Raw genomic sequence first — 245,652 nt, forward strand, 5'->3', positions numbered from 1 at the left:
AACCATCCATCTACCCATATATCCATCTAGCCACCAACCCACTCGGTTATTTGTCCATCCATATATCCACCCATCTATCCACCCACCCACCCATTCTCTACCCAGCTATCTATCTATGCTTCCATCCATAAGTATAGAAAGACTTACTATGAACCCAGTGTGTATCAAGACAATGGTCAGTTATGGGACACTATTAGGGAACTTCCATGGAGTTTATAAGCTGTGAAGAAAGGCAGACATATGGCAAGAAATTACATGTGAAGGGGGTTATGTGAGTGGATGTTTGGGTTGCAGTGGGGATTAATTAAAGTTCATTTGGCAGTAGCATAGAATTTGTCAGGAAAAGTGTCAAGAGATGATGCTAGAGAAATGAGGGTGGCATGCTTTTCTTACATTGTGGGGTCATCTAAAGGCCAATTTGGTAGAACCTTTCTTATGAATAGAACCTTCATTTTCTAGGGAGGGTCAATTTGCCCAGCTGAAATATGATTTATCTCAGACTCTCCATAAGATAGAGATGATCATGTGGCCAGTTTTGGCCAAAAAGATGTAAAAGGCAGTGTTGCCGGCCTCTAAATGATGGCTTTGTTGTCAGGCTGGCCTCATAAAATGACTGCCAGCAGCACGCATGCTGGCTACTCCTTCACATCCAATGGCAGAGCAAAGGCCAAGGACAGTTGTTAGAACCGGTGGTTCTAAAACCATATGGTCTCAAGTTTCACTCTGACTGGGCCACCCCGATCCAATTTATGTAACTAGGAAAGTGCCATTCCCTGATTGACTTACATCTGCGTCAATCACTATGACAGGGAAATGGGATTATTCCAAGTGGTTTAGAGCAACCAGAGCCCTCCTCTGGATCTGAAGATGAGGTTTCCCCTTCTAAACACCATGGCTGTCGCTCGAAGGAACTGAAAATGGATGGTAGAACAACTTCAATGTTTGCTACAATTAAAAAAATAATTTTTAGCTATTTAGTGCAGTGTTCCTCGTTGCCTTTTTTTCATTTTAAAGTTATCACTTATTTTACTACATTAGACACTTTCCAAATAAAATATCATGCTTTAGCATCCACAGGCAGGCATAGCTTAGAGTGAATTAATGGAAGCCAAGACATTAGCAACAATTTCAGAATATCCAGGTTGGCGGTCTTGTCTTCTCTCTCCAATTCCCCTGATTTTTCTCTCCCTCCATTTTCTCAATGATCTTTTGTTTTCCCTTTCCTTCCACTTATAATCCTGTTTTTCTCCTCTCAATATGACTTTTAACATATGCAAACATAACTGGATGTATAGTTAGACATTTGCCTACCTCCCACAAGTTTAGCTAAAGCCTCAAAGCTGTTGACACAGGTGACAATGTCCTCCCACAGAGGAACTACACATGCCCTCTCAGGAGTTATTCAGAGGAAGCCAAAATCATCCATTGCTCATGTCCCCGGCATCCTGTGAAAGAGAAAAATAGAGATTCATTAGAAACACAGTTCTACAGAGGTGAATTTATAGGTAGAGATGAGACAGGGATGGTCTCACCCCCCCCCAGAGCCAACTGAGGAAGACTTTCAAGTGACTCACTCAGAGAGTGCCGGTGCTTGGCAGAAGGGGGAGCTAGTATCTTATTCTCCAAATGGATATATACCAAGAGCCACAGTCTAGGAGTTTGGAGGGTGAAACAGGGGAAGAAAGAAGAGAGTAAAAGAACAAATATTGCCCATCCTTCCCACCGCTGAACCTCAAGGTTTAGGGGCAGGGTTGAGCTGGGCTGAGGGTGGAGAGCTTACAGGAAACCTTTAAGTTGTATGCAGGATGGAAAGTTGGACTGAACTGGGCTTCCTAATACCTGAAAACACCACTCTTCAATAATATCCCCAAAAGGCCCCGCCGAAGCTTTTTTCAAGAATTGAGAAAGAAAAGTCCAAAAGAATACCATTTTAAGTTAGTTGCGGAAACATTCCTTAAAATTTTACATTACCTTTTTAATGCGAAGAAAAAGGCAGTTTCCTAATTCTACCCTACTGAATTCAGTTATTTATTAAGCAGGAGGAGTGGCTGCCTGAGCCCACAGAGAGATGGAGCTGAGCTTCTCTGGCTTGTGCCCTGAACACCAGCAGGGGAGGAAGCCCGGCACTGCTGGGCACAGAGCAGAATGTACGTAAACAGCTCACTGCCCCTGGGAAATGGCAAATATTTAGCACATATGAAATATTTCAATTTCAGAATCCTGACAAGCAGAATTGTAATATACATAATATCCAAATTATTTCTGACTGGTAGAACTGTGTAGAATAAAGTAGAATTTTTCCGTTGAGTCTTTTCTCAAAACATGCAATTACCTTCCTCTAGGAAAAGAAATTCACTTGGGATCAATGAAATCAGCCTTAAGAGTGTAGAGAATGTATTTGAACAAAATTATTATTAGCCTAAAATGAATATGGATAAATACCTGATACAAAATAATCACCAAGGCCCGGCACGGTGGCTCACGCCTGTAATCCTAGCACTCTGGGAGGCCGAGGTGAGAGGATTGCTGGAGCTCAGGAGTTCAAGACCAGCTTGAGCGAGAGCCAGACCCCCTCTGTACTAAAAATAGAAAAATTAACTGGGCATAGCGTCTGTAGTCCCAGCCACTCTGGAGGCTGCAGCAGGAGGATCGTTTGAGCTCAGGAGTTTGAGGCTGTGGTGAGCTATGACGAGGCCATTGCACTCTAGCCCAGGTGACAGAGAGAAACCCTGTCTCAAACAAAACAAACAAAAAAACCCCACATTACTCACATGGTATGATTTATACTCAAAAAATCCCTATCACTTTGAATCCATTATATTTGAAATCTCCAAACAACTTTCAAATATTGAAAAAAGACACATGCCAGAGCTCCTGCCTAATAACTTCCAAGTGGAGAGTTTATGGATAATTCATTCTAACATTCCGTAAGCAGGTAGCATACCCGCGTACATTATGACGGTGGAAAACATGAAAGGGAAAAGCCGGCGACAGCACTGCTCATTCACAGTCAGCACAGCAGTGGGCTGGTGACAGTTTTCTAGGTGACTCTCAGGGAGGCTCCAACCCGGCGGCGCTGGGTCAACGTGATTCCTTAACCCTGGCCCTTACAACTACACACCACTTTGATGCGCTCCGAAGCTGATTACAAAAACCTGACTGCTTGGGCACATCAAGTACTTGGGCGTCCTTTTATATTTTTCTCCCACGGAACACGAAGCCTGACACCTGAAACTCGTCTAACCTTGTTCAGGGGCTTTGGAGTTTTTATTACTTTTAAAGCCCACTGGGCATAGATTCAGTTTCGTGTGTGCTGTGTATGCAAGACCAACCCATCTCCCGCATGCACGGGGAAGAACGCGTGACAGTCAAGCGGCTCCGTCTCCCGAGTAACTTTTTTATCGGTTAGTCCTGAAATTCCCACAGGCAGCAAACGTCAAGCACCGGCCTGGCCACGCGCACAGACCGGGCCCTGGCGCCTCCCGGGCGGATCTGTCCACCCTGGTCCCGCCCGGCCCAGCCCCGGCCCAGCCCCGGCCCGCTCCGCCCGGGGCCCTGACCCGCGCCCCCCTCGCTGGCCCCGGCGCAGCAGGGCGCCTCGTCGCGAGCGCTGGGCTCCCCCGACCGCCCGCCGCGCGTGTCCCGAAGCCGTCCCTGCCCGCGCCCGCCCGCCGTCCCCACCCGGGTCGCACCCACGCCTGGCCTGGCGGCCGCACCCCGGTCCCCCATCCGAGGCCCCCGCAACTCCCCCAGAGGCCGCGCCCGGAGCCCGTCGGCGCCCCCGGAAGGGGGTCCCGCGGGGGACTGAGCTCGCAGCGTCCTCTCCTCTCCAGACACCTTCTCCTCCAGCCGCGCTCACCTGGCCGGCTCCCGCCGAGGGGCCGCCCGCCCGCACCCCGGGCCGCGGCGGGAGCGGGGCTCGGTGGGTCCGCAGTCGTCACGGCGCGGGGCGGGGGCTCCCTCCCGCCGGTCAGGCCCGCCCTTGAGTTTGACCTTTCCCCCCAGCCTGGCTGTGGGGAGGGGCCGAGCGGGCTCGTGCATGTCTCTGTGTGCGTGCGCGCTACCGGGCAAGGGGCCAGGGTCGCTCCCCGATGCCGGCGTCATTGCCATGGCAACGGCAGCCCATACCCCCCCCCCAGTTTTCCAATTCCTGTCCCCGCCCACCGTGTGTGTCCCTGGGCCTCTTGTGCTCTCTCACAGGAATGCACGCACTCTCAGAGCACTGGGGCATTGGGAGGTCATCTGGGCCTCCTCGCTCCCGGTCCCTCTATCTCCACCTCTCGAAGTTCGACCAATCCGGTGAGGAGGAGGTGTGGGCGGGGCGGGCTCGGCTCCCAGAGAGGTGTGAAAAATTTCTCGATGCCGAGTGAAAACTGTTCCAGAGCGACAGAGCATGTCCAGTAGCAAAAGGGCGCGCTGGAGGCCAGTTTAGGGAGGAAGAGGAGGTGGCGGCATCGGGGTAGGTGAGAGAAACGTTAGGGCAGGTACTGTGCTGTCAGATTCGGACCCCGTGGATTGGAATGTAGCTCCGCCGCCATCTGGCTGTGTGACCTGGGGCGTGCTCCTTAAACACTGAACTGCACGTCCCGGGTAAAATGGGGTTGGTGAGTAAAATCGACCGCTGTTCTTCCAAGGATCGAAAGAGAGAATGTGGGAAACGCCTCACCTGGCAAAGGGTAGAACCTAAATGCCTGGGTATTATTATGGAGCCCACATCCTCCGTATTTCACAGATGGAGGGGACAGGGGACTTAGTCAAAACTTAAGGGACTCGTTCCAGGTCAGGTAGTGGCAGAGAGCCAGGCTTCCAGTTCAGTAATCCTCGTCCTACGTAGCCTGTCTTGTGCGGGGGCATCACAAATCCCGTGTGATCTGTGCGTCACTTCGTAGTCTTGCCTCCTTCCCAGCCCTGCGAAGGTTTAAAATTCCGCACATAGGGTTGAACAGCTTTGGGGCAACTTTTAGAAATTCAGCTTCTGAATTTGCCCCTGAACGACCAGCAGAACGGTGCTTTCCTCAATTCCCTTGGGGCCGCTGCATTTCTTCTAAAGTTTTGGTTAAAGCGTAAACACAGTAGCAGGGACCTCCAGGACCTCCACAATCCCTAGCTAGTGGAGGGAAGGTAACTCGGTTAACCAACATTTACCTAACATCCACCAAGCAGCAAATGTATTGAGCACCCTAATGCTTACCCACACCCTAATCCCTAACCCTAACCCTAGTTCTAACCCTAACCCATTCACCATTGTTTCTTAGGCCTGAGTACTACTCCATGGTATACATATACCACATTTTATTAACCCACTCATGTATTCACGTGCACTTGGGTTGTTAACACCTCTTCGCAATTGTGAATTTTGCTGCAATAAACATTTGAATGCAGATGTCTTTTTTATAGAATATCTTTTGTTCTTTTGGGTACATGCCCAGTAATGGGATTGCTGGATCAAATGGTAGGTCTATGGATCTCTTTGAGATATCTCCATATTGCTTACAACAGCGATTGCACTAATTTGCAGTCCCACCAGCACTGTATGAGTGTTCCTATCTCTCTGCATCCACACCAACATGTATTGTTTTGGGACTTTTTGATAAAGGCCATTCTCACTGGAGTTAAGTGATATCTGATTGTGGTTTTGATTTGCATTTCCCTGATGGTTAGAGATGTTGAGCACTTTTTATATGTTTGCTGGTCATTATTCTGTCTTTTGAAAAGTTTCTGTTCATGTCCTTTGCCCATTTATTGATGGGGTTGTTTGATTTTTCCATGTTGATTTTCTTAAGTTCTATATAGATTCTTGTTACCAGCCCTTTATTGGATGTATAGAAAGCAAATATTTTCTCCCATTTTGTAGGCTGTCTATTCACTCTAATGACAGTTTCCTTGGCTGTGCAAAAGCTTTTTAATTTGATCAGATCCAATTTATTTATTTTGGTTGCTGTTGTGATTGCTTTGGGGATCTTCTTCATAAATCCTTTACCTAGGCCAATGTCTAAGAGACTTCCCAACATTTCTTCCAGAATTCTTAAGATTTCATGCCTTAGGTTTAAGTCTTTTATCCAATGTGAGTTGATTTTTGTGAGAGGTGGGGATCTAATTTTAATCTTCTATGTGTGGATATCCAGTTTTCCCAGCACCACTTATTGAATAGAAATTCTTTTCTGCAATGTATGCTTTTGTGTGCTTTGTCGAAGATTAGATGACAATATGAGGATGGTATTATATCTGGGATCTCCGTCCTATTCCAAAAGTCTGTATCTCTGTTCTTGCGCCAGTACTATACTGTTTTGGCTGCTATAGCCTTGTAGTAAAGATTGAAGTCTGGCAGACTGATGCCTCCCAATTTGTTCTTTTTGCTTAAGATTGCTTTGGCTATACAAGGTCTTCTCTGGTTCCAGAAGCAGTGTAGAATTATTTTTCCTAAATCTGTAAAGGATGATGGTGGAATTTTGATATGGATTGCATTAATTGTACAGATCACTTTAAGTAGAATGGACATTTTAACAATATTGATTCTACCAATCCATGAACACGGTAGGGATTTCCATCTGTGCACATCCTCTACACTTTCTCAGTGTTTCATAGGTTCACCCTATACATATCTCTCACCTCGTTATATATATTGTTAAATATTTAATTTTCTTTGATGCTATTGTGAAAGGTGTTACATTTTTTATTTCATTTTTGGCTTGACTGTTATTGGCATATATGAATACCATTGATTTTTGTGCATTAAGTTTGTATCCTGAGACTTCACTAAATTTATATATCAATTCCAGGGGTCTCTTGTTTGAATCCTTGAGATTTTCTAGGTATAATAGCATATCATCAGCAAAGAGTGAGAGTTTGACTTCTTCTGCCCCTGATCAGACACCCTTAATTCCCTTCTCTTGTCTGATTGCTATGACAAGCACTTCCAGCACTATGTTGAATAGAAATGGAGGTAGTGGGCAAACTTGTCTGGTTCCAGTGCTAAGTGGGAATGCTTTCAATTTTTCCCCTTTCAGTATGATATTGGCTGTGGGTTTATCATATATGGCCTTAATAATTTTAAGGAATGTTCCATCTATGCCTATTTTGTTAAGAGTTTTTAACATAAAAGTGCACTGTATTTTATCAAATGATTTTTCTGCATCTATTGAGAGAATCATATGGTCTTTATTCTTTCTTTATTTATGTGGTAAATTACATTTATAGATTTGCATATGTTGAACCATCCCTGCATCCCTGGGATAAAGTGGACCCCACCCCCTGGTCATGGTGAATTACTTTTATAAATGCTCTTGGATTTGGTTTGCTAAAATTTTGTGGAGGATTTTTGCATCTATATTCACCAGTGATTTTCATCTGTAGTTTTCTTTCTTTTGCTACATCTTTTCCTGGCTTTGGCATCAAGGTGATATTGGCTTCACAGAATGAGGTGGGGAGGATATCATCCTTCTCAATGTTGTTGAATAATTTCTGCAGTATAGGTGTGAGTTCTTCTTTGTAAGTTTGGTAAAATTCAGATGTGAATCCATCTGGTCTGGAACATTTTTTTCTTGTTGGAAGACTTTTAATTGCTGCTTCAATTTCTGTGCTTGATATTGGTCTGGTCAGCAATTCTATTTTTTTCTGATTGAGCCTAGGTATGTTCTGTGTAAGCATTTGGAACTTGAAACTTTTCTCTAACTTTAAGACTGTTTCCAAAAGTTAATCAGAAATAAACAAATGAAGGAATGAATGATCAGAAAAATGAAAAGCCTTAGGCAAATTTTATTTCTCCAAGAAGAAAGAGTCATATAAATCAGTGCTTAAAATTAAAATTATAAACAGCTAACATTTTGGCAGTCTGAGGATGTAAAACTGGCTTTCATTTGCAAGACCTACTTAAAAGTCTTTCACATTGTATATTTTTTTTTAAAAAAAATTGGCACATATTTCCATGATGCTTTCTAAAGAATGTCTTCATTTAGATTTGACTCATCAGTGAATCTAGAGAAGAAGCTCTTCCACAGGAGAATATCCAGCAGCATCTGGAAAGGAAAGACAGAGTATTCTTTACCTAACAGATTTCATTGGAACTAAGTGAAAGTGAGTAAAAAAGAGTCAAGAAGTTTATCAGCATGTTAATAATAAAAAATATGTATGTACAAATGTAATATAAAATTATTATTAAATATAATTTGCCTGTAGTTGCACATTGAATTAATTGTCATTGTGGTTAGGTCTCAGAGCTTCTGCTTTTCTGAGTCTTCATTCACTTACTCAACAACCATGTGCTAAGGTACTATGACAAGCACTGGTATACAAGGTAAGGATGATAGAGCCACATCATTGACCTCGATAATCATATAGTATACTATGAAAAACAAAACAGACAAATAGGCAATTTCCATGCAGAGTCATAGAGACTATAACAAGTTTAAAAGAAGGCACAGAAGGGCCATATGTCTAAGTCTTCTCTCCAACACTATAAACTTTTTGATGCAGTGATATGGAAGTTGATAGCTGAGAGACAAGGAAAATGTGTGCCAGATAGAGGGCAGCAGCAAATGCAAAGTGCTGGATGTGAGGAGGAATGCTGTAGAATTCTAAGTAGTGGAGTTTAGTGAGATGCTACGGCAAAGGGGCAGAGTAGGTACGTGGTAAGAGATAAGGCTGAATAAACTAACAAGAACCACATTAATATGGGTGCTTTCTCCCATGCTAAGAAATATGGAACTTTTTCTGAGGGCAAAAGTACACCAATGATATAGTGAATGACTCATTTACAATGTCACCTGTCAGGTGACTGCATGTGAACTGCAAGTGCTTGGCTAAATGTTGCTAGTGAATCTGGGGTCTTTTGGCCTGAAGTTGCTAACCTAAAGGTAGAAAGTTGATGATGCCTTGGTTTTCTAAGAATAGTTCCAGTGTGCTGGGTGACACACTGACAGATTCATGAGGATGGCAGGAGTAAATAAAGTGTAGAGCCAGAAAAAAAAAAAGTTACATACACTTCATGAGATTTGTAAAAAGCTATGAAACATGATGATGCAATCACGAGGCACAAGAATACTCTTCAGTATGAATGCTAGTGTTTTCACGTCTTTAATTACATGTGTGGATGAGGAAATATTTAATGCAGTATCTATTAACCAAACAATAGAGAGAAAAGCCACTTGTTTTTTACAGTTGATCTCAGAAATCATTTTGTTAATCTCAATTTCATTCATAAAATTTGACAGGATACCTTCTTCCAGTTCTATAGTTATTTCTTCATAATATTCCTGCCGCATCTCAAATAAGTCAAATACTATTTATAATATTTAGGTAAATCAGATATATTTTCATGAGACGATTGCAAAGACTAAACTTCACTTGAGAAGTGCTTAAATAGAAAAATAATCACAGAAATAAAATAAAATTCCTATTTATTTACATGCAGACAATAGAGAATATATATGTGTGATGCTACTTACATTCATCTAATAAAAAGCACAATTAATATTGGTCTATTGAATATACATCATTTCAAAAGGGTAGCATTTTCTCTTATTAGTACAAAGGGTGCAGAATTCAAGTAAGATTTTCACATGAATGTGTTACTTTGTAATTCTTAGAAAAATCCTGCCTTTTATATAAAAGTATGATGAGTTCTTCTCACTTTGATGGATTTTTCCTTAAAATTAAGTTGCTATAGTCCACTTCTAGAAAATTAAAATTTTAAAATATGCTTTATGCTGCTAACTTTTTAGCTCAAAATCTTAAATATACACATGAGGAAAGTGGCACTATCATAATGTCATGTGAATATTGTGGCAGAGATTAAATAAAAATATTTTGCTGTCTGTATTATGACTAATGTTTTTTCATATGAACACAAAGAGTTCATAAAATTTGCTTGAAAAAAGGAAAAATATGCATTACAGCCAGTTTTCAAACCTAGTTTCTTAGATTCATGATCTTCTAAAATTAGAATAAGGCAAAAAATATATGGTTCTTTAATTGTTACTTTGATTTATTTTCAGAAATTAGTACCAAGTTTCTGAAACATCTGACTACTTATAGATGCAATTATCTACTTGTTTATGAAATGTGTGAAAACATTTCAAACTATATTGTAAATGTTCTCATCTAGAAGTTTCTTATTTAAATCTTTTATATAAAAGATATTGTCCCTCTATCCTCCTGCCTAAGCCTCCCAAGTAGCTGGCACTGCCGTATGCACTGCCGTATGCACTACTGTGCTGAGCCTTTAAAATTCTCCCCCTAGTCAAAAATGGTGAAACATTGAACAAATATCTTAAACTGGGTCAAGTATACTTGAACTATTTTTTTTTCCTAAACAGCTCTACAATTACCGTAGCTTTTCATTGTTGAATACATTTTGAGATTTTCCAGAAATAGATTCTTTGGTGAAATCAAATTTTGGATTGGGATGCTCTTCTTACATCTTCAGGGGACATGGGCACCATGTTTGGCATTCCATGGAGTTCTGGGTAGGAAGAATATAATTGATTCTGTTTGGTCATCATTGCTGTTTAAAGACTCTTGATGGTCTTTGCAATCATAGTCACAATCATTCAAATGATACCAACACAGAGAGACAAAAGTGAATGCCATTTTAAAAATTCAAATGTTTGCTTGATTTAACTATTTAAAAAGTGCTGTGCAATTGCCCATCAACAGGCACATTTTACAGAATTGAGATAAAAATTGTATAATTACCATGGGAATTAAAGATGTATTACTACTTATGTGTAAGAAAAAGACAAATCTTTTAATTTAAAAAGAGAAGTTAATCTTTGTAGTTCTACAGGTTTATTTAATTCATAAAGCTTATTTATCTTGGATTGTTATAAATAATAAACATCCAGATGTGGTTAAGTGTTTGCATGCCAATCATTCCCTTATGATTAAGGGTGGAAAATTTGATATGGTAGAGGAAAACCTTAAAAGTGTTATGAATCACAACCACAGTCAAACTAAAATCAATTAGAAGGAAGCCAAAGCACCTCTCAATATACTTTCTGTTATTAGCCAATAAGATTCAATCTCTAAAATTTAACTTAAATGCAGCTTTTAAAGAAATTTAAAAAGCGTCATTTTCATTACATATATTGAATAGCATTAATATTACTACATGGGTATCTCTTAAAAATGAGAGCTGCAGGGACTTTAAGAAAATGGAAAAATTTCTCTTTCCTCTCTTTATTAACACAGAAAATTATAACCTTTACTTAGCATGCATAGGTCCTTTAAAAAACTCAGTATTTCACCAAATAAAAACAAGTATTATATCAGAATTCGGAAACCCAAAGGAAAGAAGATAATATAACTAACCTCACTCAAGTTGTTCTTCATGCCGGTATGTGAAGTCCATGGGCAGGAAAAAGAGAACGTTGAGTATTCTTTTGAAGTAAATTCTCTGTGAAGACCTAAACCATTATTAAGATTGCCACCAGGAGGTGACTATAGGACTGTCCATGAGTGGTAAAGAAAGTTCTGGTCTCCTGTCTCCACAAAAAGATTGCTACTGAATGCTGCTAGTCTCTCAGTAGTTCTGTGAAGACTGCAAAAGACAAAGTTTAGTAGTTCATTTTTTTCCTAAATGATTCCTCAGTGATTATATTTTTAAAAAGTGACCTTGAGAGAAAATGGAATTTCCCACTAAATAGTGTTTTAACTCGGAAAATGTGTCACAGCATGCCGACTCTGTGCAGTTATAGTTTTGCAATTGTTCTAAAGAAGTATAAGCATTCCTAGGGGAATGTCTGAAAATAGTAATTCAAATGAAGTAAGGAGCAGAGAGAAATGTCTAACAATAATGTGAGGCTTAACAGGTAACACTTGCTGCCTTCTGGAATGGATCTATTTATAACATTCTTGAGGGTGTCATTAGAAATACTTGTATTTAAAGGGTTAGTAAGTGAAACATTACTAACCTATTGGAAATATGTTATTAGCTTGACTATAATGGCCATTCACTATGTGTAAGTAGATCAAAACACAACATTGTACTCCTTAGATACATACAGTAAAATGCTTATCACTAAGAAAAGGTAGAAATTATTGTATTTAGTAAGGCAGTATAAAGAAGTTAATATACTGAGTGCCAGAAACCACCAAGAGTAGCTGCAGTAATTGACTCTTTTGGTTTACTTTGTAATCTTTCAAAAAGTAGATAAACTATTTAGGGACTGGTAACAAGCAATTTTATGACAGCATCATTGTCTAAATTATAAGACTTCAAAAATACTTAGCTGAAAGCCTATTAGGTCAGGTTAATGACATGAGAATATTAAGGGGAAAGAAAGTCATAATAAAACAAAAAAGATGGAGAGATATAAACTGTTCTGGACTACCATTAAAATTATAGTATGTACTTAGCTTTCATGTCCCACTAATGTCATAAACCTGTCTCACTAAAAAGCATGTTTTCAAGGCAAATTAATGAACTAAATTTATTTTCTATTCCATACTTTGACTTACTTTTTAATTTTGTTTGACAAGTATTTTCTAGCTTCCAAGTCTAATTGATAGAGGTGCTTGTATTTTCCCAATTCAATATAATGAAAGACTTCTCAAGAAGTTTTCCTGTTGGAGACTTCAGATTCAAGATCTTTCATTCTGAGTTCCATCTGACTTCTAAGTGAAGTTCTCTGTATTCTTCAGATGCTGCTTGTGCCTGAATCAAATTAAAAGGATACATTTTTAGCAGTGACAACCTGAACAATTCTTGCATATTTGTTTCCTTCACTTTTAAGTCAGACAGCCATTTTATTTTACTTTATTTTATTTTATTTTAAATTTTCAAGACAATGTCTCCTTCTGTCACCCAGGTTGGAGTGCAGTGGCCCAATCATAGTTCACTGCAGCCTCAAATTCCTGAGCTCCGCCAATCCTCCTGCCTCTACCTCCTGAGTAGCTGGGACTGCAGGTGTGCACCACCATGCCTGGCACATTTTATTACTTTTTGTAGAGATCGGGTCTCATTATGATGCCCAGGCTGGTATCAAACTCCTGGCCTCAAGTGATCCTCCCACCTCAACCACCCTGGGAGGCATGAGCCACTACACCCAACCTCAGAGAGCAATTTTAAATATGTGACAAAAGAAGCTGAGGTTTAAAACATTTAACATCAATTGTCAACTAAATTGATAATTTCATCTGGCTTATAAAGAATTGAATCATTCCTCAATTACTACTTATGTGATCTGATAATCCAAAGAAAAATAGGAGTAATTTAAAATTTTAAAATTTGAACAATTTAACAGAAATACAATTCAAGAATATGGTACAATTTCTAAATTACAATTTTTTTCTTTTCCTAATAGTCTTCTTTTATGCTAACTGGCCCAAATAATCAAATGATTCTCTAAGGAGTATCAGCCTTCTCAAAGATCCATTTAGTTACAATGATGACAGAAACTAAAAAAGCTAAAGGGAGCAACAGAGGCAACCTTCCTTCTAGAAATCTACAAATCCAATTGCTGTAATGGAAACAGAGGAAACACACACAATGTACACATCAAAAATATAATGTGCAGTGAAATAAAGTAAGTGCATTTCACACTTAACTAACCTGTAAAAATAGATTGACTTGTTTGAATTTTTCTACAATACCTTTCTTGTGCTTTCTTCAATCTCTCACTTATAGTGTTCAACTTCACCACATTGAAAGCGCAAAAATCCTGTGGTGCTGGATGAAGGTTGGAGATATCAGTATATAAAGAGATGAATATACAGATTATATAGAGATATAAGTATAACCATGGGTTCATACACACACAAATTTTCTAGTTCTGACTGCCAAGAAGCAATGAAAATAAATCTTGGTTTCTATTTTTTTATCCTTCATTTTATTAGTTTTTTTTTATTTCTTGGTTTCTAAATAACATTTTCAACTATAAGGAATCAGGTCTTTGGAGAAATGATTGATTCTAGGACCAGGCCAATGAAAATACCAGATGATCCTGGAGCATCCTGTGGTGCCAAAAACAAATTTAAAAAGTGTCCAAGAACAAAAGGAGAGGGCAGGTCAAAGAGGCATAGAGCTTACCTGAACAAGCTACCAATTGCCAAAGCTAGCACTATCTGAGCAACAACAAGAAATAGTGTGATATTGGGGGGTTATAATCCAAAGTGAAATATAAATATACATGAGTCATACTCATAAAAATAATATGATGGATAAATAAATGGGAGAGAGGAATCACCTTTCCTATGGAAGAGTTTCCAATAATTTATGTAGAAAACATGGGGAAATAGGAAATCACTATTAGAACACCACAGCAGTAGTCGCTGCAGGCAAGATCCAAAGTCGGATCGATATTATTGGGTGAAACCTGAAAACGAGATTTGTAAAAGCTCAATATATATTTAACCACATATTTACTACGTGCTGTGGTTAGTCTGATGCCATTATAACATACACAGTGTGGAAAGGGAAAGATAGTAAGTTCACATTGGAGAAACCTGGCAGACTCCACCTTAACCAGGTGATATGGTTAATGTCAGCAGTGATATCTTGCCCCCGTATGATGTGAGGAAAAGGTCGCTTCGCCTTTGTGTTAGTCTCTCCACAAATCCATAGCCCCAAACCAGACAGAGAAGCATAAACTAGGGGAATTCTATAAATATATAATCTGTATTCATAAAAAGTTCCAAGGTCATGAAAAACAAGGAAAAAGTGAGAAACTGTCAAGATTTGGGAAGACTACAGAATCATAATGACTACACACAACACTGTATCTAGTACTGGATCCTGGAACAGACAAAAATAGGAATGGAAAAATGGTAAAATTCTAATGAATTACACAATACAGTTAATAGTATCATAGCAATGTTATTTATTTTTTTTAGTTTTGTTAAATGTATTATAGTTAAATAACATGTAAACCTTAGGGGAAGTTAAGAAAAGGACATGTGGAAATTCTGTGAAGTCTCTGGAATTCTTCCTTAAATCTAAAATTATTTCAAAATATATTTTTAAATAAAGCATGGAGGAGAATAAACTCTGCAAAGTATGGAGGAGAGCAGTAGGGTTCTTTGTTTTCATAGGGAGGTCAGAGAAGTTCTGACACCATTGTCATATTGTATCTCCAGCAAAGAGGAAGCCAAGCCTGGGCCGTGTCTACAAAACCCTGATGACAGAGTGAACAGCAGATAGAGGGGAACTGAGGCAAGACGCTGGCATGTTCAGGGAAAAGCATAACAGCAAAACCAACAAGGCAAAGAAGACAGGGATGAGGTCAGAGAGGAGCACTGGGAGTGGCAGGAGGGATCTGTTAGCCCTGGGGAAGAATCTGGGCTTTGCTGTGTCACCTGAAACCATCTTAGGTGTTTGAACTGTGGGGTGGCTTGCACTGTCTTGAAGGCAAGACCCTCTTCTGGTTTCTGAGAATAAAATGTGGATGGGCAAGGACTAAGGCAGCAGAGGCCATCTGAGATAGAAAAGGACAATAAAAACTACAGCAAAAGATGATGCTATCTGGGTGAGAGCAGTGGTGGAGAGGCAGTGAGGCCTCACAGATACCAGATAAAAGTATAATTTAGGGCCCCGGCACTGGTGGATATATGACATATGGGTTTAAGTGAAAGAGAGACAGCAAGGATGACAGCAAGAACACTTTCCTAAGCTACTGGTATGATGTGGTTGCCATTAACTGAAAAACAGAAAGATTGGAGACGGAGAAGATTGCAAAGCAAAAGAATGGGAGAATAGTGATTCCAAATGACTCCCAGGTACAAAGGCTAAGTGACCCCACAGGCAACTGGACATCCCAGACTGTAGATCAGGAGTGTGGGACCAGGCTGGATATATACAATCATCAGCCATCAGCACAGTGATGCTATTTAAAGTCATCAGACTATATAAACTTCCCTCTGAAATAAGTTTAGAAAATAAAAACAAAGAAGAATGAAAACAAACTATCAAAGGAGTCTGCAAAGGAATGGTTCCTGATGTAGGAGGGTAAATGAGACAATGTGGTGTTCTAGAAGCCAAATGAAGAGAGCTTTAGAACTAGACAAGAGTGGGGATGAACAAGGCCAATGATTACTCCAATATTAAATTAAGATGAAGGCTAAGAATTAAACTTTGGATCTAGGAAGAGGCCAATGGTGACTGACCATGGCAAAGTTGGGAGAAGGGGAAGATGGCTTGTATGAGTTCTACATAGAATTGGAGGAGAAGAATTGAAAACTATAAATATTGATATAAATTGGAAAAGAGAAATAGAGTGGCTTGAGGAGAATATATGGTAAAAAAAAAGGTATTATTTATTTTTGAGAAGCAAAAATTACAAAATAATAGTGAGGAGAAATTCTCAGTGCATGAGGGGGCATTGGTCAATGTCTAGAGGTATATCCGTGTGTAGAAGATGGTAGATAGATTCTAGTGCAAGGGGGAGGGTTTGGTGTGAAAGGGGCATGGGCAGTGAGCATGCCTATGGCATCAGGAGAGAAGGCCAGGGCATAGACACACACAGCATGCAGGTGGACAGGTGTGGAGAAAATATGGAAGATCCCTTCTGATTGTTTTTGTTTTCTCAGTCTCAGTAGGAAGAAGGACCTCGACCAAAGAGTGAGCACTGGAGGTTTTGGAGGTTTGCAGGAAGAAAAGCTGTGAAATATTAAAAAAAAATACCGTGGGAGCATCACCAGACTAGAGAACATGTTAGAATTTGGGGGCAACACTGAATACCTTCATGAAGTTACTGGTCATGAGTCAAAGTGAGACCAAAGCTTAGATACCCTAGCAGAAATCTTGTCTGGATGAGATGCTGGTGGTTGATCATTAGATTCATCACCTAGCCCAGGGCTGTTGGTTGATGCCTGAGACCCATGGAGGAAGGGACAAAGAATCATATGTAAAAAAGCAAAAGAAAACACTGCACCACTAAAAGCTTTGAAATGTTAACACTACTTTTAAAGCATGTAAACAAAAGATGAGAAGATGACCGTCTCTCCCCATCCCACTGCTCGTCATGGAGCACCTCAAAGAATCTCCTGCTTTGGCACTGGTGGAATTTTCAGCCTTACCAGGTGAAAGTGGTGGTGACCTGAGGAGGATTATGGAACCTGTGAGTGTGCACAAGCAGGAGGACACTGCTGGACCCACGAAGAGGAAAAGGATCAAGATGTGAACACCATGTGGTGACTGACTAGAACGTCTCACCACGAAGGTCCCTCTGAGAGTTCCCAGAAGGACCTGAATGTAGACTCTGTCGATAAAAGATTCATGAAGGTTGGCTGTGGGAGGAGGAATTCTAAACACAAACCTTGCTCTGGCTGGTACAGAAGGGAAAGTCAAAAAGATTTAAAGCACAAGTGGACCTGACACATCACTGCTTGCTTGAAGACAGAAGAAAACCCATGAGATGGAGTGCAGATAGTTATAAGATGCCAAGATTGGACCTTGGCTAACACCCAGCAAAGAAATAGACCCCATCCCTAAAACTGTGAGGAACTGAATTCTAGCAACCTGAATGAGCTTGGATGCAGACTTCTCCATAGAGCCTGCAGACAAAAAACCCACCTGGATAACAGTTTGATTTCAGTCTTCTGATACCCTGAGCAGAGAATCCACCCAAACTGGGAGCTCTTTGTTAATAAATGAGTGTTGTTTTAAGCCCCTAAATTTGTGGTAGTTTGTTATGCAACAACAGAAAACTAGTACACTAGTCTTCATACATCTCTAGTGCAGGGCCTCATGAGCTTTAGAACCAGGACATTCATGTCTGGTCGGTGGCACTCCGGGAACTCAGTGAACTGGGGCCGTGGGGCATCAGGTTCTCTCAGAGGCATCAACGTACCTGGAAAATTGTGCTCATCTCCACAGTGATGGAGTTAGTTCCTGAGATCTTTTCCCCAAACTTGTTGGGTTAACCTTTGACCATGATTCAGTTTCAAAGCCATTATATTATATAGCATAATTCTATCCACAGACTCCCATTTACTTATAGAAGAATAGTAGGACCTTAATAGGCTGTGAAAAAGTTTTACAATGTTGATAATCACAAATGAGACCCTATTAACACTCATTATATCTGTGCCTCCAGTTCATTATTTCTTAGGATAATCAAATGAAGTTGTCACACAGAAGGACTATTGTTTTTATTGTGGAAATTACAGTTTTTTTTCCCCAGCTGGCATGTTAATTATCTCCAACCTAATCACCAGAAGATTCAAGGATTTAAAAAGGAATCAAATACACAAACACACACACACACACACACACACAAATTTTAACTTTAAGACAATACAAATCTGGATCTAGCCAAGTTGGAGAAGCCTCAGCATCTGAAAGGTGAAAAGAAGGTGCACTTACTGGGGAATAACACAATGATGAGTTCCTTGGGTCTTCAATTTCTTCCCATATGCTCTGGAGAGAGTGCTGTGGAAGCCTCCAATCAGGACCACTAAGTGGCACAGACAAAACAAAACAAGAAGCCTGCTCTCCCAACCAAAGGATTGGAAAAGAATGGTCTAACAGCAGAAAACCTTGCTGGCAATACCCACCCAACTGCAATGAAATACCAGGATGGTTCCAGTGGAGTCCATCGGGGAGCAGATTATCTACTTCATATCCACTGAACAGAAGCAGCCATGCTTTGATGTTCTTGCCTGCTGGTATTACTGGCACCAACAAAGGAGCTCATCTTCTATTTCCCATCTGGCAAAAGTAGGCATTATGATTTTCACTTTGGAGTGGTAGCAACAGACAAAGTAGGAAGCTGTTCTCCATCCCCTGCCTGACAAAAGGAAATAATTTTACAGTTCCCTTGGCAATGTAGTATCAATGGGGTCCAGAGGGAACCTGAGCCCCCACACCCACCCAGCATGCAAAAGACTTACCAAGACAGTGTGAGGCAGAGCTAGTGTCATCTTTGCAGCCCTGATGGCACTGGAGTTCAGTAGGAAGCTGAGCCTCCACCTCAACTCAATAAGAAAGAGTCCCACACACTGAGAGGCAAGGTGAGTGTCACCTTCCCTACCCTGGAGTCACTGGAGACAAGTAGGAAGCTGAGCCACCACTGCAAGCCAGAATCAACACACTGACAAGATAGTAGAGTCCAGGCTAATCAGCACTTCCATTTCACATACTTCTGTTGTCAGCAGGGCCCAGCAGGCAACTGAACCTCTACGCTGCCCCAGCTACAATGAGACTGAGTGAGGTCATGCCAATAAGCAATTAGGAATTGTCTGGAAACAAATGAAAACCTTAAAAATTTCAGGAAAGGAAAAGAAGTTATGAGAAACAACCAAATGGTTATGGGGGGTAAGATGGTGGACCGAAGGCACCACCAGCCAGAGCATCTCTATAGAAGGAGAAGTTTTAGATGAAAGAGAAAAAACAGACAGACAAATGTAGATAAGAAAGGGGGCTTAAGGAAGGGTTCCTGAACCCACAGGAGACTCCAGGGGAAGAGGAGGAAGAGCAAGACTGGAAGGAGAAAGGCATCGATGGGAATTAAGCCCAGTGAGGCTAGGAGTCCAGGCAGAAGGGTACCTGGATCCAGTACCATACCCCTCCCTTGTATCTCAGACTCTTCCTGGGCTCTTGAGGTGCTGGAGAGACATTCTGTTGACGCAAGCCCAGACAACGCTGCTCCCAGTGAGTGGAGAGCTGCTTTCAAAAAGGGCACCAGACTCCCAGCACCGCTTAGTGCATCTCATGCTGCACAGACCCAAGCAAGATGGGAGATTCCACATTGCTTTTTGACACACCTGCTGCCTTTGTCTTCACCAGGGTGCCCCAAACATTCTGGTTCCATCTTCCTCATCCCAACACAGACATTTCTCAACTCTGGCCCAGACTGCAGGAGCCACATGAGTGCAGTGGGTCCTGGATGATGAGAGTGATTCCACACACCCGTCATTCTGGGTGGACTGCCTCCCAGAGAGAGGTTTGAAGAAGACGAGAGAGTGGACTTTCCTCCACCTAGACTCTTTTTCTTCCCTTTCCCTCCCCCTCCCATGGCTACTGAGAGAAAAAATTGAGCCACCACACAGAGGCTCCCACAGGGAATGGAGCTCATACCTTTTCTCTGGAGGTCCTGTAGCAGAAAAAAGAGGTGCTTGGACTGTGAGTGCACTGCCTGCTGGCCATTCCTGGTACTGTTGCTGGTGACTTTAGCAGAGTGGGACACAGCCCGAAGTGGAGGGACATTGATCCAGCTTGAGCATCCCAGGAGGGACTTGGGAACAGTATGCTTCTCCCTGCTATGTTCAGGGATTGATCTCCAGGGCCCAGAGGATGGGCCCACATGTCAGATCCAGTACACTCAGGTCCCAATCACAAAACCCAGGGGCAAGAGGGGATATTTGTGAATAATTCTCATGAGCTGTGGATGCCTGCAGGGGCAGATTGGGAGAGAGTGCAGTTTGGGTTCACACCTATGGTGTACATGTGGGGGCACCCCTCCTCCCCCAGAAGGGCCCCATTCCCAGCTCTGGCTGGGATCCTGGACAGGGAAACTCCCAGTCCCCATCACAGTCATAGTACAACAAGGCTGGCTTGAGGTCCTGCCTGCCAGCAGAGGCTTGGAAGAAACCACAGAATAGGGGAGGGTGGAAAGAAGTGAAGTTTGTTCCAGACTACCTGATTCAGGGTCTCAGACAGCCCTGCCTCCACACACAGACTTTCTGGCTGAGTAGGCCCTACTTCAGCCCATCCCTGGCAGCTTTGCCCAAAGGCAGGTAGCAGAAATTTGACCCCTGCTAAAACTTCTGTGGAATTTTAGTGCAGGTTCACGAAACCAAGTCACACCCAGCCTCACTCCCCTACCTGGACCTGCTGAAGTGTAAAATAAGGACACATCTGCCAGTTCCAGAGCCCCACCCACCATCTGGGACACTAGAGTTCTTCTGAGTAACTAGAGGAGGTCCCAGGAACCAAAAACAACACTGAAGCTTGTTCTTCCCAGCAAGCAACACCTACGGATAGGGAGGTCAGTTTACATGCCCTTTTACTACATTTACTGACTCACCATACAGCGTGTGGTCAGTTCTCACACAGAAGCATGACCTCAGGGCTCAGATATTAAACTCGGTATATGTCATTATCGAAACAAAAGAAAATCGAAAGGTTTTACCTCCAAAGAGGTAAAAATTGCTCCATACGAGAAAGAATCAGCAAAAGAACTCTAGAAGTATGGAAAATAAAAGCTAAAGAACACCCAGGAAAGGCTTCACCAGCACTCTAGCAATGGATACCAACCAAAATCATAACACTGAAATGACTGGTGAATAATTTTGAACATGGATTGTAAGAAACCTCAATGCAATTCAATAAAATATGGAAATACAACACACAAAAAAAGCCAAAGTGCAGGAAATGAATGAAAAATTCACTAAAGCAGTTCAAGTATTAAAGAAAAATCAAACAGAACTTCTGGAGATGAAAAATTCATTCAAGGAATTACAAAACACAGTAAGAAGCCTTAAGAACAGGTTAGGTCAGGCAGAAGAAAGAATCCCAGAGCTTGATGATACCACCTTTCAATTAAATCAGTCAGTCACAGAGAGAGAACAGAGAAATAAGGGAAATAAACAAAGCATACAAAAATATGGAACTATGATAAGAGGCCTAACATAGGAATCATAGGCATTCCTGAGGGGGCAGAAGAAAATACACAATGGTTAGATAATTTAATTGAGTGAATGATTGAGGAAAATTTCCTTGACCTTGCTAGAATTCTAGATATCCAGGTACAAGAACCTCCTAGGACCCCTGGCGGAGCCATGATGAAGAGGAAAACACAACACATAGTCATCAGAGTGGAGAAATTAAACATGACAGAGGTGCTCTTATGAGCTGTAAGGGGAAAGCAGTAAGTAGCTTACCCAGGGAAACACATCACACTAACTGCAGACTGCTCAAGTGACACCTTACAACTGGGGCTCTACTCTCACTCTTCTCAAAGGAAATAAGGCCCAACTAGAATTTTGTATCCTGGAGAACTAAGTTTCATATATGACGGAGAAATAAAATTGTTCTCAGATAAGCAATCTCTGAGGGAGTTGTTCAAGACAAGACCTGCCATGCAGGAAGTACTCAGAACTGCATTAGTCATGGATCAGCACAATAGAACTCATCAGTGTAAAATTACCCAAAAGCTAAAGGTTAAAGGCCAGATACCACAATGGCACAGAGATAAAACAAAGCAACAGAAATCTAATCAACAGGATGCACAGATCTGACCCACTTATCAAATATTTCAATAAATATGAATGACTTGAACTGCCCACTGAAGAGACATAAATTAGGTGAATGAATACATATACATATGCCAAGTAACATCTATCCTCAGGAAATACATCTAACTCACAAAGTCTCATTCAGACTCAAACTGAAGACATGGAAAACAATATTCCATGGAAAGGAAAACCAAAAGAAAGCTGGTGTAGCAGCTCTCATATCGAATAACTTAGTCTTCAAATCAACAAAAGTAATGAAAGACAAAGATGGTCATAATATAATGGTAAAAGGAACAATTCAACAAGAAGACATAACAATTCTAAATATTTACATGGTCAACAGAGCTGCACTCATATTCATGAAGCAAATACTACTTCATCTAAGCAAAATGATAAATGGCAGCACCATAATAACTGGGGTCTTCAAAACCCCTTTCACAGAACAGAACAAATCCTCCAAATAAAATGTAAACAAAGAAACAATGGACTTAAAGTGAACTCTATGAGAAATGATCCTAACAGACATTTACAGAACATTTTACCCAAAAACTGCTGAGTATACATTCTTCTCATCAGCTACTGGGACATTCTCTAAGCTTCACTATATCCTAAGCAATAAAACATGTCTCAACAATTTTTTTTAAAAAATGCAAATTATACCATGTATCCACTCAGACCACAATGGAATAAAATTAGAAATCAGCTCCAACAGAAACAATCATCTCTACACAAATTCATGGAAACAAAACAACATACTTCTGAATGATACTCAGGTCAAGGAGGAAATTAAGATGGAAATCAAAAGATTCTTTGACCTAAATGATAACAAGGACACAAGTTATCAAAAATCTGTGGGACACAGCTACTGCAATCCTGAGAGGAAAATTATAGTCATACATTCTTTTTTCTAAAATACAGAAAGATCACAAATCAACAATCTAATGAATCATCTCAAAGAACTGGAAAAGGATGAGCAAACCAATTCCAAACCCGACAGATGAAAAGAAATAAGAAGGATCACAGCAGAACTAAATGAAATCAATAATAAAAGACCTATACAAAAGATTTATGAAACAGAAAGTTCATTCTTTGAAAAGAAAAGAAAATTGGCATGATCCTGACTAGATTGGCAAGATCCTCACTAGAACCAGAAGCACAAAAGTCAGGGTGCTAATAAGCTCAGTCAGGAATGAAAAAGGAGAAATTACAACTCATACCATGGAAATACATAATATCATGTATGAATACTATGAAAATGTCTATGCAGGTAAACTTGTAAGTGTGGAAGAAATGGACAAATTCTTAGAATGACAATGCTTCCCTAGGCTCAATCAGGAAGAAATAGAATTCCTGAACAGACCAATATCAAGTACTAAAATTGAAGCAGCAATAAAAACTTTCCTAAAAATAAAAGTCTCAGACCAGACGGCCTCACAGCTTAATTTTATCAGACCTACGAAGAAGAACTGGTGCCTATACAGCAGAAATTATTCCACAATATTGAGAAGGTAGGATTCCTCCCCAACACAGTTTACAAAGCCAACATCACTCTGATCCCAAAGCCATGAAAGGACTCGCCAAAAATAGAAAATTGCAGACCAATATCCATTATGAATATACATTCAAAAAATGTCAAGAAAATCCTAGCAAATCTAATTCAGCTACTCATCAAATAAATAATCTATCATGATTAAGAGGGCTTCATCCCAAAAATGCAGGGATGTTTCAACATACACAAAGCTATAAATGTAATTCACCACATAAACAGAAGTGTAAGCTAAGACCATATGATCCTCGCAGTAGATGCACAGAAAGCATTTGATAAAATTTGGAACACTTTTATGATAAGAACGCTTAACAAAATAAGCATAGATGGGACTTACCTCAAAATGATAAAAGCCGTATAGGACAAACTCTCTGCCAACATTATACAGCATGAGGAAAATTTGAAAGATTTCCTGCTCAGAACTGGAACCAAACAATATTGCCTTCTATCACCAGTTCTGTTCAACATAGTGCTTGGGTTCCTAGCCAGGGCAATTAGATAAGAGAAAGAAAGCAAGCCAATACAAATGGGGGCAGAAGATGTCAAACTACTGTGCTTTGCTGGCAATATGATATTTTATCTAGACCCCAAAGATTCAGCCAAGAGATTATTGCAATTGATAAGTTCAGCAAAGTCTCAGGTTACAAGATTAATGTACATAAATTGGTAGCATTCATATACGCAAACAACAGGCAAACAGAGATCCAAATCAAAGACTCCATACTTTTCACAATGGCAACAAGGTAAATAAAATACCCAGGAATATATTCACCCAAGCTGGTGAAAGACCTCTACAGGGAGAACTACAAAACACTGAGCGAGGAAATAGCAGAGGACATAAACAGATGGAAAGCCACACCATGCTCATGGTCATACTGCTCAAACTGATCTACAGATTCAATGCAATCTCTATTACAATACCAACAACGTTTTTTGCATATCTCAAAAAAATAAATGAACACTTTATATCAAACAAGAGAAGACCCCCGTATAGAAAAAGCAACCTTAAGCATAAAGAAAAAAATGGAAGGCACCAATTTAGCAGTCTTCAAGCTATCCTACAAGGCTAGAGTATCCAAAACAGCATGGTACTTGCACAAGAACAGAGACATAGACCAGTGGAACAGGACTAAAAACCCAGATACAAAACCATCCAGATAGAGCTATCTGCTCTTTGATAAACAAGAAACATACACACAGTGGGAAAAAGAATACCTATTCAATAAGTGGTACTAGGAAATTTGGATAGCCACATGCAGAAGACTCAAACAGGAACTGCCCTTTTTGCCTCTCACAAAAATCAATTCACAATGGATTACAGACTTACACCTAAGGCATGAAACCTTAAGAATTCTAGAAGAAAATGTTGGAAAAACTCTCACAGACATCAGCCTAGGCAAAGAATTAATAAAGAAGACCCCAAAAGCAATCATGGCATCAGTGAAAACAAACAAATGGGACCTTATCAAATTAACAAGGTTCTGCACAGCCAAGGAAACTCCCATGAGAGCAAACAGACAATCTAGAGAATGGGAGAAAATATTCACATGCTACACATCCAATAAAGGGCTGATAACCAGAATCTATATGGAACTCATCAAACAAATCCATACAAAGTGGTCAATGACATGAACAGAAACTTTTCAAAAGAAAAGACTAATGGCAGACTAGTGGCCAACACACATCTTTAAAAAGTGGTGAACATCTCTTATCCTCAGGGACATGCAAATAAAAACCACTATGAGATATCACTTAACTCCAGTGAGAACGGCTTTTATCAAAAAGTCCCAAAACAACAAATGTTGGTGTGGATACCAAGAGATAGGAACACTCATATACTGCTGCTGGGACTGGAAACTGATACTACCCTCTATGGAAAGTACCATAGTGATAACTCAGAGAACTAAAAGTAGAACTATCATTTGATCCAGCAGTCCCACTATTGGGCATCTACCCAAAGGAAAAGATATTCTATGAAAAAGACATCTGCACTCGAATGTTTATAGCAGCATGGTTCACAACTGCAAAAATATGAAAACAATACAAGTGCCCATCAATACATGAGCAGATTTAAAAAATGTGGCAGATGTGTACCGTGGAGTACTAGTCAGCCGTATAAAAAAATTAAAAATGATTAACTACCTATTCTATTATATTGGATGGAGCTAGAGTCCATTTTTTTAAGTGAAATATCATAAGAATGGAAAAACACCACAGGCACTCACCATTAAATTCGTACCAAATGATCAACACTAATGTGCACATATGGGAAGAAACATTGATAGAGTGTTGAGCAGGTAGGAATGGGGAAGAGGGATTAGGTAAATCCACAAATAGCGGCTATGGTGCATACTCCCTAGTGAATGGGCACTGTTTTGGGACAGTGCAAAAGCAATTATGTAATCAAAGCCTTTGTAACCCTATAATACTCCGACATACAAAATAAAAACAAGGAACCAAATGGAAATTGTAGATTTTAAAACTATAATAACTAAGTTAAAATTTGGGGGATAAACTCAATAGTAAAAGGGAGAAGATAGAATAAATGAACTTCAAAGCAAATCAATAGAATCTCCCTATTTTGAACAATAAAGAAAAAAACAGATATAAAACAGAACAAACAAGACAGCCGCGGGGACCCATCAGACAGCATCTGTATCATCAGAGACCCAGGGAAAAAAAGAAAGTCGAAAGAGACAGTAGGACTGAAAAAAATATTCAATGAAGTAATATCTGAAAATATCACAAATTTGGCAGACAAAACCCTACAGATTCAAGTATCTAAGTGAATTCTACATAAGATAAACCCAAAGAAGTCCAGATCAAGACATGTCCTTTAAAACCTTCTGAAAACTGAAAAATGAAGACAGATAAAAACTCTTCAAAGCATGCCCAAGAGAAATGATGTAGACTGATGGAGAGATATGGATTCAAATGACATATTTCTCATTCAAAACCATGGAGGATGGGAGGAAGAGGCCTAACATTTTTAAATTGCTGAAAGAAAAGAACTATCAGCCACTAAATCTGCATCCAGCAAAATTCACACTCAGAAAGGAAGGGCAAATAAAGGCATCCTCAGATGGAGGAAACTAAGACAAGTTGTGCTTAGCAAACCTCCTCTTACCAATGTATAGAGTGAGTTCTCTAAACAGAAAGGAGCTGGTATCAGAAGAATGCTTGGAACCTCAAAAAGAAGAACATCAGAATGGGAAAATAGGGGAGGATAAAATATGCTTCTTCCCATACGTTTTTGAATGATATTTGATGTGGCATCCAGTGCAACAGGGGCGTCACTTAGCACCATTCCATTTTAAAAAGTAAAAAGCTGAAGGAAGCTAAATGGAAATAAGGTTTCTACATTTCACTTCAAATGGTAAAACATCCACACCAGTGGACTCTGATAAGTTGTGCATGTATAATAATAATTAAAGTCACCACTAAGAAAATTATAAAAGATATATTATCAAAAACACTGTAAAAAAAATCAATATCTAATCCTAAAACTCCTGAAGTATCCAACAGGAGGGTAAGGAAAGAGATGCAGAGGAAAGAGCAAGATAATTAACAAACAGAAAACAAATCAAAAAGTAGCACACACCTGACCCTTAAGCATATAACAATTCCCTTGAATGCAAATAGTGGGCATGTGTCAATTAAAAGATAATACCAAAGTGGAGTGGGAAACAGCATGATTCAACAAAATTTATGCTGCCTGTTAATGAACGCACTTCAAATTTAACAGCATAGTTACAGCGAATGTAAAAGGATGGAAGTGATAAACTACGCAACCTCAGTTCTCTTTAAAAACTAATATGGCTATGTTAATATGAGATAAAGTAGACTTCAGAGCAAAAACAATTACTAGACATAAAGAGGTACATCACACAATAATGGAAAGGCCAACAAACAAGCAAGACATAAGAGCTGTTTAAATGTGTACACAATATGGCCTCTGTACACATGAAGTACAAACTGACAGAACTCAAAAGAGAAACAGATAAATGCACAATTTTACCTGAGGACTTCACCACCCCACTCTAGTAATCTACAGACAGAAGATCAGCACAGGCGTAGAACAAGTGCATAACACTCTCAGCCCCCACAAGTGGGTAGTCATAGAACAGTCCACCCAATAATAGCAGATGAAACTTTTTTTCCAATAATCCATGATGAATTCACAAAAATAGTCCATATTCTAAGTCATAAAATAAACTTCAAGAAATTTAAAACCATTGAAATCATACAAGTACGTTCAATTAAAATAATTGAATACACCTGGAAATTATGAGAAAGATAACAGAAATTATCCAAACAGTTGAGAATTAAATAGTACCCATCAAAGAAAGGCATGGGTCTAAGAAGAAAGCTGAAAGGAATATAGAATACATGAAACTGGATGAAAATAAAAATATAACTAATGAAATTATGTGAACGCCACTTAAACAGTGCTGAAGATGACATTTATTGCACTAAGTACCTACATTATTATAAAAGGAAAAGTTCAAATCAATAGTCCTAGTTTAAGAAACTAAAAAAGAGCAAGAGAAACTGAAAATAAGAATGAGGAGGAAATAGTGAATATAAGAAGAAAAATAATTATATGAAAAAACAGGAAAATAATAAGAAATCAAGAAAACAAGTAGCTAGTTCTTTAAAAAAATAAATAAAATCAACAAAAATCTGACAAGACCGAGAAAGATAAAAACAGAGAAGATACAGATCACTAATATCAGACATGAGCAGCAAAAAAGGCAGATGTTACAGCCATTAAAATGATAACTAATGAATGCTACAAAAAATGTCATGCTCATCAACTTAACTATGTATAACAAATGGAGCAATTTCTCAAGAACCACAAATTATCCAAACTGAGCCAATATTAAATAGATAACCTGAATAGCTCCGTAACTATTTAAGAAACAAATGGCATTTGGAATAAAACAGCTCCCTCTCCCCAAAGTCTCTAGGCCTAGAGGGTTTCACTGGAGAATTTTAACCAACATTCAAGGAATTAACACCAGGGTTATACAAACTCTCCTAAAAAATTGAAGAAGACAATTACTTACCAAATAGTTTTATAAAGCCAGTATCACCTTCACATCAAAACCAGACAAAGACAGCAAAAGAAAAAAAGAGAACAACAGACCAAAGGATGTCACTAATTTAGAAATAAAATCTGCACCAAAATATGAGGAAATTGAAGCAAGTAAGGTTAGTGTGAAAAGAATTACACACCTGACTGAGTTAGATTTATTTCAGGTACTATGCTTGGCTCATTCAGCAAGTCAAATCTCAAACACAGCAGATACCACCATTAGCGGTCAATGCTAACATCATCAGGAATAAGACAAATCAGATGTAGATCCCATGTTAGGATGCAAAGAGAAGATCCACAGGATCACTTCTGTGATACACTTGTCAAAACACACATGATCTAAATCTGAATGAACAGAAAAAATCAAAAGAGTTAGGCAAACTTTTTGTCTCCAGGAAGAAAGAGCCATATAAATCTGTGCTGAAAATTAAAATTACATAAGTCTGATGGCACTGTAAGAATTGTAACACCTCCAAACATTGACAATGACCACAGTACCTGAACCAAAATGATGTCTGTCTAAATGTAAATTTATCATTATGTATAGTGATGAAAATGGTAAAAGACGAATGAGAAATCAAGTAACTTCACTAAAGTATTCATGAAAACTTGAGTGTTTGGTTATTGAAAGAGCTCACACTTTGACAGTTTGAGGATATAAAATTGGCTTTCATTGGCAAGATCCAATTAAAAGTCTTTCACATCATATAATTTAAAAAAAAATTGGCATATATTGTTGAGATGCCTTCCAAAGAATATATTCATTTAGACTTGACTCATTAATGTATCCTAGAGGAGAAACTCTTCTAGAGGACTGTATCCAGCAGCACCTGGAAATAAAAGTAAAGAATTATATTCTTTACCTAAAAGATTTTGTAGGAAATAAGTGTAAGCTAGTAAGAAAGAGGCAAGAACTTTATTGGTGTTAATAAGAATGATAAATATATATGTAAACAGGCAATACAAAACTCATATTGTAATATTAATATTATATTATCATATTATTATTATTATATTAAATATTATTGTCCATAGTTGCACATTAAATTAATTATCATTGTGGTTCAGCATCTGGTTTTCTCAGCTCCCTTCACTCATTCAACAACCACATGCGAAGGAACTATGACAAGCACTGGAAGGACAAGGTGAAGATGACACAGTCCACATGACCGACCTCAACAATCGTATACTGTAATATGCAAAGAAGAGAAGCAGGGAACACCCTGCAGAGTCAGAGAGACCATAACAAGTATAAAATGGGCACTCTTTTAACACAGACAAGGGCCATCTGTCCAAGTTTTCTATCAGTAGAGTACACTTTTTGGTAGGGGTGATACATAACTTGATAGCTGAGGGACAATTATCAGATAGAGGGAAGAAGTAAAGGAAAACAGGTGGCAGTGAGGAGGGACATTGTGGAATTCTAAGTAGTCTAGTTTTTGAGATGCTAGAACAGAGGGGCAGTGTAGGGTATGTGGCAAGATATGAAGTTGAAAAAATTGACAAGAACCACATTGATGTGGGTGATGTTTCCATGCTAAGAAATATGGAACCTTTTCTGAGGGCAAAAGTATGCCAGTGAAAAAGTAGATGATGGATTTAAAAGGTCACAGGTCAAGTGACTGCTTATGAACTATAATTGCTTGGCTTAGTGTCACTAGATGAGTTTGGGGGTTTTGGCCTTAAATCATTATCATAAACGTAGAAAGCTGATGATGCCTTCGTTTTCTGAGAATAGTTCCAGTGTGCTGCCTGACACATGAATAGGTTCATAGGGATGGTAGAGTGAATAAAGTGCAGATCCAGAAAATAACAAAACAAAACATAAATTTCATGAGATTTCTCTGAAGCTATGGAATATGATAATGAAATCATGAAGCATAAGTATACTGTTCAGTATGAATGTTAGTGTTTTCACATCTTTCACTGGATTCATGTAAGAGGAAATATTTAATGTAGTATCTATTAACCAAATAATAGAGAGGGATGCCACTTCTTACTTACAGTTGATTTCAGAAATCAAATCATTACTCTCAATTTAATTCATAAAATTTGGCAGCATACCTACTTCTAGTCCTGAAGTTATTTCTTCCAACTCCTGCTGCATCTGAAATAAGTCAAATATTATTTATAATCTTCAGGTAAACCAGAGACATTTTCATGGCATTGCTAGAGAGACTAGACTTAACTTGAGGATTGCTTAAATAGAGAAATAATCACATAATAAAATAAAATTCCTATTTATTTCACATTTAGATAACAGAATGTGTATGTGTGATGCTGTCTACAATCATCTAATAAAAAAGTACAATTAATATTGGTCTACTGAATATACATGACTTCAAAAAGGGTGACATTTTCTCTTATCAGTACAAAGGTTGGACAATTCAAATCACATTTTCACATGAATGTGTTACTTTGAAATTCTTAGGAAAACTCTACCCTTTATAAAACATGATGAGGTTTTTTTCACTGTAATTGATTTTTCCTTAAAATAAAATTTTTATTTTCCACTTCTAATAAAACTAAAATATTAAAGTATGTTCTATGCTACTAACATTTTAGCACAGAATCATGAATACACATATGAAGAAAATGGCACTGTCATAAAGTCATGTGAATATTCTACTGGCTAAGATTAGGTAAAAATATTGTGCTGCCTGTCTTATGACTGACATTTTGTCATATGAACACTAAGATCTCCCAAAATTTGCTTGAAATAAGGATAAATATAGGTTAGAGCCAGTTTTCAAACTTAGTTTCTTTGATTCACGATGTTCTAGAATTAGAAAAGAGGTCAAAAATATATAGCTCATGAATTGTAATTTTTATTTCTTTTCAGAAATTAGTACCAGGTTTTGGAAACATCTGGCTGCTTATAGTTGCAATTTTTAGTTATTTCTAAAAATGTGTGAAAACATTTCTAACTATTAATGTATTGTAAATGTTCTCATATAGAGGATTCTTGTTTAACTCCTTTGTATAAAAGGTATTCTCCCTCTAAATGCCCAAAACGGGGCCTGAAAGAGTATATTCAAGCTAATAAATATATTGTGGTGATAATCATAATATGACATCTGATGCCTTCACAAATGTCTGACTAACACTTTTCCCAGTATTTTGAGAGACTGTTTTCAAGAACACTTTTGTGAGAACACCACCATAGAAAGGCATGAACAAATGAATAATCTGATAACAGTATTACCAGCCAGGTGTTGTAAAAGTACAACTCAATACCAGATAAAGGGAGAAGGCTTTATCAACAGAATCTTACGTTACCATTAATAAACACTATGTAAAATGTACATCGTAATGTGACTTGAACTAAGGGCCTATTAATGTAATTATCTTTTCCCAGGTTACATATGAAAGCTCAGAAGGGAAAGGGACGGACCCAGATCCCAGGAAGGGAGCTGCTCTGGGAGGGGCACCCAGAGGCTTAGGAAAAGGGTCTGGAGTATTGATGCTTCTAGTTTTGTCCTGGCTGGTGGGAGGCTTGAGTGATTTTATCTATATTGACAAGTGAGACTGTCAAATATTAAATGATGTTTTAAAAGACTCTTTCATTTTATTCTTACTTTCCCCTTAAATCACACATTTTCCTCATATTTCCCTTACTAGAAATTCAGAATTGTTGTCGCCAGTTGAAGGGCAATTCAGTGCCTGGCACAGATTATAGAAGGAAAAAAGACAGCAAAATGTCTTGATAGATTTTCCATCTTAGTCATCAATCATTCAAGTGATGGCAAGATAGAGAGACAAAAGTGAATGCCATTTTAAAAGTTCAAGTACATGCCTCATTTAACTAAAAAGTGCTGTGCAATTGCCCACCAATAGGCAAATTTTACAAAACTTGAGATTAAAAGGCTGTAATTACCTTAGCAATTAAACATGTACTTTTATGTAAGGAAATGACAAATCTTTTAATTTAAAAAGAGAAGTTAATCTTTGTAGTACTACAGGTTTATTTAATTCATAAAACTTACCTCTCTTGGACTGCTATAAATAATAAATATCCAGATGTGGTTAAGTGTTTGGATGCCAATCATTCCCTTGTGACTAAGGGTGGAAACTTTGAGATGGTAGAGGAAAACTTCAAAAGTGTTATGAACCACAACCACAGCCAAACTAAAATCAATTGGAAGGAAGCCAAAGGACCTCTCAATATACTTCCTGTTATTACAGAAAATTCAATCTCTAACATCTAACTTAAATGCAGCCTTTAAACAAATCTAAAATGTGTCATTTTACTTACATGTATTGAATAACATTACTATCTGGGTATTTCTTGAAAATGAGAGCTGCAGGGAATTTAAGAAAATAGAAAACTTTCTCTTTCCTCTCTTTATTAACTCAGATAATTATAACCATTACTAATCATGCATAGGTCATTTAAACAACTCAGTATTTCACCAAACTAAAAACAGTAATTATATCAGAAATCTGAAACCCAAAGGAAAGAAGATCATATAACTAACCTCACTCAAGTTATTCTTCAAGCTGGTATCTAAAGTCCATGGGCAGGAAGAAGAAAACAGTGAGTATTCTCTTCCAGGAAATTCTCTGTGAAGACCTAACCCATCAACAACAGTTCCAGCAGAAGCCGACTCTGTGCTCATTGTACAAGGGCCAGAGAAACTTCTGGTCTCCTGTGTCTCTGCAACAAGACTGCTACTGAACGCTGCTGGCCTCTCAGTAGCTCTGTGAAGATTGCAAAAAGACAAATGTTTAGTATTTCATTTTTTCTTAAATGATTCCTAAATGATTAAATTTTCAAAAAGTGACCATAAGAGTAAATGGAACTTCCCAGTAAATAGTGTTTTAACTTTGAAGATGTGTCAAAGCATGCCTACTCTGTGCAGTTACGCTTTCACAATTGTTCCAAAGAAGTGAGTGTGTGTGTGTGTGTGTGTGTGTGTGTGTGTATATACATATATATATATATATATATATATATATATATGTATATATTCCTAGGGGAATTGCTAAAAAAGAAGTAATTTAAATAAAGTAAGGAGGGTAGAGGAATGTCTATCAATGATGCAGCAATGTATGGCTTAACAAGTAATAATTGCTGCCTTCTGCAATGGCTCTATTTATAAGATTCTTGTGGATGCCATAAGAAACACTTGTATTGAAAGGAATAGTAAGTGAAAATGAACAATGTGAATTTATCAGTTTGGTGCAATATAATGGCTATTTCACTATGTACAAACATATCAAAACATCATTTTATACTCCTTAAATACACACAACAAAATGATTATCCCTATAAAAAGGTAGATTAGTAGTATTCCATAGTTACATATCTGAAATTTTACTAATCCACTCATGTATTGATGTGCATTTGGGTTATTTCCACATCTTTGCAATTGTGAATTGTGCTGCTATAAACATTGGAGTGCAGATGTCTTTATGAAAGAATGTCTTTTTGTTTGTTTGTTTGTTTTCTGAGACAAAGTCTCACTCTGTTGCCCAGGCTAGAGTGCCATGGCATCAGCCTAGCTCGCAGCAACCTCAAACTCTTGGGCTGAAGCAATCCTTCTGCCTCAGCCTCCTGAATAGCTGGGACAACAGGCATGTGCCACCATGTCTGGCTAATTTTTTCTGTCTATGTTTAGTTGTCCAGATAATTTCTTTGTGTTTTTAGTAGAGACAGGGTCTTGCTCTCGCTCAGGCTATTGCTCAGTCTCGAACTTCTGAGCTCAAATGATCCACCTGCCCTGGTCTCCCAGAGTCCTAGCATTACAGGTGGAAGCCACCATGCCTGGCCCTAGAACATCTTTTTTTCCTTTGTTTAGATGCCCAGTAGTGGGATTACTGGCTCAAATGGTATTTCTACTTTTAGCTCTTTGAGGTATCTCCAAATTACTTTCCACAGGGGTTGTGCTAATTGGCAGTCCCACCAGCAGTGTAAAAAGTGTTCCTATCTCTCCGTATCCAGGCCAGCATTTGTTGTTTTGGAACTTTTTGATAAGGGCCATTCTCACTGGAGTTAGGTGATATCTCGTTGTAGTTTTGAGTTGCATTTGCCTAATGAGTAGAAATATTGAGCACTTTTTTATATTTGCTGGCCATTATTCTGTCTTCTTTTGAAAAGTTTCTGTTCCTGTCCTTTGCCCATGTATTGATGGGGTTGATTGTTTGTTGTTGTTTTCTTAAGTTCTATATAGATTCTTATTATCAGCCCTTTATCAGATGTGTAGAAAGCAAATATTTTCTCCCATTCTGCAGGTTGTCTATTCACGCTAATGATAGTTTCCTTGGCTGTGCAAAAGTTTTTTTAATTTGATCAGGTCCCATTTGTTTATTTTTGTTGATGCTGTGATTGCTTTGGGGTTCCTCTTCATAAATTTTTTGCCTAGGCTGATGTCTGAAAGAGCCTTGCACCTCTTATATTATCCTGGACAGAGATTGAGCCCGTCCTTTGATGTGAGGTATCACAAGGGTTGAAAACATGCACCACATGTACTCGCCATCAAATTGGTACTAACTGACCAACACTATGGTGTTCACATGGTAGTAATACTGAGTGGGTGCTGGTCGGGGGAAGGGTAGAGGGTAAACCCACAACTAATGGAAGCAGAGCACACTGTATGGGAAAGGGACATGCTTGTAGCCCAAGCTTGGGCAGGGCAAACAGCATTGTATGCAACCGTTAGGTTTATTACAGGTAGAAACCCAAAAAGGATGTATAGGACAGAATGTGGTTAATGCAAAGCTTAGGCTCATAAAACAATAGCCACAGCAGTCTGGGGAGACCCCGGACTTTGTAGATCAGACAGCTGCAGCCAGCATTCCTTCCCGCTCCCTCCCTGATGGAGACCAAGGCTATCCCTCCCTAGGTCTCCTGATGAGGACTATGCCAGAACAGAAGGATGGATGCGACTGGGGAAAGGGGCCATAGGACTTGGTCATTTTAAGAAAAATGTACTACAAACAACTGTTGTGCCCACTGTCCTCTGCTGCCCATAGCAGGAAGCAATTCTCCACCTGCCAGTGTGGCCCAGAAACAAAGAACTGAACACAGCTGGTGGGAGGGGGTCGGCTATCCCGGTTTATAAAAAACCTGATTGAACTCCCTTCTGTGTTGACACTTCTGACTCAGCCCACCCACACCCGGGTGAATAAACCAGCCACATTGCTCTCACATAACCTGTGTGTGAAATGTGTCCTTTAGGTCATTCATTCACCCTTTCAGTAACCAAAATGTTTGTACCCCCATAACATCCTGAATAAATAAAAAAAAAGAAAATGTAGAAATTATTATTTTTGGTAAACCAATATAAACAAGATAATTTGCTGAGTGCCAGAATGCACCAAAAGTAGTTGCAGTACTTGGCTATTTGGTTCGGGCTGTAGTCTTCCAAAAAGGAGTCAAACTCATTAATATTTTCATTTAGGGGGATGGTGACAAGCAGTTTTATGACAGTATCCCTCTCTAAATCATAAAGCTTCCAAAATACTTAGCTCAAGGACTATCAGGTCAGGTTAACTACGTGAGACTATTAAGGAGAAACAAAGCCAGATAAAACAAGAAAAGAGGGAGAGATGTAAACTGTTCTGCACTCCCATTTTAAAGGCAAGTTTATTTATTAATATAATTTTCCAAAATTATATTATCTAGCTAGCTTTCACTTCCCACTAATCTCATGAACCTGTCTTAGTAAAAGGCGTGCTTTCAAGGCAAATTAATGATCTTAACTTATTTTCCATTCCATATTTTGACTTACATTTTTAGTTTCTTTGGCAAGTATTTTCTGTCTTCTAACTCTAATTGATAGAAGTGTTTATATTTTTCCAGTTCAATACAATGAAAATCTTCTGGAGCAGTTGTCATATTGGAGATTTGGGATTCAAGATTATTCATTCTGAATTCCCTCTGACTGCTTACTGCAGCCAGATGATTCTCTCTCAACTGTCGTCTGTATTCTTCTGATGCTGCTTGTGCCTGAAACAAATTAAAAGGATACATTTTTAGCAGTGACAACCTAAACAATTCTTGCATATTTGTTTCCTTCACTTTTGAATCAGACGGTGATTTTATTTGATTTTGCTTTATCTTAGTTTTTAGAGAAAGTATCTCCCTGTCACACAGGCTGGAGTGCAGTGGCCCAGTCGCAGTTCACGGCAGCCTCCAATTCTTGGGCCCAAGCGATCCTCCTGCCTCTACATCCCGACTAGCTGGGACTGCAGGTGTGCACCACCATGCCTGGCACATTTTATTATTTTTGGAGAGACGGGGTCTCATTATGATGCCAAGGTTGGTGTCGAACTCCTGTTCTCAAGTGATACTCCCATCTCCACCACCCAAAGTGCTGGCAGGCATAAGCCACCACACCCATCCTCAGAGAGCAATTTTAAATACATGACAAAAGAAGATGAGGTTTAAAATATTTATCAGCAATTATCAACTAAATCGATCATTCAATTTGGGTTTTAAAAAATTGAATCATTCATAAATTAGTACTCAAGGAATCTAATAATCTAAAGAATAGAAATAATTTACAATTTTAAAAACTGAACATTGTAACACAAGTACAATTCAAGAGTATGGTAGAATTTCTAAATCCCATTTTTTTTTTCTTTTCCTAGGACTATTGTTTTATGCTAACTGCATGCTAACTGGCCTAAATATACGAATGATTCTCTAAGGTGCATCACTACTCTCAAAGATCGATTTAGTTGTAATGATGATAGAAACTGAAAAAGTTAAAGGGAGAAACAAACGCCACCCTCATTCTAGAAATCTACAAAACCAATTGCTAAAAGTGTAGTAGAAAAAACACACACAATGTACATATGACAATATAATCTGCAGGGAAATGAATGCAAGTGCAGTTCACACTTAACTAACCTGTAAAAATAGGTTGACTTCTCTTAATTTTTCTGCAATAAACTGTGTGGCTGTTTCTTGAATTTCCTGCTTCTACTGTTGAACCTGACCACGGTCTACCATGTTCTGTTCCAACCTAAGTGCCCGTCAATTCATGACTGGATTACTAAAATTTGGTATATGTATACAAAGAATATTACACAATTGTGTATGACAATAAGAAATGACAGTGGTCTAGCACCACTTATACTTTTCCTGGATTGAGCTTGAGCCCATTATCCACAATAAGGTATCACAGGATCAGAGGAATAGCCTCCACATGTACTCACCATCAAATTGGCACTGACTGATCAACACTATGGCGCTCACACGGTAGTAATATTCTCCAGGAATTAGGGGTTTGGGGAGGGCATAAACTCACAACTAATGGACATGGTGAGCATGGTAGAGGGGAAGAGCGTGCTTCTAAACCCTGCCTGGGTGAGGCAAAGACATAAAATGTAACCAAAACGTGTGTACCCTCATAATATCCTGAAATAAAATATAAATTTAAAAAAGTATTTTTTATGTATAACTTTTATTAGCTGGAAACAAGGTATGTTTCTAGCCTGATATTGCAAATACATTTATCATCTAGATATGTTTATATTCAACTAGATTCAACATATGGTCACAAACAAAGATTACTTTAAATTTTCTTTCAGGAACTTTGAAAAAGATTTATGTTTCTTGATACTTACTTCTCCTGGTTTCCCTTTTTCATTTTGATACAGCCTTTCTTTCAACTGATTGCATTCACCGATTAACTGCTTACTTCTATCTTCTAGCAGACGGGTTTGCTTTCCGTTCTCAGCTAGAAGGTTTTTCACAGTATCTTGAAATTGCTCTCGCATATTCATCAGTGTCTCCTCTTTATGCTCTGCTCTGCTGTGAGCGTACACCAGTTGCTCTCGAAGCAACATATTTCCTCTTTCTAGTTCAGATATTCTCTTCTCTAGATATTCCTGTTGTCCAATGTATTTCTTCACGTGATATTGTTCATTTTCATACATTTGATTGATCTTTTCCATTTGACATTCTGTTTGGTAGAGGTGTCTTTGGACACATTTCAAAGACAGAGTCTTATTTCTCAGAACATTTCTTGTGCTATGGAGCTCATCTTCCAGGCTACCGATTTGACTTTGAGCCTTAGAACAGTTTTGACCAAAAATCTCATGGTTTTCTTTGAGATCAGACACAGGTACATTTATTTCATTCCGTAAGCAAAACCACTCATGTCCTGCTCTCTGGAAAGACATTTCGACGTCTCTTCCTGACATCAGAATTTGATCAACGTATTGATCATGTATTGCAGCAGTCAGTCTAGAACTGCAGGATTCAAGTTCTGCTTGCAGTTGTTCCTTGCTCTCTTTTTCATTTTGTAGTTGAGCATTTAGCAAGGCATTCTCACATGCCAGAGCATTAAGCTGGTCACTATACTGAGATACTGTGTCTGTTAACTTTTCCACATTCTTTTTCATGGTCATTTGAAGGTTCTCATTCACTTCGTCCACAATTTTAATGTGGTTGATATACTTATTTTCTTTTTCCTCATTCTGATATTTTATTGTGGCTATTTCCATTTGTAGCATGGCTATTTCTTCATGCAACATGTCATTTGTACACATAAGAAATCGTTCTTTTTCATAACTCTGACAAATCTAAGTACAACAAAGGGAACTTTTAGTTAGCACTCAATGAAATGACATATGATTTCTTCTTAAAATAAAGGAGAACCTATCCATTTATACATTGAAAATGATGCAATAAGAGGATATCCAACTGGAAATAGAAGATGGATCAAAACCTCACACTGTATAATAGAGCATAAATTCTCAAAACATCAAACATTCATTTCTGGAAAATGAATCCATGAAAGGAAAAAGGAAACCATTAGAGAATTTTTAAGAATCTCAGAATTGGAAAAGCCTTTCCCTGAATTACAACAAAATCAAAGGCATAAGAAGAAAGATTTATAGATTTGACTACATTAAAAAATTGGGTTTACACTGTAACAGCTAACCTCTGCGTTACCCATAGGAAGAGACTTAGCTTTGCATATATTTGGACAGATAAAATTTCCTTATAGATATTCTACCTTCCTAGCTATTTGTAGTCAGTGTGTATGGTACATTGGTGGACAAATGATGTATCTAGGCTTTGTCCTACACCATTTCTACATACATCAACAAACTCATTTAGTTATCACAGTTCTGAAAAGGAGAGGTTAACAATGTAGGCAAGCTGTGGAATTTCCCCCAGGTCTTCTGATTCTACCTCTACCAAATCACAGTTACTTCTCTTGTGTAAGCATATAAACACAAAGGAAGCCTTTCATTTCAAAACACCAGCCATAACTAAGATAACATTGATTGAGCTCTTCTTAAGAAAATCATGAATTGCCATCACAATGGCTCTTATTTTCTCCTGGTTACAATGTTTGAAACCGTAATCAGTGTGAACAGGGGAAAATGCACTCAATCATTTTACTAGGAACAAAACACTTATCAAAAAATTCTCACTAAGTCTATGTTATGGCATACTATTGTTTGCAAAACCTCTTTGTACTGAAATAAGACACTACTTGGAGCAAATTGTAACTCCTCTCCACAGTGAGGAGCATGGCATTCCAAATATGGTCTCTGAACTGGCTGTCCTTTTCCTCCTTAACCATCAGTGCAAGTAATAAACTAACCTCTCCATTAATATATCAAGGGAATGGAATCACTTCCCAAAACTAGAACATCTATTCTTAGTGGCAAGGGATTTGAGATTATGAAAATACCATCAATTCCTACAGAAAACATTAAAAGCCGCTGATTTGGATGAGGCCATTGTGACTATAACTACTGGACTATGGCAGAGAAATGTAACTGAATTGAGAACAATATTTTATCCAATGGGCCAAAAATGCCACCACCATCACTGCCATACATGTATAAATACACAGACACGCAGCTTAAAATACTTTATACTTTCCAAGATGCATATAGTTTGTGTTTTACATATTAATATATACACATACAAGCACACACAAACACGTATGTGAAAATGACTAAAGAAAATACCTGAGATTCCATTTCCCTCAGAGTCATTTCTGTTTCAGTTTGTGTGTAAAGTTGATTGGCCAGAATCCAACCTTGTAATTGTCTGGCATTCCGCTCTCCATATAGCTGCCTCTGACTCTCGTTGTACTTTTCTGCAAGCTAGAGATATAGTAAAGTTTTTGGTCTAATAGCATCAGGGAAAAAAGTCCAAAAAGTTAATTAAGAGTATAACCTTTAACAAAGCTGTGAAAAGCAAGAGCTTATGGAAGACAAGGACTTTTTTGTCTCAAGAATTACTCCAATTTTAATTGAATAAATGACAGCTAAATTCATCAAAGAACAACAATTTTAAATACACACATATATAGTACTGTGAAAAAAAATTTACAGAACATTAAACTAGTTTCATTAGAGTTTCAAAGCTATAGACCTTACTGTAATATAAAAATGCCGAAATTAACATTTTTATTAGTGATTAAACTCAACTTTCCCTTCATTGCTCCATGCAGAATGCATATACTGAACACTTATCAGATGCCAATATTTATAATAAGGAATTTTAGCTAAAAATGCCATAATTCATTTTTAAGATAACATTTTTCTTGTGTTTTAATCCTACATAACATATATTTTACCAAATTGATGTAAGCAATATTGTTGACATAAAGTTAATCTGGGGAAAGGACATGGTTGAAGTTCTGACTCGAGGGCGGGGGGGGGGGGGTTGATGGGCGGGACATGGCAATATATATAACCTGGACTTTTATACTCACATAATAAGCTGAAATATAAAAAAAATAGAAAGTTTTACCGAAGATCAATTTACCTCAGACAAATAGTTTCTTAATATATTCATTTCTGCATTCAGTGTTTTGACAGACTCTTCAGCTTGTTGTTTCATTTCAACTTCTTTCCTGCATTCCTCTTCCTTTTTTCTTATCTCTTCTCGAGTGTTTTCATATAACAGATCAGCATTTCTTCTCTTCTCTCCTTCTTCTTTTAAGGTACATCTGCAATTAAATACACTTATCTTTTAAAATTAGTTTTTTGTAGAAAATACAAAGTCCACTTTATGATCTGTCTCTTCATATGTTGGTCTATTATCCTAATAAAATTTCCATGCTCTTGAATATTTTTCCTACTTCTCAGGTTTTTAATTTCTCATTTCAGTCTCTTCCAAAGGATATAAAGAGTACTGATGAAAGAACTATCTGCTAACTGATAAGTTTGTGTTACTAGTACCTCTGGTAAATATTATGGAAAAGAATACTGGCAATGATCCACTAAAGATACAAGTTGAAAGTTTCCTTGTTTTCACACAGTCATAATTACCCCTCAATTAGGGCAGATCATTTCAAGTTAACTAAGTTTTAAAAAGTCGCTGTTTATAAACAAGCTTAGACATTCAGTAGAAATAAATTGTCAACTTCATGACATATTGCAGGTATCCCTAACAATAATTTACCGTGTAGGAGAGCACCTTCCCATGTCTTTCACAGAACATGTATCTACAGATTACCATGATCCAGGAACAGCCTAAGGAGTCCAGTATCTATTACCCCACACCTTTTGCATTTCTTTGTTTGGTAACATGTTCAGTGTATCTTGCTCATTATTTTATATTTCATAAAAAATTTTAAAATCTGCTTTGGAACAAGAGAAGATCTAATATTTAATTAAATAACATAGGATAATATGTATTTTAACATAGAACTCTGAATTAACTTTATCTCTGTATGAGAGAGTGATGTTGAAGAAACAAATCCGTAATTATGTTCCATGTTACTTTTTGTTCCATGCATATTCAGAATAAAAGCATATAAAATTTTTAAAATTCATTCTGGGTTGAGAAAAATGGCCATTTCACATTCTGTTCAATTGTAAATTAATATGAAGTTTCTTGAGAAAAAAATATCAATATTGATCAAAGATCTTTCTTTAAAAGTTCCTATACTTTCACCAAAAATTCTACATTGAAGAAATTATTCAAAGTAAATAGTTAGAAATGTAGGAAAATATTTATATCAAAGCTGTTCCTTGTAGCATTGATTATAATACAGAAAATTTTAAAATTCAAAACATAATTTCTGGAATAATGAGATTTCCAAATTTTAGACTTCTATGTAGCCATTAGCATTAAGAAGTAAAAGAATATGCATTTGTTTATTAGTAGACATATTCACAGTTTATAACTTACTGTCTTACTTTGAAGAATTTCACACTCTACAACATCACAGATTTTACCCCTGTTAAACCCCAGAATGGAAGTAGCAATTACTCAAATTCTCCTGTAGATCTTTAGTGTGAAGTAAACAGTACATGCAAACATTTCTTTAAAACTAGGATGTCATACCTCAAAGTAGAGAGTTCACATTCCCATACGGCTTTTTCATAATTTAACTGTGACATTATTTTTTTGGCTTCATAGAGCTCATCTTGCAGAATGCTAACCTCGTTTTCCATTTTTCCAATTTTTATTGTGAGTCTTTCACACTCATTGCCTTTAAGTTCTACTAATCTTTGCTGGGAAAGAATGGCATCTTGCATTTTCAATAGGATAACAAAATCTGTATTAGGGAGAAAACAATAAAGATATAAAATACATGAGTACTTTTGGGATATAAAGGACTGCACATTTAACAGTCACTCATTCATACAATGAACAAATATATAGCGAGGGCCTGCAATGTGGAGGACCTTACACCCAGCTCTGAAGATAAAACAGATAAGACCTCTGTTCTTATTTAAATACTTTAAGTGTGATCAGGAACAAAGACAATTATAAATTCAGATAGATGCTATAAGTAAAGAGAGTTCTATGAGCACTTAAGAAAAACTGATCTACACTGAGCCCAGCGAACTGTCTCTGAGGAAGGGATGGCAACACTGAAAAACAGAAGATGAAAGGAAGCAGTTGAGCAAAGGGAGAAGGAAAACATTCCAGCCACTCTACAGCCTGGGCTGAAGCTCCACTGCAATCTGCTTCCAGCCAAGTTGGAGGAACAGGTGCTGATTGACCTTCTTACCTGAAACAACCAGAACAAAATAGACAAGGCACATTAAACAACGATTTTCAGGACAGTGGACTTCAAGCAATGGAGACCATGATCCCCGAAAGAAAGGAAACAAGTGAGCTAAGCCTTATGAATGCCTCAGCTCTCTGCCTTGACAGACGTTCCAGGCCATGACTGAGGGAGGAAAAACCTCAGGTAGAGTCTCCCAGACTCCCCGAGTTGAGGTGATGAAGCTGAGAGTCTGGTAAAACCAAGGCAGAGAGAGATCACAGGACAGAACACTGGATAGGAGAGAATAGCACAGGGAAAGAAACCTGGAGACCTGCAGAGATCCCCTGTCGGGTATTTAGTAGAGTAACGAACAGTGCATGTGTGCTAGGAAACTACCTAAACCAAGGGTGGGGGGTGGGGAAAAGCTAAAAGAAATAGAGGAAACCATGCCTGGTGTTCACACAGAGCCAGGAAGAGTGGCCATTCCCATGAGCCAGGCTGGGAAAAAAATCATACTAGCAAAAAACAAGCAAATTAAAATTTTAAAAATATTTACAACTTCATCAAACAATGAAATACAGATAAAACTGGTAAAATCAAGAAAACCTATACACTGAAAACTATACAATATCACTGAAATAATTAAATTCCATTATATAATTGGAAAGATACCGTCTGGTGCCAGAACAATTGAATATCAATAACCAAAAATGAACTCAAAATGGAACCATAGATCCAAATATTAATATAAGCCCTAAAACTAGAAAACTTCCAGAAGAAAGCACAGTAGAAAGTCTTTGTGATCTTATGCTGGGCAAAGACATTTTAGACATGCTATGAAAATCAAAATCCATAATTGAACAAATAGATAAATTGGACTTCATTAAAACTATAAACTTTTTCTCTTTATAAGATACTACCAACAGAAAGAAAAGTTAAACCACAAACTGGGACAAAGTCCTTGCAGAAAAAAAAAAACAAAAACATTGTTAATAAAGTAAAAGTATCCAAAATATATTTTAAAAAACCTCCAAAAAGATAGTTCACAAAGAAGTCATACAGATGGCAAGTAAGCATATGGGAAGATGCTCAAGGTTATTAGTTATTAGGATAATGTATATTGAAACCATTATGATATGCACAATACACACCCACCAGAATGCCTAAAATTTAAAAATTCTAAAAAATGGCACAACATGGTGTTTGTGGCAATACAGCGCAACCGGAACTGTCAGATACTGCTGATGGCAATGAAAAACTGTACAAATACTTTGGAAAACAATTGAGTAGTTTCTTAATAAAGGAATATAAAGGGGCATGAGGAGACTTTTGTGAGTGATGGATGTTAACTATCTTGACAGTGGTGATGGTTTAATGTCTCCATATGTGTCCAAAATTATCAAAATGTATATTTTATCTATGTCTTTATCATATATTAATTATGCTTCATGAAAGCCATTGATTAGAGCGACAAGCATCTAAGATGGTGGCTGGAACACAGAGAGAAAGAAGGGTAGAAAATTATGCAGTATAATGCTGGAGAATTGAGATCTTTAACCTTATAGCAATGAAAGGTGATAGCTGCGTTTTAAGCAAGGGAGGACCATGATGAGATCTGGAGTTTTCAAAATATATAATTATGGTTGAAGAGTAGACCACAGTTTGGGCAGCTAGGGTAGAAGGGAAAACAGTTTTAAGTGTATTCCAATATTCTAGGTGGGAGTTAATGGCAACCTGCCCTTGGCTATAGGTAGGAGGAGAAGCAGAGTCAACAAAAAGACCGGGCATGCCATTCACACAGAGAAAAACACAGTGGAATTATCATAACTCTTCAGCTGACAGTGCACAATATACATTAGTTCTAATTGTACATTAACATAAAGTATATTTCTGGGATGAACTCGTGACTATAGCACATCAGTGCTGTATGGTGCCGTGCTAAGCAATGGGTACATATATGTTACTTAGGATACGTAAGAAGGTCTTACATTTATACAATGGTTCTACCTTTACAATACATTCCAAGCTGTTCAACAAGCAAGATAAAATGCTGATAGTAAGAGGAAGGCAACTCACAATCCTCTGGGGCTGTTGCAGATGACCAAGTTAAGTCATCATGGTCACTCATAGACTGTATTTGTTCTTTCACCTACAAAATAAATAACACTGCTTCAATATGTCTCCAAATACTCATAGCATAAAAAAATGTACAGAAGTGCTAGTTATCCAACTTTTATATGAATAAAATCATAGGTTCTTCTAAAAGAAAGGGATTTTTGTTCGAAGGATACCTTTATCGATGATTACTGCTTCTTACCACTTTTTCAAAGCAAATGACTTTACAACAAAATGTCCACTATTTTCTTATTTTATGTTGTATAATACATATTCTAACAATATTTTTGATAATTTATTTTTAAATACCTTGTTCTTTTCATTAGGTGTTTTCTTTGCAGGCCTGGAAAAACACAAACAATTTCTTTCAGAGAAACAATAAATATATGAAATACAAAGAATAGCTAAAACTTTTGTATATATAAATGTCTAATTTTTATATGATAAAATTCATATGTAAATTTATTTCTCCTCTTCAAAATGTTACAGGTAATTATATTTACAGGCAATATAAAATATAATAATTTTTACAAGGAAGTTTAAATGATAGAAAGTAATATGAAGAGATACAGAAAATATATTAATAATATCATAACAAAGAATTAAATTTAGATCAAGCTTTCTGACATTCAAAACAAAAGGAAACACATCTTAGCTACATTATTTGATAGAAAGAAATCTATCAGGGTATTTTTATTGTGATTATTCTCCTTTTCACTAAAAACAAGCTTTTACTGGCACTGAAACCTATTTGGGAAATCATACTTATGTCCTTATATGAGGGAAACGTTTTTCTCATGATGGTATTAGCTAGCTCATTCCGAACTTATTATGCAGATACTATGCATTATTTTTAAGCACTGTGCATGTGGTAAACTCATTTTTGTCCTCACCATAATCCTGTGAGGTAGGTGACACATTAGGTATTTTATAAAGGAAGAAGCTAAGCACAGAAAGGCCACAGAACTTGCTCAAGCCCATAAAGCTTGTCCGTAGCAGACCCAGCATTCAAACCCAGGTTTCTGACTCCAAAGCATGGGTTTCCCCATGTGATGTGAAAGTAACATTTATTTTTAAGTGTTTTAAGTGAGATGATAGCAGAGGAAACAATATTATCATTCCATTTCTTTCCAAAATCATACATAATAATTTCTAAACCTTACAAATGTTTTCTTAAAAGGTTTTATACTCAACCAATTTTGGAAACCTATTTTAATAAACTAAACATTTATTTTTTCTACAGAACGTCATCAGCAAGCATTCATTTATCTATTCAACTGTTCATTCATGCATTCAACAAATACTTATTCAGCATGTAATACATGTGAATGACATTGTTGGTACAATGAAACTTTATTTTATACTTTAGAACTTTATAATCCAGAAGTAATAATCTGTGGTAGATCATAATAGTTTGCTTTTTTATTGTACATGAAGAAAGCCCTCCCCACAATCTAAATAATTATAAAGTTGACACATATACCTGATACTTTAGAGCACCTTACCAAATCGTAGGTATTTATTATGCTACTGGCAAAGGTACTGTAATATATACATGGTCAAAAAGGAATGTTTAAACTGTAATAAATATGCCTTAAGTGTCTGTGTGTTTTTACTACACTTTTTAAAAATCCTATCTATTACAGTTTAATTTTTAAGTCATCATTGGCATCTCTAATTCAATTAGAAAATTTCATTTCTGAACCAGTTCTGAAGAAATAACATCCTACTATAAAATCATACATGAATAGAACTTCTAAGGACAATTAGTTTACTACAAATGCTTAAAACGTAATGTATGAAGGTTTCTAGTGCTCAGACATGTAAACAAAATTAAATTTCCTTCTCTACTTGGTCATTCCCAACAGCATACAAATATATTCTCTAAAAGCTTCTAATTTAAAACAAAGAAATAAAACTCCCTTGAATCCCACATTCTTCTTCAGTTATTACCCATTTCTCCATTGCCTTTCCCAGGAAAATGTCACTCAAGAGCTGTCCATGCTGTCCACTACAGTCAGGGTTCCATGGTAACCATTTATTGAAACTGCTCCTTTCTTGAGCTACTTCACTTAGGACAATGGTCTCTAGTTCCATCCACTCTATAATAAATTACAACTAACTAAGGGGCACACACAGACACACAGGGAACTAAAAGTCATTGGAAATCAAGCAGGGGGAAATAGGGAAAGGGGCACAGACCGCCCTGAAGGGTATACTGAACACTGCTCAGAGGATACGGGCACACTCACAGCCCTGACTCAAGTTTTACAAAACCCACCCATGTAACGAAAACATTTGTACTCTCTTAATATTTTGAAATGAAAAATAATAATACTTAGCTTAAAATACAAAAAAAAAAAAAAAGAAACTACTGCTCTACTCCTTGTCCAAGTTCACTTGTCCTCATCTTAATCAATCATTTCACAGCATGGATACAGTTGAGCATTCTCTAGTTTTGGCAGACAACACTATTCTATTTCCAGTAAAAGTAATCACTGCTGACATTCTTTTACAAGGACATAAAGGACTTATAGATTTTATGTTCCTTCATTCTATTTCACTTCAGGCGCTGTCATCATTCACACCTCCAGGTACTAAACTGGCCTGCGCATACACTGCTCATCACAGATTTGTTTGAGGTCTGTTTTTCATTTTCATTTTTCTTTACTTCCCTTATATGCAATGCAGGACCAGTACTTTAAAACAAACACATAAAAGAGATAATGTTTTCTAATAATTCTATTGACAATATATAAAAGGGAATTTTTTATAAACTTCTACATCTTCTCCATTTCAATTCACTTATTAATTTAAAAAAATATTATGAAGCACCAACAATATGCAAAGAAATACATATTCCTTGCTTCAAAAAAAAAGGTCAAATGCAATTATGATACAATGTGATACACAAGACTGAATCTTTTTGAAAAGTTCTACATGAGCCCAGGGAAGGCTTCACAGAACAGACAAAATACATAAAAGAAGCTCACCAGGCAAAAAGTAGGAGAAAGCCAACCAACTTAAGGAAAGAATGTGAGTACCAAGATGAGGCACAGGGTGTCTAGGTGTTTCTTAGGAACTTGAAAGGAAAAGTGTAAAATACATAGAAGCAAATGCTGAGAGGTGAACGCTACGCTGACCTTGAATCCTACACTGAAAGCTGGGAGCTCACTGCCTACAAGAAATGATTCTTAGGCATAGGAGCAATAATTAGATTTGTGCTATATTTTTGGTTTTCTGTTTAAATATGACAATGTTTCACTTCAAAAGTTATAAAATAGCATGAAGCACACATAACATGAATGTAAGAAATCGGCAAATATCTTAGGGGAAATCCTTACTTTTAGAATACCTATATATCATTCTATATAGGATTTATAAATGGTAATATTGTGATGAATTATAATTTTGTTTGAAAATAAAATAATTTTTTGACTTTTATATACTTTTAGCCTAGCTAATTCTAATGTAAATAGTAAGATATACCAACAGAAAAGTGTATTTACTTTTTTGTGGAATAAACACATGTGTAAGAAAATCACTATCATATACGTATATGAATTTACAAAGAAACCAAAATTTCCCACAGGAGATTATGTTAGGAGTTGAGCATGAGCCTTTAAATATATCAAAAACAAAAACAAAAGTAACAGCTATAAAATGAATCATGTAGATAACTGTTCTGTTTAAGACTAAGCAGGCCAGAAAGAAAAGGGGGTTGGGGAGAAATCTTCCTGAGAGCAATTATCAAACAACTGCTCTTGACTCAAACTGCAAAATAAGTTTACGATTCTAGAATAACAAATAGTTTTCATTTTGAACATAGTTGATAGAAGGCTGATTTCAACACAAAATGTCTGGTCCTCACACTTAGAAAATGACTGATCTGTAGCCATGGTAACAAATAGCCACCCCCAAGTAGTTTTAAATCTAGTCAATCCATCAGTGACCACTGGCCTCATTCACCAATCAGTATCAGCCACTTGCTTCTGAGAGACAGCCAGTCAGACACAAACTCATTCCAATAAACATGCCTGGGAGTGCCCAGCACTCAACCACTGTGTCACTCAAATAACCATGCTAGTACAGATGATGTCAACCCACGTATTCCTCTGAAAGGCTGCCAGTCCTTCAATGCCACTCTTCCCAAAACCCTGTGTAAGATCAGCAACTGCTCTGTCGGAAGAAACTGCCTCACCAGCATAGCTCTCTTACTAGAGAAAGCAATAAATTCCAACTTCATCTTCTTATTTCAGATATTGAAGGCTCACCATTCTTTGGAAAGAATTGTTAAGTCCATTAAAATTACCTCACTTATATTTTACTTTTCTTAATAAACACAAATGAAGTTTGCAATTCCTTTGATCTGTCTTACCATATGTAAAACAATCATCATTACAGTAAAAGAGTAAATACTGAGTAAACACATTATTGGGCTTTTCTCCCTAAATGAAAACAAATAAATATACAGAATATAGCTTATTAAAGTGTACGTAAGAATTCAAAAATGCATAACCGCTAGGTAAAGTTGTCACAATGAACCCATGTCACACTTTTAAATGAGATTTAGTCTAATGATTAAAACAATACCCACAGGGTAAACTCCATACACTCAGTTAATACAAGTGTATGGAGTAGATCCTTATGACATTACATGCTAGGCTGTTTTCCAGACACAGGGGTATGGCAGTGAACATGCAAAAGTCCTATCATGAGAGTGAAGGAAACACACAATGACAGTAAACAGAAAAGCTGGGCAAACTGCATCATATGTTAGAGGAGAAAAGGTAAAGCAGGATAATGAAATGTTTATGTGTCGGAGAAGAGGCATGGTGGAAATGTTAGCATGTCTAGAAAAAGCCTTGCTGAGAAAACAGTTGTTAAGGAAAGAACTGAAGAAATAGACAAAAGGAGGCCAGAAAGATTTCTGAGGAAAACCATTTAAAATAGACAGAACTGCCAAGTACAGAGGTGTGCCTGTAGAGTTTAAGGAATAGTGAGAAGTTCAATGACGCAGTAGCAGAGCTAAAGGGATTTAAAAAAATGGAAAATTAAGGCAGAGGGACTAAAGATCAGATCATGTGCTTCCTTTTAGGTATTAAGAAGAATGGTGACATATACTCTGACTGAAATGGGAGGCAATTGGGATGTTCTGAGCAGAGGAATGACATCCTCTGACTTGTTTTAATATGAGCACTGGGTTAAGCATTGATGGAAAGAGGACTAGAAAAAAAAGACCATTTAGGAGTGCGTTACACTCATCTAGACAGCAGATGGTGGTGGCTTAGACATTGGTGGTGGCTTCACCAATCTGTGAATGGTTTCTGCATCTATTTTGAAGGAAGACCTGACAAGATTTGCTGACAGATTTGGTATGAGATGTCAGAGACAGAGAGGGAGAAAAAAAGAGAGAATGAGAGAGAGAGAGATGTCAAGGATTACCCCAAGGTTTTTGCCAGACTAACTGAAAGGGTTCCCATTAACTCCAGTAGGAAAGACTCCATGATGAGGGTGAGGTATAAGAAAGAACATCAATAGCTCAATTTTGGACCTCGTAAGCTGTGATACCTAATAGCTAACCAAAGAGGGAGGTCAAGTAGGCAGTTTTGTCTATAGGTCTGGAATTAAGAAAATCATTAGCACACACAAGGTAGTAAAAGTCATGAGAAAGAAGCCTGAGGACTGAGCCCTGGGACACTTTAATGTGCGAAAGGTGGGGTGTGAGGATGAACACACAAAACAGACTAAGATGGATGAACTAGAAAAGAAGGAGGAAAAACCAGGTGAGTGAGTGATATACTGAAAGTCAAGGGTAAAAGGGATTATGGAGGAGAGAGTTTTTCACTGGAGAAAAGATTGCTGACAGAGTGAGTAAAATGAGGTCTCAGAAATTATATCTAGATTTATTAAAGTGAAAATCAGTGGGAACTTTGAGAAAACCAATTTTGCACTAGAGGTGGGAGTGAAAATTGCTGGAATGAGTTCAAGAGTGAATGGAAAAGGAATTCGAGTCCATGTGCAGACACTAGGCAGTTTTTTCAAGGCCATCATACCTAAGTGGCATGATCATGGACACTCTAATGTTCTTCTTGTTTAGCTATATATTTCAATCACTATAAAATAATTATATAGTATATTTTCACACTTTAAATGTTTCCAAATTGTATACATATGGCATTTTAAAAAACGCCAGACCAAGGTATTAAAGAATAAATTCACAAAAATTATAGAATTACAAGATCCTATGAACATTTCTAGATCATATAAGCTGATTTTTGGTTATACTTTTGCCCATACTTATAAAAAAGACCATAGAAACACCAAAACATTCAAAAGTAGTATTTTTGCCTTTAGAAACATCATCCAATTGCAGGATATTTTATACTCATCAAATATAGAAAGCAATCACTCATACTAAAATACTGATTCAAGGACAGGAATAAAAGGGGTAAATGCACAAAATAATCTCATTTTTAAACTGAATGTTTGTAACATATAAAGTCACTGTAGAAAATACGGTATGATGCATACTGACGTATATTTAAAAGGAAGGTTAATGCCATGAATTCAGGCTATCTTTACAAAGAAGATTCACCACATTAGCAGCACCTTGGTGTTGGCACGGGGGTCAGCAAATTAGTGTCTTGGGGCCAAGTCAAGCCCGCTGCCTGTTTTCATAAGTAAAGTTTAATTGGGACACCACCATGTCTATTTATTTACTGTCTATCACAGTTTGTGGACTACAATGAACAGAGGCCCTGTGGTTCACAAAGCCTAAATCATTTACTATCTGGCTTTCTACAGAATGAGGTGGCCAATACCTGGTTAGTAGATTAAAGATCCTTTGATGTATTTTAGTAAGTTTTACCCAAAATATGAAAATGTTTATATGGGATATGGATATGCAATCCCTTGGCAATATCTGGATTAATGTGAGGATCCAGCAGGTGAGCACTCATGCATTGAGAACAAAACCCCAACAAATCAATAATTAGCAATTCTGTTGGGAACAAGGTAGAGCTGCAGTGTAGCATGCAGCATCCTTTTGAACCTCAGCAGATATTACAAGAATTCTAACATAATTTGCTTAAGATGTGTCATCAAACTATATGCTTTAAATATCCATCAATTGTGAAGTAATCAGTACACTACAGATCTAACTTTGTTGTTTAAATGGTTGCATATGACATTATTATATGGACATGACAATGTAACTATTTCCTTCTTGATTGGTATGTAGACTACCTCGAAGTTTTTGAGATGATGATGTTACAGTAACTATCTTTAACATGCATATACATGTATGCACGTAACACACTTGTATAAATATTCTGAACACACATATATTATAGATCTTTGACATACATAGGCTATCTATTTTATGAATATATTGGCTTCTTGTATGTTATATACAATATAGAATAAATGTCCTTAACTCGTATGTGTTTACATGTGTTTCTACAAGTCATGTTTTCCTGCAGCATCTAGTCCCAGATCCTAAGTTCCTGGTAGGCCAAAGGAGTGACATATTTGAAGTGTTGATACATGCTACTAAATTACACTTCAAAAAGGATTTGTCAATTTTATTTACCAACAGTGTATCAAAATGCATTTTCCTCACATTTGCCAACACTGCTAATCTTTTAATAAAATGCCAGTATCATTGGAAAATATGTTACATCATTAATGCACATTTTTCTGATCACCGAGCAAGGCTGAATATACCTACAGAAAGCATAAAATTTGTTAATCATGAATATTAGTCCAATTAGAATTAATTGTATAGCACAATAAAATTATCTACTGTTAAATATTGCTACAGGCTTACCTATCACACACTTCATTCTCCATCCTAGGAAATTGCCAACTGTCAGTTTTTCTACTCTTTCTTTCTTGAAGTAATGCGTCATTGTCACTGTCATCACCAGCACCATCACATAGGTTTTCTGATGCTGCCATTTTATTGCTTTTGTGCTTCTCCTTTTCTTCAACCTTTAATGAAAGCTTGATAGTACGAATAATTGTTATTACCTTATCAATAAAAATAACTTTTTCTCTTTTCATTGATTTTATCCCTTGACTCACCTTAACTGTCATATTTTTAATCATTAAATATTTTGTGCTTACTTGAATATTATTGTACATAATTACCATATAATTATAATTATTATGGTATTATTGAAATTTTTATAAAGTCTACTTCATTTCTGTTTGAGTGAATGAAACAGAATTTTCCCAAATTTCTAAAAGGGCCCTTCTTAATTTTTTGCTGTTATTCACATCCACTCTTCTCTGGATAATAGGAATTTCCACCCCCATTTGACTGGCAGAGACAGAAAGAAAAAGACAAAGACATAAATCACGTCTTCTTCTGTCTTATCACCTGGATTTTACGTTAAATGGCCAGATTTAGAGGATGCAATATTGTAAGGCTTCAGGAACAGAGAGAAAGCTTTCCCTTTTCTGCACCAAGTTAATCTTTTGACGCTGCCATTTATCATTCTTTTTTCATTTGGATAGAGAAATATCAAAAGACGAAGATACACACAAATGTATATGAACCAAGTTTGTCACCACACAAGGAGCAGAGTGCAAGTGCTCAGTTGCTGGTGTGGAGTCCTGAAAAATGAGATGCTTCCCAAATTTCACATTCAGTAGCCATACAATTTTACAGTTGGAGGATGTACAGTATAAAGTAATTATCTATTTTAGCTCCTTCACCTACTGATAACTGGAGTAAAACCGAGAAAGATTAAATGATTCATTCAAAGCTCCTAAAGTGGCATTACCTAGCAATTTCTGACAAAAAAAGAAAAAGAGATAGTGGAATTGCATCATGCTGAATCAGGTAAATTACGAGATTAAACTAGTCAAAAACTAGTCAGATAAATTAACTGTCTGACTTTGGCAAAATAACTAAATGCCTTAATTGGGGGGCAGGCCTCATCTACATCGACATTTAAAAAAGAGTATCTCTAGATTTTTGTGTAGCTTTAAAACTCAACATACAGAACTCACCTTTCCATTTTGGAGTCAAATACTGTATTTTTGGCTGGGGATTTTTCTACTCATATGATCAAATCATACTTGTCAAATCTTATACCATATTTGCAACATAATGTAAATTCTGATTTCACAAACATTTGAGAGTGGCGATTTTAAAAGCTATGTGGAACTATATATGTTTCTGGTCAATAATATTTAAAGTGGTTATGATGGAATTTTAAGTTCCAACAGTTTGAATCAAATAGATGAATCTTGCACACATAAAAGCACATTAAACAGATTCACTTGGCTGGGCATATTTGTTGCAAATCTCAAGGTTAGACACATATTTATCTCTTCTCAGTCACTGCTTCCTTCCCACTGTATTTTCATTTTATTGTTCAAATCAATGCAATTCATCTTTAAGTCACTAGGGGGTGAAAAAATCCTAGACCTTACTACATACTTTTATTAACTTATTTTACATTTATTCTTGTTGAGATGATATGGCATATGAATGAATTAGCTTCCCAGTCCTTAGGCCACTTGGAAGACTGGAGATGGAGAAACAGGTTGATTAAGGAATAATGATTATGAAAAAAATATTCTGAACTCCTATCATTTACATAACAGATAAAATCTATTTCTATATACAATTATATCTTTAGATAACTCCATCTTACCCATGAACTTTTATAAGTAGAAAATCAGAATGGATCAGGCAATTGATGAAGAGAAAGTAGAAAGGGTAGCACTTAAGTACTTTTTCTAAAGATTGCTAACTGGGGAGTGTCACACTTTTAATTATTAGGATCCAAAATCAACACACCAATTAGAAAGAAAAGGAATTTCTTAAATGTTAATTCAAATGATATACCATAAGATGATAATGTCACGAATCTAGATGGACAATCTGCTTAAGACTAGTTCTAATATAGTCTTGTTAGAAGAGAAGTTTCAGAGACAGGGCTGAGATCACATGTGGGGACTTGCAAAGTGGGAGCAGATGTTACAGTAAATAACCCTTAGACAGGAGCTGACTAGAGGGGCTGTTAACCATAGGCAAGAACCAGCTTCAGCTGGCTTGTCATTATGATTTCTCTCATTTTACATGAACTTAGGCCAATTATTACTGGAGTTTTACAATTGCTCCACCCTTGAAATCACCATGATGGCTCAAAGACAGCCATATACAGTATTAAAATGAGAGCAAACCCAATTTTAGGAATTACTACCCAAATTCATAGCAAAAGTCAGCCCCTTACTCATAAATACTCCTCCCCTCGATTAATAAGACTTCAGAACACCAAAAACCTCTTCCTCCTGATGCAGATGCTCTTTTCAAAGCCTGCCCACTCTCTTACTCTTGAGAGAGTGCACTGTTGCTTTCAATCATTCAATATAAAGCTTCCTGCTTGACTTTCATGGTCCATCCTAAAATTCTTTTCCTGATTAACACCAAGAACTTGGAAAAAACCTCCATTCAGAGGCCACTAACAGTCTAAAGTCTCCTAATGACAGTGAATTTAAAAATATAATAACATTTCATGATTTCCCACATTAAAACAAGTTAGAAAGTTGTTTGTACCCTAACACCAAAGGACCCCTTCTTAAAGATATGAGTCCCTTAACAGACAGTACAGATGACTTTATGACCCTATTCTCACCCTGGACATAGATGATGAAGTCAATTAGAGACCACAAGGCAGAAGAAATCTTTAACTGTGGCATTAATGATTGATAACATAAAACTGAAAATTCTGAACCACTGGCAATGGTTACTCCTTTGACATGAATACAACTCAGTGGTCATCACTCTTAAATTACTCATAATTTCTATTGCTTATAATTCAATATTTGATGTCACCCTCTTTATCATGTAAGGAAGTTGTAAAAATGGAAGAGTAAACAAAATTTGGAAAAACATATGCCTCAACTCCAAGGTAAACATCAGCTATAAGTTACTAGAGATTGTAAGAATATTTTCAGTTGCATAACTACTTTAAATGGGGGTAGGTAAACTCATAACTAATGAGCGCATAGCACACTGTATGGGGGATGGGCACACTTGTAGCTCTGGCTTGGGCAATGCAAAGGCATTACACATAACCAAAATGTTTGTAGACCTATAATATTCTGAAATTTTTTTGAAAAATGAAAATAAATAAATAAATTGGAAAAATAAAAATATAAATAAATAAAATTATAAAATAGTAAATGATTATTTACTCTAACAGGTTAGTGCAAAATGATGTTATTAAAATGAAGAAAATTATGTTAAACCAGAAATTTAAATTTAAATCTTTACATACCGGTGGCTGGTTATTTTCACTTCCTTCATGACTCTCTTGCTCATTCTCTGATGTCACTTCTAGGTCTTCTTCTGCTAAAAAATCCATACATTGAATTAAATTGGATTAGTTAGAAGAGTGAGGTAAAAGACAGTCTTTATAGAAATAGATAGAAAATAAAATTTTCATTGTATAAATTTAGAGTTTAAATGAAGCTAAATCTATGATGAAATACTTACTTCTTTAAGAAATATTTCTAATTAAAAAAAGAAAAAAAACCCAAGCTTCAAGAAACCACTTGGGGAGACACCTGGTCCAAGGCATACAACATCTCAAAGATTCACTCACAAATTCTATTAACTATTAGCTATGTCTGTTAACTGAAGAGGAAAGTGGCCATAGATCTGTGTGAACATGCTGATTGATGAGGGGAAAAGGGATCATTAATCAGCGGAGAAAGTCATGACCCTGAGAGGGTAACCATCAAAACTGATGGGAGAATGCTACAGCATATCTGTAACACAACCCAGCAGAATTATTTGTACCATTATACTATAATTAGTTATCATGTTCTTCAATTTGTCCCACGATTTAGAAGTACTCAGCTGCAATGCAGTTGAGAGCATAATTCATCTTTCATCGGAAAAACTATTCTGAACTGATCAGCTTGGATTCATTTGTAGAATGCTAGTTAATGAAAATATTCACCTTTTTCATTAGTTATATGGGCTATTGGTATGCCTACATTTCTTGTATCCTCTGGGTTAGTCATCTTAAACTTTCTTGATACACACACATACAAAAAGCCTTAACACCACATCTAAGAAACAATGTATAATAAATTTTCTATATTGAAATAACAATTTTAGTATTCAAGGATGAACTCTGTAATTTTTTTTCTTTTTAAAATTAGTTTGGTTACCAAGTAGTCTTTAAAAGTCTTTTATGAAACAATTACCTTACCAAAAATTTAGCTATCTTAAAAAAGCGGCTGATGCTTCTATATTCAAATTAATCTCATTTGATTAACTAATATTAATGCAACATGTATATTTGCTGTCTGACAGCTATGGGGAGGAAAAATAAATTACTATTGTTCACCCCAATTCTAGCACTCCCTCCTGCTTCCACTAACCTTTAAAGTAGCAAGAATCTAAGCTTCTGTTTGAGTGTAAATATAATGAAGTCATCTGAAGTGCTCCCAAGTTTCCTCATCAACTCCAAAATCACCTTCCTAACTTCTTTCATTCCTCCCTCCTTCACCCCTCACAATCTTTCTTCCTTTACAGCAGTCATGTAGAGATCTGTGCCCCTTATTCTCCTCCTTCAACATCTTTGATTTATTATTCCCACCACATCTTTCCTCTTCATTTAGCGGTAGTACCTCACATCTCTAATTTCTCCTTCCTCATCACTTGGCTCCTTCCCCTCTGGCTACAAACATGCTCAGAAATGATAACAAAATAATGTTTCCCCCTGATCCTGTAGCATCTTAAACTGTTATCCAATGGCTCTTCTTCCAGATTTCTCTAAAAAGAAGTCTATACCCAAGGCCCACCAGCAGGAGCATCAGCTGAGAAGTTACTAGAAATGCAGAATCCCAGAGCTGCTGACTCAGAATGTGCATTTTTAACACAGCTGATTGATGAAAGTTTGAGACGCTCTGGTCTACACTGAGTGTACTTCCACATTCCTCTACCTGAACTGACCCTTTTGGAATCTAGCCTCATGTTCCTCCCTATCATGTCCCCACAAATGAAATTGTATTACAAGTCATAATGTTTCTAATGGGCTGCTTATCAGCCTCTATCTTCCCTCATCTCTCAATAACTGACCCTATTCTCTTCTTCTCTCCAAAGTTTTTATCTTGAGCAGTACTAATTCTACCCTATGAAGTAAGAACATTTCAAACCACATTAAATTATGCATGTGTACAGCTGACCACATATGCTTCTATTCCTCTATGGTATAGAAAAGATAGTGCTGCAGGTTTAGGTGCCTCAATCCTTAGTGCCTTCCCAACAGTGAGGGAGATAAGAAGAGTGAGAAATGTTTGCTATACTTCTCTGACACACTCTGGTATTGGAAGCTCACTTTATATGCTTCCCACATTTCAAACACTCTGCTCTTCCTTTTTCTGAAGAATTATTTTATTTGACCACCCTCCATTACATATGCCTGCTTCTTGATGCTTGATGATATTCTTTGGATTTTAGAATGTATCAGTGTACATGTTTTTAAATAAACAGTCTGTTAAATGATTTTCTTTTAATAAAATATGGTTCTTACCTTCTACTTGTCCATTTATGGTGTATTCTTGTTTGTGAACTGCAGCCCACCGTAAATCACCACCATACTTCTGTGGGAGATTCGTGGAGACATTCTGTTAAAATTAATATCAATAATAAGTTTCAATTAAAAAATAAAAATAATGAATTCCATCAAAATTTTCCAATCATATTCTTAAAACTACCTGAATTTCCTATTGTAAAGGCAATTAGACTTAAAAATAAGAGAATTATGTATTGAAAAACCAAAACATTTGTACAGGGAACTTCACAAATGTTATCCAGCTCAAGGTTACCTTTTATCTATTTCTGGCTATTGACTCTGAAAACCAAGAATGGAGGAAAAAGGCAATATAGTCACAGACAAAATATTAATGGGTATGCACATTTCAACAAGGAAGTAACTTCAAAATACCTGATTGTACTTTACAATCCCCACCAAAAATAAGAAGAGTATTTAATATATATACATACATACAATACACCTACTATAATAATTACATAATTAAATATTTAGAATAATTTTAACCTTCGAAATGTTTAGTGTTAAAATAAGATACTTAGCATGATAACAAACATCAGAGTATGTCAAGTTCAGGAAGAACAGCACATTTAACAAGCTGCATCATTTTGGAAACAAGGGCTTGCAAATATCTAAATATTTTTTAATAAAGTTTTTACTGATAGTATAAACGGATGAATAAAATGATGGAGTAGTAAAAAAACATATCTTTATGTCATATTTCAATAAAACCAAGGAAATGTTACACATGTACAAGGTAAAGCAAACAAATATTAGAGATACACAAAGTAAAGTATATGTAACTCTTTCCCAATTAAAAAGAAAACCGCAAAAAAGAATAGCAAACCTTAATGAAGAGAGAATTATAAGAATATTTATTCATAAAGCATCTAAATGGTGCTGGACACTTATTTGTACATTTTTTCTATACTTAATAATAATTGAGTAGGATGGTGGTTGTCCCATTTCCTGCTTCCTGGTCATTCCAGGATGTTAAGGGTAAAATGAAGAGATGTGATCCACTCATCTCTCCATCCAGAATGTCCTCCTCCTAGACTTTCACGTAGCTTGCTCATTCCTAGTCATGTGAAAGTCGGCGATGTAAATGTCACCCTCAGAAAGATATTCTCTGACTACAGAATTCTATTCACATTTCCATCCCCATCCTAACTACAAACTACCTCAATATTTTCTAACCAGTCTCTGTTTTCCTTATATGCAGAACTTATAATGACCTATAGCTCTTTGTTGTTTACTTATTTTTCTCTTCCTACCCCTATAGCATATTCCCTCATCTTGTATATTCAGTGTCTTACTTCCCAGCATGTAGTTGGTACTCAATAACAGACATTTAATCAACGTCAAAACATGTAAAATCCCATCAGGAAGGTCTCAAGCATCAAATCACTATATTCCCACAGGACATCTCTGGTAATAGTCTGCTGGGAAACTGAACATAACCAAAATTAGGAATCCATATGCTTGCTATAACTTCCATTCTTTTCTTAGGACTACTGCCTTCTGGTTTGCAAAAAGTACCTTCAGCATTCATTAAGTTAGTGAGTATCAGTGTAATCATTTGGTCCCTCATTTGTATAAACACTCTCTCCAGTTTACAAAATGTTTTTATGTTTCTTACCACATTTGTTCATTGCGCGTACTTAAGGAATAGATGTTAGTACCATATTTATGAAGAAGGTCACTGATATCTGAATAGGATAAATCATTCATTTTTTTCAAGATTGCATGGCTACTAAGCGACAGCACCAGGACACTAACATGTCTTCTGGCTTCCACTCAGTGCTGGTACCACTGTGCAGCAGCTGTTCTATCATCAGACCCTTCCCATATCTTTCCACAGTTGTCACTTCAATGTACACTGTCATTATATTATGCTGACACTAGTACAAACATGGATGCCACAAAAATATCCAATGGCTTCTATTTTTAAAAATGAATTCTACTTATTAAAACACCACTAAACTGAACTGTTGTTACTATAGTCCTACATATTTACTGTTCCCATACTTTTCCTTGTCTGGAAATGTTGTTTGCAGATCTATACTTAACAACCCAATTATACGAACACCTTCAAGTTGCAGATATTATCTTTTTAAGTTCCACGTTGGAAAAGACAATCGTTGAAACAGTTTCTCTCTGAGTATCATTAGGACTTTTACACACCCACATATAACATAGAATGATTCATTTGATCATAAGTTGACCTGGAATAATTCTTTTGTTGTAGAAAAACCTAAGTTGAGAACCCAAACTGATTCCTTTTCTAAGCTTTATTTTGTTGCACTATACTATAGTAGCTTCTTAAATGAATCCCACAGGTGAGAAGAATTGTACTATGCAATAACCAATTTGTTGATTGTGAGCTGAAAATACAAGAAACTAACTCTTTACAGGTATAAACAGAGGTGAGAACATAAAGTCTAAACATTTCCTTTTAGGTTCTAACATCATTTGATACTTATATTTTAAAATAACAACAACAATAGACAGTACCTCCAAATCCTGAGGTGATTCTGCATCTTCATTTTTTCCAGGCTTTAATGCAGACATCTTGTCTATAAAATGGTATTCACAGATACACTCATGAGAACATTTTTATCATACATTTTAAATACATATACAAGTCTATCACCATTCATTTTTATCTCAATAAAATAAAACTAATAGCAAAAATAATTTCAAGGTTGAACCAGTTTTAGGAAGAAAAAAGTAGACAGTATCAAGAAAGACAGCAAAAGAAATATATTTAAAAGAAATGGATAATATATTTGGGTCTGCATACTTTAAATGTTTTTTTTGTGTGTGTGATGGCATTTAAGGATTAAAGAGTATCATAGGTATTCACTAACTTACCACTTCTGTTATTTTTGTGCACATAAATAAAATTGACATACTTTTTGCTCTCGCGGAGCATGTTCAATAATACCAATACCATTTTCCTTTTGTCCAGATGCTGGCTTTGTTGCTCCTTCCTATTTAAAAAAAAAAAAAATCCCAACTTCAGAAAACATTGCATTTATTCCCTCACTCACTCACTCAATTAGTCTATAAGACAATGAACGTTACTCTGTCTATCAAATCACAGGCACTATTCTGGCAGAAGCTGATAATATAAAAAAACGGTGGATTTTGCCCTAGATTCAAGAGGAGTTTGAGATGTATGAAAGAGAGATGGAAAAGAATAATTCACTGATTCTACAATTAAAGTGAATAAAGGACAGTAAGGGCACAAAGGAGAGAGCAGTGAGTTCTGCCTGGGAAGATCAGGAAATACTGCAAAGATATATGGCCACATTGTGAAAGATAGAAAAAGTGCTGAGAATGGGTGTGAAGCATTTCAAGACAGGGCAATGTGAGAAAAAGGATGAGTATTTGTAAAGTATATGAAAATGGTAGAATTAAATAATGAAATTCTATACAGAACTCAGAAATTTTGAAAATGAGAATAAGAGGAGGAAAAATACAGTTCAATTTTTTCAACTATACTTTTAAAAATTTGAAGAATGTGAGATATAATAGTACTAATATATGAAAATATTTATTTCTGGAATATTATCATAACATACACTTTTAAATTGAATAAAAAGATTTAATTCTAAAGTACCAATTCAAGGCCGGGCGCGGTGGCTCACGCCTGTAATCCTAGCTCTGGGAGGCCGAGGCGGGTGGATCGCTCGAGGTCAGGAGTTCGAGACCAGCCTGAGCAAGAGTGAGACCCCGTCTCTACTAAAAATAGAAAGAAATTATCTGGCCAACTAAAAATATATATACAAAAAAAAATTAGCCGGGCATGGTGGCTCATGCCTGTAGTCCCAGCTACTCGGGAGGCTGAGGCAGTAGGATCACTTAAGCCCAGGAGTCTGAGGTTGCTGTGAGCCAGGCTGATGCCACGGCACTCACTCTAGCCCGGGCAACAGAGCGAGACTCTGTCTCAAAAAAAAAAAAAAAAAATAAAGTACCAATTCAAGATGCTGCAAGAAGACTATTTTTAAAATTAATCTTAAGTTCCATCTGGATCTCTCCCTTGACCCAGTAATCATTCAGCAAGAGATTGTTTAATTTCCATGACCTTGTGAAGCAGTGTTTCTGTTGGAATTGATCTCTAGTTTTATACCACTATGATCTGACAAGATACATGGTACAATTTCTATGTTTTTAAATTTGTTGAGGTCTGATTTGTGGCCTAGGATTTGATCAATTTTGGAGAAAGTTCCATGAGATGATGAGAAGAATGTATATTCAGCTTTATTTGGGTGGAATATTCTGTAGATGTGTGTTAGACCCATTCGTTCTAGAGCTTTGTTTAAGTCCATGATTTCTTTGCTTACTTTTTGTTTGGGAATCTGTCCAATTCAGTCAGTGGGGTACTGAAATCCCCTCCTAATATGGAATTACTGTTTATCATGCTATTTAGATCAAACAGGGTTTGCTTTATGTATCTGGGTGCTCCTGTGTTCGGTGCATAAATATTAAGAATTGTTAAGCCTTCTTGTTGGATTTTTCCTTTCACCATGATTTTGTGACCATCTTTGTCTTTCTTTAGTCTTGCTATTTTAAAATTTATGCTGTCTGAAATCAGAATCACCATGGCCTCTCTCTTTTGGTTTCCATTTGCTTGGAAGTTTGTTTTCCAGCCCTTGACTTTGGGTCTGAAAGTATCTTCAAACTTTACTACAAGGCTATAGTAACCAAAACACCATGGTATAGGCACAAGAACACAGATATAGAATTTTGGAGTAGGACAGAGATCCCAGACATAAAACCATCCTCATATTGTCATCAAATCTTCAACAAAGCAGACAAAAGCATACATATGGGAAAAGAATCTCTATTCAACAAGATGTGCTGGGAAAACTGGACGTCCATGTGCAGAAGATTTAAACTGCATCCCCACCTCTCACCTCTCACAAAAATCAACATACGATGGATAACGGACTCAAACCTGAGGCACGAAACCTTAAGAATTCTGGAAGAAAATGTTGGGAAGAGTCTTTTAGACATCCACCTAGGCAAAGAATTTATGAAGAAGACCCCCAAAGCAATCACAGCAGCAACAAAAATAAACAAATGGGACCTGATCAAATTACAAAGCTTCTGCACAGCCAAGGAAACTATCATTACAGCAAACAGACAAACTGCAGAATGGGAGAAAATATTTGCTTTCTACACATCTGATAAAGGGCTGATAACAAGAATCTATATAGAACTTAAGAAAATCAACAAGAAAAAATCAAATAGCCCCATCAATAAATGTACAAAGGACATGAACAGCAACTTTTCAAAAGAAGACAGATTAATGGCCACCAAACATAAAAAAAGTGCTCAACATCTCTAATCATTAGGGAAATGCAAATCAAAACTACAATGTGACATCACCTAACTCCAGTGAGAATGGCCTCTATTAAAAAGGCCCAAAATAACAAATGCTGGCATGGATACGAGAGATTGCGACACTCTTATACTGCTGGTGGGACTACAAATTAGTACAACCCATGTGGAAAGTAATTTGGAGATACCTCAAAGAGCTAAAAATAGAGATATCATTTGATCCCACAATCCCACTACTAGGCATCTATCCAAAGGAAGAGAATAAAGACATTTGCAATCAAATGTTTATAGCAGCACAATTCGCTTTTCCAAAGCTATGGAAACAACCCAAGTGCCCATCAATACATGAGTGGATTAATAAAATGATATATGTATACCGTGGAATAATACTCAACTACAAAAAAGAACAGTGATCTAGTACTTCTTATGTGATCCTAGATAGAGATTGAGACCATCCTTTTAAGTAAGGTATCAGAAGGATGAAAAAACATGCACCACATATACTCACTATCAAATTGGTACTAACTGATAAACACTAAGGTGCTCATAGGGTAGTAATACTCACTGGGTGCTGGTCAAGTTGGGGGGTGGAGGACTGAGGGGAGTAAACCCACAGTTAATGGAAATGGGGAACACTGTATGTGGGAAGGACACTCTTATAGCCCTAGCTAGGGTGAGGCAAACAATATTTCATGTAACCAAAATGTTTGCACCCCCAAAATATCCTGAATTAAAAAAATTAAAATAAAAAAAGGAATGACACTAAAAAAAATAAAATTAATCTTAAAATTTTAAACTGTAGAAGAGAAATGCTTATGTGATGCAGAATTATGATGTATTTCTAAGTACTATGATCATGTAAGAAAGAAACATAAAGCCCTCCATTAAATTTCACCTTGTTTTCTTACTCCCATGTAAGCAACATACTCATAGCTCTAATTTCCTATTTCCATCATATAGGACGGTAGTTAAAAATTGGACAGAGCATCTACTATAAAGAACATAAAGTTATGATTACCCGAATTGAAGATTTAAGAATCTTTAAATACATCTACAATTGTCAAACAGGCCCCAATATTCACATAAGGAGTGGAGAGAGGACTACAAAATCAAGTCTACAGGCTTTCTGAGTTTTGCAGATGAACAAATTTATGTGCAAGATATAACAACTATGAATACTAAACTTAATAAATCTTCCTGAGAATAATATAAAATGTTCCCAATGCTAGAAATATTTTTTAAAAGTAAACAACCATCTTCCAGAGATGAATGTGTATACTCTGTTGACAGTCACCCCTTCTTTATAATGCTATGACAATAAGTAGTTTATTCTAGGGAACAATAATCAATTATGATTGCATTCATGTGATGTATACATATGTGTGTCTGTTATATGTAGAAATTATTGGCACAAGATAAATCACATGTCCAGAAGTAAACAATTGTAGCATTTATTTCTTCAAGAGGGTTGCAGCTCAAAATTTATATTCTTATTTAATGAATACTGATTAAGAACCTCCCTTATATAACCTGAAATTTTAAAAAAGATCAAATAAAATGTTTATTCCTTTCTCTATTTTCAAACAGATCTAAAATGATTGTCAACATTATACCAAACAGTAATACAAATTATTTAAGTAAGTTATGGATATGCAAAAGATAACTTATAAACCTTAAAGAAGAAATGAAAGAGTCAAAAATTAATAATTCATAATATCAGATATGGCCTGAAATATATTTCACTTGGCATTATCCAGGAACATAGGTTTTACTCGATTAAATATATTACTTTAATAATTTACTAGATTAAATGTATTACCTTAATAATTTTTTAAAAATGAGGATTCATTTTTTTCCTTTTTACATAGTTTTTATTTGAGCATAATAGATGTACAAATTTTGAAGGGACATAAATTTTGATACATTTCTAGAATCTTATCAGTGTACTTGAGATATGCATCATGTTAAATAGTATCTGTTCTTTATGGCAGAATCATTTGAATTATTCTCTTATAGCTAGTTTTAAATGTACAATATATTAATTATAGCCACCCTTAACTTTTCGGTTTGTTTTTCATTAAAGCAATCTATAAGTTTTTAAAAGAATATCAGCCTCTTTTTCATTGCCTGTCTTTTCTTGATCTGCATGAAAACAATTTCTAACATACCTTACGATACAGAGTTCCCACTCTCATTTATCTCCACTATTTCTGTTATCTTTTCATAATAATTTGTGTGATCTTGACTCTCTTAATCAAACTTTGTATTTATCTTGCCCTTCTTCGCATGAATTCTTCCCCATCATCCCCCTCTTCATTTCCACATTTCTGAGCTGCTCTTTTGGGTTGCTTTCTAATTCTTTCCTTCTACAATTTCTAACCTAAGAATTGTTTACTCCCCTCAGCTTTTACAAATCTCAATCCTGTCCATCCTTCCTTTTGTTATTACATTTGTTTTCTATTATGGCCTTGAGGAGGTCCATTTCTTTACAGTATTTTTGTCAGCATTATGAGGATGGGGGAGGGGTACATAAATATATGGGGGAGAAAAGTTTTTCAAATAATAACTTACCTTTGTAAGACCACAGTTTTCCAATGACCCGGAGGAAGGTTTCCGCTGAGGCTCAGGTGGTGGAAAGGAAGGATTTAAAAAGCCCTGGACTTTGCCTGATGTTGTGGGAAAGCATTCAAACACATCTTCCTTTGGATGATCAGAAATCTTGTCCTCAAACACGTTTCCCTTACCTGTTCTCACAGTAGCATATTTTGCTTCTACTACAGTAAAAAGAAAGTAAATAATATATAAAGATATTTGTAATGAAGAATCAGTGGATAATACAAAAATAGGCAATCTTTAAAAAGCTTACAATATTTCCTGGATTGCTGAGAAGCAGTAGTTAAGTTGGTTAAGTTTGGTTCAGAAACATCCTAGAACAAAAAACAATAGCTTTAAGGATAACAAGTATCAAAGTGGTAAAATAATTATAATATTCACCATTACCATATGACCTAATGCAAAGAAAAGAGGTTTTGGAGTAGATTCAACCTCAATTCTGTCATTTACTAATTTACATCTTCTCATGGGGTGAAGATTATGAGAGATGGTACAGATGTCCTAAGAATGTTACTCCCTTTGCCCATAATTGATTATTCTACAAATGCTATAATATCCATTAGATTATATTCTTAGCCAAAATAGCCTGAGACAAAAATGGACCTAGTCAGCTTACAGGATTATTAAAGTAACTATCATTAAGATACTTAAATTAATCAATTTTGTGTTACATTGTGAAATGTGTTTGCATGATTTACATTTGGATTAACTATCTCTTGCCAGGGAAAATGGGAGAGTTTAGGTTTTAGTAATAACTTATTTTAATGGGTTGGCTTTGCAAATATTATCAATCACTTCTATTATGTTTGTCAAAATTCTAAAGATAAATTATTGTATAGATTCAGGTTCTCCCAAGAAAGACAGAAAACAATAATAAACCTTGTGGGGCAATCATTGAAGAATGAAAGCCACAAAGAGCTACTCAGTAGAAAGCTTTCACTAAATACGATGACAATGAAGACAAAGAGGCACTGACAGGGTACACACTGAGGAAATGCATTCTGCAAGGAAATATTTAGATTGGGGAAAAGCATTTTTGCAAGGTGGAAGAGGAGGATGAAACAAACAAACAAAAAGAGACATGACCACTCCACCTAATATGTGATTAAACCATGGAAGAAAAGGAAAAATATTCTGTATGATAAGGTACATGGAGAAATATGAGAATAAAACAGAGACTTTAGTTTACAGTATATCCATGATAAAACTGATAATTGATTAATATTTACTCTACAATTTACTTTCCTATATTCTTCTATAGGAAAGAATTTAATTTAATTACCATAAAACAATAAATTATTGAAACATAATCATCTTCCACTATGTGGAAGCTGTGACACTATTGCTACAGAGATAAAAAAATCAGAAAAAGAAATATTCCATCTCTTTTGTACTTGGAGAAAAAATTGGTAATTAGAATTATAAAGATTAATGTATTGCTTAAAAAGACATTTTTTAATAGAACTTCGGTTGAAGATAAGGAACACTTAAGAAATTTTAATCTGAAATCCTAATCTAAACTTCTAGTTGGATGATACTAGAAAAGATAACATAGTTCTCTTTCCTACTTATGATATGTTGCTAATTTGTTCATTTTTATGAAATATTTTCTCATAATAACTCTCCTGAAGTTGTACAATCTAATTATTAAAGGGGAACATAAATTTAAATTATATTTTAAAAATTCAATAGATTTAATTATTAATTATACTATGGATATTGTTACTTTTAACATTCCATTGTAACCTTAATATTCTAACATTTCTTTGCACTAAAATTCATTTATCTATTCATTTATTCCCATTAAAATATATTAAAATGCTTTATACATGCCAGATTACATTCTCCATACTCTAACACACACACAAATATGTTTCCTAACCTGTAGTAACTCATAGTAATGCAGGAGTTATAAAATTATTATTTAAATAACTAGGAAAAACATGGAGTGGATATAGCTTAGATGGCTGACTAGAGATATCAGAAGCCAGATCATCTCAGAAAGAAGAGAAAGTTTCAGATGAAATCATAGCCCAGGTGTAATTCTGCAGGAAGAGTGCCAGAATCTGCCAGAGACACCAAGGAAAGAAGTCACAGGAAATAACAAGAAGGAACAAGATTTTAGAAGAAATGAACCCCCAGGGAATTAGTGGCCCCATGGAAAGGGTAGGTCAGTGTGTTTGATTTTCCTCCTTTCACACCTCTGGCAGTCCTAAGGCTCCAAACTATTGGGTAGACCCTGTAGCCTCATAAGCCCAGCACTGCTGCCCTTAGTGAACTGAGAGCTTCTTGACAATACAGCACCAGGCTTCTAGCCCACTGGTTATCACTCACGCTTACCACAGACCCAAGTTGAGGCAGCAGTTGTCATACTGCTTTTCCAGCTATTGTGTGCCTTTGCCCTGCCCAGGGGAATTCAGCATTTTACATTTCTTGACACTGGAACCCACACAAATATTCTCTAATACTCAGTCAGATTGCAGTAACCACAGGGCACTGGTAGGTCTTAGGGGAACTGTGTGATCCCAGAGCTTGGACATACAGGGTGGGCTCCCTTCAAGTAAAAAGAGAGTGCATCCCCTGCAGGGTACACCTTGGGAAAAAGAGGACCAGAGTGCCAGCTCTCCTCCATTCAGACTCTTCTCCCCTGACTCACAGCACTGGACCTGCTCTACAGAAAGTGCTCAAAAGTGCTCTAAAAATCAGAGTACAGTCAATACTCTACAGTGTAAAAATAAGTAGAAGTTAAAACTCACAATTCTTACAAAATAGTAAATTAAGTGAGAATACAAAGCTACTGGTACAAATCAACAAGACTGAAACAGTATTTCACTAATCAATATTAACATTCAATGTAAACCTTCTAAATATCCCACTGAAACGTATCAATTCGTGGCATGGATAAAAAAAACAAAACCCAAAAATATCATGTCTCAAAAAAATACATTTAATTCATAAAGATTCTCACAGAATCAAAGTGAAGGTCTGGAAAAAACATTCGATGCAAATGGATATAAAAAGCAAGCAAGAGTAGTTAATCTTATACCAGGTAAAATAGACTCTAAAACAACAATAATGACAATACAAAGATGGTTATTATATAATGATTAAGAGATCAATTCAATAAGAAGATTTAACAAAACTAAATATATATGTACTTAACACCAGAGCTCCCCAATTCATAAAACAAATGCTACTACAGCCAGGAAAAGAAATCAATAGGGGCATAATTATACTGGGGGACCCTAACACTCTACTGACAGAACTAGATAAATCACTGAGGCAGAAAATCAGCAAGGAAACAATGGATTTAAGATGGTAGAACACATACACCTAAGAGACATTTGCAGAATATTCTGCCAAAAAAACTGCAGAATGCACATTCTTCTCATCAGCACATGGAACATTCTCCAAGACAGAACTTATTCTAAACCACAAAACACATCTCAGAAAAGTTTTAAAAAATCAAGATCATATCATGTATTTATTGTCTCATACTACAGTGGAATAAAATGAGAAACAATTCCAAGAGGAACTCTCAAAATTGGACAAATATATAGAAATTAAACCACTTCCTGTGAAATGATCTTTGGGCCAAAGTTGAAAACACGACAGAAATGAAAAAATATTTTTCAATTGAATGACAATGGCAACAAAAGCTATAAAATTTTCTAAAATGCAGAAAAAGTAGTAACAAGAGGGAAGTTTATAAGACCACAAAATATCTACATGAGAAAGACAACAAATTAATAACCAAATATCATACCGCAGGAAACTAGAAAAAATGAAAACAAACCAATGCCAAATCTAGCAGGAGACAAGAAATAACAAATAGCCAAGCAAAACTAAACAAAAGTAAAACCAAAAAGAAAATACAAAATGTCAATGAAATGCAAAATTCGTTCTTTGAAAAGATAAAACCATTGACAGACCATGAGCCAGATTAGCCAAGAAAAGAGATGATTCAAATAAACTCAATCCAAAATGGAAAAGGAGACGTATTTTAAAAGAAAATCTGCGAGAGAGAAGATGGCGGAGTGGAGGTGACCTCCTGGATTTGTGCTCCCGGAGAGGAAGGCGTGGATCTCCACCTGCCACAACACTGGAGGATTGCTCCTCCACAGGAAGGGTGAGGTGAACCCACGGAGAATCACCGTCGGACACAGGGAACAGGAAAAAACAGAGGCGAGTGGGAAATCAGACCGAGATAATTTGGAGAGTGCGGGACGGAAAACAGACAGCGGAGTGCGGGACGGCCGTACCTGCCTCACCGGACAGTGGGGCGGGTTCAGCCCCACAGCAAAGCGGCTTGATCTCCCCACTGACCCCCACATCCACTCGGTCAAGGATCTGACTGAAATCGGTGCAGAATCACCACGGGAGACCTGGAGCTCCGAGGACAGGTGACATAGGCGGGCGAGAGCTTGGACCCTGGCGGCTCTCCGGCGCCCTTTCTCTTAAAGGGACAGACGCGGGCCTGCGCCGAGGCCAGGGGCCGCGAGCGTGAAATATTAAAGCGGGACTTTTTTGCTTTTTTTTTTTTTACCCCTACGGCAGCTCTCCGGCTGGGGAGCTGCTGTGGGCCCTGGCGCCTGCCGAGCTCTGAACGCTCTCCCCGGGCGCCTGCAACCGGCGGATGCGCGGTCGCCATCTTGGTTCCCACAGCTAAGCCTCTGACGCGTCTCTGGAGCCCTATCTCTTAAAGGGACAGACGCGGGCCTGAGCTGAAGCGAGGGGCCGCGAGCGTGAAATATTAAAGCGGGACTTTTTTTGCTTTTTTCTGCCCCCACGGCAGCTCTCCGGCTGGGGAGCTACTGTGGGCCCTGGCGCCTGCCGAGCTCTGAACGCTCTCTCCGGGCGCCTGCAACCGGCGGATGCGCGGTCGCCATCTTGGTTCCCACAGCTAAGCCTCTGCCGCGTCTCTGGAGCCCTATCTCTTAAAGGGACAGACGCGGGCCTGAGCTGAAGCGAGGGGCCGCGAGCGTGAAATATTAAAGCAGGACTTTTTTTTTTTTTTTTTTTTTTTTTGCCCCTACGGCAGCTCTCCGGCTGGGGAGCTACTGTGGGCCCTGGCGCCTGCCGAGCTCTGAACGCTCTCCCCGGGCGCCTGCAACCGGCGGATGCGCGGTCGCCATCTTGGTTCCCACAGCTAAGCCTCTGCCGCGTCTCTGGAGCCCTATCTCTTAAAGGGACAGACGCGGGCCTGCGCCGAAGCGAGGGGCCGTGAGCGTGAAATATTAAAGCGGGACTTTTTTTGCTTTTTTCTGCCCCCACGGCAGCTCTCCGGCTGGGGAGCTACTGTGGGCCCTGGCGCCTGCCGAGCTCTGAACGCTCTCCCCGGGCGCCTGCAACCGGCGGATGCGCGGTCGCCATCTTGGTTCCCACAGCTAAGCCTCTGGCGGCGCTCCGGCGCCCTATCTCTTAAAGGGACAGACACGGGCCTGCGCCGAGGGGAGGGGCCGCGAGTGTGAAATATTAAAGCGAGATTTTTTCTTTCTTTTTTTTTTTTTTTTTTATTTTATTTTATTTCCCTCTTTCTTTCTTTCTTTCTCTTTTCTTTCTTGTTTTCTCTTTATTCTCCTTGTTATTCATACTGTTTCTCTCTCTCTCTCTCTTTTTTTTTTTTTTTTATTATTTTATTTCTCTCTTTCTTTCTTTCTCTTTTCATTCTTGTTTTCTCTTTATTCTCCTTGTTATTCATATTGTTTCTCTCTCTCTCTCTTTTTTTTTTTTTTTTTTTTTTTTTTTTCTTTTTTTTTCTTTTTTCCTTTCCGGTGGCCCTCCAGCCCAAGAGCTACTGTATACTCCTGAGTGCTCCAGACCCCCAGGTCTGATTCCTATTGGTCCCTGAATATTGCCCCCCAGTACCAGCGAACTGCGGGTGGGCAGCAGCAATTGTGAGGGCCAAGGTCTAACTGCTGCAGAGCCATAGGGTGCCAGGCGGCTCCCCAGGAGGCTCCATCCCCTGATCCATAGACCCTCTCCAGGTCCCCTTCCCAGGTGTGAACACTGAGTGCTTCCCCAGACGCAAGAGTGTGGAGCCTGGACCTTGGGAACACTGGGACAGTGTAGACCATTGCCCGTGGGAGCTGCAGCAGCTGGGGCACTGAGGGAGTGAGGGCACTGCCTCCTCTGCCTAGCCAGTGTCTTTCCTGCAGAAAGAGACAGAAACCACACATCCAGAGGAAGAACCAAAAGTCAGGGGGGGAAGAAGAAGGAAGAGGAAGAGAGAGGAAGGGAAGAAAGAGGAAGGAGGGAGAAGAAAAAAAAAGAAAAAGAAGAAGGAAGGGAAAGAAAAAGAGAGGGAGAAGAGGCTTTCTGCTTGCAAATAGTGTGAATCCTGCCTACTAACTGAAAGTCCACAACACAGTGATTTAACTTGCCAAACTGGTCTTAGGTCAAGCCAACCCTCTGGGGGTGGACCCATCAGAAGCAATCCCCCAACTGAGATAGAAAAAAGAAACTCTAAACAGCACACAACAGTCTCCCCCTATAGATAAAGGAAGCAACATTCCTAGACTGTTCCACAGCCTAAGAACAGACTACAAGACGTGCTGTTAACTAGACTAAAGCTGTGAGAAAAGATCTAACGATAGAGCCAGATGGGAAGGGCTCAGCGGAAAAATATGGGGAGCACAAAAAACCAAACGGAAACCTCGCCCCCAAAGAGAAATACCAACTCTCCTCCAATTGGCACAAGCCAGTTTCAGAATACCAACATGTTACCAGAAGAATTTCAGTCTTGGGTTATAAATAAGCTGAATGATATACAAGAAAAAATTGATATCCACCGCAAAGAAACCGCAAAAAAATTCCAGGATTTGGAAGAAAAATTCACTAAAGAAATAGACGTATTGAAAAAAAACCAAACTGAACTCCTAGAAATGAGGGATTTATTCAGGGAGCTACAAAACACAGTGGAAAGTCTCAAGAACAGGGTAGATCAAATAGAAGACAGAATCTCAGAAATCGAAGATAACTCTTTCCAATTAAATAAGACAGTCACAGAGATAGAGCAAAGAAATAAGAAAAAAGATCAGAGTCTTCAAGAAATGTGGGATTATGTGAAGAAACCTAATGTGAGAGTTATAGGCATCCCCGAAGGTGAAGAAGATAATAAGCAAGGGCTGGATAAACTATTTGAAGACATAATAGAAGAAAATTTCCCAGGCCTTGCTAAAACTTTAGATATACAGGTTCAAGAAGCTCAAAGAACCCCTGGTAGATTCATAGCAAATAGGAAAACACCACGCCATGTAGTCGTCAGACTGACCAAAATATCCACTAAAGAGACCCTTCTTCGAGCTGTAAGGAGAAAGAAACAAGTAACATACAAAGGGAGACCCATTAGAATTACGCCACATTTCTCAAATGAAACTTTACAAGCAAGAAGAAGTTGGGGCCCCATTCTCACTCTTCTGAAACAGAATAATGCCCAGCCTAGAATCTTGTACCCAGCTAAGCTAAGCTTTCTATATGAAGGAGAAATTAAGACATTCTCAGATAAACAAGGACTGAGGGAATTCACCAAGACAAGACCACCCCTCCAAGAAGTACTCAAAAGAGAGTTACACACGGATCATCACAACAAAGGCCCACGAATGTAAAGCCACCCAAGAACTAAAGATCAAATTCTAGCCACCACAATGGCTCAAGAGAGAAAACATAGAAAAGAAGTTCTACCCAATAAGATAAACAGAAATCTGTCCCAATTATCAGTTCTCTCACTAAATGTCAATGGCCTGAATTCCCCACTCAAGAGACATAGACTGGGCCAATGGATAAAAAAACACAAACCAAGTATCTGCTGCCTTCAGGAAACACACTTAACCGGCAAAGATGCATTTAGACTGAAAATAAAAGGATGGAACTTGATATTTCAAGCAAATGGTAGCCAAAAGAAAGCTGGTGTGGCAGTTTTAATTTCCAATAACTTAGTCTTTAAACCAACAAAAGTAATAAAAGACAAAGACGGTTACTACATACTGGTGAAAGGCACAATTCAACAAGAAGACATAACTATACTTAATATATATACACCCAATCTAGGTGCACCCAGATTCATAAAGCAAATCCTACTCGATCTAAACCAAATGATAGACAACAACACTTTAATAGTTGGAGACTTTAACACCCCACTGACAGCACAGGACAGATCCTCCAAGCAGAAAATAAGCAAAGACATAGTAGACTTAAACAGAAGGCTAGAACAAATGGGCCTGACTGACATCTACAGGACATTCTACCCTAAATCCACTGAATATACATTCTTCTCATCGGCTCACGGAACATTCTCTAAGATTGACCATATCCTAGGCCATAAAGCAAGTCTTAAAAAAATTAAAAAAATAGAAATCATACCCTGCATCTTCTCAGACCACAATGGAATAAAAGTAATAATGAACCCTAACAGGAACTCTCATTCCTACTCAAGGTCATGGAAGCTAAACAACCTTCTTCTGAATAACAATTTTGTAAAAGAAGAAATTAAGTCAGAAATCAAAACATTCTTTGAATTAAACGACAAAGGTGACACAACTTATCAAAATCTATGGGATGCAGCTAAAGCAGTCCTGAGAGGAAAATTCATTTCCATAAATGCTTATTTCAAAAAGACAGACAACTTACAACTAGACAACTTAATGAATAGACTCAAAGAGCTGGAGAAAGAAGAACAGACTGACCCCAAACCCAGCAGAAGGCGAGAAATTGTTAAGATCAAATCAGAATTAAATGAAAAAGACAACAAAAATACTATAAGGGAAATTAATAAAACAAAAAGTTGGTTCTTTGAAAAGATAAATAAAATAGACACACCACTGGCTAGACTAACCAAGAGCAGAAAAGAAAAATCTTTAATAACTTCCATCAGGAACATGAAAGGAGAAATCACAACCGAAGCCACAGAGATACATGACATTATCTATGAATATTACAAAAATCTTTATGCACACAAATTGGAAAATGAGGAGGAAATGGACAAATTTTTAGAAACACACAGCCTTCCCAAGCTCAATCAGGAAGAAATAGAATTCCTGAATAGACCAATATCAAGAACTGAAATTGAAACAGCAATAAAAAACCTTCCCCAAAAGAAAAGCCCTGGTCCAGATGGGTTCACACCTGAATTTTACCATACATACAAAGATGAACTGATGCCCATCCTACATAAACTATTCTTCAATATTGAGAAGGATGGAATTCTCCCCAACACATTCTACCAAGCCAATATAACATTGATACCAAAACCAGGAAAGGATGCAACAAAAAAAGAAAACTACAGACCAATTTCTCTCATGAACGTAGACGCAAAAATCCTCAATAAAATCCTAGCAAATCGTATCCAAGTGCTGATTAAAAAAATAATTCATCACGACCAAGTAGGCTTCATCCCAGAGATGCAGGGGTGGTTCAACATACGAAAATCTATAAATGTAATTAACCACATAAATAGAAGCAAAAATAAAGACCATATGATCCTCTCAATAGATGCAGAAAAAGCATTTGACAAAATTCAACACCCTTTTATGATAAAAACACTTAACAACATAGGCATAAATGGGACCTACCTAAAAATAATACAAGCCATATATGACAAACCCACAGCCAACATCATACTGAATGGGGAAAAATTGAAAGCATTCCCACTCAGAACTGGAACCAGACAAGGCTGCCCACTGTCCCCATTACTTTTCAACATTGTATTGGAAGTCCTTGCGAGAGCTATCAGACAAGAGAGCAGAATCAAAGGTGTCCAAATAGGGACAGAAGAGATAAAACTCTCACTCTTCGCTGATGATATGATGTTGTATCTGGAAAACCCCAAGGACTCAACCAAGAGACTCCTGGAATTAATTAACGAATTCAGTAATGTCTCAGGTTACAAAGTCAATACACACAAATCAGAGGCATTCATATATGCCAATACCATTCAATTGGAGAACCAAATTAAGGACTCAATACCTTTCAAAATAGCAACAAAGAAAATAAAATATCTAGGAATATATTTAACTAAAGAGGTAAAGGACCTCTATAAAGAGAACTATGAAACGCTAAGGAAGGAAATTGCAGAACACGTAAATAAGTGGAAATCCATACCATGCTCATGGATTGGAAGAATTAACATCGTTAAAATGTCTATACTACCCAAAGTAATCTATAGATTCAATGCAATTCCTATTAAATTACCAACATCATTTTTCACAGACTTAGAAAAAATAATTATACACTTTGTATGGAAACAGAGAAGACCCCGTATAGCAAAAGCAATCTTAAGCAATAAAAACAAAATGGGAGGTATTGATTTGCCAGACTTCAAACTATACTACAAAGCTGTGGTGCTTAAAACTGCTTGGTATTGGCACAAGGGCAGGGACACAGACCAGTGGAACAGAACAGAAAACCCAAATATAAAACCATCCTCATATAATCATCTAATCTTTGACAAAATAGACAAAAAAATACTCTGGGGACAAGAGTCCCTATTCAATAAATGGTGCTGGGAAAACTGGATAGCCACATGTAGAAGACTGAAACAGGACCCACAGATTTCACCTCTCACAAAAATCAAATCACGGTGGATAACAGATTTAAACCTTAAATGGGAAACGATTAGAATTCTAGAAGAAAATGTAGGAAAGACTCTCACAGACGTTGGTCTAGGCAAAGAATTTATGAAGAAAACCCCTAAGGCAATTGCAGCAACAACAAAAATAAACGAATGGGACCTGATTAAATTAAAAAGCTTCTGCACAGCCAAAGAAACAGTCACGAAAATAAACAGACAGCCTACAGAATGGGAAAAAATTTTTGCATACTACACATCAGATAAAAGACTGATAACAAGAATCTATTTAGAACTCAGGAAAATCAGCAAGAAAAAATCAAACAATCCTATCAAAAAATGGGCAAAGGACATGAATAGAAATTTTTCAAAAGAAGACATAAGAATGGCCAAAAAACGTATCAAAAAATGCTCAACATCCCTAATCATCAGGGAAATGCAAATCAAAACCACAATGAGATACCACTTAACTCCGGTGAGAATGGCCTTTATCAAAAAATCCCAAAACAACACGTGTTGGCGTGGATGCGGAGAGACAGGAACACTCATACACTGCTGGTGGGAATGCAAACTAGTGCAACCCCTATGGAAAGCAATATGGAGATACCTTAAACAGATTCAAGTAGACCTACCATTTGATCCAGCAATTCCATTATTGGGCATATACCCAGAAGAACAAAAGTCATTTTTTAACAAAGACACCTGTACCCGAATGTTTATAGCAGCACAATTCACAATCGCAAAGATGTGGAAACAACCCAAGTGCCCATTGATCCACGAATGGATTAGTAAACTGTGGTATATGTATACCATGGAGTACTACTCAGCTATAAGAAATAACGATGATACGACATCTCTTTGGTTCTCCTGGAGAGAGCTGGAACCCATTATACTAAGTGAAGTATCCAAAGAATGGAAAAACAAGCATCACATGTACTCACCAGAAAACTGGTTTCCCTGATCATCACCTAAATGTACATCAGGGAAGGATACCAATTGGATATCAGACTGGGATGGGGGGGTGGGGGGAGGGGATGGGTGTATGCCTACATGACGAGTGCATTGCGCACCCTCTGGGGAATGGTCATGCTTGAGGGTGCAGACCCGGGGAGGTGGGGGGGGAGGGGATCGAGGTATGAATACATGGCGAGTGCCAGGCGCACTGTCTGGAGAGTGGGAGCGGACGCGCTTGGGACTCTGACTCGGGGGGATGGGCGGGACAGGGACAATGTATATGATCTGAACTTATGTACCCCCATGATGAGCTGAAATAAAAAAATATATATTATAAAAAAAAAAAAAAAAAAAAAAAAAAAAAAAAAAAAAAAAAAAAAAAAAAAAGAAAATCTGAGATTACTACAAACACCTCTATGCACACCAACTAGAACATCTAGAGGAAGTGGACACATTTTTTGGAAAAATGCAAAGTCCCCTGCTTGAATCAGGATAAAATAGAAATCCTGGATGAACCAATAATGAATAATAACATTGAGTCATTAACAAGAAAACTCCCATGGGAAAAAAAAAAAGCCTAGGGTGAGATGGATTCACAGGTATATTTTACCAGAGCTACAGAAAAGAACTTGTACTATCCTACAGAAATTGTGCTACAACAAGGAGGGAATCCTCCCTTACTCACCTGACAAAACCAATATCATCCTGATAACAGAGCCAGGTAAGGACACAACAACAAAAAAAGAAAACTATAGGCCAATGTCCTTGATGAAAATAGATTTAAAAATTCCTCAAAAACAAACAAACAAACAAGCAAAACCTAGCAAAAAACACTTCAACAATATAATTCACCATGATCAAGTGGGTTTCACCTGAGAGAGGCAAATGTGGTTCAACATACAAAAGTCCATAACTGTAATTCACCACATGAAAAGAATTAAAAACAAAACCAAAGCCTAATCTCAATACATGCAGAGAAAACATCCAACAAAATCCAATACCCCTTTCATGACAAAAACCCCCAAGACACTAGGCATAGGAAGAATATGCCTCAAAATAGTGAAAACCATATATAAAAAACTCACTGCCAACATCATACTGAATGGGGGACATCTGAAAGCATTCCCTTGAAGAATTGGAACGGACAAGGATGCCCACTTTCACCACTTCAATTTAACACACCACTGGAAGTCCTAGCCAGAACAATGAGGAAAAAGAGAGATAAAGCGCATACAAATTAGAAAAAATTGAAGTCGAACTATCCTTGTTGGTTGAGAATATGATCTTATACAAAGAAAAACATAAAGACACCTCCAAGACATTCCTGAAATAGATAAATAAATTCAGTAAAGTCTCAGGTTACAAATTCCATGTATACACATCACTAGCATTTCTATGCATTAACAACAAACAAGGTAAGAATAATATCAGCAACTCAATCTCATTTATAACAGCTTCCAAATAAACAAATAAATAAATAAATAATCTGGGAATATACTTAACCAAGATTGTGAATCATCTCCACAAGAAGAACTACAAAATACTACTTTAAAAATGTCCTAGATGATACAAAAAATTGGGAAAGTATCTCAGGATTATGGATTAGAAGAATAAATGTTGTGAACATGGCCACATTGACAAAGTAATCTACGGATGCAATGCAATTTATACCAAAACACCCATGTCACTTTTTTCACAGAATTAGAAAAAACAAACCAAAAAAATCATATGATACCAGAAAAGAGTACGACGAACAGCGAAAGCAATGTTAAGGAAAAAAGAAATCAGGTGGCATCGCATTACATGATGTTAATTTACACTATAAGGCAATATTAACCAATAAATCACACTACTAAAATAAAAGTAGACACATACACCAATAAAACAAAATAGAGAACCCAGGAATAAAGCCAAATACCTACAACCAACTGATCATTCACCAAGCAGACAAAACCATAGACTAGAAAAAGGAAACCCTATTCAATAAATAGTGCTAGAAAAATTGGATATTCCTATACAGAAGAAGGAAACTTGATTTCAATCTCTCACCATATACAAGAATTAAATCAAAATGGATTTAAGACTTAAATGTAAGACCTGAAACCATAAAAAAAATTTAGAAAAAAAATACTAGAAAAAACTATCCTCAAAATAGGGTTAGGTAAAGAATTCATGTCTATGACCCAAAAAGCAAATACAATACAATCAAAAATAAATAAATTGAAATTAAGTTAACTAAAATGCTTTTACATAGCAAAAGATGTAATCAACAGGGTAAACAACCTACAGAATGTATGCACAAGCTCCGTATCTGAAAAAGGCCTAATACCCAGAATCTATAAATAACTCAAATCAACACGAAAAAAGAAAAAAAACCATCAAAAGTAGGCAAAATAAATGAACATTTTTCCAAAGAAAAGAAACAAATGACTAATAAACATATGAAAACACATCACTATTCATTGTACATCACTATTCATTAGAGAAATGCAAATCCAAACCACAATGCGATACCACCTTACCCTTGTCAGAATAGTTGTTATTAAAAAGTCAAAACCAATAGATGCTAGTGGGGATGTGGTGAAAAGAAGAGGCTTATACACTTTTGGTAGGAGAATAAATTACAACAATCTCTATGGAAACTATATGGAGATTTCTCAAAGAACTAAAAGTAGACATACCAAAAGAAAAAGAAAGTCATATTATAAAAAGGACATCTGTAGGAGATCTGAGAAGAGCAAGATGACCAAATAGAAACCTGCAGCAATCATCCCTCCACATGAACACCAAATTCAACAACTAGACACGCAAGGAAGCACCTTCAGGGAAACCAAAAATCATGTGAGTGATCTCAGTACCAGGTTTCACATTCAATCAATGAAAGAGGCATTGACTGGGGCAGTAAAGAGCCTTGCACACTATCCCTCCTCCATCCGCAGGCAATGCCACACCAGCACATCAAGCAAAGAGAATACATTTCCCTGAGTCAGAGAGAATGAAGTGATTGTGGGACTTTGTATTGAATTTCAGAGGAACATAGCACAGGTCAGAATGCTGCCAGTGCCCACAGAGGGAGCATTTGGACCCACCCAGCCAAAGAGAAATTCTCTGTCCTGAAACCTTAGTTCTGACTACGTCCATCAACTGGCTGAGAAAAAGCAGCCTGGGGCCTGAAATAAATTCGTAAGGCAGTGATTTCACAAAGGACACCATCCTTGGGTAGTTCCTGTGCCTGTGCTGGTTCCGATCCAGTGGGCTTGAGGTACACATGACCCAGAGATACACTAATGGTGGTGGCCAAGACAGTGCTTATGTCACCCTTCCCACAAACCCTCGCAGTGCAGCTCAGGGAGAGTCTTCTTCCATTTGGGGAAAGGAAAGGAAAAAATTCAGAAGACTTTGTTTTGCAACTTGCATGCCAACAGCAAAATAAAGTACATAGCAGACTCCTAAGGCCCTGGATTTAACAACATAGTCCATGAATTACACTCCTAGAATCACCTTGAGCCCGAAAGATACACTCTGCTATTAAAGGAAAGACCCAGTCCTGGCAGGATTCACAACTTGCTGACTAAAGAGCCCTTGGGCTAGCATAAACATCAGGGGGAGCCAGGCAACAGTCACCATGGGCTTTTGTTGAGATTGGCTGGGGTCCAGTGTGACCTAAGCAAAGTCTTAGCTATGATGACCATGAGGGAGTGCCCACATTGCTCCTCCCCCAACTCCACCAACTCAGCACACAGAGTGAGGAAAGAGAATGACAAATTTTCCTCATAATCCAGGAAATTCTCCTATATCATTCCCAACTCCACCAAGCCAGTACTACAAGGATTTAGCAATCGTCATATAATTACTGGACGTGGGGTTCCCCCTGTACTGATTCACCTGTAGTAACCAACAAGTTACTTAACAACACTCAATTTCCTTTGAATATCTGGAAAGCCTTCCCAAGAAGCTCATGTTAAATGGAGCCCAGATCAAGAAGTTTAAAATAAATAACTGCAAGATGGTGAACCAGAGGCACCACTAGCCAGAGCATCTCTGTAAGAAGGAGGAGCTTTAGATGAAAGAGAAAGAACAAACAGACAAACGAACACAGATTGAGTGACAGTCTAAAGGAAGGGTTTCTGAACCTACAGGAGACTCCACAGGAAGAGGCTGCAAAACACAACTGGAAGGAGAAAGGCATCAGTGGGGATTAACCCATTAGAGGCTTGGAAACCTACAAGAAGGGTAGGTGGAGGAGGAGTTAACATCCCCCTCCCTCACATCTCAGACTGTCGGTGGGCTCCAGAGCTGCTGGAGCATCCTTCTGCCCACCTAAGCCCAGAGAATGTTGCCACCAGTGAGCAAGGAGCTCCTTAAAAACAGGAAACCAGGCTCCCAGCCTCCCAGGACACCTCCCGACCTTCTGGGAGTCAGCTATTCTCCAAGAAATACAGGTTCCAAGCAGGATCCTTGCAAGACATTTGGAAATAATAGAGATAGAGACAAAGTGTAGTTTAAAATGATGGGGGAGGCAGAGGTCCTCCAGCATTCCCGTGAGCCAGGAGTCACTGAGTGAAATCCTGCATCAGTATTTATTGGTACAACAATTAGCTGTTAGCGGTTACAGATATATGTGTACAGATCATTCATTTAGGTTTAAAGGCTCCCCAAAGGTTTCAAGAGATCCTTTAATTAATTCTATCTACGTGAGCAAATGGTTACAAAATTTTTCTAAGATAAACTTCTTAAGCACTAAGTTAAGAATAGACCTAGCTGAGTATACAAGTTAAAGATAAAATTACCAATTAGCAATAAAGCTAAAACAGAAATATACAGACCATGTATTTCTTTATCTAGTTTGTCATTAACTGAGACATGTGGTCAAGAGCGAAGCAGGAATTGTCCATGAGGCTAATTAGCTTTAGCTACAGGTGCCTGCTGGGCTGGCATCCTTTGATCACTTCCTTAACCTGTGACCCTATGCCGAGCTCCGCCTTACACAAGCTCCAGGTGCTGGCCTGCAGGCCTCGAGACAAGCATAGCCTTGCAGTCACCCCTGGTCAGTGGAATGCCTCCCCTGTTGCTAAGCAGCTTCTGGAATGTGAACTAATATGCTCAGTTTCCTTCAAGCAAAGCCCTGAAAAACTCTTGAAACTTTCCATGTCTCTTAATTCTGTATTCCAACAACACCCCACAGATCTGAGCTGGACAGTAGGTGTCATATTTCTTGTCTACCACCAGACACCTTTGTCCTCCCTAGGGGGCTTCAACCCCTCAGGTTCCATATTACTCACTCCCACATAGACATTGCTCAACTTTGTCCCAGACTACAGGAGCCACAGGGGCCCTGTGGGTCCCAGGTGATCTGCATGAATCTGATACCCCATCATTCTGGACAGACTGCCTCCTGGAGAGAGGGCTGGAGATGACCAGAGTGGATTTTCCTTCAGCCAAACTCTTCTTCTCTCCTTTCCCTCCCCAACCCATCGCTGCCAAGAGAAACAAACGGGCGACCACATGGAGGCCTCTATAGGAAACAGGGTTCACACTTTTCCTTATTGGTCCTGCAGTGGAGAGAGGGGTAACACAGACCATGAGCTCCCTGTCTGCTAGCCATCCCTGGTGATATTTCCCCAGCAACTCCAGTAAAGCATGGAACTACCAAAGGTGGGGGGACAGAGAATCAGCTTCGGTACCCCATGGATGACTTGGGAACAGCATCCACATCCCTGGTATAGTCAAGAACTGGATCCCAGGGATGGGCCCACACACCAGATCATGTATGCCCAGGTCTCAATCGTATTGCCCGGAGGCACAGAAGAAATATTTGTGAATAAGTGTCATGAAATGTGGGTGCCTGCAGGGACAAAGAGGAGAGTGCAGTGGAGGTCCTAGATGTAGTGTGCTCTAAGGGCACCCCTTCTTACATGGGAGGACCGCACTTCCAGCTGAGGCCAGGATCCTGGGAAGGGAACATCCTGGCTTGCACAACAGTTGTAGGGGACCTTGGCTGGTTTGAGGGCCTAATGGCAGAGGCCTGGGAGAAACCATGTAATAAAGGAGGGTGGAAAGGAGTGAGGCATGCTCTAGACTGCCAGATTGAGGGACTCAGATAGCCCTGCCTCCTCACACAGACTTTCTGGTTGAATGGGGCCACTTGAGCCCCTCCCTGGCAGCTTTGTCCAGAGGTAGGGAGCAGATCTTCAACCCTTGTTAATAGCATTTTTCATCTTGATGGCAAGTTCACCACCCAAGCCAAACATGCCCACCCTCACTCCCCCACCCACAACTGCTGTGGTGGAAAGTAAGGGCACACTTGGAAGTCCCAGGGTTCATCCAACCACTGGGGGCATGAGAGTGCTTTTCTTGAGGGACTAGACCTGGTCACATGACCCCCCCAAAAAGCATTGCAGCTTGTTCCTTCTGGCAAGCACCACCTACTAACAGTGAAGTCAATTTGTACATCTTTTTACTGCATTTACTGACTCATCATATGGGCTGTAATTGATGCTCACCTCCAAGCACCACCTACTGGTTCAGAGAATAAACTGGGCATGTCATTCTCTAAACAAAAGAAAATCCAAAAGTAAGAAGCAATATCTGCTCCAGATGAGAAGGAATATGAGACAGAACTCCAGAAATATGAAGAATCAAAGCAAAAGGACACCCCCAAAAGGGGACACCACATCTCTGGCAATGGGTAACAACCAAAACCAGAATATTGAAATGACACATAAAGAATTTTGAACGTGGATTATAAGGAAGCTCAACGAAATACAAGATAACAAGGAAACCCAACACAAAGAAAGGACCAAAACAATGCAAAAAATGAATAAAAAAAACACCAAAGAGACTGAAATATTAAAGAAAAAAATCAAACACAATTTCTGGAAATGAAAAAATCATTCAAGGAATTACAAAACACAGTGGAAGACCTTAAGAATAGGTTAGATCAGGCAGAGGAAAGATTCTCAGTACTTGAAGACAACACTTTTTAATTGAACAAGTCAGTCAAGAGATGGAACAGATAAGCAAGAGGAACAAGCAAAGCCTACAAGAAATATGGGATTCTGTAAAAGGCCTAACATAAGAGTCATAGGAGTCCTTGGGGAGAAAGCCAAAGTAGCTGACTAGAGAAAAAGCTTGCTGGACCATCCCAGCAGAACAGTTGAGGATTGGACTGAGAGCAGAGAGTGATTACCGCTTGGAAGTAGACTTCGGGGATAGATACCACTGGAGTCCAGGAACACCACCAAGAAGAACTGAGTTACTGAGAGAGGAAGATAGAAGGGAGTTATTGGCATGTCCTGGAGCCCAGGGAAATGGTAAGGGTTTTCTTTTCCCCTCCCCCGCCCAGAGGCCTCAGGGCAGCAACGAGATGCAGGGTTCTCATCCAATAGGGGAGTGCCAGAAGAGACAAGGCAGTTGGCATCTCTGCATGCAGATGCCATCTCCTCTGCACTCCCCGACTCCTGGCATCACAGGAAGTAATTTTGGCTCAAGCAACTCCTAGCCATGAGGCTGCACCCACACCATCGTAACCACCAAAGCACCTTGTACTGAGTGACTTGGTTCCACACAACAACACACTCCCAGCTGAGCCTGCCTTGAGCCAGAGAAGCGCACTCCCAGACCCCATTCCAAGCTCAGCCTGCCTGGGTCAGCAGAGCTGCCACCAGGGCTCAGAGAGGCAGACAGACAGGTGCCACTCCAAACTTCAGAGTGGTGCAGGAAGTCCACAGCCCCTTCCCCAAACCATAGCAGCCCTGGAGTTCTCTGTGCTCAGTAACATGCTTCAGTGCCAGGGGCACTTTTCCACCCACAGCCCTCAGTTTGTGATCTTGCTGCCTACAGGTGCTTGGTGTGTTCAGCTGCTAATTGTGCAGACAGAAGGGCAGGGGCCATGGGGGAGAGATCCAGTTCTAAGTTCAGGTGGCAAGTGAGAACCCATGCCCATTGGGAGGGTGTGGAGGAGCACAAGAGAGCAGGGTTCTATGGGTGAGCCCCATGCCTCCTTCCCCACTGAGAAGTGCCATATTGGAGTTGGCTGTGCCATTGGGATGCAATTTGCATAAGTACTGGTTCCTATGGAAACCAAATGCCTTGAGTGCCACAGGCTGAATCAGAGCAACCGTCCCTATCCCCACTCACTTTAATAGAGAGTTAAGCTTGAACCAAAATTTCCTTTAGCTGCCATTATTCTCCCAGTGGGAGCATCACTTTAGTGGTGACTTTGGGGGGTAGAGAGGCCCACCCACCTTGCGTTGGGGTCTAGTGGCACAAAAGCAGTGTACAATTGGAGATCCCCCTATCTATCAGTGATGTGCAGAGACACATGCCAACAGGCCAGATACACAAACTGTGGGGAAGCTTGAGAGCCCACCTTGGGTGGAGAGGAAACAAAAGTGGACCGATCAGAGGGAAAAGTGACCAGGTTTGTAGATAAGAATGGAAAATCTGGCCAGAGGCCTCAGCAATCACATGAGTAGGCACCTGCCATCAGGAGCAGCCCTCTAATCTTCCAGAGACAACTCTCAACTCTGTATCAGTGGCTCCCCCTAATGGCCCGATAAGCAAACTCTGAGCCCCATGGAAGCCCACACAACCAGGCTACTGCACCCCAGCTGTGATCCATCTTGCTCCTCCCCCTACTTAAGGAGGGAGCAGGGTCCAAGCAACACCTGGAAGCTAATGGCCCCTCCCAAAGCTTAAGGCATTCGTATACCCCACCTGGTGGACCAGAGCCTACCATGGGCACAAAGGATTACCTCAGTAACTGGCTCCTCCACACAAACTAAAAGCAATGACAACAGGAACAACCCCATAGCTAAACACAGTTCCTTCCATCTCAAGCTAGTAAGGAGCAGTGGATTCGTACCCACAAGTACAGTCCACAAGCTTGAATCTTAATCTGGGGGACCGAACTCCCTACACTCCATTGGGAAGAGGTGAAGAGGAAGATAACAGGTCAGAGGTAACACAAGGGTTTCATCAAACTTATGTAGAATGGTTTTCTCTGACCAATTTTCTATTATAAAGTCATATGTAAACCACTGCTAAATTTTAAGAGAATATACTATACAAAAGGAGATTCAGAGTAGTAAAATTAATTTCACAAGAAACCACTTTACCTTGGTATCGACACTGCTTAAATCATCAATAGTCGGGTAGGTGGACATCCTTTAGAGAAAAAATATACAACAAAAATAAATGAGGTTATCGCCTTAAAATAAAAACATCTACAGGGTTCTATCTAGGTGCACTCACCCAGAAAAAATAAAACAACATGAAAGGTCAGCTATCTAGATATTAAATGATGTTTCTTGATATAATTATTAGTAAAATTTGGTCTCTGTTTTAAGAAATATTCTAGTTACTTACTTCTGTCTTCACCTCTCACAGTCTATGAAGTAGTCAATGAAGACTTACTTTTAGCTTCATAAGAGATATCGACCGCCAATATATTAGCAAATCCCGAGTATAATATGTCTTCACAAATTGTCTGTTAACTTAGTGACTGACATGACTCTTCTTACCTGAACTGGAAGAAACCTGATAACCTGAAACAAGGTAGAAAAATATGCTGTCCCTTCTCCATTACATGTCTCTGTTTCAAAGACTAATCTGTGTAACTCAGAAAATCGGGAGGCTTGCTTCTTCAGGAAGGAAAGCACCTAAGAAGGCCTTATATCTCCCCTTTACTCTAAAACCATACAGGGAGTTCCAGGAAACATCTGAAATGTTTGAAAGACAAATGTACAAAAGTAAAAAAAAATTATATGTTGTTATTGGGGATATTCTTCCAAGAAAAAGTACAAAATTAAAAATTATATTACCCGATTATTTTGCCCATACAGGTCATTCCTTATTCAGGTCTATATAAACTAGCAAGCCTTTAAAAACCTTCATAGACACTCAGATACTCAAGGAGAGAGACTACTGGAAAAGGAGAATCCTGGTAGTCATACTTCTATTTCCCAAAGTACTATCTAAGTACCTTCTTATGGGCTCCTGATTCCAGGTCCTTCTTCTGGAGGACTCCATGGCAGTCTTCAAACTTTTAATCTTCAGTCTAATACAGCACAGGTTCCTGAAAAATAGGCTCAAATGACCAAGAGCAGAAACCCTCTATTTCCCTCATCCTGATAAGCAGGCTAAACGAGTCTCAGTCATCCTCTCCCAGGATAGGCACATTACCAGCTACCCCAGCTCCATGACTGATTTCCCGGCAAATCTTACCCCGTCTCTACTCTACATGTACATGGGAAAGACATCAGTGAACTGGGAAAAAGGACAGAGGTGAAGGGACACGTGCCATGGGCCACAGACCTATGTAATTCAGCAACCACTAGCCCCCTAGTACTCAAGGGGCTGTAAGCCACCCCTGTGTAGGTTGGAGTGGAAGTAGATGATACCACATTCCTATCTGCTACAGAGACTCTTCCCAGTGGCTCAAATTCTTTTAACATCTTTTGACAGAAATTTCAAGTTTGCCAGTTCCTCCAATTAAACAAACAAAAACACAGCAACCTGTTCAGAACTCCCTCAAACCCTCTATTTTAATGTGCCTTTCTAGATAAATCCCAACATCCTTTCTCATTCATTCATATGATTTCTCTTTATCACACTTGTCAGAAGCCCCAATATTCTGATCTGTTTTCTTAAACCTGTATTTCTCTCCAACCCAGCATTGTTCTTCTTCAAAATTGGCCTTCCAATGCTAATTCCACTCTTATCCACTGCCACTGGGTTCAGCAGCTAATTTCATTCTTATTCTCTTCCATTGGGTTCCCTAGATCTACTCTCCATTTCTATTATTAAAACACTCACCTACAAGATGATGAAAAAGGAACAGTACTGGGCTTGAATGAAGAAACATGAGTTCAAATCTCATTTCTGCCTCTGATTATATCCAAATAAATCACTTAAATATCTTGGGTTTCAATCCTTTGTTATTTACCAAAGTAAAAAGTTTCAGGTATGCTATCTAAACAACTACTTGACCAGGATGTTAAACACAGATTAAAGTACCAGAGGACATTTTTATTAGTCCCTAAGATTCCTTAAAATCATGAATTTCTATGTGCTTTGCATTCTCTGTTTAGAAAAGTAGGGAATATTTAACAGGAAAAAAAAACAATAAAAAACCAAGAAATGCAAAGTAGAAAGTAAAAAAATATTAAGACAAAATTATAGAAAATCATGGGAGAAAAAAAGATTCTAGGAAAAAAAAAAAAACACGTTCATGGGATTAGGCAAGGATACCAGCCTAATGGGAAAACTAAACTGGTAAGTCATTAAGTAGAAAAATCAATTAGAAAGAACTTCTAAATAGCTGATAAATAATTAACATAACATAGCGTATATGTAGATAACCTTCACTTAAAGTAAAACAATTCCTCTCTAGGACTTGCCTGGTCTTGCTTATGTAAAACCTATCGTCCTACAACCACAGTGAAGTGAGATCTGCCCTAAAACCTTTGAGGTTAAAAGGAAGGACCACTGTCATTCTCAAATACATCAGGACATGCTCTTGGAATAACCAGATTTCTAAGAAGAACTCTTGATGAGAATTAATATATAACTAAATCTGACTTTCTAAATTGATCTAATTTGTACCTGTACCTTGATGCAATACTGCACAGGTTTCTCTTGATCTATGCTAAAGGACAAGCAAACACATTTGGGAGCCAGTCAGGCTGATAATCAAACTATGGGATCATGGAGCAATTAATTAACTTCTTGGAACCACAGTTACTTAATCAGTAAAAAGTAATAGCATGGATTCTTTGAGAAGCAGTTGTGATGACTATAGAAGATATGAAATGTTAAGCACATAATGTGGTCTGCAGCCCAGAATAGAACACTGAAAAGTTAGGTTATTTTCTCTGCATTCCCTTAGTTATCATACAATTTTTTTAAATCTGCAAAATCCTACCTGATTGTAGAGTCTTCAGAAATTCCATCCACTATTAAAAAAAAAAGCAAAGTATTTTTAAATCAACAACAGACAAATATAGAATATTAAAAGCATACAAGAGCATGGTGTTATGTGCCTATAAGTTCAGCTACTCGAGAGGCTGGGGCAAGAGGATCCTTTGAAGGGTTCGGAAATAAGACCAGCCTGAGTGACACAGCAAGGCTCCACCTTCACAAAACATAAATAATTAATGCACACTTTTGTATATGTTTTAGATTTTGGACCAAAATAAGAAAAAGACTCATGCTTTGTTACAAAGGATTCTTTTGGGGTCATATCTGAGGACTATACTAGTATTAATATTATTGATACTATTGGTAGGCAATCAATACATTAGTAACAGTTGCCTCCCCTCCTTTGATTTATCAAATGCAAGGGAGACTGGAATTTTTCAAAATTTGATACCTACAGGTGAACCGCTGTGTACAATCATCATAATCCCAACTGAAACCTACCACAGTGACAGAAACTGGTCTCACTAGCAGAGTCAGTATTGTAAGAAGACAGTGTCAAACTTAAACAGCATGATTTCTGGACTAACAGACTGGGAGATGTAATCACAGAGTATACAGCAGTCCCCCTTGCTGCTATATGTTCTCACACCGCAACAGCATTTATCAACACAAAGGACTTCTTTGACCAAATGTGGTGGTGGTTCAGGGGCTCCCCATGAACACTCAAGCAATTCATTCTGCTGGAGACGCCTGTTGAGAGTCCTCCAATCCAGTTCCATCACTATCTTCAGATCCCACAGGTTGGGGCTCAGTTCCCAAGGCTGGCTTTTTCCCACACCAGTAGCAAATGTGGGCCTCCAGAACTTCTGAATGATCAGATTCAAGTCCAGGTTCCTGTAATACCCTCTTTGGGTTCCACTAATTTGTCAGAATGGCTCACAGAACTCAGGCAAACATGTTGCAAAAGATATGGGTGAAGAGATGCATATGATAAGGTACGGGGGAAGGGGTAGAGCAATTCCATACCCTCCTGGGGCACCACCCTAGAACAGCTTCCACATATTCAGCTATCTGGAAGCTCTCTGAACTCACTCCTTGGCTATTTATGAAAGCTTCATTACAGAGATATGACAAATTAAATCATGGGCCATTGAAGATCACATTATCTTCAGCCCCACTCTCCTCCCTGGAGGTTGGAGGTAGGGTGGAAGTCCCAGCCCCCTAATCATGCCTTGGTCTGTGATGACCAGCCTCCATCCTGCAGCTACCTGGTGGCTGCCAGCCATCAGTCAATCCTTCACACACAAAAAGATAATCACTTTGGAGAGTACAAAAATTTTAGGAGTTGTATGCCAGGAAACCAAATCAAAGACCACATATATATTTCATAATATCACATCCCCTGTTTTAAGTGCCTGCATTGCCATAGTAACTTATGCACAAATATCTGTTAAACATTCATTAACAGTAAAAAAAAAAAAAGTAAACAGCATTGCAACTTAATATGGATCATGCAACTAAAACAACTACCATGTTATGCTATATCATTATATTATCTGCTATTAAATAAAATTTTAAAACCACTAAAAATTAAGTTGGGGTGTAACTGCTGTGCAGAACAGATTTTATACAGCAAGGATGAGACTGCCATCCTTAGAAAGGCCTGCTTGCAAGGCTGGCCCATGGCTGGGATCCGGGACATTGGCTTTGAGAGGATTCCCACCATTCCCTAAGTGAAAAGAGCGGCACACTGTGCCTAAAAACTCTTCATATAAACAATGTGACTTACTCTGAAGAGCGGCTTTCCTTCTGGGAGTCTGGAAAACACTAAAAAGACTCTATATGAATATCCATTAAATTCAACATTTATAGAAAAGTGTTCACCTTCCTTGGTGAACTGCTGCTCTTCTCTATGCATATGCCATATGGTTTGTAAAACAAAATGTTACTGGAGCACAGTCATGCCCATCTGCTTACATATTTTCTATGACTGCTTTCACACTACAATGGCAGGGTTGAGTAGATGTGAAAGCGATAACACAGCCTTAAATATTTAATACTAGATCCTTTAGAGACAAAGCTTGCCCATGCCTGATTTAGACCATATGCAAAATGCCCTAAAACTGAAATCCCACCTTAAGACTCCCCTGCTCAATATTCTTCAATGAATCACTACAACAAACTTTAATGGCTCCCTACCCAGTAGCCATTCCTTCTTGTCTCTTGCTGGAGAAACACAATTCTATTTCAATATTTATCATCTTAATACCCCTCCCTGGCTCCAAAAAGAGAAATAATTATTCTAAGCTAATCACAGTAATTACATCTGTTTCCCAGTGACTGATTTAAAAATGAGCATATGGTGTGACCCACCTGATAAAATGTTACAGGGAGACCACTGCATCCTTCCCACTTTTCTCCTGAGTTACAAAAAACATATGAAGAAAAGCAGCCCTTCCCACCTTTAGATACTATCTTGTAAGAACATTGTGTTTGGAACTGGTGCTAATGAGCCAACCAGGAAAGGAGCCATAAGCACAACAGTGCCAAGAGCACCCTTGAAAGAGGGACAACAAAGTGGATCCTGGTGGCATTACTGAACCACCAAAACAACTTGGTTCCTATTGTTTCAGCCTCTGTTCCTTAGGTCATCCATTATTTGCAGCCAAATGCATTCAACCTGAGAAATTTCCCATGGCCAAAAAAATAAGATCTCTCCATTTCTACTTTTTAGTGTGGAAGCATTAAAAAGTCTTCCACAATCTTGTCTTAGCTAAGTGTTCATCTCATTCCCAAGCATTACAATTTTATGCTTTTTGCATAAGGAAAACTGAACTGCTCACACACCCTGCAAAGTTCACTCATGCATCTCAGATTTTGCACTTGCTGATCCTTCTGCCAAACATGCAATCTTGTCAGCTGTTCCTTCTGCCAAGCATCATTCTTCTGTCGCTCTACCTGGCATGCTTACCTGACATGTTACCCAATTTTTTAAAGCATGAATTCCTTGCCATGGACTTAAACTGTCTGGCACATATGTAACATGGTAAGTACATTAGAAATGGTAGTTATGAGCTCACAGAGGGCATCAGACACATAGTAAGCACTGAATAAAGTAATAAATAATAAAAATGACAATAAAAATATAAAGCTTCTGAGTGTATTTCTTAGACATTTATATTTGGTAACATAACAAAAATGCTTATTGCCTAAAAGACTCTTGAGCATTATTTGTCAACTGGTCAAGAAAATAAATGAATGAAAATGATTTTTGACAATTCTGTTGAAAAACCACAGACATTACTTCCTAGGACAGCTCTATTTTATTATGAGAACCCTAAGGACTGAAACTACATCTATCATTGTCTACTGCAACTTGCAAAACCTAACTTATAAAGGCTCTTTCATAAAGACGTACTAAATTAAAGGTGTCTCGTACGCTTCAGATTAGCAGGTGCTTAAGTTGTCACACCTAGGGAGAATAGTACCATTTTTGCTATTGTGAAATGTTTGTGTACTTTTATTACAATTTGTTGAGCCCAAAGCAAGTCTGTTGGAATACTGACTATGGTAATCTTTTGCCTAATGGTAACAGGGTATCCTATTCTAATAAAATTACTGTTATCATGATAGCTATCTGGCAGATAGAAGAATATATATCTTGTTTTAACAAAGTAAATATATCTCATGCAGTTTCAATTTATTTGGGATGAGGTCGATAATAATGAGACCACATTAGAATAAAAATATGTAAGATAATTTGTGCTTCTCAACAAGTAATATCTGACTTTTGTACTCAGTATCTTTAAAAATGAATCTTCTTCTGACACTACTGCACACTGGCTACTTTTTACAGTTCTTATTGCTATTTGTTCATACCAGAAAGCTATTTTTGAATTGCCAGTATTAAAGATAATTACTTCCTTAGTGACAGGAAACACTATGTAATACCCTTGATCACTGAACAACAAGGATTTGAACTATAGGGGTCAACTCATATGCATATTCAACTCATATGCATATTTTCTTCTGCCTCTGCCACACAGAAGCAACAACACCAACTTCTATTCCTCCTCCTCAGCCTACTTTGTGTGAAGACGATGAGAATGAACACCTTTCTGATGATCCACCTCCACTTTATGAAAGTAAATAGTTTTTCTTCCTTATGATTTTCTTAATAATGGTTTATTTTCTCTAGTTTTCTTTATTGTAAGAATACAGTATATGATACATATACAAAACGTTTTAACTGACTGCTTAAGTTAACAGTAGGGCTTCTGCTCAACAGTAGGCTGTTAGTAAAGTTTTGGGGGACCCAGAAGTTATACGCAAATTTTTCACCACACAGGGAATTGGTGCCCGTAACCCCTGCAATGTTCAGATCAACTCTAATTAATATTCATTTCCTAGACAGAAACATTTATTATAAAATATAAATAACTCATTTTAATAAGAAATCCAATTGATTATAATGTCACCACAGAGGAAACATATAACATACTAACTTTAAAACCTATTTTATTATTTATACAAAAATATCATAGAGCATTTTAAGGACCATAATTAAATGAAGACTTTTTTTAGACAATACTGTTTGTGATTATAAACTCCCTACAATTAACTTCTTACATAATTCTAAATTCTAGATTACTAAGAAACAAATTTTTAAAATATGCACACAATTTACACATTGACTTTTTAACTGCCCCTTTTGTGCTCAAAACTTCCTTACTCTTTATTTTTTTATCCATGGTAGAACGACCAAGAGCAATTCACTATCAGAAGTCTTACCTGGATTGCTGTTTTCAGAAAGATCGTCAGGTATCTTTTCTTCTTTATATTCTGAAATTTGGTGGTGAATGCTATGTATAAAAATGTAATAAGTAATATTACTATTTTAATGCTGATATGAAAACATTTACCAAATATATGAAATTCTCAGAGTATTTCAACAAAATCAGGGCTAATATCAGAACTTTAATTAGCCCACACACTTCAAATGTGTAAGCGCTGCAAACTTATTACGCTTTGATTTCAAGAATACAAAACTAAGGTGAAGTCCTCATGAAGTGTGAGCAGCATAGTTCAGTCAACGAACTAGAGTACGCTTGACATAACAAAAAGTGTCCTGAACTTAAAAGAAGTCTTAGGTGCTATGACCAACAGCTATTTGTTCATGGAAAAGTTGCTTGTCTTAGGCTCAATGTCTTCAAAACATGACGATTTTTCTTCCTTGTGTCACTCTTAATAGACATTTTTATAAATATTTAATATTAATACTATAACATTTTTACAATGCTTGAAGAAATAGTCAAGTAATGGATTACTTTGTTCTTTAATTTAATTGCTGAAATTATTTTAGAATCCCAAATACAACCCATTCTGCATTTTTCCCTAGGCTGCAATATTGAATGAAATGTTGAAGTTTCAAGAAAATGTTATGAAGTCCTAATTTTGATTATTAGTTTTCCTATTCTTTGTGGCTTGTAATTCAGGGTATCTCAGTTATTTCATAATTTGTGACAAATTTATTAATATATTATCTCATTAAATTAGATAACATAACTCTCCCCCCATTACTGAGCTAATCAATCACACCAAAGGCAGAATAATCAATAAATGTCAAGACCTGCCTTGGACTGCTACTATTCCTTCTCTACCTACTCAAACTCTGAACCAGCAGATCTTCGTTAGCAAGATGCTTAATCTCCATGTTCCCTCCAAGTGATGGGGAAGGCAAAACCTTACTTTTATTTTTACTAAGTTCAATGAAGGAGATGCTGGTTCATATTTTCTCATGTCTGAGATCAGTACCAACAACATATTTGCATATGACATTATACATGTTGCTCAACACTCAACTCCACTGTCATTTCATACATCACTTTACACAATTTTCTTGTTAGTGAAACTCACAATCTTAATATTGAGTCACACCTGTTTTGCTTTGACATACACTGTTTCCTCTGAGCTAGTCAGCAAACAGTCAAATGATGTTCACAGGACTGCACAGAATATGGAATGCTTCATAAATTTTCATGTCATCCTTGGGCACGGACCATGGTAATCTTCTCTATATTCTTTCAATTTTCATGTATGTGCTGATGAAGCAAGCTCAAAGCCCTATATGGACACTGATGAGTCAGGGATGAGGTTTGGCCCTGTTAAATCCAATCAACCTCCTGTATGTATGTATGTATGTATGTATGTATGTATGTATGTATGTATTGTATCAACAGAAGAGCCAAACAATTAACCTACTTTTAGCTCAGAGAATTCTGATGAATGGTTTCCCTAAGAGATAGAATTTGAAAGAATTTAAGAAACCTCAGGTACAGGTCCAAGTAGCTTGGGAGATTTTCATTGTTATGGAAAACAGATCACTTGAGAGACCAGCTACAAGTTGGTGACCATTACTCTGCAGAAGGATGAAATGTGACTTTCCAATACTTAAAAAAAGGCACTAAACAGAGGCAAAAGGAGCCTTGGCATACAAATTTGTAGCAAAGAAAAAAGGAAGTTCTAATATCTTCCTACAATGATATTTGAAACTCTCTGACAGTTTAGAACAATCTCAACTATTTGCTAGAGGGAAGACAATCAGGGGCATCAAAGGATAACTTACCATAAAGACCTAGGCTAAGTCTAGGCTGAGATGAGGGCTCCACATAAGGTTTGGAGTGTGGAGGGAGGGCCCTTTTGCTCACTATGTTTGTGGCTGTAGCTAGGAGGCCCAGCTGCCAGAGCAGGGTACTGGTGATTTAGGAACAATGGTTGAGCATATGTGCACGAACTCAAAAAATGTGTATGTAGCCTTGAAGTCTAAATATGGATCACCATATGAAGACTGAGGGATCTGAATCTGCAAAGGTCAATCACTTCCAGACAGCAAGACCAGTGTCAAATGGAATAACAGAATAAATGAAACAACAGAATGATTGAAGTGTCCTTTCATTCCCCTCTCTCAGACTTGTAAAAACAACTGTCTTCTTTGCATTTAGAGAACCATTCCATTTCCTGAAAAGTTCAAGGAGGAGGCTATAGGAAATAGCCCCCAGAAGACACTACAACATTTTCTGTTAAGTAGACATTTCAAGACCCAAATAACTAATTAGAAGGATCAAACATGTGGCATATTATCTCATGCACGAGTTATTCTTCAAATGAAATGGATGATGCTGATACCATCCCTGATGATAAAGGTTTCTTGAAAGTCTTGAGATGATGAATTCTGTACCCATTACTACTTCTAACTAGTTTAGCCTTTTGTTTGATTTCTGGCTGATGAATTCGACTAATTCACTGCCATTCCAACACTACCTGAAACACACTATGAAATCTCACCTGATGTATAAGATATAAAATTTGAAATTATTTTACACCTTGATTTAGTGTTCACTGGTCTTTTAATGTAAATACTTACGTATTAAAACCACTAGTAGTGCCATAATCCTTCACAGTCCTTCCAGAGATATCTTCAGAAAAAACATCCATACCTTCCTCAAGAAGGTGTAGTATACTTGGTGAGTTATGATGTTCAGCAAGCATGAGGGCCGTTCTAAAATAACAAAGAGATAACCTCACCCTTGGGAACTTTAATAGTTATTTAAAATGCTAATTTGATATAGATTGCCAGCTGAATATTTTGCCTATCAGTATAGAATTAACCTTTTATATGTACTAACTGACACAAGCATCCTGGGTGCTCAAGCGTGCCTCTTTGTAAATTACCACCTAGGTTAAAAGGAAGGGACAAAAACGTAGCTTCTTGTGTCATTAAGGTATGACATAGTAGAAGTTGGTCATTCTCTGCTGAGATCACTTATCTAAAGTAAGCAAAGCATTGCATGAAGTATGCTCCATGTCTTCCCTATTTTGACATAATGGACTGTGATTCAGAGTCAACTAGGGGTCAGTTAAGTAAGAGCTATCTGCAGGCTTAAACAATAACATTAGTAGTAATGGTGAAAATAGTAACCATAGTAGTTTCAGTTAATGATGTTGATGAGCACGTGCTGGGGACTGAATTCAATGTTCTATACATAATCTTACTTGTACACAACCACCCTGGAAGGGCATAGTGTTATTCTCCTTCTCATATTAGAATACACATTTGGTGGGAAGTGGTCTTCCCAAGGTCACACGCCTAGCAAGTGGGAAAGCGAGAATTTAAACCCGGTTTTATGTGAATGAAAAGCTGTCTCTTCCCTTTATCATCCACTTATGACTTATCTTCATTAAAGAAAAATTTTATCCACTTAAAGTGGTCTTTCTCTCATTTTCATAACAATTAAAAAGAAAAAATCAAAATACATTAGAAATGAAAAAGGAAAACAACTGATGAACCCACAGTATCTAGTTATAGCAATTAATAATCCTTTACAGATCACCTAACATCAATATTTTTCAAAGAAAGCACTTAAGGCAAAAGAGTCGTCCCAAAGAAAAAATGATTTTCAACTTCTATTTATGTTTCATATACCATTTTTGAAGGAAATTCTATAAGAAGAAGTTAAAAAAATACTATAAAAGGATTAAGAAGTTCCATATTGAGTCATAAAGTGATCTAAAAGTTAAAGTCCACACTTCAGTAAAACTAATATGAAACCTCTTTAGGTGATATAAGATGACATGATCAAAAACATCAGATTACAAATAACAAATATCAGTCAGTATCATAAGAGATGATGAATCCTACTGAATATTGTTCTTTAGGTTCCCCAGTCCAAATAATTGCTTTTCTACCTAACTGATGATTTGTGTTGATATTTGTCACTCTATCCTCTCAACAATTATGTTAATCTTCTCATTCATTTAATAATTCTGACTTGAGTGACTCTTACTACCCTAAAATAACATTCACATTTTTTAAAAAAAAGCACTAAATACTATACCTGTTCATTTTATCTACTGCATTTATATCTGCATTCTTCTGTATCAAAAATTCTACCATTTCCTCTTTAGTTCCACTTACAGCAAGTAGAAGTGGAGTGAGGTGATCCTGTAATACAGAAAAATCAATTTATCATTCAAAAAATTTCATATTTCTCAACTGAACTGAACATTTGATGTAAGAGCCTATGAACTTAAATGTATCATACAGAAAGTAAATGAAAGGTAGTTTCATCCACTCACCCATCTGTTCTGCTCCTTCCCTTAGAAACTCCCCTCCTCTGCCTCTCCAGGCTAACTCCTGCCATCTCCAAAACTCATTTCAAACGTTTCTGGGTTCTAAGAATCTTTGTTTCTATCACAACATTTACCATGATATGCTGTACTTAATTTATTGTTTTCCATCTAAACCAAGAGCTTCTTGGGGGCAGGGGCTGTATCTTTTATCTCCATATTCCCAAACCCTAAGATGTAGTAGTAAATGCTTCAAGCATTTTTATTGAATTAATATCAATTATTGTACCTACAGCAACGTTTTTTACATGATATTCCAAAGAGTATTTAGATACCATAAGTTAAACACTGTATCCCAAAAGGAAGATTCCATGACCATCCAGGCTAGAGAAGTAGTGCAAAACTGTGCATCATATGTCCAGTATTAAAGAAATCTCTCAAGCTTTGCCTGATCTCTATTTGACAAGTATTATTATTATTTAGTTTTTTTGGTAAACAACATGTGAAGAATTAAATCTTTAGAGATACAGTTTTAAGAACTTTCCAGTGAATGTGGAGGTTTCCTCCAGGTGATACAAACTCCTGTGATTCTCTTCTAACAGTAGCGTAGGACCCCAGGGTACCAATGTCAGGTACTCCTTCTCCAAAGGGTCACTAAGGAAATGGGCTCTGAATAAAAGAGAGAGGTTTCAAATGAATTTCAACTCATTATTTCATGGTCCATGTTGTTTCTCCTGTGACAAGGTGACAGATTTTTATCTTAGTTATTAGAAGGCTCACTATGATTTTTTTCCTCAATTATCCTGATGATCCTGAGATGCTAATGCCTATCTGCTTTATTTTAATCCACTTGTATTCTGATTTCTATTTTAATTGGTACTCCAGTTGGTTTTTACTTCATGCAAAATATAAATCAGAAATAAAAATATAATGGCTTATCAATTAGAGTTCTAATACTGACCTATATGGATTATTGCTAGCACAATGGAAGCCACTAAATCATTTGCATTTTATAGAGTTTATGCTGAGGAGAAAGATATAATGCTGTCTTCATTACACACAGCCTAGCCAACTATAACCATGGGTAAAGTTCCCTGGTGGTCTAGTGGTTAGGATTCAGTGTTCTCACCATGGGTAACCTAAAAAGCTTATAGGTATTCCAATACGAAGATCATTTTTTATGGTATATATAATAAAAAATTGATTTTTTAAAAACATTTCTATATTCTAAAATCCAACCATATTACTAATGGATAAATGTATATTATAATATAGATGACATACATTCTAAACAAGTATAAACTGTCTTGAAAACCTTGAAATTATTTCAAAAAATACTAAAAAACAAGCTTTGTCCTCTCAAGTGCTTAGGTAGGCAAGTAGATGTCCTGAGCCTGTGAAATACCTAGATAGGCACAGTAGCAAACTGGAGAACATACACCTTGTATAAAGGGGGAAGATTCTGCACAGCACAGCAAACATATGAGCTCAAGGGACAATAGGCTTGACTCTTTAGGGAAGCCTGAAACCCAGGTTCCTGCATGTCTCCCAAATTTTACATGCAGACTCAATTTATCGAGGCAAAGTAAACCTACTTATGGGCTGCATTTTGACTATAGTCTCATGTTCTAAAATTCACTAATGATGTTTCCAAATAGTCATGTATAAAGCAAGTACTTGCATGTGAAATCTTTGTTTTCTTTAGTGTCATAGGTTTTGCCAAAATATCAAGCCCCAATATGGAATAAAAATTGCTATTAAGATTTATAATATCCACAACAAGAATTTTTCAAACATCTATTCGTTTACTATCTACTTGTGTTTATTTTTCCCAGATTGTTACCCAAATTGTTAACTAGTTCACAGACTGCTAAAACTAAATTATTAAAAGAATTCCTCTCTATGTTCTTGGAAACTTCATGCTTTTAAGTGTTTAAAACTGCCATCCTCATTACGTCAAAGCTGTATGAACTTAACAGACATACTGAGATAGTCCATAATACAGCTGTACCTGAATAAAAGATTCAAGATTTGCTACTGTGCTAATTGAGAACGCCTTGCTTGTAGTAAACATTTGTTGAACTAATCCTCTGAATGATAACAAAGAAATGTGAAATCCCAAAAGGGCCCGTTACTACTTATTGAAAGACTGTCCATAAGCAGATTTCTAAAGACCCTCTGACTGGCAGTGAATGATTGCTAAACAGCAGGAAACGGGTGTTATTCCATAAGCTGATAGATGTTGCCAATAATATTCTTTGGAACTGCTCAACCACAGAGCTAGAGAGAGGCAGATAAAGTCAGGCTAATATTATTAGAAAGGAGAGATTTGAAGGAAGTAGCATCTATCAAACTCCAATTCTTCTGGAGATTTCTTATGTTTTTGAAACATGGGAATTTCTATATTATATTTATGTATTCAGTGGTTGTTAAGTAGGAATGCATCAGAATCTCAAGAAAAGTATTTTTATTGGCTAGAGAGAGGGTCTGACTATGTTGCACAGGTGGACTCAGACTCCTGGGCTCAAGTGATCCTCCTGCCTCAACCCTCCAGGGTAGCTGGGACAACAAGCACACGCTTCTGCACCCAGCTTTGAGGAAATCTGTTTCAATATACATATCCAGGCCTTCTTAGATTTACTAAATTAAAATCTGCAGGGCTGAGCCTAGACTTCTAGATTGTTAAAAAATGTTCCCCGGTCACTGTGACACAGCTCTAGCTGAGCACTAGCAGAGCAGGCAGTCACTTCAGTGTCCTGTCTCTCTCACATGGCCAAGGCCCTTTATCACTTGGAGATCTGGCCCCAAACAGGAAATAGTGAGAGATGGAGTCATTTGCTGAAAACTCCATTTAGTCTTGCTGCACAGGGTTAGAACAGGGACTAAGAAACTCAAAATGCAACTTGATTTTGCTATTTATAAGTTTTGTACCTTCCACCTTCCCAACAAGAAATTCTAGTAGAGTCTTGTCGAAGTGGCTGTTTCTGCAAGAGGAGGATAAGTGGCTGTTTGGGCAAGAGCAGGATATTCTTCCCTCTTCTCAAGTCTTTCCCACATCCTCACCACCTATTCACTGCCAATCTGCTTTCCTCAGAGTCCTCCTAACACTGATTTCTGGGCAAGTTTACAACTCCCTAACACTCTTTCCCAAACTAAGAATTACTTTCCGTAAAACTGAAGAGCACTTTGTCTAAACATATAAACGAAGAACAAACAGACAAGTAAACACACAAAAAACTCTTCATTGTATTTTCCCCAAATTACCTAATTTCCAAATGGCCAGCATATTTCTGACTGTTCTCTTTTTCCCTTTCCATTTCTTTCTCTTACGACTTGCCAATTAGAGATTAGTCACTTTGATATAAATTGCATTTCTAAGGAACTTGTCAGCAGCAGCAAGAATTCCATTTATTATATAATGCTTTAGTTTTCAATTATAAGATAAAGCGTATTTCCAGGGCAAATTTGGCTCCCCTGGCTTGTTTTATACTAAATAGAAAAAACAAACAAACAAAAAAAACACAACACTTGTTTGGAAAAAAAGTTAACAAGTTTTCCTTTAACAAATGCAGGGTTTTCACAAATATTAACCATGAATGTATAAAAGAAAACTGCATCTTCTAATGCTTCTTTAAATGTATAAACATTTTAAGTAAAATTTTAAAACAATTAAGGTATTTCAAAATATTTTCATTCGCGGAATGTTTGAGCTTCCAAATATGGAAAATTGATAGTTACATATGTCAACGTTTGATATTTTTCAAATACAGTTCATTGATCTCTACCTTGTTTATGGCTTCTTTATTTGCGCCATGTGAAAGGAGCTTTGCTGCGATCGATGGGGTGTCGCCATAGACAGCATAGTGAAGAGCTGTGTTGCCATACACGTCACTGTGATTCGGATTGGCACCATGTTCTAACAGGATGGTGGCACACTCCTCTTCCAGGCATTGTACCGCCTATCAGTATCAGATCAAGAAATAGATCATAAATTCTAACAGTTCAAAAGAAACATTCCAAAGATCCCACCGACTAGTTACATTTAAATGAAACAAATTTATTTTTATTGTGTATATTGAAATGAAATCCATCTCATGCTGCAAAAGGTGGCTGCTATATACCTTAATCAGAGCTGTCCTTTTTTCACTGTCGGGGACATTGAGCTTGCATTTTCTGTCCACCAGGACAGTAACTACTTCTGGATGGCCATTGGCACAGGCCAAATGGAGAGCAGTCCTATGAAAGTGAGAGAGATTTTTAGGAAATTGTAGTGCACTATCTTAAAATATACAAAGATTCATGTAATTATAAATATTAAACAGCATGTTTTCTTCTACCTTTAAAGCAAATATTTAATTTTCTTGTGAAAAAAGTACAATATTTATTAGCTGCTATTCCTCACTAGATTAATAAAAGAGCAGCCTATTAGAAAGAGATTGGCTTTTGGCGTCAGTTCAACTTGGATTTGCATCCTACTTTAAGCTCTATCAATTATTAGCTATTGACCAGGCGCAGTGGCTCATGCTTGTAATCCTAGCACTCTGGGAGGCCAAGGCAGGTGGATCATTTGAGCTCAGGAGTTTGAGACCAGCTTGAGCAAGAGTGAGACCCTGTCTCTACTAAAAATAGAAAGAAATTACCTGGACAACTAAAAATATATAGAAAAAATTAGCCAGGCATGGTGGCACATGCCTGTAATCCCAGCTACTTAGGAGGCTGAGGCAGGATTGCTTGAGCCCAGGAGTTTGAGGTTGCTGTGAGCTAGGCTGATGCCATGGCACTGTAGCCTGGGCAACAGAGTGAGACTCTGTCTCAAAAAAAAAAAAAAACTTATTATCTATCACTTAGCCCTTCTGTGCCTCAATTTCATCTTCAATAAAATAGGGGAAAAAAAACAGTAGCTATCTCATAGGACATCACTGTGATGCTCAAATGAGAATCTGTACTAAGTATGTGGAACAGTTCCTAATGCAAATAACAGCTCAATGACTGTTACATAATGTAATTATTACTACTGCTTAACAAAGATAACATTTTAATTAAGCAAAATAATGCAATTATACCTACTTTGTGGTTTATTTAAAGACTAGAGATAACATTGTATTTCAGTGATGCTAGGGTGCTCATTTTCTCACATTTTAACATCACTGATACTGGAACAGCACCTTTTATTCATGATTTATTTCAACTACAATGGGCAGCACAGAAAAATTATCTCATTGGTAAGCAAAATAACCGGACATCACAAAATCAATGCTGCGTTACATTAAGGGAAATAGGGCATATACAATAGGTCTATGGAAGTTCTAGTTATATCACTGGCATTTATGTAAGTTTCAGTTCTTAAAAGTACTATGGAAAAAGAAGGTTGAAATAACAAAATTTTTAAAACCAAATAATTCTTACTTTGATTTTCAAATACTTCAGACCAAAAGAAACTCAGGATTCGAATGAATAGGTATGCCTCATTTGTTCAATATATAGATTTATACACTGTGTGAGAATCAGATATTTTGAACGTTTACTGTTAATAATTAATACTGTTACAAATTTTAAAAGGGCAGTTAAAGTCATCTTTTACAATTGTCTACCTTCAGAAATGCTTTTGTTTGAAAGGAGTGAGCAATGACTTTAACTGAAATTAAGTCCTAATCCTCCAATTTTAAATTTCTCAAATTTCTCAGGCTGGTCAGGTAAATAGTTTTAAGGATGGATGTGTCCTGAAAGTTAGTAGAATACGTCTGTTACATAACAGGTCTTCATAGTATGTTTGATGAATAAATGCATTGAGAAAACAGAGTACAAGAGTTAAATATTTTGAAAGAAGACCCCTATAAAGTTATACCTTTGTAATAGTAACATTTATATTTCCTATTTTTCGTTTTCATAATGATACACCTAAATTATAATGAATAATCTAAAATTTTTGCATGTAAGCAATAAATTATATAACAAAACAGATGCACATTAAAAAACTGTGTATGTAATAAAATCTTCAAGCACAGATGAAAAGATTCCCTTTACTTCTGAAGGGATAAAAGTTGGTGGAATATTCCAATCCACAAAATAATTTTAAAATTAATTCATAGAAATTAAGAAATTACTTCTATCTGTGCAAGATTCATATTACGGCTCTTCCCAGGGATTATATCCTTAATGACAAACTTTTACTAGAACTTTCAAATCGTACACCCTAATTGCCCAGAAATAACAAATTTTATCATATTGTGTACATATTTTAAGCTAACACAACACCACAGTGTGTTTGTGCATATGTATAATAATCAAATTGACTTTTATTCTTACTTGATATACCTAAATACTCTTTACATGTCAGCACACATATGTATATATGCCACCTTCTATGGTGACATATTATTCCATCTATGGACACAATCTAATTGATTTGTAAATCCATCATATGCATTCCTCTTAAAACCTTATTATTTTAAGTGCTGAGAAAAACAAATTGTATGATCTCTATTTCTTGAGGATATTTTAGTATAATGGAACTGATGGGTAAAGGGCATACACAATTTTTAAATGTGTAGTTCCAGTTGCCTCCTTAGTGCAGTAGGGAGCGTGTCAGTCTCATTTGTATGTAGTTACCACCAAGTTGTCTATTTGAAAAGAGATCAACAACATAAACTGTAAGCACCAGTATAAGTATTTTCCATGTTTAATATTAGTATTTAATGTCTTCATTCTGACAAACTTTGTGGATAGCTTAACAGTATCTAATTTCTCTTTTAACTTAAAATCCTTCTCTTAGCAGGGACACTTAATATTTTTTCTTATGTTTGTAGGTCACTTGTAGATCTGCAAAAAAAGGACTTTGCCCAATTTTAAATTAGACGTCAGTTTTTATCATGTTTGATTTGTCACCATCATCAAGTTTTAAATTCTTTCATACATTTGGGTGTTTCTAGATTTTCTATTCTGTTCCATTCATTTATCTATCTCTTCAACTGCTAATAAATGATTAATCTGTGGAAATTCATAGCACATTTGGATACCTAGAAGAGCAAGTCTTACTCCATTACAAAATTTTTCTTCATGTCATCACAATAGTAAAAGCGAGACAGCATATGTTAACTAAAAAATTTGGAAACCTTATAACTTTTATTTAGCTCATGTAAAACTGATAAAATAGAAAGAGCTCATATTCTCAGAAAAATGAGTCTTCCTATTGAAGACTATGGTACCATATACCCACTTCAAATTTTCCTTCTAAGTTCCCTAAGTAAAGAACACATTTTCATAGGTGTACAGTGACATGAAATGGATATTGAACTTCTTGCTAAGATGTTTTAACACAGAATTATTTATAGTATACTTATTATTCCTCTCACTATGTACCTTTCTATAAGGTATATAAGATAATGATTTAAAATGTGTACATTAACAATCAAACACCCAGTATACTTGTGCTAGTTAAGTAGCTAAAACTGGCAAGAAGCTGTCCTAGAAGGGGAATCATGAGTGGATGGGGAAGCAGCTGAAGTCCTGTTTTTGTGCTGCTGCCCATGAAGCTGGCCTTGGTGCCGGACCCCTCCCAGGTGCCATATCCCAGGTGCTGCGGAGCCCGCAGGCAGGACAGCCGGGTGCCCTCGCCAGCAGGACCCTGGGCTACTGCCAGTCTGGGAAGGGCATCTCCCCCGCACCTGCCTGGCCCCCAACCCGGGATGGCTGCGCCCATTACCTCTTCTTTTTATCTCTGGCATCCAAGACCTTTTTCTTCAGCGAAAGGATCTGCTCCACTTTCGCGACGTCACCGGCGCTGGCAGCTTGGTGGATTTGGCCGAGATCCTTCTTCCGGATGTGGTACCGTGGCTGCAGGAAGGCGCTGTCACCAGCCTCCCCTTCCAGGCCCACCCTGGTCTGGCCACAGTGGCTGGAGGGGCCGGAGGGCGGCCCGCCCTTGTCTGCCCCGAAGCAGAAGATCTTCCTCATGGTGGTGGCTGCCGGCTTCGGGGGAACCTCAGCCCACTCTCACCCCCCACCCCACCCCAGCCCACCCCTGCCTATTCCCCGCCTCAGGAGTCCAGTGCAGTGAAGAAAACCCGATATGACCACGACCTCCAGCAAGGGAAATCCCGGTCTCCAACTTCTGACAGCTGTAAATGGCCAGGCAGCGCCAAGCACAGCCAAGCGACCACAGGCACCGCCAGAACCATTAAAGCAACTGCTCACGTGCGCATGAGAATGAGCCGTTACTGTGCATGCGCACAACTGCCAGCGGGAAACCGCCCACCCCTCCCCCTCCCCCCCTTGGTGACACACTCCAGAACGCGCCACTCGGGGCTGTTCTGTCCCTGCTGCCGCGTGGCCTGCATGTGTGGCTGCAACTCGGGCCCCTACGTGGCCTGGCGGAGCTCACCCCGGGGCTGCCTCGGGCTCGCTGAGGGTGGCACCCCTGGGCCTATGGGTTTACAGCCAGCTGAACTCTCTGCTGACCATGGCTATAAAATTACAGATTCTAAATAAAGCTATTTTTCCAAATCTTTCTATCAGAAAATGTGTTTCTGTTTTGAATACCTAAAGCTGGTGCAGACAATTGCTTTTCAGTATGAGTGGTGGGAAAAGAGGCTGTCAGTGGAGAGGTAGAATAAAATATGATCCTCCAAGATTTGGAACAATAGACAGCTTTCCCATTGTTGGGTGTTGGCATTTGGGCCTGGGTCTGGTTAAAGTCCCTGACCTGGTGTTTGTCATATAGGAAGTGTCACAGGGAACTGAAAGGGGTAGACTCCTGTGGCCTTTTGGTCTCTCTCTGCTGACCATGGCTATAAAATTGTAGACTCTAAATAAGATACGCACATCTCATTGATACCTTGAAGCTGAAAAAAAAATCAATCAAGACCCAAAGATTGCCTGGCCACAAAATATCTCAAACCAGGCTTGGGCTCTTATTTCTGGGACTTTCTTCTTCCCCTTTTACAATTCCTCCTCTTAATCGTTCCCTTAGCTAAACTCTTCTTTTTACAAAAGCTTTAACTATTCTGGCAGACTGCTTATCAAAAACAGAAACCCTCTTGAAAATCAGCAGTTTTTAAGAAATATTCTTGCCATTCATACTTGTTTTAAAAGTAAAACGTAAAATTCCTATAAAGACACCCTCCCTATACTAAAGGAAATGGTGACATTATTATCTTCAAGGACAAAGAATGAGTCCAAGAAACTACTGTCTGACCTTGTTAGAACTCATAAGAGTTTTAAACTCATAAGTTTCAGCCTTCTCACATATTTCAGTCACATTTTCACAGTTAACTGTTGTTTGTACAATCTAGTATATTGATAACTGAATCAAACTGCTTTACTCAAAATTGGGTTCACAGAGTTTATAAGATGGCCTACTTAAAAAAAATCTTAACCTTATGCCATTTTGTCAGAAAAAATGATTTACATCCAACTGGTTTTTATAAACTGGCGAGTTTATATGTTTTACTATCTCATGACTAAAATTCTAAAATGAAATCTTTAAGACCATTTTTATCTGTATATATATATATATATATATACACACACAATATATATATTTAGATATATTGATGCATATATACATGAATTATGTCATATGTAATGCCTACATAATAAAATCTGGTATAGCTAGCAAGAAATCCCTTCAAAAGAACTATTTTGGCCGGGCGCGGTGGCTCACGCCTGAAATCCTAGCACTCTGGGAGGCCGAGACGGGTGAATTGTTTGAGCTCAGGAGTTCTAGACCAGCCTGAGCAAAAGCTAGACCCCATCTCTACTAAAAATGGAAAGAAATTATATGGACAGCTAAAAAATATATATAGAAAAATTAGCCGGGCATGGTGGGGCATGCCTGTAGTCCCAGCTACTCGGGAGGCTGAGGCAGGAGGATCGCTTAAACCCAGGAGTTTGAGGTTGCTGTGAGCTAGGCTGTCGCCATGGCACTCACTCTAGCCCGAGCAACAAAGTGAGACTCTGTCTCAAAAAAAAAAAAAATGGATCATAAATAAGCTGAATATTATGCAAGAAAAAATGGATAACCAACACAAAGAAATCACAAAAAAGATCCAGGACTTGGAAGACAAATTCACTAAAGAAATCAAAATATTGAAGAAAAATCAAACTGAACTCCTAGAAATGAAGAATTTATTCAGGGAGCTACAAAACACAGTGGAAAGTCTCAAGAGCAGGGTAGATCAAACAGAAGAAAGAATCTCAGAATCGAAGATAACACTTTCCAATTAAATAAATCAGTCACAGAGATGGAGCAAAGAAATGAGAAAAGTCCAGAATCTACAAGAAACGTGGGATTATGTGAAGAAGCCTAACGTGAGAGTTATCGACATTCCTGAGGGTGAAGAAGACAATAAGCAAGGGTTGGATAAGCTATTTGAAGACATAATTGAGGAATATTTCCCAGGCCTTGCCAAAACTCTAGATATACAGGTTCAGGAAGCTCAAAGAACCCCTGGGAGAGTCATACCAAATAGGAAGACACCACGTCAACATCATGCAGTTATCAGACTGACCAAAATTTCCACTAAAGAGGCCCTTCTTCAAGCTGTAAGGAGAAAGAAACAAGTAACATACAAAGGAAAATCCATCCGAATTATGCCAGATTTCTCAACTGAAACCTTACAAGCAAGAAGAGACTGGGGCCCCATTCTCACTCTTCAGAAACAGAATAATGCCCAGCCTAGAATCTTATACCTGGCTAAGCTCAGCTTTATATATGAAGGTGAAATTAAGACATTCTCAGATAAATACAAACTCAGAGAATTCACCAAGACAAGAACAGCTCTCCAAGAAGTACTCAAAACAGAGCTACACACACGGACCAGAACAAGAAAGACCCACGAATATACAACTACTCAAGAGAAGATAAAAACCCAGTTATCACAATGGCTCAAGTGAGAAAACAGAATAATGAAATTCAACCCAACATGAGGAACAAAAATCAATCTCACTTATCAATTCTTTCATTAAAAGTGAATGAATTGAATTCCCGACTCAAGAGACATAGACTGGCCCAATGGTTAAAAAAAATAAAAGCTAAGTATCTGCTGTCTTCAGGAAACTCATCTAACCTGCAAGGATGCATTTAGACTGAAAATAATTTAGACTCACTGAATTCGTGCAGTCTGGATGCGCTGACTTCACTCCCTGGCGCCAAGTGTGGGCACATAATTCAGATTCCGCAGATGAGGATTTTCACATCCGCTCCCCGCTGTTGTGGGGATAGACAACGTGGCCCAAGCTGGGACATTAAAAGTTAGCCTTGGGGGTCTTGCTGGTGCGAACAGGAGGGAAGAGTTCAGTCTGCTGGGGTTGTGCAGCTGGGGGGATGTTAGCCTGGAGTGCCAGAGGTCACCCGTCCGACCACTCTGGGAGGCTCTGCTCAAGACTAAAGCCAGCAGATGAAAAGAGAGAGATGGAGTCCTGTTTGTGCCACCTCGTTCCAGCCATGCTTAACCCAGGCAGCTTAACCCAGGCAGCTGCATTTCCCAGGTGGAAATCGATATTTCAAGCAAATGGAAGCCAAAAGAAAGCTGGCATGGTGGTTTTAATCTCCGATAACTTAGTTTTTAAATCAATAAAAGTAATGAAAGACAAAGATGGTTACTATATACTGGTGAAGGTTACAATTCAACAAGAAGACATAACTATACTTAATATATATGCATCCAACTTAGGTGAACCCAGATTCATAAAGCAAACCCTACTTGATTTGAACAAAATGATAGACAACAGCACTTTGATAGTTGGAGAGTTTAACACGCTACTCACACTACAGGACAGATCCTCCAAACAGAAAATAAACAAAGAAATAATGGACTTAAATAGAATGCTAGAACAAATGGGCCTGACTGACACCTATAGGACATTCTACCCAAAATCCACTGAATATACATTCTTCTCATCAGCTCATGGGACATTCTCTAAGATTGATCATATCCTAGGACATAAAGTATGTCTTAAAAAATTTTAAAAAATAGAAATTATACCATGCATCTTCTCAGATCACAGCGGAATAAAGGTAGAAATTAACCCTAACAGAAATTCTCATTCCTACTCAAAGTCATGGAAATTAAAAAACCTTCTCCTGAATGAATATTTTATAAATGAAGAAATCAAGACAGAAATCGAAAGATTCTTTGAATTAAACGACAAAGGAGACACAACTTATCAAAATCTGTGGGAAACAGCTAAAGCAGTCCTGAGAGGAAAATTCATTTCCATAAATGCCTATATCAAAAAGACAGAAAACTCACAAATAGACAACCTAATGAATAGACTCAAAAAGCTGGAGAAAGAAGAACAGACCGACCTCAAACCCATCAGAAGATGAGAAATTATTAATATCAAATGAGAACTAAATGAAAAGGACAATAAAAAAATCATAAGGGAAATTAATAAAACAAAAAGTTGGTTCTTTGAAAAGATAAACAAAATAGATACACCTCTGGCTAAACTAACCAAGAGCAGAAAAGAAAAATCTCTAATAACCTCCATCAGGAACATGAAAGGAGAAATCACAACTGATGCCACAGAGGTACATATCATCTATGAATTCTACAAAAATCTTTATGCACACAAACTGGAAAATGTGGAGGAAATGGACAAATTTTTAGAAACACATAGCCTTCCCAGGCTCAACCAGGAAGAAATAGAATTCCTGAATAGACCAATAGCAAGAACTGAAATCGAAACAGCAATAAAAAACCTTCCCAAAAAGAAAAGCCCTGGTCCAGATGGGTTCACACCCGAATTTTACCACACTTACAAAGAAGAACTGGTGCCCATCCTACATAAACTATTCTCCAATATCGAGAAGGATGGAATTCTCCCCAACACGTTTTACCAAGCCAAGATAACATTGCTACCAAAACCAGGAAAGGATGCAACAAAAAAAGAAAACTACAGACCAATATCTCTTATGAATATAGATGCAAAAATTCTCAATGAAATCCTAGCAAATCAAATCCAAGTGCTTATCAAAAAAATAATCCATCACAACCAAGTGGGCTTCATCCCAGAGATGTAGGGATAGTTTAACATACGCAAATATATAAATGTAATTCACCACATAAATGGAAGCAAAAATAAGGACCATATGATCCTCTCAATAGATGCAGAAAAAGCATTCGACAAAATTCAACATCCTTTTACGATAATAACGCTTAACATAATAGGCATTGACGGGACCTACCTAAAAATGATACAAGCCATATATGACAAACCCACAGCCAACATCATACTGAATGGGGAAAAACTGAAAGCATTCCCACTTAGAACTGGAACCAGACAAGGCTGCCCACTGTCCCCATTACTTTTCAACATAGTATTGGAAGTCCTTTGGAGAGCTATCAGGCAAGAGAGCAGAATCAAGGAAGTCCAAACAGGGAAAGAAAAGACCAAACTCTCACTCTTTGCTGAGGATATGATGTTATATCTGGAAAACCCCAAGGATTCAACCAAGAGACTCCTGGAATTGGTCAATGAATTCAGTAAAGTCTCAGGTTACAAAATCAATACACACAAATCGGAGGCATTCATATATGCCAATAACAGTTAATCGGAGAACCAAATTAAGGACTCAATACCCTTCAAAATAGCAACAAACAAAACAAAATACCTAGGAATATATTTAACTAAAGAGGTAAAGGACCTCCATAGGGAGAACTACGAAACACTGAGGAAGGAAATTGCAGAGCATGTAAATAGGTGGAAAACCATACCATGCTCGTGGATCGGAAGAATCAACATTGTTAAAATGTCTATACTACCCAAAGTGATCTACAGATTCAATGCAATCCCTATTAAATTACCAACATCATTTTTCACAGATATAGAAAAAATAATTTGATGCTTTGTATGGAACCAGAGAAGACCTCATTTAGCAAAAGCAATTTTAAGCAATAAAAACAATATGGGAGGTATTAATTTGCCAGACTTCAAACAATACTACAAGGCTGTGGTTCTTAAAACTGCTTGGTATTGGCACAAGTGTAGGGACACAGACCAGTGGAACAGAACAGAAAATCCAAATATAAAACCATCCTCATATAGCCATCTAATCTTTGACAAAGCAGACAAAAACATACTCTGGGGACAAGAATCCTTATTCAACAAATGGTGCTGGGAAAATTGGATAGCCACATGTAGAAGACTGAAACAGGACCCACAGCTTTCACCTCTCACAAAAATCAAATCATGGTGCATAACAACAGACTTAAACCTTAGGTGTGAAACAATTAGAATTCTAGAAGAGAATGTAGGAAAGACTCTTACAGACATTGGCCTAGGCAAAGAATTTATGAGGAAGACCCCTAAGGCAATCACAGCAACAACAAAAATAAATGAATGGGACCTGATTATAATATATTAGAAAGCTTCTGCACAGCCAAAGAAACAGTCACGAGAATAAACAGACAACCTACAAAATAGGAAAAAATTTTCACATACTACACGTCAGATAAAGGACTGATAACAAGAATTTACTTAGAACTCAGGGAAATCAGTAAGAAAAAATCAAACAACCCTATCAAAAAATGTGCAAACGACATGAATAGCAATTTTTCAAAAGAAGATATAAGAATGGCTAACAAACATACGAAAAAATGCTCAACATCTCTAATCATCAAGGAAATGCAAATCAAAACCACAATGAGACATCACTTAGTTCCGGTGAGAATGGCCTTTATCAAAAAGTCCCAAAACAACACATGTTGGCGTGGATGCGGAGACACAAGAACGCTCATACACTGCTGGTGGGACTGCAAACTAGTGCAACCCTTGTGGAAAGCAATATGGAGATACCTTAAACAGATTCAAGTAGACCTATCGTTCGATCCAGAAATCCCATTGTTGGGCATCTACCCAAAGAACGAAAGTCATTCTATAAAAAAGACACCTGTACCCGAAGGTTTACAGCCACACAATTCACAATTGCCAAGATGTGGAAACAACCCAACTGCCCATCAGTTCATGAATGGATTAGAAAAATGTGGTATATGTACACCATGGAGTATTACTCAGCTATAAGAAATAATGGTGATATAGAATCTCTTTTGTTCTCCTGGAGAGAGTTGGAACCCATTCTATTAAGTGAGGTATCCCAAGAATGGAAAAATAAGCACCACATGTACTCACATCAAATTGGTTTCCCTGATCATCACCTAAGTGCACATTTGGGAATAACACCAATTGGGTATCGGACAGAGGTGGGGGGTGGAAGGAGGGATGGGTGTATACCTACATGGTGAGTGCGATGTGCACTGTCTGGGGAATGGACACGCTTCAAGCTCAGACTCTGGGGGATAGGGGGGCAAGGGCAATATATGTAACCTGAACTTCTGTACCCCCATAATAAGCTGAAATAAAAAAATAAATAATAAATAAAAAAAATAAAAAAGAAGCCTTGAACGATACCAGAATCTTACATTAAAGCCACCGATAATCTGAAAAGACAAAATCTGATCAAAAAAAATCTAAAGCACCTGTGTGTATACACTGCAGGTCTGCTACACACTGCCATTGATTGATTGATTGAGACGGGGTTTCAGCATGTTCCCCTGGCTAGACTGGATCCTCCCACCTCAGCCTCTACAGTAGCTAGGACTACAGGCATCTGCCACTGACTTCACTTACACACTGCTTTTTGACTACAGGTGTATAAGTGACTGTCTTTTTCAAATTAATGAAATGCTTTAAAACTGGATTGTTCACCTACAAGAAGGGTATTCTTATGTAGACTCTAGGGAAGTTTCTGACCCGTAACCAAAAGAGAATCACAAATACTAGGAAAGATTCTGCTAATTAGCTCTACTCTGTCAACATGATCAGCCACTTATAAATTTGGGGCAGCAATTGGGTCTCCCTATATTACTAAATCAACATCAAAGGCCCATTCCAAGTCACAATACCATGAAAGAGTGTTAAGAGGAAAGAGGCAGAAGTAGAGCACAGTGTCAGTAAGAATACAAACCAGAGTCAGACAGACCTACGTCAAGTCCTGACTCACAATGGGTTTACATTCATCTTTAAGGCTTAAGTTTCCTCATTTATAAAATGCTGATATCTACCTGACAAGTTTGGTGTGAGGATTAAATGAGACAACACATACAAAGCACAGTGCCCACAACATTATTAGCATTCAACACTATTTTTTTTCTGCAGCTACAAATCTCTAAATCTTTCAGTTTCTGTAGTTTCCATAAAACTAGAAACCAAAAGATGAGTCTTTGGTCCCAAACAAATATTAGTTTTCATTTTCAGTAATTTTACATTAAAGTAAATGAGGGTAACTACTGGTCTAAAACATGGCAGTTAGCTTCATCAGACACTGCTTTAGGATGCTGTGGTGTTTATTTACTATACACAATCCTATAAAAGAAAAAATTTTGTCTCCAAAAAGCTGAGTGCAAATAAAATATTTTATTTCATTTTAGCAAGTCATTTCTTCATTTGTTTGGTCCTAATACATCTGTCTCCTCATAATCAAAATTTGCCTCATAAAACTATATACCACCACCAGAGAATCACCAGTAAAATCCTTTTTGGATACAGAGAGACACTAACTCTGTTTTGTTACATTGCCACATGTTTGTAGCAAATAATTGTGAAAAGAAAATGACTATGTCTAATGATTCCTCCCCTGCTACTATTTTACATTTAAAACTGCATCAGCTATTTAACTGAACTTTGGGTTATGGAGAACAGCATCATATAATACAAACCTAGCATAGAGAGCATGAAAGAAAACCTTATCCTTCTAGTAAATGAAGACTGAAAGTTGTAATACTATGATTTCACATCAGGTAATCTGCACCTGTAATGAACGAGAATTTTCTTTACTGTTTTTGAAACACATAAAATTTCAAACAAAAAAATGTTATGGGATCAAATAAAAACTCAGTCGTTTCAGCCAATACAAAATGTCTAAAAGATGCAAATGCAATATACATCAGAAATTGATTTCCTAAGTTTTGGACTTAAGGAATCAGAAAGCCGATGACTTACACAGATGACTGCCTTCTGTCGACCCTGTATCCGCTTCAAACTATACCCTCTTTCCTTCTCTTCTAGTTCAAACTTTTCCAATTTTTCTTCAGCCTTCTTAAATAACTGTCTTAACAGCAATTACAAAAAAAAAAGAAACACCAACTCCACCTTCAAACCCTTTTGGTCAATGGCCAAGTGAGTTTGCACAGCCTACAAAACTGTTTTGCAGTGGTAAATTATAGTGTACTGTGAAAAATACAAAGTGCCATCATTACACATCACCTTATTTTTCACGTATTCATATTCACTCTCTTCCTCTCAAAGTTAAAATCCCAGACACAAGTAGGCAAGATTTCAGGACTAGCAGTAAGGGGACAGCCACCTGGAAAACGGGGACTCTAATTCAAGCAGATAATTTAAACAAGGACAATTTAACACACCACCACAAATCCAAAAAGGTCAAGCAAGGCCACCATTCACAATGTTGTCATGGGCACTAACAATTAAAGAAAATAAGGTCACAGGTGTTGGTTAGCAGATTCTTTGCGGAAAGTGGAGAAGGAAAAGAGTTAAGGGAAAAATAAGTTTCCCAAGAAAATAAAGTGGGTGTTGAAAAATAAAGAGAGAGGAGATTCGGGTTACCAGAGAAAATTGCTTCAAGAAATTAGTACTACCCCTGAGCCCTCAGCAAAACTGTCATTAAATCTCTCTGTCTGGTGCCGAGTGCTGCTTTAACCATGTGATCCCCTCCTGCCCTCCCACCCAAGTTCTGCGTCTAAATGAATTTCAGGTGAGTCTGGGGCCGAGTGGACAGTTTCCCGCTTGGGGTAACTGTAACCGCGGCATGCGAAACTCCCCCGGCCACAGCGCGCCAGCCCACAGAGGCGCTCCTGGGCAGGTGCCACCCACGGCGGCCCCCCGTCCCGGACAGGGACACGTCCCCTCCACGTGACCAGGGCAGGTCCACGAGCCCAGTCGCGAGGCCACCCTGCTCTGACCGCCGCCTTCAATCGGAGTCTGGGCATCGGGGCGGGACGGCCGGGGGAGGGGCGGGGTCGCGACCCTCCCGCGTCCCGGGCCCACAGCCTCCAGCGCCGCCGCACGGCGACCGCCACCCGCGAGGCCAAGGCTGCCTGTGACCGAGCCCGGCGCGCCGCCGGCCCCGCGGGCACGACCGACCGGGGGGTGCGTGCACAGCAGCAGCGCCCGGCCGGGCTCCGGGCCCTCTCGCTCACCTCACGGTGCGCCGCCTCCTCCCGGTGCCCGAGCGCCACATGGTCCACGCAGGGGAGCGTCCAGGGGGTCCCGCCCACTGTCACAGCGCCGCCGTGTGCTCCCCTCCGAGCACTGCCGCCTCAGCCGCCCGAGGGGCCGCCACGACGCGCTCATCTCTGCGCCCGCCGTCTTCGTCTCCGCAGCGCCGCCAAGGCCGCCACGGACGCCGCCGACGCCTACTCTTCCCTGTCGGGGCAGCGGATCCGCGCTGGGGAAACTCCACGCGAGTCCTTCCCACCGCCGCCGCTTCAGCCGCCGCCTCAGTCACTTGATCCAGCGGCCGCCTCCATGCACCTGCGCCTCCGTGACACCGCCTGCGCACCCCTCTGTGCGCCTGCGCCCTGGGGCCGCCCCGTGCCTCCTCCGTGCACCTGCGCCCTGGGGCCGCCCGCGCGCCCCTCCGTGCGCCTGCGCCCTGGGGCCGCCCGCGCCTCCTCCGTGCGCCTGCGCCCGGGGGCCGCCCGCGCCTCCTCCGTGCGCCTGCGCCCTGGGGCCGCCGCGCCTCCTCCGTGCGCCTGCACCCTGGGGCTGGCCCCGCGCCTCCTCCGTGCGCCTGCACCCTGGGGCCGCCCCGTGCCTCCTCCGTGCGCCTGCGCCCTGGGGCCGCCCGCGCCTCCTCCGTGCGCCTGCGCCCTGGGGCCGCCCGCGCCTCCTCCGTGCGCCTGCGCCCTGGGGCCGCCCGCGCCTCCTCCGTGCGCCTGCGCCCGGGGGCCGCCCGCGCCTCCTCCGTGCGCCTGCGCCCGGGGGCCGCCCGCGCCTCCTCCGTGCGCCTGCGCCCGGGGGCCGCCCGCGCCTCCTCCGTGCGCCTGCGCCCGGGGGCCGCCCGCGCCTCCTCCGTGCGCCTGCGCCCTGGGGCCGCCCGCGCCTCCTCCGTGCGCCTGCGCCCGGGGGCCGCCCGCGCCTCCTCCGTGCGCCTGCGCCCTGGGGCCGCTCACGCCTCCTCCGTGAGCCTGCGCCCTGGGGCCGCCGCGCCTCCTCCGTGCGCCTGCACCCTGGGGCTGGCCCCGCGCCTCCTCCGTGCGCCTGCACCCTGGGGCCGCCCCGTGCCTCCTCCGTGCGCCTGCGCCCTGGGGCCGCCCGCGCCTCCTCCGTGCGCCTGCGCCCTGGGGCCGCCCGTGCCTCCTCTGTGCGCCTGCGCCTGTGCCTGGGGCCGCTCGCGCCTCCTCCGTGCACCTGCACCCTGGGGCCGCCCGCGCCTCCTCCGTGCGCCTGCACCCTGGCGCCGCCTCCATGCCCCTCTGTGTGCCTGCGCCTCCTTGGCACGGCCTGTGCACCCCTGACACTGCATGCGCCTTCTCTGCACGCCGGCGCCTCCCTGGGTTTTCGGCGACAGCGAAGGAGTGTGTGGCTGCAGCCGCGCCCCCAGCCTGTGGGCAGCCGCACCACCGCCCTTAAGTGCGTGTCTCCGGTAAGGTGCGTGTCTTGCAAATACTGACTCCCAGTCCATGCCTCGCTTGCTTCTCTCTTCTGTTAATACTTTCCTTCTCAGGCAGAAGTTTTTGATACTAGCAAAGACGTACCAGTGTTTTCTTCCGTGGATTTTACTTTGGTGGCGTTATCTAAAAAGTCATTGCCAAACCCAAGGTTACCTAGCAGTATTCTCTCCTGTGGTGTTTTATGGAAGTTTTACATTTTGTATTTTAACTGAGGTCTGAGAAGTTGAGCCGTGGAAGTGGAGGGTAGAATGATGATTGCCCGAGGGGTGTTGGGGCGGGGTTGGGCCTCAGGTACCCGGGTGCACACAGAAGGACCCGGTTGTGACATCCGGTGCGCAGCAGGGCGACTGTAGTCAGTAACAGCGTATTGTAGATTTCCAAATAGCTAAGATAGTAACTTCAGATGTGTCACCACAAAAATGATAGGTGAGTGGGCCGATGGATGTGTTAACAACCTTGGTTCAGTTATTCCACACTGTCTACATGTATCAGAACATGACAGTTCACCCCATACATGTATACTATGAGGGTTTGTCAAATAAAAATAACATGAGTTGTAAAGTTAGGCCAAATTTCACTTTCAGTTAATTTTTGAGGAGGAAGGACTGTGTCTCGATTCTTTCTTTTGCTTTTCTTTTTTTCTTTTGTTGGCATATAGATATGCAGGGGTTCCACCATCATTTTTGAAAAGGCTGTCTTTCCTCCATTACACTGCCTTTGCCTTTTTCTAAAAGGTCAATTGACTATGTTTCTGTGCTTTTATTTCTGGGTTCTCTATTCTGTTCGGTTGATCAATTTGCAAGTCCTTCAAATTTGTTCCTCCCCTCTGATATTGTTGGCTACTGTGGGTCTTTTACCTTTTCCATATAAACTTTAGAATGAGTTTGTCACTTTCAAGTTGTCAAAATAACTTGCTGATGTTTTGACTGGAATTGTTTTGAATTTATAGATCAAGTAAGAGAATTGTCATCTTAACATTTAGTTCTCCTATCTATGAACATGAAAAATCTCTTCATTTATTTAGATTTTGATTCCTTTCAACGGTTTTGTAGTTTTCCTCATACAGAGGAAAACTTTGTTGGTTCTTTGGGATTTTTTCTACATAGAAAATTGAGTTATCTGTAAGCAGAGAGCATTTTATTTCTTCTTTCCCAACTTACATATCTTTTATTTCTTTTTCTTAAGGAATTTAGCTAGAAGGGGCTTCTGTTCCCCACTTCAAGCCACCACTTTCAAATCCCTCGAAAAATCAACCACAGCAACCACTTAAAAATGAAAAAAATAACTCTGATAAAGTACAATTTCCTTCCTTTCGATTTATGTCTGGATAGAAGGCCAACGCTGTCAGGTGAGCCCTTGTTATTTAATTAACATAAGCCATACTCACAGTCCATGGGGTGGAGACAATTGCAACAAAAAGCGTGTCTTCAGGGCCGTGCTTTACAAGAGCCATTTAGGATTCAAACTGATTTTAGACAGGCAAAATAGGATGCCATTTCCACTCTCTGGAAATGAAAAATGCAAATCCAAAATGTTAACCTAGTGCACAGTGAAGAACAAAATCATACTATAATTATATTCATCTTAGTCCTGTGATTATGTGTATGAACATGAAGAAAGACAAACATCAAGGAGAAATCAATGGAGAATGGAATTGTGTGTATAGGGGGTAGTTGTTAACATTTCCTTATGCCAATTTATACTTTTAAATGCAAGCATGTATTTCTGTGATAAAAGTAGAAAATCTAGAAAAGCATTTTAAAAAGTATCTTTGAAAAAGCTAAAAGTTCTTACAATTAAAAAGGAAGTCATGAAGCTCGTGTCACACAGTATTAGCCACTGGCATTTATACCAGAATTTGCCATTACAAATTAGACATTACTTGCTTTTAAAACTGCTTGAATTATGCAACCATTCAAACTAAAATATAAAAATATGAAATGTTTCCATCATTTAATATCTATCATTAAACTGAAAAAGCAAGATGTTTTAAAGTCTCTTGGGAAACTTTAAGTGAAAACGGGAAGAGGGTAACACTGGGAAATGTTTATGTCCGTTCTCTTTAACGTTTTACAGAGCACACCCTGTGCCGGTCACATAAGCTGCTGCAGGAGGCTCCTGTGTCAGGGGTCCCCATTCTTCACCCTCCGCAGATGCATCCCCTTCTCCACGTGGAGACTCCTCAGTTCCTTCCATTGAAGAGACAGCGCTGCCTCTCTGGACCCTTGACTCTGAGTCAGGCCATGTGACTTGTTCTGGTCAATGGGTTGCCTGCTGCTGTGACACCTGAGGAGGCTCAGGACAGACTTGTGTTTTTCTGTGCCACTGTTACGAGCGTGTGCCTGGGCTCTGGCTGAGGGATGAGGTGTGAGGCGAATCATTCCAGATGGGGCCACCCTGGACCATCCAGCAGCAGCTTCTCTGGACAGGTAAGAGACCCCAGTGAGAGGAGAGCATTGCTGAGCCAGAGTGTGAACGTGCAGGCCTGTGAGCTCATTGTTTCGGGCCAGGGGAGTTGGGAGGGTTGGGGGGTGTGGTTGTCCCAAAGCATCATCATGACAGGAGAGGACAAAGGGGTACAGCTGCCCATAGTTTCTACCAACCATTTGTCAGTAACATTTCTATGTTATAATAGTTGTAGCAAATTAGATATCAGTAGATTTAACATACTTGTAGAGTTTCTGTATTTCTTTATAAAAAATACCTTTGAGATGTAATTCACCTGTTTAAATTGTGCAGTTGAATGACATTTTGTGTATTTGTAAAGTTTTATATTTATCAATACAACTCACATTAGAACATTTTTCTTACTCTAAAAAAAAAAAAATCTCACCCCTTGTAGACATAATCCTCCAACCTTCCATCCCCTCCAGCCCTAGGCAACCAGTGATCTACTTTGTCTGTATAGATTTATCCTTTCCAGACATTTCATCAAAATGGAGTCATGCAATCTATGGTCCTCTATGACTAGCTACTTTCGCTCAGTATGTTTTCAAAGTTCATCCCTGTTACAGTTTGTATCAGTACTGCATTTTTTTTCCGGTCAACAATTTACTAACTAAAATTAATCTAAATTAAGATCTGTAGATGTACTAAAATTATAAGTTTTATATCTATGAAGCTATTCTAAGGTTTTATTATAGTGGTACAATATTTCTAACATAAAATTTACCATTTTAACCCTTTTTGGGTATAAATTTAGTCATGTTAAGTCCATGCATATTGTTGTCCAACCCTCACCACTGTTCATTTCTGGTGATTTTACATCATCCTAAATTAACACTCTGTACCCATCAAAAAATAACTCTCCATCTTTCCTCCCCCTGAGGCCCTGGTAACCGGTATTCTACTTTATGTCTATATAAATTTTCCTATTCCACATACCCCACATAAGTCAAATCATACAATATTTTATTATTTGTGTCTGGCTTATTCCACTTGCCTAATGTTTTCAAGATTCATCCATGTTGTAACACATATCAGAATTTTCTTCCTTTCTAAGGCTGAATACTATTTTATGGATACACCTCATTTTCTTTATCCATTCTTGTGTTGACGATGGGCATCTGGGTTGTTTCCACCCTAGCTATTGTGCATAATGCTTCTGTTCATGTACAAGTTTTTGTAGAGATATACATTTTCATTTGTTTTTGTGAAATAACGAGAAATACATCTATATTGGTCTCTGCCCCTGGTTACTGACACAGACCTCCTAAATCTCTTGGAATTTCCTGGATGTTACGAGCGTATTTTGTTCTAATGAGGAGACTCTTATTGAGATTCTGGATGGGGGCTGGTCACCAGAAAGACCAAGCCATGATTAGAAGCTTGAAACTTTCAGCCCCCTATCCTGACACACCATGCTCTGGAGAGGGGGGAGGGGCAGGAAATGGAGTTCACAATCCATCATGCCTACGTGATAAAGTCTCCATGAAAATCCCTGAACCCCTGGGGGGTTTGTAGAGCTTCCCAGTTAGTGAACACACCCTTGTGCTGGGAGGTCATACACCCCAGCTCCACAGGGACAGAAGCTCCTGTGCTTATGAACCTTGCTGACCCTTGCCCTACATATCTCCAGCTGGCTGTCATCTCGTTCATTGATATAATAAACCAGTGAACATAAATATTTCCGTAAGTTCTATGAGGCATCCTAGGAGATTATTGAACCTGAGGAGGGGTCATGGGAACCCTGACTTATACACAGTCTGTCAGAAGTACAGGTCACAACCCAGGGGTTGCAGTTGTTGACCCAAGTGGTTGAGGGGTACCATCTTGTGGAACTGAGCCCTCAATCTGTGGGGTCTCTCCTAACTGCAGTTAGTGTCAGAATTGAGTTAAATTGTGGTATGCCCAGTCAGTGTTCACCAGAGAAGTAGTTGTTGGTGGGTTCAGACCCCTCACATTTTGGTTGTAGAAGTGTTCTGTGTTGAGTAGTGAGTGGGAGAGATAGAAAACTTAGTTTTGTGTTTGTGTACATATGTTGGAATGAAATTGCTGGATCATGCTGTTTTCTGTATACATACATGGGAATGAAATTGCTGGATCGTACCGTAACTCTGTGTTTAACCATTCTCAAATGGTTAAGGAACTGCTAGATTTTGTTCCAAAGTGGATGCACCATTTTCATTCCCACCAGGTATATGTGAGGGCTCCATTTTCTCCATATCCTCAACATTTGTTGACAGGTTTATTTTTTTAATTATAGCCATTATTGTTGAGTTCTTAATTTCTGCACAATTGGAGCATGCATTTGTGCCAAAATAAGTTTCAAATGCAAATTGAATAAAATTGATTAACATTTCTTCAACAGTAAACACAGGAACATAAATTTCATTTATAAGCACCATTTTATATTATAGGACTTTAAGCGCTTTAACCAAAAAGTGGAAAATAAAATCAAGATAAATATAATTTAGTATCTATCTTAGTCAATTAGGCCTGCTATAGCAAATGACTGTAAACTGGGTAGCTTATAAACAGTAGAAATTTATTTCTCACCATTCTGGAGGCTGGGCAATCCAAGATCAAGGCATTAGCAGCTTCTGTGTCTGGTAAGGACAGGACCTGCCTCCTGGTTTATAGATGGTGTTCTTCTTGGTACGTCCTCATGGGCTGAAGGGACAAGGGAGGTCTTTGAAGTCCCTTTAGTAAAGGCAGTAGTACAGTTGATAAGGGCTCCACCCACATTCCCTAATCTCAAAGACCCACTTCCTAATACTATCACATTGGGTGTTAGAACTTCAACATCTGAATTTGGGGAGGTACACAGACATTCAGTTCATATGATAATATTCAAATGTTAATGTAAGAGTGGTGAATTCACCAGGTGCTCCCAGCATGGGCACAGAAAGATTTCTCATGCAAAGTTTAGGGTATGTAGAAGTAAAAAGTTTACTTACTTTTCTGAAAAAGAAAGAAGGAGAGAAAGAAGGAAAATGGCACAGCAAGAAGGAAGGTGGAAAGTGCTGGCAGCTGAGGAAAAGGGGCTTGGTGTTTTAAAGGGTAAAAATGGCTTCTTGTTTCCTTAGCTGCACACGGATAACAGAAGCAGCTGTGGAGCCAAGGTGTTTGCTTTTTCCAATTTTTTTTTTTTTTTTTTTTTTTTTTTTTTTTTTTGCCGCTTCTCTGTGAGGCTGGCTTTATCTGAGTCCTTGAAAGCTGTCCTGGCAGGAACTGAGGCAAAGAGCCTGCAGCCCTGTTGTCTGTTTAGGGCTCTTCAAGGCTGGGAAAGAAACTCTTAGAGATAACGAGTTAGGCTTGAGGACTGTCAGTTGAGTTTCAGGTATTTAATGAAACAAAGCAAAGCGTCCGCTGTGCTGTAAGTTTTCTCTTCAACGGGGCCATTATGTGTTGTGACTTTATTCCTCTTTTTTCTGTTTGATAGTTTATTTTCCTCCTGCAGGTAGGTTGTGAACAAGGCCACCTTTCCCTTAATTTCAAAGAAGAAAAACAAAAAACATAGCAACTATTTTCCTGCTTCCAGTTTCTTTGAAGAGTAAACTTTTTGCTTAGTGATTACAACATACAAAATATTGTGTCCATTTGGTATATGTGAACAACTCAGTGTCTCTTAGATAGATTTCACGTTGAGTCTAAAGTCACTTCTACTCTCAAGAAAATTTTAAAAAAATGATTTGTATATGGAATGGAACGTTCAAGATGGTATTATTACTTGTCTCCTATAGTAATAAAGCAAAGACTTTGCACCAAGCAAATTTTCTTGTTTAAGAAGGGCCACTACCTAAAGAGTTTAAGTATATACCTCTCAAAAAGTTTCTTAGCCTTTCATCATTACTCCTAACAATTTCAAAAGCTAAACTCATAAAATTTTTAACTTCCTTTAAGTTTCTACTGACACTGGTGCAGTATACAGACAGTCATTTTATTTTTATACTAAATATTCCATTTAGTAAATGAGATTTCTCAATCTAAGTTGGGAAACCTGATACGAGCCAGGTGATTGGAATATAGGCTGGCTGGCGCCAAGGACGGAAGGGAAAATGCACATCAGAGCCAAGGATGTGCAGGTGAACAGGTGACCCTCCACTTCAGATGGCATCCAGTTCTCTACCTGATGCCCAGGGGGCTAAATGCGCTGAGTGACAACTGCCTCTGAGCCCGGGAGTTGTGGACTTTGTTTCTGGTAACTGTCAGAGCCCAAGGGGGCTTCTGTTGTGCTTGCAGACTTGACCCTGCTGGTCTGTGCTGGGGGGATTCTAAGTCTGTGGCTAGTCATTATTGTCAGCAAAACCTGCTAAGGTCTTTGAGAATTTTTATGACCAGCTAGCGCAAGGGCAGGGCCACATGTCCATGCTATTGCTTAGAGAACATATCTGTTTTCAAGTGACGATTCATTCTAGTTTTATTTTCGTAACTACATAGGGCAGAGTGGAGCTATGTATTAGTTTATTAAGTATGAAATGTCTGATTTCCTTAAGTACTAAGTCTGACAATTGATATCTCGGACATTTCACTCTGAACTTCTTGTTTTATGCTTATTGTAAAGGTTCATCCTTAGCCTTTCAAACACACATTTTGGCTTATGATTATCTTTCAAATTGTTTTTAGATCAATTTTTACGAAACCATGGCTGTGTCAAAAATTTATGTTATTTTTGAATATGAGTTCTGTTGTCAAACCAATGCAGTGCAGACAGCTTGAAGTATCACCAGAGTGTTTGGGAAGGATGTGGCTGATGAACACTTGGTACGTGGATGGTTTCAGAAGTTCTGTTCTGGTGATTTTAATCTCAAAAATGAGCCACATGGGTGACCTGAGACCAAAGTGGTTAATGATGAGCTGAAAGCTGTGGTGGAGGCAAATCCATGTGAACCTACATGTGAATTCGCAGGGAGTTAGCTACGCTCCCAGCAAAAAATCGGGTCCCTCAGGCAGGGGTCGTCACAAAAGATAAGGAAATAATAGAAAATAGAATATAATAGAATATGGTAATAAAAGAATACACAGAGACAAAAGTACAGTTTTATAAAAAATAGATTTATGAAAAAAGGGGCAGTCTTGGGAGAACCCACTGCGTTCCTGTGAACTGTGAGGCCACCAGTAAAGTTTCACATCAGTATTTATAGGTACAGTGATCGGTTGCCAGGGGTAAGAGATTTACATAATAACAGGTAGTTCATTTTAGGTTCAAAGTCTCCTAAAAAGCTTCTAGAGATTGGCCAGCGCGGTGGCTCATGCCTGTAATCCCAGCACTCTGGGAGGCCGAGGCGGGCGGATTGTTTGAGCTCAGGAGTTCAAGACCAGCCTGAGCAAGAGCGAGACCCCGTCTCTACTAAAAATAGAAAAAGAAATTATACGGACAGCTAAAAATACACACGTATATATATATATATACACGTGTGTGTGTGTGTATGTATATATATATATATATATATATATATATATAAATTAGCCGGGCATGGTGGCACATGCCTGTAGTCCCAGCTACTCGGGAGGCTGAGGCAGGAGGATTGCTCGAGCCCAGGAGTTTGAGGTTGCTGTGAGCTAGGCTGATGCCACGGCACTCACTCTAGCCCAGGCAACAGAGTGAGACTCTGTCTTAAAAAAAAAAAAAAGCTTCTAGAGATCGTTTAAGTAACTCTATGTATGTGAGCAAAGGGTTACAAAATCTTCCTACGACAAATTTCTAAGTTCTAAGATAAAGCTATCACTTTAACAGAAAGGAGAAACAGAGATATAGTGGCTCTATATTTCTTTTATCTAGTTATTGTGGATTGAGACAGGTAGTCAGGAGTAGAGCAGGAACTGTCCCTTGGGCTAATTGCTTTTAGCCACAGGTGTCTGTCTGTCCGGCAGGCACTCTTTGATCAGCTGTCATCCCATGGCTCCTTGCAAACCTGCTTTGTCCTAGAAAGCAGGTGAGAACCACAGGTTTGAGACTGCAGTGTCACCTTGGAAAGCAGCTGCCACTGACCTTTGAGATGCGCTCCTGAGGCAAGGCAGCTTTTGGTTTGTGAATTAACACGTTCACATATTCCTTCAGGGCAAAGCCCTGCAAAACTCCTGAGATCATTTCTGTCTCTAATATAGCAATATTAATCTATGGAGAAACATGAATTGGCAGCAAGGTTTGACATTACTATTCCAACAATATTGGAGCATTGGAAACAAATCAGCAAGGTAAAGAAGCTGGATAGATGGGTACTGCATGAATTAAACGAGCATCAGAAGAGAAATCATCTCGAAGCTTGCCTTTCTTTGCTGTCACGACATAAACCATTTCTACACTGTATTGTTATGTGTGATGAAAAATGGATTCTTTATGACAATCACAAGCATTTAACACAACGGTTGGATAAAGATGAAGTGCCAAAACACAAGCCAAAACTGAATATTCATCAAAAAAAAAGCTAATGATATCTGTTGGGTGGTCCAGCACTAGTATTATCCACTACAGCTTCATGAAACCTGGTGGATTGATTATAACAGATGTCCACTGCAGCCAATTGGATGAAATGATGAGGATGCTTGCAATAAAGAAGCTGACACTGGTTCAATAGAGACAGCCCAATCATCTTGCAAGACAACGCTTGACCACGTGTCACACAAACAAAGCTGCTCAAACTACAGAGGCTGGACTTGGAAACTCTCTGTCATCTACCATATTCATGAGACCTTGTACCAACTGGCTACCACTTCTTCCAGGCTTTAGACCACTTCTTGCAAGGAAAAATATTCAATACTCAACAAGCTCTGAAACCACCTTTTGCAATTTCACAGCCACTCTCTCTCTCTAGGCTCTTCGCTGCTGACATAAACAAGCTACCATTAACATAGCAAAACTGGGTCTATAGTTTAGGTGGATACATTGATTAATTGTACTGCTTCTTGTTTGAGATATAATAAATGACACTTTTGATTCTATAACAGACATTTTATATTTAATGACCTAATAAATAAAGATGATTCCAGCAGCATTTTTAAAAAATGCACTACCATACTGAATCATACTTTCTGACAGGCAGGGGAGTACAGTGGCTTGGGATTCTGGTTCCACAGCTTCAGGCCAGCTCTGTGGTAGCAGGTAACTTACTTTCCCTCTCTGTGCCTCAGTTTTCTCATCTCTAAAAACAGGATATGATAGTAACCTACCCCATAGAACTGTTATGAAGATTAAATTATTTAACATTTGTAAATAATATCTGGAACATAGTAAATGCTCATTGAATTTTAGCCATTACTCTTGCTCTTGTTGACATCAGGTATAAAAGAATAAATGTGACTCTGGTTCATGACCTTGGGTAGAATCACAAGATAAGCACTGTTTTAGGGAAAAGTATTTGTACAGGGTATTTTCATTATCCAAAATAGTCTCACTAATAAGGTACTATTAGAGTAGAGCAGTGTTACAAAGTAAGATCATTAAATAGAAGCCCATGGTACAGAATGGGCAACTCTTACAGTACATTGATAGGTTTTGACTTTCTGCAGTATCATATCTGTAAATAATAAGTCCTTGAGATTTTAGCTTTTTGGATCAACTTGCTGTTAACAATTTAATTTTTTTTTTTTTTTTTTTTTTTTTTTTTTTGAGACAGAGCCTCACTCTGTTGCCCAGGCTACAGTGAGTGCCATGGCGTCAGCCTAGCTCACACCAACCTCAGACTCCTGGGCTTAAGCGATCCTCCTGCCTCAGCCTCCCAAGTAGCTAGGACTACAGGCATGCGCCACCATGCCCGGCTAATTTTTTCTATATATATTTTTAGTTGGCCAGATAATTTATTTCTATTTTTAGTAGAGACGGGGTCTCGCTCTTGCTCAGGCTGGTCTCGAACTCCTGACCTCGAGCAATCCACCCGCCTTGGCCCCCCAGAGTGCTAGGATTGCAGGCGTGAGCCACCGCACCCAGCCAACAATTTTAATTTTTAACTTCTGTCAATGTTATGTACTTTTCCATTAGCTGAAAAGGACTCCCCAGGTCATTATGCAGATGTCTCTGTCAGGACAGTGTGCCCTTGAAACATGCTGTTTATGATCTGACTGTCTGAAGTCTTCCAGGACACACAGTTTCTGGCTGGCAGCATAGATGGTGCAGCATTTATGATCATTAAGTGGGTGCTAGTCTCCATGTTGAGCGTACATCTGTCACTGGGGATGCCATCTCGGTGTGAATGTGTGTGGAAACCTCAAGGTGGGTCCTTGGAGAGACCATTGCTGTGTGATTCTGAAAGGTTAGGTTGAGGTCCGTCCCTTGGATTTGCTCCTGTCCTCTCTTCTTCAACCACCCCTCGGTGTCTTTGCCATGTGCTATTGTCTTCGTGGTCTCCGTCTCCACCTCATCTCCCACCCATCTCCCATCCTGCCCACCCCCCAGTGACCTTTCTAAAGGTCTCTTCCCAAATGTGCTTACTCTCCTGGGCAACACTATTCATCCTTTTCCTCACACCACACATACATACACACAAACATGTATACCACACACTCCCCCACACATGCTGCAGACAACACAAACCCCCCACACTCACATACATCCTACATACACACCATGAACACCTCCCATATACTCACACACACCACACACACACACACTCACTACTTCAAAGGCTCCACTTCACCCACTACTTCTACTCTGACCCTAAACTACAACCACTGGCTTACTTCCACCAGGATTTTCATTGCCCCTTCCTCCAGGGGACTTTGTGTCCATATCTGGTCTCCCTAGGGAGGGTCTAGTCCTTCTGCAGGGTCTCCATCCTCCTCCCCTGTGCCGGCTGAGTCACTGGCTCTGCTGGACCATCTTGGTTTTCCGGCCTGTCTTCCTTTGACAGCTCTCATCATCATGCATTGCAGGCACCTTTTGACAAGTCCACATTCCGGCACCAACAGTACCTTAGTCGTTTTTATGTTCTAGCACCTTGGATTGTGTCTGACACACAGTAGACAGTCATTTATAATTTCTGAGCACCTGCATGCATGAATGCACACAGATATCAGGATAAACATTCAAAAAGTGCTTTCCTTTTTACTGAATCTGTGATCCAGTTCACTTACCTGTTGGCTTGCACCTGAGATAATTAAATTTCTATTAAAAATATTAATAAACTAAGTGAATCTCAATATTATCTCTGCAATTTATGCTTTCATTGAGATGGGCAAAGACTATCGACAGTAGGCCCCATGTGTAGGGGGTTGAGTTAGAGAAGTAGCATAGAAGGCACTGGAATCTTCAATGATTTCTATTTATACCACCATACAGAAGAAAAAGGATGAAAAAGACATACATAAATGAGATTAGAAACTAAAAAAATGAAGTTATATAAAATTATATACTGTGCAAATTCTATATAAAATCTCTCTTTTCCATTTGGTGTACAGTGCCTCAGGATTTTTGTCTTGTAACTTATTAATAGGAATGTTGTACCATGATTACATTGCCAAAACTACCTGAATAACATCTGTGCTAAGTTTTTATGGAGATTACTTTAAGGTTGACTTGGCATAGACTAAACAGCATACATTTAGAGGGCACAATGTGGTAAGTTTTGGTGTATGTAGACCCATGAAACCATTACCGCTGTCAAGGTACTAAACACATCTATAATTTCTGAGGACAGTCTTCTTTTCCTTTCCTTCCCACTTCCCCAGGCTCCCCCATACCCGGCCAGCTGCTTATCTATAGATTATTTTGCATGTTCTAGAATTTCATATAAAATGGAACCATTCAGTACTTACACTTTTTTGTCTGGCTTCTTTTATTCAACATAATTATTTGGGGACTCATTTTTATTGTTACATCTAAAAAGAGTTCATTCCTTCTATTCCTGAGTAGTATTCCATTATATGGATATACTCATCTGTGGCTATGTTTTCAATGTGTTCCCTCCAAAATTCAAATGTTGCCTTTGTGATAGTATTTAGAGGTGATGCCTTTTTGAGGTGATGAGGCAAGGAGGGCTGCCCTGTCGTGAATGGGATCAGGCCCTTTTTAAAAGAGGCATCATGCAGTGTGCAGTGTTCAGCTTGCTTGCCCTCCCACCTTCTGCCATGTGAAGATGCAGCAAGAAGGCCCACCTGAGATGCTAATACCTTGTTCTTGGACTTCCTAGTCCCACAACTGTGAGAAATTAATTTCTGTTCTTTACAAGTCACCAGTCTATGGTATTCTGTTATAGCAGAACAAACGGACTAAGTAACCTGTTCATGGGCATTCATTTGAGTTGTTTCAAGTTTGGGGAAGTTATGGATAAAATTTCTATGAAGAGTAGTGCACGAGTCTTTATGTAGGAATATACTTTCATTTCTCTTCAGTAAATACCCAGTAGTAGAATGCCTAAGGGCATACGACAAACACATGCTCAACTTTTTTTTTTTAATTTTTTATTTCAGCATATTACAGGGATACAAATGTTTACGTTATGTATATTGCCCTTGCCCCACCAGAGTCAGAGCTGCAAGCGTGTCCATCCCCCAGACGGTGTGCACAGCACCCATAAGGTGTGAATATACCCATCCCCTCCTCCCCCTTCCCCTCTGCCTGACCCCTGAGGGATGTTACTACTATATGTGCTCTTAAGTGTTGGTCAGTTAAGTCAATTAATGCCAATTTGATGGTGAGCACATGTGGTGCTTGTTTTTCCATTTCTGTGATACTTCACTTAGTAGAATGGGTTCCAGCTCTATCAGGGATAATGCCAGAGGTGCCACCTCACCATTGGTTTTTGTGGCTGAGTAGAACTCCATGGTGTACATATACCACATTTTATTAATCCACTCCTGTATTGATGGGCACTTGGGTTGTTTCCACACCTTTGCAATTGTGAATTGTGCTGCTATAAACATTCTAGTGCAGATGTCTTTTTTAATAGAATGTCTTCTGTTCTTTTGGGTTGATGCCCAGTAATGGGATTGCTGGATCCAATGGTAGTTCTACTTGTAGCTTTAAGGTATCTCCATATTACTTTCCACAGAGGTTGTACTAGTCTGCAGTCCCACCAGCAGTGTATGAGTGTTCCTGGTGGCAGTCTGATTTTAAAAAACCACTTCTATCCTTTTTTTTTCTTTCTTTTTTTCTTTTTTTTTAATTTGAGCTTATTATGGGGGTATGAAAGTTTAGATTATGTATATTGCCCATGCCCCCCAACCCCCCTGAGTCAGAGCTTCAAGTGTGTCCATTCCCCAGACAGTGTGCATTGCACTCATTATGTAGGTATAAACCCATCTCCTCACCCCACCCCCCACATCTTTCCAACACCCAATTGATGTTATTTCCAAATGTACACTTAGGTGATGATCAGGGAAACCAATTTGCTGGTGAGTACATGTGGTGCTTATTTTTCCATTCTTGGGATACTTTACTTAGTAGAATGGATTCCAACTCTTTCCAGGAGAACAAAAGAGATTCTATATCACCGTTATTTCTTATAGCTGAGTAATGAGTGTTCAATCTTTGTATTTTAGCTTGTAAGATGTCCAAGCAGCCTTGAATTATGAGGAGCATAAACTTTGAGTCTATCTCAACAGCAGAAGGAAAAGTTACCAGGTTGAGAGATGGCATATAGAAAACAGAGAGACAGAGAGCTTGAGAGACTGGACATTTTAAATACATAGTGGCAGGCTGACCACTTGAGCTCTGAATTTTCGTGGATACGATTTGCCCTTCAATTAAAACGTGTGCTCAAGCATTGGCCATAACCACCTGCAGTCCTAGCATACCTGGCATGCCTTTCAATCTTTCCATTTACACGCATACTTGTGAGTAGAGGTGCCCTAAACCAACCATAGTGCCCAAATGGCATCATTCTCCTTGTCTTTCCTCAGGTTTGCAGGATTGGTTATCTGTTTTTCTTTAGAAGAAGAAATCAAACTGTAGTCTAGGGGTAAGTGTGGCGGATCACAGTGTGCTGATTGTGGGCACGACTCCACAAGGTATCACCACTCAGTCATTTCTCACCTCTCACTTGTGTCTCAGGTACTCTCCCCAGGGGTCTAACACCTCTGAGAGGGCTCAAAGTACCCAGTGATCAGCTCCTGTATGCGTTTCCTGTACAAGCTTTCTTTTAATTAATTTTGTTGGGGATTCCCTATAGGGCCACCTCACCCCACAGAGAGTCACCCCAGGCACTCCTATCTGCACCCCTAGTCACCCAGGAATACCCTCAGCTGACACAGATAAATGCCCTCTCTCTTCAGAGCTGGGGAACTCAATCTCTCATTTATCTGCAAACAGGACATTTCAGTTATATCTTTCATTTCACAAATGCCCAGAAAAGCCAATTCAAAGACATTTGGGGAGGAAGAGGCAATGAATGGAGAAGACCCTTTAGAGTGGACCTCAGAGTCAAAATTAGGATCCTCGAAACAATTTCCTACAAAAAGAATTGATAGCTGAGAATAAACCAGGATCATCAATAAAGACTGTGAGCTCTGGGGACTCAGGAGGACTTACCAGTTCTGCCCGAGGGAAAGCTCATCCTCAAGTGGCTCAAGGGTGTCATGCTGTTACCTGGAGTTGATGTTGGGCCTTCATGGAATCCTGAGTCTTCTCTGAGCCCCAGGTGTGAGCACCATCTTGTCAAAAGAACCCAAACTGTTTAAAATAATTACAGGGGTTTATTCTGATCTGAAGATGTGTGACTCACCTGGACAACATGGCCTTAGAAAGTCCTGAGAATATGTGCCCAGACTACTGTGGTACAGTTTGGTTGTATACGTTCATGCAGATAGGAATTTCAAATAAGTCCCTAACTCAATAAGTGGAGGGCGTGTATTTATTTTGCCTGAAATGGCAGGACATCTTAAAGAGTGTTCTTATATGTTATAGGTGTATTTAAAGGTTCTTTGACTTGTAACTCCTTAATGCATAAAGCTGTCTTAAGGCTTGGAATTTTTTAACTTAAGAAATCTGTTCATCAGAGACAAGCCGTTGGATGTTTACTGAAACTCAAGCGATCTCTTATGTAAATTGAAGGCCTATAGGTTTGCTTTAAGTTTTACCTTCTATAGCCTTAGGTCTGTTAATGATTTGGCATCTCATTGTTATATAGTATAATGTCTCCAAAAAGATAGAGGTGCATCATGATGCAGGTCTGACCTACCTTTTCACAGCCAGTATCTGAGCCTTAGGTTTTCTCTGCAGTCCCCTTGGCCAAGAGGGCGTCCATTCCATCACAGCTGGGGGGCTTTTTATTTAGTTCATACAGACATGATTGTAGAGTGTTCTTCTTTCTGTCTTGATCCACCACAATCATTGTGCGGCCTCTTCTGAAGCTGGTGCTCAGTGAAATAGTTCACATTCAGCAGAAAAATATTATCAGGTTGCTATGAATACCTGGTCTACCCCTAGCAACACCATATCCTAACAGTGCTAGGGGAGTTTCCAATTATTAGAGGTTGCCTCTCTCTTTCTTAGTGCCTCCTTTTGGCCAAGGCCAAAGAAAGTCAGGTTTCTGGATGTAAATCAATGATCTCTACCATTTCTGTGATGTTGCTAATCAGCTGCTTGTCCAGAGAGCACAGCCTATAGAAAAATTAGGGCTTTTAATTCACCATCTTATAATAGGACACCTTTTTGTTTCTAGAGCACTTCATAGTTGTGAACTAACGTAAAATCATACCTACCATAATAAAAAAATATGTCTTTCTTTATCTTTTGGCAATTGATATATCAGGATGATGGCAGTTAATGTAACCACCTGGAATTATTTTATTTCTGTGAGAAGCTTGTATTTCAAGGCCTAAGTTTCTGATAGCATACTCGGCTTCATAACTTTTTGTTTTTTTGAAAGTATTTACCACATAAAACCTCATTAAAATCATGGTTGCTTTGTCTGTAAGGTTTACATTACTGTGAATAGTTCCCAAAATGGTGGCAAGTAATTGTTGGGTTCAGGTGGCGAACAAAGGGTGGCTGGTTCAGAGTGATGCAGCACTGGATGTAGAGAACTTTGAAGAGGAAAGTGGCAATATCTCATAGGATGTCAGGTGACTGTCAATAAAGGAGTCTGTGTAGGATAGGAACCAGTAAGTGTAGTGGAAACTCTGGAACTAAATCAATGGAAGTTTTCATGCATTTTTCTATTGCTGTTATAGATCCCAAACAAGGTGGATATGGCTTGGACACTAGATCTAAAAAAGACTGAAATGAACAGTAGGTCTCTAATGATTCCCACATACCTGATTCAGCATTTGGTCAGAATGTTCATAAACAAAAAGTGAAAAAGGATTTGTGAGCCTAGAATCCTAGAGAAAAATCTGAAAGTTTATATTTCAGTATTTATGTTTAAATAGGAGCATGCTTCTTTTACCTTGAAAAGTACACAGCTATGAACACACACTTCTGTTAATACCTTTCACTAATATACACTTAACCTAAGATCAACTCTCTTTTGGATTTGCCAGGTTTGGAGCATTTTATTTTTTGCACAGAGGGAAGTAAAACATACATTTTTTTTGTTTTTAAATACCAAGGTTGAAGGACAAATGGCCCTCATAACAGTTTTGAATTATTTAAAACCTGAAGAGTTTTAAACCAACCAGATAAATTCCAAGTTCAGCACATTCAGAACCAGGATTTGGAAATTCAAACTCAGATGGGTTCACTGTCCTGTGTCTTTCAGAAAAACGGGGGTGGAGGGAACAATTAAGGGGAAAACATATGGAATGAAATCAGTGTAGATATAAACTTTACAACTTACATCAAAATTCATTCAAAATCATCCTCAGACTTAAACTACAATGCAAAACTTTAAAGATTCTGGGAAAAATCAAAGAAGAAAATTTATGTGGCCTTGGGTTTGGTGATGAGTTTTAACACACAAGAAAAAAATCTGATCCACAACAGAAAAAATAATACCATGGCTGTTATAACATTCAATATTTATACTCTGTGAAAGGTCAAGTTGAGAGAATAAAAAGACAAGCCAAAGAATGATAAGAAATATGTGCAAAATACACACCGGAGGAACAATTCACATTCTACATATAAAAAGAAGTCTTGAAACTCAACAATAAGAAGACAAACACCCCAATTAAAAAGGGGTACAGATCTCAACACACACCTCACCAAAGAAGATACATAGATGGCAAATAATCATACAAAAAGATGCTCAGCATCCTATATCGTTGGGGAATAGCAGATTACAGCAGCAATGAGATATCACAGCACGCCTGCTAGAATTACTAAACTCTTAAAAAAGGACAAACCATTGCTGGAGGAAAGGCAGGAATTCTCATTCATTGCTGGTAGAATGCATAATGGTACAGTCACTTTGGAAGACCGCGTGGAAGACTAGAATATGCCACCCCAAGAGATAGCTCTTTTTGTTGTTGTTATTGTTTTGGACAGGGTCTCTGTCCCCCAGGTGGGAGTGCAGTGGCACGAACACAGACCACTGCCACCTTGAACTTCCAGGCTGGAGCGATCCTCAGCCTCCCAAGTAGCCGGGACTCCAGGCATGAGCCACCACCGCCAAATAATTTTTATGTGCGTGTGCAGATGGGGCCTTGCTCTATTGTCCCGGCTAGTCTCGAACTCCTGAGCTCAAAGGATCCACCTGCCTCGCGCCCGGCCTATAATTAGTTTTTAATGGAGAAAATAATTTAAAATAAATCCTGTTTGCTGTGGTGGCTGCGGCCCACGTTATTTCCCAAGAGGCGAAACCGTGGAACTGTGGAAACCCCAAAACCCGAACTGACCTGCGCGCACAGAGGCGCCCGCGGGGGCGGGGCGGGCTGGGCTGGGCGCGGGGGGCGGCGCGGGGGGCGGCGCGGAGGGGGCGGCGCGGAGGGGGCGGCGCGGGGGAGGCGGGGACGGGGAGGGGCGCTGGGCCGGCCGCGCGCACAGCCTGACGCAGGAGCCGCCCCGGCGCTGCGGGCACGCGCTGGCGGTCTGCGTGGCGCCGGCACCGGCGTCTTCATCTGCCCCCTGGCGCTGCGCGACCTGCTCCCCACCTGCTCCTGCGTCCCCGCCGCGGCGCCGCACGACCTCTCCGACGGCGGGCGGGGGTGAGCGAGGCCGCGCCGCCCCTTCCCCGCCTCTGCCTCCCGGGGGTCCCCGCCTCTCCCTTCCGGGGTCCCCACCCATCCCTCCCGGGGTCCCCACCTCTCCCCTAGGGGGTCCCCACCCATCCCTCCTGGGATCCCCACCTCTCCCCCGCCACCCGCTCCCGCAGGTGTTTCCTACCTGTCTCTTAAAGTCATAGATTGGAAAGGCCCCGGGTTGGTGAGGTGGGAAGTCGAACTCCCCTCTACTTTTTTCCCCATCTTCCTTAATAAAAGTAAGACTGAAATATTTCCAATAATCAAAATAAAGTTAAAAATCTCATCCCTTCGTTTCCCCAACCTCCAGGTCACTTCCGTTACTTGCCTGGCTTCCAGGCAGGTCCTTGTACCTACGCGCATCTGTTCATGTGTAGGCTTAAAAACTTTCTGAAACAAATGTGATGCATTTTCAGAAGAAAACATCTTGGACTAGTTCTTTTTTTTTTTCCTAATGTTGTGAACATTTATTAAAATAGTAAACCTTACTTTATAAGAAACGAAATAATATATTTATATGGTAATTTGTATTCCTAAGAAAATAACAGCGTCCAATTAGACAAGAAAAATTTTCTATTTTTCTGTCACTACCTAACAAAATCATGCATAGAAATTTCCATTTTAAATGCTAATTTTAAGAGAATTAATGTTTAAAGAGCATATGTCATATTTTAAAAATAGATTTTCTATGGCTCTAGAAAATTGGACTAGTTCTTTTTAAACATTGTATTAACAAAGCCATTCAGGAAGAAGGAACACAGAAAACATATGCCCTCTTGGTTGATAAAGGAGAGGTGATATTCTCCGTCCCTAGAAGTGAGCAGACATTACAGAGGAGCCATTTGGAGCCACTGAGTTAGGAGCAGTATGTGGAGGCTGGGGAAAAAAGTAGACCCCACATTTCCCGAAAGATCAGTCCCCCCAAAGAGACACAGCTGGAGAGTGTCCTGTTGTGATCCCACAGCCAGAGGTGCATTGCATTCTCGCCACTAAGGCTTACGTGCACCTTGGGAAGAAGGTCCTGATTGTGTCCCCATTTTCACAGTTGGGTACATTCTTGTGGTCACATCAGAATTCCTGGAAAATGGTTGGAAATGTGAGAGAAATGGATCATTATGCCTCCAAGCCCTGCCATTTCCACCCCATTGCCAGTTCCTTTTAAACTCATGGAGGGTGTTTCTTTCATCCTACCACCACCAATTTGAGATCTTCAGGTTACTTCCCTAGCATTCCTTTTCTTTCATTAACTTGCACTGAGTCTAATGTTAGTAGGTCAGGATGCTGAAATCTTTGAGTCCCATCTCATCCATAGTGTAAATATTTCCAAAAAAGCATTAAACATCGAGTACAGAGCATTGACTAGAAAATGACGCATCATGTGGAAAGCCGTAAATTGACTTATGGGTTAGAGACTTTCTTATGTACTCTGGTAGAATAATTGCATCTGGGTAAAATTGCCCTGTGCAACTAACTCCGTAAAATTAATGGGAAAGGTTTTGATCGTTATTCAGAATTGTTTTTGAAGAAAAGACAGAAATGTTTTCATTTCTAAATGTTTGTGAAAGCAGATTTATGAAGTATGTTTGCACTGCTGGGTGTGTATAGTTCCATTTGAAGAGGCGAACATAACTAAGCCAAGTGGGAGCTTATACTGGGAATCAAAGACCTGAATGACTGTTTTGGCTCTACTACATGTTAATTCAGCATGTCTGGGTCTCACTTTTGCAGTAAAACATTAGGGATTAGAGAAATTTGAAAGTGGAATGAGGCAGAGATTTAGCCCCAGCCGTCCTGGGAATGATGCCCAGGGAAGGCCACATGGTGCATCTCCCCTGCTGAGGGCTTAGTCGTTCACTGCCGAGGTTTTTCTCAAGTTTTCTCCGTTTCCTTGCTTTCTACTTCATGGAGAATATGTCACTCCAGCTTCTAAATACCTAATTAAAGTAATATGCTGTTCATGCATTTTGTAGGGTTAGTGTGAGAATAAAGCCTGTTAGTAAAAGTGCTTTGAAAAAACTTGGTCATGTCACAAAAGTGTAAGGTATTCATTCTATTAAGGCTGTTTAATTGGAGGTGGCCTATGTTTATGTGGGACCAGATTTATAGAATAAATAATGTTTTTAGATATCAAGTAAACTACACCAAAACGGAAGTTCAGGGGAGAGGAGGGAGCCTGCAGTGAGGCTGGAGATGGATATGGAAAGAGAATTAACTGGTACGCTGTAGGATAGGATAATAATCATAAAACTCTCCATAAATTGACAAAAGGGAGTTCAAGAGAATGTGATCTGAGCCGAAAATCAGTTCAGAATTTGTTATTTTACAAAGGTATTGAGGATCCCCAATATGGCAAAGCATTCTACCTTGGGAATAGAAAAATGAAGTTATTTATGCCCTCTGGGCCTCAGAGAATAGGAGATACCCCAAATGAGCAAAAGTAGAATTTGGTAAAAGAGGATCTATTCTGCTGGAGGAGCACGGAAGAGTCAGGAAGCCTTCCCCGAGGAGATGATATTCTAGCTGGGTCACAAAGAAAACTTTAGCCTGTTCCCAGCAGAGCGTGTGTTCTAGAGACCAGGATCAGCCCGAAGTTTGGAGGAACGAAAGAAGGCTGGTTGTAGTCCAAGAATACCGTGCAAGGCATTTCTAGAGTATACAGTTTCCATGTGGGGAATGGTGGGAAATGAGATGGAAAGAGGGTAGAAAACCAGTTCTAATTCTAGCCTCCTTTGTGACTCTAAGCATGAATAAGGTGAGTGGGGAATGTTGGGGGAGGCATGGAGTAGTGGCCTTGCTGGGAATCCACAGGGCTCTGCCCACTTTCTTCCCGCCGTGGGTACAGGCGCAGCCAAGGGGAGGGACGGTCTGCCCAGGTGTGCACAGACCTCCGTGAGTCTCCCTGAAATCCTGCTGTGCACAGTGAAAGAATTTCCTAGTGGTGGCTGGCAAGTTGACTAAAAGCAATTTCAAAAAAGGAGTTCCAGAAATATTCTAAGTAATGGTAGCATCATCAGGAGAAGTACACATCCAAGTGCATTTATAGTACTACATTTGAAGAGTACTCAGGTAAGAAAATATAGAAAATTAACTTTCTCATCAGCTCTTCTGAGAGTTCCTGGGGAGGTTTTAAAAACACAGGTGCCTGGTTTCCACCCCTAGAGATTCTGATTTAATTGGTCTGATTGTGATAACTGGTATTCAGTTTTCAGAAGTTCCCCAAGTTAGAAAAGATTATAATTTGCAGCTAAGGTTGAGAACCACTGAATTAGTGTAAATGCTGACAGCTCCAAGACTCAGGCTGTTAGGAAGATTAAAAGAAATAATGGATGTAAAGTTTTTATATGGCACAGTGCCTACCACATATACATTGCATTTTAAAAATAGCAGTGAGTCAGAATACTTGAAAAATGCAAGTCTCTCAAAAATACTTGAGATATAATTAACTGAACTTTTGATTCGGAATTGGACATTTCATATTTAATGAGCTCATACAGAGGTTTTCAGTCTGTTTTACCCGGAGCCGTGATGACCAGTGTGGGTGAGTGCTGGGGTAGCTGATGCTCCAGCAGCAGCAGGACAGTTCTGTCCTCTCTTTTCCATAAATAAGAGTTTTGCATATAACTTTAGATGAATTTTTAAAAAAGGATTTTACTGGAAAAAAGGGAAGGAGGGAGGGAAAGAAAGCACACACTGTACATAGAATGAAATGTTTAGGTGAGTTTTTCGAGATTGAGAGCTGAAAAATTGTGAAGTGGGTTAAAGGAAGTTGTTGAATTCTTTTTTTCATTCTTTTTCTTTCTTTCTTTTTTTTTTTTTTTTTGAGACAGAATCTTACTCTGTTACCTGGGCTAGAGTGCAGTGGTGTGATCATAGCTCACTGCTCAAACTCCTGGGCTCAAGCAATCCTACTGTCTCAGCCTTCTGAGTAGCTGAGACTACAGGTGTGCACCACTAAGCCTGGCTAATTTTTAAATTTTTTGTGGGGATGGGGTGTTGCTATTTTGCTCAGGCTGGTCTTGAACTCCTGGCTTCAAGTGATTCTTCTGCCTCTGCCTCCCAAAGTGGTAGGATTACAGGCATGAGCTACTGCACCTGGCCAGGAAGTTGTTGAACTTTTATTTAGTGAAAAAGCCTTAATTTTCTGGGCCAGTTCAGAGCAGTGGGCTTAACCTGAAACTTCTTCAGTTCTATTTTATTTTTCAATTTGTGGTTAGAAAACATCACTTACATTTGTTATTATAATAATTTTCACTTTTCTATGACATTTCAGAAATTCCAAAGTTCCTGAGGAAATTACACATGATGAAATTGATGTAAAATCAACAGTATTATGGGACTTTTAAAAAATACTTAGGCTGGGCGTGGTGGCTCACGCCTGTAATCCCAGCACTCTGGGAGGCCGAGGTGGGAGGATCGCTCGAGGTCAGGAGTTCGAGACCAGCCTAAGCAAGAGCGAGACCCCTCTCTACTAAAAATAGAAACAAATTATATGGACAACTAAAATATATGTAGAAAAATTAGCTGGAAATGGTGGTGCATGCCTGTAGTCCCTGCTACTCGAGAGGCTGAGGCAGGAGGATCGCTTGAGCCCAGGAGTTGGAGGTTGCTGTGAGCTGGGCTAACGCCACAGCACTCTAGCCCGGGCAACAGAGCGAGATTCTGTCTCAAAAAAAAAAAAAAAATTCTCAAGTGGGTTATTGAACAGATGATTTACGAGCATGCAGGCAAGGGTGTGCACAGCATGTTAAGATGAGAGAGGGTGATGTCACGGAAAGAACTGGACTCACAAGACCGATTCCACCTTCGCGGCCTCATCCTGTCAGTAAGCAGCTGTGTGGACATGAGCACATCACTTGACTTCTTTGAACTACAATATCTTTATTTGGAAAATAAGGTTATCAAATTAGTTGTCCTTTAATAGTCTGTTTAGCCACAAAGAACATAGCATCCCCAAGGGTACCAAATTTGCCACAATTATTTTAATTGGGCTTCCCAATGATAAAAGAGCTGCCATTTATGAAAGAGTACATCACATATTAATACTCGGTATTTATGTCACTTTATGAAATACCATGGTCCCATGACAAGAAGGTATTATTAATCCCTTTTAACAAATGATGAAATGGAGGCTCCAAGTGGCTAACAACAGATCAGATAAGTCAGGATCAGAATGTATCCTGATATCAAAATCAATTGACAGGTGTCCCATGCTGTTACGAGAGGCAAAGGGAACATATTTAGGGTGGATGACACTATAATGAGATAACACTATAGGAGCATGGCAACAAAAGTTCTTTTTTGTTTGCATAGTGATATCTAAAATATATTGATACCATATGGATCCATGTTCATTTCATGAAAAGTTTCTTCTGGTATTCCTGTAACCTTGAACTGTTTAACACTTTTATAAACAATTTGGTTGAAAGAATAGAAAAAAATTTGGGTCAAATTTGCAAGAAAAGAAAAACAATTTAAGACAGATACCCAGATTAATAATTTATTCACATATTCATTTATTCAAGTATCACATCCAAAGCAGGATTTGAGTAATTAAGCTAATTCATTCACAGAATGGTAAGTATTAAACACAGTGAAATGTGTTAGCATTGAAAGTAAATTCCTGCGCTGGGCATCTAAACTGTCTTTCTAAACATAAAAGGGCCTTAACTTTGAACAGGGCTGGGATTTGGGAAATTGTAACAAGTAGTGAGAGTGGTTGGGATCGACTCTTGGGCTGCCATTTGCGGCTCCCCAAAAGGATTGGAAAGGGTGATACCTAAATATATTTTTCCCTTAGTCATAGGATAGGAGGGAGGAGAACCTCGGGCTAACAAAAACTTGTATGAAATTGATGCAGGTCATCTCAAGTTGATTTCAGGTCTAACAAAAGCCAACCGTTGGAAATTTCTAGCATGAAAGACTGATGTCACCTTCAGGCGCAGTCACAGAAGGGAGTGCTCAGACCTGGGGAGGCAGTACAGGCCCCCGTTTCTGTGTTGACTGGGCCACGTCCTGCCCGTGTGGTTCCCCTCCCACGTGGTCCCCAGGCCATCGTGGCTGCCTTTCTCCGTGGATCTTTCTGAAAGGTCTGGAAAGCATATCGAGTGAGGAGCAGCCGGGACAGTTAGAAAAGAAAAGGCTTAGTAGTGACACTGACACGAGAGCTTCTTTCAAATATTTGAGGAACCGCTGTTTGGAAAAGATAGTTGGTTGGTTCTGAGACTTTGAAAGCAAAACTAGAAGTGGGTGAAGTTGAAAAGCACTGTCTCCAAGTAGAGCCTTTCCCAAACTGAACGGCACGCCTTTGGGGATTAAGAGCCTGCTAATCACTGGTTCTCTTCAATTCAGTGAACATTTATTGAGTTCTTACTGTGTGCCATTCTGAATGCTGGGAGGACATCAGTGGTAAAAGTGGGCAAAAATCTTCGCTCTGGGGTTATTAATTAGTAGGGGTAGGGAGACTTTCTTTTTTTTTTTTTTTTTTTTTTTTTTTTTTGAGACAGAGTCTCACTTTGTTACCCGGGCTAGAGTGAGTGCCGTGGCATCAGCCTAGCTCACAGCAACCTCAAACTCCTGGGCTTAAGCGATCCTACTGCCTCAGCCTCCCGAGTAGCTGGGACTACAGGCATGAGCCACCATGCCCGGCTAATTTTTTTGTATATATATATTTTTTTAGTTGGCCAGATAATTTCTTTCTATTTTTAGTAGAGACGGGGTCTCACTCTTGCTCAGGCTGGTCTCGAACTCCTGACCTCGAGCGATCCACCCGCCTCGGCCTCCCAGAGCTAGGATTACAGGCGTGAGCCACCACGCCCGGCCGAGACTTTCAATAAATAATAAAATAAATCAGTAAAATATATGCATTATGTATAAGATGTGTGTATCTGTGTTAAAAGGGGAAAGAATTATGGTCTAAGAGTAGAACAAGAGATGAGGAATGAGAGGAGATGGAAGGGAATGAAGCGGAATGCAACTGCAAATACGGTGTTGGAGTAAGTTGGCCTCACTGAGAAGGAGACTATATTAGTGAGGGTTCTCTGGAGAAATAGAACCAACAGGATGTACAGAGATGTGTAAAAACAGATTTACTAGGAGGGATCAGCTCCCATGGTTATGGAGGCTGAGACAGTCCCTGACCTGCTGTCTGCAAGCTGGAGGCCACAGGAGGCCCGGGGTGAAGACCCAGCCCAGACATGAAGTCCTGGGAGCCAAGGGGCAGCGGTCTGAGTCTCAGTCTGCGTGTGAAGGCCGGGCACCGGGGGACAGTGACGGCACCGGGGGCAGTGACAGCACCAGGGGACAGTGACGGCACGGGGGACAGTGATGGCACCGGGGACAGTGACGGCACCGGGGGACAGTGACGGCACCGGGGGCGCTGACGGCCAAGGGCAGGCAGAGAGCAGGTTTGCCCTTCCTCTACCTTCCGGTCTGTCCCAGCCCTCAGTGGGGGGGTGCTGCCACCCGCAGTGGGGAAGGGGGGTCTCCACTCAGTCGGGGGTTCACACACTAGTCTCTTCCAGCAACACGCACCCCGGCTGTCTAGGTCTCCCTCGAGCCGGTCAGCGTAGCACTTGGAATTAACCACCGCAGCGACGTGTGAACAAGGACTTCAGTGACGATGCGAGGGAGTTTTCTTAGGGAGGAGCGTTGGAAGGAGAAGGAAAAGCCTCGCAAAGCCCCAAGGTGCGAACGTGGCAGCGGTTGAGTGTCCCTGGTCTGAAACGTTTGGGGCCAGAAGTGTTTCGGATTTTGGAGCATGTGAGATTTCAATTTGTGCATGAGGGGTGCTTGACCTGTATTTACGCAGAGCATTTGGAAGCGAAGTTTAAGAGAGGATCGGGACAACATGACCTCTGGGAAAGCCTCTGCCAACTCCACATTCCCGGAGTTCCTGAGTCTGACGGTCGAGAATAACGAATCTGGTGGCCGTGAGCAGGTGAGTTCAGGAGCAGAGGTGCCAGACCAGGGCTCACAAATTCCCACGGTGAAGGGGCCAGACAGACAGTGTAAACATTTTAAAAGATTAGCAATGTATTAACATATTTTAAAACATTATGTAAATGGAATCAAGCATGTTTGCAGGCCAGATATTGCCCAGTGGGCACCAGTTTGAGACCATGGTACTGGAGAAAGTAAACTCAGTTAATAATCCTTCTATAAAGTCTTGGGCAGGGAATCAAAGGAGAACAAAAGAAAAAAGAAGAAATCTGGGAGTCTTTGATAAGAATTATCTGTTTGTCACAACTTGACAAGGAACCAAAAGGGAAGAAAGAATCAAAGATTACTCTTTGCTGTAGAGCCTGGGAGACAAGTTCACCCTGACTTTGGTCTTCCCCAAGTAAAGGTCACTTGGATTTTTCCTACACGTTATCAATGGCTGGATACTGATTTATCCTCTCATTGCCTTATACACAATTCCATAGCATTTGGGAACTTAGAATTCAGTTAGAGAAAGAAAACATAACCCAATACAATCTTTTTCAATTATTTTGTGTCGATGATGTAATTACAGTCATGAAACTCTTGCATGGAGGCTCAGAATTAACTATGATAATTACAAAGAGACAGATAAAACATTTATTCTTTTTGATATACGACTTTTCCTGTTTCCTGGCTGCAGGTGCCTTCGTTTGCAAGATGGTGCCATTTGTCCAGGCTACGGCCATCGTGGCAGAAATTCTCACCATGACCCGCATTGCTGTGGAAACTTGTGCATCCTTTTAAGACGAAGCGGCAATACACCCACCGAAGGGCGTTCACGACGCTGGGTGAGGCCGCTGGGTGCGCCATGGCGGTGCTGATGTCATTGCAGAACAAAGAGAACCATGTTTATAAACTAAATGAGTAGCTTCTCCTTTGACTTAGAGGTCACTGGGGTGTCATTTGAGGGTTTCAGTCCTCTCCCTGTTTGCCGCTCCCTCTACCCTCGCTCTCCGCCAGGCCCACTGCACACTGAAAAATCCATCACTTTACATGCACTTCTTCAGTTTAAGTCTGAAACTTCTCAGTGCTGCTGCCAGCTGATCTAGAATAGCCTGTTAGTGGCATCCATGTCAACATTCGTTAGACTGGCAAACTGCCATCCTAGTGAGGAAGGCTTTAGGCTAAGGTAACAGGCGGGTAGATTTTGGCAGAGGGCAGAAAATGTGTTTTTAGAAAAGTGGAAAACAGGGGCCCTGCTCAGAGGTGGCCCTGGGGGTGAGAACACAATAGTAGGAGGTCACAGCGTGTGTGGAAACGATGGGTACTGAGCCCTGGAGATGCCAGACCCAGACAGATGCCACCCACTCCATGAGTTTGCTTTACACATTCCTGGGTCTCAGTTCTGTAACTGTACCTGGCTGAGCACGTCGGGATGGACACATACCTCATGACAAATGGTAAATTCGAAGCAGCGTCCTATAACCTAGTACCTATAAAACAGAATAATTTCTCTGTTCAATAATTACAATTGTGTCATTTAAAACCTTCTTTACCATAAACACAACTTATGGATTAAGTGAGTCTCAGCTCCCAGAAACCCAAAGCAATACCCAGTATTCTCAATGGTTCCACCCACTATAGAAAGATCCAGCAGAATTTAAGCTGGGGAATCTGCCCCCAAATCAAAGCTGAGGCTCTTGATTCTGTCCTCTTTCTGGTCTGCTAAGATTCGTAGGTTGAAATGCTCCTCTGCGGTTAATCTGGTTTTCCTTTGCTAAGGGCACATCGTCCAAGCACTTCCTCTCGACAGACTCGTGGGGGACAGGGAATTTGGAAGGAGCACCCTGGGTTTTTTTCTTTTGTTTTTCTTTTTTACTGCCACGAGCACCCTGGTTTTTGAAGTTATAGGTGTTTGTTTTCTAAATAAGAAAATAATACCTCTGTTATTGTGCTTACAATAAACGTACTTTGGATTTTAAGAAGGAATGATAGAGGGTGGTGTCTGACCTGTTTAAAGTTATCCATCCATTCAACAAACATGGATCTGTCCCTATGGCAGCCAGGACTTTTCCCTGGAATCTTATTTCAGGAAACAAAACAATAAAAATGGCATTGTCCTTGCCCTCAGGGAGTTCAGAGGAAGTTGAGAAGAAGTGAGGACAACACAGGCCCTGCACTAGAGACAGCAAGGAATTAGTATCAGTTTAGTAGGAAATGTTGGTGGCCTTCAAAGCGGCTTTTGAGTGAAATCCTGGAAAATGAGTCCACAGACAGGCAGTGGTTAGGGTGGCCCATCCAGGGTAAAGGCATGAATCGTGAAAAGCACGGTGCATTCTGGGACACAGGAACTCAGAACAGGCCTCGGGTGTGAAGACCTTGCACAGGTGTGAAGACCTTGCACAGGTGTGAAGACCTTGAATGGGTGTGAAGACCTTGCACGGGTGTGAAGCGGGAGAGAGGAGAGTGAGATCACAGAGCACCTCAGCGGGTTCATCCTACAGGCAACAGAACACTATTAGGGAGTTTTAAACATTTAAATCCTGTCCTGGGAAGACTATTCCAGAGCAGTGAAAGAGTAGAAGCGACAACCTTGGAGGAGACCATTGCACTGCTCCGCGGCAGTGACTGGCTGCCCTGAGAATAGGGGGTCTTGATGATTAGAGAATTATACATGGATATATTTTGCTCAACTGTGGGCTATTCTGATGATTTTAACATTTTTGCAGGTGTGGTCTGGTTGGTGGCAGTCATCGTGGGATCACCCATGTGGTACGTGCAACAACTTGAGGTAGATGTAGACTCGAGACTGGGATCGATAATCTTATTGTTCAACTATTTTCTCCTCCTAACAATAAACATTTTCCTTCCTGCAAGAGTATTATAGAAAATTTGTGTGAACTCATTTATTTCACGGAAGGTTTTTCAAGTGGAAGAAAATAATTTGTTTTTTTTGTGTTTGTGTATGTGTGTGTGTGTGTGTGTGTGTGTGTTTTGAGTCAGAGTCTCAATCTGTCACCCTGGCTAGAGTGCTGTGGCATCAGCCTAGCTCACAGCAACCTCAAACTCCTGGGCTCAAGCAATCCTCTTACCTCAGCCTCCCTAGGAGCTGGGACTATAGGCGTGTGCCACCATGCCCGGCTAATTTTTTTCTCTCTACATATATTTTTAGCTGTCCATATAATTTCTTTCCATTTTTAGTAGAGACAGAGTCTCGCTCTTGCTCAGGTTGGTCTCGAACTCCTGACCTCAAGCGATCCTCCCGCCTCGGCCTCCCAGAGTGCTGGGATGACAGGCATGAGCCACCACGCCTGGCCAGAAAATAATTTGTTTTAAGATTTTTTTTCTCTGTTTTATTTAGTTCTCATTGATACTATGTTAACACTTTAATGCTTAAAATGAAATTTTAAAAATGTACCAACGTCACTTTCTACATTTTCCTGCAAGCTGAGCATGCTTTTCCTAGTGTTCTCAAATGCGTTGTTACATTTTAAGAGTTCAGTGATTGCTCTAGGTTTTTCTTTTATTTTCAAGTCATGTAAAAAATTGTAATAGATTGTCTACTTATTAGTGGATTCCCCTTCATAAGTCTTTTCTTATCGGCCTCCTATTCATTAACAAATTGAAATTCTACTTGGAAGCATGTTGGGGATCATCTTATCCAACCTCTCTCCTTTCCCTACACCTCTGTCAGATGGCCCAGCCAGGCGCGGGGAGTAACAGCAAAGGGGACACTATGCAGGTGTTGAGCAGCCAGTCACCTGGGCTCAGTGCCCTCTGGGCATGGCTGTTGCTCAGCATTGATTCTTGACCGCATGAATTTCTCAGAGACAACATCACTGAGGCTTCTGACCCTGCTGTGTCCTCGGGCCAGCAGCTCAGAATGACCTCTGAGCTCCCACACTTGCAGCCTTTCTGCCGAGCAGCGGGAAGCCCACGGGGCCGGAGCCCTTTTATAAGCGACTCAATCTAGTTCCAAATTGTGGGCTCCATTTCTGGCACATAGAAAACAGATTTGTCAATTTTGAAAAATAAAATTGTTTTATTATATACTCTGAATATATTTTAAATCTACAACTCATTTTGCTTGTAGAAAATGCATATAATCTAACTGTCAAAAGCCAGTCCTCACTGTTAGATGGATGAGCTAAATCAGATTTACTTCTTGTCAGAAAAAAGTCTGATTTCATTTTTCAGGTCACATAAAAGTATTCATATGCAATCCCATGGCCACCCTTTCAGGCCTGAATTCTCTGAGTGCAGGTGGTTGAGCTCACAGAGAGCTTGCATTTCTCACCTGGCTGCTGCAAAGCACCAAGGCCATCCACATTTCTCACCCACGGCTGTTTCCCTCCCACTGGGCTCTTCTCAAGAGTGATGTATTTAGCAAATTTCAAGTGAGGGAAACAAGGAGGTGGTGAAATTAAAGCCGTCGTCACTTCTGCCTCCTCACTGTATGAAAAATGTGAATTCATGATGTCCCTGTCCAAATACCTTTTTTCCTATGCCAGGCTTTACTCTGAAAAGAAATGTATAATATTTAAGACAGGCCAAAGCACAGAGCCCTACCATGGGTTTATGACCCCTTGATCAAGGTGGCTTCATTGACATCAGTAATCTGAATTCTCTGTCCTTTTTTTTTTCCTTTTTGGTGCCCCATAGTAAGATTTGGATTGGGTGAGACATGTAACTTGTATAAGCTGGGAGAAGGGTGATTATGAAAGAGGAAATGGGAATGTGGGCCCAGCATGACACCCAGGCCTCAGGTGCTGTATTAGGAGAATTTTACAGAAGTATAAGCTTTTTTCTTACCTCTGATGAGTAACCAAAAAGCTTCTTTTCCCCCATTCAACTGACATTGAACATTGCTGATAAAATTTGCTGGGAATATAGGCAGAAATATGCCTTAAGATCTAAGTATTCATCTAGAAAGCTCCAGAGTGACTAAAATGACAGTTGTTTTCATAAATTCATTTTTGCTCCTGTTACCCAGAGATGTGAATTTTGAATATGCTTTAAAGGTTTGGATTGTCCTTGAAATGATCCGTTTTTAGCAGTTTCTATTATTATTATTGGAAATAGTATGAAGAAATCAGCAAACAAATACAATCTGAATATTTGTAGATTGGCAATAGTTTGAATCCCAATTTTTCATTCATCTCAGAATTTAAAAGCTACCAGTTGACTTTTAAATATCTTTCCAAGCAGTCTAATCGTTGTAATATGAAATTGCAGTAACAAGAAATGGCTTTCAGTCCTTTCCAACTAGAAGTCTGAAGCCTTGTCTAATCTCTCTCTTCAACAACTGAAGAAGCAAAATAATTTAACATTAAAGTAGCTGACATGATACACAAAATATTTTTCAATATGTATTTGGGTAAGTGTAATGCTTTTTCAGCCAATTGAAAACTTGTGACTAGTGAAAATAAAAGTTGAGAAAGACAAAAAAATGAAGCTCAATTCCATTTAAAATGGGAAAGATAGTTTAAAAGTCTTAAGACCTTCAGCAGTTAAGTATTCATAGAAAAACCACATTTCACAACAAGAGAACAATTAAAATTGTATCTCATTTGAAATATGTACCGGTGGCAAATTAGAAAGAGCTTAATGTTGCGTAACAGGAATACTTGGCTGCTGTCTGTTCTTTTGACACTGACTACGGGTTATTTTAACTGAATTGTTCTTACTGTAAAGGTCAAGCATGATCTCCTGTATGAGAAAGAGCACAGCTGCTGCTTGGAAGAGTGGCCCAGCCCCGCGCACCAGCAGATCTACAGCACCTTGGTCCCTGTCATCCTCTCCCTCCCTCCTCTGATGCTGACGCTTGTCCCTTACAGCAAAATCGGCTACGAACTTTGGATAAAGAGAAGAGTGGGGGAGGGTTCCATGCTTCGGACTATTCATGGGACAGAAATGTCCAAAATAGTCAGGTCTGTTTCCTGAAATAGTTACCTCTGTTCAAAATATTTTTAAGTAGTTGTGCTAGAAGGGACAGCTGCCGGGGACCTCAGGGCCGCTAGGTAATTTTGCCAGAGCGTCACTGGAATTCACGTTTAGGGCACTGGCTCTCTGGAGGTTTTTTGTTTTTTTTTTTCTTTTTGAGACAGAGTCTCGCTCTGTTGCCCGGGCTAGAGTGCCGTGGCGTCAGCCTAGCTCACAGCAACCTCAAACTCTGGGGCTCAAGCGATCCTCCTGCCTCAGCCTCCCGAGTAGCTGGGACTACAGGCATGCGCCACCATGCCCGGGGAACTTTTTCTATATATGTATTTTTAGTTGGCCAGATAATTTCCTTCTATTTTTAGTAGAGACGGGGTCTCACTCTTGCCCAGGCTCGTCTCCAACTCCTGACCTTGAGGGATCCTCCTGCCTCAGCCTCCCAGAGTACTAGGACTGCAGACGTGAGCCACCGCGCCCAGCCCAAGTATGGGTTTTTCTAAACTTAAAGCACCATGCAAATGTGTCGATCTCTAGTAGATGTAAATCTCCTTTACAGGAGTAATGGAGAAACTTAGTCTGAATCTCTGGCTTAATCAGATTATTTAGAAATATAAGAAAGTGTTGAATTTTAATTCTATCCTTACAGCTTCCCTTATTTCATAAACACTGATATTTTATTGCCACAGGCATGAGGCTTTTTAATATAAAGTGAATAAGAGCTTAGTCACTAAAGTTAGACTGCCTAAATTCCCATCTAAAATACATCTTTTACGAGCCATCTGCAAGTAACTTAACCTTTTTTGTGCCTCAGTTTCTGTAACTGTCAAATGGCTCAGTGGGAAGATTAATTACATAATCTGTGCCAACCGTCTGTAAGTGCCAGGCACCAGAAGGATACGGATGATGTGAGAAATACATGGATGGGCCGGGCACGGTGGCTCACCCCTGCAATCCTAGCACTCTGGGGGGCCAAGGCGGGTGGATTGCTCGAGGTCAGGAGTTCGAGACCAGCCTGAGCAAGTGCGAGACCCCATCTCTACTAAAAATAGAAAGAAATTATATGGCCAACTAAAAATCTAGATAGAAAAAATTAGCCAGGCATGGTGGCGCATGCCTGTAGTCCCAGCTACTCGGGAGGCTGAGGCAGTAGGATCGCTTAAGCTGAGGAGTCTGAGGTTGCTGTGAGCTAAGCTGACGCCACGGCACTCACTCTAGCCTGGGCAACAAAAAAAAGAAAAGAAAAGAAAAGAAAAAAAAAGAAATAGGAAGGAAATTTTGGGAAGTCACATGATCAAAGAAAATTTGAATACAAGCTAAAAGAAAAATACCAACATTTCAACATCCCTCATGGTTGAATCCAGCTGTAATTTCTGATTTGCAAAAGGAAGTAGTGATTCATTTCCGTTCATAATGGGCCCCAATGTACTAAGTTTCTCTTGCTTCACATAATCATAGACTCTAAAGGGAGCCGGGTGATGTGAATTAATAATATGGAGATTTGAAATTGTTTTTCTTCTTTTCAATTCTATTGACTATACTATGTAACCTTTTATGAATTTAGTATATTTCAAATTAATAAGAAAGATAATTTTCTTAATTAAAAATAACAAATTCACATCGAATTAGTCAATAGACACATTAACAACAAACTATGACTTATCCCATGAAGTAAAAAGTTAACTGTGGCAAACATACTCAGTTTCAATATTTTGAAAAGCTCCAAAAGGGAATGGCTATGTTGAACGTGGAAAGTGTAGTATAAATTTATGCAAAGGAAAATCATGGGGAGTATTTTGTGACACGTGTAGTTCTAGCAGGTATTTCTCGTCCACGACTGTCACTGTGGTTGGAAGCAGCTTCAGCTGTGTGTGCACCAGCACCATGTGACAGTCTCGTTTTGGGCCATCACAGACCTCAGGGCGTGGCCCGGGCAGCCCACGGAGCCCACGTGCTGCTCCCCTGCCTGGCACATGGAGATGCCAAAGCCCTGAGACCCGGGACCACGCCTGGCCAGTGAAGGACGGGCCACGTGACACCCTGGAGGGACAGTCCAAGCACACATTCCTGAGACTCCTCAGAAGGTTCTGGGGGGAGCGTCAGGTGACCATAGAAGTGACCAACTCATTCCTACCCCGGCTTTCCCTCCTTCTCTGCGTGACGTACTGTATCAGTTGTCAGGTTCCATGGGACAAATTATCTGAAAATTTAGTGGCTTAAAACAACACATATTTATTCTCCCAATTTCTGTGCTCAACAATTCAGAGGCAGCTCAGCTGGGAGGTCCTGGCCCAGGGTCCCTCTGGAGGACGCAGTGAGCCAGGGCTGCACCAGTCAGAAGGCTCGGCCGGGGCTGGAGGATCCACTTCTGAGCCTGCTTGTGTGGTTGTGAGCAGGGACACACAACCACACGGTTTCTGGTCACACGGACTGCAAGATTGTGCAGCGAGGCAGCTGCTACAGCAAAGAGAAGCTCCTGCATCCTCAGCATCCTGCTGGCCCCTCTCCCCGGGGAGCCAGTGCAATGGGGGTCACATGGCCAGCGCCCCACTTGCTGGGCCTGTCCTGGAAACGCCCCTTCACAGAGCAGAGCTGTAGGGATGGTCGCCACCAGGTGGCGCCAAACTGCAGCTGGAACCAGAGCGGATTCGCCTTAGGCCTCCAGGACGCATAGACCCAGCCGGCGACTCATTAACCTCGCACAATGCAAGCTTGCATTTTAACCCCGACTTTGCAAAACCCCACCCAAGCAGTTGTGGCAAGATTTTACCATCATAAATAAAATATGGCTCTTATAGCCCAGATGAACTTTCAATAATGCTCATTTATGTGAAAACCAGACAGCACTTTATATTGATCTATTACAGAATTTGAGTTGTCAGCTCTACTTGATTATAGTTATAAGGAATAGAGGAGACACACCAAGACGCTAACAATACTTTTTAAATATTTTTTTTTTCTTTTTGAGACAGAGTCTCACTCTGTTGCCCGGGCTACAGTGCCGTGGCGTCGGCCTAGCTCACAGCAACCTCAGACTCCTGGGCTTGAGCGATCCTACTGCCTCAGCCTCCCGAGTAGCTGGGACTACAGGCGTGCGCCACCATGCCCGGCTAATTTTTTTTCTATATATATTTTTAATTGGCCAGATAATTTCTTTCTATTTTTAGTAGAAACGGGGTCTGGCTCTTGCTCAGGCTGGTCTCTAACTCCTGACCTCGAGCGATCCTCCCGCCTCGGCCTCCCAGAATGCTAGGATCACAGGCGTGAGCCACTGTGCCGGCCTTAAAAATTTTTTTAAGACAGACAAAAGTGAATTTTAGAAAATGAACATCTTTCCAAATTATATGAACATTTTGTGGTAAGCAGGTTAATCTCCCACCATTTTAATTGTAAATCCAAGTGGCCTTGTCAGGGTTTCTATGTTGTCAGTGAGGAATGAGGATGTCTGTGGCATTGTGTCCTGTGGGTGTTCCACGCCGTGACCACAGTGACGTTTCTATTCTGACACACGTGGTGACAGCGGGGCTCAGGGGCAGTGTGGCTGCCGCAGTCTGGGAATGCCTGGTGTGCAGTCTCAGTGAGCAGGCTGGCTGACACCTGACACGCATCACTCCACTCATAGCCAACGTGCATTTAGTTTCCCCCACACTTCCAGCTTGCTTTGTTTTTAGCAGACACAAACATGCAATTAAAGTCTCCTTAATGTGATAAAAGTTTGAAATGTGGTGTAAATACAGGAAAAAAAGTTGAAAGACTACTTTTTATAAACTGTCGAACTTGCCCTACAAGTTTTGTCCCCTGAAAAAGCTGTGGGTCCTCTATGTTCCCCTGCATGGCCCTCTGAGAGGAGTCACGGCCACTCGGGATGGCCGTCTACTGCTGGATTTTCATTTTTGCCTTCTTATGGTAAACGTGTAGTGTGTGGACTTAGGAACACACACAACATAGTAGATACAGCATGAATAAGGCTAAATGTGGCTAAAAATATCCTTACCAGATACAGAAAGACCACTAATTATAAATTTAAATTCCATGCAAACACACATCCTTCTGCTCATTTGCTCTGAACTCTTTTTTATCAAATTATGCTGAGAGGTAAATATTAATAAAATATGCAAAGTTATATAACAAGTTTTCCCTCCAGTTTTGTTTCCCGTAGTAAAAATGTTGAACCACAGAAAAAGCAATTCTTTTTCTGTCTCCTATCACTTTTGTGGCTGGGAGAAAACTGCGTTTTTCATGCCAACCCTTGAATATTCTACTCACTATTGACCCAGTTAACTATTTTCCTAATCACCATAAAATATAATCATAAAACTGCTCTCTGTTGCCTCAAGAGTTGTTCCTGAAGTAAAAGCAGAAAAACATTGTTTATGTGAGGTCCCCATGTTGTTTGTGATACAGAGCTGCTGTTTGGAAAAGCTTCCATGAGATTCCTGCCTGTATCTTCAGGGGTAGCTGGGTACCTTAGTGATTGTAGGTGTCTACCAGCCTTAACTGAAAGTTCTTTTTCAAATGAGATAACAAGTATTTATATCTTGGTTTTATACAAGGAATTAAAAAAAAATTCTATTTGGAAGTTGACTTGCAGACATCAATATAAATGTAAATAACAAAGAAAAAAAATTGCTTAACCAAATTCCAAGAGTTTCTACTTGGGGAAGAGTCAGCTTTGAAGTTAATTTTTTTTTTTTTTAACATGCTCCTCAGAACAGAACAGAATGGAGTTAAAGCTTTAACAAGCCTATTTGGAGTCTGCAGGGCTGCAGGTTGGCCGGCACCTGAGACAGATTTGGCGGGATGAGAGACAGCTCTGCTACCTGCTTAGAAGAAGAGAGAGCTGAGACTTCACAGGGAAGGGCGGATAGAGGGAGAACCACAGCCTGGTGATGGAGATGAGAGAGCAAGGAAAATGTTTTGTCACTTTGGAGTGAGATGCCATGTGTCGTGTGAGGCATGTTCCCTCATTGTCCTCCACAGAGTCATTAAAGTTGGTGTTGCTCACTTACGCTCTACAGGGAAGAATTCCTGCTGGAAAAAGCTGAAGTCCTGAATCCAGCTTTAAGGTCAGTATAAGCTGAAAGTAGCTGTCAGTAGAAGAAGAGATTACATGTGAGATGAGAAGGGATTTCAATAATGTGATTTTCAAGCTGGAGAATCTCTTCTTTACCTAAGACCCCACATTTCCCATAATTTGCATGGATAGAAAAAGAGGTTAGATTTCTTAAGAATAAATATTCATAGTATTTTAAAGAGAGGGGCCATACCCAGTGTGTGCCAGCCTGGGCTGGGCAGGGAGCAAGGATGTGAACACATGGTGCCTGAAGTACCTGCAACCTCTGAGACTGTGAATTACATAAACCAGTGGTTTGCATTTAGGTTGGTTTGGCTTGAATTTCTGCCACCTGCAGTGAAACAATCTCCCGCCTTTGCAGCGGAGAGCAATTTGGTCAGTGTCGGAAGCAGCCACGAGAGGGAGAACCGCGGGAAGGAGAGAGGCAGAGCAAAGCGCTGGTGTCCGCGGGAATCCGCGGCCGCTGTGAGCAGGTGGCAGAGGGCGAAAGTGCAAACCCAGGACCCTGGGCAGGGCCGGGCAGTCCCCAGGGAGGGCTGGGGGGGTGGCTGGGCCGGCAGGGTCAGGGCTGGAGGAGGAGGCCAGTGTATTAAGCGGTACATTAAGTTAAGAAGATTAAATGTAAATTAAAAGTTTAAAAATATAGGATGATTATTAAAAATTTGGAAGAAAACCACATTTGAAGGATATAAAAGTCAAAGCAAACATTTATTTATTTATTTATTTAATTTTTGAAGACAGAGTCTCACTCTGTTGCCCAGGCTACAGTGCCATGGCATCAGCCTCGCTCACAGCAACCTCAGACTCCTGGGCTCAAGCGATCCTCCTGCCTCAGCCTCCCGAGTAGCTGGGACTACAGGCATGTGCCACCAGGCCTGGCTAATTTTTTTCTACTTTTAGTTGTTTGCCTAATTCCTTTCTATTTTTAGTAGAGACGGGGTCTCGCTCTTGCTCAGGCTGGTCTCGAACTCCTGACCTCAAGTGATCCTCCCGCCTTGGCCTCCCAGAGTGCTGGGATTACAGGCGTGAGCCACCGCGCCCGGCCAACAGTCTTAATTAAACAGACACACAGCGTTTTTACGTACACAACTCCTTCTGCACAGACACACACTCCATGCTATTATCACACAGTTCACAATTTACACTACATTTATACATGCTGCTTCTATAAACATGAGCAGCAATACACTTGTTTACAGTCCCTAAGAAAGAAGCTGAAATACAAAATATTAAGCCAATACAAGATTTTTAGTTATAATTTATTGACACTAAATCATTGAAGAATGGTGATTATAGTAACAAAAATAAGTGATAGACTACAATGGGGTTTGGAATGTTTTTGTTGAAATGATTTTTTCTGTAGTGTTCAGATTTCCTTTGTCTTCCTAATTTGGTTAATAGGATTTCCACCCCTCATTTTCCTTTAAATATTTTTGCCCTGTCTCCTAGAAGTTGTAGAAATTGATGTTTTACTCAATCTATTCATAAGGATAATGTACTTAAAAAGCTTAATGAAGCTTTTTAGCATAAATTTGTACAAAAAAGGGGTAGAGTGGGGGGAAGTTCACATGAGAGTGTGTTTGTTTTTCCATGGCCGTGTTCAGGGTGGGCTCTAAGCTCAGCAAGAGTGTTTACACTGTGAGACCCACACCCGGGAGCTTCCGTGTCCTTCCAAGGACAGGTAGAGAGAGAGTGTCAGAGTGAACCACCAGGCTTTTATGAAATTGCCCACATGAAATAGTTAGAAAAGCAGTTAGAAAGTTTCCCACAAAATCATCATCCATTCTTAATTCTTTCATGCCTCAAAATGGGAGTCTCACAGCCTTGTCCAAGTTCCCAAAGTTCTAGAACTGTCCTTGATACGTGATCCACTTTACATGCAGCTGAAGTGGATTATGTATTTTCGTTTCTGTCTTCTCACTGTCTTCTGTTACTTTTAAACTCTCTATAAACACTTTGGAGTTTTTGCATACAGTTGTTAATCTTGAGAGACTTTTTTTAAAAAATTCCTTTTTTTAGAGGAAGCATGAAGAAATCGTCGTCAGAGTTCTCTGTGCCTCTTCGAAGCGCTGAATTCGGAGAGTTCATGGAAGCGCTTCATCCAGAAAGTGCCACTATGAGGTGGATGAAACGAAATGAAAGTAATCTTGGTACGATGAGAAAATTTAGCCTCAAATAAATCTTACAGGCGCTTACTAGTCAAGTCTTTAAACTATGAGTCACGGCCCATGATTAGTGGAGTATTCCTCCTCAGTTTTCAGTAACCATGAAGGTAATTTTTATAAAAGTAGTTATTACCCTGCCCACAGTGATAGCTGGGAAAGATAAACTCCCACGCAGGTAGGGGTGCGGGCTGGGTGCGGGCTGGCTACCATCCGCGTGGGAAGCAGTAGGTGTCGGGACGCCTTATGGGGGAGACCCGGCTCCTCCAGCCTCAGCATCACCAGCTGCTTTCTAGTTCCTCAGTTGGTCTGTTCTGTCTCTCTCTCAAATCCAACACAATGCTGCCAAAAGCAGTTTATAGTCCTTTATTTTTTTTGAGACAGAGTCTCTCTCTGTTGCCGAGCTAGAGTGTTGTGGTGTCAGCCTCGCTCACAGCAACCTCCAACTCCTGGGCTCAAGCGATCCTCCTGCCTCAGCCTCCTGAGTAGCTGGGACTACAGGTGTGCGCCACCATGCCTGGCTAATTTTTTCTATATATATTTTTGGTTGGCTAGCTAATTTCTTTCTATTTTTAGTAGAGACAGGGTCTTGCTCTTGCTCAGGCTGGTCTCAAACTCCCAATCTCAAGAGATCCACCTGTCTTGGCCTCCCAGAGTGCTGGGATTACAAGTGTGAGCCACCGCACCTGGCCCTTTCCTGTCTTTCTTTCTCTCTCTCTCTCTCTTTCTCTTTGTCTCTCTCTCTTTCTTCCTTTCTTTCTTCCTTCCTTCCTTTGCTTCTTTCTTTCTTTCTTTCTTTCTTTCTTTCTTTCTTTCTTTCTTTCTTTCTTTCTTTCTTTCTTTCTTTCTTTCTTTCTTTCTTTCTTTCCCAGTTGAGGTGTGGTCTTGCTGTATCACCATGCTGGTCTCCAACTCCTGGACTCAAGTGATCCTCCCTCTGCAGCCTCCTGAGTAGCTGGAACCCCAGGTCCACCCACTACACCCATCACTAATCATTGTTTCCAATCATCACCATCATCAAACTCATATATGTGAATTGCTTCCATTTATAGTTATTGTTATGCTACACAACAGTGATAATTTCATTAAATTGTACAAGCTAACCTTATTATAAACAACTTAATTCTGCAGTCAACTCTGTCCAAATGTGTTTATTCTTTATATTACACCATTTTTAATATCTATATTGAAAAAACCAGAGAGAATGATCACGAAAGCCTCTTGAATTTATGACATTTTCATTGTCTTTCTGCATCATAGTAGATGAAAGAGAGACTGTGTTATTAAATTGCATGAGATATTCTGCTTCACCCAACTAGACATATTATTACCAATAGAAATACTTATTAGCTTTATCCAGTAACAAAATATTGTGTTTAGTATGATACCAGTTATTATGTGACTAGAGAAGAAAAAAATTAGAGGAAAATTTTCAAATTTTCTGAAAATCATTGTCATCTTTGGAAATCACAGCCTAATACTAGAAGTTGCTTCTCTATTTTTTTTTTCTTTTCATATAGTAAAGTTTTGTACTCCTTAAATTTGGCATAATTTCTATGTTTGGCATTTGTAATTTAAAAAGTTAAAGAAAAATTATTATTTTGGATCTTTGGCTACCTTTGACTTTCTGGCATCCTAGCATCTTTGTAAAATAGAGAAAATTTTCTTTAAAGTTGAAGTGATTCTTCTTAATGTCAAATATTTTAACAGCACAGTGAAATACACAATAAGATAGTTTTTCCTAAGACTTAATTACTCCTTCGCAATAAATTTGACGTTCAGGAATATAACTTTTTAATTGCACTGGGAGTCCAACCAGTTTCGGTCTTTGATACTTTGCTTGATAGCAGAACTAGTTAATATAATTCCATGAGTAGCATCAAGTCAGAGTAGAACAATGTAGAACAATGTAAGAATCATATTTTTGGAATATTTTTCCCAATTATTCTATTATAGGTACCTTAAAAAGACTATTGATTTCATGCCATAAAAACCAATCAAAATGGAAATATGTTGTTTGCTATTTGGGATGATATCAAATTATAGACTCTTTTGCCTGGAAGGGGCTTTTAAGCATTATCTACACCAATCTTGTTTTTAGATAAAGGAACCGAAGCCCCCAGGAGTTAAATGAATCTGATGTGTAATGAGGGTGTTCAAACAAATGCCTGGAGAATAATGCACTGGTTTAAATTAAACTTCTGTAAACAGATTTCTCTCCTAGATGAATAAAATGACTTTCCATACAAGCTTTAAAATTATTCTGTGAGTTTCCATGTGCTGGAGGTAAAATTTTACATCTGTTATGTAATCTTCTGAGTCCTTTGGGATAAAACAGTGAGGGCCTCTACCAAACTTCAGCTTAGTAAATGACTTTCCCTTAAAATAGCCGTAAACTTAACCATTTTAGTAACTGTTTTCACAGTTCTAAAGTTCCTGTCTATTTCTGAGCGCATGAACCCCACAATACCAGAGTTGGAGTTAAGATCTGAATATCACATGCAAACAGCAGCCTGTAAATGAGGGTCATGGAAGGTGGAAATCACAGCTTAATATCAGAAGTTATTTTTCCATTTTAGTTTTTTTCTTTTTTTTTTTTTTTGAGGCAGAGGCTCACTCTGTTGCCCGGGCTAGAGTGCCGTGACGTCAGCCTAGCTCACAGCAACCTCAAACTCCTGGGCTCAAGCAATCCTCCTGCTTCAGCCTCCCAAGGAGCTGGGACTACAGGCATGTGCCACCATGCCCGGCTAATTTTTCTATATATATATTTTTTTAGCTGTCCATATAATTTCTTTCTATTTTTAGTAGAGACAGTATCTCGCTCTTGCTCAGGCTGGTCTGGAACTCCTAAGCTCAAACAATCCTCCCACCTCAGCCTCCCAGAGTGCTAGGATGACAGGCATGAGCCACCGCGCCTGGCCTCCATTTTAGTTTTTCAGTTGAAAACCAGACAATGCTATAGAAAGAGGTCCCATCAAATACAGTGTATAGGGCTTCTAATACCCAGTCTGCTTTCCAATGGATGGAGGATGTTTAAATTATTCAATGTCAGTCTTACAGAATTTGGTCCAAAATGCCTGATTTCTAAGTTAACGTTCTTTGGGTGGTAAGACAGGAATGATGAGAGGCAGATTTAATGTTGAAAACAGGTATGATTCCTGAAGTCGGATGAGAAAGTATGTTCTTGTGTATTGAAAACAGGAAGGCGCACAGTTGTGGGGAGGGTCAAAGGCAAAGGGTGGAGTGTCAAAGAGTCCCCAGGGCTTCTCTACTCTGTCAACACCTGGACTTGCCTTGTAAAGACCAACACATCTTCGGGGCCTGGCTTGCAGTGATAACTGGACTTTGGTCCCAAACAGCTGCATTTCTGATTTAATCTACATCCACGTTTCATCTCCATCCTTTCATCCTCTTCGCAAAGCAGATTTATGCCCATCCGCTGACCCAATTGTTTGCATGATTAATCCTCCTTTTGGCAGAATTTTCCAGAATAAAAGTTGGTTCCTGTCCTTAGGAAAAAGCAGAACTGTGATATTTTCATGGTTTAAATCATGTGCTGTCTGTACTAGAATTTAAAAAAAATAAATAAAAAGCACACACACAATAAAGGGGGAGAATCCATCAAAAATACATTAACTACCCATTTTTCTAAAATAATAGCCATCAAATACTGAAATCAGCTAGACAGACTTCTAATTGTCATGGGAGTTTGAATCTGAGAGGAAAAAGAACGCCATTCTTTTTTATGACAGTGAAAGGCCCAAGTGAACACCGAGGTTTTCTCCTAACACACTGGGCTAGGAAACAGTAGAGCAAATGCCCAAAGTATCGCCCTTCCAGTTTGAAATCCAGCCCTGGCACAGCCATCTCTGTCCTTGCAGTAATGTTACAGGTGAGGCTCTGAGGCTGTAATGGGAATATGCTCCCCAGTTTGACTCTCAGCAAAACAGTGTGGAGCAAAGTCTGGCAAGAGGCCAGGGCCTCCCTCCTCAGTGACTCTGCAGGGCTGTTGAATGTCACCAAGCCACAGAAAGCTGTCACCTCACAGACGGCATCTAGTTGGAACACCTCCCGAGGAAACTACTTGAACGGGACAAACATTGCCAGGTTGGCTTTATCACACTTTTAAGAAAAACTTTATGAGGGCAAAGGCTTTGAAAGTAAATTCCCCGACTGTGACAAGCACGTTCATTACCTCCGCTCAGCCCCCATTTGTCACTCGTGGTTTGGAGTCTGGGTACGGGGAGCTGAGCGGGAAGGACCCCGAGTCCGTGGCAGAGAGGGGAGTGCCTGGCATCGCTCCAGGAAGCAGGTGTGGACGCTCCTGGCCGACACCTGGCCCAGCCCTGCGGTCGCCGACTCGCGAGACACCCCAAGGTCCAAGGGGACTCACCGTTGAGCGACGTGTCCAGCTCATCGCTACACACAAGCCGGGCCTGCCCTTTCCCAGGCCCAAGGAAGCTTGGCAACTTCCTTATCTCAGACTCTTTAACACTCTGGCTGGAATAGAGGAAACATTAAATGTGACTGTTTTCTTTTTCCCAGATGCAACTCAAAACGGCCCTGTCTTACTAAACCACTTTCATTTTCTCCCTCCCCCCCTTCCTTCAGCCGCTCGCACCCCCAGACGTGTGAGATTAATTTCGGATCGATCACTTCAGGCACTTGGTCTTCCAGTTTTACTAACTTTTTTTCTAACTCATTTCCTTATTCTCCCCTGAAGGTAAATCTGTAAACAAAACACTCTTCGGAGAACAGTTTAAATCATTTAGTCGGCACGCGGCCGGTTCCTGCACACAGTTGAGGCTCAGTGGTTGGATGGACGCAAGAAGCAGCCCAGTGTCCCATGAGCCGGTGACGGGGGCACAGGTCACGGTGGCCCAGAGGGTCCTGCTCCCCTTTACACCCCGAATGGTGGGAAGCAGGGATAACAGGGTCAGCCCCGCTGTTTTAGAGACTCTCCCCCTTCACCAGCACCATTTCTACGTGGTGAACAGAAGTGGTGTCTTGGTCCATGTCCCACTGACTGGCATGGTTATTTCCATCCCACAGGTTTTTTGTTTGTTTGCTTGTTTGTTTGTTTGTTTGTTTTCTGAGACAGAGTCTCACTCTGTCGCCCGGGCTAGAGTGAGTGCCGTGGTGTCAGCCTCGCTCACAGCAACCTCAGACTCCTGGGCTCAAGCGATCCTCCTGCCTCAGCCTCCCGAGTAGCTGAGACTACAGGCATGCACCACCATGCTCAGCTAATTTTTTCTATATATATTTTTTAGTTGGCCAGATAATTTCTATTTTTAGTAGAGACGGTATCTCGCTCTTGCTCAGGCTGATCTCGAACTTCTGACCTTGAGTGATCCTCCTACCTCAGCTTCCCAGAGTGCTGGGATTATAGGCGTGAGCCACCGCGCCCAGCCCCATCCCACAGTTTTTAATGGAAACAACCTTACTGCCTGGATAGGCAGACTCTGAAATACGCCTCTGTGATTTCCCTGCACCTTTTCAATGCGATCATCAAATAAAGACGCGTGGCTTGAGGTGAGATGGCCCTCAGCACACTCTGGGAACATGTCAGTTCTAATAACGGTGATCACACTGTGCATTTGCATAGCACTCCGTAATATTAAAAGTACTTTCAGAAAAGGAAGTTATTATTTAGGCCTAAAGATTTCAGCCTGTAAGGATGGCTTAACTTTCAACCTTCTTGCTGTTGGCTGATGAATTTCCCCTTGCTCTTTTGATATGACACAAAATGGCATATTCTTGTGCAACATTAAGCTATTATTTTTCTCACCGGAAAGAAACTAATAGGGTAAATATCATTTTGTGTAAATTCAAAAGACTTTTAAAGAGCCATATTGAAAATACTTGAGAAGATCTTGAAACAATGATTGATATTTTCGTGTCAAATGGATGTTGTATTTTCCTATCAAACTTTAATAGCTCAGGGTAAGTACCAACTGTTTATTTTCTAAGTTCTGTTTTGATTTTTTTTTTTTTTCAGTTGATTGCATGTGCAAGCTACATTGTGTTATGGACTATTTTTGCTCTTGAAAATTTTTGAAAATACAGAAAAGCATAAAGAAAAATATCACAAACCCTCATGACTTCAGCACCCAGGACTGATGCTTATAACATTTTGTAATAAAAAAAAACCACAATGTTAAAGTTCCCTTTGAGATTTCTTGACTTCCCAGAGTGTGTTTGTGTGGAAGTGGAATCACAGAAGAGGACGGACCGTCGTTGGCTAACTAGCAGTGTCAGTCTGCTTTTCTGAAGTAGCCACCTCTGCTGTGATCAGAGCTCTGGTAGAGCACACGGTAGCCATCCGTCTGCCCCACGTCACCAATGTGCTGGCCTGCTACTCACCAGGCCTCTCTGGAAAAGGAATGCTCCAAAATAAACAAGTGGCGTGAATAACCAATAACAATCACTATCGGCCACTTTGTCAGCTAACATTTTGTTCCTGAACTGGTACGAATTTATTACTTTGGGGAGATTTTCAGACAGTTTTCTAGTATGACAAGAAAAATACACCTAATCCCTGATTTTATGGTGCTAGTGAAGCAACACAGAGACTATAAATACAGTTTCCCCTCTAAGCAAGAAAACACTCAGCAACTGTTTAAAAGGTAACGGGCTGATTTCTAAATTCCTTTCAAGGGGGCCTGTTGAGATGGTGACCTGGCTCTAGCTCTCGCAGGGAAAGAAATAGGAAGGCGAAACACAGGAAGATTCCTAGAAATGAGTGCGTGACCTCTGAGGTCCTTACAGTAAATTAGACTAATTCTAAATCTATGTTGGTGTGTTTTGGCCTATGAAGCTCATATAACTTTTCCACTAAGTGGGCAGGTGGGTTTCCTGTAGTAGCCTGAAGCCGGGGATTGTTTTCTTGTGTTTCCATTGCAGCACAGAGACCCAGGGAATCCTCTGTGGTCTCTCACACAGGCTGTGAGTCTTTTATCTGAGTCGTGTTCGTATCTGAGCGCTGAATATTAACAGCCTCTTGGCAGCAGAGTGATTTTCTTTAAAAAGGGGTTTCCCTGTGTATGGGCGGATTAACCTTTCAAGATACGTGTTTATGCTCAAACCACTGAGTTACTGTTTGATTCAGAGTCAGAAAGGCAGGTCTGCGTCCGACAGAGACCTCGTAGTGCGCTCGCCTAGACCCCAGAGGGACGTGCGGTGCACAGCACGGTGAGTAACACGATGCCTCCGTCCTTTGCTTTCATTTTGCTCACTTGCCAGAGTTCGCCATAGCTTGGATTTCTTTTTCAAATGGCTAAAGTGCCCGTATTAGAAAGACAAGTGTGATTGATTATGAACTCAGTCCTATTGGCAATTAAGATGGGGTTTTATATGTTGCAGGTGGGAAAGGAGCTAGAAGTTGGTGTAAATGTAAAAACCTGTGATGTGTCCTTTAAAAGTATTTATTTTAGAACTGTTGCTGGTTAGCTCTCTGTGCACATCTGAGAAACCAGGCTTTTGACATTTGACTGTATGCATCTTATCCTATGTGCTTTATTATTTCTAAAAATTCTGTAAACAATAAGTACTCACGAGTATTTAGTATGCTTGCCCTCTTAGGATACTGTGGTGCCTAATAATCTTGATGGAGTGATAAGTGGGGTGAGCATTCACCCCGTGTGTCTATTGTGGGATATTTTCATTGTATTCTTCATGGTAACCACGTAATCGTGCAGATGGGGACCATGAAACAGTGTAAAGCATGTATTTCTAAATGTAAAGCTACTGGACTATTTTATTTAAATAGTCAAATTTTCCAAAGGAGATTGGAAAATAAACTTCCCGAGGAAGAATTTAAGTGTAATCAGTCAAACCGTCCTCCAAGGGAGCTGAGTTGTCAAAGCCAGCAGAAGACAAAGGCAGGCTGGATGATAAGGGGCACAGCGATGATGCCCCATTAGGACAGCGACAGTCAGTTTCGGGCCCTGATGACTTCATCCCTCTCGGGGATCTCAGGCACCGTCCTGTCCCAGAGATGCCCAGAGTGTCCAGACCTGTCCCCACGGTGGACGCTGCGTGGGGCCTCCCCATAGGGGCAGGAAGCCAGTATTTGTGGAATAGATCACGGTTAACAGACTATTTTCAGAGATGGTCTTCTTAATATTTTGAGGCTTTTTTTAATTTACAATTTTTAATTGTAATAGATTTTTAAAGTCCAGGAGATAAAAGAAAATATACCTCCTGATTTTCTCCTCTTCCTTTCACTCTCAGTCCCTGTCCCTGTCTCTCTCTGTCCCTCCGTGTCTCTGTCTCCCCTCCACTTGCTCTCTCTCCACCAACTGTACATCTAATTAATACGTCATCAGCTGCTGGTACGACTTGCCCACGGATATTTGCAGCCACTGTCCCAGTTCCCAATTTTACTGAAGTTAATGAGGCATGAATGAAGAAAAATAATAATTTTTAAACATGGGAAATTGAACGTTAAACTCAGCTCCTGCTGTTAAAGAAACCTAAAACACAGAGCAGCCAAAGAGCCATGTGGAACAGTGTGGAAGAGACAGGCAAGAGTCCCCGGTACTTAATCAATCAATCAATCAAAGCTTAATCAATAGAGGTCTCTCATTCCTTAACAGGCCTGTGGGTCTCTTTATCCAGGCGGTGGGGACGGGGCTGAAGGAGGTGGGCAGAGGGGAGGCAAAGACACTTTCGCAGTTTTTTGCCAGCTCAATACTTCTTGCCAAGATAAAACCTTAGGCCTCACTTTAACTGTTTTCAAAAATTACTTTATAATGCTTTACTCTTTAGCTCTTTAACTATTAATTTCTAAACATCGATCTCTCATTAAGATTAGATAATAAAGAATTCTCAGAGGAAAACCTGTTAGTTGTTTTCCTATCTGTTTGGAGTTGTGACAATTTAGCTCTTTCAAAGATTTGTTTCCTGAGCGATGAGGCTGTAGAATAAAAGAAACTCACTTTTCACACACATGTCCTCAAGTCTTGAAAAAAGCAAGGATAAAAAATGTCTTTCTACTGAAATTGTGCAGAGCATGAGTAAAAAATCAATTTTATTTGAAAACACGGCCAAGATTAAATATCCCTAGGGTTTTAAAATAAAAACACCATATGGAGAAAATTGTTCTGGTGGTTGCAACGCACAGTCCAAACAAATGAATCCTTTGATTGATCTAAGAATGTAGAAAACCTTGGATAACAGAGAAACTGCCACACTGGGGCAGTTAGTACACAGTTAATAGATTATTGTGTTAAGTAATCAAAATTAACCATCCTCTGCCTTTGCTAACATGACATGTGTTCTGTAAGAAGAAAGGGCATCATCTGTAATGTAGTATTAAGTAGCATAATTGATAAAATGCATTTGAAAGTAAATGACCCCTTTCACAGTCATAAGTTATATCCTTTTTTTTTTTTTTTGAGACAGAGTCTCACTCTGTTGCCCAGGCTGGAGTGAGTGCCGTGGCGTCAGCCTCGCTCACAGCAACCTCAAACTCCTGGGCTCAAGCGATCCTCCTCCCTCAGCCTCCCGAGTAGCTGGGACTACAGGCATGTGCCACCATGCCTGGCTAATTTTTTCTCTATATATTTTTAGTTGTCCAGATAATTTCTTTCTATTTTTAGTAGAGACGGGGTCTCGCTCTTGCTCAGGCTGGTCTCGAACTCCTGACCTCGAGCGATCCTCCTGCCTCGGCCTCCCAGAGTGTTAGGATTGCAGGCGTGAGCCACTGCGCCCAGCCATAAGTTATATCTTAAATTGCAAATATGTTGAAATGTTTCCTTTTGGTGTCAATAAATGTAGATAAAGACGAGGTTATGGCCAGATGGGACTCAGAGTGTGTGCTTAGCTACTACATTCAGCCCACTCTTCAGTATGTTGCCATATTCACTTGTTTTCTTCAATATTACAGAATACATTGCCATTTTTCACAAACTCTTTACTTACAAAGTTCAAAAATCTTCTGGAAAGATAGCTTACATTTTTTTAATTACAAAAGGCAAAACAACTGTAGATATTAAAATAAGAACATTTGTTCAGCTTAACTGGAAAATGTATATCCCTTTTTAATTTTTTCTTGTAGAGAGAAACAAAATATAGAAACAGTATCAAGACAATCAAATTTTATTTATAATGAAATGAATACGTAACATCATTTAACTGGAAAAAATGAGTAGAAAGATTCTTAACTTTAAAGTATTTAATGTAGACAAATTTAATCCTGCCTAGATAAGGGTCAAAACGATAAGATTAATTTCTAATTTGATTAGAAATTAAAAATTTCTAATTTCTGATGCTTGTTTAAAAACAAGAAAAAAATAAAATAAAATAACCATAAATGTTAACACTGAAATAGAATTAATTTGAGAGGATCTTGAATTTTGCAGGTAAAAGTCAAAGGGTAGATTCTGTATCTGAAATCCAGTGCTGAGGGACAAGTCTCATCTCAACTTTTCACTATCAGCAGAGAGTATTAATTAGAATTACAGAGCTGAGATCGGTCGTTATTACTCCTCATTGTACCTCAACAGTCATTTATTTTCATCTGAGGAATTGAGACAGCAGAGTCTTTTGTGTTCCTTAATCTTGGGATAATCACCGGGATGTTAATATTACAAGCCGATGTCTGTGTAGCCCTAGGTATTTAGATTTAGCACAACTAATTGACTTTGATAATAATAATAATGATATATTACTTTTTGAAGGAATAGTTTCTGATATGACTTCTGTTGCTAAAAATTTGGTGCAGGTCAGAATACACTATAGTCTTTCCTTGCAGTGGCTCATGATGTGTTTTGGTAACAGGAGTAGAAAAAATTGTGTAACGATTATGCAGATACCTGCTGGGCTAGATGGTACAGGAGCTAAGAAAGGTGTTCTAGGATATAGCTGTGATGTCCACGCCTTATCCTCTGAATCTACAAGGCAATGATGAAATGCAGGTGAGATAACAAGGCATTTACCTTTTCTTTTAGTTTTTTGTGGTGCCCTGTATTCCCAGCCATCTTTTGACTTTCTCATGAAATAATTAGAGCTAATCCAACGGTAAAGTTTGAATTATTTTTGTACAAGACTAGGTCTTAATTTGGCCCTTACTTGCTAAGATGCATTCAAAATTAATATATAATTGTAAATAAAATTTATTACTTGGAAACAAAATCTAGTGTATAAATATTTCTGATAAATTGGCTGAAGTTGGCCTTTACTACCCTTTCAAGTGTGTGAGGATCTTCCGGAAGACGGTCAGCAGAAGCCTAAGGATGGCCAAGGCTGGCTCACCTCTAAAGGATATGAAAAAGATCCTTTTTTTTTTTAAACAAGTTTCACCTGAAGCATATTCCCATAAAACAAGCACATCCTTAATACCACATTTTGTGATTTTTTTTCAGCAGAACAACCAACATTCATAAATAATAATGTATCTAAAAATATTCATGTTCCATAAAAATCACTTTATCTACAGGCTTTCCAGTGAGTTTTGAAGATTAAACAAGATTTCAGTTTCATCACCTGTGTTTAGAGCTTGCTATTTGCCAGGCAGCACTAGAAAAATGATCTTGTAGTGCAGTTGAACTGGAAGTTGCTTTTAAATGCAGCTGCTTGTCTAAATCGCTGTAATTTTTTCTTTGAAGAAGGGAAGTATCGGATGATACTTTGCAGATGAGGACACTGAAGCTCAGAGTGTTTAAGCTCAAAGTGACAGAGCTTGGAATAGATTGGAATCCACATCTTTTGACTGTGGATCCGATCATCCTTTTAATAGACATGTTTTAAAAAGTTAGTTTGTAATTTGGGGAACTTTAATAAAATTCTTCAGTAGAAACTCACAATAAGGAACATTTGCCAAAATAGAGCTGAGTACAGACCCAGAGTAAGAACATGTTGGTCTTGCTGCAGAATGAGGGACTATTCTGTGGGCAACAATATCCTCTGCACAGGGTAACAATAGCTCGTTGGTAATATTTATTTCACTGAGCCTCTAAGACCCACGCATCAAGAGCGATATTACAATAATCCTAAAATGACCAATTTTCACAGCATGTAAGGATGGGAAGGACTCTTAGCCATGATAACGCCCAATCTGTTCCCATTTCAGAGATGGTGATAAACATCTTATTCAGGGACAAGCGAATTTAGTGATAGCCCTGGTGACAGACAGAGTCTTGGTCTCCTGACTCCTAGTTCAAGAACTTTTCCAGTTTCGGTGCCCAAATGTCAGTTGTGCATATAGAAGAAATGCGGGTGCCCTGATGTGATTGAGCTACAGAGAATCTGTGGTGGAGAAAAAGCTTTATTGCTATAAAACAAAAGGAATTCTTAGAAGGAAATAGATGATAAAAGTCCCTGATTTGACACCTTTCTAAGAAATATGAAATGAAAAAAAAAAAAAAACCTATGGCTCTTTTGGGTATTTCTTTCTTTTGGTTTAGCCAAATGTGTAGCCAAAAATCGCCTCATTCTCAATTGCCCTTGAGCTTTTCCTGTAAATGAGCGTGGTGTCTGATTTTCCTCTTCTCCAATTTTTCCACACTGCCATCAAACTCCTTAAGTACCTTTTTGGCATAAAAGGATATTTTCTAGAGGAAACAAATGAATGAAAACTTACAACATATGCTTTTTTTTTAATGACATCATCATATTCTCAAAAACCTTGAACATTTGGCTAATTTTGCACAGAAATTATCTAAAATATTTTAATGGTATCTTAACCTCACACATGTAAGTTTAGATTAGTCTTATAGTCACCTTATATGCTTCATTGTTCCTGTTTCTAGCCTAAGTGGAGTCCTTTTGATTATTTTCTTTTTTAATATTTTTGGAGATACAATGACTGATCTCGGGATAAAGCTTCTTGAACATACACACTGGTTATTTTAGGTATAAAGAGTGACTTACGATGGCTCACACCTGTAATCCTAGCTAGCACTCAGGGAGGCCAAGGTGGGAGGATCGCTCAAGGTCAGGAGTTCAAAACCAGCCTGAGGAAGAGCGAGACCCCGGCTCTACTAAAAATAGAAAGAAATTATCTGGCCAACTAAAAATATATAGAGAGAGAAAATTAGCCAAGCATGGTGGCGCATGCCTGTAGTCCCAGCTCCTCAGGAGGCTGAGGCAGGAGGATTGCTTAAGCCCAGAAGTTTAAGGTTGCTGTGAACGAGGCTGACACCACGGAACTCTAGCCCAGGCAACAAAGCGAGACTCTGTCAAAAAAAAAAAAAAGAAATTAAGGAACCACAGCCAGAGGTAACTGCCGTGTGCTACTAGAATGAGGCGTCCAGACCACGGTGTGTCCTGGTTTGTCTAAGCAGGGGTCCCGTTCCCAGGTCTCCACACCAGTCAGCAAAAGTTCAGGACGTGCATGACCCAACCCCCCATCCCCACCCCCGCATCTAGGCTGATTCTGGGCTTCTGCTCAGTGGAAAATTAGGAGAGAAAACTGCAGCAGAATTCTTTATATTACGGTTTGATGCCACCCTGACTCGTAATTAGTGGAGATAAAGTTAGAGACGCACCCAAATGTTTTCTCAATCCTGGCCTTCTGTTGTTTATTTCCTCTGAAAGAAATGAGGCAATGATATTGACAAGGCCTGTGTCCTCAGGGTGGGCTTTATTTTATTTATTTGCTTCCACTTGAAAGAGAAGCCCTTTGATTGCAGAGTATCTTTTGTCCAATTGTCTCCTTTGTCACTGTTTGGTTAGAAAAACACTTCTGTCAGTAGAAATGGAAAGAATTCTGGTGGAAATAGATCAATTGGAGATTATCATTATGCCTGAGATGTTGGCTTTTCCGATTATCACCAGTTGATACTGTTACTCCCTGACAAAATAATAACAAATGTAAAATTCCAGCCCAGGAAAAGGCAATTTAGGAAGGAATTACAATGTTCAGTACAATAATTAATACCTTTGAGGCAGTACCTGTCTTGTCTGTTTCCAGTGCCTTGGAGGTATTATTTGTGAATCTTAAACTATAAAATTTTAAGTCTGGAGATTTCTCTTTCCACATGGCATTTTTGGAGGGTTTACCACCAGAGTTCAAATAATGCAATGGTACTGCTTAAGAAATATATTTTCACAAGGTGTATTTGTAATGTAAAAGTTTTGTATATTACTTTAAAATATATTAGTATAAAAACAGATCGCATTTTACCTCAAATTTAAAACTTCGTCTGTATGATGTTTAATTATGGAACAATCATAGAAAGTCATGGACTAGGAGTCAGATGGCTTGGTGTCTAATCCTAGCTCAGCCGTTCATTGGCCCAGTCATTTGTCCTCTCAGGACTTACGTCTCCTTTATGGTAAAATGATGGTGTTGTGATTCCTGGAGTGTTCTCTAAAGTGTGAAATTCTATGATTCCCTGATGCGCTAGGATCCATGTATACTTTCAGATATGCTGGGAAATTTAGCATTTTTAAAAGTAATTTTAGGAATAATAAAACAATTGAGGACATTTAAAAACCCTTCCTACAAGTTTATTTCATTTCATTTATTAATTCAATTTTTAAAACTTCATCTTTCAGAAATAGAAGTCACTCTGTCAGGCAGCATGTCACTTGCCTTCCTGTTCAATGAATTTGTGAAATTGTGTACCACCTCCCGAGTGCCACGTAAGGGGCGGGCGGTCTTGCAATCCTGCATAGTTATTAATAAAAGATAGCTGTTCTAGTTGGTGGTCCACCTCCTACAACAGTCCTGACAGACACTGGCTTTCATCTCGTAACTGGCGACCATGGTGGTAACAGATGACTTTCAAACAGCTGTCACAAGCTGAAAACAAAGCAAAAAAAGCCACCCTCCCACACTATATACAGACAGCTTGCCAATAGCTGAAATGAATCCTTCCTGGAGTATTTTAACAAATGTTGTTTTCTTCTTTCTTTCTTTCTTTCTTTTTTTTTTTTTTTTTTTTTGGATGCTGTTACAATTAAACAGAAACATAAAACTCAGACAAGCCGGCTTCATGTTTCCCATAAACCTAACTCCCTAAATTTTCTAATGGGATCACAGCAATGAGTGGTTTCCAGATGCATTTAAAATGTGTTAATTGCCTGCATGAATTGGCTTTTAAAACCTACACAAATCTTCAAATTCTTCAACCTCAAGATTCTACTGGAAGTCCCATGAGGTGCTGTGCTGTCTTGGTAATGTTTGTCCACAGTTCAGTGCTTAGGTTGCAAATTATATCAAATAGAGAAAATGGAAAATGAAAAAATTCTGTGTCTTAAGCACACTTTTTCCTCCTCCTCTTATAATGATCGCATCACCAGAGCCCTTGTTATTCTGAAAATCATGAAAATAATCATTCATTCCTACTGGAGAAAAAGCTGGTGTGGACGCCCTTCCACGAAGAAGGCTGTTGGTGTCCTGGGTCATTTCTGGAGAACTCATTTCTGTCCTGCGGTTAATTAAACTACAAACACATCCATCTGACAACTTGGACAACTTTTCCACTCTCTGTGTTGGAATGTCTGGCTTTCTCTCATTTGCTCCTGGACGATTTCTACCTGTCATGAGCATCTTCCTTAACTGAAAGCCCCGAGCCTGTGTTTACACCCAGTGTTTTACCTTTGATTAGGACCCGGCAGAAGGTAAGCTTGTGGTCTGTCTTCTCGCATCTGGCTGGGCTGAAAACAAGACATGAGAATAAAAACATGGCTTTTGATGAAAAAAACGCATTAATTTAACAGGTGATTTTTCTTTCAGTGACTGACATAGTAAACTTCATTTGAGACACGTCTGAGCCTCACGTCCTTCATTTTTTTTTCTTTTAGATTCCGTGCGGACAGCTCATGAACAAAGATGAGAAACTGGTGGTGTTCACCACTCCGTATGAAGACTCTGAAAGGTAATAACAACACTTTGTTTAGAAGTTATAAGCCTCTCATAGTGATATTCTAATGAGAGCTCCTCTGTTTTCTGACAAAGATGGTGAGTTTATTAAGAGTGGATGAGCACCTATCAGGTGGAGCCTTGCAGAAAAGACAGAAACAGATGAGGTGACAGTGAGGGACAAGAATCATGGTAGATAATGAAGGTTATTTGATTTATAAAGTATTTGGCAAATTTCCATTGACAAACCTTGATACTTAGTTTGATTTCTCTTTAATGGCACAAATTTTCTCCTAGGAAACAACTCTGTTTTAGGAATAAGGTGAAGAAGTAGCTGTATCTTTCCTCCTGATTTGTTTAATCCTTAGCTCAGATATATAGCAAGAAGTTGACTAAGTTCCTTATGAAAAAATTCCTTCCTCAGCCGCTTTCCACATTCTTCCAATCTTTCAAGGTTTTGCTCAAGCTTCACTCTACTTGTTGGGGCCCAGAATTATGTCTTTGATTTCTTATTTGGCACCTTTTATGTGCACGATACCCTGCTACGTGCTGGCAGGAGAAGAATCAGATGCGGATCCTACGCTCTAGCTGTTTGCAGTTTAGAAGCGCAAGGCCATGCACACAGCTAAGTACAATATACAGTGGGATGTTTTGCCGCATAAGGGAGACACAGACAAACTGCCCTGGGAAATCTGAGGAAAGTAGATTGCTAGAGGTTAGGACAGGGTGCAAGAAGAAGCTGTTGGACCCAATTTCTGGCAAAGGGAAAATGAGGAGAAAGATGGAATAAGAGAAGGGGAGAGTATTCCAGACTGAAGGCAGAGTGTGCACAGAGGTGTGGTGGCAGGAGAGTCGAGTGCTGGTGTCAAGACCAGTGACCGAGGCCGGGCACGGTGGCTCACGCCTGTCATCCCAGCACTCTGGGAGGCTGAGGCAGGAGGATCGCTCAAGGTCAGGAGTTCGAGACCAGCCTGAGCAAGAGCGAGACCCCGTCTCTACTAAAAATAGAAAGAAATTATATGGACAGCTACAAATATATATAGAAAAATTAGCCAGGCATGGTGGCACATGCCTGTAGTCCCAGCTACTTGGGAGGCTGAGGCAGGAGGATCACTTGAGCCCAGGAGTCTGAGGTTGCTGTGAGCGAGGCTGACGCCACGGCACTCTAGCCCAGGTGACAAAGCGAGACTCTGTCTCAAAAAAAAAGACCAGTGACCAGTGACCCGTCCACCTCAGCCTCTGCCCCGGGCCTGCGGCACAGAAGAAGGACGTCCGGTGGGCATCCCGAGTGAGGACTGAGCGGCCGGGAGTGCCGTCCACAGGCCAGCGTCTCTGTTTAGAAAGACAGAACTTCTGTCGTGCAACATCTTTTGGGCGAAAGATAATGTAAAGAAGTAATAATTAGGTTTCTATTAACACATCAATGTTTCTTAAACTAGGACTCCCAGACCCTGTGTGTCTGGGGCATCTGCTCGGGTTCTCTGTGAGAATCGTTTCATTAAAAGAGACCCACGCGTATTTCCGATATGAAAATCATGGTTGGACGAGGGAGGCCATTACGATTTGGGGATGGGGTCGCTAACAGGCTAGCGTAGCAATGGTGTCTGAAACCGACTGGCAATGTGGAAGAATAGGGCTTGGATAAATACAGACATATTGATTTCTCCCTTTCCCCTCAGCCGGTTCCATTCAGTATTTTAACAAGCATTTTAGCCTTTAATTGTGTACGACTCAGCATTTCTCCGTGTGCCGCTCTTCACGACTCTGCGCGGTGTGTTTGGGGTCTCGCCGGCTCAACGCGGTTCCCTCCACCCCGAGGGAAGAGCCAGCACACGGCGAGGCAGCCCTGGGCGTCCTGGGTCTGCAACAGGCCTCGACCCATCTCGTGGACATTTTTTAAAACTTCAGTAAAACTCAAATTTGCCTCACAGGAACAGTCTGAGGACTAACTGATTCTATCAAAAACTTCCAGGATACCATCAGCATCATGGAAACATAGAAAATAGATGATGTTGAACAATTTCTAGGACAGAAGATGCCCCATGCTCCTTTGGTAGCAGAAAAACATGTTTGACTACATGTTATAGTTCAAAAAAGAAAGAATGAAAGGGAGAAGAAAAGAAAGAAAGAGAAAAAGGAAGGGAAGGAGGAAGAAAGGGAGAGGAGGGAGGGAGGGCGGGGAGAGACCCCTGCTTCCCCAGGGGCTGGGGTCACCTCGCCCCAAGCTCGGACTCCCACGGCCATTCCCTCCGTGCGGAGGATCGTAGGGACTTGTACGGGCTCCTGCGTCCCACCTTACAGCCCCTCTTCCCGGCGATGCTTATTAACGTTCCGATTCTCTGTATCTACTAACGATGAAGATTGTACAGAATTTAGTAGGTAACATACTTTTTTCTCTAGTGGTCAAAAACCCGTATTTCTAAGGGAGAGAGAGAGAGTTGGGGCCTTTGATAGTAATCTAAAATGCCCAGAAGATGCCTTTCAAGTTACCTGTAAGGTCTGCGTGATCCGGGGCTCGGAAGGAAGGATGCGGGGCTGAGGGATGAGCTGCCGTCGCGTCTTGGTCTCAGGGGACCTGGGGGAGAAGGCAGAGAGCAGGGAGATGAGAGGAAATGGCAGGAGCAGAGCGGCGAGCACCTGAGTCACCTTTTTACAATAATTGCAACACTGTAGATTCGGCAAGGGTAGCACTTGCCATCTCCTGACACATTATATTAATATATTGATATTATGGTTGTCATCCCAAGCAAGGTTTCATAAGAAAAGTCAAGGAGTGGAGGAAACAACTTTGATTCTCAGCGTGGGGGATTATCAGCGTAAACACAGTATTTTGTAGTTTTTATGTTTCACTTTCACATAGCCTGGAAGCATATCATTTTAAAGGCAGCCCCATTCCACCTGTTACGATCCTGGGGTCATCCTTTTTTTTGTTTGTTTGAAGTACTCTTATAATGATGCTAGTTCTTCACTTTAATTTCTCAAAAGCAGATGTTTCTCTGTCCAAACAATTCTTTTAAGAAGTATATTTTTAAAAAAAAATGATTGTGCATGCAGAAAATTACAATTATAACCTTGCAAAAAAAACTTTTTTTTTTTTTTTTTTTTTTGAGACAGAGTCTCACTCTGTTGCCCAGGCTAGGGTGAGTGCCGTTTCGTCAGCCTAGCTCACAGCAACCTCAAACTCCTGGGCTCAAGTGATCCTCCTGCCTCAGCCTCCCAAGTAGATGGGACTACAGGCATGCGCCACCATGCCCAGCTAATTTTTTCTATATATATTTTTAGTTGTCCATGTAATTTCTTTCTGTTTTTAGTAGAGATGGGGTCTCGCTCTTGCTCAGGCTGGTCTCGAACTCCTGACCTTCAGCGATCCTCCCACCTCGGCCTCCCAGAGTGCTGGGATTACAGGCGTGAGAAGGAAAACTATTATGATTCATTTTAGCCTGAAGTAGAGCTCATCTCAGAAGAGTAGGATGAACCCAGGTTCTCATGAAGTGCCCATGTCACCTGGCATGAAACTCACTCCTAATGGCAGTCGGTCACCTGCTCTTAAACACAGGGGAATGACATCACTCCCTCCTTGCCTTCTGCTAACAATATACCGGTTCTCACAGGCACATAAGGAGCTCCTGTGTCTTTCCTCCTATTCAAACCATTCAAATGTCTTTATGTAAACCACTGGCATCCTTTAAGAAAACCAACAATAGTTTTGTCTTTTTTCCCTCCGTGTGAACAGCACGCTGCCTCCCAGATGCAGCGTTGAGCAGCCAGACAGCTGCTGGCTATTAAAAGTCCCGTAAAGCTCCATTATTTTGCTCATAAAGGGAAGAGAAGTGCAGGGACGTTTATGGGGTGACAGGCAGATGTTTTCGTTGGACTACGCAAGCGGTGAGCGAAAACTAAAATGATCTCTTTTGTGATATCATCAGCATTTTTACAATTCTTTTGGCCTCTTTATTTTTAACCCCCTTCTTACCTGCCCTAAAGTAAGCTATTCTGGAAATGCAGAATAAAGGACCATGGACACAGTTACTGTCCACCTTGCAGGGAAGTTAACGCTGTCTGCCGCTTTCTCATAAAGACAGGCATCCCTGAGTAAGGCTGGTGGCAGGCATCGTTCCTGGCGGGTCTGGTGGGCTTCTTCTTTTTCCACTGGGGAGGGGAGGGTGCCTGCCACCAGCCTTACAAGAACATCAAAGCCACCCTGGGTTTCTGTCCAACAGCTTAATTAAGTTTCTTCTCTTTCCACACTAAGAAAGTAGCTTCTCAACCATGTGTTTATATGTAACATATTAAACAAAATGAACTCTTATTGGATTGATAAATCCACAGAGATTTAAGACAAGGGACTTTGGGAAAACTTGTGCCTTCAGCCACACTCTCTAAAGCACCTTCTGGAAAAACTTCTTCCATGCAAACAACACTCATGCAGTGGACCTTCCGTTCTCTGAGGCCTGGCTGGGACACAAGGCCCAAGAAGATCCCTAGAGTCCATCTTCATATCTGTCTTTTTTTAATACTTTATGCTTACATAAGCTCTTGGATTCGAAGCAACAATTGCTTCTAAAGCTGCAACCACGTGCTAAGAAGTATTTGGGAGATACCACTGGAAAAAAGACCAGATTAGAACTTTCCCAAGAACCAATTTATCATTTGTCTGGGAAGGATTGGTATTGTTTCCCAGCATGAGATTTGTATGTCTGGAGACTGGAAATTGGCCAAGTTTTTACCTCAATGGAAATGTCTTTGATAAAAACCTCAGAGAGGCCGGGCGCGGTGGCTCACGCCTACAATCCTAGCACTCTGGGAGGCCGAGGCGGGAGGATTGCTCAAGGTCAGGAGTTCGAGACCAGCCTGAGGAAGAGCCAGACCCCATCTCTACTAAAAATACAAAGAAATTATATGGACAACTAAATATATATAGAAAAGAAAATGAGCCGGGCATGGTAGCGCAGGCATGTAGTCCCAGCTACTCGGGAGGCCGAGGCAGGAGGATCGCTTGAGGTCAGGAGTACGAGACCAGCCTGAGCAAGAGCGAGACCCCATCTCTACTAAAAATGGAAAGAAATTAGCAAAACAACTAAAATATATACAAAAAAATTAGCCGGACATGGTGGCACATGCCTGTAGTCCCAATTACTCGGGAGGCTGAGGCAGGAGGATCACTTGAGCCCAGTAGTTTGAGGTTGCTGTGAGTGAGGCTGATGCCGCAGTCCTCTAGCCCGGTCAATAGAGTGAGACTCTGTCAAAAAAAAAAAAAAAAGAATAACTATTGTCTTTTATTTTGGGGAGTTTGTTTGACTTTAAGGCACACAACATAATTCTTAGAAACTAATTTTAAACACATGAGACACAAAACGATGCCCCGTAACCAGATGTTCCACCGCGAGCCGCAGGAGCCCGGCCGTCCTGCACCGAGCGCCTGTGGTTTCGTGGCCAGCCCTGCTGGGTCCCTCCAGGCACTAACTAAAGCCTGGGCACGGCCACCCTGCTGTGCCCTCTCATGGCACGTCTGATCATCAAGCTTCCTGAACTTTTCTCACACCTCAGAACCTGCTTTCTTGCCCCTCCCCATCCAGACTCATCGAAGCGTCCGGTGACACAGCGTGGAGTCCATCCACAAGCCACCCGGAGTCACCATAGCCACCAAATTTCCCCCCTGACCTTCAAGTCCCACCCTCTTCCCCCACACCGGGTTCCGCTTTTACTGAGACTCAGAGCGGCTTACCAAAAAGTGACCTTTACTTTCACTCTCACCCGGCAGATCCAGAAGCCAGTTTCACTTTGTGGCACCGCCCTCGGGCTCAGTTCCACCGTGACAGGTTAGTTGCCAGCATAGCTCGGTGAGCGGACGGAGGACTCGGATGGCCGGCTGGGCTGGAGTTCCAGGAATCTGCAAACAAAAGTTTCTCTGAGGCAGTTTACATAAAAATAAACAAACAAAAATGTCTGTTGAGGAAAGGCCAGCCAAGGTGCCTGACTGCCGGCAGGGACTCTCTGATCAGCGATCAATGGCTTCGGCAGGGAGTGTCGCCGCGGTTCTCTCTGAACCGGATCTTTCTAGCGTAGGAACAGACGGCAGCTCGTTGCTGGCCGGGCCCTGTGTGCTCGGGGGTCTCTTTATGACCCCGCAGCCCGGCAGTGACAGCTGCCCACGGCCAAACCTCTGTGTCAACATGAGAAACGGTGCTGAGAGGCGCGGAAAACCCCGCAGCCTCGCAAGTGCGACCGAGGGACAGATTTGAGAAATTGGGTCTAAATAAAGACGGCCGCGGGCCCCCCGCGGTTTCTGAGAAACCGTGGCCGGCCGGTGACCTCTTCTTAATGTAAGACTATGCAAAAGGGAATTTGCAATTTTCGTAGGGTCTTCTTTGTAAAAACAACCCTTCTTCAGTTGTTCTGGTGAACCCGGCTCTCAGCAGTCCCGGGTGCGGCTGGTGTCACCTACCCGGGTGAGAACAAGAGCCAGAGGGACCGCCGGCAGCACACTGAGTCCATTCAGGGCAGTAAAGGACGCCAGCGACAGTGCTCACGACGCCCCGACGGACAAGCGAACGAAGTGCCAGATGCCATCCCGGTGTTGCCGGGTGACGGCCCGGCCTGTGACGGTGGCTTTTGGAGAGGGACACTGTTCCCAGGTCGCCCCCAGCCTATACACAGGTTCGCCCTTGCCCAGCATGTGCCCCCCCCACGAGGGCCCTCTGGGCTTGGCCAGGTCCCAACCCTCCCCCAACACGGCAGCCTGCGCGGGACGCTCGGGTGGGTCCCCTGACAGTGACCGGCTCTCACGTCACCTGGCAAAGCTAAGTGTCCTTGGCCTCCCGTGTTCCCTGAGGAAACCAAAGGACACTCACCGCTGGACGTTGTGACTCTCTCTCCTCGGAGCCATTGTTCCCTGGCTGCTGCAGTTGGTCACACACCGTCAGTTCCAGCTGAGTGGGGGGTTGGGGAGATAAAAATCAGTTCACAACGGGCGCGGTGGCTCACGCCTGTGATCCCGGCACTCTGGGAGGCCGAGGCGGGAGGATCGCTCGAGGTCAGGAGTTCGAGACCAGCCTGAGCAAGAGCGAGACCCCCGTCTCTACTAAAAATAGAAGGAAATAATATGGACAGCTAAAAATATATAGAGAAAAAATGAGCCGGGCATGGTGGTGCAAGCCTGTAGTCCCAGCTACTCGGGAGGCTGAGGCAGGAGGATAGCTTGAGCCCAGGAGTTTGAGGTTGCTGTGAGCGAGGCTGACGCCATGACACTGACTCTAGCCTGGGCAACAGAGCGAGACTCTGTCTCAAAAAAAAAAAAAAATCAGTTCAGTGATAAGCCCAATCATGGGTTGAAATCTCTAATCAAAGTCGCCAGTTGCCGCCGCCGCCTCTCCCAGTCCATTGACCCCTCCTCTAACCGGGGCCTTTGGAGTCCTTGTTTTCCTGCCAGACGATGGCATTTCCAAGTAGAAGGACAGAAACATTCGTTTCTCACAGGCCCATGCCTGGCTTCTTTTGCTCTTAAATGAAAACACGGTTCAGTCACAACCAGCCCTACAGGCACCTCTGCAAGCTGCACCCCCTGCAGGTGTTACGTGCACATCCCTGGACGTCTTCTCGCTCCACATTCGTCCCTCACTGGTTCCCTGAGCTGGTGCCACCCCCGTTTCCATGGTGTCTCTCAGGTGTCCTTTTCTCTGGATTTTTCTCTCGATCTTCTATTTTTGTGTCTCATTTTGTTCTATTTTGTATTTTTTTGCTTTGAACTATCTGTCTCCTCTCTTAGCACTCAGCTGGGCCCGCCATGCCCCATCTGGGTTTTCTCACGTTTTTTGTTTGCTTGGTTGGTTGGTTTTAGAATTTCGCTAAACTGCCTCTTAATTTTTTACAACTTTGTATCTCTGGCCATCCAAGAGGATCTGTACTCTTTCCAAAAGATCTCTTTAAAAGATTTACATGTTAAAGACGATCTCTTTCTCATTACCCTCCCTAATTCCTCACTTTTATTAAAAATATTTAAACACCTCAGAGCTGTATGTATATTTTATGACCTAAAACAGTAGATGCTCTCATGGGTCACAACTCAGGCCACAGCAGTCACCTTTGAGAGGAGGGGCTGTGCCCGTAACATGTTCCATGATTTTGTTAACCCTCTCTTTGAACCTATCGATATTTTCCAAATAGATATACTAGTTTTTAACTCTATCTAGAGGCAATTAATCTTCCTGATACTTGAGTTGACTTTCACTAGATCTTCCAAGATGTGTTTATTAAAGAACATGACTGCAAATTCACTATAGATTTGTTCAGAGGCAGAATAATGTTACAGTCTTTGTCATTTTTTTAATGGAAACTTTGACATGTAAGCTCCAAAAGATCAGGGATTTTTTTTTCTGTTTTGTTCATTGATACAAGAATATGCCAACCACCAAGAAAAGTATGTGGCCCAAAACAGGTGTTCAATAATTATTTGCTGAATGAATGATAAAATCTAGTCATTTTAAAGTTTTGCCATGTAGCCCTGTAAGGGTAATTTCATAAGCAAATAATCTACAATGCCTTGTAACTCTCTTTGCAACTGAAAGTTTAGGCCGCAAATACCGAGTCCATTTGTTCTGGTTTTTTTCTCTGAATGCAATTCTTTACGATGAAGCCATGTGTGACCTTTCAGCCTCTTCCCACAAACTTGTGCACTTCTCCTGCAGTTTATTTCTTTTGCTTTAGCATTTTGGTTTGAAAAGCCTTAGTAGTATCATTGTTTATCTTTCTAATAATTTATAAAAGAAACAAGAATGAAAATTCTCCTAGCCCAAATCCCCAAGAAAAATCAAATATTTATACTCACCCAGAAATGTCTGTTATCTGTACCCTTTGATTCTTTTCTAGAATCTATTTTTTAAATGACAAACATTTTCATATTTATTCAATGGTTTAAACTGCCTTTGCCTATAAGCTTAGTGACGGTTTCACATGTGTATTTATTCAGCAAGAAACTGTTCCTTCCACAGATTAGATGACTTTATAGCAGTGAGTCTGTATCGTGGCAGTCCGGTGCTCACTGGTGAGGCATTTGCGTTTGTTCCAGGGCTCTCTTTATTAGACAAGAACAGTATCAGCAATCCTCATTTCTCCTTCATGGGGGCTAACATATTTTCAGCAAGGTTTCTAAATTTGCCCTCAAATTCCTTTTGGTGATTACGAGGAGTCCACAGGGAGGTGAAATGCCAGCCCTCGGAGCCAAGGTGAAGGCCTTTCAAGGTTTGGGGTTTTTGTTTGTATATTTTGTTTTTTCTTTAAGTATTATGGCAGGAATATTCACTTCATTTTCTGAAATCCTTGGGCTAGAACAGACCATCAAAGTAATTTGATTCACACAAATGCTCTTCTTCCACATCCTTTTAGAAACACAAAACAAAACAAAACTCTAAATCATCTTAGTTGCTTTGGTTAGCGCTAATTTCACAAATCCCAAGAAAGATTTATTGGCCTGAATCTTATTTCCTGATACATAATGAAATGCTATTAATAATTTCATTTTTATAAAGTGATTTCTACCTTGAGCATAATTCAAGTATCAAATCAGATCTCATTTTTTAAGCTTAGTATTTTAAGTACTTTCTCATGCACTTTTAAAATACTTTCAAACTTACCAAAAATTTCTAAGAAGTGTACAAAAATATGTTTTCCTCAGCCATTTGAAAGCAAGTCATCACTGGGTGACTTGGTATGCATATCCTACAAACAAGGATGCTGTCCAATACAGCCACAAGATTGCCATCAGAATCAGAATGTGAACGTTGATTGATACAGTACTCCCATCTAATACTCAAACCCCATTCAGGTTCTGCCAATTATCCTGTCAATGTCCTCCACAGAAAAAGGAATCCAATCCGGGATCATACATTACATTAGTTTTCATCGTTTTTATTCTCTTGAAATCTGGGGCAGTTCCTCAGTCTTGGCCTGTATGTCCAGAACACTCCAGAAGACCATGGGCCTGATATTCTGTGGAATGTTTCTCAGTTTGTTTTGGGCAAACGCTTCCTCGTAGTTAATTTCAGGTTATGCATTTTTGGCAGGGACACCACAGATGGGGAGCTATGTGTCTTGTCATGCATATGGTCCAGTTTTGATTTTTCCCATTACAAGGGATTCTAACCTCGATCCTTTGATCAAGGTGGTATCTGCCAAGATTCTCCAACGTGAAGTTATTCTTAGTATTTCCTTTAGTTGTCTCTAAGTATTTGGGGGGGACTATGGAATTATGTAAATATTCCATCTCTCATCAAATTTTCAGCCACCAGTTTTAACATCCATTGATATTTCTCATTTGAATTATTAATCATGGTTGTCAGATAGTGATTTTCTAATACCATAATGCTCTCTACATTTATTGGTAAGGCATTCCAATGTAAAGAAAAGCTTTGTCTTATACCCATTTATGTTTATTGGAAGTTTTTTCATCAATATAAATTAATGATTCCTATTTGATGAGTTACAATACATTCTCATCATTATATATTTTGATGTTGAAAGTGTCCTATATTTGATCAGTTCTCTGAGTATTTACTAATTTCTGTCACAAAAGAAATTCCAGGCTCATCAATTTCACATCCCTATGAACATCACAAAAGACAAGAGAGAACACGAATTATTGCAATTTTTTGTAAAACCGACTTACACATGACAGTGTCATGTCTGATCTCTGGGGGACTGTTCCCTGTCTTTCCATCTGGCTGATAGGGTGCAAGCCACTTTTTGTCAGATTCCCCACACTAGTTTTGCTAGAGGTGGTGCAAAATACCCTGAATCAAATCATGATCGGTTATTATCATGTGTGGGGTAACTCGATGTATTTATTAGAACTGTTTCTGAAAAACTTCTACTTAAGCTGTTTGATGTAAGTCTATTACATAAATGTCCAACATTATTGGCAACTCAAAAAACTTTATTAAAAAAGAAGTAATTGTGCTCACTTCAGCAGCACAGACACTAACACTGGAACAAGACATGGAATACACAGGAGTTGGCATGCTCACTAGGATGAATTGTGAATTTGTGAAGTGTTCCATATTTTAAAAAAAGAAAATAAAAGAAATAATTTTCATTAAGAGTTTTAAAATAAATAAAACAAATGAGCTATAATTATTACTCACATGGACACCACCTATTCTCTAGCCCCCGCCTTCCTAAACTCAAAATTCAAAATGAAAACCTTCAGAAAAAGGGGCCTTCGGGAACTTTCTATGGGAACTGAATGCAGAGCGCCCTCTAGAGGCAGCATTGAATTGATGCAATATTTCTAACAGCAAATGGACTATTTTTTTTTCTTTTTTCTTTTTTTAAAAATTTTTATTTATCTATTTTTTTGAGACAGGGTCTCACTCTGTTCCCCGGGCTACAGTGCCGTGGCATCAGCCTAGCTCACAGCAACCTCCAACTCCTGGGCTCAAGCGATCCTCCTGCCTCAGCCTCCCGAGTAGCTGGGACTACAGGCATGTGACACCATGCCCGGCTAATTTTTTTCTATATATATTTTTAGTTGGCCAGATAATTCCCTTCTATTTTTTTAGTAGAGACGGGGTCTCGCTCTTGCTCAGGCTGGTCTCGAACTCCTGACTTCGAGTGATCCTCCCACCTCGACCTCCCAGAGTGCTAGGATTACAGCTGTGAGCCACTGCGCTCAGCCAAGAATGTGATTTTTACAGAACTTTGTCCACAGCTTACCTCTCACTGGGGCTCACACCAGCACCCGCAGCTGCACTTCATCTCTGCTTCGAGTTGGCTGCTCTGCCGGCACCGTCCACCTGGGCACAGATGCAGGAAGTTGGGCTCAGGTGTGCAGCATCAGTACAGCGACCCAGCACATCAACAAAGCAAAGAGGAAATACACAGGGATCCAGCCAAGAATGCACCTTGAGGGCAATGACAGAGTCCGTGTTTGTAAGAAATATTCCCCCATTCTCTGAGCTTTCATTTCAGACATGCAAAATACAATTTTGAGACATTTATTTAAATTATGAAACCACATACCTTTGGGTAAAACTTTAGAAATATTCATTCTTGCCCAAGGACAATGCTAGTTTAAAAATTCTCTGAGCAAACTTTTTCTCTTCTACTACCTTTTTAAGCCACATCTGTCAATATTTGCAATTACTAAAATAATTCAGATACCTGAACTTAATCACCTAAAACCCACGTACACAGAGTAATTTCTTTATCAAGTAATTTGTTTCTCCCCAAATAGCCAGGAGCAAACTTAAAGTACTAATCGAACACTTAAAGTACTTCTAAGTGTCTAAAGTGTTTAACATAACAGTTTGCAAAAAGTTGAAAACATGACCCTCATGCAAACATAAAATGAAGATATGTCTAAGATTTTATTGAACTCATTCATTAATGAGGTATCCAGAAAGATAAGAAGGAACATTCAAGGAGCATTTGAAGAGCTGGGTGCTTAGGGGCAATTCAGTAAAGGAATGTCAGAATAAGATGGTTAGATTAGATACAAACCTGCCCTACACAGCAGTAAACCATAACCTTTGAGGTTATCTTTTCTCCCAGACAGAATTCTACAAGTTAACAATGCCTAGGTTCTAATCATCTAATAAAATTTAAATAAACAAACCCTGGATGAGCCTGATAAAGGCATTCAAAGACGCTGCATCCTTTAGGTAATTTTTTAGAGACTCCTGTAAGTACAGATGCTTTTGAACAAGTAATAAACGTACGAGGGCTCCAAATATACCTGCAAATCATTCATGTGTCTTCCCCTGTCCTCTCTGCTTGCTCACTGGGGTGACAGGGCAGATTGTCACTTCCCAGTGTTAGTCTAGGGAAAAACAGCTCACAGTCGTGGATCATGTAGGGAAACTTTTTTTTGAAAAAAATTTTCAGTGTCAAATTGGCTTAACCAACTACCCTGTTGGTAAAATATAATTTATATTAATATCGTTCCTATTTACTTTCTGTGTTGATTTATTCTGTGAGTGAAGGGCAGGAAGGAGGGATTGCACCAAAGGAGGTTTGTGTCTATATAAGTTCAAAATAAGTCATGAATAAGCCACTTGCCAAACAGGGATTTACCGAATGTCACTCTCAGCTCGAGCTCTTAGCCCAATGGTATGGCTTCTATAATTCCCTGTTCACTTGCAATTTAGTAAGAAGGGCCCCTCAAATGAAGATTTTAGTAACTGTGTTTGATTAAAAGATCTATTTCTGAATTTTTATAGTTCCTCCATGGAAAAAAGAAAGAGAAAGAGAGAAAAGAAAGGAACAAAGAAAGAAAAAGAAAGAAAAGAAAAGAAAAGGAAGAGAAAGAAAGAAAGAAGGAAGAAAGGAAGAAAGAAAGAAAGATTAAAGTATACTCTTACACCAAAAAAAAAAAAGCCACAGTGAGATTTGATTTTAAAGGAGTCCTCATGACAGTAACTAAAGTTGGATCCGTGTGTTCCAACTTATAAGCAGGACAAGAACGTGATAAAAACTATAGACCTTGTCCTCAGAAAGAGACAATAAGCACATAACATTTTTTATTTAGCTTCATTAAGGATGATTCACGGACCCCCTGAATCCTAACCATGGAACTGGTCAAGAACTCACCACTTTAAAAACCGGGGAGTTCCAGAAAGGAGGGGCAAGAGTGGATTCCTGACCCTCATCTCTTCTCTCTCAAGCTTCTCCTAACATCGCCTTTACAAGCCGCCTACATTGCAGCTGGAGCCACCAACAGGTTGTTTTCTTTAAACAGAAAGGCCTGTCAAAATGGAAAATCTAAAATGAATTATTTGGAAGTGAAAGAGCCCTCCACGGTCCTGCTGAATTTATGGTTCCCAGCGTCACTGCGAGCCCAGGGACAGAGTGAAAAGTCTCCGGCTTCAGTGTGACCGTCACCCTGCCCATCACGAGTGACGGTGGAGCAGGCACTTAGCCCCACTGACCCCCAAGTCTCCTCGCTGAAAAATAAGGATGAGCTCAGGCCAGAGCCCAGAGCACAGGCCACTGCAGTCACAGTTCTCGCTGAATCAGCCGGGCAGATTCAGGGAACACATCCCAGGGCGAGGATAATGTTAGAACTAACGCAAGGATTATATAGGACTGGTTCTGTTTGTGTTTAAAAGTTTGGTAGGGTGTTTCTCTTTCTCTATTCCACTGCAAACCTCAGGTCTTAGTGCTATATTCAGAGTATATAAAAAAATGACACAATTAATGCATTTTTCTCGTGAGTTGTGTTTTTAATGAGAAAATTCCTCCATCATGCCAACATGATAAAAAGGGAAAGAAAAATCTGATTGGAGGAGAAGATCTGGTTTAAATCTCGGTGTTACCAGTGAGCGGTTAAGTGACAGTGAGCAGTTCACTCTGGTTCTCAGCTACATGAAGCCACTGGGCTAGCTTCTCCTTAAGGTAGCTGCCAGATACTCTTCGGCTATAATATAATATTTCCATTTGGCAGCAAGTAATTGCTTAGGGATTTGCTCCCAGGTTAATTGAAGATACACAACAAAAATGGTTAACACGGGCTATAGAATTCTACAGATCTGAGTTTGATCTTGGCTTGCCAACATTTCACAGTTGACCTCACCTAAGTTAGTAAGTAAAATGCAAGGACAGTGACTACTTCAGTGGGTTGTTGTACTCATTGAATAAGAAAAATGTATTAAAGTACCTGGCTCACTGTGGGTGCTCAGTTCTTGTCATTGTTATACTATGGAAATCTCTAAACTTGTCTGCGTCCTCCTTTCCCACTTTGCGTAAGTGTGCAAGTAAGGGAAAATCGAGCTCTAATACTCTTTCGAAGGGCTTTTATGTCACGAACTAATGAAAACAAAAGAAGGTCAGAGTCTGGGAGCTTCTAGAGAGGTATCCGACACAAATAACACCTCCGTGTCATTCACGAGCTCGCTCCACCCTTGCATGATTTGTGATCACCTTTGTAAAATGTGACTTTCCTGTGTCCCCCTGGGCAGGTGTGAAAGCCTGGAGCTGGACAGCCAGATCCGGGCTCTGATTGAGAGAAATGCTTCTGGTGCAAAGCGGGTCACCACGGAGGCCGGGCCGAGTCGCAGAAGTTCCTGTTCTGCAAAGGTAAGAGAGAGAATGCCTTCCTTCCGCTGCGTCTCAATGTGCCCTTCCATAGTTTACTCACCGAGAAGAATCTGTGGGGACAGTCCCCAAATCATTTACAGTCAGTCTCGTACTTCCTTGTCGCCCGAAGTGGAGCCCTATAAACCTTCTCGCACCCAGTCACTTCCTGTCACTAAAGAGCTCCTTCAGCACACGGCACCTTCCAGCTGAAAGTGCTCCGGCAGCTGTGACCACAGGAGAACGAGGAAGAGATCACGCTATTAGAAAGAATGTTGAACACAGTGACAACTCTTTCCTCGGGAGGAAGTAACCCAGTTTGAGTAAACCCATTCAAATTGGGTTACTAAAATCAGCCCAAACGCTGTTTTTGTGTAGTTGCTGTTTCTGTTTCTGTTTTGTTTTGTTTTAAGAAAAGAAAACAGGTTGTACTGATTAAAGGAGTTGTTTGACTTTGGACTTCCTCCTGTTTGAGGAGCTGGATGTCTATGGTGCTTCAAAGAAGCAAATAAAATGCAAGGGTAAGCTCACGCTAGGAACTTTGTGAACCACTTTCTAGAAATGCATCCTAAATTAACAACAGGAACTCAGACTCCATGGTCCTCCTGAGTAGAAACCATCTTTAGTGATTATTACAAAAAAATCTAATGAGTAGATTGACAGCGTGGCTGGCATTAAAAAAATGAAATAATTTATACTTCTGTTTAAAAGTATCTTTAGTTCTTTCTAAAGTAATTCACGCTCATTGTAGGCAATGAATAAACAACAGAATATTGCATGGGACATATGTCTACAAAAAAAAAATTGTTGTCTATAAGAAATTCAAATTTATCTAGATGTCCTGTACTTTTCTGGCAACTTCAGTGTGGAGGCGTCAGGGTTTCAATAACGTACCCTGTGACACTGCCATTGGCACAGATGTAATCTACCCTGGTGGTCTTTTCATCGGTCTCTCTCCTCGGTAGCAGCCACTTAAGCTTCCAGCACATCTCCTGACCTTGGGTCCATGTACTTTGTGTTCAATTTGACGTCGAGCCTTCCTCAAATCCACTCAACCTCAGTTAGCCACTTCTGCATCCTTTCCCAGGAACACAGGAAATGTCTGGCTCTACTTCCACACCACTCTGGGGGGTGAGTTGTCTCAGGACCTCTCTACCTGGACGTGTCACTAGGCCCCATCACAGCTGTGCATCCCGCCGGTAAGGGGAAATTGGGAAATTCTCTGCAAGACGCACCTTTCCTGGAAGGCTGAAGCTGGCTCTGCTGTTTGAGATTCAATCTGGGCAGTTCGACAGGTGATGGATGAGTCCCTACAAGTAGGGGGGTAGGGCTTAGTCTCCTCATGAGGACTGAGTGACATTCAGGCAGTACTCTTCTCCCTTCACCCCACCCTTTTTTTTTGTTTTTTAGACAGACTCTCGCTCAAAAGGAATTAACAAAAGGAATTAACTTTTAAATTTTTAAAAAAATTATTTTGAAAACACTAGTTCTTGCAATTCAAAGGTTTGGGCCGGGTTGTTTTTCCTTCTCTAATGAGCAGTTTTAGTGTTGATAAAGTGTCAATCTCCAGGAAATTTCTGCTTCCATCCCCTAAAGTCAGACCCTGTGTGAGCTGTAACTTTTAGAACTCTGAATGAGCAATTTGATTCCCACCTATAGTTTTGAATACTGCCTTAAGGCCACGTCATTCCTTCTTGGCTCAAGTGTATCCCCAAAACAGACCAAGAAACCAGCAGGAAGTAAACACACAGGCACACTAGCCAAAAGTCTATAAATTGGGTGCCTGGGTATTCAGCTAGTCATCCATGTGTTCATTCAGCAAAACGTGTTGAGCACCTGGCGTGGGCCAGGCAGCCTGTGGCCGAGGTTCTGTGGATGCCACGGTGAAGACAGGAACATAGAAACACAGAATTGTTTTTTTTTTTGTTTGTTTGTTTGTTTTTTGAGACAGAGTCTCGCTCTGTTGCCCGGGCTACAGTGCTGTGGCGTCAGCCTAGCTCACGGCAACCTCAAACTCCTGACCTCGAGTGATCCTCCTGCCTCAGCCTCCCGAGCAGCTGGGACTACAGGCATGTGCCACCATGCCCGGCTAATTTTTTTTTTCTATATATATTTTAGTTGGCCAGATAATTTCTTTCTATTTTTTTAGTAGAGATGGGGTGTTGCTCTTGCTCAGGCTGGTCTCGAACTCCTGAGCTCAAAGGATCCGCCTGCCTTGGCCTCCCAGAGTGCTAGGATTACAGGCATGAGCTGCCATGCCCAGCCCAAAGATAGTCTTAAACTTGAAAGCCAAGTTTAACCTTTCTGCCAATAAAGAAGATGAGATTAGCAAACAATGCCCTTTTTTTTTTGCAATAAATTATTTTCTCTTTTAGGTGCATAAGAACTGGTAGCACTTACAGAATTATGGATGACTCATTAAGTTCGACAAATCTAAACTCACATTTAGAAGGCATTGCCAGAAAACTTTGCCATTAGGGAAACAAGTAACCGAGCTGTCAAACAGTCAACAGTTACCTAACTGCTCTGGGAAGCACAATGAATTTATAGCAGTTCGACTACTGAGGAAAGACTTGGATTGCCCAGGCTTTCTGCGGTGGTGAACTTCCTCTCTCCAGTGGGAGAAACTGCCAGTAAAGGAAGAATGATGATTTACATACCAGAGCAAGGCTGATCTGCCACAGGTCTTAGTCAGAGCCTGCCCATTTGAGACATCCTGGGAAATCCCCATTTGGAAGAGAAGAAAAGTTAAAATCACAGCTACTGTGCTTATAATCTTATTTTGTGTAACTCATATCCAGAGTTACTTCTGTTTATTTTTAATGAAAAACTATCACTGTTATCTTCTATCATGAGTTAACTGCGGAGTATGTTTTTTAAATTTTGTATATTTGCTCTCACCCTAAAAGATACCATAAGAGACTTTTTTTCCCCTTTTTTTCCCACTGCTTTCCAAGACTCCAGGAAAAACAGCTTCCATGGCACATCTTGTACAGGAAACTTCTAGAATGAGTGCTGCGGAAAGTTCTATGGAGCATGCAGAGGTAAGAACACATTTCTAGGGGATGAATTGAGCACACCTGGCATTGGTAGCATTCCTAGCAGTTAATTGTGCATTGATTAATAGGAGTAGAAACAGCTAGTTTGCTTTTTTTTTAGCTAAGATGTGCTCTATATTTTTAATCAATGTTATTTAACACAGAAAAAGTATCTGGGTAACTGGTGCATTGCTTTTACCCTCTCTGGGCTACATTTCTTCTTTTACAAAATGAGAGGATTAAATCTGTCAAAATTACTTTTGGCCTCCCAACTCCATGGGTTCCATATTTTGCTCTTGATTTATAGGAATTTAGTTCAATATAAAATGTAAAAAGAATATTGGTCTGGTTAGAGATAGAACATATTATAGCAATAGAGTATCTATAGTAAAATTTTTACATATTTACAACTGATATCAGTATTCTTCTTCAGTTATTGCAATAGATACTTGCTAATAATGAATGAAGTAAAGTGCTTTCTTAAAGTTTTTTTTTTTTTTGAGATAATCAAGGTATAATGGGAAACCAGGTGGAACTCTTTTGTTCATTTAGGTATTTAATGTAGTAGTGTCAGACCTTAAATATACTAGAAGTTGGTACGGCTGTTATGGTAGAGAAAGGAATGCCCAGCTACTTTGAACACAGATTATACTTCACAAGGAGTAACCATAGGGAATTATTTACAGGGAATAATTGCTCTGTAAGCAGATGCTTACTAGAACCAGTGACTAAAAATCTTTATTAGATACCTTCACTAGCAACTGGAAAGCAAAGTAAATACAAATGAAAAGTGACCACAAACCTTTGTGTTTGATTTATTTCACTTCATTTTAATACACACCTGAGACATATGAACCAGAGTAAAATGTTGCTTAATCGCCAGTGAAACTCCTAGTGACACATTCACGGCTTACGGGCCATTCCGATTCACTGTGCCATCTACCTTCCCTCCCTCTTTCCTCTCCCGCTTATACCTGTGCATACTTCTGAATTTCAGAAATTAGTACTCCTACAGTTACAAATAGATTCTCTTGCAGATTTAGTAACTAGCTTTTCAGTAATCCTTGTTTATAAAATAAAAATCAAGGGTCAAATATTTTACACTTTTCTTCCAGAGAAAATTAGTTATGAAGGTTAAAAAAAAAAAAAAAAAAACACTGGCTGGGTGCGGTGGCTCACGTCTGTAATCCCAGCACTCTGGGAGGCCGAGGAGGGAGGATGGCTCAGGTTCAGGAGTTCGAGACCAGCCTGAGCAAGAGTGAGACCCCCGTCTCTACTAAAAAAATAGAAAGAAATTAGCTGGACAACTAAAAATATATGTAGAAAAAATTAGCCGGGCATGGTGGCGCATGCCTGTAGTCCCAGCTACTCGGGAGGCTGAGGCAGGAGGATCGCTTGGGCCCAGGAGTTTGAGGTTGCTGTGAGCGAGGTTGCTGGTGGCAAGTTAGGCAGATGGTGGTTTCCGGAGCTTTTGAGCTTTCTTTAAATGAATACTCCCCCTTCTGAAAAAAATACGTCTAAAAAGAAAGGTGGTTAAATTTTTCATTATGCCAATAATTTATAATCAATCTAAATTTGTAATCTAGTGGCTTTACTCAAGGAGCTGACTAAAGTTACAAGGTACCAGATAATCTATGCCCACCTCCATAACATACTTGTGTCATGGTCATTAAAGTATTTTTGGTTTGGTTTGGTTTGGTTTTGGGTGTTTTTTTTCTTTTGTTTGTTTTTTGTTTTTTTAGAGACAGAGTCTCCCTCTGTCACCCAGGCTAGAGTGCAGTGGCCTAATCATAGTTCACTGTAACCTCGGACTCCCACCTCAAGCAATGCTCCTGCCTTAGCCTTCAGAATAGCTGGGACTACAGGCGTGTGCCACTATGCACTGCTATAGTTTTTATTTTTTATTTTTTTTGACACAGGGTCTCGCAATGTTGCCCAGGCTAGTGCTAGGATTACAAGTGTGAACCACCACATTTGCAATCAAAGTAATTAACTTATTTAGTTCTGGAATCAACTTGCCACATTTTAGCTGTATGTGTTCTTTATTCTTGATGGTTCTATCACTCCTCTGACTTTTGCTAGGGCTACTCTTCAGAATCTCACTCACATACATGTTCATGGGCACAACTATAAAAATGACTTCTTAGAAATGTATACTATGTAAATGCCTAAAATGTACCCATGAAACTTACATGATTTCTATAAGCCATCATACTCTGAATTGTCATTTTTTTTTGGAAAAGATTGAAATCCAAATTCATGAAATTTTAAATTCTAATCTCTGGCTTGCCCATTGCAGTATATAGATACACTTATAATTTATTAGAGAATCATTTGGGTAACTAATCCATATAAAGGAGTTTAAAATATAATATGAAGCTGATTCATCAACAAGTTACTATGAAGGACTTAGAGTGTGAGGATTTTTACTGCTAGAATCAGGTATTTTTATAAATCATGACATGAGAGTTGGCCAAATGCATGAGGTTTGTGAAGGACAGTATTTCTCCTGCTTATTTTGTAGACTTTTGTTTCAATCTTCCTTTTTTCTTTGTCCTCAGTGTGCTCAATCATCAAGAAGAACGAACTTGACAAATTCTCTTGAACAAAAGATAAGGTGCTTGGAAAAACAGAGAAAAGAGGTAATTTAGAAATATTAGTTGAAACCACATGTGTCGTAGATTAACACTCAAAATAAAATAGTGTAGCACCTCGTGCTTTTTATTTTTATCAGGTCACAGTATTTACCTCTAGGATACTAGTCTGCACATTTTGAAAACAAGTGGTTTTTTCTTATTCACCCACATATCTTGTACTTGGTCTCTCAGTGTTTGTGCAATGATGAATGAGAAATAACAAAGACATAAATCTGGTAATTATAATACTAATTTTCTGAAAACTTAGATCTTTCTTTCACATGGACCACGTGAGCTTATCACCTGTACCCTTTATGCCTTGCAGCTTGACACACCTTGAAACTCAAACTGTCAAAGGCTTCATAAGTACAGTTGACTTGTAATTTTGTAATTTCTTTTCTAACCCATTCTATGTATTATTTAATACATCTTTCATTTCTTCTGTAGTGCCTTCTATTCCTCTTTGATACTGCATTGAATATTGTGCCCATCTGGAAAATTACTGAACTATGGCAGAGTAATGTTGTTATAGCATAGAAATGTGAATCCCTAAAATGCCAGCAGATCAGGTATATTTATATAATAATATTATATAGTCTTATGCTAAATAACCATATCTATTTCCAGTGTAAGATGTATCTAGTAACTGCCACTCTGGATTAGGTATTTTGTCCTTTAATTAGGAGAAGGCCTTGCTATTTTTTAGTCACGCGACTTATCTTCTCAGTGTCTGTTCCATATTGATAAGTGCTGGAATTTCTCTTAATGTAGGAAGCTGTGAGCTTCCCCTACAAAAATACTAAAACACAGATCATAGTGTTCTTTCTACCTTCTAATTAGCAGATAGTTTTAAGATCCTTAAATTATTTGCTGCCTCACATTTTTCTAAATATTTTCTTAGGATGAAACTGTTATTCCTTGAAATCTATACCTTCAAAAAGGTGATATCCATTTGGGCATATATCACAAATCATGTGTTAATCTTTTAAAGCACATTATTCCAAGCCAATGATTATCAGTTAATGGAGTCTAGGATTTGTTAATATAAATTTTGCTTTAAAAGAACTGGAAAAAATATTTCATTATAATGATCAGTGTAAACACATAGACCAATATGGAAAGGTTTGGAGGAAGACGCTTCATACATTAATAAATCTTACCAAAAGCTATCATTTCTTATAGACTTTTAACAGATTCTGATTGGATTAAACAAAGAAGATGAAAATTCAAATACTTAAGACAAGTTAATAGTTGCTGATAAACTGTTCAACTGATTTGTCAAGATACATCTAAGACTTAATAGTTGTTCATACATGGATCAATTCCTAAAAGATGATTCTAACGAGAGAGTGTGTCCAATTAAATTATCCTCGCCCAATCAAAACTTGATGGAAGGAATCTCATCCTCACTCATGGTTTCCAAAAAAATCTCAGTAAGGTCACAAAGTGATTTCATTGTAGCCAAATTTCCAGATAGGCGGGCATTCTTTTTTTGATTCATCAAATTTTAATCATTTCAGCTCCTGGAAGTTAACCAGCAATGGGATCAGCAATTTAGAAGTATGAAAAAGTTGTATGAAAGAAAGGTGAGCGCCTCTGTTTGGTCTTTTCTTGAAACCAATCGCCCTGGTGGAGCCAAGAGCATCAGGACTCACCGGCGGGAGCCGCCTGCTGAAAAGCGAGGGAGGGGTGCTGAGTACGTTGTTGGCCTCTCGGTATTGACGATTAACCATCAGCGTCAGCGAATTATCTTGAGGGGGCTACAGAAATGTGCTAAAAATAGCCCCCAGCAGCATCTCGGGATTTTTACGCCCATTTATCGCCCATTTATCACGGTCCATCGAGAGTCCGGCCTCAGCTGTGCTGTCGATACCTGCAGCCATCAGCGCCCAAGTTACAGGTGCAGCGAGAAATGTTTAAAGTTCACACGGTTCTAGGCAAGTCTAGCTCTAATTAATCAATTAGAGAGCAAAAGCTGGTCTCCATGGAAACAAACGGTGGCGACAGTGAAAGTGGGAGGACAAACGGGGCACCCCCTCTTCCCTCTAAAGCACATTTGCCCTCAAGGAGCTTTTGCTCTGGTGAGGAAGGAACTTTTTGGACAAAATCTCCTTTCATAGGTCAAAGGCAATTTATAACTTAAAATCATTCTGTCCTCCAAAAGGGAAAGCGAGTTCCCCTATATAAAGGAAACTCGACCACACGTGAGGAAGAGCAGCATTCGTCCCTTTATTTCCCAGCAGGATGCCCACCAGTGCTCAATTGAAAGGTGCGGTGTCTGCGGGGCGGGAGTTCGCGCCCGTCCCGGGGGCCGCGCCGTCTGGGAGGCCCCGGCCGCCGTCGGTCCGTCCTGCGGGGCGTCGGATTAAAGGCCGCGCCCGTCTCTCTCCGTGCGGGCATGTTCCGCCAGCTGCGACGCCCGCTGGCTTTCCCAGACCGTGCCAGGCCACCCGGAGAGCCGAGAGCAGCGTGACCAACCTGGGGACGCGGCCCCAGCGGTCGACCCCGCGGGCTGAGCCGGGGAGGCGGGAAGCGCGAGGCCGTGCGGGGACAGGCGCGTGCGCCGCGGACTGTCTCCCTCAGTCGCTGAGTCGCGCCCGGCGGGGACGGGGCGTGTCCGTCGCCGCGAGCGCGGGCTCGGCGGCGACCGTCTGTGAACACCTCCCCAGGTCGCGGAGCTGAGGACGAAACTGGATGCCGCGGAAGGACGGCTGGGCGCGCCGGATGGGGAGCGACGGCAGCAGCGCCTGAGAGACGGCGACGGGCCGTGCGGCCCCGCCCGGAACCCGCCGCGCGAGGAAGTGGGCGGGCGCCGGACGGTCGTAGCGGGGCTTCCTGTGGAAACCCCGTCAGGGCGACGGCGGCTGGCGCGGGGTGGGGGGGGCGGGGCGGAGGGCGGGCGGGGGAGGGGAGGCGCCGGGCTCGGCCCTCATCGTGCGCAGGCGCGGATGGCCGCAGGCCCGCCGGGAGGGCGCCGGCCCCCGGGACGCTTCGGGCTCGGCGAAAGTTACTTTTCCTTTTATTCATAGTTATTATTTTTATTACTGGCATTAATAATAATATAGCAATGCCTCGTATTTGTACAAGACAGCTTACAGAGACTTTACAAACAGCTAATGCGTTTGTAATCATAAAAAACAACACTTTTCGAAGCACTTCGGCCTCATCGTCTCCTTTAGCACTCTCAGCCCGCCTGGGAGGGAAATGTGACTTTTGCTGCAGGAACTACGAGGAGGCCGAGGCTGCAGAGGGTGACCCGCGCGGAGGGGGGACTCGAACCCGGTTCCCGGATGCTGAGCCTCCGGCAGTCCCTGCCGCAACCTGGGTAGAGACGATTGAGACGGCAGTTTCTCCTGAAATAGATCCTTCCCTCCCCCCCTCCCCCGGTTTTACTTTCAATTACTGGACTTCCTGAATAGCGTAGAAACTGGGGAGGAGAAAGCCTTAAATACTAGCGGCCTCCAAGTAAGAGAAAACGCAAGGGTGGCTGTTCCGCGGTGGCGTCTGGCCACTGACGCTGCGAGGCGGTGGCGGTGGCCTAAGACCAGCGTGGCACGTGCTGGCCCGGGGGCTCTGGCTCGTGGGACGTGTTTGCCGCAGTGAGGAGGGAAAACGGATTGTGGCGACTCCCTTTCAGCCGGGTAGCCGGCATCTCCTTTTCCAATCACACCCTGACCGGGAATCTTTGTAATTAATTGTTTCCCTGTGCAGTTGGGACCGTTTTCTAGTTAGAATAATTTTCTCTTAAATTAGAAAATGATTGGTTCATTTTCTAAGTCTAGAGGCCATGCTGTTTAACTAAAAGCAAATAAAAAATGTTTGCATTTTTAATGACAATGAATTACCTAAAGTGGATTTTTAAAATTTAATAGTTGCGTTGGGAAAGATCAATTACTAAAATAACGTACTTTAACACATGTATTAGCTATTTTCTTATCTCGAGTTGCCTAAATTCTGCAATATTTATTTTACCTGGTTAAAATCTCAATCTCCTTAAGAATCCAATTTGCGTGACAAAACATTTGCTATCTGGCATCTAAAATTAAGAGATAGGGGACATTGTCTGAATCCAGAGCCTGTTAGTGTCTAAGCAGCTAACCTTCAGTCATTTAGTACACTAGACTTCTTGATAAAGATCTAAAAAATGGAACAGTGGTGGCAATTGAACTAGTTGATTTCTACCTTTTAAAAATAATAATCACAACAATGCAGTGCTCTGAATAATTACCTATAGTGAAGGGTCTTGTTTGCCCAAAAATTGTCTTCTCCCACTCTCTAGTACAGAGTGTTGCAGGATTGAGCTTTCAGATAGAGTATTATTTTGTTGCAATGACAGTTTTTTTCTTTTTAGGAGTTTCAGCTACTTTTCTGAATCACTTATCCATCACTTAGTATATGGGAACTTGTTTATTCTGCAGACCCATTTATTTGACTATTGAAAGTAAGACTTGGGGATCTTGATTTTTTTCCTAGGGTCACAAAACTTCTAAGCTACTCCACTAACTCTTGATAAAAGAAAGATTTCTTCAATCCTAACCTTGTCTTTCACCCAAAGGATATTGGTCAAATGGAATGTTCAGTGAAAATCTTGCAGGTTATGTTATTATTATATCTCAGAAGGGTGACCCTCTCAATCTACCATAGCAGCTGATATATCACTTTTTCTACAATATCGCATTTGACATTTACTGAGTTTGATTTTATTTTCTTGCTCTTTACCTCAGAAGGAAAAGGAAAGCCTAAATGAAGAATTGCATGAATTGAAGAAAGAAAATAAGCTTTTGAAGGAAAAAAAATGCTCTTGCAAACAAGAAGAAGGAACATTTAGAATGTGAAATAAGACGCCTCAATAAGGTATCAGGCCAGCCCAAGCATGGGAGATCAGAATGAGAGGTCCCTGTGTAAGGACACTTTCCTACTGAGAGTCACAACAAAATCTAGCCTGCAACATGGGTCCCAGCCTTGGGGGCTTGCACAAGACATTATCTGTAATTTTAGAAATAACTCATGTCTACAGCTTTCAGCCATACATGGATAAGGAGGCTTTAGGGAATTTATGTCCCTGCAAAGAATCATCATGAAAAAGAGAAGTGAAGAGAAATTATAGACTATAAGAACTGTTTTTTTTTTAGTTTGAAGAAGCACACAAAGCAAGTGGGTGTTTGCGAACAGTAACGTATCTCTTGGTCAACCACAAAAGCTTCCTGAGGAAACAAGCTGCTCTTTAAAATGATCACTAGAGCTGGGTGTGATGCCCACTATATGGAAGCATGCTAAATGCCAGACCCAAGGCTGAGATGGTGGCCCTCCCAAGTGCAAGCCTAAAACCCACTTTTATTGGGGGCAGGATGTAGGGGGGGGGGTCAGGAATAGTCAAGGCTTTTAGGAAAATGCAAGTGTTATAATAACTCCAACGTAATTCTTCAGAGGGGCAGCCTGTGAATTGCTGCAAAAGGATAATGCGTGTGTGTGTGTGTGTGTGTGTGTGTGTGTGTGTGTGTGGTTTTATGGACTAATTACTTATCAGGGGGAAGGGGTCGATGACTAGTTCAGGGGAAAAATAAAAATTCGTTTGCTCTTGACTTCCAAGCGCCAAGCCATGTGTGGAACATGGGAATGCTGTAGCACGTGGTTGAGTTGAGATACGCATCTCTCAACTAGCTATCTCATGACCAAAGCCATAGAAATTGTCTTTCTTCTGAAAGGAGAGTAGGTGTTTGGCCTTGAAAATGTGCTCAGACCCTGTGTTTTGGACTGAATGCCCATGGCTGTAGTTAACCAGAGTTCCCAGGTGTCATTTAAAGATCCTCAATGCTAAGCATGTGCCTGCATAGTTGATAGGATGCTTTGCAGATGTGACCCTGTATTAGATCTGTTTGTGGAACAAGTTATTCATCAGGAGAAAATGGCAAGGTGGAGATTGACTTCACAGGCAATGTACTTTATCCTCTAAAAAAGAAAAACAATGTTTAGACAGACAAATTTAGGGCAAATATGTATATTTTTCCTCCTATTCTCTGCTGGAAAATCTTCTGCAAATGAATTAGAGGAACTAATTAAGATTATATTAAAAATCCCTCACATTTTTGACACCATATTACAAGTTTTCTTATATTCTGTAGTTCATGTCCCTAAATGTGGGCACAAAGATATAAATCTCGTAGATATCAGAACAGCCAAGAATGCTGTTTTTTTGCTTATGTCCATGTGCACACTTCATCTTTATTTATCTGTATTTATAGTTCATAATTTTTTGAAGTTAGAAAAATAATAATTTTATAATTCTGGTGATTATAATCATAAAATATCAATGAGAAAAATTGATTTATGTAAACGCAGATATTTATACAAATGTCACCTCCCAAAGATAACTTTTCTGGCTATCCTAATTAAAATTACATACTCCTCATACTTCCTGCTTTAATTTTTCCTTGGAATTTGTTACTACCTAATATATGTTTAATGTCTTATATTTATTATCTTATTTGTTTTCTGTCTCTCAATCTTGATTACAAGCTACATAAGGCTAGGATTTTTGTACAGCTGTCTTCATTAAGCACTGTAGACACAGTGTCTAGGGACCACAATACGTTTAGGGGCCCATAAATGTTTACTGTCATTTAAAATCAAAAGAAAAAATAAACTTTTGTTGAATATATGTTTTCATATATATTTGCCTTTATAGCAAGGCAGTTGTAAAATATAATTTTAATACGTATTTTTATGGAGAAAGGGACTCACAAAGGCAACAGCACAATATGGTCCTGACTTTTTTTCTGTTTTGTGTACTGCCATATCTTGAGTGCCTAAACAGGGCCTTGCTTACAATAAGTTCTTAAATATTTGTTGAATGGGTAGATGAATGAATAGATGAATAAACAAATTTAATTAGCTAGTATGTAATATGTTCAATAGCCAATTCTAGACCCAAGATTTATGCTTTAATGAGCATAATACATTACTTATGGGCAGTGAGAAAAATAAAAGGACACTTAAAGCCAGAAGAGATTTTGTCCCACATGTCTGTTTACACCTTGAACTGTCACTTGAAAACATACATATTAAGTGATAGTTACGAAAAGAGATTTTTTTTCTCATTTAGCACATGTGTTAGAAGATCATGACGTGTAAGATGTTATTGTTCTTCTGTGTTACAATGAATATTTTTCTTTTCTTTTTTACCATTTTGATGTTACTCAAAATGTTGCTTTCAGCAGCGGACTGTGCACACCGTGCACCACAGCACGGAATTGGGGCCTGCCCTCCTTGTACAAGCTGACTGCCTGCTGACCCATTCACTCAGCAGAAATCTGTAATACGTCAGCCTAGTAATGAACTTGTGATTGTCAGAAGTTCACACAACTGTGTACTCAATCCAGTTTATTTGCTTTGAAGAAAATACCCAAGGGTTTTATTTTCATCCCTCTCTCCTGTTGGGGGTATGGCATGGTTGTATAGCAGAATATTACTCAAAACATCATTTGGGACATTTCTCAGCTTTTGAGAAACTCAGATTCTCAGACTCTACCCCCAGATCTGCTGATGCAGAATCTCAGACTGGCAGTGCCCAGGGATGGGCATGTTTGCTACCTCTCATGCTCCCTGAGGTCTGAGCATCATCTACAGAGTTAAATGTAATTAAACCAGAGAATCTAGAAAAAGGCGATAGATATGGTTTCCTTTCCTATTAGGTAGAGGTAGGTCCAACATCAAAGCCCCCCTAGGTAATAATGGGGATTGAATAGCATAAGCATTATCATGGAGAAAAGACAGAGATTCTGGGGAAAAAAATACATAATGCAAAAAATCAAAAAGAAGAAAGTTATTCAGTCCTGTAAGCAACATTAAAGATGAAATTCTACCTTGTGGGTGCATTTGAAATGATTGTAACTGTTATAAATGGATTCATGTGATGTGGTAAATCTTAGATCACCCGTGTGCTTATCTGCTACCACAGGCTCTTCAGGATGCCCTGAGCATCGAGTGTTCTTCATCTTCCGGGGATTGTTTGTGGAAGTCTGGAGAGCGCTGCCTTCAAGAGCTGAGGACAGAAATGGAAGTTCTCAAGCAGCAGGTGAGAAGCTGGAAGTGGCATGAACACAAGAAGACAGGGGTTTGTCACACTCCTTTGGACACTTGTTTTGCTGCTCAGAATATGTCAAAATTTTTTGCATTTATTTTAATTAGAATTATCTAATTTTACAGCTTGATAGGAAGACTATAGATCAGTTAGTTCGTTCCCACACTGTATAAAAGAGGGAATTGAGTGTCTGCTGGATTAAATGGCACGGCCAAGCTCACACAGTCAAAAGAGGGGTATGCTAATTAACCCTTGGGTGAGATTCTGTTAGCACTGGGTCTAGAGAGTTTCATGTAGAGATTATTTTTAAAATGCTGTTTTCTGTTTTTTTTTTTTTTGAAACAGAGTCTCGCTCTGTTGCCCGAGCTAGAGTGAGTGCTGTGGCGTCAGCCTAGCTCACAGCAACCTCAAATTCCTAGGCTCAAGCGATCCTCCTGCCTCAGCCTCCCAAGTAGCTGAGACTGCAGGCCTGCGCCACCATGCCCGGCTAATTTTATCTATATATATTTTTTAGTTGGCTAGATAATTTTCTTTCTATTTTTAGTAGAGATGGGGTCTTGCTCTTGCTCAGGCCGGTCTTGAACTCCTGACCTTGAGCGATCCACCTGCCTCAGCCTAGACAGAGTGTTAGGATTACAGGTGTGAGCCACCACGCCCGGCCTAAAAATGCTATTAATCCAAATTCTGGGCCTTTTCAGAAAATGGTGGCAGCCAGATTGTGATTTCGTAGCTGCTGGCCTCCAGACTTTTGAACAGGAAGGGCAATTTTAAAGGGCATCCTTTGCACTGGGCATAATCACTGAAGAGCCAGGCCTGCTCAGCTGTTCCCATGTGTGGGTAGCACCACCTGGCAACTTACTGATGCCCATCAGCTCCCTCCTCCCCACTCACCCAGCTTCCCTCACTGTTGCCAGGTGGGCAGCAAGAGTAAGGATGCGCTTGCTACAACAGTTCATGCACGTATCTGCCAGCAGCTTAGGGCTGTAGGGATGTAGCTGCCTACACTGTTTGTGTCTAACTGTAGTTCATTCAGCTGGTGTGCGCTTGGCTGAGGGCCCAACCATGCATAGCACATCTCTTTTGCTGTGAAAGGTTAAATAAACTAATGTAGGTAAAAGGCTGGAACAGTTCATGGCAGTGTCGATAAATACAGGACACATACAGGAATCCCAATGCCTGAAGCCCATGTTGCTGGTAATGTATTAGCAGTGGGGAAGAGGGCGTCATAGAAGAAAGGGATGGAAAGTGTCTTTTTCTGATGTCCCTGGGTTTGATTTGTTGACTGTTTTGCTCTGAGCAAGTGCCAATGACAACGATTTTTGATGCAGTACATGAAAAGATTGAGCACTTGTGTTATTGTTGTTATTTATTGTTATTATTTCATAGGAAGTAGCCTATCTGTAAGTAGATCTAAAAATGTCATAACACTTGATGGTGAAGTTGGGTTTTCTCTTCTACCAAGTTCATTTGAATAATCGTGGTCATATGCATGGCTTAAAAGTAAACCCATGAAGAGAATAGGGTAATATGCAGAGTGTCAAAGCTCTGTCAAATTCTCAATCCCTAAAACACTGTTGGTGCTAGCTAGGATTCCTTTGAAAAATAAAAAGAACGCATTGCTTATGTTCAAAGACTTGAATCCTCTTTGGTGTTGATGTATAATGTACATAATGTGTCACTCTTACACATGGAGTTTACAGTAATGGATTAGCTCATATTTGACAAAGACAGTGACAGGTATGATTTTTTTCATAATCCCCAGTGGGAGATCCATCTTCTTAGTTTTGGGGTGGCTCTGTTGGTAACTTTCTTCATAAGCATTTTAACTGCACATTTCTAACTGGGCACCCACAATCACCACATCACCAAGTGCCACGTGAAACACTAAAGGGCTTAAATACACAAAGAAATTGAATTAGAGTCTTTGCCTCTACCTGGCTGAACTGATGACATTGCCAGGGTGTTCCACTCTAATCAGATGGCCTGGTCCCATGTAAAAGGCTTCTGGTAATTGTTTACAGAGCGTTAAACTGTCTCTGGAATTGCACCTCAGTTCTCAACCAAGAAAATAAAAATAAAAATAAAAATGCCAGCTTGGCTGTATATAGCTTCTTTGCAATGCTTCTGGTAAATAAAGCCTTAAAAATGGAATATGTACATCTGCATCTAGAGCTATCGAAAGTGTTTAATTTTTTGTCTTGCCTATTTTGTTCTATTATTGTTGACTTAAAATTGAAAAACCCTTAGTTAAAATTTATTGCACTGTTGGTGATGAAGGTACAACGTGCATTAGTGTTTATAGACAAAAATCTAGCTACTGTGTTCCAATGTAAGTAATTTAAGTCATGGTCTAAGAGGAATTTTTTTGCCTCATTAGCTGAGTTTCCTTTGTTTTCATAACTTCACATGCTAGTCTACAAGCCACCAGTCAACACTATGCCCATTAAAAGCAACAACAATAATTAAATCTATTTTTCTTTTTAGATTGATCACCTTCTGGAATATTTGAAGTACCTCTCAAGAGGTGTTCCACTAAAATATTACTTATAAAGGGCAAAATTTGTGAACGCCTTACTTTTCCACACACATCAGGCTTTCATTTCTATTTTGCACTCAACCTATACTTTATACTTGGGCGCTTTAGCATGTCAGTATTCTGTGGCTTCCCTTCACAGCTCTTGTCAGTAAACTGTCGTTTAGAACTTCAAGCAGTGTCATGCATCGGAGCCCTTGTGTTGGTGCCAGATGACTGGTCCAGAGGGTTCATCACCACGGTGGAGAGTGTGCAGCAGAGAGGAATTGTTTCAAAACATACATATTGTTACTTTCCTTCTGAATTCCTGATGCAGGAATTGTTGAGAGTTGCCACTGTAAACAAAGCGAAAGATAAAATTAAATAGTCCTGTGTATTTCTCCATCATACCATGAAGAAATATTCATGAAGAGAGCATAGGAACATCTCAGATTGCAAAGGCCCAGAAAACACCTTTTCTGAAATCTTTTAAATGGCTTAAGAGTAAAGGAAGCTTTTATAACCGCAAGTTAATGTTTCTTAGGTGCAAATATATGAAGAAGACTTCAAAAAAGAATGATCGGATCGAGAAAGACTTAATCAAGAGAAAGAGGAGCTACAGCAGATTAATCAGACTTCCCAGTCCCAGCTGAACAGGCTCAATTCTCAGGTACAAATCAAAACAAAATACTCTTTGCCAGAATATGTGTATTTTATTTTATTTTTTTTCTTTAAAAAAAAAAAAGACTTTTTGACTTCTGTTAGTTGACACTGGATTTTCTGGAGAGATTAGCACCTGCAATGAAATCATTCTTAAACAATCTTGTGAGGAGATGAAAATGACTGGAAATTTTTTTTAACTAAAGTATAGTAAAGTATTACCCAAGAAATTGGATTCCAAAGTCTTTTATAAAATACAGTTCTTTTGATCTTTTTCTCATAATATTTATCTTGGTGGAATGGGAGTTGAACGACCTAGTACTCAAATAGAGTGAAGTGGTTTCTAAATTCTTGTCATTTTCTTTGAAGAGCTATGTGAGAGTGCTCCTGTCTGCCAAAAACATACATATTTCTAAAGGCCATTTACATGTGAAACTGAGGATTTTGTTCTGTGGGTTTCCAGATTTAATGTAACTGGAACACTTTCAAGGAAGCCAGATAATGGTTACCAGTTTATTAAAATAGAATATATTAAATGTAAGCACGCTAAAATTAAGTGTAATAGGATATATTAAAGTAGACTCAGGAAGTTGCCATGATGGGTAAATACTGATGTTAATGAAGAAAAATGTAGCTAACACAATTTGGCTTAAAAAAATAAAATGAAACGCAACTTTTTTTTTTTTTTTTTTTTTTTGAGACTGAGTCTCACTTTGTTGCCCGGGCTAGAGTGAGTGCCGTGGCGTCAGCCTCACTCACAGCAACCTCAAACTCCTGGGCTTAAGCATCCTCCTGCCTCAGCCTCCCGAGTAGCTGGGACTACAGGCATGCACCACCATGCCTGGATAATTTTTTCTATATAGATTTTTAGTTGTCCAGATAATTTATTTCTATTTTTAGTAGAGACAGGGTCTCGCTCAGGCTGGTCTCAAACTCCTGACTTCGAGTGATCCACCCGCCTCGGCCTCCCAGAGTGCTAGGATTACAGGTGTGAGCCACTGTGCCCGGCCGAAACGCAACATTTTTGATTTGCAAAATCTTGCAATGCTTTTGAATAAATAAGAGATCGTTGTGGTACCTTCTGTGGCAGCTCTTAGCTTTAAGATTCTTAGTCTTACAAGACATTTTAAACTCTTAGTCATCCCCTTCCTCCTCCAAATACAAAGTAGATTGTGAATCAAACTTAATTTCTTTTCTGATTTTTATTGAAGGATTAATTTGAATTTTCTAATTCTACATGGAAAAAATTTTCAAGAGAACAATTTTCTCTCTAAGAAATTAGAGGAATAAAATAGTAAAATATAATAAAATAATTTTCTGAAAATAATTTATGCAACCTAATACATAATTTATAAACAGTGGGTAAGAAAATATTCTGGTTACTCTAGGTTAAGAAATCTCTCTTTTAGCTTTATTTCTTACATGCAGAGCTTCCTTAATTTCTTTTGTCACTGTATAAATAGTTTCACTTCCTACTATATTTGAGTTTTATCCATTCTTCTATAATAAGTTCAGATTGGTGATGAATTGATGTCTAAGACTGGCAATGTCCTTGCCATTACAGAACTTTTATCCAGCCCAGGAACATCTGTTCATCCATGCCATGTTATATGCTATAATCCACAAGTCATTTCCTGTGCCATCTGTAATTTTTGATAGTTATCAACAGAATAAATGTATTGTCTAAACAGTATGGTATAATTGTGCTTATAAACTAAGGGACAATCTTAATGATATGTAAATGATATCTTAAAACTATTAAAATTTTCCTTTAAAATAATGATAGCCCAATCATTTATTTTTCAAAAGTGTCCTTCACTTTGGAAAAAGGATGTTAGAACTCACAAAGAAATATAGTAGATGGTTTGATGATCTTTGTTAAGTGTATTTACAGCAGGTTAAATGCTATGATATAATAAAAAGGACTGGGGTTACCTTACTTGAATAACATATTATTTATTGTCCTAGTGGACTTTTAAAGGAATGTTTAGGTCAAATCATTCTGGAACTAGTTGCTGACACACCAGAACCGATTCATTCTGTCACTGGGGATGTTTTTAAGGCAGCAACAATGGTAAGATAGCAACGTGGTGAAGTGAGACCTGCTTAAGTACTCAGGAGTCGGAGAAATTTGGGGGGAAAGACCTGGTGGTCCTGCCACTCTAGTGCTCAGTTGGTGTGACCTTGAGCAGGTTATTCAACCTGCAGTGACTCCCTTTCTTCATCTGTCGGATGACAGAGTTGGACTAGATGAGCTCTAAAATGTTTCTTATAACTCTAAAACCTCTCTCTTTAAAAAATAAGTTACCTAACCTCTCTGAGTATCCTCACCTGTAAAATAGGGATAACGATGCCTGCTTCATGACTTCACAGAGTTGTTCTCAGGGTTAAGTAGGGGAAAAAAGCCTTTATAAAAACACTGAGCTGAAGTCATGACTCAAAGGTATTTCATAAATTATTTTAGTCTGTTAGAAGGGTGCATGTTTAATAGTTTCATTTAGTTATATGAACATGCTACTTTCAGTTCCTTGTATTCTAATTCCTGTGCTTTTTTTCTGCAAGGCATTCTGCTTTGTACTGTAAAGGAATAAAATACCAGTTCTTGTTATTAAAGAACTCACGATATAATTAGAGAGACATACACAGTCTGTTCTGAGCATCGCAGATTCCGTATATGTGAATTTGCCTGCACACTGATGTGTGTTCCCCCAGATCGGCCCCTGCAGTGCTCTCCTGGCACATTCGCACACCTGAGCAACCAGATTCCATATATGTGAATTTGCCTGTGCACTGACATGTGTGTGTTCCCCAGATCAGCCCCTGCAGTGCTCTCCTGGCGCATTCGCATGCCTGAGCAGGCAGTGGCAGAGTCACCTGACATGCACATTCCTGGCTGAGGTTGAACACGGCGCTGCTGCCTTCCTGTTTCAGTTCTCACACTGTAGAAAGTTTCTTTCTTGTGATCCATTTAGTGCCATGTGTTTCACAGCTTTGTGCTTTTTGTTGGTAATTTCATTGTTTACAATGGCCACGAAGCATAGTGCCGAAGTACTGTCAGTGTTCCTAAGCGCATGAAGGCTGTGACATGCCTTTACCGAGAACACGTGTATTAGGTAAACTTCATGCAGGCGTAAGTTGTAGTGCAATTGACCATGAGTTCTGTGTTAATGAATCAGCAATATATAAAACATAAACACATAAAACAGCAACACATAAAACAAAGTTATGTATCAATTAGTTGACAAAAATACTGTGACCAGAGGCCTGCAGGAACTGAAGCCTGCATTTCTTCTAGGAACAATGGTTCAGAATTCACTAACCCGGTATTTGTTATGACTTTATGGAACATAACTACTGCCAGGAGCAAGAATTGACTATACATAGCACATATTGGACAAAGCCTCATAGTAAACACACGACTCCACGTGGGAAGACCAAGGGAGGAGGGAATAATTCTGAAGAGCACAACTTGGAAAGATATCGCCCAGGAGGAGACATTTGGCCATGCCTTTTAGGGATGCGGAAAATGGGGTATAGGGATAAGGGTGGCATTAATAAACACTCAGAGAAAAAGGGGCTTCCTCTAGGTGTGTCAGATGTGGAGGGACCCCAGGGCAGGTGACTGTGCTAGATGTGGCTGGGAGAAGTCGGTGTGACTTTGAATAAGTTACTCAACATCTCATGTGTGGATGTCCTCATCTCCAAAATGGAGATAATAATATTAAGTATCACCTGGGGGCATTAAGAGGATTCAATAAGTTATTGTACGTGAAGGATTTAGATCAGTGTCTGGCCTGTGTTAAGTGCATGTACAGCATCTAACATTTATTGTGGGGGCTTTTGAATGTCAGAATGACCAATTCCAGCTTCATTCAGTCAGCAGTGGAAGCCGTTTCTGTATCTATATCTAAATAGATCAGCTTAAAACTCAGAATTACAATAGCCTCAAAAAGTTGGAATAGGATTTAAAGCTATCCAGCTTTCCACACTTCATTTGGGAATTTCAAGATAGGATCAGTGTGTGATTGGAAAAACCAGAATGTGACTGTTTTTGTTGGCGTTCCTGCTGCCAGCGCCTCAGCGCTCAGGTCTCTGAGTCTGTCGCTGACAGCTGGGTCAGGAGTGCATTTGGAACCAATGACTTGAACTCTTCTTGATAAGCAAATGCCTTTGTTTTGTCCATAGACAAAAGCTTGTCAGATGGAGAAAGAAAAACTGGAAAAGCAATTAAAACAGGTATGTTGGTCCTTACCTAAGCCCTCTTGTCACAGTTGAGGTGGCAACTGCAAGTCACTCACACGTTTATTCCCATGTACAGCGTTTCTCGTGGTCCCGGTTAAAGGCGTGCGCTGCTGCAGGTGGCCCAGAGCAGCCTGTGCCTTTCATTACCGACTGAACCGTCAGTGGGTGGACCACGCTTGGGAACTACCAAAGACTTTCAGCCGTCACACTCGGGCAGAACACGCGCTTTCTGGAGCATGTTTCCAGCGGCACAAGCCTTAGTGTGTGTTCACTCAGATGGAGATTCTTTGTACACCCACAAACATCTGGGAAATATATTTCCTTGGTATTTCTTGCAGTTGCTCACACGATTTACAGTGGAAAACCATAGCAAAGATTTTGCCTCTTTCAAGAAAATGTCTTGATCACTGAAGCATTCTATCCTGTGGGTTCTCTAGTGGCCTTAAAGAATGAATATTGTTTCTCTTAATTCCTAATTTCCTTTCTGGACTTGAGTTGTCTCTGACTGCAATCTAAGAAAACTTACTTTATGCCTCAGTGGATGTTTTTTCTTCAGTGAGGACCCTCTATGACGATAACTCAGAAACAAAAAAGTTAACTCTGTATACTTTTCAAGTGTTTCTAATTTCTTCAAAATGAAGAAGTGACTATAGTTTCACCTTAGATAAAATTTGGCCTTGGAGTCTCGTCTGTATTGGTCCTGAATCTATACTGACATATTTACTATTTTGAGTTAGAATTATTCCAGATTGGGCACCTCAAGATTGAAACCCAAGCTTGTTGTGTAGAGCACGTGTCAGTGTAACTCCCCAGTTTCACCCACTGCCCATGAACCGACAGCCTTGTTCTCCCCAGATGTGTTTGCCAACCTGTCACTGCGGCTTGGTTTTCCACCTGCGGGATCCCTGGGGACCAGCAGGCCCTGCGGCTGTGCAGAATCCACAGGAGCACCCAGTAAGTAAGAGCTTTCATTGTGGCAAATAAATGCTTAGTGTTCTCTTTAGGTAAAAATTATGTGCATCTCTGGAGTTTTGGCATGTAATACTACTATCTGTAGAAAGAGCTTCTATTTTCTCTCATCCCCTAATTTGTACTGTTCCGGTGGTCGGTGTACAATATAATTATCTTTGAGACACTGAATCCACAGGACACATAGATATGAATAAATTAACTGAAAGGTCTCAAACTGAGGTATGATTTCTTGAACAAACATGTAACATTTCATATGGGTCATTTTCAATTGGCATGCCCAACTCTACTCAAAGGATGTTTTTATGTGTAAAGAAAAGCAAAGTAAATATGGGCAAACAAAAAATGAGATGCTTCTTTTAGTTATAAACGTAAATTGAACAACTATGGATATGGCTGCCTGTGTGCAAAATAGCTTTTGACATTTTTCAATTGAAAGGATTTTCTTAAAGGATCCAAAAAAAAGTGACCCACTTAAACTGTTCTCCACGGCTGTGTCTGCCCAGGCAGAATGAAGCAAACAGTTGAGCAATTATTTGTGAGTGGAATTGATTTGGACAGTCAACCTGAATAAGTCAAACCCGAAGTGCCCTTCCTTTCCTTCTCAGTGGCAGTATCTGCCCCCTCCTCTCCCCACAGTCTGAATTCTGCTTCTGCTCTCCATTTTGCCTATGTAGACAGAAACTTTATCAGGAAAAGAGTTACACATTTTTCTAGATTTTGGATTTGCTCGGACAGTTCACCCCACATTCCTTAGTTTTTATTAATGGTGTTTCTAATGATGCAAAAAATTTGAGATTTTAACTGGGATTTTCCTGGCAAGGCACATACAGACCGCCTGATTCTCTTGGTTGCCTGAAACCTCTCATACTTTGGTACTTGAGTGTGACTCAAAGCCCGTGTCTCAAGGGAGGATATGACGACTCTCTGGGTGGCATGAGCATGTCAGGATTTAATGAGCATCTCTGATTTGGCCCTGGTGTGACACAGCACACTGCCGAGAACTGGGTTTTCATGTTACCCGTTGCTAGTGCTGTTCCCTCTTCCTTTCTCATTTCCTCTTTTCTTTACCTGTTTCTTTACCTCTTCCTTTCTCATTTCCTCTTTTCAGTCTTTACTAGAAACATTTCTGGGAATCTTCAAACACAGCTATTATTCCTTAAAATTTTTTTTTTCCAAGAATGTAGGAGTAGACTAAGATTGTGGGAAACATAAAGAGAAATCTATTTAGGAGTTAGCTTCTACAGGTTGGGGAATTGGAGAGAGATTTTTATAAAAGATTAACAATAAAACCAGTAAGTCATTCAAGTTTAGGAGTAGAAATGGCATTTTTGTCAACTCTTCATTTACAGAAGGAAGAAAGGACTTCACCTTCTCATTAGACTTTCCTGTCACCTGGAAGGGGTGAGGCCATCAAGACCACACAAACTTAGCACCAACACAGATCCACGTTTGAAAACAGGACTCCAGGCCATGCGTAATGGCCTACAGTTTCAAGCTGTATTCAGTTTTTTAAAAAATCTTACATAATGGCAGAATTTACAGCAAAATCCTCAGAGTTAATTTCAAAAGAATATTCTATGTTTCTTGCTAATAGCTAAGCCTGAATTCAGTAACAGGCAACGATGCTGGTGACATGATGGCATATTCACCTTTTGGTGACTCTTCTGAGCTATAAAACTGAGGCTCACATCACTTACCCTGTGTGTTACTGGAGACATCTAAAAATAGATGAGAAGATAAAAAGCAGAGGTGATCTCATTTCCCCTTTTAGCTTTTTCATGAGCCAAAGGAGCCAGGAGCCCAGGTGCCTGAGTGGGGCAGGGTGAGGTCACACTGTCCCGGCTCTGAGACAGGCGGCGTTCCCAGTGTTGTGTCAGGTCATCGAACTTTGTAGGCTACTGTTAGTGGCCGGGCAGCCCTATCAGTGCTCTCTAGTGGCTCACGTTAGAGAAATTTTCCTCAAGTTATTTTTAGGAGATAATTGAATAATGGCACAAAAGATGTATATTGTCTGTGTCTTGTGCGGAAGTAGGAGGCTGGGGTGGGCATTCGGAGCGGAAGGCAGGCCTACTTTGTGGCCAGGTAAAGCTGAGCTTGCTCCGTTCCAAGGAGTTAAATACAAAGATGCTGGCCTTGGAGCTATCTTAATAGTTCAGGTCTGTAGCTTATTGTTTATTCAATGCAATTTGTTTGACATGCTCCCTGACATTCAATATCTAGCTGTTCTTAACTAGTATAAACCTAAGAGAAAATCCCACGAGAAAAATCTGGTCTTTCTAGACTAGCCTGGTGCAGCAATTTGGAGAGTAGGTTCTGCTGGAGAACCGTGCAGAGGGAAGGGTGAGCCCTGCATCGCCATCCCCGTCCCCGTCTAACAGCTTAGGTTTCTTCCTTGAAGAAAATAGAAAACATATATTAAACTTGCATTTTTTTTCCTGGCCTCCTCATTGCCTCCAGTGTGAGGGTTTTTAAAAAAGTATGTGTCGATGGTAAGTTGCTTTGTTTTATGTATGGGCTATGGTCAGTTTTACACAAGTGTTTATACTTCTGCAGATATCCAAAACACATCTGTTTCCAGAGTGGATACGTTTTCTTTCTTTCTTTCTTTCTTTTTTTGAAACAGATGTGTCCTTCTCCACGCCAGCACAGCTCGGCAGCTCGCAGAGGCTTGTCTGCACCAGGGAGAGGGCTGACCATGGCTGGGGGGCCACGAAAGGAATTCTTGGCTCGGAAATCTGCCTGTGTGGGTTTGCCATGGCTCCTTCTGGCTCCACAGCCAGTGGTGTATGTCACAGCTGAAGCCAGGTCACCTGACTCGGCAAGAGCTCTGAAATCACCCTTGTCACAAATGATTCACGTGCCAGCATATAATGTCAGTAGTGATTCTTGTTTTTTGGTTCATTTAATTGGAAAGCTCTTTTTGGTTGTCAGTAGAAAAAAAGCCAAACTGTAAAATAATTTTAAAGAGATTTATTCTGAGCCAAATTTGAAGCTCAAAGCCAAGAAGCCTTGAGCAAGTGGACTCGCTGTGGCTGGGTTACAGTTTGGTTTTACACATTTCAGGGAGACAGGGGTTACAGGTAAAGTTATAAATCAATACGTGGGAGGCTACATTGGAAGGGGTGGGGCTTACAGGTGGGTTTAAAAATTCTTTGACTTGTAATTGGCTAAAGACATGAAGCTTTGTCTAAAGGCTTGGAGTGTTTTAAGATAAGGAGGTGTTAATCAGAGAGAAGCCACAGGACTTACATTTGTTGTGTAAACTGAGGACCTGCAGGTCTGTCTTGCATCCCCTTAGGCCTGTTAGTGGGTTACAAAGATGTCCCCAAAAAGGGAGGGGGCGTGATAAGGCCTGTCTGACCCCCCTCCTCCTGGCAGACAGTTTAGTTTTAGGATATTCCCTTGGCCAAGAGGGGGTCCATTCAGTCATCCCATGGGGGGTGAGCCTTAAGATTTTATTTTAGTTCACAGGTCTGTAGGTTTAACTAAATTGCTCAGAATTATACAATAATTTTGTGGTCTTGATCATTAGGGAATTATAGGTTTAAAAATCTTTTGATTGTGCAGACATTTTTGTTATGATGGAAGACATTGTTTTACTATATGACTGATATATTCAGGAATATACTAGTCAATATGCCATATTTTGGGCTGAAAATATGAAAGTTCAAGCGATGGAAAGAAAAATGAGTAGAAAAATAAAACTATATCTCTGATAATCTATAAGCAAAAATTATTTCTTAAAATTCCTATTTTATTCCTTTAGTAAATGCTTATATTTTACTCATATTTATAAGAAATGAACCTTTTAGAAATGAGGATATTTAATATTGACCAGTATATTGTGCGTTATAGATCATCCAGTTCTGTTTTGACTAATTTCCTGCAACTCCTGAAAAATTACTTTTCTGACCCACAATAAATGTATCACATTATATTTTGATCCTAGTATCTTCGTCTTACGACAGCTCAACCTGAAGTAGTAGCTCTATTAAATGTTTACAGAGAAGTAGCTTCATTCGATTAATAAAAGGCATGGCAGGTGATTACATTTCAATAATACCACTGGATTCTCCTCTGACATTTCTGAGGCCTCGCACAAGAATAAATGGGGAACTGTGTGTTATGTAGTATTTTTATATATATGGAGTTACGCAAATTAATGAATCAATCTCAGAAACTCACATAGTCTATCTTCGTCCTACCCGAGTACAACTTAGAAAGCTCAGATTCAAAACCACCCAGGGCCGGCACATGGTGGCACAGGGAGCCCTGAGTGTTGGCCGCCTGGGACCCACCACTTTCCGACTGTGAGGACCCTTGAGCGTGGACATGGGGACAGCCCAGCTGGCACATCCCAACTCTGTCCACTTGCCCCCCACTACCCTACACATAGCACCCCTTAGTCAGCCTTCAGGCCTGCGAAGAGGACAGCCTGCATCCTGGGAGTGGGCCCAAGGTCACTTGGGCAGTGACTTTGGGGGTCTGCGTTTGGGTGCCAGGAGCTTGTTCTGGAGGGACGGATAGTCTCGCTGTGAGGGGGGATGTGGCTGGGGGGGCCAGAGCGGATCCCCTAAAGCATGGGGACCAGTGAAGGCCCCCCGGCCAGGGGCTGTAGGTGCTGAGTGCCACCCCAGTCTTCCCGTCAGCGGATTTTCGCCTTGCTCCATTACTGTCGGTGGTTATTGTAGAATGCTCTGGAGACACATTGAAAATCAACTTTTCTTTCAAAAACTGAAGATTTTAAGTGAAGGTTTTCAAGTCATTTGAGACTTGGCTTTCTATCTTCATGGCATTAAATAATGATGTTTTTCATACATGGAAGTCCACAGATGTTAATGGGTTACAGTTTCTGTTTAGAAGCATTTACAAAAGAACATTTTGATCTTGTCTCATCTGTTATCAGAATAAGATGCAAAATGATTTCTATGCCTCCAGAACAATGATGGCATAGTAGAGTTAGTATAACCTTGAAAACATGTTGTTTGTTTCCTCCTTTCTGAAATGTCCGCAGGCTAAGTTTTCTGACTGCATTGCATGCCAGCCACTTCTGTCCATTCCAAATTTTTCATGTGGTGCAGAGTTGAACTTGGTCTAATGAGCTCGAGCTCGATTCTTGCATGGTTGGAAAGGCATGAAATGTAGGCTTGTGAGATTGTGCTGTGAGCAAACATAGTTCTTTCTTTACAATATAGAAGATCAAAGCCTAAATATTATAGCTGGCCTATACTAATGTCTAATAATCACTAATTAACCGAATCCTGACTGAATTCATTTCCTAGGACTGCCGTAGCAAAGTACCACAAACCGGGTGGCTTAAAACAGCAGAAACTTTTTCTTCACAGCTTTGGAGGCCAGAAGTCCGAAGTCAAGGCGTGGGCTGGGTCGGCCTCCCTCTGGACCCCCAAGGGAGGGTCTTTCCTGGCCTCTCACAGCTTCAGGCAGCCCCTCCGAGCTGCGCCTCCTTCCCCCCAGGCCAGCTTCCCTCTGTGTCTGTGTCCCCATTTCCTCTTCCAGTTAGTGTCGTACAACAGTCCACCCTAATCCAACGTGACCACTTTTTAACCCAATTACAGGATTACGTTGCAGTCATATTTCAAAGAAAGGTCATATTCACAAGTTCCAGGGTTGAGGACATAAATATATCTTTTTTTTTTTTTTTTTAGAGACAGAGTCTCACTCTGTTGCCCAGGCTAGAGTGAGTGCCGTGGCATCAGCCTAGCTCACAGCAACCTCAAACTCCTGGGCTCAAGCGATCCTCCTGCCTCAGCCTCCCGAATAGCTGGGACTACAGGCATGTGCCACCATGCCCGGCTAATTTTTTCTATATATATTTTTAGTTGGCCAGATAATTTGTTTCTATTTTTAGTAGAGACGGGGTCTCGCTCTTGCTCAGGCTGGTCTCGAACTCCTGAGCTCAAACGATCCACCCACCTCAGCCTCCCAGAGTGCTAGGATTACAGGTGTGAGCTACCTCACCCAGCCCATAAATATGTCTTCTGAGGAGACAGAATTCAAGTCATGACACTAACTATATGCTAAGCCGCCTTTGCTGTGGGTGATCTGGAGTCAGAAAGGAAACTTCCAGATCCAGAAGGGAGAGACAGAAGCATCCTCCCTCCCGATGCTCTTCCTTCCTTCATCCCCTGCCAGGTGTCCCTCTTTCATCCATTCTATTTTAGCAGGTAGCTTCCATGCTAAAATTTCCTTCATTGGTCTTTGGGGATATTAATTTCTGTTGTTTGGTGCAGCACTGTGTAGCAGACACTTGGTTTTCTTCCTGAGAGCCCCTTTCCTCACTCTAGAACCCGTATTTGGTGTAGGTCTCAGGGAAGATGAGTCTTGTCCCAGTGGCTACCCTCAGCCGATCACAAGGCAGCGCAGCTGTTCCTTCCCAGTGTGGGATTGGGCTGGGAAGAAGCACCTGACCCGATTGATTCTAAGTTACAAGACGTGCGTGGACATCAATGCGGATGAGGTGTCCTTGAGGGAAAGAGTCTAAGCTCTTAAAAAGAGGCATGAGAGAGAAAGCCCTTTTGTTTATTTATTTTGTCTCTGGACATCCGTGTGTGAGGCTGTGTAAGGTCTGGAGATAGAGTCATTTTGCAAACATGACAGGGCCTCACCAAGGCAAGGCAGGCAGGACACAAGGATGACGCCGGATACTTAATAGTGTCCTTGATGTGCTCAATTGACGAACCCTGCAGCCTCCCTACGTCTGTGTGGTAGTGAAGTTTCCATGTTGACCCAGCTGCTGAGAGGAAAAGTTGGAAGCCTGTCTCTCCAGCAGTCTGGGAGCAGCTAATCCGCCCATTTTCAGTCAGCTTGGGTTGTTCGCCATAGTAATACACATGTATTCCATGCTTATTCTTGTCAGCCTCAGTCTGTGATTTCATTTTGAGCAATCATTTGGCATTTTTGAAATGGTTTGCCTATTGCTAGGCTGCATCTTAGTCCCTGTGCTTTCTGAAAAGACAAAGTGGAACACAAGAGGCATGTATGAGAAAAAAGTCATGAGATCTACAGCTCAAATAATAAATAGCCTCGTGTAAGGTCTTATTTCAAACTTGAAACTTTGGCCTAAATTTTAGTGTCCTTTATACGGAATGGATGTATTTCAGAGTGTTGGCTGTGTTACAAAGCTAACATCGTACATTTACCTGTTGTAATACATAATGAAATTAAAGGCATATTCCCCATCAAAAACACCGCCAAGTAGAATTGAATTTTAAAACTTCCAGCAAAAGACATGATCAGGTTTGCAAGTTGCTTGCCGTTGTACTACTTGATGTCATTCACAGTTGTTTGAGAATTTGCAAAGATTTCTCAGATGGGAGATTTTTATTCTAGCATTGCCGTCAATTTTCAGGGTCATGGAACTTCTCACATTCCCAAAATTCTTTTGATCACATGTTTGTGGTTCCCTAAATTTAACATTTTCTTCTTTTTTTTTTACTGGTACATGATAGCTGTACGCATTTTGGGGGTCCATGTGGTATTATGATGCCTGTATACAATGTGTAATTATCAAATCACGGTGATGGGAATATCCATCACCTCCAACACTTGTCTTTCTCTCTGTGTTGGGAAACCTAAAATTCTCCCCTTCTAGCTATTTTGAAATATACTATACAAATGACAATCCAAAAGTTTGAAATTCTAGCTTCCCCACACCTGTCTCTGTGCCCAGACCCACAGCTCAAACATCATTTCCTCATCTCACACAAGGTGGTGAGCTGGACCCAGCATTTCTAAAAGTTGCACACTGGGAACCCTAAATGGCAAGACAATAATAAATGTGCTTGGAACGTAGACTCTCTTGGAAGGTCTCCATCAGAGATGAAAAACTGAGGGCCAATTTTGCAGTCTAAGTCATGACCTATATTTGTTTTCGTATCTGAATATTGAGTAAATTGAGACAGCAAAAAATGTGCCATGCAAACTCCAAACACACTGTATTCCTTCAGTAATACACATTCAGTAGTTTTAAAACTTGACAGAACACTCTCTTCCTTTTCTAAATGTCAGGAATGTGTTTCTAATGATGTTAGACCACAATATCATACGTTGCAATAGGTGCCACCACTTAAAATCCTTTGCCAGGATGTGAAAATTCCTTAGTCCAACATTCATAAACTAATTAGTGTGTTTTAGTATAAAACTAGCTTCATAAATGTAGACAGTGCATAAAGTGATTTTATTTAAAATAGGAATACTTCCACGAGGAATCTAGAAAAAGTTAAGTTCTGTGGCTGAATGCTGTGAAGAGAGGCTATGTGAGATGTAGTGAAATCAGTGGGGAATGGACGCATCTCATGGACAGGCATCGTTATTTTACTGGAGTTTGGAAAACCAAACTTGCTATTATGATAGATCATGCACCTATTTGACCCTTTAAAATAAAAAGCTTATTCACAACTATATTCTATGTTAAAACAATTCTCTCTTCTTAAAGAAAAAGAAATACTGTGAAGAGTTGTAGAAAACACGTGGGAATTGGAATTGAACAGACTCCAGTTTGATTTCAGTTCTTCCTCTTAATATTTGGACAATCTTAAGCAATTTTACTTCACCTTTTCTTTCCTTTTTTTCACAGAGTTTTCGTAAGATTAATAATGTATGTAAATCATTGGGCACATAGTAAAGGCATGCAAAAAACAGCAGCTGCAGTTAATAGCCGTGTTTCGGCACAGTGTGGCATCGGCCCAGGTGACGCAGGGCCAGGCATCAGTGGCTGCACTGGTTTCCCAGGGTGGCTGTAACGCTCCTTCCAGAACTCTTTAAGGGTGTCTTCAGAAATGCTTTAAAAATGAATAGTTAAGGCCTAGCGCGGTGGCTCACGCCTGTAATCCTGGCACTCTGGGAGGCCGAGGCAGGAGGATCGCTCGAGGTCAGGAGTTCGAGACCGGCCTGAGCAAGAGCGAGACCCCCGTCTCTACTAAAAATAGAAAGAAATCATCTGGCCAACTAAAATATATATAGAAAAAATTAGCCGGGCATGGTGGCACATGCCTGTAGTCCCAGCTACTCGGGAGGCTGAGGCAGGAGGATCGCTTGAGCCCAGGAGTTTGAGGTTGCTGTGAGCGAGGCTCATGCCATGGCACTCTAGCCCGGGTGACAGAGTGAGACTCTGTCTCAAATAAAAAAAAAATGAATAGTTAAGATCTCCATGCTTTAAGTGAGATTTTGAAGTATGAAAACAGAAGCCATATACGTCCCACTACAGGAATTTCGCTTGCAATAGGTTTTGTAAAGACTTGGTTTTTGGGGTTTTTGTTTTTTAATTATTTGTTTTCATTCTTTCCGAATCTTCTCATTGGAAGACCTTGTTTATTTTTAGTTTGGTACCCGGAAACCTCTCCATTCCCCAGCAGTGTTCTGGTGGTCCTGGCAGTGACGGCGGTGGTCTTCCCTTTCCAGGTGCTTGGGCCTGTCTAGAGCGTTATGAGCAATGACAGCTGAGTCCTTAGAAGCCGTCCACCCGGGCAGTGAATGACGTCATGACGGCTACAACTCCGTTTATTTCTTTCACAAAATAAAATCATGCATAAAATTCCTAAGATTGACCAAGAAAAGGTTGAAGGCTGTTTAACAATTTACATAAGTAATCTTGACAATAAGTTTTTTGTTGAAACACAGTTCAAATGAAAGCAGAGGGGAAACCTTTTGGGTGGTTGGACACAATCCAGCAAGACCAAGACCAAACCACTAGGGCCTCGTAAATGACCTGGCTTCAGATCACTGACGTGCTGGCACCAATGGAGGGTAAGAAGAAAAACTACTTTACAAACGACAAACACACGGCAAGAATTCTTGTTTGGAGAGTCAGAAAGCCAGTGTTAGTGTTGATGATAGAGATTTTTAAAAGTCAGCTGTCTTGCTTTGATGCAGTGAATAAGTCTGTTTGGAAACCTCTTCAGAGCAGCAACATCATGACGTGACAACGGTCGGCTTTGCAAATCCTACCACCGCTTGTGTCCCTTCTGCCCCCAGGACCCTTGTCCTGCAGCTTCCTCTCCAGGTCCTGTCCCATTGGTTCCACAGCACTTTCAAGATGTCATTGGTTCTAGAAGGGAGAGTCACATTTATGTGTGATTTTCTTAAGCTTTCCTCATGAGAATAGTCCTGCAATAATGACTGTATGTTCTGAACATGCTGTTTGCCTTGGGCTCGTGTGCGATGAGCACACTTCCCGAAGGCCAACCAGTAGGGGACAAATACAGGGACCAGGTGACCCTCCATGTTTGGAAAGCCCCACGTACAAGCAGCAAGGACAAAAAGGTGCTGAGCTCAAATTGGGTGCTGACGCGACGTGACCAAAGTGGACAAGAGCGAGTCTCTCCTGATGGGTCCGTCTGGGGTCTGTGCTTACCTGGTTCCACCCATGGGCAGGGTGCAGAATGGCACCACTGGCAGCTGGCAGCCTGGGGAGAGGGCTCACGGCGGTTCCTCTGTGTACACGGCTAATGCTCTGCGTTAGTCTCAGCCTTTTGCACTTACATGGGCACAGTCAAGATAATAACCATGCCACAAAAGCACAGCGTATGACTAGAAGGGGACAGATGGCTTTCCCTGGCATGACAGAGCCATAACTGAAGGGCGAGGCTACATGACGCTGATGTCAGCTCGTCTTTATTTTACCATCTGGCTCCTTGTCTAGGGCTCCCTCAAAAGGGATGTCCCCGCTACCCTGCGCCGGGGCCTCCTCTCCCACACGGCAGTCCGTGCGGAAACACAAAGGAGGTGGATGGTGCTGGTGTTCTGCGTAAGCCCCATGCCAGGCTTGTTAGCAGAAGCCTCTTCCTTCACCCCGGCTGGCTTCCCCTTCGCAGCCAGGAGTCTCCACTTAAGTCCTTTTTAATGAGAGGAGCTCAGCACTCACTCAATGGTCCCCACCTTCCTCGTAAAGGAACTGAGCTCCACCCCCCCCCAGCAGCCACTTCCGACAGCATCCCTAATAGGAGCCTGACGCCTTCCTGCGACGCCTATTCAGCGCCTGCACTTCTCGTCTTCAGAACCAACAGTGCTGTTTTTCAGAACAACAGCATGGTGTTAAACTCACCCCATTGGAAATCCGACCCCATCACCCCCTGCTCTCCCGAGTCAGCTTGCAGACTGAGGGTTACGTGTTCACATACCGGCCCATACGGATAATCCAGACTAATGACAGGCCTGGTCGCTCACGGATGAATATCGAAAACTTCACCAGTTTGAGCTTATTCCACTGGAGCTCTGCCTCGACGATCATGTCGTTGGGTGAAGACTATTCACGGAAGAGAGGTGTTCAGTGCTCAGAGAAGAAAGGGCAGAGTACAAGAGCTGCTTCTGTTTCCAGTTACTTGAGTGATTTTTCAGGGGCTAAATAAGCCACTTTATCTAGAAGTGCTTAAACAATTGCTTAAATAATGCATGGGTGAGGGGAGGCTTTCTGAATCCCAGTGGTGCCTTTGATTTGAGAAAGATTCGTTACAGGTTCCCAGACCTGCTTGTGGACATCACCAGGACATCCGTTCTACTATTCTCTTTGTCCTTGTTTCCAACTGGTGGCATTCTTCAAATACAGAGCGGCATGGTAAAAAATATTTGCAGCACAAATTTTATTCTGATTCATGATTGGAGCAAATATCTGCCCTGAAATTTACCTTTAGAGAATTTTTTAAATCATTTAATAGAAAATTTAAAACAAACATTCTATTTTTTTTTCCACATCCTTCATTTATTTGGCATGACCCAAACAGCCTTGCCTCACATTGCGATCAACTCTCTCCACAGAGGTAGAATTTCTGAAACGCTGCTGTATTTCACCTGTCATTTGCGTGTGGAATCTTTGGCAAGTGGTCTGGGCAGAGCTGGTGACATCTCTCAGAGCAGAGTGAGACGTGCACACAGCCGCTCAAGTGTTGCTCGTACCTCGGCAGCCTTGGCACAGCGCTCGGTGAACTGTCCAAAATCTGTGACTTTTTCCATTTAGACACTGATTTCCTCATTCTAAGAAAGGACATTATTCATCTTTAGAAACAGTGGTTCTCAAATTGCAGTACCCAGGCCAGGAACATCAACATCAGCCAGGAACTTGCTAGAAATGCACACTCTCAGGCCACACTACGAGATTTGAACCAGAAACTGGAGGAGTGGGGGCCACCAGCCGGGTTTAACAATCCCTCCTGGGGCTTTATTGCACACCGAGAGCCACTTAGCAGAAGAGCAGACTTTACCTGCTGTGAATTGGGTGACACAGAGTGGCAGTTCTCTTGTGCTGCTGAAAGTCTGACAGAGCAGGTAGCACTCACTGAACCATCTCCCCCTTGCTGTGCGATGTTGTAATCACAACTTAAAAATCTGATCAATAAGATACAGAAGACCTTAAATAACCTTTTAAGCCCCTGGCCTTTACGACAGACATGCTGAAATTTCAATATTTTCTTGTTCTCACCCAAATCCATTTTAACACATTAATCATAGTCTTTTAAACAGGAAGCCAGTTGGAAAGGGGTGGGGGAGCAGTCACAGGGCAGGACGGCAGCAGAAACACCGCAGATGTGTGCAGAAAGTATCGTGCCCAGGAAATAACCCTCAGGCTATGCCTGTTCTAAAAATTTTCAAAATAAGTCTCTTCATCTGTAGGATCTTCCCTTTCTTCATTAGTGAAGCTAAATCTCGGGTTCAGAACGTTGTCATCTTGCCTGAAAACTCCGTGACCTTCTCCTAATCAGCTTTCTTCTTGAGCAAATTTCTTTTTTGTCTTCTCAGATCAGCTCTAAATACAGCCACGCAAATACTGTTTTCTGTTGCTGCGTATTGACTTGGCACACTGGTAATTTCCTTTAGTCTTTTTCCATGACTCTCCCAGCGCGCATCTCGAGCACGCATGGCTTTTGTCATCTTCACCAGGCTTCTTGTCCCTGTGTGGTCTTCTCTGTGTATTTACTCATGAACTTCTACCCATACCGTTATTTCCTTTAACCTGGACTTTGAGTCTTTTATCTTTGCCTTTTTCCACTGTCTACTTAGTATGGGACAGCATCCCCTGGCTTATGAACAGGTGAGCTGAGGAGCTGGCCATGGTGGCAGGGTGAGCTAAGGACAGTCCCCTCCCTTGTGAGTGAAATAGCTTAACACACAATCTCTCTGCAGAGAAGAATGAAGGTTCCTGAGCGCAAGAGACGACAGACAGTCATCCCGGTTGGCCACGCGGAGTCCTCGTGTCTTTACCATCACCTGCTCATTCTGGACATCTTGCGCCATCTCCGATTCCATGGCAACCCTGTTTCCATGTCTCTTGCAGCCTCCAGCATACCCCATGCCTTTGTGCAGATTACAAAACAGTGGTCTCTCTAGGGACATCAATGATAAAAAGACACACCCAGAGGCAGACAATTTTACAGGACCCCTTGGTTGGACAAAACACAGACAGGTGGCCCTTCCGTTAGGTGGGTGTTGCCCTCAGGGCTTGGCAGGTCCAGCCTGGGCTGGATTCCATTCCCACCCCACTGCCTGTCCCGGTGCCTTTGCTTTGTGCAGAACTGCACAGTCTGATCTGCGGCGCTGCTGTCTCTGCCCCCTTTCCCACTGCTGTGTCTAGAGCAGCCGTTCTCCAAGCACAATTCTTGGACCGGTGGCACCGTCACCTAGAGACATGCTGGAAACACAAGCTCTCAGTCCCCACTGCAGAGTTCCTGGCTCAGCAAGCAGCAATCTGTGTTTAATCAAACCCTCCAGATGATTCTGATGTACACCAGAAAAGCACTTGGCACACAGTAGGTCTGCAGTAAATGCTTGTTTGTTGAATGAATAAATGAATTTCTCCTTCACAATGAAGCTCAAGCACCCTCTCCTTGAGACAGCCCCTTCCCCAGCCTCCCGCTTGCTCGGCTCTGTCCTCTCCGTGCTTGCACGGTGCTCCCTGCCGCCGTGCGCTGGGCCGCGGTGCTCTGCGAGAAGCTCTCTCCGTGCCCTGCCCTGGCTCTCCACGAGCACAGAGATGGTGGTGCCCAAGCTGCACCCCTGTCGCCCCCAGCACAATGCTTGGGCCACGCTGGAGACCCAGTTCACGTGGGCAGAAGACACAGCAAACAGCAAACGATAAAGTCATCACTGGGCCTGGCGTCTGTACCTGCCCAAAGACCATGGGATTCCAATCAATTCAAGAACCCATGCTAAGAAGAAACTATTTTGTCATTATGCCTCAAATGTGCCATTTCCTCTTGTTTAGTTGTTGTGCATACTCACAGTTTAGTAATAAAATTTGTTTATTAAAATATTTAAGCCACTTGTGATTTGTCCAGGGCAGTGTTTGTGTCCGTTTCTAGGCCTACGTGTAAATGAGGTCGGGGGCTGGACCTAACCGGACCCTCGAGATGCTGATCCAGTCACCGGCAGGAGGACAGGAGGCTGAGAAGGTGACTTCTGTGGGTGACGCTCCTGGAAAGGGAATTTATCATGATGGGAAATGTTGGTCCACGTCTTCCTTTCTAGGCACCTGCTGCTCACGTTACCTCAAAGGACATTTTTATCAGGGTTTTCCCCTTCCACTTCCCCACTGGTGTCCTCCTTCAGCACAGCATATGAAGGGTTAGATGATAAATCTATAAAACTGCTTTACCGTAGAACAGGAGTATCTGAAGAAACTAGTTTCACATGGCGTTTCAGTGTTCTAAGACGGCCGTAACAGAATAACCTGAGACTGAGTGGCTTAGAGAACAGAAATCAGTTTTCTCACAGTTCTGGGCACCACAAGTCTGGTATTAAGGTATCAACAGATTTGGGTTCTTCTAGCAACTTTCTCCTGGACTTGCTGGTGGCTGCATTCTCACTGTGTCTCCACCTGGTCTCTCCTCTGTGCTCATCCCTGGTATCTGTCCGAATTTCCTCCTCTCACCAGTCAGCTGGACGAGGCCACCCTGACAGTCTCATTTAGTCACCTCCTGAAAGGCCTTCTCACCAAATGCAGTCACATTCTGAGGTGCTGGGGGTTAGGGCCTCCACATCTGACTTGGAGGTACTGGAAACTCAGTTCAACCCTTACATACAGGGAAGCAAAGTAACGGGTCTCCTGTTCTTGAGTAGAGTCGGGAACAGGTTCAGCCACTAATCAGGATTAACTTGCAGACGTTCTTTCCCAGGTAGGCAGATGCACTGTTTGCCGCCCCCTTCTACCTTGGTTATCTGCACCCAGACTTGTCTGAATCGCTGGATCCCAGCCCCATGACAGAGCTGTCCAGCATCTGTCCTCTTACTTTTCTGGACATGCAAGCCCACAGTTCGCTTCACTTCACTGTTCCTGATTTTATCCAAAAATCTTTGAATTGTTCCTTCAATCTCTCTCATCTTCAGCAAAGCATTTTTTTTTATTATTGTTGTAGTAAAATATACATAACATAAAATTTATGATTTTAACCATTTTAGGTGTACAATTCAGTGTCATTAATTACATCCACAATGGTGTGTAACCGTCATCATTATTCCCAGAATTTTTCATTATCCAAAACAGAAACATTGTACTCACTAAACAATAACTCCCCAATTTCCGCCCCCCACCCTCACCCCCGCAACTTCTAGCCTTCTAGTTCCAGTATCTACGCATTTGCCCAATATCCTTGTGTGTCTGGCTTATTTCACTTAACGTAATGTTGTTCATGTTCACCCTTGTTGTAGCACATGTCAGAACTTCACTCTTGGTCAGCAAGATGGGGGAACAGGAGGTTTCTGTTTTGTGTCCCCGACACAAACAATGATCCGGCAGCCGTACACAGACACAAGTGCTTTTGTGGGAGCTTTGGGATCCAGGAGGGAGGCCGCGGAACTCCCATGAAGCCCAAGACCAAGGAGCGCCATTTTGAGGAGGTCGTCCCACACCACAGTGACAGGCGTTCCAGACACGGTCCTGGCCAAGGACAGAAAGTGGCTTCATCCCAGTGAACTTGGCTCCTTCTCCTCTGGCCGTGGTCCTGCACCCAACCCCCACTGGCAAGGGACCGGGAGGAGCCCCATCTGCCCACGTCCCTTGTAACAGGCCCACCAGCCTTGGGTCCCTGACCACGGACCCTGCAGCAGCTCCATGTCCTGGTTCCAGCCCTACGTACCGTTCCTGTGTACACTGGTGAGTGAGCCTTTACTGACCTCAGTCTGGTATGTAAGCAGATAAGAAATGATTTCAGAAATAAAGCAGAAAAAAAAAGAACCTCGCTCGTTTCTAAGGTTGAATAATAATATCTCATTATATGATTATATTTATACACTTTGTCCATTGATGGAACCTTGGGTCATTTCCACCTTTTGGCTTTTGTCAGTAATAATAATAATAATGATGATGATGATCAGTACAGCCTTTTCTGCATGGAGTAATTCAGTGCTTTCAAACTGCTTTCCATGAAGCATTTTTTCACCTGATTTAGGTATCAGCATTTCATTTAAGGCTTAAAAATTAGTTTTGCTGGTGAAATAGAACAAGTCCGGAGTTTGAAGTCAGACGGCAAATGCCGTTTCTGCCTTCTGTTTGCTGTGTGAATTTGGGGCAAGCGATGTAACTCCTCTGCCTTCAGCCTCTTCCTCTCTGACGTGGATCTGGCGATTTCTGCAGCGCACGTCGTGGGAATGAATGAGAGACAGTAAAGCACCTAGAGTGTGCGTGGCGTCCGACACCCAGCGGGAGCGCAGCAGACGCCGGCCGTCAGCGCTGTTTCCAGACAGCCGCGCGTGGCAGCCACCAGGCTTTTAAAGACACTGCGTTTTAATCAAGCTGCTTTCTTCATCCCATCATGACACGTCGACACTTGGCTCCTACTCTTTCCTCTAATAGCTGTGAAGTTCTGTTTCAATCACTTACATAGATCACACCACCATTCCAGGTTTGTCAACCCGTTTCACATTTCATTCTCAAAAGGTCTGTTCTGCCAGATTTACCTTTAGATCTATGTTATAACTTCTACTATGGAGAAAAATCATTAGAGAAGAGGTTCAGGATCATTCATGTCTGAATTATTTTGTGTCTATGAAGAAGTACTTAAATGGTGACAAAGACATTTGCTAAGACTGCTCATGCCAGGGAAAGAACAACGATGATTAACTTTTGAAGGCTAGATAGAAGATATTCTTTCACTGGGATGTTTTATAATTTCAAAGTGGCATTTTGTCACCCCAAAGATACGTGGAAATCTCTGATGGGGCGCTATTTCATATGCCTCAATCCAGGAAAAACTTTGGAAAGCCCTAGAATTGGCTTCGATGTGTGCAAAAGAGGAAGATTCTGTTCAGTCTTAGCCTGCCCTGGTGGTCGGTCTGTCTGCTTGGTGTTGGTGCAGTCACTGTCCAGCAATGTGATGGGTAAAAGAGACCCACAGATGTCCTGGCTCAGTCCAGACACCCTCACGCCTGGAAACCAGATCTGCACGTCTTAAAAGACCCACTCAGAGCTCAACCATTTTAATTCTGAACAAAATAAATCATGATGCAATCAACCATTTTGGTCTTTTGGTAAAAAATCAATTCTAGATATAGTTCACAGCCATTTATAGAAGGTTCGGGTTTTAAGTTCATGAAAAGCAGGGCAATAGTGACAAGAACTGTGACTTCAGGTATATTTTATTCAAAGTGTCCGGAAGTTTACACTGTAGGCCTTCAATCTGCTTTTAGAGATAGTGTAGCTGGAATTAACACTCCACAAAATCAATTTTAAAAATCCAACCATGCTAACATTTTGAAATTATCCAGATAATAAATACAGATATTTGAATGAAGCATCTGAATTGATTGGCGATTTAGCTAGCATGTGGCAACTTAGAGGTGAAGATTTTATTTCTCCAATAGTTCATTTTAGACAATCATTTACATTAATAGGCAGTGCCTCCTGAACTATATGAATGAAGCAATTGCCAGTGTCTGTGGCTGCTAGAAAGTGACCAACATATAACTCAAGCCCATTAGATACTGGTGCCAAAGTGAATAAATGTTCTCTGTTACTCTGTATTTTTGAAAGCTTTTGTACCAGATCTTTTTTTTTTAACGAGTTGCAGTTTGTTTCTAGCCACAGTCACTCCAGGGCTTATGTTACCTAGCTTGGCTTTCTACATCCATAAATCAGCCACACTTTTACCAAATTTTTAGTGTGTTCTTACAGGAAAGTCTTTTGTTTACTGGCAGAAACTTTTGTTTGTTTTCCAGTTTAATCATTTGATTTCTATCTTATTCATTGTGAATTTTATATGTAAACAAATTATCTCTGTTGTTGTCCTTTTTATTTTCTTTTAATGCTGATTTTATCACAAGAAAAAAACTTGTCTCTAACATTTGGAATCAAAGATTTATTTTTAGGTAAATTGTCCACTAGATGGAACTATTGTTTCAAAAGAATAAGGGTGGTGCCTTGACAAGGACTTATTTCTATAACTTTCCCACTGAAAGTTACAACATAAAAACTGATGGAGAATTCCTTTTTTTTTTCCTTTTCTCTGTTTTTTGCTTTTTATATAAGTGACATTAGCATTTATAACGTATGCCATTTTCAGTTTATATTCTGAAAATCTTTGCATCTCTGTTAAGACTTTAGTTAAGACATCTCAATGCTGAGTTCTCTTTTTAAAAAATTCATTTTCTGTATGCTTCACAGGTTTCATCACAACAAATGAAAATATCTTAGTTAAAAAAAAAAACATGCCTTAGGATTCTGGGAACTTGCTCAATGAGTCAGAAATAAAAAATTCATAGAGGTTTAAATAAAAACCCTAAACCTAAAGTGCTTAAAAAGATAAGAAAACCCTCAAGTGAGAAAAACACACACAGAGATTAAGTGTATCTATTAGGCATGTCTGTCCCGTTCTCAAGGAAACAATATCATTGTGTGTTCACACACTCTTACCCAGTATACACAACTGTATTTAAAGTGGTATTTTACTATTTGCTAATGCAAATGGCATAGTAAAGTTGCAAATTGCACTCCTTTCTTATTTGCAGTTGCTGACATAAGTATAAAAATCTCTTTATTAACTGAAATTTATGATTTCTTCCATTATCTTCATGTACTTAATGCTGCTGCTTGATCAATTTTTTGTTCTCCTACTATAATGTTTGTGACATTTTTTACAGTATTCACTCAACCTCTTATAGCATATTATGTTTTATAATTAAATATCACTTTGGAATGAATGGTTAACATAATCTTTAGGAACTACGATCCTGAGGAAGCAAACTTAAACGCTGTATGAAAGCATTTTAGTTGGAGGCTTCAAACCTCCAACTGAGTGACAAGCTTTCTCCATATGTTGCCCCTCAAGTGTGTACTTTCAACAACTGATAAGAGGAAGTCAGTCAGCCCCTCAGAAAAGTCTTCACGGTAGTAATCGGAAATATCATAGAAAATGTATTTCTTAAAGCACATCTGAGTCACCATGATGTCATTGAAAATACTGTGGTTCTTTTTTCTCTAAAAAAAGTGGAGGAGAGATTTTAAAATTATATTGGAATAGTTATAATACTTTCTTAAAAAATATTTTTTTAAGTTTTCAGAGTAAATGTTCTTTCTTACATATTTACTTAGTAAAATTTAGCAAATACATTAAGGCTCTCAAAAACTAACATAGCAACTTTGTATTCTCCCTTTAAGTCATTTGTCAAAATGAAGTTTTTTAAACACTAGGTTTTGATTTAATATTGTATGTATAAATACAAAAGTAGTTCAAACTCTGTAGTAATTTTACTTATAAAATTTTTGTACTTTGAAAAGTCTAGAAGCTCACTTTCCAGTTCTAAAGCTAGACAACTAAACTAGTCTACTAAAGGAGCGTGGGCTAATTTGTTACATAAATGAGATCACGCTGTTGATGTTTGGCATAAACAGTGGAGGTGAAACTGAAGTCAGCCTGCTTGTGTTATTTAAGCAGTCAGTGTAAGATTATGTAAACCCGAGTCCAGTGTTAGAATGATTGTGTGTTCCTCTGTTCACCCATCCAACTACTTTTTCATCTATTGATCAATATTTATTGAATGCCTAGCGGACCTTTTGAAGCATTCAACATTTTCCATGCCTTTATTTTTGTATGCTGTCGTACCTTCTTAATTTGATTCCCAAATGCTCTACTTTTTAAGCATTATAAAACATTCTTCCATAACTTCTTTCTGCCTACTGAGAACAAGTGCAAACTCTTCGGTCTGATATGCATGGCTTTCCTCAATACAGCTCCAACTTGTATTTTGAGATTTATTGCCTATTCCTCCACATGTCTTACATTTAATTCAAATTTTATCCACTCATCATTCCCTAAACACCACCTTCACTTATTGGTATTTTCCCTTTGCTAAAATTCTCTTGCTATGCAATCGCTTGCATCTCCAAATTCTTCACATACTTTAAGACACATCTTAGATTTCACCTCCCTGAGGTGATTGTACTCCCTACCAATGAGAAACCACCTTTCCGGTCTCTGAACTACCATTCCTTGCCCTTGACTTGTGTCTCTCCTATCGTTTATCACTTTGTACTGCAGAACAGAATCATTTGCGTGCGGTTTTTCTCTCTCCCACATGGAAGGAGGACCCGGGTCCTGCCATACTCATCTTTGCATCTTGAAATCCCTGATCACAGGAGCTCCTGTTACCAGCCTGTGACCATCTGGACCATCGTCACTCCTTTCTTCTGTCACCGGCAGGGGTTGCTTTTTTCTGACAGCGACTGGCTCCCACCAGCACCTTCCATCTTCATTCCCTGCCCTAGCGTCTCCTCCCAGCGACCATTCTCCTCTCTGCCAGCTTCTTCCCGTTAGCATAGGAACATGCTCAGGTCTCTTCTGAGACCTTGTCAACCTGTCACGCTCTTTCAGCTGGCGTCCTCTCTCTTCTCCTTCAACAGCCAAATCTCTGTCGAGGGTTGGTTTCCCACACATGCTGCCACCACGGCCGCAGCTCCTACTCCTTCTCTTCCCTACGCAGTCTGGCTTCCGTCGCCATCACTCCAGTAAAACTGTTCCCGTGAGGGACACACGTTAAATCCACCGGGCACTTCTTAAACCTTTCCTTATTTGGCCTTTCTACATTATCTAACGCTATTGATCATTCTTTTCTCTTACATCACCCTCTTCCCTTGCACTTCCATGACTCTTTGTGTTCCTGGGTATTCTCTTACGTTCCAATCCGTCTCTTAAATTACGGACTGGGTCAGTGTTACATCCTTGGATTCTGTTCTGACTCTATATGCTTTTCCAGAATGATCGTCTAGTCCACAGCTCCAGACTCCATAAGGCCAGGGACTTTTGTATCTCATTTTAGTTCCAGCCCAAATTTCTCTTCTGAGCTTTGTGCCTACAAAATACAGCCTGCTACACGTGTCTTTTTGTGTGGTCTGTATGCACACAAGTACAATGGTACCAAACCAGGTTCGTCACATTTCTTCCTTTCAACCGATCCATGGCTTATTTTTGTTCCTCATCACATTAAAAGGCAATATTAGTCATCAGGTTTCCCAAGCCAGAAGCCAGGGTGTCTTCCCTGGATTTTCCCTCTCCCTTGTTCTGCGTATTTTAGTCAAACACCCACCCCTGCCAATTCCATCATCTTTCTCACCTGGATTTCTGCCGTGGCCTTCCAACTCGGGGCTCCGCCTCCAGTCTTGCTTTCTCCATTTACCCTGAAGGTAAAGGAAACTTGACAAATGCAAATCTGATTATTCCCCTGATTGAACACGTCAGTCAACCTAATGACTTGTAAGACTAAGTCCCGCTGCCTGAAGGCAGTTGACTACGGTGTGCAGGACCCGACCACTGCTTCTGCCTCTGGCCTCATGGGGCCGCACCCCCTTCAGACCCGACCTTCCAGCTCCTCTGGCCTCTTCGAGTTCCCTCAGCATGCCACGGTGTCTCTCACCTCTGACCCTTTGCAGGTGCTGTTTTTTATGTCTAGATCACCCTTATTCCCACCTCTCAACTGCTTTGCAAGGCTGACTCATTGCCATCCATCAAGCCTCTCAGCTTACACATCTTCCTCCAGAAAATCTCTAACTTACCGCACCTGGGCCTGATATCCATCCTGTGTACTTCTGATTGCATCCTACACTGTTCAGATCCTACCTAATTGGTTTTGCCTGTTTAGGTACCTGTATGCTCATGAGTTGGTAAACAGGGAGTGTGTCTATGTTGTGCACGACCATAACCACAGTGGTGAAGACAGTGCCGGCACATAGAAGTGACTGATATATGTACTGCTAGTTAAATATTTTTATTATCTTCCCAGAGTAAAGCTGATAGACTGGCAGATTCTAAATACACCCATTCCTGTGAATATAGACTATGGAATGCCAGAATATTCCCCAACACTTCAGTCATGAAAGTGATGTTAAGAAGCATTTTATGAAAAAGCATTGCAGTATTACTTTTGTTTTCTTTTTTTTTTTTTCTTTTTTTTGAGACAGAGTCTCACTTTGTTGCCTGGGCTAGAGTGCCATGGCATCAGCCTCGCTCACAGCAACCTCAAACTCCTGGGATCAAGCGATCCTCCTGCCTCAGCCTCCCAAGTAGCTGGGACTACAGGCATGCGCCACCATGCCTGGCTAATTTTTTCTATATATTGTTAGTTGTCCAGATAATTTGTTTCTATTTTTAGTAGAGACGGGGTCTTGCTCTTGCACAGGCTGGTTTCAAACTCCTGAGCTCAAACGATCCTCCCGCCTCGGCCTCCCAGAGTGCTAGGATTATAGGTGTGAGCCACCGTGCCTGGCCTCAACTTTGAAATCTTATAGATGGGAAGAGCAGAGTCTAGAGGGGTATTGTTTTAAGGTCCTTCCCCAACACAGTGGCAAAGCTCCCCTCAGGTTAACAGGATCACAGTAGGACACGCTTGCACACCATCCTACCCGGTGTTCTTCCCATCGCACGGTGTTGTTGTGGACCACCTCACTTCCCTTCGTTTAGAATTTCGAAGTAGAGCAATGCTGAGAATGTATTCCAACGATGTATGTTTTCTAGCTGGGATTAAAAAAAATTAATGGAATCTTATCTGGCACCACAATAAATACACAGAACAGATAAAATCAATAAATGGGTTTTTCAGGCAATTAAAATCTTCATTGTTTGTAGAATTCCTGATACGCTTTCAAAGGTCCAAAACAATCTCTGGAGCTGAGTTTGAAAACTACTCTAGACCAAGGACGGGAGATTTGGTGGCAGGATTCTGGATTCTGCCATTCAGCCAACCCAGTGCCACCCTTGGACGTGGAGAGAGCAGGCTGATGCAGCAGAGTTACTCTGGCATTCTTACGTGTCTTAACAGTGTCGGGATTTTTACCACAGTCAAGCAGGAAATAATCACCTCAATAAGACAATAGTAACTCAGAGCTCAGCCAAGACAAAACGATAGGAAATTGGGCGTCAGAGTGGTCTTTCTATGTTTCTGTTATGTGCATTCGTTCAACAAATTGTTTTTTGTTTTTCACACCGTCTCCCTGAGGGGCTTTAGTCACCAGCATCTTAGCTGTGCCCAATGTGCTCCTGCAACTAAAGACCTGACCCAGAGGAGCCAACGGCCAAATTTTTTTTTTTAATATAGATTATGCTTTAGACACTGGCTAGCTGTCTAAAAGCTCCCACAGATGCACTTCATATCTCCAGTTCCCGGTGTTTGCCAATGCCTGTTTCTCATCCCAGCTCTTTCATGGAAAGCTCATCGGAGTGAGGCGAGATTGCTTCCTCCTGTAAGTCCTTACGGCATTTTGCTCAGACTTCTTTTATAATAGTTAGGTCCATACAGACGTCCTAAGTGCCTACCTTCTCTCTGCCCCACCGTTCTCTCCGGACGCCACAACGCACACCTCTGTTTCTGAGACAGCTGCTCTCTTACTTACCTGTGTATCCACCAGAGCGGCCAGCCCAGTGTCTTGAAAAAAGAATGGGTTTTGGGAAAGATGAAATGAAGACATATTCTGGCTTTAGGATTTTTTCATCTAATATATTCCTTATGTAATCTTTCTCCACCTCAATTTCCTCATCTGCAAAATGTGGATAATTACTGTCTTGAAGAAGTAGGAAGTCCTTGGCAAAGATTGCAAAAAATGCCTGGATCATCATCATCTAGTACGTATTTATTTAATTCACATGGCATGGAGCTGGAGTCTGCTTTTCGTCTGCAGACTGCTGTGGCTGTGGTAGCAGTCTTGCCACCAGGCCTAGAGAGCTGCGGAGCCCACAGCCTGGCCTGTCAGTCCTGCCTCGTAGGGGCAGATTTCTCTTCCTACCCAATCTGTTTTGCGGCCCTCAGCTCACCCAAGGAAGCAAGATATGACGGGAAGACCACTGGATTGGAAGCCAGAAAACCTGTGTTGAACCTGAGCTTTAATTGATTGCGTGATGCCAGGGAAGGCAGAGACTTGTGTCCTTCATTAATTCATGTGGAAAATAAGCACTTGCCATATTTGCCTCACAGGCTGTGGCAAGTACCAGAGGCAATTACAGAAGTGAAAGCCATTTGGAAACTGAAAAGGACAAGACAAAAAGGGATTAAACATTTGGTTAGTTTATTGTTATTTTGAGTAGGTAATGTATAAACTGTACAAAATTCAAGAAGTGCAAATGGGCATACGGTGAAAAGCAAGTCTTTCTCTCCTTCTGTCCCCCAGCCACTCAGATCCTCCCCAGGGACCACAGATGTTATCATTTTCTTATTTATTCTTCCAGAGGTCTTCTATTTATGTGCAAGTGATTATGTAACTTTTTGTAAAACTTTCCAAATCCCCCACCACCACCACTTTCCTCCAGCCCAAGTTTCCACTTAACACCTTTGAAGCCAGCAACACCTAGGGCTGACAGCTCCGGTTGGCCTACTTGCACTGCTAACTGTATTTACTGTTAAGAGTCACTCAGTCACTGAGAAGGATTCTGTTGTAAGTCTGAAAAAGCCATCATTCTCGGCACACAATCCCCCCGGGGAGCACAGGGCCTGATGAGACATAAAGTTGCTACATCTTCAGCTCACAGTCCTAACAGCTAAATGGTCCCTATTCTCACACATTCCAGCTGAAGCTGTAATCCACCGACAACCAATTGCTTTACTTTTTTCTTCTACACAAACTTGGTTAACTTAGTTGCAGATATAATAATTTTCCACTGTATTTGCTTGAAACAAGTAGATTTGAAACAATCTTAATGTTTGGCTGATTTATATGTGTGATATTTATATGCTGTCATATTCATGTGAATATTGAATAGATTAACTAAAAGTGTTAATATTACAAAGCTCTTCCAAATTTGTTAGGTGAAAAGTCTACATTTATGTTAAGTCTGTGGTTTTAATATTAGAGAGTCTCAAATCTATTTTGAGACTCTCTAATATTAAATGTCTTCAAGTCCTTTGCCCATTTTTTTAATCAGGTTATTTGTTTTCTTGCTACCAAGTTGTTTAAATTCCTTATATATTTTGGATTTTAACTCTCCATCAGATATATGGTGTGCAAATGTTTTCCCCCATTCCATAGTCTGTCTCTTCACTCTGGCTGTTTGCCTTGCTGTGTAGAAGCCTGTTAGTTTGATGTGATCCCATTTGCCTGTTTTTACTTTTGTTGCCTGTGCTTTATATCCAAAAAATCATTGCCCAGACCGATGACAAAAAGATTTTTCCCTGTTTTCCTCTAGTAATCTTGTGGTTTCAAGTCATACATTTAAGTTTTTAATCCATTTTGAGTTGATTTTTGTATGTCGTATAAGGGTCCAGTTTCATTCTTCTGCATATGAATATCCAGTTTTCCCAACACCATTTATTGAAGAAACTGTCCTTTCCCCATTGTGTGTTCCTGGCACCTTTGTAGAAAATCAACTGGCCATAAATGCATAGATTTATTTGTGAGCTTTCTATTCTGTTACCGTGGTCTATCTTTAGGTTTTCATGTCATACCATGTTGTTTTTATTACATAGCTCTGTAGTATATTTTAGAATCAGGTAGTATGATGCCTCCAGATTTTTTCTTTTTGCCTAAGATTACTTTGGCTATTTGGGATCTTTTGTGGTTCTATATCAATTTTAGAATTGATTTGTTAATTTTTGTAAAAACTGTCATTGGAGTTTTGACACAGATTGCATTGAATCTGTAGATCATTTTGGGTACTGGAGATATTTAAACAATATTAATTCTTCCAATCCATCAACATGGTATATTTTTCCATTTATTTGTGTCTTTTTCAATTTTTTAATCTGTTTTTTATATAATATTCAGTGTACAGATATTTTACCTCCTTAAATTTATACCTAAGTATTTGGTTTTTGTCACTATTGTAAATGGCATTGTTTTCTTGATTTCTTTTTTGGAAAGATTGCTCTCAAGGTATAGAAACGCTACTGATTTTTGTAAGTTGATTTTAAATTTTGCAACTTTACTGAATTCATTTATTACTTCTAGGATTTTTTTTTTTTTTTTTTGCTAAAGTCTTTGTGGTTATCTATATATTAGATAAAGCCATCTGCAAACAGAAACAATTTAACTTCTTCCTTTCTGATTTGGATGCCATTTATTTATTTTCTTGCCTAATTGCTCTGGATAGAAGTGGCAAGAGTGGGCATCCTTGTCTTGTTTCTGATCTTAAAGGAAAATCTTCAGCTTGTCACCGCTGAGTATAAAGTTAGCTATGGGCTTGTCATCTATGGACTTTATTTTGTGATTATATGTGAGCCGTGATGAGTTAAAAATGACCACAAATTTTTTGCTGTTCCTCGCATCAGAGGGAGAGACCAATTCCTCACCTCTTGAATCTGGACCAGCTTTGTGAGTTGCTTTGTCCAACAAAAGAAGACAGAAGTGACAGTGACATTTCCTCATCTCTCCCCCTTTCTGCAGCCCTGCCTCATTCCCGACCTTGGGATTCGCTGCCATTGCTCTACTGCAGTTTGTCTCAGTAGCATCTTTCAGGGGCTTCCTGCCGCTGTGGGAAATCAGACAGTGTCCCTCCTGCCTTCCTAGTGGCCTGAGACTGTCTCACGCAAAGCAGCAATGGCATGCAATATTATTTTAGGTGGTTCCATAGCAAATATTTCGTTTATTTTAATGTGTATGAGAAGAAAAAACAATAACCAGCACATAAAACAGGCATTACTGTTTAGGTTGTTAACTTCGTTTTTAAATAAGCTGTTTACTAAAAAGTTGTTACGCAGCTTAAACAAATCAATCAAGTAAGTAATAATAGACGCGGTATTTAAATATGGAAAACTTTGGGGAAACTCTGCTTTAAGGAAAATTCGTTCAAATCCCACTTGGTGCAAATACAAAATCCAATTTACATTCTCTCCTTTTACCAAAAGGATCCCTCTAACTTCAAGATCCTCCCTGCTTCAGCTTTCTGTTGTCTTCCCTTTCAGACAGCTTGCCTTTGAAAATCTGCAACTCTTGGTTTTCCTAACTCCTAACTGGTGGCAAGATGGCAATTCTGGAAATAGGCCAACGTTCCCTGCAGTTAGCGTCACTGCACTACTCCGTTTTGTTTTCTCATTACGTAAACATTGGCTTTATGATGTTCCATATGTGTTCTAGTAGAACATCGCGAAGCGTTTTCATTGCACTGTTCTGTGCTCTTCTCTGTCACTTCTGCCTTGGAGAAAAAGAGAAAAAAACGAGATTTTTCTCCATGCTTCCTACGTTATATAGCCCCTTTTCTGGCACCACTTCCAGTGTTGGTGCCGAGTTATGTATCACCCCTTTTCTCTTGGACTTCTGGACTCTTCTAATGAACTTGCACTTCCCCTCATTATTGTCCTCCCGTTTCTTATATCCACTGCCTCCCTGTGTTCTGCTCACTTTCCCTAACCATTTTACCTGTCTTTATTTTCTCATCACTAGTTTAAATTCTTAACCACTGTCTCCTCTTCTCTTCACCCATTTCTCTCCTCGTTCTCTACCTTTATTCTTCATTTTAGCGTGTGTCTTCCCCTGCCTTGTGCCCTGCTGCACTGAGGTTTGTAAATGTGTTCACTGATGGAAAGATGAAGACAGTCAGACCTCCCGGAGCTTTTGAAGTTCTTTCTGCATTGAGGCCCTGCTGGATTTGTATGACTTATTCCCTTAAGAACATTCTTGCTCAAAATAAGTTACAAAAATTCTGGACTGGAATTGATTGGATATAAGATTATCTTTAGTCCTTGAATGAGACTCTGTGTTTAATACAAATTACATATTGCTCACGGGTCAGCTTGCAATTTCCCACACAGATAAGGTCTTTGAAAAGTCCTTACAAAATCAGAATGATTTTACCATGTTTTGACAGATGTACAAATGAGCCCTTTTGAGTTTAGTGTTTCAAGTGACCTCCGAGTTTCAAACTTATTTGAATTTTCATTATGTTAGTCTCTACTAATTACAGGAAAATGTCCAACCCCTATATTTACAGTTTCTTCAAAATAGGAATTCCCTCAGCTTTTCACCGAATAGTTTAGGTTGGAGGATTAGAAATGATAGAACACTGTCTGATTACCACATTAATAAAAAGTTCTGACTTCAGGAACATAGAGAGCCACTGATAAAAGGCGAGGAAGACAAAAGAGAAAAATTCAAGGCTCTATATTCGGTTCTATTTTTTTGGAAGAGAAAATGACACATAAGGATTAAATTGAAGGGATGAAGAAAATTTGGGCTGGATAAATCTAAGCTTACATTAGGAAAAATCAAATTTTTCTTTTATAACTCCAAGAGTTTTCCAAGTTACATTAGACTCTATTGGTATGGAAACTGTTTTCCCAAAATAATTTCAGTGGTTCAATTATAATTTATTATCCAGAAAAAATGGCTCTACTTCTTTTAAATGACCCAAAATAATGCAATTTTTTTCTTCAACAGAGCATAATGAGAGATGAGTAGTTAACTCAGAAAATAAGAACAGCCCCTGTTTCTCATTACGTTCCACATATAGATTTTGAGTTATGGCGACTTATATTTGATCTAGTTTTATAACAGAATCTGCTTTGGCACAATGAAGTAAATATTAACACATTTCTTTCCTAGATGTGGTGTTTAAAAGTAGAAATGTGACATAATCCAGCATTAACTGGTCTAATCCAATAAGGAATTTAATATATTTGAGTCTGATAACACATACTGAAAATCTTAACATAATTCTAAAATAATGCTATCCTATTAAAGTTTTATTTTCTCAAAGGGAATTTTTTTTATATGCCGAACTACTAGGAAATAGTTTAAAATGCATGGTGATGAGAGGACTGGACTTGGCTTATTATTAATTTCTTTGATTTATTCTCCACATTTGTGACTACCTTGAATCCATTCCAAAAGGGGAAGAGTAAGTGTAATATCTAGAAGCACTTCCTGGGTTCATATTTCTTCTTGTCAAGAAATATGACAAGTTTGGGTGGCCTTGGTAGCCTCATCTCCACAGTGGGAATCATGATAACACCTACTGAAGGTGGCTCTTGTGGTTCCAGTAAGCAGTGACAGTAGAAGTCCCGTAGAAGCCACTCAATAAGTAACAGTGATTAAACAGCCGAGATGTTAATATGGAGATGCTCCCCCCTTTTTTGAAGTAACTAAGTTCTAGGGTTAGCAAGTTACTTATAACGGAAGCTGGTTGAACCAAAGGTATATATAATCACATGCTACTTTTTATGAGATACACACACTGAGATTTTTAAAAATTGTGTTAGTCCTCCCATCCGCACTGCTTTTCATAGACTGGTTAGTTTGTTAAATGTTTTTAGGAAAGGACTCATACTGTGTCAATGACAGAGTTTAAAAGGTTTTCAAATAAAAGAAGATTCAAGCAGTTAAATCACTTTGGACTATTCCACCTCCCTCTGGTTTAATCTTCAAGGCTTCTGACCTGAGAGGTTTGTGGCTAGAATTGATGGATAGGTACACTTTTGTGAAAACAGTACATGTGGTCAGATTCGCTCTTACAGGGAACCAACAAATCAAATTATGTGGTGAAATCCCTTTTTAAAAAAATGCCCATTAACATGACAGCACTGAAAAGAAAAAAATTTTAGAGGCTTCCGGTAACATCTCAGGAAGGCCTGCGGTGGTTAAGAGCACAGGCCTTGGAGTCTGACAGCAGGAGGCTCAGACCCTGGCCAGCCACTGATGGCCCTAAACCTCAGTTTCCTTATCTGTGAAAAGAAAACAATTACGTCTTCTTCACTAGATGTTTTAGGAATAAATCAGATAAAATTTGTAAAGGGAAGAGTATTGGATTGGGTACATTTTGTCAAACCTGAAATTAATCATTTTGTTTGTTCATCCTTATGAGCAGGGTCTGAATGATTCCATTAATTTTTTTTTTTTCACTGACAAATGGTCCTCTGATTAGGTAGAGACAAATGTCTTGTGCATTTTAAGGGAAATTGAATCCAGGAAATAAGAACTGGCCACTATTATCCAGACAATTATTTAGTGCCTATTACATATCAGGCACTTTACATAAGCAAAATAGTTTAATCTGACAATAACCCTATCAGAGAAATTTTATTATCCCCATTTTACAGATGAGAAAACAGAGCGTCAAGATTAAATAACTTTCCAAGCTCACATAGTCACAAAGTCATCCAGTGTCAGTGTGTAGGAAACTGTACCCAAGAGCTCTGACTGGGAAGCCTGTGTTCTTTCCACTACATCTGGTGCCATTCAGCTTCGCAACGTTTGAAAAATAACCAGGCTTCATGTCTGTGTGGCCTTAGGGCAGTATGATATCACTGGCACGTAACTGTCAGGAACTGGGGCCAAATTGCTCACATGAAAGAGTTTGCTTCTGTAGCTGTGCCTAAACAAGCCATGGGATGGAGAAAATAAAGCAATTATTAAATGAACCCAAATTATAGGAACGTATTAATCACATAATCTTAGACTCCTGTTATATCTAAGAATACATCTCTATATGTCAGAGGAACCCATTAATTGCCATCAAAAGAATGCCTCTTTTACAAACTACCAGTGTCCTTCTTACATGTGACAAAGGGGGTTTGCTTTGTTCTTTTGTGAATTTAGGTGTTACCCATTGCCAAGAGGATAAAGCCCAGACTTCCTCTTCTAACACCTTCTCTCCAATATGCCCAACCTACATATTCAATTTTTAGTTCTATTAATTCCATTAGCAATATCCACCCCAGCCAAATTATTCTACTCACTGTCTTTTAAGTGCTCCTTGGTATTTCCTCCCTGCAAACCTTTCCTGGTGCCACTTCTGTGTTTTTGATGCTCTTACATCTCCGTCGTTTCAAACCTTTCTCAGTGGTGAGTAAGTGATATGCTGTAATCTTACCACTCCCTTGGCAGTTGTCTTCTGGTGTCTGATGCTGTGTATGATACCTGAAAGCCAACTAACTTGTCACTTCCTCTGTGCGCTCTCTGAGGGTAGGGGTGACATCTGTCTTTGTAATAATGAGTGCTCAGGGTATGGAAGGAAATAGGCATTCAATAAATATTTACTGAATGTCTAAGGGAATGAAAGAAAATATGTCTAAACTCATCTTACAGACTTTTCCTGGGCAAATATTATGTTCTTTGTATCTCAGCACTGAGTTCAAGACCTTGAACAAAGTTAAGAATTAAATTTTTTTCCATGTTTTAAGTTAATTTTTGGAAATCTGTGCAAATTGCATTTGGAGTTTTTAATCTTTTATTTTAATCTAATGATTTCTTTTGTAAGATAGTAGCAATTCTGATTTAAATTACATGTATTTAAATGTACTATAATAATTTTATAACACCCAGCCTGAGCAAGAGCGAGACCCCATCTCTACTAAAAATAGAAAGAAATTAGCCAAACAACTAAAATATACACAAAAAAATTAGCCGGTCATGGTGGTGCATGCCTGTAGTCCCAGCTACTTGGGAGACTGAGGCAGAAGGATCACCTGAGCCCAGGAGTTTGAGGTTGCTGTGAGCTAGGCTGATGCCACGGCACTCTAGCCTGGAGAACAGAGTGAGACTCTGTCTCAAAAAATAATAATAATAATAATTTTAAAATAGTCCGTTCTACTTATTAAACAAACTAAAACTCAAGGAAAATAGGTTGATCTTATGTATTTTAAAATTAAGATTTTTTTTATAGTAATGGCCAATTCTGTAACATTTCCTTATTACAGAATAGTCCATGCTAGTCCTTCTTCCTTCACACCCCCGTCCTTTAACCCAAGGTGACTGACCCATCCTTCAGGTCTCTACTTAGATGTCACTTTCTCCAAGAATCCTTCCCTGATGCCCCACTCTCACCCTACCGACTGACTGGTATAGTACCGTGTTATGCCCTCGTTATATCACCCAGTAACTACCTAATTCTTCACTAAACTGCATGGTGCTCAGAGCTAGGGCCTTGTTTATTCTTTTGTTCCCAGCAGCTAGCATAGTGCCTGGCACATAAGAGGCGCTCAACAAATGTTTAATTAAGTGAATAAATGCCCTCAGGAGGAATAATAGGTGACTAAGACTTGATGTTTCAACTTCACATTGATTACGTGTGTAAGAGTCATCACATTAGAGGTAATCATTAATTTTTAAGGGGCTTTGGAGAACCAGTTCCTGAACTGTGTAACACCCTCAACCCATGGCGATAGTGCAGTCAGGGAGGGATTGAACCCGAACCACAGACAGGAATGACCAGAGCTGGTGCAGCCAGGGGCGTGATACTGTTTCATACAAGCTTCAGGATTTGGAGGATGCTTTCCATTAGTTCTTTTGTCCCAGTCCCCGGAGTAGAGGTGTCGATTATAACACTCTATAGAATTAAGTTTATGTATAGAAGGACCTATTCACATTTGTGTGAAATGAGAATTGTACAAATACAATTGAGGTGATAGCCAAGCTATAGGCAGAATATTGTGACAAGCTTTTGATGATCTGTCAACCTATTTTCATGATAGTAGTCCTCAGGACAGCTTTGCAGTCTGCAATTATTAAGGATTCCAAGGAGCTTTTGTTTTTATGGGTTATTTCTATTTGTATTCAACATACTATGAATTACAACAGAAATCTTTAAAATATTTATTAACTCACTTAAAAATAACTGTAGTAAACCTACTACATGCTAACACAAATAACATCATTTTCTGAAAAATAACTATGTTTTCCAAAATAGGTTAGTGAGAAAAGTGGTATTGTTTTACAGTTTTGTAAATCTCTTTAATGTCTGGCTTAATAGAAGACAGATGGATTCTAATATGATGTCTGTATTCAATCTGTCTCAATTTGGGTTTTTTTGTTGTTGTTTGAAGTAAATGAGGAAAATTCAGATTCACTAAGATATACAGTTGAAAAATGAAGAAGCATTTTAATCATCTTTTCAAATAATTCTGGATATTCATTCTTCTTTAATGCTACACCAAAACTCAACAAGTGGTAGTTTCTTAAACCTTATAATTGCAATGTGGAATATGAAACCATGTCAGTTACCTTTTCATACTGTGTTATATCAAAATCCATTTGTCTA

The 245,652-nt window shown here is 40.2% G+C and overlaps 3 protein-coding genes, 4 long non-coding RNA genes, 1 other non-coding gene and 1 pseudogene across 34 annotated transcripts; 3 read left to right on the plus strand and 6 right to left on the minus strand.

Moving 5' to 3' along the window:
- Positions 1-7,555: 7,555 nt before the first annotated feature.
- LOC123637405 lies at positions 7,556-17,608 on the plus strand. Its single transcript, XR_006734863.1, has 2 exons — positions 7,556-8,073; positions 16,522-17,608. It is a non-coding gene; the product is annotated as an uncharacterized LOC123637405 (long non-coding RNA).
- On the minus strand, positions 7,741-36,759 carry LOC123637403 (putative coiled-coil domain-containing protein 144C). Of its 23 annotated transcripts, none has more exons than XR_006734851.1 (14): positions 36,548-36,759; positions 33,293-33,515; positions 30,879-30,921; positions 29,453-29,644; positions 28,955-29,159; positions 28,786-28,812; positions 20,012-20,325; positions 18,490-18,643; positions 18,299-18,389; positions 13,591-13,666; positions 12,457-12,652; positions 11,308-11,536; positions 10,326-10,459; positions 7,741-8,015 (listed from the first exon to the last, which is right to left on the minus strand). XR_006734851.1 is itself a non-coding variant. In XM_045550592.1 (7 exons), exons 1-5 carry the CDS (start codon positions 36,682-36,684, stop codon positions 12,613-12,615), a joined length of 519 nt encoding a protein of 172 aa, XP_045406548.1. In that variant the 5' UTR covers positions 36,685-36,759; the 3' UTR covers positions 7,741-8,015; positions 11,308-11,536; positions 12,457-12,612. The 23 variants fall into 23 exon arrangements, 6 of the variants coding, with proteins under 6 accessions (XP_045406548.1, XP_045406546.1, XP_045406547.1 ...); XR_006734846.1 differs by lacking the exon at positions 10,326-10,459 and adding an exon at positions 19,699-19,816; XR_006734852.1 differs by lacking the exon at positions 10,326-10,459 and having other exon boundaries at positions 20,012-20,193.
- A 1,574-nt stretch (positions 36,760-38,333) lies between these two features.
- Positions 38,334-53,856, minus strand: LOC123637496 (ankyrin repeat domain-containing protein 26-like). The gene is made up of 7 exons (XM_045550653.1): positions 53,688-53,856; positions 46,166-46,199; positions 45,818-45,890; positions 43,090-43,303; positions 41,563-41,746; positions 40,758-40,895; positions 38,334-39,350 (listed from the first exon to the last, which is right to left on the minus strand). Exons 1-7 carry the CDS (start codon positions 53,816-53,818, stop codon positions 38,334-38,336), a joined length of 1,791 nt encoding a protein of 596 aa, XP_045406609.1. The 5' UTR covers positions 53,819-53,856.
- Positions 53,857-57,190: 3,334 nt separating this feature from the next.
- LOC123636540 lies at positions 57,191-62,001 on the minus strand. The gene is made up of 3 exons (XR_006734581.1): positions 61,960-62,001; positions 59,425-59,518; positions 57,191-57,230 (listed from the first exon to the last, which is right to left on the minus strand). It is a non-coding gene; the product is annotated as an uncharacterized LOC123636540 (long non-coding RNA).
- Positions 62,002-62,327: 326 nt separating this feature from the next.
- Positions 62,328-119,678, minus strand: LOC123637497 (ankyrin repeat domain-containing protein 26-like). Its single transcript, XM_045550654.1, has 14 exons — positions 119,351-119,678; positions 118,192-118,310; positions 107,676-107,806; positions 104,095-104,209; positions 103,759-103,932; positions 99,742-99,848; positions 98,271-98,405; positions 95,639-95,709; positions 90,852-90,882; positions 88,911-89,003; positions 88,045-88,093; positions 67,661-67,721; positions 67,366-67,568; positions 62,328-62,438 (listed from the first exon to the last, which is right to left on the minus strand). Exons 1-14 carry the CDS (start codon positions 119,676-119,678, stop codon positions 62,328-62,330), a joined length of 1,728 nt encoding a protein of 575 aa, XP_045406610.1.
- LOC123637587 lies at positions 96,858-96,964 on the minus strand. Its single transcript, XR_006734951.1, has one exon. It is a non-coding gene; the product is annotated as a U6 spliceosomal RNA (small nuclear RNA).
- A 46,657-nt stretch (positions 119,679-166,335) lies between the features above and the next one.
- On the plus strand, positions 166,336-228,506 carry LOC123637406 (annotated as a pseudogene).
- LOC123637407 lies at positions 172,399-188,697 on the minus strand. 5 transcript variants are annotated; one of them, XR_006734864.1, is made up of 9 exons: positions 187,791-187,894; positions 186,770-186,849; positions 181,855-181,992; positions 180,789-180,953; positions 177,554-177,638; positions 174,946-175,072; positions 174,800-174,858; positions 172,743-172,917; positions 172,399-172,430 (listed from the first exon to the last, which is right to left on the minus strand). It is a non-coding gene; the product is annotated as an uncharacterized LOC123637407 (long non-coding RNA). The 5 variants fall into 5 exon arrangements; XR_006734866.1 differs by lacking the exon at positions 172,399-172,430 and adding an exon at positions 188,645-188,697 and having other exon boundaries at positions 172,808-172,917; positions 187,791-187,874; XR_006734865.1 differs by lacking the exons at positions 172,399-172,430; positions 187,791-187,894 and adding an exon at positions 188,645-188,693 and having other exon boundaries at positions 172,808-172,917.
- On the plus strand, positions 221,365-226,531 carry LOC123637408. The gene is made up of 2 exons (XR_006734869.1): positions 221,365-223,838; positions 225,401-226,531. It is a non-coding gene; the product is annotated as an uncharacterized LOC123637408 (long non-coding RNA).
- Positions 228,507-245,652: the final 17,146 nt, after the last annotated feature.

Source organism: Lemur catta, chromosome 4, assembly GCF_020740605.2.
Source record: "Lemur catta isolate mLemCat1 chromosome 4, mLemCat1.pri, whole genome shotgun sequence".
Lineage (NCBI taxonomy): Eukaryota > Metazoa > Chordata > Mammalia > Primates > Lemuridae > Lemur > Lemur catta.

What these genes read in the sequence shown, in the direction of transcription:
- LOC123637403 (XM_045550590.1), bottom strand. Translation starts at nt 36,684, where the DNA reads ATGAATAATCTTGAATCCCAAATCTCCAATATGACAACTGCTCCAGAA. An exon ending in TTGCCAAAGAAACTAAAAAT is followed by an intron (nt 33,516 to 36,547) that starts GTAAGTCAAAAT and finishes CAATCTTCACAG; the next exon opens with AGCTACTGAGAGGCCAGCAG. An exon ending in TGAAGAATAACTTGAGTGAG is followed by an intron (nt 30,922 to 33,292) that starts GTTAGTTATATG and finishes GACTTATTTCAG; the next exon opens with ATGCAGCAGGAGTTGGAAGA.
- LOC123637496 (XM_045550653.1), bottom strand. Translation starts at nt 53,818, where the DNA reads ATGGCAGCATCAGAAAACCTATGTGATGGTGCTGGTGATGACAGTGAC. An exon ending in GAGAATGAAGTGTGTGATAG is followed by an intron (nt 46,200 to 53,687) that starts GTAAGCCTGTAG and finishes GTGTTTTTCCAG; the next exon opens with GCCTGCAAAGAAAACACCTA. An exon ending in TGAGGGAAATGGAATCTCAG is followed by an intron (nt 39,351 to 40,757) that starts GTATTTTCTTTA and finishes TGTTGTACTTAG; the next exon opens with ATTTGTCAGAGTTATGAAAA.
- LOC123637497 (XM_045550654.1), bottom strand. Translation starts at nt 119,678, where the DNA reads ATGGACTGGGAGTCAGTATTTGCAAGACACGCACCTTACCGGAGACAC. An exon ending in AGGAGGCGGCGCACCGTGAG is followed by an intron (nt 107,807 to 118,191) that starts GTGAGCGAGAGG and finishes GCCTTCCTGCAG; the next exon opens with CCACGGTACCACATCCGGAA. An exon ending in AATCAGGAGCCCATAAGAAG is followed by an intron (nt 88,094 to 88,910) that starts GTACTTAGATAG and finishes TTTTCTCTAAAG; the next exon opens with GATGTCCACCTACCCGACTA.